General features: G+C 47.0%; 3 protein-coding genes, 2 long non-coding RNA genes and 1 other non-coding gene across 11 annotated transcripts; 1 reads left to right on the top strand and 5 right to left on the bottom strand.

The window, feature by feature from the left end:
• Positions 1 to 2,792: 2,792 nt before the first annotated feature.
• LOC114855179 (metabotropic glutamate receptor 7) lies at positions 2,793 to 129,957 on the bottom strand. Of its 6 annotated transcripts, XM_029150103.3 has the most exons (11): positions 128,680 to 129,933; positions 83,405 to 83,621; positions 42,887 to 43,022; positions 42,073 to 42,227; positions 32,539 to 32,676; positions 23,299 to 23,499; positions 21,720 to 21,859; positions 16,130 to 17,065; positions 5,499 to 5,745; positions 5,098 to 5,120; positions 2,793 to 4,087 (listed from the first exon to the last, which is right to left on the bottom strand). In XM_029150103.3, exons 1-10 carry the CDS (start codon positions 129,190 to 129,192, stop codon positions 5,116 to 5,118), a joined length of 2,688 nt encoding a protein of 895 aa, XP_029005936.1. In that variant the 5' UTR covers positions 129,193 to 129,933; the 3' UTR covers positions 2,793 to 4,087; positions 5,098 to 5,115. The 6 variants fall into 6 exon arrangements, 5 of the variants coding, with proteins under 5 accessions (XP_029005936.1, XP_029005935.1, XP_040926717.2 ...); XM_029150102.3 differs by lacking the exon at positions 5,098 to 5,120 and having other exon boundaries at positions 128,680 to 129,936; XM_041070783.2 differs by lacking the exons at positions 5,098 to 5,120; positions 128,680 to 129,933 and adding an exon at positions 87,823 to 87,964.
• On the bottom strand, positions 59,169 to 62,283 carry LOC129604135 (piggyBac transposable element-derived protein 4-like). The gene is made up of 2 exons (XM_055509110.1): positions 61,364 to 62,283; positions 59,169 to 61,267 (listed from the first exon to the last, which is right to left on the bottom strand). The coding sequence occupies exons 1-2, from the start codon at positions 62,228 to 62,230 to the stop codon at positions 60,719 to 60,721; spliced, it is 1,416 nt and encodes a 471-aa protein (XP_055365085.1). The 5' UTR covers positions 62,231 to 62,283; the 3' UTR covers positions 59,169 to 60,718.
• Positions 129,958 to 132,178: 2,221 nt separating the features above from the next.
• LOC114855180 (uncharacterized) lies at positions 132,179 to 134,404 on the bottom strand. Its single transcript, XR_003785893.3, has 3 exons — positions 133,216 to 134,404; positions 132,874 to 133,065; positions 132,179 to 132,586 (listed from the first exon to the last, which is right to left on the bottom strand). It is a non-coding gene; the product is annotated as an uncharacterized LOC114855180 (long non-coding RNA).
• Positions 134,405 to 164,773: 30,369 nt separating this feature from the next.
• Positions 164,774 to 173,528, bottom strand: LOC114856145 (uncharacterized). Its single transcript, XR_003786019.3, has 3 exons — positions 172,834 to 173,528; positions 171,212 to 171,346; positions 164,774 to 171,126 (listed from the first exon to the last, which is right to left on the bottom strand). It is a non-coding gene; the product is annotated as an uncharacterized LOC114856145 (long non-coding RNA).
• A 2,393-nt stretch (positions 173,529 to 175,921) lies between these two features.
• Positions 175,922 to 176,104, top strand: LOC114856429 (U2 spliceosomal RNA). Its single transcript, XR_003786067.1, has one exon. It is a non-coding gene; the product is annotated as a U2 spliceosomal RNA (small nuclear RNA).
• Positions 176,105 to 199,671: 23,567 nt separating this feature from the next.
• nicn1 (nicolin 1) lies at positions 199,672 to 202,341 on the bottom strand. Its single transcript, XM_029152078.3, has 7 exons — positions 202,149 to 202,341; positions 201,706 to 201,908; positions 200,879 to 201,058; positions 200,398 to 200,511; positions 200,249 to 200,317; positions 199,963 to 200,067; positions 199,672 to 199,884 (listed from the first exon to the last, which is right to left on the bottom strand). Exons 2-7 carry the CDS (start codon positions 201,847 to 201,849, stop codon positions 199,843 to 199,845), a joined length of 654 nt encoding a protein of 217 aa, XP_029007911.1. The 5' UTR covers positions 201,850 to 201,908; positions 202,149 to 202,341; the 3' UTR covers positions 199,672 to 199,842.
• Between the last annotated feature and the right edge of the window lie 41,695 nt (positions 202,342 to 244,036).

Below are 244,036 nucleotides of genomic sequence, written 5' to 3'. Positions count from 1 at the left end.
ACAGACTGATGGCACCGGTAGGAAGGTTCTCCGCTGGCGTTCTGTGGAGAACCTAATACGGATCAGCCTCTGGCTGAAGGTGCTCCTCTGTCCAGCCACACACTGTAGGGGTGGAGGTGTTGTCTATAGAGAGGAGTTGGACCAGCATCCTCCTCTCAGCTACAGCATGAAGGGGGTCCAGCTCCACCCCCAGAAAAGAACCAGCACTCCTGATCACTTTGTCCAGTCTGTTACTGTCTGCTCCATTCATGCTGCTGCCCCACAGACCACAGCATAGAACACTGGACCCACAGACTCATAGAACATCCTCAGCATGGAGCTGCAGACGTTAAAGGACCTGAGCCTCCTCAGGAAGTGCATCCTGCTCTGAGCCTTTTGTTCACAGCTGAGGATTTCTTTTTCCAGTCCAGTTTATTTTCCAAGTACACTCCCAGGTGCTTGTACTCAATCACCACTTCGACCTCTTTATTTTTGATAGTGAGAGCGGTGACAGCACTCCCAGATTTCCTAAAGTCAATCACCAGCTCCTTAGGTTTACTGATGTTCGGTTGGAGGTGGTTCTGTCCACACCAGTCCAAAGCTGTCCACCACTCCCTGGTACTCTGTGACATCACCACCCTGAATACGTCCTACAATAGCAGAGTCATCAGAGAAGTTCTGGAGATGACAAGATCTGCTGTTATGATTTGTGAAGAGGAGGTGGTCGGGTCATGTGGGGGATGTGAGGGGAGGGGGCTGTCGCAGCGAGAAGTTATTAAGTTCGTTGGCCCTGTCCTTCCCCTCGGTCACCTGGCTGCTGGACATGTAGCCAGTGATGGTCCTCATGCCCCTCCACACTTCCCTGGTGTTCTAAAGTCTGGGCTCCAGTCTCCTCCTGTGAGCCTCCTTCCCCTCCCTGATTTTGACTGACAGCTCTCTGGACACTCCTAGCTGCCTCCCTGTCCTGGGACCTGAACACTTTCTTGTTTTCATTCAGGGTGGCTTTGATGTCACGACTGACCCATTGTTTGTTGTGAGTAAAGCAGTGAAAAGGTTTATCAGGTACATGGGCGTCCACACAGATATCAATATAATCTGTGATGCAGTCTGTCAGTCCATCAATGTCCTCCCCATGAGGTTCACAGAGAGCCTCCCAGTCAGTGTCTTCAAAGCAGCTCTGCAGAGCAACACGGTCCTCATCTGTCCACCTTTAACAGTTTTAATGGTGGCGGCTGCCTTTGAACCTGAGGTGTGTGTTGTGGCGGCAGATGAATCAAATTGTGATCAGACTTTCCCCACGGGGGGTAGTGGAAGAGTAGACATCCTAAACATTAGCGCACATCAGGTCCAGTGTCTTCTCACCTCTGGTCGGACAGCTCACAAACTGGGTGAAAGTGGGAAGTGACTTGTCGAGGCTGGTGTGATTAAAGTCACCGGAGATCATAAAGAAAGCGTCAGGATGTCTGGACTGCAGGTTGGAGACGAATGTCTGTATGACGTCACACGCCGCGTTTGCGGAGGGGGATATAAACAGCGATAACGTGTGGAAACTCTCTGGGTAATATGGACAGAGGCCCAAGGCCAGCAGTTCGATGTCAGGGCTGCAGATCTACACAGCAGTTTAGCACAACAATTTTGCAGGGCTGTCAAGTTGAGGTAACCTGGCAGGAGATTCTGATGAAACGTGTTCAAACCAGCTGCGGCAAATGTGCCCTTCAATTCCGAGTCACACTGCAAGTCTCTTATTTCAAGTTGGATGCTGACGGGTAGATGGTAAATGGTGATCAAAAAACTTGGGACCAGTCCACTCCCACCATGTCCACGAGCCCACGAGCGCGATGGAAATATAAGCTTCTGATCCGTCATCGGCACTAACTCCACAAACTCTTCGGTGATGGTCAATGTGTCATCGACTCCGCGGATGAAAATGACCAGTTGTGCAACATCTGTAATGTTCGTGCTTTCATCAACTGCAACTGAAATCTAAATGACTTCACTTTTTGCTTTAACTCGCTGTCCAACTTCACTGAAAGATCGGGAATCCTGTCTATAAGTGGGTTTCTTGTCAGGCTGATGTTGGCACACACACGCATGTTTTTACAAATTCACCCTCACTAAATGGTTTTGAAGCCACTGCGTTTCATTAGCAATGAGGTAGCTAGCTTTCACTGCAGCGTCACGGACGTCTCAGCTGAGACTAAACACAGGCGCCATCAGTTCATTCACCTTCTGTCTTCTCCGCTGTCCTTGAAAGTATTTGTCGGCATGAAGGTTACGAAGGTTAAATTCTTTAGCACTGCAACATGCTGTGAACTTTCCCATTCACTTCCGTGAATAAATTGGACGAGGACCATTTTTCTTTGAACACTCCGTGCACTTTTCTTTCTGACATCTTGGGGCAAAGACGGTGCCAAGGCACATAATAAAAAGCAGAAGCCGTAATAAGTATAGCAGGAAAAGCAAAGTAGCTCATCCAGACTGGCTGCTGCTTGAACTACTTGCTCTGTCCTGGTATAAACAGTTTGCTTGCTTAACACAATTGCTACGCAAATGGAACAGCAGTTTATTTTACTGAAAATTTGCAGCTAATTTTTATACTTTACAAAATCGGACGGATTAAATCCGTTTCCGGCCGTATGCTTGACACCCCTGATCTAAAGGCTCTAAAATACTGAAACGTGTGTGAAACTTCAAAGAAGTCGTTCATGAACCGGCTTCACTTTGGAGGCGCTCATTCTCTCCACATCAAACATTTCCCACAGTGAAGAAGCTTCTAAGACACACAGACACCAAACAACTCTCTGCTCAGGAAATATATAAAAAAAATAACCAAAGACTTGTTTTATTTCATGTTGATACATTCTTAGACAACACCACAAAATAGTTGCATGAGTGGCCAAATGTAAATCTCTCCCACAACATTGGCACAGAAGCAGCAGGGCAACATGAAGGTACCAGGTACAAACAGTAGAAAACATACATGCTTCCTTTTTACAAGGGTTTTGTTTTCTTAAATATAGATTCATATTTTTCTCCATTTCCTACAGTTTCCATGAAAATAAGAAACCGCTTAAAGCCGCGTCAGAGGAAGTGGACAGTAAAGAACAGAACTAGGAGACGTCAGAGCAGACAAGTGGAACCGAGCGTTGTTTTCGTTTTTTCATTTTCAACATCGAACATATCAGGCATGCATGAACAACCTCAGCACGAGTCAAACCCGTTAGGTTCTCTTAAGTTGGCTACAACACAGTTAAGGGTCATCATCATCATCATCATCATCATCATCATCATTATCATTGTCACACCTACAAAACACTGGTCATGTATGTGCAAACATCTCTTGTTTGTTGAGGAGGAATCTGGTTTTTACCACCTGACTTAGGCTCAACAACCACTTTATGTACATTCCTTTTGTGAGTCAAATCCCAGATCTAGACTGTGGAAGGTGGAAGATGAAGGTTCATGCAGGCAGAAATTACCACAACATCACTTAACTGGTTCTGACTCATCTGGGCCCAAACAAGACCTCCCCGTTTGCTGCTTTTTAACATTTGTGAGACTAACGAGGCTGAATGGAGGAAACGCAGCCCTGAGTGTGAACCACATCACAGTGGACGCAGTGGTGGAGGATCTGTCTGTGACAAAAAGCAGATTCCAGGTGTCGGCGTGAGCAAAGTGAGAAATATGGCTTTAAGGAAAGACTCTATGCATCCAAGACGCAAAGCAAAACAGATTCATCAACATAATAAACAAGGAAATGAAAAGGACAACAAAGGATTGGGACACAGAAGCCATAAAGAAGCACAGACAGGTCGACAGGAAGCAGTTTGGAAGTAGACGAGACGAGGAGGCTCCTTGGACGAGCACAGATGCTTGGACATCAGCTCCTCAGCCCAGAGGCTGCGCTCATGCATCCTGTGTTTGTTTTTTTTGAAACGGTCCTTCACCTTCTTCTGTTTCTCTGACCACAAGGCTGCTTCAGTTTGTGGTGGGCAATGAGTCCACATCCCGTTTCGTGGAGACGTGGGCCTCTCCTTTGTCTCCAGTCTGTCGCATGGTTAGATCACAAGGTCGTTGTAGCTCACAAATTTCTTCTTCACTGCAGGACCTGAAAAGGAGGACGTGCACATAGCTGGGATCAGGGTCAGTGAAGGCAGCACAGACGGAGCAGCAGCAGCAGCAGCAGCAATGATGGAGATGGAATGACAGCAGGTCTGTTCCAACCACTCAGCAGTGATGGGGTGAGAGGTTGGAACGGAACGCAGAGCATCACAGGCACATGCATATACAGTATGAAATGGACTCAGAACCGCGACCAGGTTCTAGCTCTGGCTTCAGTTATGCCGGATTAACTGATGTGTCAGTGATGAATGAGAGTCAGAGTCTCCACGTGTCAGACGTTTCTACCTAACGTTGGATTCTATATTCACAGGCAAAAAGACCTTATGGAGAAGCGAGGTACGCTGGTGGAGGTGCTACTGAGACTAATCCTCTGAGAACCTGAAGTAGCAGAAGTAAGTCACTAATGCAGGCACAGTGTCAGGATCCTTTGTGTGAGCCTGTTTCAGAGATAGAGAGAGCCTTTGTTGGGTCTGAAAGCAGCCTTTGGAGGAGGCAGAGGCCTTAGAGAAGTCAAATCAGACAGATTCGGCCTTTTACAAACAGCTGGAGTCAGAAAAATGGAGAGACAGACGCCTTGTTGTCAGCAGAGAGGACAGAGCAGGAGGAGGAGGAAGAGGAGTGGGGGGGGGGGTGATACAGCACAGCCGTCCAGTCACTTGGTCCTTAAATGTTTTGGAAACAATTTGAACGCATCACATCGGACAAGCCGCTTATTACAGGGTCAGACAGGACCAGGTTCTGGGCTTTCCAGTAGACCTGCAGTGAACCCTGAGGTTCTGTGGAGAAGCTGTCAATCTGCCACTCAAACATATTACGCTCTCCTCTCCCACCTCGTAAAAGTTACGAGTCAATTGAAAGATGATGATAAAGAGTCGAGGACGTCCACTTAACATTCCTGCCACTCTCCCCTCTCATCTCTCTCTCCTCAAACCTCCAGACAAAAATGGATCAAGGTCAGGACAGCAAAGCAGAAGCAGAAGATTAATTTGCTCTTACCTCTGATAAATTATGAAATTAGCCTGTCAGGGGGAGAAAAACATTATTTGGTAAGTAGTCCCAGAGAACAGAGGGAGTTACGTGATGCCCTTTATGGAGGTTGAAGTGACATAAGTGAGGCACAGACCATGTGGTTAAACAAAGCCACAGTCATTAAAGCTGGTTCAGGCTTCTTTGATCCTAAAGCAAAGGCTTCAACACCAGTATTAGCTGTTTATGCAGTGGTGATGTGTTGATTAAGAAAAATCAAGAGGATGTGATTCATTTCGATTCAGACTGAACAAGTCTCTGAACCTCAGCCTCAGAGGCGAGGACGACAGGACAACTGGGCGCCAGCTGCACATTTTGCTCATTCAAAGGCCAAAATCAAGTTCTCACAGTTGGTCTCACACTCTACTCACTGTTGGGGTCGACGTTCTCGCACAGCTCCGTCTTGGCCTCGCCGTTGGGCCGGTCACTGGCCTTGTGAGAGAGCCGGGACGACATGGTGGCAGCCGTGACCACGGCTTTGAAGGAACGCTTCCTCTTCTGCACGTTGAGCTCCGGGTGGAAGATGATGACGTAGACTTTGGGCACGTAGAGCATCCCGAGGGCCACGGACGCGCTCAGGTTCATGGAGATGGTGAGCGTGGTGGTCTGGATGTAGAGCTGTGGGGAAACAAGCATGTTATGACACACATCTGAAACAGCGTCAGTCACACAGTCAATGACTTGAGGTTCTGGTGCCGCTCCGAGCCTGTAGCTTGTTTTTTAAGAGCGATGCTGGAAGGTTAACCCACATGTTTCTGTTCTGAACTCCAGCTGGTTCACATTCTCTTCACACCAGGAGCTTCCACTGACTCAGACATTACTGTATGTAGAATGTAGTAAGAGAAGAGAGAGAAGTAACTGAGAAGCTAAACAAGACCTGATCTGATTCAGTTCCTGGACATTAGAGACTAAGATGCTGTAGCAGGATGAGACTAAATCAGGGGTGCCCAACCAGTTGATCGACAGAGTCAATTGCCTTCTGATATGCCCTTTCTGTCTTTACCGTTTCCACATCTCATCTCATTACATATCAAGTTGTAGTATATTTATCATTTACATTTACTTTTAGTAGTAAAATTGATCATTGCTTATGAGAGAAATACATAGAGCCCAGCTGAAGCTGGGCCAGATGGATCTGGGAGCCGGACAGATAACACGGCCCAGCGCCAGGACTTTCCAAGTAGCCTTATTTGGACATGTGGAAAGACTTTAGGTGGTGGTTAAAAGCAGGCCTTCACAGGCTGGGGTTTTCAGAGCGCTTCGCAGAGGGTCCGCTGGTAGCACACAGCGGACCTTTTCCGACCTCTCGGTTCTCTCTGCAGAGGAACAAGCAGGTGAATTCGGTCTCTGCCTCTCTTGTTATTACTCTTTTGTAATCGTTATCTGATTGATTTAATTTGTCATGTATAATAAATTTGTATGCTATTGATTTAAACTTCAAAGTTGAGTTCTTGTGAAATCTCTGTCGTGGTTGAAGAAAAGAGAAAATACACGACAAAGTAAAAAAAAGTAAAAAAACGCTAATTAATTAATTAAATAATTAATAAAATTTATTTAACCTTACAAGATGACTTAATGACTTAAGCAGCGCTGTGCTGTAGCGTGTGCCGAAACTGCGAGGGACGATGAGGTTTTGCTTGATAGTCCAATGAAGTAATGAGATTTAGCTTTCATAGGTTTTAATTGGTTCTTAAATATTTGCGCTATTTACTGACAGATGCACCTAACTGTACTTATTACAGTATTAGCAGTGACTTGCTGCTAATACTGTAATTAGCAGGGACTCGCTGTTTAAGTGTGGAGAAAGCTGAGACTTCAGCAGAGTAAAACGCAACTATGGCAGAAGCCAAAACAACGAAAACAGATCATTTTCATTGGGAATGGGAAGAGGATTCTTTTTTTGTTTATTCAAGTTCGAGGTCCATCTCTCTTATTTGCAATGTCAGCGTGGCCTTAGCGAACAAGGGCAATTACCGAACAAGGGCAATTTGGAGCGGCATTTCAAGACTGTGCACAAAAGCCCTACGCACCCAGAAAGTCTGGGAATTGAAGGGGCAGTTAGCAGCACAGCAGTCCATTCTTACCAGGCCAAACACCAAGGGCAAGGCTGCAACTATAGCTTCTTATCGCGTCAGTTGCGTTCTACAAAACACAAGAAGTCTTTTAAGGATGGCGAAGTTGTGAAAGAAGCCTTTTTTATGGCTGCAGATGCACTCAGCGACTTTAAGCCATACTGTATCATGGCTGCCATTAAGGACGTGCAATTATTACACTGTCACTGTCAGGATATACTAGACGCTGGACCCACATGCACAGCTCAGACACACTTGGCGAAAGTAAATGAGGATTTATTCCAAGAGACAAAGTTCAGATCATGCAGGGTAGTACATAGGATCAAACAGAATCTGTGTCGTGGACAGGCAGGGTTCCTTAACCAAAAGAGCTCAGTATTACAGTACCGTTCCGTCACAGGCAGGGTCGTCGTCAAGCTAGTGTGCAGGGTCGTTACCAGACAGGATCAAGATAGGGACAGATTCTGTCTAGGGGCTAGACAGAATCGGTGCCGGTGGTCAGTAGCAAGGTCCAAGATAACAAGGCTAGATGGGAATACAGGACGCTGGAAGGTGGTGGAAATCACGCATCCATTGCATCCATTGAAGCCTGTTGCCAGTTGTTTCCATTTGGGTCCATGTATGGGTGTGGATAGTATTGTCTCAAAAATTGTTTTACTTTTCCATTTGGATAATTCTGCTGTTGAGAACGAGATTCTCACACTGCAAAATGACATTAAGATAAAATCCAGAGCAACACCTGGCATGACGTAAGACTTACTGCCTGAACAAAAATATCACAATCTTAGAACATGTGCTTTCAACTTGACAGTGCTTTTCGAATCAACCTATCTGTGTCAGTGTGCTTTCTCTCACATGAATATCCATCCATCCATTTTCTGTACTGCTTATTCCCTAATGCGGGGTCACGGGGGTGCTGGAGCCTAACCCAGCTGACTATGGGCGAGAGGCAGGGTACACCCTGGATGGGTCGCCAGTCCATCGCAGGGCAACACATAGACAGACAACCATTCACACACACACACACACACACACACACTCACACCTTCCGGCAATGGAGAGAGTCCAATCAACCTAATGCACATCCTTGGACTGTGGGAGGAGGAAGCCGGAGAACCCAGAGAGAACCCACGCAAGCACGGGGAGAACGTGCAAACTCCACACAGAAAGGCACCAGGGCCGCCTCCGGGAATCGAACCCAGAACCTTCTTGCTGTGAGGCGACAGTGCCACTGCACCACCATGCCGCCCCACATGAATATCATTAAGTCAAAGTACGTTCTGTACATCTGATGACCACTTGCTGCCTGCTTATGGCTTGCAACCAGCTCCTACTGCCCCAACTATGAGAAACTAGCTGCCTCCTCCCAGTGCCAGAGGTCCCACTAAAGTAGAGAAATAGCTCCATTCTAACTTTAATTAAACTATGTTTTTAATATATATGGAATATTAGAGACTACTTTTCAGTTTTATTTCATGCATAATAAATATGCAAGTATGAGTAGTAATTGGCTTTATGTTTGGTCTGGTGGATCCTGGGACACTGACAAATTTAAAAGTAGATCTTTGTTCAAAAAAGGTTGGGCATCCCTGGGCGAAATGGATGATTCATCTACCAACCACCTTGAACATCTACTGTACTATCAGAAACACAGGGTAGGATTTACTCTGGAGCTTTAATCTACCAGCAATTTTAAGATTAAAGATCTGGAGGTTCTCATAAGACACACGGAAAACTGCTCCTGAAGTAAATCAGCTGCTAACGGCCCTTCTTCCCAGTTGGGATGGACAGGAGTCCCACGGCTCCAACTGGACGCTGCTTCTCTTTGCATCATCGCCACACCCTGAGGCTAGCAAATGCATATACATACAGACCTGCTCCCCCACCATCCACAATAACACAATGTCTAATGCTGACCCCTAGGGTTCCTAGGGTCCACAATCTACCAGGACCTGAAGTGCCCCCCCCCACAGACAGACAGACAGACAGACAGACAGACAGACAGACAGACATCCCAGGCAGCCTATCCCAGGCGTTTTTGGGCTAGAGGCAGGGTACACCCTGGACAGGTCACCAGTCCATCGCAGGGCAACACACAGACAGACAACCATTCAAAAACACAGTCACACCTACAGGCAATTCAGAGTGACTAATCAACCTAATGCATGTCTTTGGATTGTGGGAGGTTCTCCGGCTTTCTCCCACGGTCCAAGGACATGCATTATAGAACCCACGAGAACATGGGGAGAACATACAAACTCCACACAGAAAGGCACCCGGTCCGCTCCGGGAATTTGAACCCAGGACCCAGCAGAGGTTGTACTTTGAGACAGCCCAGGAAGTTCAAGGAACCCAGGAGCTGCTGACCATCTTCTACATGGCCATCTTTCAGTCTGTCCTCTGCACCTCCATCACTGTGTGGTTTGGTTCAGCCTCCAAACAGGACAAACACAGACCGCAGAGGGTGGTCCGGTCAGCAGAGACGATCATCGGGACTGAGCTCCCTTCCATCGAACATCTGTACTGGTCCAGACTCAGGAAACAGGCTGTCAGCATCACTGCTGACCCCACACATCCTGCACATAAACCGAAACAGCTCCTCTGCTCTGGCAGGCGTCACAGAACCACGGCCACCAGAACCACCAGACACAGAGTCAGCTTCTTCCCCCAGGCTGTTTCTGAGCTTAACTCCATCACAGAGATAGGACTTAGTAAAAACATGTGTGGTGCAATTTTAATTTATTTTATTCTAACTTCCTATTCTTTCTATTCTTTACTTTATGCAAATAATGTATGTATATAACTTTAATTCATATGTAAATAATTACTGTTGGTATGAAAAGACGGAGTCAGACCGGATGCAATTCCTTGTTTGTCTTGGGCAAAAAAACCCAAAAACGCTTAAAGTAAATTTAGCATTGACTTTTGACCCAAATGTTTCGTTCAGGCATGTGTCTGTCACTGTCAAACACTGCGGATTACTTCCAGCTGTTTGTTTCCTAATGAATCCATGCTGCTCTAAATTCAGCAGCCTCTGTAATTTGAGTAAAGCCTTGAGACGACATTAGAATATTGAAGCAGCAGCCGAAGGTTCAGAGGATTTTATGGCTCAGTGGTTCCTGCAGCAGCTCCACCAGCTCTGCTTATGCTTTATGGATGTTGGAGTGAATTTCCATAAAGGAACCTGCGCTCATGGACCCGATTGAACAAAGTCCTGCTCCGACAGCAGATGACGGATGTAATATTCCAGCGTGTGGGTCATGTTGGGGTCAAGGATCGGATGTAATAATAGAAGTCACAGCAAATGGAGATAAGAAACAGGAACCAGATTAGATCTGAAAACAAGAACAGAACATTTATCATCCACCCAACCCAACATTTAACTGAGGATCTGGATTTTTAAAGCTTCAGTTTTGTGTCATATTAACATGTACAGGAAAACTTTAAATAATAATTAATTACAATCTATCACACTGATTCAGAGGCCAAAGCAATGGGTGCTTCATTTGAATCAGACAACCGTCATGAAGCTGCTGTTCATAAAAAGTTTATGATATTTCTTGGCTCCTTTCACCGATTAAAATTTACATTCTTCATCAGTTCTTTAACGATGTGACAATCGTTAGGACGTGTTTGGGTTTTGTTCTCCACATCCCTTTTGATTTGTTGTTTTCCCTGTGAGGTCACTTCCTGTTTGTGTGCTTCCCTTGAGCACTTCATACTGCTAGAAAAACATTATTCCTTTCCCTTGAGGAAAAAAAAACAACCCTAGGTTTCTTTTCAGCACTGTAGCCAGTCTGACTAAGGGTTATAACTGTGTTGAGCAAACTAGCCCCTAAATCTCAGCAGCAATGACTTTATGAACTACTTTACTAATAAAATTATCACCCCAGGTGAAAAAGTCGACTCGTCTCTGACTTGCCTCCTACCTGCGTATGTTTGATTGTACTGCTCCACAGTTTTCTTCTGCCATTTGTCTCTCTCCCACTTCATTTTTTACTTCCCTGGCTTTTTATTATCCGTGGATAAATTGTGGACAACTTTGGAGATCTGAAGGTCTGCCACTACGTTGTGGTGCTGTTGCCTAGCCCATGAACGTTTCGGCTAAACATCTCGCCTAAGATGTGGCACAAGGACGTGCCCGACATTACCATTCAGCTATCAACATGCTGATCGGATCATCGCCTAATTAGCTGCTGCAGGCAATTATAAAATAAATACGATATAAAGTTCTGCATGACTTTATCGTCTTCCTGTTTACATCTGACGTAATGGAATGTTGTCACCCAACTGATTCGCCACTGTGGAACAGTGAACGACTCGTTCAGGTCCATGCAGTACCTTCTCTCGCCACATGGCAGCAGCTGCTTAGCTCAGTCAGCAGGACAGAAAACAGGAATGAGTCGTTAACGACTCACTCAACTGAGCGCCCTTCCTCAAGGAACTTTTGTCATGTGCATAGTTTAAAAAACTTCAATGAAACTGCTTTTTTAGACGATATTACTCAATTTGCGTGGCACTGACTTGGTCTTATCACCAATATAGAAGCTGCATGGACATATTTTAAAGCTTCATTTACTGTGATTTTGGATAAACATGCTCCCATTAAAAGAATCAGAGTAAAAAATCGTAACAGTCATTGGATCAGCTCAGATCTCTCTAAACTCATTAGACAGAAACACCACCTCTGGCGTATAGCAAAGATCTCTAACAAAGTGTCTGACTGGCAATCCTCCAGAAAGAAATGTACTCAATCAATCAGGTATAAAAAAACAACTTTCTTTACACAACAACTACTTGCCAATGGTTCAAAGCCCCAAAAATTCTGTAGCACTATAAAAATCATGGAAAACAAATCGACTTCTTCCCATCTGCCTACAGTAATTAAATCTGGCATCGTTGTTGTTACGGACAAGCATAAGATGGTGGACATGTTTCACAGGGTCAAGTACATCTGATTGTGCCTACGAGGGCACCGCATCCCCTGTTACTGACTCTCCATTTACTTCTACATCAGCTACTGCTCTCTCTACTTATTTTCATTCCAGCCATTACAAAACCCTGAGGTTAACTGCTTTGCTTGGACACTGCAGGACTGGAGACACTCTTTCTTCCTGAAAACAACAGCTCATTGCAGCCCCCATTTCCTGCCGGTTCAACCTATCTGTAGAATGTCAGCAACATTGTAGCGATGTGCCTGGTTTAGAACCTGCTCACAACCAATGTACATCCTGTCTTCAGCATCAGCATTAGTCTGTGGTTTAATCTTGAGAATTCCTATTAGTAGCTGAACACAGTGTCTTCTCCTTTAAATGCCTGTTTTAGTGACACGTTGGTGGTAAACTTCGTTTCACGCCCGCCTTCATGTCAGACCACTTTTATTTTGTTATTTCCGCTCCTGTGCAGAACCTGCAGCATTAACACCCGCACACACGGTCCCGCTCGGCTACTGCGCAGACGCAGTCCATATTTGTAAAAAACAGGCGGAAGTGAAGGAGAAGCAAACCTCCTGACACTGTGTTCAGCTACTAATAGGAAATCTCCTATTCTATAAATGTCTACATTAACTAGTGTTGACGCTGACAGACAGGATGATATTTGGGGGCACATAGGTTTTATGCACAAAAGCAATCAATATTAAGGCCGTTAAATGTTTAATCCCAACTCCCAACAGAAACTCTACTGCAAACTCTGGCCAGGTCCCTGAACAATTGTATTTGTTATTTAATAATCAATAGGTTGGAGACACTGACGGTGTCGTGGTGATTTATGTTGAAGCCTGTTGGAGAGGTCAAAGGTCAACCTTTAGCTTTAAGTTCTTTATTATATCTGATCTTGCCCCTGTTCAATTTAAAACATTCTGCAGAAGAGAAAATATGAATCGCTTCTCTGCACATGGTTCAGTCAGATCCTCCAGCTCAGAGTCCAAAAACACGAGACATATCGTCCTTCATGATTTAGCGTTACCTGCATCTTCTTGAACAAGGTTAGTCATTCGTTTTACAGTTGTTAGTCGTTAGATGTTAGATGTAAGTTGTTAGTGGTTAGTTATTGTTAATCGTTAGTTGTTAATTATTGTTAGTTGTTATTCGTCAGTTATTGTTAATCGTTAGTGTTAGTTGTTAGTGGTTATTAATTAGTTTCTAGTCTTAGTTATTAGTTAGAAGCTTCTGGACGTCTGCTCTTATAGCGTGATAGTGTGCTGGAGCCTCTTGACCTCTGGCACCGGTTTAGATGCAGGTTGTTGACGTGCTTGTTGTTCTGTTTTTAACTAGATCTTAACGGAAGACATTTCTCCCTTCAGTTCCTGATGGTTCTGGAGTTTAAGAGCCACTGACAGCTCAGTTTTAAAAGTCCACTGGTGCCAGTCGCTCTGTTCACACAACTATCGCATTCACACAGACTGAACAGTCCAACTGTGGATGTGAACCTAGTGGACCTCCTTCCTGTGAGGTGCTGCCGCTGCCCAGTCGCCATGGCAACAAAAGCAGAAGGTCTTTATATTTTAGCTATTTATTAGATGCCTTAGATATTACATAGAAGCCAGAGTCTGATGGACACGAGTTGACTAAAGAAGCATCTCTGTAGTTTGTATTTGTGAGAAGGAAGATGCTCCTCTGAACAGACTCATCCTTTATTAATATCACATCAGTAATTAAGCTGAAAAGAAATGATATCAGCATTACAAATACAGGAGGAGGACAGGACTTCGATTAGCATGGGAGGAGGCACTTTGGGCTGGATGACAGCAGCAAGTCTTTGCTGTCTGACCTTGGCGGTTTGCCCTGAGGCCAGAAAGGCTCTGTGTGCCGAAAGAAACGCTTCATCTGCCGACTTATTTATCAAAATGTCCGCGAGACACAAACAAGCAACTGGTCGTTCACTGACCACTAAAACAGCAGATGACATTTGCACATCATCATCAGAACCGACACCAGTGACAGTCAGAACCATTCGTGCTATCAGCTTCTATTTGTGTAATGATCTGATTTGTCATTTTGCAGTGGCTTGACCCAAATGGATCAGTGGGCATCCGTGTGATCTGTCCCAGGTAATCCCAAGGACCCAACTAGCCTCCAACTTTAACAGAGACGTCGGTGGCTGGATAAAGGCTGCAGAAAGCTGATTTGCTTTCGCCTCCATCGTCACCTAGGACCCTGAACTCAAAGCTTATTGTTTCAGAGCTAAATCCTAAAGGATTCACCCGCTGCATTCATATCAGAGAATACACAGTTTAACTCTGCTACGTTTAGATACAGCAAATCCCTCTTCAGGCTGCAAGAAACTGCTTTTATCAATATGAGAATGGGACAGTGTTAAGCACACAGAGGCTAATCCCTCTGCTTTATTTGATGCTACAAAAGCTGCACTAGCAGGTGGTTGTTTGTGCAAACACTTCTGTTGGCAGTGGAGATAAAGTGGAAAGGTTGGAGGCTTAGAAACCAGATTAATAACCTTACTGTATAAGGTTAAAAATTCTGAACAGCAGTAACTTCAGACGTCATACGTTCCTACTGCATCTCTGGACTGCCCACAGACGTCTAATGTCCAGACCGGGTTTCATCCTTCCAACAACACATCATGTCCTGCATCTCGCTGCCTTATGGAATTCACATGACCTTATTAAACTCTGATGAGGAGGATGCAGCTGTGCAGCCGACTAGTCCAGTCTCACCTGGGACAGTGATAACAGCAGGGATGAGGTGAGTCGAAGCTCCTAATCTGTGCCTTCAGTTGAGTCTACAGCTCTGCAGCCACACCACAATCATAGCATTAGCAGGATACTTAGGTTCACTCTGCTGCTTCATCGCATAAGGAAAAGCTGCTAAGTTTGGAAGTTCCACACTTTTTCTGTCAGAAAAGCCTTCAGAGTCAGCACAGCAGCTGTTGGGTGGATACTAATGTGCACAGGCTTCTTTTGCTGCAAAGCAAAACGTTCAACACAACCACATGTCAGCACTTTTACACGTTCCGCTACATCCACTGACGTGAGAAAGACATAATTGTTGGTGGTTACACAGAACCAAGGTCTGCTTCAACCAGCACGAAAACCTGATCGATCCCAATGGATCCCAGAGCTCCACATCAGACAGAAACCAAATCCTCAGGACAACAATGACTCAGAACAGAGCAAAGCTACACAAACAGCCTTGACGATGCCTGACGTCACTGATACATCAACAGTCACAGCAGCAGCACAGTGAGAGTGGTTTAGCAGCGTTTTCTAAAGTTGCCGAACACTCAGTCTTCTGAGCAAACTCCCTGGTGGACTCACAGTTCAGCACCTCAGCATTACAGTCGTAACTGCTTCATCAGTACCAAAAGTCCGATAAGAAAAACCGCTGGCGGTTGATAGGATACACACGTTTCTGTCGAAGCGACATTCCAGCAGCCATGTGGGATCCTGCTCTTGTAAAATAAAACAAGGTCCCATTAATTGCCTGTTTTATCTTCCTCCTTTCATTTGCCACACGCACTTTGCTATAAACCTTTTTCATCTATGCACAAATCAGAAGGAGATTATTTTCCAGTGGCAGATGGGCCTCGTTTGGAAGCCTTCACGCTGACAAAGTGGGACACAACAGTGACGCAGTAATTCTCCACTTGACACGGTTTCTGCTATTTGGTGATTTGTAACTGCAGTGAGTGGCTGATGATAAAAGCTAAGGAAACGGCTCACCATCATCACATTACAGCTGAGTGTTGGCTGAACAAGTAGCAGCCTCCTGTCGGAAGCAGCAAGTCACAGCAGCTGGACCCTGGTGTCATTCATGACTTATGGTTGGAGAAAATGCATATTCAGCAACAAACCCCAGTTTGACTGAGAACCAGATGGAGAGGCGCATCATCATCACATATCCACTGCTCCAGCACCAGGATTCAGGCACATCTTTTCTCCCAATGGAGCTGAGGGCTGCACAGGTTCTTACCTTCTCTGCCGACTGCGCTGTGCCAAAGAAGATGGGTATAAAGGCCAACCACACGATGCAGGTGGTGTACATGGTGAACCCAATGGGCTTGGCCTCGTTGAAGTTCTCCGGGACCCCGCGGGTCTTTATGGCGTAAACAGTACATGTGACCATCAGCAGGATACTGTAACCCAGCGAGCAGATGATCTGAAGATCCGTTATGTCGCACTTCAACACTCCTCGTGCCAGATCCGGGTTCATGTTCTTCTGCTCATCGTAGTCTATGACAGTGTTAGGTGGATCCACGCCGAACCAGACCAGCACCCCCAGCAGCTGCACGGCAATGAGACTGGAGGTGATGGCCAGCTGCGAGGTGGGGCTGATCAGCCTGGGCGCCGTCACTGACTTCTTCCCCTGCTCGAAGATCCTGTAGATGCGGTTGGTTTTGGTGAGGAGGGCGGCGTAGCTGATGCACATTCCCAAACCCAGAAAAATCCTTCTGAACGAGCACACGCCAACATCTGGCTTTGCGATCATGAGGAACGTGATGATGTAGCACAGAAATATCCCCGTCAGAAGAACGTAACTGAGCTCCCGGCCGGACGCTCGGACGATGGGAGTGTCATTGTACCGGATAAACGTGGCCATGACAAAGATGGTGGCGATGATGCCGAGCATGGCCAGGAAAACGGGGATCAGAGCCCAGGGAGAGTGCCACTCTAGCTTGACGATGGGGATGGCCTGGCAGGACGAGCGGTTGGCCGTGGGTCTCATGTTGTAGGTGCAGACCTTGCAGGTGAACTCGTCGACCTGGTACTGGTAGTCCTCGCAGGGCTCGCAGTGCCAGCAGCAGGCCATGCCCTTCACCACCTTCTTCCTCTCCCCCGTCTTACAGGGCAGGCTGCAGACGGAGGTGGGGATGTCCTGCTCCCCCCGAGGCCACCGCATGTCCTCCACCTGGAAGGAAACACAGGATAGAGGTTACCAACATGTACAGATCGCGGTGGGTCGATGACGCTGATGATGTGATCGGAGCCTCTGCTGCATCACCGATGTCAAACAGGGAGTTTCTCTTCTCATTATGGAAGAAAAGGTCTCATTGATTTATTGCACAGCTTGACTCCTGCTAATGACTAATGAAGACTCCATTAGTGCAACGTCAATGACTGATCTCTGCAGAGATCACAGCTCTGCTCTCATCATGCAACGCGTTTATGCAGACGTTCAGTGTTTAGACTGAAGCCACTTCAGGGTTTTACAGGAGAGACGGCCATCGCATTTAAAGTCAAACTACTGAGACGATGCATCAGCCCTGCAACAACCAGGGCAACAGAAACTACGTGAGGAACCGTCGGCAGAGAAGACAAGGTTCAACTTGCTGGGGTTTTGATTTTAACCGACAGTTGGTTTATGTTTGAAGGATTCGACTGGACTGGGAGGAATTTAAGTGCCACTGTGACCCAGAGATAATCCATTACACAGTACTGGGGACCAAGTCAGATACACAATCTACAAAGACCAGGCTGAATGGGTGTTTGGTTCTGGAGCCAGGGGCTAAGCTTGAGAAAGAAGTAAAAAAAATGATCCTGGATGTTATCAGCTCCCACCATTAACCAGACTCTCCTCAGGCGCTCTGTGCTGCCAGAAAGCCAGCTTGATAACCTGGATGCTCGGGATAAAGAGCCTGAGTCGGCCCACTGCTTGTATTTGTCTTTTGATTCTCACCGTGGCCAAACAGCCTCTAATATGCCTGTCTCCACATTATCAGCATCCTCAACGTGTCCACTTCATGCTGAGCTTTCTGACCAGCGCTGTGATGAAGCAAGCTCCCAGCAGGTGAGTGCTCCCATACTTAGCATATGAATTGTACTAAAACCTGATGAATGGCTGCTGCTGGTGCCTTTCGCTTCACAAATCCTTAAGGATTTTAGGGTGAAGGTTCCAAAAGCCAGGAGCGATGTCGGCTCAATCATTTAAATGAAAACGCCATCTGTCTCCTTGCCTTTACACGCTCAGGAGCTCTGCCAGCTGCCACGCGTCGTCAATGATTCAGGTTTTAAAACTCAGGTTTTAAAGCAGTGTCACAGCTGGTCGGAAGCCGGACAGAGGTCCCTGGTTCAACATCCACGGTTCCTCCTCCAGCTGAAGCCCAACGGGGGGTCAGCCAAAGGAGGCGACTGTCAGGCTGAAAACCAAGTGTCCCATCGGCACCGAGCTGAAACAATGATGACGACCCAAACGGTAGGACAAGCGTTGCTCTCTCTGATCAGCAGATCAGCTCAAACTACACTCAGGTCTATTCATGTGCTGCCCATGAGGTGGAGCCCAGATAATCACTGGTGGGAGCCAAGAGCCTCATCGGCAGACATGGGCAATGAGACAGATGTGTGTCCTCAAACGTAAACAGCGGTTTTACTGACAAGGCAGATTTGGTCCCTCTCAGTCAGAAACAGAGCTGGTATGGAGAGCGCTGAGCCACAGTCTGCTGTGTAACACAAGTGGCATCACAGGAAACAAAGCTGCAGCTGAAGGGAATCACATTTGTTTGGCTCAGGCTCCGTAACAATTGTGTCACTGCATCCAGAGCAGCTGGAGCTGAAGCTGAGCCAGAAACCTTAAATCTGTTTAAGGCTGTTTTTCCAAGGATTCAGTTTATACGGAGATCCTTTGTCTACAGTTTTGTCTTCACAGCTTCTGCCACGTTGAACAGTCATTATCGCTGATGGGATTAAAGGAGGAGGGAGAATGTGTGGAGCTAAAAACAGGAAGTGGATATTCCTTGTTTTCTGAGTGGTGCAGAGGAGGAATCCTCCATGTGCTCGTCTTATCAGCTGCTCCACCTGCCTCTGCTCCGCTGTGATAAAGCGTCAGGTCAGCGCTGAAAACAACCTCCTTGGCTACACGACAAAGAGGGAGACGAGTCGTGCTCCTGCAGAGACTGAAGCGGGGACGTCCTCACACCTGCTTCCATGAGTTTGTGTCCTACGCACAAACAGTGATGGCTTCATGGGGCCACAGTGCGTCTTGGTCTTTAATAGCTGATGTCCAGCTCAGTGTTCTACAGATCAGCACATGGGTCCTGGAGGGTGATGAACATTAATGAAAGAATCATCAAATCAGAATGTGAAATGAAGCTAAGCAGAGGATGAACCTCTGGACCCTGGATCCACACAAACATCGGTTCATTTGGTGAACTACTGCTGATCGGTGCAGGTCAAATAGCGTAAACATACCGAGCTGTGAACTAAAACACTGATTTCTGTCAATGTTCCTGCTGGAGAACATTAACTGTGTGACTGCACCTGGTTCTGAAGGTGGATGCACAAAAGTTTTTGACTTGGAAGAACTTTTAGTTGGGTTTAACACGAGCAGCACCAGGAGAAAAGGATTAAAACTGATTTGAAGCTTCAGCATCTGAAGTTCAGAAAAAGCCTTTATCATAATCCCAGGCACAACATTTGAGCTGCACTTCACAGCAGCATTTTTCCATTTCAGTGTATTTTCAATCTTAAACGCCGCAGTGTTGGAAGAGCTGCTGCAGAATAATGAAAGCGGGAGCATTTGCTGGGAGGGAGCGGAGCAGTTCCCAGCACAGGTGAGAAATTGCCCTTCTTTGTTCTACTGTTTGTTTGTGAAGAATCTGAATAAAACCCACGTCTTCAAAGCAAAGTTTCAGTCCGGGAGCGAGTGAAGGTGTTTTAATGAGGAGCCGAGGATTAACCAGCCCACGAAGCCTGCCGCTCGCCGGACCTCACATCTGGCGTTTAACCAGCGAGTGTCTGTCACTGTAGCGCAGCTGCCTCCTCACATCTGTCACAAGAAATCTGCAAAACAGCGTTTCAGGTTTTATAATCAGTTTTAATCGCAGTCACATTTGTCAGAGGAACCCGACTACAGCTACAGCTTCTCATCAGCAGTGTGCCACTGGCCGCATGACAGATCAACCCGTACTGGTGATGTGCTGCTGATCACTGAGGGAATTGAACCAGCATCCTGCTGGCCTGGCGTGCCTGTTTCAAATCTCCACATCTGACTCAGAGCTGTCGCTGAGATCAAGGTTAGATCTGATTAGTGGTGATGAGCCTGAGCAGCATCAGAGTTTGAGTGGGTCATGTTCACCTTCCATCGTCAGGCACATTCCTCCAGAGGCTTCATGGGCAGGACAACGTTTTTTTACCTGCGATGCTAGCAATATCTTAAGAAGTGGGAGAAGTCCCACTGAGCCGCTGTTTGCATGAACCGTCATCACAAGTTCAGACTCACCTCAGTGCTACAGGGTTCACACCGCCTCTAGGTGGCGCTGCAGGTCTGCACAGCTGCCAGCGTTCATTCGTGACATTTCATTGTTTCTAATATGCGGTTCATTAGATGACAAGTTAATCGCATGTCTGATCAGTTTACTGGGACTCATGCATGAAGTAAAGTCCATATACTACTTTCACCGCTCTCTTGAACCCAAACAACAGATGGCCTGTGTGAGGATCACAGCCGGGAGCCTGGAGAGAAGCTGAGCTGACGGGCTCAAACACAAGACATCTTCAGCGATGAATGAAACAGGATAAGGTCAATGAAGACTGGATCCACACTAAGTCTGTCCACGGGTTCTGCAGGTTCTGCAGAGTCATCAATAGAAAGCATCATTTCCTAATGCGGCTGTAATCCTTTATATAAGGCGTTTAATGAAATGACACAGTGATGCAGCTCTTTACGCTTACTTTTCATTTCAAACACTTTGTTTCTCCTTGTCCTCCGAGTGGGAAAACGTTTATCTGGTCCAGTCTCTGTCCAAAGCGGGTGAAGATGTTTGGTATTAATGTGAGGATTTGTTTAGGCTCTGCAAAGATTCTAACTGGGGCAGAAAAAGCCAACTGCGGTTTGTCTTCGGCTTGTACTCATTGGTTCTGGTACAGCAAAGCCTGACAGAACCATCACAGCCATCAGACCACAGCTAAGCCTGGTCACAGCAGGTCACATATCGGACCCGCTCTTCATGTATCACCACGTACAGGACACACGTCCCCTCAGCAGCCGATTCAGACAAAGATCACCGAGCCCCAGGACTGCTGAACTCTGTAAGTGAGCTCACGGTGCGTGGACGTCTACAACTCAAACGAAGGAAAGATGAGGACAGAGCTGAGGCTCGGCCACATCTGGCTGACTGGAGGCTGGACGTGAATAATTTAGGGGTGAGAAGCAGCAGATGCGTGACGTGAATGCAGAGGCCCTGCAGAGAGAGAGAGTAGGGGTGGGGGGGTTGGCCTTTGTTTGTGGTGACGTGGACCTGTGTGTTACAGAACCAACCCGAACCAAGCATCTGCTGCCAGGTTTCAGTGTTGGTCCGTTTGGCTCAGAGCCTAATAAATTCCCAGCATCTGATAATCTTATCAGCCCCAGCAACTCCAATTAGACTGTGCAGACCAGCAAATCTGGTGTAAATTGGCTTGAAAACCCTCCAGTTGGGCCCAGCCAGAGTCCGATAACACGGAGCAGGAAAGAACTAATCGAACCCCAGTGACAGTTTTCAGTGGGATTTTTTCTGACCATAAACTCGAGAGCAGGTTTGGAGGGTGAACATGAGCCTTGCTGACCTCTCAGCACTCAGTTTACTCACGTTGAGCTGCAGCGTGTCCGTCCATTGGCCGATGGCGCGGTAGCCCGGCCCAGTCGCATTGTTCCACTGGTACTGAAACAGGTCGTAGCGTCCGGGGGCATCGCCGTTCCGGTTGAAGGTCACTGAAGTACCGGCGCTGCCTGTGGGGGAGGAACAGGCAACAGATCAGGTTTAACATAGGACCCTGTAATTAGATGTAATTAGACAACAGTAATTATTAATTGATGTGAGTGTGTGTAGATGTGTTAGCATTCGTATTTTTAATCTCCCGTCCTTCTTGTGTGTACCTCCATCTCTGACAGTGATCAAATAAATAAATCCCCTCTGGGATTAATAAAGTTTTTTGAATCTTGAATCTTCAATCAAATTGAGATTTGGATCTAAAATTTACCAAACAACAAATACAAGCTATTTGGGGGGGTCTTTAAATGTTCCATTTTTTAATCTTAACGACATCTGAGCTAAAACAACCAACGCCAAAATCCTTAAACATCTGATCGTTGCAGAGTCTGATCTGTCAGAAACTGCAGAGGACGCAGCCCAGACAATGACTACGATTTTTGTTTTCATGAACACGCGGTGGTCAGATAGGTGAAGGTCGATACACAGGTTTGGCAGGTGCAGTAGTACAGGCAGGAAACAGGCAAATAGGCAGTCAATCTCCAGACAAGGTCCACAAGCAGAACCGAAGGAGCAGGCAAGGCAAAGTCAAAGCGAGGTCCAGGACTGGTACACAGAAGGTCTCTGGAGCATAGACACAGAGTGACATGAGCTAAGAATCTGACAACTGGCTAGGGTGAGATGGGGGTTAGTACAGGTTTTATTAGATGCAGGTGGTGAATCTCAAGCGACACAGGAACTAAACCAGAATTTAACAAAATAATACAGGAAACCACACAGGAACACGACTCATGATTAACTCAACTACTGATCTCAGATCAGTAGTTGAGTTAATAGCTGGTTTCGGTTTCTGAACGATATCTGGTTCTTCTTCTAGAAGCTGCTGTGACTCATAAAGTGAAGTGGGCTCGTCTGCTTAATTAGGACCAATCACCGACGCTTTGCTCATGAGCTGATAACTGAAGTCAACGAAACCAAAAACACCCATGTTTAGATTCTATTACTTGACCTTTGGACACGATTCAGAAATCAGGACTCAGAACCATCAACTTAGCATCTTCTTGTCTCGGTTCGGTTCTGGCCTCAGCTCAACCAACCAATGTTTTAGACACTGCTCAAATTAGGACCCGTGAAGTTACGTACAGAGTACAGAGACATGTGGAACATCTGGATCCAACAGGTACACCGGCCTGCTCTTTCTCGGATCGGTGCCGTCCGGACGTGTTCTGCTACTGCAGGACTGTTTGCCCCTTCTGCTTGTCACGTCTAGAGGCTTTGAGTCGAAGGCAACGCTTTCAGATTCACGCATCAGACGGTAAATCCCATCACGTAAACATGACACCCATAAAGCGACAGATTGATCTGTACGACATCGCAAACATTCTGAGCTTTAGATTTGGATTTTCGTGTCTTGGAGCCTGAAGCTGCTCATTTTAGCCTGCAGCATCCCGCAACTTACCGTTGAAGCTGACGCTGCGGATGTACTTGAGCAGCTTCTTGCCCCCCGCCACCTCCATGTCGGGGCAGATGCCGGAGTTCTCCGGACACAGGTCCCGCTGCATGTTGTGGAGGGCGTGGGCCATGGCGTAGACAGCGTCGATCACAAACTGGACCTTACCCTCCTGCTCGTACTTGGAATCAATGCCGATACGCTCCTGACCTGAGAGAGAGGGAAACAGGAACCAGAACCAGGAGATGACATAGTTAAAGAGTCCCAAAAAGCTCAGGACACGCAAACTGGACTCAACCCGAAACCAACTGTTTTAATGTGATCAAAACGACCAGCGCTCAACATGGTGCTGCTTTACACCCAACACAGATCGGTTCCGGTTCCACCTGAACTCTGACCGCATGGTTTCTGGTACTTAATCAGCTACAACCTGCGTCTCAAGCTTCAATCTGCGCACAACAGGAAGTCAAAGAAGAAGTAGAGGAAGCTGAACAACTGATGAGCACAGCTGCCGTTGGCCGTGGTTGACGGCATGTTGGTCCTGGCTGTAGCTGGAGCAGAACCTGCATCAGACGAAGCCTGACCCAAACACTGTGGGTCCAGCAGCGTGGACCAGGAACAGCCTTGTGTAAAAGGGATTCCCTGCAGCTGATGGGAGGATGGAGCTCATGTGCTTCACTTTTATTTTTTTAACATGTATTTTTAAAATTTGACTAATAATCAAAACATCCTCTGTTTTCCAGAACCAACGGGAGCTGCGGGATTTTGTCAACATCCTGTCCCTGAACTATTGCAGGTGAACTTCACAAGGCGGTAAATGAATGTTTTTGTTTGTTCAGCGTCACTCTGGTAACCAGGAACCACATAGTGGGTTACTGAGCCCGGTCGGTACCTGGGCTGCCACAAGGCTGCAGGTTCAACCTGTCTCTGTTTCCTTCAGACACAGTTTAATGTTCCATCATGGCCCAAGTGACATCTCATCTGTGGCTAACAGACCTGAAAAGGACCACTGTCCGACCCCTACTCCACTACAGCTGGGTCACAGGCACAGTTCTGCAGAACCACTGATCCCGCCTGTCTTCTTCGCAGCAGGCTGGTTCTGACCCTGTTCCCTCAATGACCTTTGCTGTGGTCCAGTTGGTACCAGCATACTGGTCCGTCCTTCGGCTGCTGGGGTTTTACCTCTGTGAAGCGACTCCTCTGTGGTGCTGTTCGCTTGCTGACCTGCTTCTGAACGATTAGAAGCTAATTTCAGTCAATTATCATTTGTATTAGCGGCTAAATGAAACCAGCTGTTCACTGTTGTAACGGAATCGCTGCAAATGTTCAAAACCAAGGTAACAAATTAGAGAACGAGCTTAAGTTTAACTAAAAGCGCAGCAGCTTGTAAACGATGTCTGACAAAAGCCTGAAAACAATCAGCTGCTTGTGGCACCAAAGGTAAAAACTATTAACTGAGTCTGTTTGAAGAAAGTGTCTCGAAATCACTCGGCCCAACGCACAATGCCTCAATGATTCACAGAAGTAGATCAGGGTGTCTCATGCAGCACTTTAAGTGGGGTTGCATAGTTTATTGGACTCCTAATACCTGACATCTTTCAGCTTTCCTCAGCTCATCAATATCATTTGCAGCCAACTTCAGCATGTGATTCAAGCCTTCTTTTATTTATGCTCATTACTGAGAAAACCTGCTCACAAAGATATGCCGTTCCCAACATGCACAACAGTTTTGCATCGAGGGCTGTCGAGTTGAGGTAACCTGGCAGAACATTCTGATAAAACGTGTTCAAACCAGCTGCGGCAAATGTGCCCTTCAAATCTGTCAGGCTTGGGCAGGTGTCGGACCCACATGCACGGCGCAGAAACACAGATGTGATTAAGTGCAGGTTTATTCGGTGAATCAGAGTCAGGCAGTCCAGGTCAAACACAGTACGTTCCAGTAGGCAATATACAAAGGAGCAGGCAATCTCAGAATCAAGGTCCAGGCAGGGTTCGGTACACGAGCAGACTTGGCGACAGTACAGACAAGGATCAGGCAAAAACTCACGGTCAGATTATCAGGCACAGGTCTTTCACAGGTTGCGGGATCAACAGGGTTCAGGCAAGAATCAAAGGTCGAGGCGGTCACGGTCAAAACACGAATGGCTACAATAGAATGCTGGAAAGAGTACATGAACTAACAATCTGGCGACTGGTGTGGGTGAGAGGTGGAGGTTAAGTACAGGTGCTGATTACTAATTAGCAACAGGTGTGGATGATGAGAACCGGAGCGTGACAGGAAGTTAACAAAATAAAACAGGATGTGACACGTAACATGAATCATGACAGTACCCCCCCCCCATGGCGTCTTCCACGGCGCCAACGAGCCCCTCCCCCCTCCGCCCAGGGCGGGTGGAGGGAGGAAACAGGAGGAGGGCTCGAATCACCCCCCCTCGCCCGGGCGATGAAGCAGGGTGGGAGGAGGGAGGACATCAGGAGGAGGGTCCAGCGCCGGAATCCTCCTCGTCCGCAGAGCCGTGGCTGTGTTGCCCCATCCCGTCCGGGGACGGGGCCTCAGGATGTGTTGCATGAAAGTCTCTGATAAGGGACTTGTCCAGTATGTCCCGGGCCGGCACCCAAGAGCGTTCGTCCGGCCCGTAGCCCTCCCAGTCGACCAGATACTGGAAGCCCCGCCCCCGACGTCTGCAGTCGCGGAGGTCCCGAACCGTGTAGACAGGCCCTCCGTCCACGATCCGAGGAGGAGGAGGCGGTTGATGTGGAGGAACCATGGGGCACGATCGATAGGGCTTGAGGCGGCTGATGTGGAATGTGGGGTGGATCTTCATTGTCCTGGGCAATGAGAGCCTCACAGAAACAGGATTAATAATTTGCGATATCGTATATGGACCAATGAATTTCGGAGTCAACTTACGGGTCTGGGCCTGCAACCTGAGGTCTCTGGTGGACAACCAGACCTGATCGCCCACCTTGTATTCTGGGCCCGGTATCCGCTTACGGTCGGCCGCCCGCTTGTACTGGTCCCGTGCCCGCAACATGGTGCGCCGTGCCTGCAACCATGTGCGACGGCAACGCTGGACCAGGGCGTGCGCCGACGGGACGCGGACCTCTTCCTCCGAAGCCGGAAATAATGGCGGCTGGAACCCATAGGCGCACTGAAACGGGGTCAGTCCGGTGGAGGCGCAGGGCAGCGTGTTGTGGGCGAACTCCACCCACACGAGTTTGCTGGCCCATGACCCCGGGTTTCTGGAGGCGAGGAGCCGCAATCCTACCTCCAACTGCTGATTGGCCCGTTCGGCCTGTCCATTGGACTCGGGGTGGTACCCTGACGATAAGCTAACTTCAGCCCCTAGGAGAGAACAGAACTCTCGCCAAAATCGCGAGACGAACTGGGGCCCTCGGTCCGACACAATGTCCGAGGGGAAGCCGTGGAGTTTAAAAACATGCTCGAGCATGGCTTGGGCCGTAGCCTTGGCTGACGGCAACTTGGGTAGGGATATAAAGTGGGCTAACCTGGAGAAGCGGTCTACCACCGTCATGACGACTGTCTTCCCCTGGGAGGGTGGTAGGCCGGTGACGAAATCCAGGGCTAGGTGTGACCAGGGGCGGTGCGGCACCGGCAGAGGACGCAGCAGACCGGCCGGTCGCTGATGCGACGCCTTGCCCATGGCACACGTGGGGCATGCGGCGACGTATTCCTGGACGTCCTTCTTCACCGTCGGCCACCAGAACCTCTCCCCCAGCCTAAACAGAGTGCCAGCCACCCCGGGGTGTCCACTTACTAGTGAGGCGTGAGCCCACTGGATGACCTCTCCCCTGAGGTCGGGTGGCACGAACAGCCGGTTGGGCGGGGCGCCGCGTGGGGCTGGACGGTCGCGGTTGGCCTCCCGTACCAGACGCTCCACCGACCAGGTGACTGCCCCCACCAGACATCCCGGCGGTAGGATGGACTCAGGTTCTGCTGGTTCCTGCTGCGCGTCATGCAGACGAGACAGAACGTCAGGTTTCACATTCTTGGATCCAGGACGGTACGACAAGTGAAAATTGAAGCGACTGAAGAACAGTGCCCATCGGGCCTGGCGTGAGTTCAGCCGCTTCGCCGTTCTCAGGTACTCAAGGTTCTTATGATCTGTATATACTAGGAAAGGCTGGTCTGCCCCCTCCAGCCAGTGTCTCCACTCCTCTAGGGATACCTTTACCGCGAGCAGTTCTCGGTCCCCGATGTCGTAATTCCGCTCCGCGGGAGATAGCTTGCGGGACATGAAGGCACATGGGTGGATCCTACCGTCCGTGGGATCCCTCTGGGACAGCACGGCCCCGACTCCGGAGTTGGACGCGTCGACCTCCACCACGAACTGCCGCTGTGGGTCGGGCATCCGCAGCACGGGTGCCGTGACGAAACTGCGTTTCAAACGTTGAAACGCCTCCTCTGCCTCGCCTGTCCACTGAAAAGCAGTCTTACATGAGGTTAGTGCGTGCAATGGAGCGGCAATGCTGCTGAACCTCCTGATGAACTTTCTGTAGAAGTTGGCAAATCCTAGGAAGCGCTGCACCTCCTTCCTGCTCTGTGGGACCGGCCACTCCTGAACTGCCTGGGTCTTGGCTGGGTCCATTTCGATCTTGTCCCTGCTGACGATAAATCCTAAAAACGAGACCTGGTCTGCATGGAACTCACACTTTTCTGCCTTAACATATAATCGGTGTTCCAGTAATTTCCTGAGGACCTGGCGGACATGAGCAATGTGCTCCTCCTCGGAGCGGGAAAAGACCAGGATATCATCAAGGTATACAAAGACAAAGTCATTTATCATGGGGCCGAGTACCTCATTTACAAACGCCTGGAAGACCGCTGGCGCGTTGGTCAGACCAAAGGGCATGACGAGGTACTCATAGTGTCCATTCGGGGTATTGAAGGCCGTCTTCCATTCGTCCCCCTCTCGGATCCGAACCAGGTGGTAGGCGTTACGGAGGTCCAACTTGGTAAAGTGAGTAGCTCCTGCTAGCAACTCGAACGCGGAGGATAATAAGGGAAGAGGGTAGGAGTCTCTTACAGTGATGTCATTGAGGCCCCGGTAATCAATGCAGGGCCGCAGGGAACCGTCCTTCTTCCCCACAAAGAAGAAACCTGCGCCTGCAGGAGAGGATGAGGGACGAATGATACCCGAGGCCAGCGCGGAGTCCAGATATTCCTTCATGGCCCGGGTTTCCTTGGGAGAAAGCTGATACAACCTCCCCTTGGGAGGCGTGGTCCCTGGGCGCAGGTTGATCGCGCAGTCATGCTTTCGGTGGGGCGGAAGGGAGGTCGCACGGACCTTGCTAAACACAGCGCGAAGGTCGTGGTAGCAATCGGGGACTCCCATCAGATCGGCCTGCTCGATCTCCTCACCGATTGTCGCCGTCGCCCCTGCAGGTGCCTGTTGGGAGACTGCGGGCTGAAAGCAAGTGTTCATACAGTCTGAATCCCATCGGCTCACCTCCCCCTTGCGCCAATCCAGTGTGGGGTTGTGTAGCCTCAACCACGTGTGGCCCAGTACCACCGGGTGGTAGCACGACTCCACGACCAAAAACGTGATTTTCTCGGTGTGCGTGTCAGAAAAAGTCATTATTACCGGTTCAGTTCGATGCGTGACTCTCCAGAGCCGTCGTCCGTCCAGCGCGGCCGTTTCCACGGGAGACGCCAAGGGAATGGCCGCGATGCCCAGTCGCTCCACCAGTCCGGCGTCCATCAGACTGGCATCAGCTCCGGAGTCAATGAGGACCGCCTGCTGGACGGATCGGGTACTGGAGACTAGTGTTACCGTAGGCAATGAGCGAGCGGAGGCGCTACCTAAAATTGTTCGGCTCACCGCTACCCTCCGTGCTAGCGATGAGCCATGTCTTTTAGTGGACAGCGCAGGGCAAGATGCCCGGCCTGACCGCAATACAAACACAGTCCATGGGAGCGTCGACGCCGCTTCTCCTCCTCTGACAGCCGTGCGCGGCCGATCTGCATCGGTTCCTCTGGCTGCGGTCCCACTTCCGGGTTCCGAGGAACGGACTGACCGCCAGGCTCACGCTGCCCCCTCCTGGGGCTCGTGGTGCGAAGTCGACGGTTCTCCCGCAGGCTTTCCTCTCGGTGGTGCTCCCGTTCGTTGCTCCCCAGCCTGCGGTCAATTTGTATCGCCAGGGCGATCAGAGCGTCCAAACTGCTGGGCAAATCCCTCGCTGCCAAGCAGTCCTTGACTCGCCGAGAGAGTCCGCGGATAAATACATCACCCAGTGCGGTGGCGTCCCAGCCGGCTTCTGCGGCTAGCGTGCGGAACTCGATTGCGTACTTCGCCGTCGGTCTGCCGCCCTGTCGAATATTAACCAGCCGCTGAGCCGCTTCGCGTCCCGGGGTGACTTCCTGGAAGATCTGTTTCAATGCGGTGGCGAAGGCGGCGAAGGTGCACACGCAGGAAGAGCCGTTTTGCCACTCCGCTGTCGCCCATGCTTCCGCGTCCCCCGTCAGGTGCGAAATAGCGTATGCCACCCGAGCGCGCTCCGAGGGGAACGCGGGTGAATGCAGTTCAAAATGAATCTCACACTGTGTGAGAAATGCTCGACAGTCTCCTGACTCACCAGAGAACCGTAGCGGGGCGCCTAGCCTGGCGTCTGGAGCGACGGCCATGGGAACCGCTGCTGCCAGGGGCGCTGCCGCGGCAGTGGCGCTCGGGGTCGGTCTCGTCTCTCCCGTCGAGCTCTGGGTCAGGCGATTCATTGCCTCAGTTAATCCTGCCATCGCCGTCTCCTGTCGCAACACACACTCGGCCAATCTCTGGAGAGCGGCGTTGGTTTTCTCCTCCTGCTCTGCTGCGCGCTGCTCCTGAGCCATGAGCTGAGCACGGAGGTTCTCTGCACCGGCGGAGTCCATTTCTGGCCAGATTGTTCTGTCAGGCTTGGGCAGGTGTCGGACCCACATGCACGGCGCAGAAACACAGATGTGATTAAGTGCAGGTTTATTCGGTGAATCAGAGTCAGGCAGTCCAGGTCAAACACAGTACGTTCCAGTAGGCAATATACAAAGGAGCAGGCAATCTCAGAATCAAGGTCCAGGCAGGGTTCGGTACACGAGCAGACTTGGCGACAGTACAGACAAGGATCAGGCAAAAACTCACGGTCAGATTATCAGGCACAGGTCTTTCACAGGTTGCGGGATCAACAGGGTTCAGGCAAGAATCAAAGGTCGAGGCGGTCACGGTCAAAACACGAATGGCTACAATAGAATGCTGGAAAGAGTACATGAACTAACAATCTGGCGACTGGTGTGGGTGAGAGGTGGAGGTTAAGTACAGGTGCTGATTACTAATTAGCAACAGGTGTGGATGATGAGAACCGGAGCGTGACAGGAAGTTAACAAAATAAAACAGGATGTGACACGTAACATGAATCATGACAAAATCAGAGTCACGCTGCAAGTCTCTTATTTCAAGTTGGATGCTGACGGGTAGATTAGATGGATTCACGGTAAATGGTCTTTCTCCAGTTCACCAAAAACCTGAAAGCGTTGCTCAAACTCCTGTAACAGTCCCGCTATTTTACCTTTGAGCGGCTTCACGTCTGCCACATGTTGGGTCGCGTACACAGGGGAAGGGAGCTGCGTCACCACCGGCGAGTTGCTTCAACATGAAGGAACGTCTGCTGTCATAACAGCGTGACACCTTAGATGAGGGCGCAGCATCTGTGTCCATACTGCCAGCGTGGGACCAGTCCACTCCCACCATGTCCACGAGCCCACGAGTGCAGTGGAAATATAAGCTGCTGATCCGTCATTTGCACCAACTCCACAAACTCTTCGGTGACGATCAGTGTGTCATCGACTCCGCGGATGAAAATGACCAGTTGTGCAACATCTGTAATGTTCGTGGAATCCTGTCTATAAGTGGGTTTCTTGTCAGGCTGATGTTGGCACACAATGCCCGTCTTCACGCATGTTTTTACAAATTCACCCTCACTAAATGGTTTTGAAGCCACTGCGTTTCATTAGCAATGAGGTAGCTAGCTTTCACTGCAGCGTCACGGACGTGACTAAACACAGACGCCATCAGTTCATTCACCTTCTGTCTTCTCCACTCTCCTTGAAAGTATTTGTCGGCATGAAGACTCACATATCGGTGACGAAGGTTAAATTCTTTAGCACTGCAACATGCTGTGAACTTTCCCATTCACTTCCGTGAATAAATTGGACGAGGTCCATTTTTCTTGGGACACTCCATGCACTTTTCTTTCTGACATCTTGGGGCAAAGACGGTGCCAAGGCACATAATTACTGTAAAAGTAGAAGCCGTAATAAGTATAGTAGGAAAAGCAAGGTACTGTAGCTCATCCAGACTGGCTGCTGCTTGAACTACTTGCTTTTTCCCGGTATAAACAGTTTGCTTGCTTAACACAACTGCTACACAATTGAAAGTTTGGAGTTTATTTTATTGAAAATTTGCAACTCATTTTTATACTTTACAAAATCATGTCGCAGGACAGATTAAACCTGTTTTCTGTTCAACAATCACAACTTTCCTTTTGCTCTGTTGAAGTTGTTGCTGGTGCCGCTGCCTGACCCAGTAAGTGCCCATGGCCAGTGAACTACTGGTTTGGTCACAGCCACAACCATGAGGTTGTTTTCACAAGCTGCTGCAGCTTTGACACTGACACTGGAGGGTGTAGATGCCAGTGAGTGAGGGAGCAAAGGACAAATGGAGCAATGCTGATGTACATCGATTTGAAAGGTGTGTATAAATGTTCAACAGAAACACAACGACAAGATGTGAGACAAGATAAGTTCTTTGTGGCTTCAATCAATACTGGTAATAGAACAGGTTCATTAGTGCTCAGGTTCTGTTCACACACTCATACTGGGCTCTAATTGCGATGCATTATTGATCAAGCACCAGACAGATGAACGAGTCTGTTTACAATTGCAAATGAGGTCAAACTTTCTAAACAGCATCGGTGGGAAAAGAGCAAGAGTGTGCAAGACGTCAGTGTGTCACATCAGTTCTTTCATTAGTTCTGGATTTATTCAGTGTAATAAATACTGTGAGCAACATAGGAAACTTGTAGGAACTGGAACGAGCCCAACACTGCTCACATTAGAGAGCACCAGCTGCTGCAGAGCTCTGCTCCATGTGACGGCGTCGGACCGTCAGTCTGTCATCACTGACCACAGATGGTCCGATGCTCACATGCGTCCAAGCTGCTCTCGAACTGGAATGTGCTTCACACAACACACACACTAACCTGTGCACTTTCTACTGCTCTCCTCTTTCTTAGAGGAGCTCATCAGTTTGCAGTTGAAGTTCTCCTCCCAGTACTCTGCAAACCACACGTTCCTGCGATTGTTCTCTAGCGTCCGTGACGTGAAGTAGGCGTCAAACCCTGAAACATAACAGCCAAGGAAGGTTCATTAGGTTCCAGATCATGGAAGCTCTGAAGTCAACAGCAGCTCTTTACCTGCACGATATGAATTCTGTGAAAAGAAGATGGTTAAAATATTCAGTAACTACAACAGCTACAGTACAACTCCGACGCTAAACCCTTCCCTGTGTGCATCACTGCTCAGACCTGCCAAAGCAACAACCAACCTTCTACACCCAAATTAAATGCATGACAAAGACGCCGATTCCTGAGGGTTGAATAGAAACCGAGCTGTGATCACCAGAAATAGCTCAAAAGATGGAACCTATGCACAAATCTTAGAGACGAGAAGGACGTGTGTAGGTTTGAAATGCCAGTAAAAGATCATCATGATCTAAAAGAAACTGAAATGAAAACAAGAAACAGGTCAAAGGTGGGTAATTATCAGCCAGATGATCATTGAATTGGTGAATAGACCCGAAGGCTTCATTTGAATTTAAACATTTAATAAGACAGACTTTGTGAGACTTTGCATCAGCAGGTTGATGCACTAAAACCATCAGGACATAACTGAACGTCAAGATCACATGAAACAGCAAATGTAAAACAGCCTGAGGCTCAAGAGATATCAGTTGCCTAAAGAGGGGAGATGCACTGTGGGTAAGAGGACAAGTAAACTGTGAGGCTCAAAGGACGGCTCATTTCCAAACAGCATTGCTGCACCAGTCAGATTCGTCTGAGGAGCTGCATCATCACATGAGGTCGTTCTCTTCATGAAGCTCCTTGAGCCACTGGACAGGCGTTCGTTTGAGAGAGTAGAGAGTCCATCACAGTGGGACTCAGGAAGTTGTCAGGAATCAAGGTGAGGGACCCAAATGAACAGTACGCAGATACCATTTGTGTGTTTGTGTTTAATGCAGGCTCTTGGTCAGACAGGCAGAGGTCAGTACACAGAGTGGCATAAAAGTAGGCAACGATACAGACAGGGATTAGGCAAGGCGGCCAATCTCCAGGCAAGGTTCAATAACCAGGCAGAGTCCAAGATAACAACAGACAGGGAGCAAGCAAGGCAGGGTCAAAAAATGAGATGCAGAACTGATACACAGAAGGACTTACTGAAGTGACTAGTGGAGAGTTGACACAGGAAACGTGCAGGAGTATAAGTAACCAACTATTGACTCATGGAATGGAGGTGGTGAAATCACATGACTGGATGAACAGGCTGGAACTAAGCAGAACAGAACAGACCCAAAAGTGGTACACATGACTAAATGAGTAAACAAGAACTAGGGCAGACAGGAAACAAGACAGGAAATACCAAAATAAGACCGGAAACTAGGCACAACACATCATCAAAATGCTGGATCTATCACAGAAAGTGCCTTTGAGCCTCAGTGGTCACATCATTGTCCACCAGTAAGTTCTGGTTCTTTTTGTCTGAACCAGTGCACACAAACCAACCCACATATAGTTGGAAGCTGATCTGGGGTCAGTCTGGGGTCAGGTTATCACAGGCGCTGGCATGTGAAGCAGGTCATGGCGTTGACCTGGTTTGTTAGTGCCAGTCTGAGCCATGATGCACATTCAAATGTTGCTGTTACACTGACTAACAACCTGCAACGATGAAGCAACGATGATTAATGTCCATCGTCCATGAAAACAAAAATGAACAGCAAGCGGAGCTGAAATGATGCTGAACTGAATGAACCTTGTTTAATGTGTCATCATTTACTGACCTCAGTCACTGAAGGAAGAGAAAACACTCCCACAAAGGTCAGTGGTTTAAAATGATCACAGAGAATGAAACCACATCTGTTTGATGGTTCACGGGTAAAAACACAGTGACTCAGTCGTTAGTCTGAACCAGTGTTACCCGCTTTACTGATATAAACCCTTTATGTAGCTAGATGATGTCACTGCTCCGTCTGTTTCTGTAGGTTGACAGATGCTGAAAGTGGAACGACGGTGACGGGGCCGTCTCCAGATACTGACTGACAAACATCCGGCTGCGTTCTCTGGCTGCAGAGGGACAGCATCTATTTAAAGGCTGCTGTTTGTGAAGACCATGAATAATGAATGTGAACAGAATCTCAGCTGAGAGGTTCTGATATATGCACACAAGGAAGGCAGCCATGGTGTGATGTGGTTTAGAGTGTGTGCAGCAGCTTCTCTGCCTCAAGCTGAAGCAAAGGTGTGGGGCTGAAGGGCTGCTTCACCACATGTGGATGGAGCCTATGGTCCTGTTAACACCGCCAAGGAGCTTCTCAGCGTCATACTGTATCAGTGTCAGCCTTTGCCAAGACGTTCCACCACAGTCTGGTCCATCAACCACAACATGGTGAAAATCAACTGTGATCTTTGATCAGAAAGCTTTGGTCTTTTCTGCCGACACCTGCAAACAACACATGTTTAGCTATAATCACCTCATTTACGCCGCCGATCACTCCTTACATATCTGGTCACGTTACAAACACTGAGCAGGTCGAACTGGAATCTCAGATACCTGATGTCTAGCCCTGGGGGAGCAATGGGCTAGTGTGACGTGTCTGACTCATGGACACATCTGGTGCCAGAAGCAGGGCTTCCCAAGCCGTGCTCCACCTCACTGAGCTACACCTCACTGTACAGCACTGCTAGAGCTAACCTGAGAGGGGGCATCCAACACGCCAAGGAGACATATGGGAGGAAGGTAGAGGGCAACTTCATGGACAGCAACTCAACAGCAGATGTGGAGGGGCATACAGGCACCGACCAACTACACAGGTCATGGCCCAACAAACACACACACAGCAGCAGAACTCTGGCAGACGAGTTAAACAACGTCTTCACGTGCTTTGAGACCACCAGGAACACACTGCATCATGAGATGCACCTTTCTCTATACAGGTGCATGAAGTGAGAACACTGTGAGAGCAGTGAATCCCAGGAAAGCTGCAGGGCCTGAAGGCATCCCCGGTGCAGTGGTAAAAGCTGGCAGGGATACTCACTGAGCTGTTTAATCAGTCCCTGACACATGCGATCGTTCCTCAATGCCTGAAGGCTGCCACCGTCATCCCCAACCCCAAAAACCAAACATAACCAACCTGACTGACCCATAGAGCTAGCATGCATCGTCATCATGAAGGCTTTTAAGAGACTAGCCTCACAGCACATCACAGACTGCCTCCCGCCCTCTTTAGATCAGCTCCAGTTTGCCTACAGAGCAAACCGATCCACAGAGGAAGCCGTGGCCATCACACTCCACAGAGCACTGAGTCACCAGGAGAACAAACAGAACTATGTGAAGATGCTCTTCATGGACTACAGTTCTTCATTTAACACCATCATCCCAGACACAGTAGTCACCGAACTTTAATCTACAGGTCACCACCCCCTTACCTGCACCTGGATTAAATACCTTCTGACAAACACAGTCTGTCAGACTTGGCCCCAACCTCTCCTCCACTCCTACACTCAGCACTGGTTCTCCTCAGGGCTGTGTCCTGAGCCCCTGCTAATTGCTCTGTACAACTTTGACTGCACACCATCACACGCAACAAACGCCATCGTAAAGTCTGCGGATGATGTGTGGCCTCATCTCTAGAGGGGAGGAGACAGCGTACAGGGCTGAGGTAGAGAACCTGCCTGTCTGGTGCTCACAGAACAATCTGTCACTGAATGTCCATAAAACTAAAGAACCGATCATGGACTTCAGGAAACATGAACAAACATCAAGGCTATAGTAACGAAAGCTCAGCAGCGCCTGCACTTCCTGCAGATCCCCAGGAAAAACAACCTGGAAAAGAAGCTACCACTGAGTTTCTACCATGCTTCTGTGGACGTCCTGCCTGGGAGTGTGGTACAGTATACAGGTTCCACTGTAGGACAAAAAAGCTGTATAGAGTGCAATAAACACAGCCCCAAAAAATCATGGGTTGTCCTCCCTAGACAACTTAGCCAGGTTCTGGTGTCAAAGCAGAGTCAAGGCCATCACAAGAGACCCCTCACACTGTGTTCACGAGCTCCGTGACCTGCTGCCGTCAGGACGGCGTCTCAGGTAAATAAAATCCCACACCACTGGACTAACACAGCTTCTTCCCCTGGGCCACTCCAGCTGCAAACAAACATTAAGTCACTACCTCATTCAGATGTGCAATATATGTGCAATTTCAATAGCTCATTCAGCCGTGTGGAAATTTTACTGTTTGTTTCATTTCACTGTGCATTCACATCGCCGACCTCAGGCTGAGCCTAGACCTCACAAATTGTGTGTCTTCCAACTGCGTATGGAGATGTGGGTATTTTCTTTTTATTCATTCTAGATTTTATACAGGGCTTTCTTCATTGTGAACTGTTGCTGGGTGAACCTGTACGTATACAGTGAGAAATAAAGTTCTATTCTATTCTATTCTATTCTATTCTATTCTATTCTATTCTATTCTATTCTATTCTATTCTATTCTATTCTATGTTGCAGGTCTCCACCCAAGTCAAAGTATGCCCAGAGTGTGTCATTATTTCCCAGCATGTACTGGTCCCAGCCAAGGCTGATGGCCTGGGCTCAGGCCGGTGCGGTCCAGTGAGCGGCTTCGGACGTTATCACGCCATTCAATGGTCATTATCAGTGGTTATCAGCCCATACGTATGAGCCGGTAGGTGCCCATCTACCTGCTGGCAGCGGTGAATAGGTGCAGTAGGCTGCTGTCATTGATCCGTAAGGTTGATCACGGCTCGGATGATTTAACCAGCAGAGTCAGTAGGGGCGCTGTTGAGCGGTTGTTGTTCAGACGGGAGGATCGAAGTTTTTAAATTTTAATTTATTAGCGAGCATTACTTAGCAGGTAGCTAGCTGTATTGTGTTAGCTAACTGTAACCTGAACCCCCCACCCGTTATCCAGCCCTAACCCTAACCACAATAACCTCTAAAGCTGCTTAACATAGCAATTTAGCTAGCTGTTAGCTGTTCGCGAGTAGGGAGAGCAGGCCCCTACTGGACCATACGAATGCGCTGTTAAGTTCTGATCAGCCTATTCATTTTGGCTGATAACATCCGAAGCGGGTGGTCCAGTGGAGCTCAGCATCAGGAATGAATGTGCTACACAAACAAAGTCCCAGCTTGTGTAACAAGTTGCTAATTACAGCACACTGCAGCAATCGATCCATCATAATTCAACTTGTGCGTCTCTAAAGTCTGTCCTTCTGGGATCAAAATGCTGCAGATAATGGAAGCTAATTACTGGGAGGAGCCGTGTTTTTACAGCAGGGAGTAGCAGAACTGAATGGAAAGGAGTCGGTGAGGAGCAAACTGGGGGAAATAGGCCGAGGCAGGAAAGACAGAAGCAAAGATAAGCAACAGTCACAGAGTCAGAGCTCAGAGATTAATGCGGCTCAGAGCACAAACATGGATTCAGACGCCCACAGGGACGTACCTGAGACACAGAGCTGCTCAGTAACTCTTCATGTCTGAGACAGCTGCTGCTTGGAGTCAACGCGGTGCCGACCATGGAAAATGCTGGATCAGCTGCTTTAACCTGTGTACTCAGTATATACACACATGTATACAAGCCTGTTTAAATTCCACCTCAGCCACTTCTGTTTCCGTCTTCATCTACATTATTCCATCACTTTTGAAGCGTCCTCCAAACGAAGAAACAATCCATGAAAGCTGAAGCCTTACAAGGTTAAAGGTTGGGAGATGACTCCACAGGTGCTGCGCTCTGTGTTCACCAGCGTTTGGAGCTGCAGGGAATGTGATTCATCTCTCAGGGTACGAGCTGCGTGTGTGCACCTGTGAAGTGATGGGAAAGCACACAAAGGTATCACAGCAGGCGCCAGTGGGAGCCGTGTAGCTGCAGATGCTGCCACATTTCACAGATGCATGTTTTAAGGGGCTTTAGTGGCATCTGTAAAATGAAATGTTTCTTCACTCGAGGATGTTTTATCAGTTTATTTTTACCACTGTGGAGCAGGAGAACAGCAGGATCTGTAGCACCTGGAAGATGCCTCCTCTCAGCGGGAGGCTGATAAAGGATTCAGTGAAACATTCCCACCCACGGCCGACTGAGAAACCAAAGGAGCCGAAATGAGCGTGTCCTCATACGAGCCTGAGGGAGGCCTGGCTCCCCGGTCCGCCGGGTCACGCATCAGACGCTAGGTACATAATCCGAGTGTCTTCAAGTGTCTGCAGGTTCACTGAAATGATGAGGAAACCCTCCCCTCCATCCATCTTAGCTATGACCACGTCTGTTGATGAGGCTGCTTTGCTCTCTCACTGAACTTCTCTGATGATGACAGACATGCAGCACTCTTCTTCAGCTGGAGGCTCCGCGGATCTTCACTCGAAGACGATCATCTGAACCCAGAGCGAAACAAAAGCTCAGAACCACCGCTGGGCCAGAGCCAGGAAAAACAAGGGACAGAGCCCAGTTGTGTGTAAATGTCTTATTTAGCTTTGGCTTGAGTGAGGAAAACAATGGGGAAAAGTCATTTAATGTCCTCATTTAGGATAAGACTAATCCTAATTTAAAAGGAAAACAGAGGCTGGTGAAGGGACAGTGGTTTCACACACGGACGTGTTAAAGCACAAAAACAAATGATGAAAGTCTCCTGGGACAGAATTAATAGACTTTACCCGAGGCCTCTGACGATGCAGCGTCACACCGTGTTAGCAAGAAGTTCACAGAGTACGCTGCTAATTCCGAGGCTTGATGAGGTGAACTGTAACATTCAGTGTCAACAGCTTCAGCATGAAGCCTTCAAAACGAGGCTCATCCACTCTCGGAGTAGGTGAAAAAGAATCCAGCGAGTGGAGGCAGGAGCGACAGACTCAGTGGCTCGAAATGCTGAGTTATTGGGGAGAATATAAATACACATTATCCTTTATAGGTTTTATAGTATATCCACAAGGTGGGGGCTGCCACCAGGAGCCTCTTTGTATAAGCACAGAAGACAGTAAAAAGTGAAAAGGTCATGAAGCAGCCACAGGAGTCGATAGCAGGAGGGAAGAGACATGAGATCCGTTAACGCTACTCTGTATAAAAGGAAGGTTTGAGTTGAGATGTTTAGCGTGATCAGCGGCTGAGCAGCTCTTCCAGCTGATCCTCACGGTCTGTTCCACCGTCACATGAAGTCACTCCACCAGAAACTAAAGACATCAGACCCTTAACCAAAGTGTGTGACACACAGACCAGAGTCAGAAACAGAGAACACTGAGCTGATAAAATATACATTAAAGCATGAATGTTCTTTCTAGGTGAATGTAATTCAACACATTTATATGAAAAGAATATTTACTGAGGAGTTTAAAGCATCATGGCTGAGGCTTCTTAATACATAATGCCTTCCCTAGCCCCCTACCGTAACTATCACAACAAAAGACAGACGTCTAATCCTGAACCAATCTGAACCAAAACGGCAAATCACGGACAAAATGTCCTCACTTTGTCAAAATGTCCTCACCGTGGTAGGAAAATATGTTTTTTAGTTTTCAATTCAATACAAGCACACACACACGCACGCGCGCACACACACACACACACACACACACACACACACACACACACACACACACACACACACACACACACACACACACACACACACACACACACTGGACAACCATGAAAAGCAGGCACAACAACCATTCACACCACTTTACAGTACATTGACTTTTGGTCAGAGCCTTCTCACTATGAGGCGGCAGTGCTACCCACTGCGCCACCTTGCTGCTGACTGGAATGCTACGACGTAATGATGTCAGGTCTCAACGTACAATCAAAAAAAGCATGCACTTAAAAACTATAAGCAAATTTACTTTACGTAAAATGTCTGAGCATCAAAAAATTAAAAGTAAAAAAAGTTAAGGATAATTGTTCAAAAAAATGAGTTATTGTGGTGGAAATTTCCCATAAAGAGGCAGATGAGAGAGTTGTCTTTTGTGTGATTTATTATAAAAAATAAATGAAAATAAAAATAATGGGGAAAGCAAATCAAAAACATGGATGTTGATCGTGCACATCAACCATCAACAAACCAAAAACCAGCTGGGGAGATCAGTGCACACACCATGAAGGTGTGTTGCAAAGAGCCCACGATCCTCACGTTGCTTCTGCCTTTTAACCCCTTTCTCTGGCTCTGGTGGAACGTCTCTCTGCAGCAATGGAACTGTTTGTGCCACTTTATCTCGCTGTGAGTGAGAATGTTTGCTTTCTCACTCCTGCATCGTCATGTCTTGTTATCCAAAGGAAGGAACACCGAGCTTCCAAGACAAGATGCATTGGCTTTAACAGCCTTGGGTCTGGTGGGGAGTCAGATAGGATGGAGCCAGAGTCCGGGTGTAAAAGACAAACATATATCATAAATTATTAGTCAGTCAAATGGAACATCAGATGTTTAGACTTGATGTACGACAGCACAAGAGATTAGTTGTTTGTGTAAGAATGTTCAGTGTTGCACCTAATCAGCACATGACGACTGTGTTGGATAAGAAATAGCACAAAGGCAAAATTTTTCGCTTTACATTTATGAGTTCTGTTAACTTTTTGACAATGTTTAAGTATAGAGCCCTCATTCTTTATCAGTTAGCAGAAGTGTTTGGGTTTACAGTGTGAGAGCGTGGCCTCGTAAACAACAATACTTAATTAATAGAACAAATGTTTCACACAGCACCCAACCTTACGTTAAAGAGGCAGAACCGAGCCCAAGTCACTGAAGAAGGGGAGATAGAGCCCGGAACTACATGTCCACCTGACACTGACCATCTGTGTCGTCGGACTGTTGAAGGAACATCGCTGCTGCATGATCCATTCACTTCTCATTGAGGCAGTTTACAGGGTGAAAGTGGCGCCATCTCTGCAGGTGTCCTCCACTCCGTTGCAGCTCATTCTCCACGTTCTTGTCTCTTTGACTTTCTTTGACTTTTTCATTTCTCTTTTTGTTTTCTCATTTGTTTCTAACTTGTTCTCCTCCTGGGTTCAGGCTTTCCAATGAACAGATACAGAATGGGGCTTTGTTCAGACATTTGCCTTTATACAGTATGACAAGCACACACTTTGTATACTTTTCCTAAAACAAGCCTGGCAGGATGGAGGAAGACTAGACCCTGCAGTGGCAGCAGTGAATGGTAGCTTGGTGTAACAGCCACGCCTGAACTGGATGTGGTGTTAGGGAGAAGCTTTTAGGCCCAATAAACAAAATAACTAAGTAAGTGTCTGCTGCTCAACTACTGAACAGCAGGAAGAAAAGAATTAATGGCTCACCGCTCAACAGACACATCATAGAATAACTGAACAGTTCCTTCATCGTCAAGCAGAATCTGCTCAAAAAACAGCCAGACACAGGCGTGGTGATGCTGGAGCTGTGGCAAAGCGGCCGTATGGATGAAAATGAGATGAGAGGATGGAGGAAAGGAGTGGATTCAGAGCAGCAGGGAGGGACTCACCGCTGATGGTGGCTCTCTTAGGCAGGATGGTGACGGCTCCCACGGCCGCATCCTCCAGCTGGTGGATCGGGCTGTTCTTGGCTCCCCAGCTGTCGGAGCCAATCCACAGGAAGTGACCGAGTTGGTCGGCTCGCTTTGTGGCGTTAAGGATCCCCCTGCAGTCAAACCAACACATTTAAACCTGAAGCTTGCTTCAAACACTATGTTTTGGTCATTACAAACAACAGAGCAGTGACACTAATGCAAAGAAAGAGCAATGTTTTAATTCCTCTCCACTGAACCACAGAAAAGCAAAGGCACAGACAGATGCTGTCAACATCTGTCCATACAATATGCAGGTATTAAGCTAGGTATAAGCTAAACATTACTTCATAAAAGAAAGGATTCACTGACCAGTAAAACAGTCCAGCCATCAATTTTCTGGAGCCTATCCCACCTATCTATGGGTGAGAGGCGGGGTACACCCTGGACAGGTCGCCAGTCCATCGCAGGGCAACACACAGACAGACGGCCATTCACACACATACCTACAGGCAATCTAGAGTGACCAATGAACCTAATCCATGATTTTGGATAGTGGCAGGAAGCCAGAGAACCCAAAGAGAACCCGGAGAGAACCCACATGAACACAGGGAGAACATGCAACTCCACCGTGCCACCCAGTAAAACGGTCAGTTATGTTAATAAAGGTTGATTTACTCTCTATCAACAAAGAAACATTGGCCCAAAATTAGTCAAGATCCAAAAAATTGGGGGAAACAAGTTCAGGATTCTGTTGTGTACAGGATGTGAGTACAACCCACACACGCTTTACCTGATGTCTTCGTCAGACGCGAACAGGACCACTGCTCTGGCGTAGCGCGTGTCCAGCAGCAGACGGATGATTTTGTCAAAGTCCGACGGTTTGTGGTCGTGAGGGATCTTCAGCGACTGAGCTATACAGATTCCACCTGAGGACAAACAACAAGACAGAGCCATTAACATGCAGCCAAGCTGACTTTAACCTTTGAAGGGTTCCACCAGGATTTTGCCCAAAAGGTTGTGGAGCAGTTAAAGTTGAGGCAATTGTGAAATGTAAAAGCAGGAAAATGCAGCATTTTCATGGTGCGGCAAAAGAAAGAGCAGCTCCTCTGTCGGCTGCCTGACATTTCATGAAACCACCTTCATTTCTCCACACTGTCGTCAAAGTAGGAGTAAAAAGGCTGAGAGCCCCGAGCTGAGACAGCACTAGCTTCAATAAATGTCACTCAGTGGCACGCGCTTTAAACTCACCTTGACTCCACAAAATGTGCCATAAAAACTTCCCGATCAAAAACTTTGGGAAGTCCGTCTCTGCTGTGTCCAGTAAATGAGGAGGTGGGGAAGCTGTTAATACCTGTAATCCTCACTGCTTTTGAAAACGGAAGAAATCCTGTAAAACGCACTGAAAACACGGCCATCAAACATCAAATCAAAGCTGGGATCAAGTCCTAGCTTCACTACAGAGCTCAGCCTCAGAAACAGCCTAAACAAGACAGGCGAATATTCATGCTGAGGTCCGGTTACCCAGGCTGCACCTGTGACGGTGCCTTCAAACGTGCTAGGAGGCGAGATGCTGTGACAGGGGGAATGGTAAATGGTCCATACTTACATAGCCCTTTAACCACCCTTCCGGGATCCAAAGCGCTTTACACTACTTCTCATTCATCCATTCACACTCACATTCACTCACTGATGCCAGCATCAGTGGGAGGCGATATGCTGTGAGAGAGTGCAAGGCTCTGAGAGATCTGTGTGAGAAATTCCACAAGGCGGCGCACAACCGATAGTAAACAACAGCTCGATAAACTATCTGCCAGTAAATATATACCTTCACCCTATGAAAACAATCAATCATCTTACCATTCTGGATAACACCAAAGAAGATTTAGAGAACATAGACAAGTGCTTTGAATGTCTTGTACAAAAGCAGACGGCTGCAAACAAAAGATACCGTCCGTCTGACTCATAAAACATAATAAAAACATTGCGGACATCCTGGAATCGATAGAGAAGATTTTGGTAAGTTTTGATGCGTGTCTGGCATTACAGCAGCCACACTTCTACATCTACTGCACAGGCAAAACTTGTATATGTACTGTGCATGCACAACACACAACTCAGAACACACAGGTACTCAAGTTCAGTCATACACCTAAAGTCTGTCACCCAACATGCACACAAGGCTAATAATCCACACCAGTCAGGTAAGGTATGGCATCACTAAAGATTGTCACTTGGAATCTACATGGAATCCATAAGATGGAGAAAAGTTTTAAAATATTTAACCATTTAAAAACCCTACAAGCAGACATTGTCTTACTGTACTACAAAAACTAATATTTCCAAAGCTACAGATTACACTCAGGCATTATCACTGTCTGCTCACTCTGGTTCTAAACTTATAAAAGGAGAATTAAATTAAGAATGTAACCTAGAGTTGGGCAGGCTAAGGAAGGCTGTGAGAAACGAACTGGCAATCAGTACAGACCCTAAAAAAGTACATGGATGATTTTGGTCTCTGTGACCTCTGTGTCCTGACTTTCTTTTCACCCCACCTCCACAAAATACACCTTCTTCTCTCCAGTTCACCACTTTCAATTCAATTCAATTCAATTCAATTCAATTCAATTCAATTCAATTCAATTCAATTCAATTCAATTCAATTCAATTCAATTCAATTCAATTCAATTCAATTCAATTCAATTCAATTCAATTCAATTCAATACAATTCAATTCAATTCAATTCAATTTTATTTACATAGCCCCAAATCACAACAAAGTTATCTCAAGGCACTTTACAAAGTAAGGTTTAAAACCTTACACAACTAAACCCAACAAATCCCACATACAGCAAGCATTTAATTTGACAGCAACAGTGGAGAGGAAAAACTCCCTCTCTAACGAGGAAGAAACCTCCAGCAGAACCAGGCTGGATGTGGGCGGCCATTTGCCTCGACCGGTTGGGGTGAGAGGATAGAGAGAGAGAAAAGCACAGCAACAACAACAAGCAACAACAAGCAACAACAGAGCACAGGCAGGATGGTTGGAGCTAGGTAGCTAAAAGCTCTGCCTCCCGTTCTACATTTAAAGACTCTAGGAACCACAAGTAGCCCAGCACTCTGAGAACAAAGTGTTCTGCTGGGAGCATAAGGAACTATGAGGTCTTTAAGATAAGAATGAGTTTTATCATTGAGTACTTTGTAGGTGAGTAGGAGAACTTTAAATTCTATCCTACATTTTACAGGCAGCCAGTGCAGAGAAGCTAATTTAGGAGAAATGTGATCTCTCTTTCTAAGTCCTGTCAGGACTCTGGCTGTAGCATTTTGAATAAGCTGTAGGCTTTTAAGGAGCTGTTAGGACATCCTATGAGTAACGAGTTACAGTAGTCCAGCCTAGAGGTAAATGCATGGATCAGTTTCTCTGCATCACTCTGAGAGAGGATGCTTATCATTTTAGTTATATTTCTAAGATGGAAGGAGGCGGTTCTCGAGATTTGTTTAATGTATGATGTAAAAGAGAGATCCCTGTCAAAGATGACACCAATGTTCCTCACAGTAGAATCTGAAGCTAATGTTATGCCATCCAGGGTGGCTATCTGACTCAATAGTCTCTCTCAGATTTTTAGGCCCTACAATAAGAATTACAGTTTTATCTGAATTTAGTTGAAGGAAGTTTTGGGACGTCCAGGATTTGATGTCTTTTAAACAACCCTGAATTTTGACTAGTTGATCTGTTTCATTTGGTTGCAAGGACATATATAGCTGAGTATCATCTGCATAAAAATGAAAATTAATAAAATGCTTTCTAATAATCTCACCTAGAGGAGACATATATAGGCTAAACAGAATTGGACCCAGCACAGAACCCTGTGGTACTCCATAGCTAATCCTTGTGCATGTGGAGAATTCCTCATTAACATGAACAAACTGGAATCTGTTCAACAAATAGGATTGAAACCATCCCAATGCTGTTCCTTCAATCCCGATTCTATGTTCTAGTGTCTGTAATAGAATGTTATGATCAATTGTATCAAATGCAGCACTAAGATCTAACAAGACAAGGACAGAAACTAGACCATTGTCCGAAGCTAATAGAAGATCATTAGTGACTCTAACCAGAGCTATTTCTGTGCTATGATGTTTTCTAAATCCTGACTGAAAATCTTCGTACAGGTTATTCCCACTCAGGTGGTCAAATAATTTTAGATTTTTTCCAGAATCTTGGAAATAAAGGGTAAATTTGAAATGGGCCTATAGTTGGCTAGTTGTCCAGGGTCCAGGGTTGGTTTTTTCAATAGAGGTTTGACCACAGCCACCTTAAAAGCCTGTGGTACATAGCCTAGTTGTAAAGATTGGTTGATTTGATTTAATATGGACGAGCTGATTAAAGGTAGAACCTCTTTGAGTAATCTGGTTGGGATTGGATCTAAAAGACAAGTGGACGACTTGGAAAAGTTGATTATTGAGGTTAACTCCATATGAGTTATGGGGAAGAAGCTGTCTTGGTAAGACAGAGGATTTGGAATATTTAAAGTTGATGGATCTAGACAGTGCATTCTGTCGTTTGGAAGAAGTTGCTGTTGAATGTTTTTTCTAATGATGATAATTCCATAGTAAAGTAAAGTCATTGCTGCTGAGATTTAAGGGGATAGTAGACTCAACACAGCTATGACTTTTAGTCAGCCTGGCTACAGTGCTGAAAAGAAACCTGGGGTTGTTTTTGTTTTCCTCAATTAGGGAGGAATAATATGTTTTTCTAGCAGCACAAAGTGCTTTTTTTTATATTTTATTAGACTGTCCTTCCATGCAATGCAGTTTACATTTATTTTGTTGGAACCCCACTGTCTTTCTAGTGGTCTGGTCCTTTGCTTTAGGCTGCGGATCTCTGAGTTATACCACGGAGCTAACCTCCTCCTTTTCACTGTCTTCTTCTTCAGAGGAGCCACTGTGTCTAAAATTGTACGTGGAGAAGCTGCAGCATCATCTACAAGACAGTCAACCTGTTCATAAGGATTAAGGTGACCGTTCTCTGTGTATCTACAAGACATTGAGGCAAAAGATGATGGAATCATCTGCTTGAATCTGGCAACAGCGTTGTCAGATAAACATCTGTTATAGTAACATTTCCTTCCAGCTATTGTAAAGTCAATTGTGCTAAATTCAAAAGTTAAGAAAAAATGGTCAGATAACAGAGGGTTTTGGGGACGAACTATTAAATTATCAATTTCAACCCCATATGTCAGAAAAAGATCGAGGGTATGGTTAAAACGATGACTGGGTTCATTTACCTGGTGTGTAAAACCAATAGAGTCTATTAAGGAGTTAAAAGCAGTGCTGAGACAGTTGCTGTCAACATCTACATGAATGTTAAAGTCTCCCACTACAATGACTTTATCTGTGCTAAGAACTAGGTCAGATAAGAATTCAGAGAATTCAGTTAAGAACTCCGAATATGGAGCAGGAGGACGGTAAACAATACAAAACACAACTGGCTTCTGAGTTTTAGAGTCTGGGTGAGAAAGGCTCAGAGTGAGGCTCTCAAATGAGTTATAACTATGTTTAGGTTTAGGAGTAATTAATAAATCTGATTTATAAATTGCTGCTACTCCTCCACCTCTACCTGTACTTCTTGGAACATAATAGTTCATGTGTTTCATTGGAGTCGACTCATTTAAAGTAACATATTCATCCTGCTGCAGCCAGGTTTCAGTGAGACAGAACAGATCTATTTGATGGTCACTTATCAAGTCATTTATTAACAAGGATTTAGATGGGAGAGATCTGATATTTAATAAACCACACTTTATTAACTTACTGTTACGTTGTTCTGTAAGAGGAACTGTTTTTATGTTTATTAAATTCTGGTAATTCTGGTTCACTCCTCTTTGATTTGTTTGCGACTTGAATAGTTTAGGTGGTCGGGGAGCAGACACAGTCTCTATGCGATAACTAAGACTAAGAGTGGGTGGCGGCTGTAGAGAACATGCAAAGAGGCGTGAAAGACTGCGACTCTGCGTCCTGGGCTCCACTCTGAGTTGTCACGGAGTGGGGAGACTAAGCAACATGGCCATGTTACTAGAGAGCAGATAGGCTCCGTTCAACGTGGGATGGACGCCGTCTCTTCTAATCAGCCCAGGTTTTCCACAAAAAGTGCTCCAATTAGCCACAAAGCCCACATCGTTTGCACTCCCGTATAGATTATATTTTAGTAAATACTGTAACTCAGTCTTACCAAATGTCTCTGACTGTATCCATTCTAGTATCCATTCTATCACAATCAGTGATCATGCACCAGTTTCTGTTTCCTTGACTAAGACTAAGTTCATCATCACATCACAAAGCAGCAATTGGAAATTTAATACATCATTATGATCAAGAATTCATCAGTTTTGTGAAGAGAGAGTGGGCAACCTTTATGGAAAACAATGACACACCAGGAACCTCATCTTGTGTTCTATGGGAAACTGGAAAGGCAGTTATGCATGGTAAATAATTTCATATTCATCAAACACGCACGCACGCACGCACGCACGCACGCACGCACGCACGCACGCACGCACGCACGCACGCACGCACACACGCACACACGCACACACACACACACACACACACAAAAATGACATGTTAAATGAATTAGAATTAGAAAAAAAAATTCTCTCTAACCAATGATGTCCTTGAAAAAGAAATCTAAAGCTGGAACTAAATAATGTAATTGATCGTAAAACTCAATTTCAGATAGAACTGTTACGTTACGAAAACTTTGACCATGCCAATACTGTAAATCTGGTAAATTTTTAGCCTACCAACTAAAAAACAATGAGGAAAAACAAACCATCCATTCAATAATTAATAAGAAAAGGGACATCATTCATGACCCCTATGAAATAAATGATATTTTTATGATGGATAGGGAATCCATCATAAAGATATCATTTATTTAAAACTGAATTTTATAAAGAGTTCTGGTCCATGCTGGCACCCAGCAAAATGGTAGTCGAACTTAAACAACAGCATTTATTACCCACCAATATGAATTCAGCCTTCATAGGCCTGCTCCAAAAACCAGGAAAAGACCCTACGCTTCAGTTACAGACCAATTTTACTAATAAATGTAGATCTAAAAATAGTGTGCAAGTAGCACTTGCTAGAAGACTAGAAAAAATCGCTCAATATATAATTCACTCTGATCAAACAGGCTTCATTAAAGGTAGACAGACAACAAACAATATCAACAGATTAATCAACTTAATTGATTATGTCACCACCCATAAACTAGAGTCAGCCATTGTCTCCTTAGATGCAGAAAAGGCTTTCGATAGAGTTTCTTTTAGCCACTCTGCATCAATTTAGCATTGGGAAATCATTCATAGACTGGATCAAAATATTATACAGCTCAGCAAACGCCGCAGTCAGAACAAATAACCAGACCTCACTAAGGTTTAATCTGCATAGAGGGACCAGACAGGGCTGTCCACTTTCTCAATCACTATTTGCAATATAAATTGAACCTCTAGTCGCAGCAATAAGACAGCATAAAGGAATTACTGGAATATCGACCAAATCAGTAAATCACAAAATAAGCTTATATGATGACGATGTGTTACTGTTTCTCCTGGAGCCACAGACACCTCTTCCTCCAACTATCAACCTTATAGATAAATTGCACTTTCAGAATACTCTATTAACTGGACAGAATCTATAGTTTACCACTATAGATAGACGAGACTCAGGGACGGCAGTACCACTGCCGAGGGACCACAAGCAGTGCAGCCAGAACCACTCTCACCCCTCTGTCACACTTACCCATTCTCTCGCTCAAGCATGTTAATGTTCGTCCCGTGTTGTGCTCCACTCAAAACTACACACATACTCTGTGGCTGTGCATTGAGGGCCAACCTCTGTCCAGGGCCCAATGAAGACTGCAGTCCGAGTAGCCAGCTGCTAGGGCGTTCCCCTCAGACGACACGCGCCGTCTTTGCCTGAATGTCGTGGGAAATCAGCAAGGGCTTCCCGCCCATGGATGTAGTGGGCTAAAGGAGCAAGTCCATTTACTCCTTGGAACCATTACACAAAGAAATTGTGAACTAGCCACTGCCCTGAAGACCCGCTGCATCGACATTGCGTGCATTTAAGAGACCAAATGGAGTGGAAAAAGAGCCAGAGACATCGGCGAAGGCTACAAAACTATAATGGCCAAAAAAGACCCAAAATGGAGTTGGGATAGCGGTCAGCTCGAAGCTTAAGGACAGTGTCATGGCCGTCAACTGAGTATCCATCTGTCTCATGTTACTAGACATCAACTCAGTAACTGCAGATTTACGAGTGTTTTTTTGGTACGCCCCCCAAGTGGGATACTCGGATGAAGATAAAGACAAGTTTTGGATGAAGTTGGAAGACCACCTGACAGGAAGAGTACTTGGCCATCCGTGGCGACCTCAACGGCCACGTTGGTGCCAGAAGGGACGGCTACGAACAACATCATGGTGGCCAAGGATATGGTGCAAGGAACGACGAAGGCTGCAGGATCTTGGGTCTTGCGGAAGCCCATAACCTTGCGGTTGTCAACACCTTCTTTAAGAAGCGGTTGTCCCATCTGATCACCTATGCCAGCCGTGGACGATTATATCAAAATGACTACTGGCCAATGCATCGAAACCATCTAAAGCTAGTATCCAACGCCAAGGTCATTCCCTCTGACAACTAAATGGTGGAAATTACCAAGATACAAAGAACACCTCAAGGCAGCACTTGGCCAACTGGACATCGACCTTGCCCAGCCAGTTAACTCCATCTGGGACAGCATTACAGTGCAGTGTTGCGTTTCTCCCAGCAATGTGCTGGGAGAAACGCAACCGGGAAAACACTTCATCGAGAAGCAAATTTGGTGGTGGGACCAAAAAGCGCAGAAGATCAGAAAAATGGCAAAGCAGTCAAAGCAGTCGGTGACCACCAGCACTACCGGAATTGCAAGTCAGCGGCGAAGAGAGATGTTGCAGCAGCAAAAGCAGCTCACTAGGACCAGCTGTACACCAACCTGGGCATGCCAGAGGGGGCCAACAAAATCTACCACCTCGCATCCACTTGCTATTGCTCAACACAAGATATCGGCCAGATCAAGAACATCAAGGACGACAACCACCAAGTCCTGCTAGATCTGCCTGCCATCCTGAGGCGTTGGAGCGATTACTTCTCTGGGATCAGAATTCACACACCCGCCGGACGACATCCCAAGTCTGGAAGCTTCTTGGCTGTCAAGAACCAGACCATCATGGCATTCCTCGATCTTGAGAAAGCTTTTCACCAAGCCCCCCATGACCTCATATGGCATTCACTTCAATCACATGGAGTCCCTGAGGCCTATGTTGAATGGATCAAAGTCCTCTACAATAAAGTCACCAGCTCTGTCAGATGCTGGTGACAGACGCTGGGGTATCACAGAATATATGGAAAGCAGCCCCCAAATCAATGGCGCCATCAGCATTGCCAACAAAGAGCTAAAGAAGACAGTAGAGTTTGGATACCTGGGATCAGTCATCAGCAGCGACGACAGTATCACCCCTGACGTTAGAGTGCGGATCCAAGCAGCTTTGCTGAATTGGCCGCAGGTGACTGGTGTTCTTTGTGATCAAAGAATGCTAGACCGCCTCAAAGGGGAAGATCTGTACGACGGTGGTCCGCCCAGTGGCCCTCTACGGATCGGAATATTGGCCCGCTACGACAGTACATGAGCAGGCCTTGAACACCGTGTAAATGCGCATGCGCAGTGTTAACACTTAAGGTTAAGTGTTACCACTTAAGTGGGGAGGCTGGGGGGGGGGGGGGGGGGGGGGGGGGGGCTGAAGGACAATGCCTTCGTTTTGATGGCTCTGTTTGCTGGACCCCTCGGGAAACTGGCGGTCTTCCAAAGACCTCAGGAGGTGCTGTGGACCTTGGGGCCACATGGGTTGGCGTACCAGGGACCTACCCTCCCTATAAATGAGAACAAGCGAATGGTTTGGGATTGAGAATGTATTCGAGAGTGCATGGGTTCACGTATGATTGAGTAGAGGTTTGTGGGAGGGTTTGTGGTAGTGGTTGTTGATGTGAGTGTGCCGTATGCATGTGGTACGGTTGGTGTGCAAGGGGTTAGATCTGCTGCCTGGTCTCTTCTGCCAGCCCCCACCAATTGCCGGCCACGCCCCAATGTGGTGCCAGAGGATATGGTCGGGCCAATGGAGTGGGCCCTGTTCCGCTAGTGTTGACCCACAGTGGTCCACTCCGGACCCGTGTGCTGTCTCTGTGGCTGTTGCAGCTCTGCCTTGGAGGTTCTGTCTGGGCATCTTGGGTCGCAACACCTGCCCTGAGTGTGAGTGTGTGCACATACCTTAACACTGCTATTAGTATTAATATTAATGTAACAGTTAACCACAGTACAGCAGTTGTTTAGTTATTAATGTGTCAGTCGAAGGTACATCCTTATTTTTTTTTTTTTTATTTTGTGCCTATTGTTTTGCGTCACTGGTTTGTTTGGTTTAAGCAGCTGGTTGCACCCCCCCCCCATCCATTAGGAGACAACCTCTTCTGCTCTGAATCTGATTAAATGAGGACTTAAGATGTCTGGAAGCAGTGAAGCACATCATACGTCCACGTCCTTCGTCTGGCTTCAGAGATAGAAATGATGGATTTTCCTCCCATCTGCTCAGATCTTCATGCAGGTCTTATATTGGGCCACATCTCATCTCAAATTCATCTGCAGAACTGCAGCACGATGGAACAGATTTATGAAGCAGGATGTTTGTTGTGGCCCTGCTGTTATGGGAAAAATTGTCTCTTCCTTATTTTTATGTGTCTTCCTTATTTCTATGGATTTCTATGCAGTTATTATACGAGTTATGACTTATGTTCTGCAATTAATATCTTATGTTTTGTCTTACTGTATGCATTTGACATTTCACCTACATTGTTCAATGGTTGTCTCTGCCTGATAGACTCTCAACTCTAGCTCCCAAACCCAAGGTCAGGGAGTTGTGTCTCTGTCTGTTGAGACTCTGTGCTCCTTTCTCACAGATAGTTGGACGTCAGCAATGCAGGTGTGAGAATGTAAATATCTTCACACACACTGCGACAGGGAGGAGATGGTGCATGTAATTTGATTGGGTTAGAAAGACATTCCACCTTAGTCGGACAGAGAAGCTAAAAGGCAGAAGCAACTTGAGGATCGTGGGCTCTTTGCATCACACCTTCGTGGTGTGTGCACTGATCTCCCCAGCTGGTTTTTGGTTTGTTGATGTGCACGATCAACATCCATGCTTTTTATTTGCTTTCCCCATTATTTTTATTTTCTTTATTATTTCAATAAATCGCACAAAAGGACAACTCTCTCATCTGCTTCTTTATGGAAAATTTCCACCACACCTGCGTTTTATTAAACAAATGAATTAAACATTTGGCTTCGGCTCCGCAGGGGTCAACTCTGTGACCCCTCACATCTACTGGACTTGAATATTTACATCCCTGCATCAGGGTTCAATTATCTTCATGCAGACAGAATATGAACATGTTGGTGAAAGATTAAAATGTAGCAGAATATGAAGAATATCTGGTCAATAATCATTAATATTTAGTGTCCACACTAATAGTCGTTTCACTGAGCTCTGACCACAGTACCACTAAAATACCAGTCATGCCATTTAAATTGTGGAATAGTTTTCTCTTGCAACAGCATGAAGAGCTCCATTGTGAGAATATATATATATATATTTTTAATATTCATGGCATCCCTAAGCAGAGCTCATCCCTACACTTTCCTATAAATCATGCATCATCTCCCTCTGCACAATGTGTCATGATTTGTGTTCTTGTGTCTAGTGGTTTCCTGTTTTATTTTGGTAGTCTCCCGGTCTCTGTTTTGTGTTCTAGCTTCACTTCCGGTTTTTGTCTTGTCACAGCTGTCCCTGCTCCACCTGATCGTTATCCTCACCTGCACTGTATCAGTTAATTACTCACCTTTGTATTTAGTCACCTCCTGTTCCCGTAGTCATTTGCCAGATTGTTGAGTTGAGTTCCCTGAGTGTTCGTGTTTCTCGTGTCTTGTTCCTGTCTGTATCGTGTATCCTGCCCGACCCTGGATTATCTACTTACCGTGAGTTTTTGCCTGTTCCCTGTCTGTACTTTCGCCGAGCCTTTTCGTGTATGACCTGGACCGTCTGACCGTGCCTTTAAGAATAAACCCTTTTGTTGATTATAATATCGCCTCCGTGCTGTGCATGTGGGTTCGCCGTCTGCCTGCCCGAGCCCTGACAGAACAATCTGGCCACACTTGGACCCAGCCAGCACTTAGCCTCCGGTCAGGTCAGTGACTGTTTTTCCTTTGTTTTTTACGGCAAATATAACTCTCCCGCGAAAGTATGGTTTCGGTTTCCTCCTCTCCGCCTCGTCGGATCGTTGTGCCTGCACCAACCTGCCCAGCTCCATGGTTATTTCCCTGGGAGGATTTCCTGCTCTCACGCGGTCCTCAGTCTCCAGTTCAGCCGCGCGCTGCTCAGTCGCCAGTTCAGCCGCGCGCTGCTCAGTCTCCAAGTCAGCCGCGCGCTGCTCAGTCTCCAGTTCAGCCGCGCGCTGCTCAGTCTCCAAGTCAGCCGCGCGCTGCTCAGTCTCCAGTTCAGCCGCGTGCTGCTCAGTCTCCAAGTCAGCCGCGCGCTGCTCAGTCTCCAAGTCAGCCGCGCGCTGCTCAGTCTCCAGTTCAGCCGCGCGCTGCTCAGTCTCCAGTTCAGCCGCGCGCTGCTCAGTCCCCAGTTCAGCCGCGCGCGGTTCAATCTCCAGTTCAGTCGTGTTTTCCCCAGTCTCCAGCCCAAGCTCCAGACGCCGCGGTCCCGGTTCACCATGCGGGTCCCGGTACAGAGGTCCGGTCCACACCGCTCCCAGCGCCCCAAACGACGGACAGTCGCAGCTGCTCCGGACGGCGCCGGCGGCGGCGCGGTTCCAGGATTCCGGGTCCCGCGGTCTCGGTCATGGGGACCGAGCAGTCCCCTTCTCCGACAGAGGAGCCCCTTGATTCTCTAACTGACTGTGTCTCTCTGATAGCGGGCATCCCAGACAGCGTCGCCCGACGGGTCCACCTCCTCTGCTCTCCTCCGGTGGCGTTTCTCTTCGCCCACCTCATGAACACCGCCGATTCGGCAGCAGACCAGGGCGCGAGAGAACAACTGTTCCAGGAAGCAGCCGCTCTCGTCCTGAGGGAGCCTGTCCTGCGTGAGGCCCTGCAACTCCCGGGCCTGCAGCCAGCGGCCGCTTCATGTCCCACCTCTCAGTCAGGTCAGCCTCGCCATGCTCATGCCCTGGTGCAGCCCTGTCGTCTCCAGGCCCCAGTCCAGTCGAACCTAGTCCAGACCCCAGTTCAGCCGAACCTAGTCCAGACCCCAGTTCAGCCGTGTGTTACTCATGCCCCGGTGCAGCCCTGTCGTCTCCAGGCCCCAGCCCAGTCGAACCTAGTCCAGACCCCAGATCAGCCGTGTGTCGCACAGACCCCGGATCAGCCGTGTGTCGCCCAGACCCCAGATCAGCCGTGTGTCGCCCAGACCCCAGATCAGCCGTGTGTCGCCCAGACCCCAGATCAGCCGTGTGTCGCCCAGACCCCAGATCAGCCGTGTGTCGCCCAGACCCCAGATCAGCCGTGTGTCGCCCAGACCCCAGATCAGCCGTGTGTCGCCCAGACCCCAGATCAGCCGTGTGTCGCCCAGACCCCAGATCAGTCGTGTGTCGCCCAGACCCCAGATCAGTCGTGTGTTGCCCAGACCCCAGTTCCGTCCTTGTCCCCGTCAGAGGGCACCGCCCGTCTGACGATTGTTAACCCCACCCAATCAGGCCCGTCGTCTTCCCCGTCGAGCTCGGCAGCCGTAAGTTGTCATGCCAGCTCCGGAGTTGACGCCGTTCCAGTCCCTGTCGGCCATGTTGCGGCCGTTCCAGTCCCTGTCGGCCATGTTGCGGCCGTTCTAGTTCCTGTCGGCTCCTCAGAGGAGGACGCCGTTCTAGTTCCTGTCGGCTCCTCAGAGGAGGACGCCGTTCCTGTTCCCGTCGGCCATATTGAGGCCGTTCTAGTTCCAGTTCCTGTCGGCTCCTCAGAGGAGGACGCCGTTCTAGTTCCTGTCGGCCATGTTGAGGTCGTTCCAGTTCCTGTCGGCCATGTTGAGGTCGTTCCAGTTCTTGTCGACCAAGTTGAGGTCGTTCCAGTTCCTGTTCCTGTCGGCCATGTTGAGGTCGTTCCAGTCCCTGCCCCTGTCGACCATGTTGAGGTCGTTCCAGTTCCTGTTCCTGTCGGCCATGTTGAGGTCGTTCCAGTTCCTGTCGACCAAGTTGAGGTCGTTCCAGTTCCTGTTCCTGTCGACCAAGTTGAGGTCGTTCCAGTTCCTGTTCCTGTCGGCCATGTTGAGGTCGTTCCTGTCCCTGTCGACCAAGTTGAGGTCGTTCCAGTTCCTGTCCCTGTCGACCAAGTTGAGGTCGTTCCAGCTCCTGTCCCTGTCGACCAAGTTGAGGGCGTTCCCGTAGGCCAAGTAGAGGGCGTTCCCGTAGGCCAAGTAGAGGGCGTTCCCGTGGGCCAAGTAGAGGGCGTTCCCGTGGGCCAAGTAGAGGGCGTTCCCGTGGGCCAAGTAGAGGGCACCCCTGTCTCTGACCTCGTTCCTGTCGGCCCTGTAGCGGTCGTTCCATTCCCCGTTCCCGTCGGCCCTGTAGCGGTCGTTCCAGTCCCCGTCACCCTTGGAGCCGCAGCGCCCGCCGGCCTCCAGGAGGAGGCAGCACCTGCAGTTCCTGCGCGCCTCCAGGAGGAGGTCGCGCCAGCCGCAGTTCCTGCGCGCCTCCAGGAGGAGGTCGCGCCAGCCGCAGTTCCTGCGCGCCTCCAGGAGGAGGTCGCGCCAGCCGCAGTTCCTGCGCGCCTCCAGGAGGAGGTCGCGCCAGCCGCAGTTCCTGCGCGCCTCCAGGAGGAGGTCGCGCCAGCCGCAGTTCCTGCGCGCCTCCAGGAGGAGGTCGCGCCAGCCGCAGTTCCTGCGCGCCTCCAGGAGGAGGTCGCGCCAGCCGCAGTTCCTGCGCGCCTCCAGGAGGAGGTCGCGCCAGCCGCAGTTCCTGCGCGCCTCCAGGAGGAGGTCGCGCCAGCCGCAGTTCCTGCGCGCCTCCAGGAGGAGGGCGCGCCAGCCGCAGTTCCTGCGCGCCTCCAGGAGGAGGTCGCGCCAGCCGCAGTTCCTGCGCGCCTCCAGGAGGAGGTCGCGCCAGCCGCAGTTCCTGCGCGCCTCCAGGAGGAGGTCGCGCCAGCCGCAGTTCCTGCGCGCCTCCAGGAGGAGGTCGCGCCAGCCGCAGTTCCTGCGCGCCCCCAGGAGGAGGTCGCGCCAGCCGCAGTTCCTGCGCGCCCCCAGGAGGAGGTCGCGCCAGCCGCAGTCCCGGCGGACCCCAGGAGGGGGTCGCGCCCGCCGCAGTCCCGGCGGACCCCCAGGAGGGGGTCGCGCCCGCCGCAGTCCCGGCGGACCCCCAGGAGGGGGTCGCGCCCGCCGCAGTCCCGGCGGACCCCCAGGAGGGGGTCGCTCCCGCCGCAGTCCCGGCGGACCCCCAGGAGGGGGTCGCTCCCGCCGCAGTCCCGGCGGACCCCCAGGAGGGGGTCGCTCCCGCCGCAGTCCCGGCGGACCTCCAGGAGGGGGTCGCGCCCGTCCCGGCTCCGGCCGCACCAGCATCGGTTCCTGGCGGCCCGGCTCCGGCCGCACCTGCATCGGTTCCTGGCGGCCCGGCTCCGGCCGCACCTGCATCGGTTCCTGGCGGCCCGGCTCCGGCCGCACCTGCATCGGTTCCTGGCGGCCCGGCTCCGGCCGCACCGGCATCGGTTCCTGGCGGCCCGGCTCCGGCCGCACCTGCATCGGTTCCTGGCGGCTCGGCTCCGGCCGCACCTGCATCGGTTCCTGTCTCTCGTCGCGGTGGTCCAAGGAGGACGCCGCTGGTTCCTGTCTCTCGTCGCGGTGGTCCAAGGAGGACGCCGCTGGTTCCTGTCTCTCGTCGCGGTGGTCCAAGGAGGACGCCGCTGGTTCCTGTCTCTCGTCGCGGTGGTCCAAGGAGGACGCCGCTGGTTCCTGGCTCTCGTCGCGGTGGTCCAAGGAGGACGCCGCTGGTTCCTGCCTCGTCCTTGTCTCGGCCGCCGGACTGGTGGCCTCGCCCTCGGCGCCTCCTGCTGCCCGGATGGCGCTGCCTCCTGCGGCGACGTCCGCCTCGACTCCTCAGCCCATCGGATCAGCGTCCGCCTGGAGGACGTTGCCATTCGGGGTGGCTCCCGGGGACATCGGCCCAGCCCAAGGGCACTAAGAGTGCCACCCTGGCTCAGCGGCTGCTGGGCAGGGTCTCGCCACGCCATCACCCTCCGTGAGGGACTCCCTGGACTTCATGTTTTCCTGTTCGTGGACTTTGTGATATGGACTCTTGCCTTGACCCTCCTCCGGTCCTCCCTCCACCCACCCTGCTCGTGTGCCTTGTGGGGTAGGGGTTCGGTCCCTCCTCCTGGGGCCACCCTCCGCCCGCCCTGGTTTGGGGGGGGGGCTTCCGTGGGCGCCGTGGAAGGCGCCATAGGGGGGGGGGTACTGTCATGATTTGTGTTCTTGTGTCTAGTGGTTTCCTGTTTTATTTTGGTAGTCTCCCGGTCTCTGTTTTGTGTTCTAGCTTCACTTCCGGTTTTTGTCTTGTCACAGCTGTCCCTGCTCCACCTGATCGTTATCCTCACCTGCACTGTATCAGTTAATTACTCACCTTTGTATTTAGTCACCTCCTGTTCCCGTAGTCATTTGCCAGATTGTTGAGTTGAGTTCCCTGAGTGTTCGTGTTTCTCGTGTCTTGTTCCTGTCTGTATCGTGTATCCTGCCCGACCCTGGATTATCTACTTACCGTGAGTTTTTGCCTGTTCCCTGTCTGTACTTTCGCCGAGCCTTTTCGTGTATGACCTGGACCGTCTGACCGTGCCTTTAAGAATAAACCCTTTTGTTGATTATAATATCGCCTCCGTGCTGTGCATGTGGGTTCGCCGTCTGCCTGCCCGAGCCCTGACACAATGATGAGATCAGAGAAGAAGACTTTATTTGTCATTACAACAATGTGCAATGAAATTAAGGTGCCAAACAGCCTGTGCAACATATTGTCACAAATAATTTAGAAAAACTTATAAAAAAGGAAAGCACCAAATGTACAAAGACCAGTCATGTGAAACAGACACTTACTCTTGCATTCTGTCACAATTACATCCTGTGGTCTGTTCTGTATTTACTGTGGTCACTGCTACAGGACAGAAACTGACTAAGAAACTGACCTAAACTAATCTAACGTGATCTAAACTATTAAAACCTGATTTAACCTGATTTAACACTAGAACTACTGGGTTTTCTAAATATACCCATTCCTACTAGAAGGTGGTCAAATGATCTGCTCGGCTAGCTGAGACCCTGAATCATCTGTGAACAGCTGCCTTTGTTAGGTAAAGAGGGCCATCAGTGACGCACTCTAGGTGGTGGGTTGCGTGGGCTTGCTGACCCTGCTCCTGTCTGCAAGGCTGCACAGTTCCTATGAGTCTATGAGTGACATCCACTGTTACAATGTTCCACAGCTATGTGCTTGGATTTACAACATGAAAGGATGTGCAATAGGAGCAAAAAGCAATAAGAGACATCAACAATACAACAAGACAGTTTTAGATCCTTCTCAGATGTGGCGAAGTTCTGTTTATTTACTAAAAAAAAAAAACTAGTTCAAATATAGTTTGCACTGTAACGTCACCAAAAATTACAGAAAGGATAACAGTACATCCATCAAATTTTAACACATGTGCAATAAAAAATATAAACAGAAAACGCTTGAGAGCGTTTCCGTTTTATATTCCGTTTATTTCGTTATTACTTCTTTCACCTGTACCACATAAAGTCATTGCAGAGCTACAGCCGTGTTCCTACAAAGTTAACCAGCTGTTTATTTCGTTATTCCCTCTTTCATGTCCGTCTGGTGAATGAAAGTGGGCGTGGCCATCCACGTCCCAGAGCGGTGACACTGGGGGATGGGAAACACGCATCAACACGCAGCACAAAGATCTGCGTTTCTCTGCTGCTACAGCCTCGGCTGCGTTGGGTTGTTAGTCTCCCTTTCACCTCTACCATATGAAATGAAATGTGTTCCTACGAAGTTGATCAGCCGCTTTCAGAATCAGTATCGTGTTTTTCCCCAGCTTTGAACAGGGAAAACATTTTTTTATTTACAAAAGAATGTTTGTCAAAGTTATTGTCACCAAAAATTACAAAAAAAAAAAACAGAAGAACAAAAGTACAGCCATATAGTTTGAACAAATGTGCAAAAATAATATAAACAAAAAACTCGTGAAAGCATTTCCGTTTTATATTCCGTTTATTTACACATAAAAAGTTATCGCAGAATTATTCCCATGTTAAAAATATACAAAGATCACCTCCAATGATAGAAGACAGTTTTAGATTTTTCTCAAATGTGGCGAGGCTTCATAAAAAAAAGTTCACACAGTTCACACATGGTTTGCGCTGTCACCAAAAATTACAACCAATTACAACCAAGTGGGTAAGTGTAAAACAATGACACATTGTTCGTTTTTTGTCTGCTTTGCGTTGCAGTCACTAGTCACAGAAGTGGCATGTCCATGGTCTTTGCTTGATACACTGTCCACATGTGTATTTGTAGCAGCCAGCACATCGCTTGATCGTGCGGTTCTCTTTACAGCGATGTTTTATTTGGCACACAGATCTTTTTCCAGGGCTAGGCGTGGCAGGTTCTTTTCGTAGCAGTTCCTCTCTCAGAGCCTTTTTCCCAGCGACATAGGAGTGTGCCAACTCCATCGCAAGCTCTGCCAAGAAGTCCACCCGTCTCTCCTTCGTACCCGTGCAGGCTTGATAGAGCACATGTGCATTCAGCGCTGCCATGTCAATCATGTTGTAGAACACGGCGACTGGCCAGCGCCGTGTTCCCTTGCGCACAGTGTATTCACGCACCATGTGGTCCACGATGTCCACGCCACACTTTGCAGTGTTGTACTGGAGGACCGTGCTGGGCTTTTTCTTTCCGGTGCTTTCAGTGTCGACCATGATATGCATTGTGCTCAATAGGTTCACTGCCTTTTTCGCTTTTGCTTGGTATACCGTCAGCGTGGCACCGGTGGTCGAATACACCTAATAAAAATGACAAGTTGTTATTTTCACATGTTCATACACAAACTGGAAAGACATAAACACAGAAGCACAAAACATCAAACATCTACAACGTACCTGGGTGGCGAACAGCTGGCGCTCCGTCTCCCTGGCGGATGGCGGGAGCTCACGACGGATCTTGCTGATTGTGCCCAAGATTGTGGTTTTCCGGGTCTCAAGTCTTTGTGCAAGCTTTAGCGATGTGAAGAAATTGTCCGTTGCGATATTCCTGCCCTTGTCCAGGAAGGGTTCCACCAGCCGCATCACCACATTCTCTGCCAGTCGCTCTCCCGTGGGGCGACTGGGGTCCTTTCCGAGGTATGGCATGACATTGCAAATGTACTTGGTTTGCAAGTCGCAGGCCACCCAAAATTTGATGCCAAACTTGTCTGGCTTAGATGCGATATACTGCAGGAACGGGCAGCGGGTCTTCGTCGGGAAGAGCTGCTCGTCAACTGTGATGTGTCGCCCTGGAGTGTATGACGTGATGCAGTTGCAGGCAAAGGCTCCCCACAGTTCAGAAATAGCAGCAAACCTGTCGGTTTTTACACGCTCGCTGCGGGTGGACTTGTCGTCAAACCGCAAGTGACGCATGATGTCCACAAAGCGGTCCCGTGGCATGATGTCAGTAATCTGTTTGTGCCCCAAGGTCCCTGACCAATAGTCAGGGACAGCTGGAAGTTTGATGACCCCCCGAAGAATGATAACCGCTATGAAAGCCATCAGTTCAGATAGGGCAATGAACCATTCAGGCTTCTCCATTTGTCCGTGTGCCACTGTTGCCTCTCTAATGCTCTCAAGCATGTCGGAGGTCACAAGACACAGGAAGCTTTGCAGTCGGGTGGTGATGCGTCTCCTAACCCTAGATGTGGGCTCACCGGCTGCAGCGTAAGGTGCCATCGGGGTGAAACGGAGACGGGTCCCCAGCTTTTCTTCGCGCCACATAGTGCCGTCCTTCGCTTTTTCGGTCAAACCAACTCTTTTTCGGGCCGGTTGCCTGTAGTGTTCGTCATCTGCATTCAGGAAGATGTCAAATCGTTAGCCGTGAGACAAAAACATATCACAAAGACATGCATAAAACAATAGTAAGTAGTAAGGCTAGTTGCGTCAGGGAATGGTTGACAACGTGCGCCAGCAACACGGCAGACAATACAAAATATATCGAACGTTAACCAACCTGAAGACTGCTCTGACTCCGACGCTGAATCACGCTGGATTTCTATTTCGCCTCCATCCGATTCAGCGGGGTCGAGGCCGTCCATGAGCATGTCCAAAGCCTGCTAGGTGTTGTACTTTCTTTCCATAGTAGTCGCTTTCGTCGATGTCCGTGGTGATAAGCAACTGGATATTTGCAGACAGGTATTTATGGACGTCTGTTGAATGAAACTGGGCGGGGCTATTCATGTTGACATGTCAAGTGCGGCACTTGCTAGGGATGGTAACGAGCCATTGATGGAGTGAATGGTCCGGGCCCATCCCGCATTATCTATGCGTGTAAATGTGTGGAGATTGGTGGGGAACTTGCTATCAGCATAAGAGAGGTGTTTGTAATCACCCATAGCAAGTGCACCATTTGCATTTACATGTTGTAAATGAATTACGAAATTAACCAAATCTACGTTTCAAAAAACTGTGAAGAGTTCCGTGTCTACATGAAAGCGGGCAGAACAACGTCCGTCTATGACTCACTGCTGAAAACGGCTGGTGAAACATAGCTGTAGCTCTTATTATGTGGTACAGGTAAAAGGGGAAATAACGAAATAAAAGGAATATAGAACCGAAACGCTTTCACGCGTTTTTGGTTTATATTATATTTTTAATTGCACATTCGTTAAAACTAGATGGGTGTACTGTCGTCTTTTCTGTATTTTTTGATGCTGTTACAGTGCAATACTGTGTGAAATTTATATATTGTTTTTGTAAATGAACAAAGCTTCGCCACATTTGGGAAAGATTTGAAACTGTCTTATTGTATTGTTGTTAAAAAAAGTGTTTTTATGTGTACATTTCGTTAATTTCTTTATTTCCCCTTTCACCTGTACCACACGAAAGGCATCGCAGCGCTGCAGCCATGTTCCCAAGAGGTTCCTCATCCACCTTCGGCTGTGACACGTACACGGACATTGTTCTGGTAACTTTCATGTAGACACAGAACTCCTCAAAGTGTTTTCAAACGTAGATTTCGTTAATTACGTGATTCATTAACAACATGTAAATGCGAATGCTGCACTGAGCTGTCTTTTGCTGTTATTATAGCTGAAAGGATGAACGCGTGTAAAATATTTGATAAGGGCCCGTTTGACATGTCAAGTGCGGCACTTGCTAGGGATGATAACGAGCCATTGATGGAGTGAATGGCCCGGGCCCATCCCGCATTATCTATGCGTGTAAATGTGTGGAGATTGGTGGGGAACTTGCTATCAGCATAAGAGAGGTGTTTGTAGCGGTGGTACAGGTGAATGCAGGGTGGGCCCGTTATCACCCATAGCAAGTGCACCATTTGCATTTACATGTTGCATATGAACAACGAAATTAATGAAATCTACGTTTGAAAAAACTTTTAGGAGTTCTGTGTCTACATGAAAGCGGGCAGAACAACGTCCGTCTATGACTCACTGCTGAAAACGGCTGGTGAAACATAGCTGTAACTCTGCAATGACTTTATGTGGTACGGGTGAAAGGGGAAATAACGAAATAAACGGAATATAAAACCGAAACGCTTTCAAGCGTTTTTGGTTTATATTATATTTTTAATTACACATTTGTTCAAACTATATGGCTGTACTGTCTTTTTTTTAAATTTTTGGTGACAATAACTTTGACAAACATTCTTTTGTAAATAAAAAAATGTTTGCCCTGTTCAAAGCTGGGGAGGAACACATTTCATTTGGTACAGGTGAAAGGGAGACTAACAACCCAACGCAGCGAGGCACTTTTTATGTGTAAATAAACGGAATATAAAAACGGAAATGCTTTCACGAGTTTTTTGTTTATATTATTTTTGCACATTTGTTCAAACTATATGGCTGTACTTTTGTTCTTCTGGTTTTTTTTTGTAATTCTTGGTGACAATAACTTTGACAAACATTCTTTTGTAAATAAAAAAATGTTTTCCCTGTTCAAAGCTGGGGAAAAACACGATACTGATTCTGAAAGCGGCTGATCAACTTCGTAGGAACACATTTCATTTCATATGGTAGAGGTGAAAGGGAGACTAACAACCCAACGCAGCCGAGGCTGTAGCAGCAGAGAAACGCAGATCTTTGTGCTCCGTGTTGATGCGTGTTTCCCATCCCCCAGTGTCACCGCTCTGGGACGTGGATGGCCACGCCCACTTTCATTCACCAGACGGACATGAAAGAGGGAATAACGAAATAAACAGCTGGTTAACTTTGTAGGAACACGGCTGTAGCTCTGCAATGACTTTATGTGGTACAGGTGAAAGAAGTAATAACGAAATAAACGGAATATAAAACGGAAACGCTCTCAAGCGTTTTCTGTTTATATTTTTTATTGCACATGTGTTAAAATTTGATGGATGTACTGTTATCTTTTCTGTAATTTTAGCATTTGCATTTACATGTTGTAAATGAATAACGAAATTAACCAAATCTACGTTTGAAAAAACTGTGAAGAGTTCCGTGTCTACATGAAAGCGGGCAGAACAACGTCCGTCCATGACGCACTGCCGAAAGCGGCTTGTGAACCTCTGTACTGTACTGCCGTCTTTTTTGTTTTTCTGGAAACGCTACAGTGCAATAATTTATTTAGTTTTTTTGTAAATAAGCAAAGCAGCAAAACTGTCTTATTGTATTGTTGATGTTTTTCATTGCTTTCTTCGGTGAGACCGCAACAATGACACTCGTCCTTTCACGTTTTTAAATCCAAGCACATAGCGGTGGAACATTGTAACAGTGGATGTCACTCATAGACTCATAGGAACCTGAGTAGGAACCCTGCTCTGCCTTGCAGGCAGCAGCAGGGTCAGCAAGCCCATCCGTCCCACCCCACAGAGTGCGTCGGTGATGGCCCTCTTTACGTAACAAAAGCGGCTCTTGGCAGGGTGCCAGCTGGAGCGTGGCGGACAAGTGATCACCCAGCCGTAGTTAGGGGTATATGTAAAGGTGTACGTCCCTTAGTAGTTCTAGTGTTAAACTAATCAAACCTGGTATAACCTGATCTAAGCTAATTTAATCTAATTTAACCTGGTCGCGGAGCTGCTTTATAGAAACCCTGTGTCGGTTGGGGTGCAGACTGTGACTCTGAACTGCAGTGTCACCAAGGACCAAGGGTTAAATCAGTCATGGAGGGAAAGGTCCCAGGCTGTTGGTGAGCTCCTTTGGATTCCAGCTGTGACACCCTGGCAGCACCTCGGCTGCGACCTTGTGAGTCTACACACATTTTGACGCTGCCATAACTCCAAACCTTGGTGGCTGCAGTGGAATGAGGCCATGATTCAGTGCGCTGCACACACAGTGATGAGGACATGGCTGAAGTGAAGAATGATTTAGTCGTGGGTGATTCACACAGATTTAAAGGTTGGCTCAGAGAGGAAGGATCGTTAGTGGGGAGGCAGTAAGTCCTGGACATTACGGGCCGGTACAGTAGCGGCTGTCAGCATCGTGACAGATGTGTTCTCCTGACAAGTTCAGAGACAAACGGCTGCACATTCATTTGTTTACATGTACTTATGTCGGACTCGCACCACTGAAGGTTCTCACTTAGCCCTGCTTCCTAATAAATGGACATGACAGCTCCTCGTGTTATGGCTGGTCTGCTTCCAAAAGGGCCTCATTCATTGACCACAAAGAGAGAAACATTTAGCTCCTGTCGTCAGGCTTTAGGATCCTAGGATCCAGAGCAGAGCAAATGATGGTGTCACAAGGTGTTTGCATCTACGGAGCCTGTCAGTCTGGGCTCGGAACACACCTAAAACCTTCCTCTGATGTACTTTCTGTGTTACAGAGAATGTACCTGGTAAAGTTTTCTGCTGGAAAACATTAAACCTTTCGAAATATATGAGCTGAGTCAGTGTGACAGAAAATAAGCTTTTACTTTGAACGGAAAACCAGGAGGGACACGGGATGAGCTGAAGGGAAGTGAGGGAACTCATGTAAAATAACAATAGTGTGAGAGCTGTTCAGCTCTCCCACTAATAAAAGCCTGTTGTGCCGACATGCGCAGACAGATGAGGTTTGGCAAACAGACGGTCTGATGTGGTAAATATGCGACAGCAGCTCAGGGGAAGAGAAGTGAAACATCACGTCCCTGAGTTTAGATCAGAACAGGAGCTGAGTGGTTTTCAGTCTGAAAAGCAGCAGATCTACATCTTTAACACCAACGGTGAAGTCAGAGGAGCAGGCTGGCAGCAGACTCAGCCACACGTCACCCGACCACACCTCACTGTTCTATTGATTAAACCTCTGCGTTGGTGTCATGAGGCAACAAGCACAAACAGTGAACTGCAGCTGGATTACGTTACATAAAGAAAAACATAGAATAATACAAATCAAGCATCCATGTAACGGTGTTTGTCTGCTTCCAGTGTTCACACACACAATGTCTTAGCCCTGATTCAGCAAAATCTGCAAATCTGAACCAACACATTTAACTTAGCTGAGAAAATGATTCCACATCAGATTCTTCGTATGCCAACCAGGACAAACGTGCAGTTTGCCTGTGGGTCAATTTTAAATTAAGAACTTGAGAAAGTTGATTGAATTAAGTCGGAATCTGATCCAAATCGTTCAAACACTGAGCCTGAAACCACGTCATTTGCAAAGTCTTTGGTGTTGGCTCTTCAAAACTGGAGAAATATGTAGAAACATCATGAATATTTTACAGTGTTGGATCAAATAAGTTATAAATGGTTTGCTTTGAGAGTGGATGAATCAGTAAAAGATGGAGACACTTTCATCATCAGCCCTTTACACTCAGGCCATCAGCAGAATATCAAAGAGCTGCATTTGTATTCAGTGGGAGAAGAAGCGAGTGAGTGTAACAGGCTGACGGTGCTTGTTAGCGATACGCAGACGGTGGCGCTGGTCACCTCCGGGTCAAGCATTTACATTCTGCACTTCACAGCACTTAGTCACAATTTCCAGGCCATCAAACAGGTTTTCAGTGTAAACACAGGTAGTCGTGTTTCAGCTGCTAACGTTAAAACGGAACTTGGTCACAATGATGAACATAAGACTTTTCATCAGTCACGTTAGAGCCTGAGTGACTCCTCCATCTGTGAGAGCCAGATAGAGAAGCAGGCGGATGAACAGGAGGATTCCAGGATGCCAGAAGTAAAAGTGATTTACCTCGATGCCCTGAGCAGGTGAAGGCAGGGCAAAAACAAAACGCTGAGCAGAACGCGGACGTGGGTCGAACCATGGACCCTGGGCCTGTGCTTCCTGCCAGCTGAGCCCGGGACCAGCAGTGGTTCAGCTGCTGCGTTTCAGAGCTCACTTTTGGGCGGTCGGACGTAAACGTCTGCTCACTTGGTTCCTGTTGGAACCAGCACTGAGCTAAATGCTGGTCCTGACTCCTAAAGCTGAGATGCTGAGTGTGCTGTATCACAACTAGCATCCGTGAGATTGAACTGTGAAATATTAATGTTGAGGCGCCAAGAAAAGGAATAAGAACATTTCTCACAGTAGGAAATTTTCCTGAGCTGAAATGATTAAAACACGACTGCTGTGTCTTTCTGCTTCTGCTTTTGTTCCCACATGTGCTCTGCCACTCTGCTGGGTCTGCCCCCCCACCAGCTCTCACATAATACTGCATTGGACTCACGTCCCAACATTTAACCGGTACCATGGGTGTGATCGAAGATCCGTCCCTCACATCTGCACACAATAAGCCAAAACACTTAAGCTGAGTCCAACTATCCACACTGTGTGTAAGGAACTCAAGGCACCAACTGACAGGCAAACTGGGGCAGCGTGTCCTGTCTCCTCCCCCCTGCCCTCCCTCAATTAATGATCGCCAACAGAAGCCATCAATCAAGTCTCGTTGCCTTTTGATTCTGAATCCTGCAGCTTCGTGATCACTGACGAAGACTGACAGGTGGGTCAGTGAATGCAACTCATTTTACATCACGCAGGCTTTGGTTACTCTGTCTCCAGGTAGAGGTGAGCGAGGCCAACGGTGGGAGGGAGGATGCAGTATAGGCCTCTAGGTGCTGGCGTAGAATAAGTCCAGTGTTTTATTGTCTCTGGTGGGGCAGGTAACATACTGGGTGAATGTGGGCAGAGCAGCTGAAGGAGGTGCGTGGTTAAAGTCCCCAGAGATCAGGAAGAGGGTCTGTGGGTGCTGTTTTTGCAGCCTGCTGGTGACTGAGAGCAGGGTCTCAGAAGCGGTGTCAGCGTTAGCAGAGGGTGGGACGTACACAGCAATTATTATAACATGTGTACTGCGCCAAACTTAGAAAAAACTATACAAAAGCTGTGTACAGGTTGTGTACACTAATAATACTAACAAAACACTAGAGAAATAAACTTAAATAAGTGAAGAAAGTAATAAATAGAAGTAAGTGGACAGGAGCTGTTGTCACCAGCAGCCAGCTCGACCAGCGCCGGACAAAAAAAAAAAAAAATTAGCAGAATGCACTGCAAAGAATGAGTCAACTGTAGTGTAATATACCATGTAGGAATGCTAAATTATGCTCTAACACTACACTGTTAAGTTTAACATGATAAACACATTTTAGACAGAACTGTAACACAACAAACAGCTAAGCAACTTGATTACGACGCCGTAATTGCCGCTGATAACGCTATCGTTCATCATTCGGAAGCAGCAAAGTAATATCATTGACATAATCTTCACCATAACATTACCTCTGTGTTTGTCGAGTTATTCCTTTTCTTTTCCTTGTTTCCTCCCCTGGGCACCAGACACCTTAGGGCGTTTTGACATATGGTTGTTGACCTATTAAAAAATGATCAACGTGTAGCAGGTAAAGTCGAATTATTTGGAAGAAAGGGCAGGCATCTTAGGCAAGGAGGCTCTATTAATATTACTGCTACTAATCAGTAGGCTGTGTTGCTATGCAGTTAAATTAATGTGGTGGGCTTATTCTTTTCTGAAGTCTAGTTTTACGAACAGTGGACGTTGAACTTTTTTTTCTTCCTCCTGGCACCCCTGGATGTATGGCGCCCTTAGCATTAGCCTATACTGCCTATGCTATGAGCCGGCCCTGTTCTACGTTAAGTGTCTCAACTTTGTTCCCAGACCTCGAGACCTTCACCTTCCTCATTGTCGTTTACATCCCACCACAGGGCAACGTGCATGCTTCCCAGCGAGCGCTGGCTGAGGAGATTCTGAGGGTATAACGAACAAACCCAGATGCCTTAGGCTTATCGTGTCGCCCCCCGTGCTGCGCTGGGCCTATCCGACCACATCATGGTGCACCTGATTTCAGCCTACAGGCAGAAATTAAAACTCTGCAAGCCGGTTGTGAGGACCTGGAAGAAGTGGATTTGCAGGTGGATCACAGACTTCCTCACTCACAGGCAGCACTATGTGAGGCTGGGTAAGTTTGTTTTTGATTCCCGAACCATCAACACTGGATCCCCCCAAGGCTGTGTCTTTTCACCCCTTTTATTTTCCCTGTACACAAACAGCTGCACATCTGAACACCAGTCTGTCACACTCCTGAAGTTTGCTGATGACACCACCCTCATCGGCCTCATCTCTGACGGAGATGAGTCAGGAGTGAGATAGCTAGTCTGGTGTCATGGTGCAGCGCTAACAACCTGGAGCTCAGTGCTCTGAAGACAGTGGAGATGACAGTGGACTTCAGGAAGGACTCAACCCCCCGTCAGAAGGGGGATCGGCTGCCACCTTCAGGCTCTCCAGGAGCTGTGCATCTCCAGGACCAAGAGACAAGCAATCAAACAATCAGGGCTGTCGACCCCTCTCACCCTGGACATGAACACTTTCAGCCCCTCCCCTATAGCAGGAGGCTCTTGTCAGAGCAGCTTTTTCCCCACAAAGCTTTTTTTAATTCTGATTCTGATAAAGGTCAAATGGGGCCAGTGTGACTGCTCATTTTATTATTTAAACCTACCAGAGGTTTGTTTAAACTCAAACATTCAGCAGCTCAGTTTCCTTCATTTTATTTCTGCTGTAGTTCTGGTTAGTAAGCAGGTTTCTGAATGAAGGGCTTTGAAGGAGGACCCTGCCCTTTGCCCCACATCTGGTAGCCTGACTGCTGGTTACATCTGGTGTGTGGATGTCCTTTAACAGCTGAACCAAGATGATTGAGATTGAGTGTTGGATTGTTGACGCTGTCTCAGGAACCACATGTGGAACCCCTGTGTTCTGGACAGTTCATGTGACCAACTGCTTGTGACGTCATGCTTCATGTTAGATTCCAGTCCAACATGTTGGATAAATGTGGGCACCAGCGTGACTGGTCCTGTGTGTGGTGTGTCATTAGATGAAAGCAGGGGCTGAGGATACTCTGGGCCTTTCAGACACTATGGATCAGACTGGATGCTGTGAAGCTCTAGTGTATGAGTGAGAGGGAGGACAGAGGACATGAGCAGAGCTGTGGGGGGAGGGACTCTTCTGCTTCTCTGAGCTTCAGACTTCTCTCCATTCATCATCTCTAATGAGCCAAAGCCCTCAGGCACAAATATCTCCCTCAGCTACGATGGGCTTTGCCCTTATCCAGTCCTCCACCCTTCATGTATGATGCATCTCCCCTGCAGCACGGCCTCATGGGAAATCTGCACTGACAGTATTTGCGCTAAGGATGAATTGGATGAATACTCCACTAGTGTAGCTTTTTACTTTAATCCAAAATCTGGTCCTGGGCTTTGTTATGACGTCAGATTATTCAGGTGAAAACATATTAACATGGAAACTATGATAGAAAGGGAGTTAACGACAAGCTGAAATAAATTTGCAGTTTGTTTCTCAGATGAATTTATTTTCACATTCTGAAAAGCTGAGCTAACTCTGAGACTCTGAGCAGCTCTTTCAGCACCAGACTGTTACACCCCCAGAGCAGGAAGGAGCTACCTCAGGTCATCCCTCCCCACAGCCATCAGACTATACAGTACATCACTGCAGTGTTACACAGAGTAACTACATAGTTTACTCATCCATTGCTGTGTCATTACAATACCAATATTATCACAATACCAATGTGAAAAATCCCTAATATTCTTCAGTTTGTACTTAATGTGTTGTGGAAATCTTCTTATAAAGAAATCAACCGAGATCATCAGTGTGATGAATCATCTCAAAGTTTACTCTCATGTCGACATGGAGTGGATCACAATTACATCTAAGACGTAAGGCACATCTCACTATGTACAAAGTATCCACTGAAGGCCTGAGGACACAAGACCTGTATTTATACCCTGTTACAAACCCCCACATTAGCTGTTGACTGGTCTTTGATATACATGAGTGCAGTAAACCCCCCTTTACTTTCTTTAACAATGTTCCCATGGTCACTACAGTGAAACCCCCACCATTTAATAACCAAATGCTTGATGACCCCCCAGGAACGACCCTCAGTCAGAGGCACAGCATCTCATGACAAACACAAATTTTCCCACATATGTGCAATACCTCGTAATATTTTTTAGCATTCATAAATTGGATGTAGTGGCGACACAGTGGTGCATGAGTTCTCTCGTGGGAGGTTCCCCGGCTTCCTCCCACTGTCCGAAAACATGCGTTAGGTTGATTGGTCACTCTGCATTGCCCGTAGGTGTGAGTGTGTGCGCGAATGGTTGTCTGTCTGTGTGTTGCCCTGCGATGGACTGGCGACCTGTCCATTGTGTACCCCGCACCTCGCCCATAGAAAGCTGGGATAGGCTCCAGCACCACCCGCAACCCCACATATGGGAATAAGCGGCTTGGAAAATGGATGGATGGATGGATGGAAATTGGATGTATGGATATATCCTTGGGGATTTTAAGTTTAGTCAAGTACCTTGTTTTATTGTTGTTGTTTTTTTGCACAGTTAATACTGTTTTTGTTTTTGTTCAGTGATTCATTGCTGCTGCAAACAAGAATTTCCCCATCATGGGATTAATAATATTTTGTCTTATCTAATCTATCTATGTTGGCACACAGTGCAAGCTCTTTCTCTGTTAGTATCAGTTAGCCCTGTAGCCACCTCAAAGATTCACAAGGCAGCACCAATAATTGATGAGAACTGGAGAGAACGGAACAGAAGGACAGATGCATAAATGTTCCACTGAATTTAAATTTAATATAGGCATTTATTTGATAAAATGCAAACTGGAGGGAATGTTGAGTCAGCACATACCTTTGGTCTGTCCTTCTCTAACAGCATCTCTCACTGATGTTTTCACTCTGCTTCATTGGAGTGTTTGTACAGTAACACCAAACGTCCAGCCTTTAAACTGGATAAAGGTGAAAGTGCAGGCAGGAGACTCTGATCTGGGGAGGATCTGGACCGTCTGGCCTCGCTCACCTCTGCCTGGAGACAGACTAACCAAAGCCTGCGTGATGTAAAATGAGTTGCATTCACTGACTAAAATAAGATGAGCAGTCACACTGGCCCCATTTGACCTTTATCAGAATCAGAATTAAAAAAAGCTTTGTGGGGAAGAAGATGGTCTGACAAGAGCCTCCTGCTATAGGGGAAGGGCTGAAAGTGTTCATGTCCTGGGTGAGACAGTCCTGATTGCTTGTCTCTTGGTCCTGGAGATGCGCAGCTCCTGGAGAGCCTGAAGGTGGCAGCCGACCCTCCTTCTGACGGGGGGTTGAGTCCTTCCTGAAGTCCACTGTCATCTCCACTGTCTTCACTGAGCTGCCCTGTGGTGGGATGTAAACGACGATGAGGAAGATGAAGGTCTCGAGGTCTGGGAACAAAGTTGAGACACTTAACGTAGAACAGGGCTGGCTCGTGGCATAGGCAGTATAGGCTAATGCTAAGGGCGCCATACATCCAGGGGTGCCAGAAGGAAGAAAAAAAAAGTTCAACGTCCACTGTTCGTAAAACTAGACTTCAGAAAAGAATAAGCCCACCACATTAATTTAACTGCATAGCAACACAGCCTACTGATTAGTAGCAGTAATATTAATAGAGCCTACTTGCCTAAGATGTCTGCCCTTTCTTCCGAATAATCCGACTTTACCTGCTACACGTTGATCATTTTTTAATAGGTCAACAACCATATGTCAAAACGCTCTAAGGTGTCTGGTGCCCAGGGGAGGAAACAAGAAAAAGAAAAGGAATAACTCGACAAACACAGAGGTAATGTTATGGTGAAGATTATGTCAATGATATTACTTTGCTGCTTCCGAATGATGAACGATAGCGTTATTAGCGGCAATTACGGCGTCATAATCAAGTTGCTTAGCTGTTTGTTGTTTTACAGTTCTGTCTAAAATGTGTTTATCATGTTAAACTTAACAGTGTAGTGTTAGAGCATAATTTAGCATCCCTACATGGTATATTACACTACAGTTTACTCATTCTTCGCAGTGCATTCTGCTAAAATTTGTTTTTTGTCCGGCGCTGGTCGAGCTGGCTGCTGGTCACAACAGCTCCTGTCCACTTACTTCTATTTATTACTTTCTTCACTTATTTAAGTTTTTTTTCCTCCAGTGTTTTGTTAGTAGTATTAGTGTACACAACCTGTACACAGCTTTTGTATAGTTTTTTCTAAGTTTGGCGCAGTACAAACGCTGTTTAAAAGCTACTATGTGCGTCGGGGCCAGAGCTACTGGCGACTACTCAGGCTACAACCTTCATTGGGCCCTGGGTGGAGGTTGGCCCTCAATGCACAACCGCAGAGTATGTGTGTGGGTTTGAGTGTAGCACTACACGGGGCGAGCATGGGCATACTTGAGCGAGAGAATGGGTAAGTGTGAAAGAAGGGTGAGGATGGCTCTGGCTGTGCTGCGTGTGGCGCCTGGGCAGTAGTACTGCGGTCCCTGGGTCTCTGCTGTCTCTTCCTGGCTGGGGGTTGTGGGGGGCGGTGGGATGGGTAGCAGAGCCAGTCGGGAACCTGGCTCTGCGAACCCTGGAGCTCTGCTTCCCAACTACATTTCTCCACATTCATCCACTTAGGTCTGCAAGGGGCATCCTGCTGATGGAGGGACCGGTGCTACCGGGAAGTGGTTCCGTCCCTCCCAAGTGGGATGCTCTGCAGTTTTAATTGCATTAGCCATACACACTCGTCCAGGAATCTGGGGGCTCCTTCCGGGGGGGCCAGTAGACGGAGCCTTCCCATTGATGGCTCTGCCTGCTGGACCCCTCGGAGAATTGGCTATCTCCCAAAGTTCCTCATACTTAGCCACATACATTTAGAGCCGGGCGTGGGCTCTTTCACTGGGGCCTGGGGTTGAGGCCAGTTAAGAATAAGAATAAGAAAATCTTTAATAGTCCCGCAGTGGGGAAATTACCTCTCACAACAGCAGTACAGACGAGAGAGAATACAGGTACAGAACAGTTTGTGTTGGCACAGTACAAAGCAGTACAGTACAGTACAGTTAGAGTGAGTATGAGGTCATTGCAGGGTTATTGCACAGTAATGGGTATAAGATTTGTGCCGGTAACAATATACATGATTGTTCACAGATTTACACAAATATTGTGCCGAGCAGGTTGCTATATAAACCACTGATGCAGTGGGTGAGTGACTGTGGTGGGATGTGGTCAACAGTTCTGATTATACAGTCTGACAGCAGCAGGTAGGAAGGATCTACGATATCTCTCCTTTACACAGCGAGGGTGGATCAGTCTGCTACTGAAGCTGCTCTCCAGAGCAGACAGTGAGTCCTCCAGTGGGTGAGAGTCCTGGTCCATGATGGATGTGAGTTTAGCCAGGACTCTTCTCTCACCCACCTCCTGCACCGTGTCCAGAGTGCAGCCCAGAACAGAGCTGGACTTCTTGATGATCCTGTCCAGTCTTTTCCTGTCCCTTACTGTGATGCTGCTGCCCCAGCAGACCACACCGTACAGGACGGCTGATGCCACCAAAGAGTCATAGAAGGTCTTCAGGAGTGGCCCTCTCACTCCAAAAGACCACAGTCGCCTCAGCAGGGAGAGTCTGCTCTGACCCTTCCTGTACAGTGCATCCGTGTTATGAGCCCAGTCCAGTTTATTGTTCAGATTCACTCCCAGGTACTTGTAAGAGTCCACTCTCTCAATGTCCCTTCCCTGGATGTGCATCGGTGGGATGACAGCAGGCTGCTGTCTGCGGAAATCCACCACCATCTCCTTCGTTTTCCCTGCATTGATCAGGAGGTGGTTCCGCTGGCACCAGTCCACAAAGTTCTGAGTGAGTCCTCTGTACTCTGATGACTCTGCGATTGTCGGACTGATCACCGATGATGACGATGCAGAGAACTTCTGCAGAACACAGCTGTCCGTGTTGTGCCTGAAGTCTGACGTGTAGAGGGTGAAAAGGAAAGGGGCCAGTACAGTCCCCTGTGGGGCCCCCACACTGCAGGTCAGGGTGTCAGACACACAGTCCCTGGCTCTCACAAACTGAGGCCTGTTTGTGAGATAGTCCATAATCCACTCCGTCAGATGAAGGTCAACACCAGCCTCCTCCAGTTTGTGTTTCAGAAGCATCGGCTGGATGGGGTTGAAGGCACTGGAGAAGTCAAAGAACATGATCCTCACAGTGCTGCCGGGCTTCTCTAGGTGGGAAAGAGCTCGATGTAGGAGGAAGATGACCGCGTTGTCTACTCCTATGCCATGTCGGTAGGCGAACTGCAACGGGTCCAGGTAGGTTCCCAACGCAGAGCGGAGGTGACCCAGGACCAGTCTCTCCAGTGTCTTCATCAGGTGTGATGTCAGAGCCACTGGTCTGAAGCTGCTGGGGTCTTTGGCGTGCGGTGTCTTGGGCACTGGTACCACGCAGGAGGTCTTCCAGAGCTGTGGTACCACCCTCAGCTTGAGGCTCAGGTTGAAGACATGCTCCATAACTCCACACAGTTCGCCTGCACAGGACTTTAGGAGTCTGGAGCTGATGCCGTCTGGTCCAGCTGCTTTCCTGGCCTTGATCTTTCTGAGCTCACTTCTCACCTGGGTGCTGGAGAAGGATAGGGGTTGAGGGAGTGTCTCAGTGTGGTGTGAAGTGAGGGGTTGAGGAAGTGTCTCAGTGTGGTGTGAAATGAGGGGGTGTTGTTGGGATGAGTTACCAGTCGTCAGGGCTGAGGGTAGAGGGCTTTGCGTAAAGGTGTGAAGGGCTGTGGGGGCTGGTAATCCAGTGGTATGAGGTGACAAGAGGTTCGGAGGCAGCTGCTGGGAGGTGTGAGTGGGTGCTTGGTCAAACCTATTAAAGTATGAGTTCAGCTCGTTGACCCAGCTCAGGTCCCCCTCAGCCTGTGGGTGTGGAGCTTTGAAGCCTGAGATGGTTTTCAGGCCCCTCCACACCTCACTGACATTGTTCTGCTGCAGCTGCTTTTCCATCTTCCTCCTGTAGCTGGAATTCCCCTCACGGATTTTCCTCCTCAGCTCCTTCTGCACCCTCCTCAGCTCCTCCCTGTCCCCTGATTTAAATGCTCTCTTCTTCTCCTTTAGCAGAGCTTTAATATCAGGGGTGACCCATGGCTTGCTGTTGGTGAAACACCGAACCCGCCTGGAGGGAACAGTGTTTTCACACTGGACACAAACTAGGACTTAAATACTAAACTAAAACACAAGTGAACACTATTACACTAATTGCACACAAGAACTGAAACAGGAAGTTGCTTTTGGGACTATGTTTAAGACTGATCACATGTTGGTTTATGTTTTTATGTTTATTTTTTTATGTTTGGTTTTTTTTGCAGGAACTGAGAGAACTGTAAAAGTATGAACACGTTGTTTCTGAGCCTCCAACCTGGTGACAGAACCAAAGAAATAACCCTGGTTCCTGATGCAGCTTTAAATCCACTGCACAAGAAGCCAGCAAGTGACTAAGCAATGGATTAAATCACTATTTACTATCGCTGAACCGAAGCTGTCCAAGCCAGAGTCGTGCGCATTCTTAGGGGCAGTGGCGCAAAACAAAAAAAGTGCAGTTACACAATATTCAAATAAAGGAAAAAGAACATTTCTGTAATAAATCACAAGAACATTATTATAAGCTACAGTGGCAGGACTGAACCACAGACCATCTGCTCCAAAGTCCTACACTCCACCTACTGAGCTAACAGCACCTGCCTGAAATCTTGAAATTAGTATATTATATAATATATCCATCCATTTTCTGTACCGCTTAATCCTATATGCGGGGTCGCGGGGTGCTGGAGCCTATCCCACCTGGCTATGGGCGAGAGGCAGGGTACACCCTGGACAGGTCGCCAGCCCATCGCAGGGCTATATAATATATATATAAAACATAATATATCTATAATTAGATAAGTCTTTAGCTTAGCCTTTTATTCAAATAAGTAAATTTTCATCATCCAGCCACACTTGGGCTTTGGTCAAATAATTAAAATTAAAACACCTCACTCACTGACTCGCCCTCTGTCTCATATTAAATAATAATTTACTTTTATTGATCCCACATTGGGGAAATTACTCTCTGCATTTTTACCCCTCCCCTGAGGATAGCAGTGGGCAGCCACAGTGTGGCGCCTGGCACCCGCTTGGTGCTCTGGTGGGCTCTGAACCTGAGACCTGCCGCTCCTCAAGCCAACGCCCTACCGACTGAGCCACCAGAACAAAAGGTGGAAAATGTGGGTTGTGTGTGGTTATGTGCAATAACTGTATGTGCAATTTCATTATTATTGTTACTACTTTACTTGCTATACAACACACACATGAAGGCACACACATTCAAAAACACTTTGAGTAGACAAAGGAATTTTTAAAGACGCAAATATTTTATTACTTTCGTTACAAAACAAAAAAGGTCTGGCAATGACCAAAGCGAGTGACTGTCCCACTGACTGCTCGTGTTTGGGAGTGAGTGGGAAATACTGGAGCAGAGTACGTGGAGTAACTGACAGACAGCTGCTGTTCGCGCTCGAACGAGAAAAAAAAACAAAACAAACCCGGAGCGACAACAGTCCTTCACCTTCTCCAAGAGCACTTCGGACTGCGATGCAAACGGGCAGTGGCTCGCGCCCCTCGCCCCCCATGCACGTCCCAGACAGACACATCACACACCGAAGACCTCCACACAACTGCACGGTTCACCAATCTAGCAGCGTGCAGTAGTTCTGTGCTAACATACATCAACGGCATTGTCAATAAAATAAAACTTATCAGAACAGAGCAAAGAACGAGTCTCAAGGCTGTTGCTTTTGTGTTTCAACAGAAAACAATCAGCTGCATTACTGTATGTTTGAATGCTCCACCTGAACCTGTCTGTTAAGACGGGTCAGAACCTCCACCCACAGCTCAAAGAAACACTGTGCTGCTGATCTTTTTCTGGTGACTTAATTTTCAGGATCACGTTCCAGCTTTGAATGAAATCAGTAAATGTTCCTGAAAAAGTCATCAGTCTGGTCAGAAGAGCTGTGATCGCCTGCGCTGGATGAAAGCGGAGCAGAACGTCGTGTGCCGAGTGTCAGGGTGATGGATCGACTAATATGTGATGTTATGACTTCATTGTCAGGCTGGAATATGAACTGATAAATGAAGTTTTACCGAGCACACAGCTACATAGAGTTTTAAAGCACACAGATGGAAACAGATTTTTACACACTTTGGTGCTGTATGAAACAGGCCGGACCTACAGTATGGCCCAACATTAGAACGAACCGGTTTCCACAAAGCATCTATTATTATTCATTTCTATGAAGGAATGAAGTTCGTTCATGCCACCTCAATGAATCACTGCCTTTAAAGTCAGCCGCACGGGTTCTTCTGAAACAGAAGAGCAAAGATGCGACCAGCTGCAGAATCTGATCCATAAATGAATCAATCCTTTGATTTGAGGAGATCCATATCGGGTTCTTGTTGGTTCTGCTACAATCCAGAGTCACGACTCACAGCAGCTGTGCCTCTGACTCACAGTCGAACGTAACCAGGTACCTGCTGCAAAGTTCTGACGATGATGCATGTTTCCATGCCTGCAGCCTCCTGAACGATTCCTGGACATCAACACCAGCAAACGCTGCGTTTTAGAGCTTTGATCATTTCTCCCGTGACGCTGAGTGAATGTTTCTGCCTTCTAAACACATACCCCCTGAAATATTAAAGCTGCTTGATTCAGACCCGCAGGTCGCCATTAAACGCCTTAAAAGCCTTGTTCAGGAATCAGTCACTGTCGAGTCACGGAAGGAGAAGTCAATATGCGCGTGATGGAGAGGGATCTCAGTTTATCATTATGACACAGCTGTGAAGAAAGGATGGATTTGGGTTTTAAATGGAGCAGGACTTATGTTGATGAAAATAGTCCTGCTGCACTCTGAGCAAATGTTAGTCCAGTCTGCAGTGATGAACTATCAACCTGAACACACTTCCTTCAGCTGATTGATCTCTTCCTGAATCACTCCTGACCAACGTTGAGGGAGTAAGGTGAGACTCTGAGCTCCCACCACAGGGATGGGCACGTGTCACTGCCAAGGAGCCTAATAAATGACTGCTGAATCCACCCAGGACTCCCAGGTAATCACACAGGCAAATTAGATGCTGCATTAGCTGCTGTGCTGCGTCTAATTCTCTTCCAGCCTAATGAATTCAGAGATAAACAGGCCGAGGGGATGGTTGCTTGAGGAAGAGATGGAGGATGAGGAGCATCCGCCATGGAAACAGGCGTCACCACATAATGGCACGTCGCTAATCTCCAGGCTACACATCCAGGTTCAGGGCGCTGGTTTCCTAATGAGCTCATAACTGAGCACAGCTGGACCAGCAGAACCTCTGCTTCTGATTTAACCTCATTCCATGAACCAACTGTGCTGCAGGTCTGCTCCCAGCCAGTTACCTGCAGACTGAGGCTTGTCTTGTCCTATTGGTGTCAGATCAGCTCCTCGCTGCTTCAGAAGCTTCAGCATCAGACACATGAAAGTAATGGGGGACAGAAATAACAGAACAAACCTGACAGCACAACCCGAGCCATTAGAAACTTCAGCGCTCCACTGCGGATCATGTAGGAATCATTACTCGATACAGAAACACGCTGCAGCCACAGCTAAATGTGCTTTAAATGAGTCTGGCGTCTCCTGTCCTGCTGTCAGATGCAAGATTGTGGTTAAAATGCTGACACTTATCAGCATCATCCAAGATGCACAGCCATAAAAGCACTTTAAAATTAAAGTAAATACTTGCTGCAGGTAGTTGTTTCACGCCTCGTGTGATTTTCTCCAGCTCTCTTCACTCAATGCTCCACATCACAAACAGCTCTGAGACATTACTCTGTGTGCTGCCAATACCAAGTTCAGACAGCATTAGGCCCAAAAACCCAGTCAGCATTTCACCCTCTGAAGGAACACAAAGCAAATATCTCACAGCATTTTTCTCCTCCATCCTGCTGATTCAGAGATAATAAGGCCGCGTTCCTCAGGCTCTGTTCTGGAAGCAGCCGAATAAAGAAAGATCAGGTCAGAAAGCACCTGAGAGACCAGGAGTGGAGTGTGAGACGGCTTCAACTGGAGGAGAGCTAGAGAAGAGCAGCTCCACACAGAACACTGTCTGTAATACTTCAAACATATCAAAGCCATCAGAAAGCAGTGAAGATGTGTTTTCCCTCACTGCGAGAGGCCAACTGAAAGAATGCCATTACCAGAAACTGTTCCCACACACTGAGCTGGTTTTGTGTGTTCTACCTACACGGACACTGTGTTGTAATCTGGTGAATTGGTTCTTTAAGGTGATGATCAGCACTAAGTGGGATGGAGGAACGCCACTCGGTTCCCTGGCCTCAGCTGAAACCAGGCAGCTCTTTTAAACCCTTCCCTGTTGTTGGTCTACAGGCCTCTGCGCCGCTCAGCCCAATGTAGATTTACACATGGACCTGCATCTGTCAAGTGATAGAGGTAAACCCCTGCAATCAATACACTGTGGATTAGTCACCAAGCTGCAGATAACGTGCATGTTTCTCACGCACACACTTAAATGGAGCTTCTCTGTCAGATACTCATCAGCTGCAGAGGAGCAGCACCTATTCTTGGATAGCATCCTGAATGAGAGGATTTAGGAGCAAGTCAATGAAGCGTACAATGAGCAGCCTCCTAAGGATGGACTCCTTCGGGGTTTATCATCCATTTCAGTGACACCACTGTAACCCACACATGCAGCACAGCCTGGGGCACAGGGTCCAGCCACTGCTTTATTTAACATGCTGACACTGAATTCTACTTCTGGCACATGTGGACAATCTTTGCCTCTACCATTGTCCTGACTTTCTAAAGAGTCAGGAGCAGTAATTACAAAGCATCCTGAGGCTAGAATGCTGTCCAAGGCCCTCCTCAAGCCACAGGTCCTGACACTCGGTTGGATTTTCCAAAACAACAACAACAACAACAACAACAACAACAACCTGCTTCCTCCGTTTCTTGCTCTGAAATTGTGCTTGCATGTAATAAAATTAGTCATTCATTTTTTATACTTTTCCTGTGCCTGGCCCCTGGGGGAGCAGTGGACTGCTACACAGGGTGGCCGGAAAACGTGGCCCGAAACTGGGAGCTTCTGCTTCCCCAGCTGTGCTCCAGCCACTGAGCTATCAGGCGGACGGAGGCTTTGGAGCAGTGAACCACAGATTCCTTCCTTCCTGTCAGGGGGAAGGTGCTTTAGTCCAATCATGAAACCATCAGATCTGTGATTGAACTGGTGCCAAAAAATGACTCAGGCCTAAGCTTCCTCCAACGCCATCTTTGTTCTCATTCAACATTTTACAGTTTTTGCCTATTGCTCACACACTAAAAGCAAATGCTTAGACCAAAGCCTCAATGCTTCAACTTCTTGTAGCGCAGTGTAAAACAGTGTAACCAGAGCTTAAACATTTTCAACTTTGCAATTTGGTTTCATTTTGTAACACGCCTATTGCGAAACACTACACACGTTTTCTTACATTAGACACTTTGCGAGGACCCGTGTGAGACGTGCATCAGATGAAATGAGGGCTACTCTTGCTAGGTACCAAGCACCACATGCAACTGTAGCCCAAGGTTTGTGTCAGCTTCCAGCGTAGAGCTCTGGTCCAGGATTGCTTCAACATTCATACCCAGTTCACAGTTTTATACCTGCCCCCTTTCAGCCCCTTTCTAAATGCAGCTGAGGCAGTGGAAGGTATATGATCAGCAAGTAACACACACACATGACTCTCCTGCAAGCAGTGGAAGAAGCATGCGGAGACATTGAGGTGGATTCGAGAAATGTTACATTTGATTTTTACAGAAGAAGTCTGAGCAAGTCTGAGTGTTTTATATAAAGTTCAGTGTGTTGCTGGTGATATGAAGGGTGATTCAAATTGAGCTAGTGTGTAAGGTTTTGTTGCAACAATTAGTTTTTTAGAAAGGAGTATTAAGTTTTGATGCCAGTGTCTCATTTTGGTAAAGATGTGAGTTGTGGAAGAACGTGTGGATATTATAGGCAAAAACCGTAAAGCCTTTGTCCAATCTGCTGATTAGCATTAAAACTGGCAACACTGTGATTTCACACAGAACCCGTGCAAGGATAAAGAGGGCGAACACTGCTTGAGGTACTGCAACACTGAGCGACCGCTGCGCAATTCATTGTATCAAATCACTGTTCAAAAAGCAGCAGCGATCGATGATCAAGGCCCCGGCCATGAGCAGCGCTCGGCACGGGCTTAGCTAAGAGGTTTGTGGCAACTGCTGTGCTCTGGCAGAGCGTGTCCTTTAATAATCCCCCAGCACATAAATGTCAGGACACCTCCTGACGGGCACGTTGTGAAGAGTCATCAGATTGCTCTAAATGTCAATGAGATTATACAGAGACCAATCAACATCACTATATTCTCTAATTAATCCCTTCTGAGCTTCTGCGACTCAACTTTAATTCTGATGCTTTCAGGCGTCACTTTTCTCCCCCTGACATTCACAACTGCAACAAACATGCAGATGCTCATAATTTACATTATTCCAAAACTTTCACCACCTACTGATTCAGTACTGACACTGTGGGTGACAGCTGTGCCCTCAGACACCTACGCTGCAGACCAGCACCCACATAGCATGGTCCGGAACCCGACCCAACCAGCTGGGGCCAATCGTCTCACCTGCCTCTCTGGAGAGCTGCATGAAGGCGTCCACTCCTTTCTCTCCATAGCTGCCCTCTGAGGCAACGGTGGACACGTAGTTCCAGCCCATGGCCTTGACGATATCAACCATGGCCTGGGCCTGGAAACTGTCCGGAGGCACCACCCGCGAGAAGAAGTCGTAGCGCCGATCGTCACTCAGCTCCGGAGCCGTGGACGCATAGCTGATCTGAGGGATCTGCATGAGGAAACAAGGAAACAATAAGTTAGTTACAGTTTTTATTGGTGGCTTTGACGCAGGTGTCCAGCGAAACAACACATTCTCTTAACAGTTCACACACAGGTCTAAACAACAACTCCAATGTCAAAATGATACGCTTTGTTGGCTAAAGGCTCGATCCGTCAAAACACTGGAAATATGCAGCAGAAACTCATTCTGCCCTCAAACAATACAACCTGCAACCAAGTACATGAACACGTCCAATCAGTCATAACACAGTGGGCAGAAAAATACAAACCACTGATCTCAGTGTGAATCATCCATCCATCCATTTTCTACCGCTTGTTCCCATGTGGAGTCGCGGGGATGCTGGTGCCTATCCCAGCTATCTACAGCCGAGGGGCAGGGTACACTCTGGACAGGTCGCCAGTGGTCGCCAGGGCAACACACCTACAGACAACCATTCACACTCACCTGCGGGCAACCTGGATTGACCAATCAACCTAAGGCATGTTTTGGAGGAAGCCAGAGAACCTGGAGAGATGCGAACATGCAAACTCCACACCGAAAGACACCCGGTCCACCCCGGGAATTGAACCCAGGACCTTCTCACAGGAAACCACCGTGCCGCCGCAGTGTGAATCAGTGCTTCATTGATCGTCATTGGAGCATGTTGCTATTAGTTGTTTGTAGTTTATGTCAAATTTACCTTTTATTCAAAGAATTGGATCCAGATGAAGAAATGTTTTGATTTATTGAATCAACGACATTCATTTTTTCAAACTGTGGCAAAAAACTGAAATGTTGTAAATATTAAAGAAATTCATGTAAACTAAACTACAGTCAAACCTATTGGAGGATGAGACACAGCCACTGTTGATACTCAGTCTCTGCTTTAGACCTCCTCCATCTACGCTGGTAAAGAACAACACAGACCTGGATCCATTTTAAGATCTAAAGACTGATAGCAAATTGAAGATTTTTGTGGAGGAGTGTCAAACAGGTGCTATGGTGAGCTCATACTGGTCTTAATGGTTTCTAATAGTTGGAAACAGATGGTTTTCCTTTGGTCACAAAGCTAAAACAATGAAGTTTAGAATGTTTGAATAACGTCAGTGTTAAATGTTTTGCAAAAAGGTGTTACGAACTCGCCCCGTCGGTTCCGAACCGACGGGGCTTGACCGAACCCTGGGCAGGAGCGGGGATGTGGTGGAGACAGAACAACGACAGCACCCGCTCCGAGCGGGGAGAACTACGGCTCTCACGCAGCCGGGAGGAGAACGCGCTCACACTGAGCGGAGGCTTCAGGCACCACGGCCGACGTGCTTCCAGCACACAGCTCTCTGTGTAATCCCTCAACAGACACTTGGCCGCAACCGGCAGACCAGGTCGCAGGAAACACAGGAGAGGGGGGAGACCCCAAATGCATGACCCAACACAGAAGCTATAATCGTAAATGGTTTATTAAATACACTCACAACATACTGTAAACTCACTGCGTGGCAGGATTCAGTTCAACACAAAGGGAAGAACTAAAAATCACTGCGATGCAGGTAAATGTTATTAATAACCTAAAACTCACTATCCAAAACTAAACGCTCCGTACACTATGGGCAAAATCCTAAACATGAAACATAAGACCTAAACATGAAAGATAAGACACTCACAAACCTTACAGGACATCAAATCAAAACACAGGAACTCCACTCCTTACTCTCCTCTCTTTAGACGTAACTTGGTGTAGGATCCAGCTACAACCGCGTGTACACACCTCAAATGTGTGAAACAAAAGACATCCCTTAAATACAACCAAAACAGGTGGGTCAACTAATTACACAGGGAATGAAAACTCAAACACAGACCCACACCAAAAGTCCCAGGAGCGCCTCTAGCGGCGCGGAGGCAGAATGTCACAAAGGGAGGAGGAAATCAATGTCAATCCAATGAGAACAGGTTCACACATTTTCTACATGTGTCTGATGCTCTGCTGGAATAGGGATGATGAAAATAAATGGAGCCTAGTTATGCAAAAAAGGTCAAAGTGACAGATAAAAACAGTAAAACAAATAACTTTGTCAAAAGTCAGGGAAGATGCTTGATTCACTCAGCAGAACTTTTTCCAAACACCTTGTTGTGGTGAAGGTGGAGATTCAGTAACTGAAAACAAGCCAGTCGAAGGAAGCATTGAGTGCTTTGACAGGCTTCAGTCAAGTTCTGTGCAACTTGTTTATGCTAATTATGGACTTATGGACTCTGTGAGAGGTCAGGGATTATTTGAGCTCTGCTCAGCCAGGTCTCCAATTATGGATAATAGGAATTAAATTTCATTCCTCTTGGAAACCTCAGAAAAACCTTTAAGGTTGCAAATCCCTCCACTAGATATTTCTCCCAATTAGCCTTTGATCCGGTGTAGAGACGCACTCATGGACTAATACTGAGGCTGAGCAGCTCTGCAGAAGGTTAAAGACTTTTAATCAACACTACACAGGCCTATAGTTTAGGTATATGTTCCAAAGAAGGAAAATAAAGAAAAACCCAAACATTTGCAGCACAAACATTTTTTAACCTTCAGGACAAAATCAGCAGCTTTTGGCATGTGCTCCTTTATTTGATCAGAGTGCGGACATGCAGGCTTACAATGACCAGAGCTTCTATAGCAGGAACATTGCTTTAAAACATTTGGGCTTGATTCAGTCACAGGGACCCAAAACAAACTTTTACAGACTTCCACATTAAACACATACAAAGTCCAATATTCCCCAAGAATAATGCTCTGTAATTCTGACCTGAGACCACAACAGGTCCTTCATGAAAAATGTTCGACAGGTTAAAAGACTGTTCGCCTACCGACACGGCATAGGAGTAGACGACACCGTCATCTTCCTCCTACATCGAGCTCTTTCCCACCTAGAGAAGCCCGGCAGCACTGTGAGGATCATGTTCTTTGACTTCTCCAGTGCCTTCAACACCATCCAGCCGGTGCTTCTGAAACACAAACTGGAGGAGGCTGGTGTGGACCTTCATCTGACGGAGTGGATTATGGACTATCTCACAAACAGGCCTCAGTTTGTGAGGGCCAGGGACTGTGTGTCTGACACTCTGACCTGCAGTGTGGGGGCCCCACAGGGGACTGTACTGGCCCCCTTCCTTTTCACCCTCTACACGTCAGACTTCAGACACAACACGGACAGCTGTGTTCTGCAGAAGTTCTCTGATGACTCTGCGATCGTCGGACTGATCACCGATGATGACGATGCAGAGTACAGAGGACTCACTCAGAACTTTGTGGACTGGTGCCAGCGGAACCACCTCCTGATCAATGCAGGGAAAACGAAGGAGATGGTGGTGGATTTCCGCAGACAGCAGCCTGCTGTCATACCACCGATGCACATCCAGGGAAGGGACATTGAGAGAGTGGACTCTTACAAGTACCTGGGAGTGAATCTGAACAATAAACTGGACTGGGCTCATAACACGGATGCACTGTACAGGAGGGGTCAGAGCAGACTCTACCTGCTGAGTCTTTTGGAGTTAGGGGCCACTCCTGAAGACGTTCTATGACTCTGTGGTGGCATCAGCCATCCTGTACGGTGTGGTCTGCTGGGGCAGCAGCATCACAGTGAGGGACAGGAAGAGACTGGACAGGATCATCAAGAAGTCAGGCTCTGTCCTGGGCTGCACTCTGAACACGGTGCAGGAGGTGGGTGAGAGAAGGGTCCTGGCTAAACTGACATCCATCATGGACCAGGACTCTCACCCACTGGAGGACTCACTGTCTGCTCTGGAGAGCAGCTTCAGTAGCAGACTGATCCACCCTCGCTGTGTGAAGGAGAGATATCGTAGATCCTTCCTACCTGCTGCTGTCAGACTGTACAATCAGAACTGTTGACCACATCCCACCACAGTCACTCACCCACTGCATCAGTGGTTTATATAGCAACCTGCTCTGCACAATATTTGTGTAAATCTGTGAACAATCATGTATATTGTTACCGGTACAAATCTTATACCCATTACTGTGCAATAACCCTGCAATGACCTCATACTCACTCTAACTGTACTGTACTGCTTTGTACTGTGCCAACACACACACAAACTGTTCTGTACCTGTATTCTTGCTCGTCTGTACTGTTGTTGTGAGAGGTAATTTCCCCACTGCGGGACTATTAAAGGTTTTCGTATTCTTATTCTTATTCTTAGAGAAAGGAGGGACACTTACTGTTGGACTCACACCCTCATCAACTGTCCTCAAATGCATTGGTCCCCAAGCCCCAGTCCCGGTCCATGGGTCAATTGGTACAGGCTGCGAAACAATACTGTACATAACATTATTTATATTTTATTTATTGTGTGAGTCTGAACAATGTTTTATTTTGGAAAATTAGCAGAATCTCTTGGCTAACTCCGTCTACGACTCACTCTAGATGCATGTTGAGACGCTTGCCCCGGTCACGTGTCTTACCTACAACCGCTGCCTTCGTAAGGGCCACATGACGACTGGCACGTTACCGCTAATCTGAACCAAACAAATGTCCCTGCAAAGTTTCTTTGCGCAGCATAAAAGACCCTACAAACACAAAGAAAAAGAAAGCTGCATTTAACAGACAACACCAGGAGTCCTACTTCAAACATGGATTTATTACAACAGGTTGTTCCCATGCACCAAAACCACTCTGCATAATATGCAGCGACCGGCTCTAACAAAACAATGAAGCCTTCAAGCTGCTTCGCCACTTGGAGACGGAGCAATCTACATGTTACGCGACGTTATGAGGACGACGCTAATACAGTTTTTATTGGTGGCTTTGACGCAGGTGTCCAGTGAAACAACACATTCTCTTAACACTTCAATGGCTCCAATGTGTTAAGGGGAAAATTGTTTCTTCCTTATTTCTATGCAGTTATTATATGATTTATGACTTATGTTCTGCAATTAATAGCTTATGTTTTGTCTTACTGTATGCATTTGACATTTCACCTAGATTGTTCAATGGTTGTCTCTGCCTGATAGACTCTCAACTCTAGCTCCCAAACCCAAGGTCGGGGAGTTGTGTCTCTGTCTGTTGAGACTCGGTGCTCCTTTCTCACAGATAGTTGGACGTCAGTGATGCAGGTGTGAGAAAGTAAAATCTTCACACACACTGCGACAGGGAGGAGATGGTGCATGTAATTTGATTGGGTTAGAAAGACATTCCACCCTAGTCGGACAGAGAAGCTAAAAGGCAGAAGCAACTTGAGGATCGTGGGCTCTTTGCATCACACCTTCGTGGTGTGTGCACTGATCTCCCCAGCTGGTTTTTGGTTTGTTGATGTGCACGATCAACATCCATGCTTTTTATTTGCTTTCCCCATTATTTTTAATTTCCTTTATTATTTCAATAAATTGTACAAAAGGACAACTCTCTCATCTGCTTCTTTATGGAAAATTTCCACCACAAATGTCATAATGACATGCTTTGTTTGCTACAGGCTCGAACAGTCAAAACACTGGAAATATGCATCAGAAACTCATTCTTCCTTCAAACAATACAACCTGCAACCAAGTACATGAACACGCCCAATCAGTCATAGCACAGTGGACAGAAAAATACAAACCACTGATCTCAGTGTGAATCAGTGCTTCATTGATCGTCATTGGAGCCTGTTGATATTAGTAGTTTGTAGTTCATGTCAATAGTGATGATGAAAATAAATGGAACCTAGTTATGCAAAACAGGTCAAAGCGACCGATAAAAACTGTAAAGCTTTATACACTGTGAATTTAATTTATTTTATTATTTAGAATTTTTTTGCACATTGTATCAATTTATTCTGTTCTAAATTTCCGCTGCACCATAAACACCCGTCCATGACAAAGAAAAGGTTGGGGACCGCCAGTCTAAATAATGCTAACAGGCAAAGGGCCAAACGAGTTTTAGTGCTTGTGTCCTTGAAATGACGCTTTGGTGTGTTTAAAGTTTTATGGGTTCCGACTCAGGAAGTCAAAGGCCACCATAGCCTGCAGGGCCAGGTGATGCGTCAGGTGTAGGCAGACAGACAGAGCTGACTAAAGTCACTTAGGTTGGCTGAATGTGAAAACAAAGAAACACTAAGGACACAAACACACAGCAGCTCATTTAAAGACATGCAGCAGATCCACACGGAGCAAACACGTGATTCATCCACTTAACCTCATCATGATGCAGAGGGAATAAAAGCAGAGGGAGAAGAAGGTTCCTCCCATAACTCCTATTTATTGTCCAGCATCATTTGACGCTCTAATTTGAGGTTAATTTCCACTCCAACAAAGCGTGGGAGGGATGATGCAACACAGAACCATTAGTTCTAACATGACCCGGTCCAAAACCGGCTGTCGTTATTCCGAAGCAGCAGCTGATCATTGAAGAAATGAGAGGCCCAGACTGTCATCATTGTATAAGAATGAGGACAAATGTTCCGACACCAAGTGACACAATAATCAACAGCGTAATGAAGGCGGCTTATGCCTGCTGTCTGGTCACTGTCCACCAGCACAGAAACTAAAACAAGTAATCTGTGCGATTGGACCCTAGGTTCTGGCCTCACGCCTCCGTCGTCTTGATGGATTAGACTCATAAGTAGCTCGGTCATCGCTCGCTCTCCTATCATGGCTGCTGGCATCTCTCTTTCTTCCCCTGGGCTGTGAAAGGTCAGCACCTTGACAGCTTCAATAAAACACAACCTGCACTACAGTGTGACAATGCTGAAGCCAGCATTGATCCGGGGCGGAGAGAGAGAGGCAAACATGACCTGAGCTGGAAGTGACAGCAGCTAAATCTGTATTGATCCAACACAGAAGGCGTAAGAAGAAGAGGAGAGAAGGTGATCGACGAAGGAATGACATCAACAGATGGAGCGGAAGAGGAAACAGGCAAATGATAGTGTGAGAATAACAGATGCCACCACAGAGAGAGAGATCCGAAGCTCAGCCAAGCATCAGCCACGCAGGAATGGGAAAACAGTGCTTGACAGAGAAGCAGCGTGACCACGGCCTTACACCCAGCACTTATTGACATTTCAATCTGACATTTAGTAAGCGTCCGATGGCAGAGGACTTGAAGTTAATGACCTTCTGCTCAGCCCTGATGTCTATTAAAGTGCCGGCGCCGGACGCTGTGAGACAGCTGGGCTCACCGGTGTCCCCTCAGCCCGGGCAGGTGAAAGACGCTGGAACCATGAGCTCGCTGCAGATGAAACACTGGACCTGCTCTGACTGATCCACCATTAATTAGCCAGGAGGCCACATCTGGTGCAGCGTTAGAAGTGTGATCTCTGAACCAAATGGAGTTGACAGGGCCTACACAGAACATATGGCAGCAAGCGCAGAGCCGGTGTGGCTGCTCTGAACGTGTGTGTGTGAATTTCATTACAGCAGAGAGAACTGAGCAGGAAGCTCAGCGGCGGGTCTGAGCCTCGGTAACAGCCTTGTGCTTAGGAGCGGGTTCATCCCAGTGGTTCTGGCTGAGCCTCAGGTACTGTACCAACTGATCTGCATACCTTAACCTCCACAGGAAACACAAATATCAGTTTAGAACCAGACAATCGATCCGGTGGCACCAAGCCTTTGCTTTTATTACTGGACTAAAGCATTGGTGTTCGTTGAGAATTAGATTTCTGAGCACGTGCGGATGGAAATCAGGATTGTGTCCTGATCACGTCTAATTACTGCGACCCTGGGAGCCACGAGAGCAGCAATCACTGCTTTCATTACTCCTCATGTCTGATATTCTCCCTCACACACTGCTTTTTATTTTGCTTATTGGGTGAAGTGTGTATGTTTGCATGTTGTCTGGTAACTCACGCTGTGTGTACATGACTATTAGCACTAGACTTGTAAAACAGTGCATCAGCATTCAGGCAGCGAGTGATTCACAGGAGAACGTCTGACTGAGTCACTGCTTAATGTTTCATCCTGCTCGTGTCTCTCCCTCTGACCCCTGCCGGCATTCAACACCAGCATCTATGTAGAACTGTACAGTTCACCGCTGAAAGAATTTGAACATAATTTTACATTTTTAACAAGTAGTAAACTAAGAACCATTTTCTTTCCAAAAGAAGAAGCCGATAAAAAATCCGGACCTGATAAAGAACCTTTCAGAAAGGTTCACTTCAAGCTTTTCTCCATTGTTTTATCTCAAATCCATAGTGGCGGCACATGAGATGCAGATATCAATTAATCATTTATTACAGACATTTGTAAAAGAACTTACTTGTCTTTTAAACAACAGGTTCTCTAGAACCTATTTTTCCTGCCCCGACAGCCTCCATTGTGTTGAATGCTAGACTAACGGCTGAACTGCTGACATCCCAGCAACGTTGACGTGGCCTAGGCTTCCATTATTCATTAGGAACAGCCGACCCCTTTGTCACAGAGTGGACTAATGCTATTTAATCTGATGCTGTTAATTCATTTGTCCTACAACGCCCTCGATTCTCACCTCACTGTCGTCTGCAACAGAGAACAAATGGTGGGGGAGGGGATGAAGCTGAGACAGGTGAGGAAGAGAGGAGGAAAAGAGGAAGGTGAAGAGAGGCAGTGAGGATGAAAGGGGGAGAGGTCATAAGAGGAGTAGGTGAAGACGACGGCGGGGGTGAAGGGTCCAAACGCTCTGAAACTTCATGAGTAACGACCGAGCTGCCAATTACATTTGAATGACCTCACTTAACTGAACGGCTCACTTCTGCTTAGAATAAATAATTAATGTAGGCCATTTGGGAAAACGACAGGAAGGGCTCCAACATCATTTTGCTTTCACGTGGACTTGGAGCAGTGAAACCCAAGAACAAATTCACCCAACAGCCATGGGAATGTGGGAAGAAGGCCACAGGGTGTTACCAGAGGCCACAAGGCTACGTAATGCCTGCACCTGCTCTGATTTACAGGTGCATCTGTGGAAAATGAGGCAACACATAGGAACAACATGCGCTGAATGTTGGTTAAGCAATGAGCAAGGAATGTAAAGGTGACGGGTGGAAGGCTGAGAGCCTGGAGAACGTCAGTCATCTATCGATACAGTTAAGCCTCATTCCACTCAGGACCGCACATGCTGCGCTCAACCAGATATCACTTCAGGTGCATTCAGGGACAAAACCTAGTGACTTCATCCATAATAAAGCAAAAAAGGTACCACTAAAGAGATGTTCTGGACAAATATATGTTCTAATTTAGTCCAAATGACAAAAATACTAATCTACAATTCATACAATATTAAATTCTTTATAGAACAGGATGTTTCAAATCAGTCTCATAAACTCAAATATTGGCCATCCTCGTACAGATAGATTCCTGCATGTATTCTGGTCCTGTTCACCTGTCCAACAATTAGTATGTACAGTATGTATGTGAACACTGTCAGACTCAGGCAGGCGGCGGACCCACATGCACAGCACAGAGGCAGGATAATGATCAAACACAGGTTTATTTGGATAACGCAGGGTCAGACGGTCCAGGTCATACACGGAGGCTTGGCAAAACATACGGCAGGGAGCGGGCAATCTCTGGTCCGATATTCAGGCAGGGTTCGTTACACAGGAGATCTTGGCTAAGGTACAGGCAGGGATTAAGCGAAGTCACGGTCAGTGGGTTAGTCCAGGTGCAGACAGGAAACTACGGTCAGGGTAAACAGGAACAATACACGGACACGAAACACTGAAACGAGGAACCTCAGGAAACTCGGGAAACTCAAGGAACTCATGAAACTCAGGAAACTCAAGGGACTCAGGAAACTAACGAAACTCAAGGGACTCAGGAAACTAACGAAACTCAAGGAACTCATGAAACTCGGGAAACTCAAGGGACTCAGGAAACTAAACAATCTGGCGGCTTGATTCTGTACAAGGTGGATGCTAAATACTGGTAGGTGATTACTTGATTACTGACAGGTGTGGATACTGAGAACCGGTAAGTGAACAGCTGACTGGAACAGGAAGTTAACAAAATAAAACAGGATGTGGGGTGACAACAAGACATGGCGTGACACATGACAGTACCCCCCCCCCCCCCCCCCTCATGGCGCCTTCCACGGCGCCCACGGAAGCCCCCCAAACCAGGGCGGGCGGAGGGTGGTCCCAGGAGGAGGGACCGAATCCCTACCCCTCAAGGCAAACGAGCAGGGTGGGTGGAGGGAGGACCGGAGGAGGGCCAAAACAAGAGTCCACACGACAAACCACGGAGGGATTCCTTCACGGAGGGTGAAGGCGCGGCGAGATTCTGCTCAGCCGCCGCTGAGCCCGAGTGGCCCTCTTAGTGCCCTTGAGCTGGGCCGACGTCCCCGGGGACCACCCCGAATGGCGACGTCCTCCAGGATGCCGCTGATCCGAGGGGCTGAGGAGTCGAGGCGGACGTTGCCGCAGGAGGCAGCGCCATCCACACCGCCGGATGCGCCGCGGGCGAGGCCACCAGTCCACGAGACAACTAAGCAGCTCCGAACCGCCGCCAGAGTGCAGGGAAATCAGCGGCGTCCACCTTGGACCGCCGCGACGAGAAACCGGAACCAGCGGCGTCCACCTTGGACCACCGCGACGAGACACAGGAACCAGCGGCGTCCTCCTTGGACCACCGCGACGAGAAACAGGAACCAGCGGCGTCCTCCTTGGACCACCGCGACGAGAAACAGGAACCAGCGGCGTCCTCCTTGGACCACCGCGACGAGAAACAAGAACCAGCGGCGTCCTCCTTGGACCACCGCGACGAGAAACAGGAACCAGCGGCGTCCTCCTTGGACCACCGCGACGAGAAACAGGAACCAGCGGCGTCCTCCTTGGACCACCGCGACGAGAAACAGGAACAGACGTGGCCTCCTCCGGAGCACCATCGGGAACCGATGCAGGTGCGGCCGGGGCGCGGCGAGATTCTGCTCAGCCGCCGCTGAGCCCGGGTGGCCCTCTTAGCTGGGCCGACGTCCCCGGGGACCACCCCGAATGGCGATGTCCTCCAGGATGCCGCTGATCCGAGGGGCTGAGGAGTCGAGGCGGACGTTGCCGCAGGAGGCAGCGCCATCCACACCGCCGGATGCGACGCGGCGAGGCCACCAGTCCACGAGACAACTAAGCAGCTCCGGACCGCCGCCAGAGTGCAGGGAAATCAGCGGCGTCCACCTTGGACCGCCGCGACGAGAAACCGGAACCAGCGGCGTCCACCTTGGACCACCGCGACGAGACACAGGAACCAGCGGCGTCCTCCTTGGACCCCCGCAACGAGAAACAGGAACCAGCGGCGTCCTCCTTGGACCACCGCGACGAGAAACAGGAACCAGCGGCGTCCTCCTTGGACCACCGCGACGAGAAACAGGAACCAGCGGCGCCGACAGGAACAGGAACAGGGACTGGAACGGCCTCAACATGGCCGACAGGAACGGCCTCAACCTGGCCGACAGGAACAGGAACTGGGACGGCGTCCCCTCCGGAGCCGGCATGACTGCTTACAGCTGCCGAGCTCGACGGAGTAGACGTCGGGCCTGATTGGGTGGGGCTAACACTCGACAGACGGACGGTGCCCTCTGGCTGGGACAAGGCCTGAGCGTGATTGGACTGGACTGGGACAGGAACGTGACTCGACTGGACCTGAACGTGACCGGACTGGACTGGGACGTGACTCGACTGGACCGGGGCCTGGACGTGACTCGACGGGGCTGGAACCTGGACTAGACTCGACGGGGCTCGAACCTGGACTGGGTTAGTAGGGGCTGGAACCTGGACTGGGCTCGACGGGGCTGGAACCTGGACTGGGCTCGACGGGGCTGGAACCTGAACTGGGCTCGACTGGGCTGGAACCTGAACTGGGCTCGACTGGGCTGGAACCTGAACTGGGCTCGACTGGACTGGGCTCGACTGGACTGAGACCTGGACTGGGCTCGACTGGACTGAGACCTGGGCAAAACACGGCTGAACTGGAGACTGGGCAAAACACGGCTGAACTGGAGACTGGGCAAAACATGGCTGAACTGGAGACTGGGCAAAACACGGCTGAACTGGAGACTGGGCAAAACACGGCTGAACTGGAGACTGGGCAAAACACGGCTGAACTGGAGACTGGGCAAAACACGGCTGAACTGGAGACTGAACAGCTCGCGGCTGGACTGGAGACTGAACAGCTCGCGGCTGGGCTGGAGACTGAACAGCTCGCGGCTGGACTGGAGACTGAACAGCGCGCGGCTGGGCTGGGGACGGGGGACCGCATGAGTGCAGGAAGTCCTCCCAGCGAAACAAACATGGAGCTGGGCAGGTCGGTGCAGACACGACGGTCCGACGGGGCTGGGAGGAGGAAACCGAAACCATCGGCGGTGCGACCGGCGCTGGCGTGGTGCGGAGCGCGTCGCTTAACTCATCGAACCTTGCGCACAATCGCTCATAGAGGCGACGAACACTGGGGCGCTCTAACACGCTGTCCTCGTCCTCCAGAGTCAATATTGCCACCTCCACGGCGCTGCTGGAACTGGAACGACCTCTACTTGGCCAACAGGAACGGGAGCGGGAACGACCGCTACTTGGCCGACGGGAACAGGAGCTGGAACGGCCTCTACTTGGCCGACGGGAACAGGACCAGGGACAGGAACGGCCGCAACATGGCCGACAGGAACGGCCTCAACATGGCCGACAGGGACAGGAACGACCTCAACTTGGCCGGCAGGAACAGGAACGGGGACTGGAACGGCCGCAACATGGCCGACAGGGACAGGAACGACCTCAACATGGCCGACAGGAACCGGAACGGCCTCAACATGGCCGACAGGAACAGGAACGGCCTCAACATGGCCGACAGGAACAGGAACGACCTCAACATGGCCGAGAGGAACAGGAACGGCCTCAACATGGCCGACAGGAACAGGAACGGCCTCAACATGGCCGACAGGAACACGAACGGCCTCAACATGGCCGACAGGAACAGGAACAGGGACTGGAACGGCCTCAACATGGCCGACAGGAACGGCCTCAACCTGGCCGACAGGAACAGGAACTGGGACGGCGTCCCCTCCGGAGCCGGCATGACTGCTTACAGCTGCCGAGCTCGACGGAGTAGACGTCGGGCCTGATTGGGTGGGGCTAACACTTGACAGACGGACGGTGCCCTCTGGCTGGGACAAGGCCTGAGCGTGATTGGACTGGACTGGGACAGGAACGTGACTCGACTGGACCTGAACGTGACAGGACTGGACTGGGACGTGACTCGACTGGACTGGGACGTGACTCGACTGGACCGGGGCCTGGACGTGACTCGACTGGACTGGAACGTGACTCGACGGGGCTGGAACCTGGACTAGACTCGACGGGGCTGGAACCTGGACTGGGTTAGACGGGGCTGGAACCTGGACTGGGCTCGACGGGGCTGGAACCTGAACTGGGCTCGACTGGGCTGGAACCTGAACTGGGCTCGACTGGGCTGGAACCTGAACTGGGCTCGACTGGGCTGGAACCTGGACTGGGCTCGACTGGACTGAGACCTGGGCAAAACACGGCTGAACTGGAGACTGGGCAAAACACGGCTGAACTGGAGACTGGGCAAAACACGGCTGAACTGGAGACTGGGCAAAACACGGCTGAACTGGAGACTGGGCAAAACACGGCTGAACTGGAGACTGAACAGCTCGCGGCTGGGCTGGAGACTGAACAGCTCGCGGCTGGACTGGAGACTGAACACCGCGCGGCTGGGCTGGGGACGGGGGACCGCATGAGTGCAGGAAGTCCTCCCAGCGGAACAAACATGGAGCTGGGCAGGTCGGTGCAGACACGACGGTCCGACGGGGCTGGGAGGAGGAAACCGAAACCATCGGCGGTGCGACCGGCGCTGGCGTGGTGCGGAGCGCGTCGCTTAACTCATCGAACCTTGCGCACAATCGCTCATAGAGGCGACGAACACTGGGGCGCTCTAACACGCTGTCCTCGTCCTCCAGAGTCAATATCGCCACCTCCACGGCGCTGCGCTGGTTTTCCGGGTTAATCGCCCGTCGGTAATCCTCCGCGAGGATTTTAAAATAAGTTTGTAGATCGCTAGGTAGCTCGGCGCAGGTAAACTCCATGCTCCCTCGGGTGAAAAATACTCACCGTTAAAAAAAAAGAAGCGAGAAAAAACAGTCACTGACCTGACCGGAGGCTGAGTGCTGGCTGGGTCCAAGCTGGCCAGATTGTTCTGTCAGACTCGGGCAGGCGGCGGACCCACATGCACAGCACAGAGGCAGGATAATGATCAAACACAGGTTTATTTGGATAACGCAGGGTCAGACAGTCCAGGTCATACACGGAGGCTTGGCAAAACATACGGCAGGGAGCGGGCAATCTCTGGTCCGATATTCAGGCAGGGTTCGTTACACAGGAGATCTTGTCTAAGGTACAGGCAGGGATTAAGCGAAGTCACGGTCAGTGGGTTAGTCCAGGTGCAGACAGGAAACTACGGTCAGGGCAAACAGGAACAATACACGAGGAACACGGACACGAAACACTGGAACGAGGAACCTCAGGAAACTCGGGAAACTCAAGGAACTCATGAAACTCAGGAAACTCAAGGGACTCAGGAAACTAACGAAACTCAAGGAACTCATGAAACTCGGGAAACTCAAGGGACTCAGGAAACTAAACAATCTGGCGGCTTGATTCTGTACAAGGTGGATGCTAAATACTGGTAGGTGATTACTTGATTACTGACAGGTGTGGATACTGAGAACCGGTAAGTGAACAGCTGACTGGAACAGGAAGTTAACAAAATAAAACAGGATGTGGCGTGACAACAAGACATGGCGTGAAACATGACAAACACCTGTCAACCTAGTTCAATCCCAGTAAGATCTAAGTGGGCTTGTTCAAAGGAGCAACTAGAACCACAATCTGAGGCAGGGAAGAATGGGAGCTGGGGTGCTGCAGTATGTCTGGCACTAGGTTAGGGGTTCCCAGGGGGCAGTGGTGCCTGCTGACCCTTGGGGACAGGGGAAGTGGGGGTTTACTTCGAAGTGACTGCATGGGGTACCTTGGGGTGGTGTTGAGGTGACTGCTGGGATCGACGCTTACGGGCTGGAGTGGGGCCATCTGAGGGGTTGACGTATGTCTTGCCTCGGGGGGGCCAGGGCAGGCCTCCCTGCTGGTGTGTGGGGGTAGAACTGGAAGTGGAGATCTGGGCGCCCTGTGTCTGGGGTTGAATACCTCGGGGGGTGCCTGCCAGTGCCTAGAGGGGCGCATCATTCTTGGTTTGGTGTCAGGTGGAGACAATCACCACCCATTTCTGCTTCTGGTCCTACCATGCTCTGTGTTCACTTCCTGTTATGTGACTCCTCCAGCTGCAGTTAATTCATCATCAGACTCCAGTACTCACCTGAACCGTTGCCAGATTGTTGCGTGTTTCACCTCTTTCCAGCGTTCTTACCCTGTTACCTTGTCGTGCTTTTGATACTGTTTTGTACCCGACCACGTCTCCAGCCCAGCCCTTGTTTATCTCGTTTAGCCTGTGTGACTTTTGACCATTGCCTGCCTTTGACATCCGCCTGCCTATCCTTGTCTGTACCGCTGCCTGTGACCTACCTGCGTATCTTCCAACGCCTGTATATTTGACCTGTGTGCCATTTAATCCACCCTTTTACTTTTACCTACCTGCCAGTTCTGAGCTCTGAATGGGGGTCCGCCACGTTAACCACCCTGACAGGTTGGGCTCCGACCTCTGGGGCCTACTCTTCTATTGGGGAGAAAACATGCCCCTGGTTCCCCCGGGATCAGTGGCATTGTTCATGCATCAGTGACTTTCCTTTCTCAATGTTTTTTACAGTTTAGTGTAGTGGGCCACAACACCCGGACTGATATACAGACATCTTAATCTTGTATGTACATATTGCTCTCATTTACTGTTATAACTATTAGTAATGTCTGACTATGATGGTTGTGGTGTAACATTGTAAGTATCATTTAATTATGTGTGTATCTAAATACATAAGAATAAGTAAATGTATATGCAGTAGAATAAGCACTAAGATGATGATGATGATGAATATTATTATTATTAATAATGTAGTAGTAGTAGTAATAATAATAATAATAATAATAATAATAATAATAATAATAATAATAATAATAATAATAATAATAATAATAATAATAATATGATTATTTACAACACTCAAAGTAATAATATGCTAAATATTACTCTGATATTTGCCTTTAATGATTTAAATGATTTATGTTTATTTTTATACTACTTCATTGATTTATTTAATTTCAGCTGCTGGTTGTGCTATTTCGATTTTCCCCAATACCCCCATATATATCTCTTATCTCTAAACTCTAATCTAAACTCTTCTTGATAAGGCAAACTGTCCTTCACAGTATGACATTCAGCCCAGTACATAAAATACAAATATAAGAGGCAAAAAAGAGATGCTTTGCTGGCAGCGACAGAGACCTGTGATTTGGTCCATTCTGCATTTGTTCCTCTGTTCATGGTCAGGTCTGCAGAATAATTCAACTTTGCTGCGATGGAACAAACACACCATGAAAGCCTTTTCACGCAGGCTCCGTCCCTCTTCTGCTCACCTGTGCCAGTCGCTCTCGACCACCGACCGTCTCTTCTGCTTCTCTCTATGCTGCCTGGAGCCCATTAAGCAATCATCAACCAAATGGCGGCTCATTCATGCATTTGGTTTTTGAACACACAAACAGACACTTATTGATCCAGCGGTTGCATGGTGTGAATTCACTGCATTCAGCTGCAAAGTGGTGCTAAGAGCAGCATCATTCTGCTAAAAGCAGCAATGAAACACTTGTGTGCTGAGTGGATGTGCTCCAGGCTCAGTAAACAGCGTCCGGCCCTCTGTGGGCTTTTTAAATGCCGTTCGACTCAACGCCAGGCATGTTTCACAGAGATAGTTGCTTCACAAAGCAGCGTCACAATGAAGCTGCCCTCAGCGATTTGCTCTAGTGATGCCGCTCCATCCTCCACACAGCTAGCTCGCTAGCTCACACGGAGCAGATTAAGCCGGGCCCCCTGCCTGTCGTGCACACTGAGGAAGAGACAGATTACGGTCCCAGGCCACGACAGAGATATTCTGGGAAGCTGAGCCACTTTCTTCAGCGCTCTGAAGTGGACACTGTTGAATTGCTGATATTTTAAATGGCAGATAAAAGGTGTAAATAGGAAACAGTGGATGAAATCATCTTCTATTGTCTCACTCCAGTGAGGGCAAGTCAAGTGCTATGACAGAATAAGGTAGAAAACCACCAGTCACACTAAAACTCACCCGTTTTTACAGATAATCCTGAGCAAGTGATGCATATTTGAACCTTTCATAAACTATTTTAGTCCAGTGTGACAAAGTGACAGCCGGCAAATGAATTAGATTAGGACCATCATCTGACCATATGTGGCATGTTTGCTCAGCAGAGGGACATCAGCTCCATCTAGGACAGCACATAAACTCTGATTTACAGGCGTGTAGTAAAAGAACAACAGGAGGGCTTCATCACGTTTACGAGGGACTAATGAAAACATCATTACTGCAAGCTGACAGACATGGAGCATCCCCGGGTTTTAAAGGTCTAATGAAATCAGCAGCGATGTGCTGGTTCGTCTGTGGGACTTGAAAAAAAGAGAGAAGTGCTCGTTTCTGCTGCATTCTATTTTCTGCCCAGGAAAGTGGAGAACACGTTACACCTGCTGTCTAAGCGAGAACACTTTGAGCTCAATCAAACTCCTAAGTTATGGGCAGTTTCCAGTTTTAAGAATTGTAAAGTAATGCAAGCGGCTGCATGTGGGGCAAAGCAGGCCGGGCTCTTGCCAACTGAAGCTTTTACCCACTAGTGTAATTGCACGTTGGCCATTTTTCCTTGGGTCCCCTGCCGGCCTGCCTCCTGATTGAGCCACTCAATTCAGTTTCCCTCCACTCTGCGTTCAATATGTTTCACACCTGCTGCACGCTGCCGCGTCTCATGGCTCTCAGGGCCAAAACAGGTGGGTTCTAACGAGCAGACAGAAACAGCCAGAGAGAGAAAGCAACAAACACGATGGAGGACCGAGAGCCACAAACTGACAAACACCAGAACCGGGCCAGCAAAAATGGAAATAATAATCCCTGTTGATCATGTGACTGGTGCAGAGGTTACACACTGCGCAACTTTTCTACTATATATGTTGTATTTATTGTTAGTTATCAAATGTCCCAAATGCAAATATTCAACGTGGCTGACAAGCGAATGCTACAACAACAGTCAGCTAACCATGAGCTAAGAGTAGCATCATGCTGCTGAATCTTTCAAATCCTCACCCTTCAGTAAAGAGCAATCCTGTGTATCTTCAGTGACATGATGAGCAAAATTGCTAAGTATCTAAAAACTACAGGCTAAAATAAGAATCCGTTAAATTCATCAAAAGATGCAACAAACATTTGAACAAACACGTCAACAACAAACTGTCCTGCCTCTTCTGTTTGCTATCATCTGTTCCAGACTCCGCCCCCTCTTATTACTGGCTCTTTATTGTTTCAAGTTCCTAACAAATTAAATTGTGTAAGTTCAGGAGCCTTTCTTTGCTGATTTCTGTTCTGGTTCCTGCAAAGTAGGATTTTCAGCCTTAAAACAGGATGTCAACAACCTCATGCTTTCTGCTGCCTCCACCACTCCAGAAAAACAAACCATATACTGGAACAAGTTAGTTGCTAGCAAAAGTTAGCAAAAGTTATTTTCCAGCTGTAGGGTAAAAAAAAGGCAGCGGCCTCGTTGCTACATGTTCTCCCTCCAAGTGGAGGCCGTGGCACGGGCATTAAATATTAAATGACCGATCATACAGGGAGTATCACTGAGCAGGGGCAAGTATAACCCAGAGACAGATAAAGAAAGACACAGGAAGCCGTTCACACACCAGCCTTGGTCCCACAAACCCACTTTATTCCTTTTGCTCCTCAGCCAGACTGAAGCAGTGATGAGGAGGAGGAGACCGTAACACATGCACCTGTTCCTTATTACCCACAGAACACTTGGCTCGACTTCACTGCAGAGAGGAACAACCCCCTGCCAGATGCTAACACCATGGAAATATATAAACTGAGCAACGGTTGAGGATTGATCACACTGATCTACGCTGCAGAGCATGTTTGATCCGCCCTACAGTGATCACTTACAGTAGTGACCAGTGAAAATGATCTGTGGGACTACGACAGTCACACATGCAGCTTTTGCTGCAACATGAATCACAAATTCCTTTCCTACAGCAGCAAACGCAGTGTGATATCATGATAGTGCACTAGTACACTACAAAGAGCAGCTGATGAGCAAGGCAGCGAGCACTGCCCGAGGACGGGTCTTCAGCCTGAAGCTGAGTCAACAGCAGCAGCTAGCTGAGGGAAATCCAGGAGAGTTCCAGGGATGTGCTGGGAGGAGACTCTGAGCCTTCATCCTCTCTTCTCTGTTCATTCGTCTGCCTGTGTGCGTTTGCTTGGCTGTGGAACAAGGATGCAGCTTGGCAGCCTCTGTTTGTGGGCTTGGCTCTAAACCGCCGCTAATATGCTCATTCCTCTCTGTTAAATGAGGAATGTCCTGGTGGAAACTCAGGCTCCGGGGACTCTCCACAATCCAAGCTGTCTATTTATAAAAGCAAAGCAGAGAAGGTGGAGGCATCAGTTAGTGAGCCCAAATACTCAGGCTGAGATGGACTGGGCCTCGTTTATCTGCATCTCCACAGGTCCAACATGGCCCAGAACATACGCTACCAGCGTTCAGTGACCAGCTTAGTCGGGCTTCATGAGAAACAGGCTTCCAGTTATAAATAAAATACAACAAATCCAAAGCTTGACAGTGTGACAGGGTTTATTGTGAAACTCAACTGGCACCATGAAGCTCATCATGATGTCTCAGCAGAATTTCAGCTCCACGAAGGAAACAAGGATATTAGGGAGTGGCTCAGATCCAGGACTTAAAATTATCAGGAACACCTGGTCCTGAAGTTGCCACCGACTTCACCAGATCTAAGGATAATATGGCAGATCATAGACACATGAAAAACATCTGTTGGGGAATAAAACCTAATTCATTTACATGAACTGACAATTATTTACCTGATTTAACGCAATTATTTCGGTCAAACATTTAAGGACAAACCAGAACACTGCAGTTTTCACATATTTAAAGTGTTTACAGCAATAATTACATAGTTAATTGATAGGTGAGCATTTTTAGTGGCCGTGCGCAGACGGATATTTAGCAAACTGGCTCGTCAGAACCAACCAGATAAACATTGTTTGCTGTGTTTCATACACTTGTGTTTTTATGGTGGACTCCACGAACTGTGTGTTTACTCACTAGTGTCAGACTCACAACCTGCTGTTTCCTAACCTTCAGTTAAGACTGAATATGCAACTACTTTTCCTGGGTTAAAACAAATCTACTTGTGTTCTATATTTCATGCACATTTACCTTTTAGTGTTTCATGTAAACTGAGCCAGGACTGGAGGAGAACAGGGTGGGAGCAGGGTTTGACGTGAGGAGTTCCTTCTGGCCTCGTTCATAGTGTGCTGCAGGCCATACTAACACATGAAGAGCCGGGTCGGGGGCCACAACAGGCTTGTTTGTTACAGGCCCTGACTTGATAAGGCTACCTTTACGTTTTAATGCGTGTCCTAGGAATTAATTATCATAATTAGATCCTCAGAAAATAAAAAATGTAGGTTTATTTATAAAGCACCAAATAATTTCAAACACTTTTTTGTAACAGTTTTAAACTTTAAGACAGAGAAATCCAACACACCCCACCGAGCAGCACCAGGAGCAAATGACCTGGAAGAAACGAACGGACAACCACATACAGAGTCAGACGTTGGTTTTGGTGCCAGATGTGCATCGAGATATAAAATAGGGTTTTGTCTTGGCCCAGTGATCCGGTGCTTCCGTTTATCCTCTGAACCCGAGTAGCTGTGAGTGTAGCTCCAGCTGCTTGGCTGTTGGTGGGTCAACAGATAAATCTCCTGAACACAGAACTGGGTTATAACCTACTTCACATCTTCTGTTACTCGCCACGCCACCAAAACACATGATGTCATACAGTAATCGGTGTAAAAGTATGCTGCCACACTGTATCTAGGCCAATCAGAACAAAAACAAGATCCATCAATGCAACAGGCTGAGGAAAACGTGAATCAACTGTCTCATCCTGAACCTGATCGAACCCGTTCACGCTAGGTCCCAGCAGACAAGTTCATCACCTTATCACCTGTCACTGCCAACACAAGCGGTTCTGTTTCTATCTACCTGTCACCTGTGTGTGTGTGTGTGTGTGTGTGTGTGTGTGTGTGTGTGTGTGTGTGTGTGTGTGTGTGTGTGTGTGTGTGTGTGTGTGTGTGTGTGTGTGTGTGTGGTTGTGGTCTGTTTGGCTCTGGGGGCAGTGTGTGAATTACCCAGCATCAAGGGCCCAACACATGGCATCTGGCTGGAGATCCTGGTGATGATGAAGAACACAAAGCTCAGAGAGGACACCAACGAGACGCAGTCCTCTGACTCTCCCCTAGAAGCTCTGCTGCAAAACTGGGTCCGATGGGTTCAAATGCACTTCACTGGACTCTTTGAAGAACAATATCACTGCACCACACAGTACCAGACACTACCGATCAACACAATACCAGAGGGTTCTACACTGTACCAGACACTGCAGTTCCACACAGTACCAGAGTGTACATACATACCAATACATGAGACCAAGACAAATCTAAGCCACAGCAGATACCACAGCTTTGTCATGATAATTATTAGTTGTGGCCCAGTCGCGGTGTTACGTAGTATCGTGGTACAGTGGTATTGTGCTGTTTCACATTCCTCCTCTGCTGCTTCGCGTATGTAGAGAGTGTGATTGCCCTGACAGCACAGCTCTTCTGATGCTCGGCATAAATTCCCTAGAAGTGAAGATACAGATGCACCTGCACCAGCAGTCGGACACAACCCAGCCTGTGCTGTTATACATGTTTGATATTTATGACCCGACAGCTGCCTCATAGACCATGAAAGCACAACAGACGCTGAGCTGAGGAGCAGCAAAACTGGTATGTCTGTCCACTGCAGCCACCAGTGATCCATCAGGGTTCATATCACCACAACCATCATTATTACCTGCCATCGTCCCAATTAACAGGAAGCTGTAAAGCCGGTTGGATCACAGAATAAGTCTGATCCCTGTTCAGTGTCTTACCCACGTCTGAAACACATGCATGAATCTGCTCTTTATGGACAGTGTTTTCTCAGTTTAGGGCCCAGAATGCACTGCAACAACTACATCTTACCAAAGTAAGATATCAGATCTAAATGAAGCATGTGATAATCTGCCATGGCAGATCGTGTCCAAGGAAAACTATGGGACCCAAGTCAGAGCCGAAAACTAGATCTTAAATAAGAACAGTTCTTTAATACATGAAAGCCGAGCTATTTAGGAAACCAAAAACACTGCTGCAAAATGAACACAAAATAAACCAGGAGGACAACAAAGGTGGATGACTTGACTGAAGGTATAGCTTTTGCAGGTATAGCTAACAAAGCAGACATGAACAGGTGCAGCTAACAAAGCAGACATAAACAGGTATGGCAGCATGTATAGCAAAGCATACATGACATGAACAGGTGTGGCTAACGTAGCAAACATGAACAGGTACGGCTAACAAAGCATACATGAACAGATATGGCTAACGTACTGTAGCAGACATGAACAGATATACCTAACGTAGCAGACATGAATAGGTACGGCAAACAGCAGACACGAACAGATATAGCTACAGAGGCAGCCGGTAAAAGTGTCTACCCCCACCGTGTTTGGGTTTCAAATCTGCCGCGTCAGTGCCCGGTTTGCACTGCGGGGGGAGTGTGCTACGTCCTTCTGGCCTGTAGGTGGCGATTGACTCCCACTTTTGGTCCTAAAACATCGTAGTTGCTTACGTCATATAGCCTCTTGTAGAACAACCAACAATCAGGTATTGGGTGGCCTAGTGGTTAACGTGCATGGCTATAAAGTTTTTTTTTTGTCCAGGGTTCGAGTCTGAGTGGAAGCAGTTTTTTTATTTTAATTATTGGAAAAACAGCGTCTCATCATCATCATGTGATCACGAGATGACACCGTTGTGTTACTTAGTGCATGGATCGCCAAGACCATGAACCGCTGGTCGCGTTATCGTATGAAGTTATGAACGTAAGTAAATTATGGCAAATTATGGCAGTTTAAAACCGAAAATAAGAAGCTGAACGGTGCGCCCTCCCGCGTGCAGCGTTCGATTTATGGCAGACAAGCTACTGTAACCCTGACTTCTTGCTGTTGGTACGGGCAATTTTCTTTACGTGGAATGCATTAAAGATAATGCACCACACGGCAAGACAGTATGGCACATGTACACTTTTTTCTTTACGCCGCTCTTACCCAACGCGCGTCAGCTCTTTCCTGTCCCCCGTCAACAAGGACAGGTAGGAACTAATGTTGATGACAAATAAAATCACAGTAGCTGAAATGTCACGTTTGACAAAAAATAAAATAAAAAAAATAAAATGGAATACTAACTAAGGTTACACTACTACAATTTAAAAAAGTGAATAAGGATGATCTAGACCAGAGGTCGGCCACCGGCAACACCCACGTTTTAAATGAAAAAAACAAACACTGGGAGCCGCGGAGGGCGGCAATATTATGTTATTTGAGAACATTCAACATTTTTTTTAATCCAAAGAAGACATAAAAGTCAGGGCTCAGAGATCTAACCGATGATAAAACATTGTCAAGGCATCGACAAGGACAGCTAACTCGCTTTTCCCTGCTTCAAACAGCTGTTTTAACTGAGAGCAACCCGTGCGGCATCACCGGTCAATCTGTAAACGTATTAATTTTTTTTGTAAATAAAAATAATGTTTGCCCTGTTCAAACCTGCATGGGGAATAAAAAAGATTCTGATTCTGAAAGCGGCTGAGCAACTTCGTAGGAACACATTTCATATGGTACAGGTGAAAGGGAGACTAACAACCCAACGCAGCCGAGGCTGTAGCAGCAGAGAAACGCAGATCTTTGTCCTGCGTGTTGATGCGCGTTCCCCTTCCCCCAGTGTCCCTGCTCTGGGATGTGGATGGCCTCGCCCACTTTCATTCACCAGACGGACATGAAAGAGGGAATAACGAAATAAACAGCTGGTTAACTTCGTAGGAACATGGCTGTAGCTCTGCAATGACTTTATGTGGTACAGGTGAAAGGAGTAATAACGAAATAAACAGCTGGTTAACTTCGTAGGAACACCTTGTATTAGGAACTGGTATATTTAGAAAACCCAGTAGTCCTAGTGTTAAGGTGTGTGAACTGAGGAGGAGACGGCAGCAGCGACTGAAGAGCGACTGAATAGAGTTGATGTCTTCCCCGCTGACAGGCGCATTCATTTGATAATGCACGTACCTTGGCTGACAGTTCTGTTGAAAAACACACTGAATCTTTATTAAACCGTCCCTGAAAAACATCTATGAACTGCAGTTTCTTCCTTGATTATCCATGATTATTATGGAAGAAGCGCAAATCTTTGCCAGTCCAAATTGTGCAATTAATACTGTGTTTACAATAAAGGTAATAAATAATAATAATAGTAGTTTCATTTTAAAATGCACTGCATATTTTAGACGAATGTCGAAGTGCTACAAATAACTTAGATCAGAAAGCTACAATAAATACATACGTTTATTTTTGCAGAGTAAACGTATGTAGAACAAACTACTTGCTGCATTAATGAGTCTTAGACCTGCAGCTGATCACGTCGCCCGATGCTGCCCAGTCTCCTACGGAGCTTTGTCCTGAAGCTGAAGTATTTCTCACCTGCTGATCGAGTAGTAGCAAGACATTAGCATGTCTATGCGCCTCTAAGGGGGAGGGGAGGGATGAGAAGTTTGCCTTTGCGACTGTGAGCAAACATGAGACAAACAAAAGCTTGGTCGAACTCAGATTCAAGTAATCTGAGTACGAAACACATCACATATCATTCGATCTCGTGTTTCATTCGAGCGTCAGTCTGGAGCTCTCTGCTACGACTGCTGCCCCGCGACCCGTCCACGGATGAGCTTCGATTAAAAATAAAAGCAGAGCTTTTTATTTTTACGTTTTTCTCTAAACGAAAAAAACAGCTTAAAATTCAAGTCCGTGTGTTTTTGTTAAAAAATATTTTTGTTCGGTTTATTGGTTTGTAATGCGGTGCTTTTATTCGGGATAGATAGACGGATGGAAAATCAAAGTTTTGAAACATACACGGGTCGAATAAGTCACATCAGCCACTCATTCAGTTACAATGACACGCACAGTCAAAACAAATTCTCGCTACATCTAGTGCGCCACTCCTCCGTTCCTCTCGTAGCCTGCATTTGCACATCCATACATTTGTGTATTGGTCACTCTCTGTCTGGACACATGACTCCGAAACACGTCACGTGTTTGTGTAAGAGGTTGATGTCTCCACCAAATTATAAGCAGAGGTAACGAGAGAACGACTTTTTGTTTTCCGTTTGTCTCTAAACAATAAAAACATATTAACTCCAATTCTGTGTCTTTTTGTAAAAAACAAATATTTTGCCTGTTTTATTGGTTTGTAAGGCGGTGCTTTGATTAAAATCCGTTTGCAGCTCAACGAAAGAGAAACGAAAACGCCGGTGAAAGTGGCTGGATGGACGGATGGGAAATGAAAATGTTGAAACGTACACGGGTCGAATAAGTGCTCTCAGCCTCAGTTACAATGACACGCACAGTCAAAACAAGTCAAACTGCAGTTCTGCAGACACAGAGTAAACGCATAGGAACAAACATGTTGCTGTAATGCGTCGCTGTAGATCTGCTGATTTCTGGCGTCCTGTCAAAATTACGACCGACAACTGCTGTAAAACAAATTCCTATAAATATTACGGTTATTTACGTAAAATCTACGACTATTGGAAAACATTCATTAACAAGTTGTGGAAGTTTAAAACCTAAATAAGCGGCTTTAGTCGCAGATGGACTGCGCTCTACGTCTTTACTTGCGCATTCAAATTATATTAATTAAACGGTGCAGCGAGTGCGTCGCTGCACCGTGGCAGTAAAAACCCTAGTCACTTTGAACCGCTGCCACTGTAACGTAGCAGACATAAACAGGTATGGCTAGCGTAGAGACATGATCAGGTATAGCTAACAAAGAAGACATGAACAGATATAGCTAACGTAGCAGACATGAACGGGTATACACTAGCTAACTTAGCAGACATGAACAGGTACAGCTAACGTAGCAGACATGGACAGGTAAGGCTAACGTAGCAGACATGGACAGGTAAGGCTAACGTAGCAGACATGAACAGGTACAGCTAACGTAGCAGACATGAACAGGTAAGGCTAACGTAGCAGACATGGACAGGTAAGGCTAACGTAGCAGACATGAACAGGTACGGCTAACGTAGCAGACATGACTAGCCTGGCCTAGAGAGAGTACCAGTTTTCTGTCTGGTTCCGCTTCTGGAAGTACCACAACCCATGGAGCGGAATCCCCTTAACCGTTAACCTCACCTGGAGACTTCTGTGAGCACTGCGAGAGTCATGTTTTTTGACTTCTCCAATGTTTTCAACACTATCCAGGCCTCGCTGCTGAGGAGGAAGCTGGAGCTGGCAGGCGTGGACCATCAACTACCTCACAGACAGGCCACAGTTTGTGAGGCTGCGGGGCTGATGTGGTAGTCTGGAGACGGGGCACCTCAGGGGACGGTGCGCTTCCCATTTCTGTTTACATTGTACACGTCAGACTTCAAGTACAACTTTTACCGCTGTCACCTCCAGAAGTTCCCCGATGACTGCGGTCCTGGATGAGTTTGTATCCCACTTAGGAGGGATGGAAACACTTTCCGGTAGCCCCGGTCCCTCCATCAGTAGGACGCCCCTCACAGACCTAAGTGGATGAATGTGGAGAGATGTAGTTGGGAAGCAAGGCACGGAGATCCACAGAGCCAGGTAGCTCTGCTACCCATCCACTGCCCCCCACAACCCCCAGCCAGGAAGGGAAAGACGAGACCCAGGGACCGCAGTACCACTGCCCAGGCACCACACGCAGTGCAGCCAGAACCATCCTCACCCCTCTGTCACACTTACCCATTGTCTTGCCCAAGCATGTTCCCCGTGTAGTGCTCCACTCAAACCTACACACATACTCTGTGTCTGTGCATTCAGGAATGAAGACCGCAGCCCGAGTAGCCCGCCAGACCCCCCCGCGACAGGCCCGAGCAGTTACCAGAGGGCGTCAGACTGCTAGGGTAGGCAGCACCCCACCCAAGCAGGGGCAGCGCCCCAGGGGAGAGACATCGCCCCGGGCACAGGCAGGCACCCCCAGAGGAACCCCCTCGGACACAGGGTATCCAGGTCCACTGTGGACCCATTTAAATACCAGGGTGTTCACCTCAACTGGACTGGTCAAACAGCAAAGTCTGTATAAGAAGGGCCAGAGTGACCTCCAGCTGCTGAGGAAACTGAGGTCCTGTGGTGTGAGCAAACAGCTGCTAAGGACTTTCTATGACACTGTGGTGGCCTCAGTGGTCCTGTATGGAGCTGTGTGCTGGTTGGGGGAGCAGTGCAGGAAGAGACAGGAAGAGACGCAACAAGCTGGTTCAGAAAGCCGGCTCTGTCCTGGGCTGCACACTGTCCATGGAGGAGGTGGAGGACAGAAGGATGCTGGTGAACTAACATCCATCATGGAGAATGCCTCCACCCCTGCACCACACGGAGGCTCTGAGCAGCTCCTTCAGCACCACACTGTTACAGCCACAGGCAGGAAGGAGCTGCTGCAGGTCATTGCTCCCAGAGACATCAGACTGGACAACACATCACTGCAGTGACACACACTATAATCATATGGTGTACTTCTCTATTACATTTTTACTGTTATGTATTATGCATGCACGTATTAAAGTCAGAAACGCTCTGTTCAGCCCAGGTCCACTTGGCTTTGTCACAGATGGGCCTGGCCTAAGGCTCGCCCCCCCCCCCCCCCTCCAGAGTTGAGGCTATGACATCATAGTCTCTCTAAGTTTGTGGTGGTGTTGCTGTTCCCAGATTTCTCACCGCTTCAGGCTGCCTGCTTGGCTCTTTTAAGATTAAAACCCTCTCTATTTTTCTCGCCCTCAGTGAAGAATACACAGTTAAAGGCTCCTGAGGATCAACTGCAGGGGCCCATGGGATGCAGCAATAATGAGAACTTCAAACTGTGTTTATGGGCCTTGATCCAAACTCTTGTATCACAGCAAAACAGAGAGAAAGAAAAGAAAACCTGAAAAGGACTGAAACACCTGTACAGTAGGTGGAGCAGCTCTGTTTTACTGCTGCCTCTCAATGAAACCTACAACACAGAAATAAAGAAACTGTTATTATTATTATTATTATTATTATTATTATTATTATTATTATTATTATTATTATTATTATTATTATTATTATTATTATTATTATTATTATTATTATATATTTAAAGCAGATGACATTACCTTTAAAATGTCTTTGTGCTTTGTAATTTCCCCATCGCGGGACAATAAAGGTATTCTATTCTATTCTATTCTATTCTATTCTATTCTATTCTATTCTATTCTATTCTATTCTATTCTAAAAGACAGTTTTGCATTATGAGACCTATGGCTCTGACATATAGTAAACCAATGCTTTACTGAAGTAATTACTAACCAATAAATACTCAATGACTTTAAGAGTTCCTGGAGGTCTGAGCTAATCTGGTGGGTCTACCTCAGTCCAACAACCCCACACATTTGAGATCCCACTGGGGTTTTCTATGTGGGCTAGGCTTGGTCCTGACCGCACTGCCCACCACAGCTAAATTATTCATTTACCTCGTACTGGCTGCAAGTCTTTCTTTGCTACAGTCAACCTGAAGATTATTGGTGGTAAAAAGGTTGGTTACTGTGTGTAGTGGCAGCCATCCCACACAGCTACAGGGCAGCCAGACACCAAAAGAGATAAAGTGGAAAAGGAAACAGTGTGAACAAATGTCAACAGTGAAAGACAAATGAAGCAGTGAAGAGCAGAGAAGCCGCAGAATGAGAGGATGAATGCATGAAGGCAGAGGCGCCTGTTTGGAGATGAACCTCATAAAACATCAGTCGGTCGGGGCCGGTCGGTCAGAGTCAGTGGCAGTGAATCACAAGAGTCACTTTGATTTGTGTTGCTGTGCTAATTCAGACCACTGCTTTCGTCTAAAATGTAGACGTGTGCTGGCCCTAATGAAGGTAACACGAAGCAACACATCAGCTCTGTAAACACTAGATGTTGGGTGAGCTGCTTCAGAAGCTGTCAGACCCAGCAGGGCCACGAGGATGGGTCTCCCTGACAATGACTGACCCAGCCCCCAACCCGGCTCCGCCCGATGACCGAGAGGTGAGGTCTGTGGACCCAGCGATCCCTCAGGCGTTGACTGATAGATGCAGAAACACTTCCAGCCAACTACAGACACTTGCCACAAACACAATGTGGATTGGTCGCCTTTTTCTCACCATAACAGTGAGAGCAGGAGCCGGGAGAAGTGAAAGATGCTCTACAGTAAGTGAGCAGTGAAGCAACATCTTCATTAGCTCGTTGCTGTTGGTTTTTAAGAATCTACCTGATGTTTCAGTGCTTCTCATTTGGTGATGCACATGTTTAAATTTGTTTCAAAAAAAGGACGAGGAGCAAGATGACCAAGGCCGAGGTGCCTAACTTTTGCATCTTCAGAGACAAAGTACAATGTATAGTGTTTTTGGTGAAGGTGGACTGAGGTCTGATGTTACCTGGTGTTTTGCTCACAGTGTTTGGATCTTCTAGCAGCAGTGCCGCCTTTAGGCCTGCTGGAAAACAATGGGAGCACTGTCCTGAGCATCTTGGTGTTCAAACATTTCACCAGCAGTTTCAGTGTTTCCAGTGTAAACACAATGGCTGCTGCTGTTTGTGCAGGACTGTTTACTGCTGGCACTGCAGAGGGAAGCTGGGTCTACAGACGGAGCCATTTAAGATGGCTGCCAGTGGTTCCATTCTGCTCATGAGCAAAGCGTTGTTAGGTTCTTAAATTGGTCAAAGTAAATTGTCAGCTTGTTGCCCTACTAGTTTAAACATAGGTTAAAGCTTCACCACCGGTTACTATGGCAACCAACAAGTTAAAACTTCAAACTTTGAAAACTTCAAGTGTGCGTCACATACATCATCATCTTCGCAACAGGAAGACACACACAAAGTACCTTCAGAAATATTATCTTCTCACATGTGGGGTCATCAGAGGTACTGTCACGAGCTGATCTGCTATGAGGGAACACGGATCAGAACCACTTCAGGGATGTGTAATTGGAATAGAGCTCTGCCCAGTGTTTGCAGCGCTAATAGCGTTTCAGCGCTTGTTGCTTTATTTGTCTGTGATAATTCCTTTCCCATGTCATGTCAAACTGTGAAAATGGTGCGAGATAACGCAGCCGTGCCTTTCCAGCGGGGCCCTAACCTGGCCCAAAGCGTGACAGCCCATTTAAAAGGTGAGAAAATATGATGAGGAGGACGTTTGGCCCAGAGCGGCTGAAATAAGCTCGACCGTGGTTCTCTGCTCCTTTCCTTGTCCATCCTTGGTTAAACGCTGGGGCCTCCATTGGCCACGGCTGCTCTCACCCTGACACCGAACTGACCCAGGCTACTGCTTCAAACAGCTTGACTGACCTTTGATCACTTTCTGCTGTGAGGTTCTTAGAGATGAGCAATAACATTTCCCGGCTTCCCACTTCGGTTCCCAACACGAACCCTTCTTTCCTGCCCTTCTCAATTCCACTGTTCGTCTGATGAGCTAGCAGTAGTTGGCGCTGACGCCCTGTTAGCTAATTGTCTGACATGTCAACAAACACAAAGCTTGTATAAAATGGGAAATACTGTGAGCATTGTAGCTACATAGAAGGAGCAGCTTTAAACCCCGACAGAAGCAGCAGACTGAAGCGAAATCCCTAGAGATTCACAGCAGAATATGAAATCTCCTCCTGACAACAAGGTGCTTTTGTTTAAAGACTAACAAACAACAGCTGATGTGACGATGAATCCCCTGTGCAAATTACTCTCCTTTCAGGTTTGTAAGTACTTCTGAAGAGGTCCACACAGACGTGGGCGGGGATGTGGAACTGGGGCTGACAGAATGACAGAATCCTTTCAGTTTCAGTCGCAGCGACGCATAATTGAGCTGCTGAGCTCAGTGCCAACATGAATTTGGTGCCAAACAGCTCAGATTCCTGTTGTGCGTGAGAGCGAGAGGTTCAGGTGACGCCTGCGTATTGGTTTCATACCATGCTGAATGTTTGAAGACATTTGAAGCTGTGTCCAGGTTCTTTGGCTGAATTGAGGATCCACCTCGAGCTTCCAGCTGCTGATCGCGCTCCCAAGCTTCTCCAACACAACAAAGCAAAGTGTGAAGTCAGTTGACTGAGGGATGAAATTGCCTCTGAACATTAATTCCTGCCGTTGCAGACACAGAGGAGCCGTTCGCTTCCACAAATGAAGGCATTTATGCAAACCATGGGGCCAATTGTTCTTGCTGCATGTGTGAGTGCAATCACATTTACATTTTAGTCTTTCAGCGTGTGATCGCACACACTCTCATAGACCAGACTCATCAGGCACAGGTGAGCAAACACATCTTGTTACAGCCAATGTCATCCAGCTTCATTTAGCTTTATTCAACATCCTTCAGCTTCATCCAACTTCATTTAGCTTCATCCAACATCATCCAGCTTCATCCAACTTTATTTAGCTTTATTCAAAATCACCCAGCTTCATCCAACATCATCCAGCTTCATCCAACTTTATTTAGCTTTATTCAAAATCATCCAGCTTCATCCAACTTTATTTAGCTTTATTCAAAATCATCCAGCTTCATCCAACATCATCCAGCTTCTTCCAACTTCATTTAGGTTCATCCAGCTTTATCCAACTTCATTTAGCTTCATCCAGCTTCATCCAACATCATCCAGCTTCTTCCAACTTCATTTAGGTTCATCCAGCTTTATCCAACTTCATTTAGCTTCATCCAGCTTCATTTAGCTTTATTCAACATCATCCAGCTTCATCCAACTTCATTTAGCTTCATCCAGCTTCATCCAACATCATCCAACGTCATCCAGCTTCATTTAGCTTTATTCAACATCATCCAGCTTCATCCAACTTCATTTAGCTTCATCCAGCTTCATCCAACATCATCCAACGTCATCCAGCTTCATTTAGCTTTATTCAACATCATCCAGCTTCATCCAACTTCATTTAGCTTCATCCAGCTTCATTCAACATCATCCAACGTCATCCAGCTTCATTTAGCTTCATCCAACATCACCCGGCTTTATTCAACTTCTAATTCTAGTTGGCAGAAAAACTATAAACAGTCCACATAAAGAACAGGCAGGAGGAGGAGTGAGCTCCCAGGTCTCATATGCTCAGAGGGAGCAGAGTCACCGTTATTCAAAGCTCCGTTTTACAGTAAAACACCCTGGATCCCTCGGAAGCTGTGGCTTCAAAACAAATGCTCTGCCAGTTGTTTATCTTTGGCACGCACATATGTAGAGAGCAGCAGAGGACACAGAGGATCAATCACCTTGATACTGAGGAGCCAGCGCTGCGGGAGGAGCAAGACAGGAAGTGGGCGCTCAGACACGCTCATCTTTACCAGCTGCTGTTGACTCTGCACCATGAACGATTAAACCCTGATCTGTGCTAAATACTATGAATACTAAATACTGTAATCACTAACTACTGTAAATACTAAAAACCAAGTACTGTACATATAAAACCTGTTCTATACTACAGTAAATACTGCACTCTACTCAGGGGAAGCTGTTTAACATGGGCTTGAGCTCCACCCTCCTCCACCTGCTCTGGATGCAGAGGTCGCAGATTTATCAGAGCCTGGTAAAAACAAACGGTACTGACAGGTCAACGCTCACAGAGAAGCAGTGGCCGGGTATAGTTACCGTCATCGTTAGTCTCTGTCCTTCCCCTCCATCCTTTCCTGCACCACTTCCATCCTTCCCCCCTCCATCCCTCGCCTCCTGCATCCTTCAACTCCTCCATTCTTTTTTTCTCCTCCTCAATTCCTCCTTCATCCTTTCCTCCTCTGTTGTTTCCTTATTCATTCTTGTCTCCTCTATCCCTATGTCCTCCACCCTTTCCTCTTCCATCCCTCGCTCCTCCATCTTAGCATCATCACTAGTATATAGTAATATTATTAGCATGCTGGCTGTGCCCTGAGGCTCGCTGGCTAAAAACAACCAGCACACAGTGACAGTGTTAGCAGCTACTGCTCAGCTTAACTTCCTCCAGATCAGTCTCTGGCTCGCTGCCTTTCCTCCATGACCCAGTTTCATCCCTCGTCTCAGCAGCCTGAGCAAGAACTTGTAATCAGGAGACACAAACATCGCGGCTGAGTCAGTCGAGGTGTTTCTGCTCAGCAACGCTCATGTTCTGTTCATGAGGCTCAGACTGCTGCAGAATTATGCGCTTAATGCTTTGCAGAACAGAACAGAACAGAACAGAACAGAACAGAACAGAACAGAACAGAACAGAACAGAGGACCACAAACACTGTTTTCATGTTATCCATGTATAGATGATCAACAGAAAAACTGGAACAGCAGATATGAAGAAATGAGATGCAGATGAGTGAAGTCGAGCTGTCATTCATCTCGTTACTGTTCCAGCATCCACAGATTTAAAAAGTGTAAACTAGGGTCATTTCATAATATTTGCCTCATTGTCACTTTGTACCCTTGTTTAACATTCCTTAGCTGCTGGTTTAATTTGGGCTTCCCGTCTCGTCAGCAGCTCTGTGGCGTTTGGGGAGAGTATTATTCAACTAGAAAAAGTAATTTCTCGAGAAATTACGTGGGAGAGCTGATCTGCTGCCGCAACGATGACAAACGCTGATTAAGCTGCTGACGTCCAAAAGTTGACTACGGCAAAACGATGAAAACGATGAAAACAAGAAAACGTTGACAAAGATTAAAACGATGACAAAAGATGGCGATCAAAAAGATGATGATTAAAAAGATGACCATGGTCACACTAAGACAAGATTAAAAATATGACAATGATTCAAAAGTTGACCAAGGTAAAAAGATGTCAAATATTAAAAAGTTGACAATCATGAATTAGCTAACTAGCTTTTTAATTTGAAGAAAGTATTTGTAAATAATTAAATAATAAATAAAAATAAAATAATAGCAAATAAAAAATAATAGTTTAATAACTATTAAAAATTTACCAGTCAGAAACAAAAATCTTGCCATTTAGGGTAATAAATTACATTGTTGCTTTTATTTTGAAAGGATTTAGAGGTTGTGTGTGAGTGATTACTAAACTATAAAATAGTCATTAGATAGTCATAATTTATCATTCACTAGCAAGAATAGCCCTATTAAAGCAAAAAATTTAGATTAAGCCCTTTCAGAATAAAGCACCCTAATAAGTGTGAGTGGTTATTTGCTGAACTCTTAAATAGTCTCATTAAAAATTGGTAAGTATTCAGAACCAGAAATGTTCTAATCAATCTTGCCATTAAAAGGTAATAAATTGTAATTGGTGCTTTTATTTTGAAAGGATTTAGAGGAAATGTGTGGGGGTAATAGCGTACCTGTTAATTAGTCTTTAAATAATCATAATTAACCATTCAAAGGCAAAAAACAGTGCAGCTAAAGCTAATAAATTGCATTGGTGCTTTTATTTTGAAAGGCCGTATAGGAAGCATGTGTGGGTAATTACTAAACTGTTAATGTATCTTTAAATAGTCATAATTACCCATCTAAAAGCAGAAATATTGCTATTAAAGCTAATTATTTGGCTTGGTGCTTTTATTTTGAAAGGATTTAGAGGAAGTGTGTGCTTAATTACTACACAATCCAATAGTGTAGTTGAGTAATCAGTAATAAGCATGAAACTGCTGCCTACACTGAGCATCAGGAGTTTGACCTGTCAGTGAAATCTGCAGCTGCGCCGTCGCCATGGAGACGAAAGGCGGGAAAATCAGGCTCACTCTGCTCTGTAAAAGCAGAGTTTCACCCTGTATAAACAGGCTTGTTCCAGCTAAACCATGATAGTTATCACAAAAATTATTTCATTTTACGAGTCCCAAGGCTTCAATGAGCAAATGGTGTGAATTTTATGTTTGAGGACAAACGTTTGTAGCCACAGTCGCAATTTCAAAATATGTCTCCTCCTTTTTTTTCCTCCAGACGTCTGCCAAAAATTATCATTAGAGTCTATGGGAGAATTTCAGGATCTCTCTGTGCTTTGAGGTCGATAGCGACTAAAGTATAAGTCTGAGGGTAAAGCCAGACACATCATTAGAAAGAAGACAAGTATGACTACGATTTAGTGAAATAATTACGTTGATAGAGTAAAAATTGTGGCTGTAGTGACAAGTTAGAGACAGAAGTTCTGTCTTAAAAAAGCGCACATTCTCACTGTAGCTATGACATCACGCACTCTAACTGACCCAATACACACTAATGGAAAAGCTGAAAATTTAACAAAAACCACACCATATTTAAACGTTCACGAGTCAAAAAGTATAGAAGATACGACAACGCTGATTTACGAGGAGAAAGTTGAGCGATGATGGACGCTTTTGAAGTTGAAATGACGTTTCTACGCCAAAGTATGACGATGATAGACGCTGATGAAAAGAGGGAAGTTGACAAAAAGTTGAACGATGATTCCCATAGACGACCATTATAAAAAAACGATGAAAAAAGTTGAATAACATTAAAAGTTGAAAAGCTGAAAACATAAAAAGTAATAGCCCACATCTCCTAAAGATGACACACGTTTAGAAAGTTGAACGACGATTCTACGATGAAGCGTTAAAAAGTAGATAGCAATCAAAAAAAAGGGCGGAATAAGTAGAAGAAGAATAATAATAATAACTAGAAAAAGTAATTTCTCGAGAAATTACGTGGGAGAGCTGATCTGCTGCCGCAACGATGACAAACGCTGATTAAGCTGCTGACGTCCAAAAGTTGACTACGGCAAAACGATGAAAACGATGAAAACAAGAAAACGTTGACAAAGATTAAAACGATGACAAAAGATGGCGATCAAAAAGATGATGATTAAAAGATGACCATGGTCACACTAAGACAAGATTAAAAATATGACAATGATTCAAAAGTTGACCAAGGTAAAAAGATGTCAAATATTAAAAAGTTGACAATCATGAATTAGCTAACTAGCTTTTTAATTTGAAGAAAGTATTTGTAAATAATTAAATAATAAATAAAAATAAAATAATAGCAAATAAAAAATAACAGTTTAATAACTATTAAAAATTTACCAGTCAGAAACAAAAATCTTGCCATTTAGGGTAATAAATTACATTGTTGCTTTTATTTTGAAAGGATTTAGAGGTTGTGTGTGAGTGATTACTAAACTATAAAATAGTCATTAGATAGTCATAATTTATCATTCACTAGCAAGAATAGCCCTATTAAAGCAAAAAATTTAGATTAAGCCCTTTCAGAATAAAAGCACCCTAATAAGTGTGAGTGGTTATTTGCTGAACTCTTAAATAGTCTCATTAAAAATTGGTAAGTATTCAGAACCAGAAATGTTCTAATCAATCTTGCCATTAAAAGGTAATAAATTGTAATTGGTGCTTTTATTTTGAAAGGATTTAGAGGAAATGTGTGGGGGTAATAGCGTACCTGTTAATTAGTCTTTAAATAATCATAATTAACCATTCAAAGGCAAAAACAGTGCAGCTAAAGCTAATAAATTGCATTGGTGCTTTTATTTTGAAATGACGTATAGGAAGCATGTGTGGGTAATTACTAAACTGTTAATGTATCTTTAAATAGTCATAATTACCCATCTAAAAGCAGAAATATTGCTATTAAAGCTAATTATTTGGCTTGGTGCTTTTATTTTGAAAGGATTTAGAGGAAGTGTGTGCTTAATTACTACACAATCCAATAGTGTAGTTGAGTAATCAGTAATAAGCATGAAACTGCTGCCTACACTGAGCATCAGGAGTTTGACCTGTCAGTGAAATCTGCAGCTGCGCCGTCGCCATGGAGACGAAAGGCGGGAAAATCAGGCTCACTCTGCTCTGTAAAAGCAGAGTTTCACCCTGTATAAACAGGCTTGTTCCAGCTAAACCATGATAGTTATCACAAAAATTATTTCATTTTACGAGTCCCAAGGCTTCAATGAGCAAATGGTGTGAATTTTATGTTTGAGGACAAACGTTTGTAGCCACAGTCGCAATTTCAAAATATGTCTCCTCCTTTTTTTTCCTCCAGACGTCTGCCAAAAATTATCATTAGAGTCTATGGGAGAATTTCAGGATCTCTCTGTGCTTTGAGGTTGATAGCGACTAAAGTATAAGTCTGAGGGTAAAGCCAGACACATCATTAGAAAGAAGACAAGTATGACTACGATTTAGTGAAATAATTACGTTGATAGAGTAAAAATTGTGGCTGTAGTGACAAGTTAGAGACAGAAGTTCTGTCTTAAAAAAGCGCACATTCTCACTGTAGCTATGACATCACGCACTCTAACTGACCCAATACACACTAATGGAAAAGCTGAAAATTTAACAAAAACCACACCATATTTAAACGTTCACGAGTCAAAAAGTATAGAAGATACGACAACGCTGATTTACGAGGAGAAAGTTGAGCGATGATGGACGCTTTTGAAGTTGAAATGACGTTTCTACGCCAAAGTATGACGATGATAGACGCTGATGAAAAGAGGGAAGTTGACAAAAAGTTGAACGATGATTCCCATAGACGACCATTATAAAAAAACGATGAAAAAAGTTGAATAACATTAAAAGTTGAAAAGCTGAAAACATAAAAAGTAATAGCCCACATCTCCTAAAGATGACACACGTTTAGAAAGTTGAACGACGATTCTACGATGAAGCGTTAAAAAGTAGATAGCAATCAAAAAAAGGGCGGAATAAGTAGAAGAAGAATAATAATAATAACTAGAAAAAGTAATTTCTCGAGAAATTACGTGGAAGAGCTGATCTGCTGCCGCAACGATGACAAACGCTGATTAAGCTGCTGACGTCAAAAAAGTTGACTACGTCCAAAAGTTGACTACGGCAAAGCGATGAAAACGAGAAAACGTTGACAAAGAATAAAACGATGACAAAAGATGGCGATTAAAAAGATGACCAATGTCATACTAGGACAAGATTAAAATATGACAATGATTCAAAAGTTGACCAAGGTAAAAAATATATCACAGATTAAAAAGTTGACCAGAGTGCATTGTTGACAATCATAAATAAGCTGACTAGCTTTTTAATTTGAAGAAAGTATTTGTAAATAATTACCTGTGTAATAGTTTAATAACTAGTAAAAATTTACCAGTCAGAAACAAAAATCTTGCCATTTAAGGTAATAAATTACATTGGTGCTTTTATTTTGAAAGGATTTAGAGGTTGTGTGTGGGCGATTACTAAACTATAAAATAGTCATTAGATAATCATAATTTATCATTCAATAGCAAGAATAGCCCTATTAAAGCAAAAGATTTAGATTTAGCCCTTTCAGAATAAAAGCACCTTAATAAGTTTGAGTGGCTATTTACTGAACTCTAAAGTAGTCTCTATAACGATTGGCAAGTATTCAGAACCACAAATTTTCTAATCAATCTTGCCATTAAAGGTAATAAATTGTTATTGGTGCTTTTATTTTGAAATGATTTAGAGGAAATGTGTGGGGGTAATAGCGTAACTGTCAATTAGTCTTTAAATAATCATAATTACCCATTCAAAAGCAAAAACAGTGCAGTTAAAGCTAATAATTGGAATTGGTGCTTTTATTTTGAAAGGATTTAGAGGAAGCATGTGTGGGTAATTACTAAACTGTTAATCTATCTTTAAAAAGTCATAATTACCCATCTAAAAGCAGAAATACTGCTATTAAAGCTAATTATTTGGCTTGGTGCTTTTATTTTGAAAGGATTTAGAGGAAGTGCGTGCTTAATCACTACACAATCCAATAGTGTGGTTGACTAATCAGTAACAAGCATGGAACTGCTCTGTACACTGAGCATCAGCAGTTTGACCTGTCAGTCAAATCTGCAGCTGCGCCGTCGCCATGGAGACAAAAGGCGGGAAAATCAGGCTCATTCTGCTCTGTAAAAAGCAGAGTTTCACCCTGTATAAACAGGCTTGTTCCAGCTAAACCATAATAGTTATCACAAAGATTATTTCATTTTTCGAGTCCCAAGGCTTCAATGAGCAAATGGTGTGAATTTTATGTTTGAGGACAAACGTTTGTAGCCACAGTCGCAATTTCAAAATATGTCTCCTCCTTGTTTTTCTCCAGACGTCTGCCAAAAATTATCATTAGAGACTATGGGAGAATTTCAGGATCTCTCTGTGCTTTGAGGTCGATAGCGACTAAAGTATAAGTCTGAGGGTAAAGCCAGACACATCATTAGAAAGAAGACAAGTATGACTACGATTTAGTGAAATAATTACGTTCATAGAGTAGAAATTGTGGCTGTAGCGACGAGTTAAAGACCGAAGTTCTGTCTTTAAAAAGCGCACCCTCGCACTCTGGCTGTGACATCACGCACTCTAAATGACCCAATACACACTAATGGAAAAGCTGAAAATTTAACAAAAACCACACCATATTTAAACGCTCACTAGTCGAAAAGTATAGAAGATACGACAACGCTGATTTACGAGGAGAAAGTTGAGCGATGATGGACGCTTTTGAAGTTGAAATGACGTTTCTACGCCAAAGTATGACGATGATAGACGCTGATGAAAAGAGGGAAGTTGACAAAAAGTTTAACGATGATTCCCATAGACGACCATTATAAAAAAACGATGAAAAAAGTTGAATAACGTTAAAAGTTGAAAAGCTGAAAACATAAAAAGTAATAGCCCACATCTCCTAAAGATGACACACGTTTAGAAAGTTGAACGACGATTCTACGATGAAGCGTTAAAAAGTAGATAGCAATCAAAAAAAGGGCGGAATAAGTAGAAGAAGAATAATAATAATAAAGACCGAAGATAACAATAGTGTGAGAGCTGTTCAGCTCTCCCACTAATAAAGACCGAAGATAACAATAGTGTGAGAGCTGTTCAGCTCTCCCACTAATAAAGACCGAAGATAACAATAGTGTGAGAGCTGTTCAGCTCTCCCACTAATTAGCTTCCTCCTGATCCTCCAGATCCTCCTGAATCACAAGCCTCGGCTAAGACAACGCTCCTCCCTGCTGTGTACGCGCTCCCTGTCAGACGAATGTTGCACAGATGGAGGTGGTTCATTCACCCGACGGAGGCACGGGAGAAGGAAGAAGCCTGACCTCAGTGGTTCAAGCCGTGGTTCCCTCATGTCAATGGGTGCAAAGCAATGATCCTAAACCTCCTTAAATGAGTTGATGAAAAAATGTGGTGGAAGTTACACCAGAGAACAGAAGTGGTTACACCGGGGAGATAATAAAGGAATCCGGCCTGTTCATCCCATTATTGATTTATCCATTTGGTTATTGTAGCAGCATTCAGATGAAGACAGTAAACAGGATAAATCAGAGCCGGACAGGGGAGATACCGGGTTCCGCTGGATGTGAGGTTGTGCAGCTGGTCAGACCCTCAGTGTCCTGTGGCGTGAAATGACTCCATCAGCTGTTTTACTGCATTAGCTGGCTGACTAGCAGTGGACTGGTGTGTGTGTGGTGGTGGGCTCCCTGCGGCCCGCTGGGGTAATGCAGTGTCAGAGCTGTCAGCTGAGAGACCGAGGAAGCGGCACGAGTCCTCAGAGTCCAACCACTGCAGTTCACCTTGGTTCTGGTCCCTCCAGTGCACCATGACGTCGGTTATGTTGGTCAGCAGCTGAGGATGAGGAGCGATGGAACAAATGGAAGCCGGAGTGAACACACTGATACGTTAAGGTTGAGGCTGAGCTGGTGACGCGAAGCCTGTGTGTCAGAGGGTCAAAGACCTGGAGCTGGTCCCAGATCAGAAGACCCTGAATGGACCGACGTGGCACCGTCTACAGTCGCTTTTCCATTCCAGACTTTTCAACACATTACATGAGCAGCGCCACAGGTTCTACCTGAGGTCTAGATGCTAGTCAGAGGAGTGAGAGCATGTGTAGACCCGCCACGCAGCAGAAACAACTTGAACAATTGATTTAAAATGATGATTTAAAGTGGCAAAGACTGCACTGAATATTATGGCTTCTTAATTATTATGCATTCTTGTGGATTATTATAGATGGTTTTAATCCCTGTTTGTATGAAGCTGATTCTCCAGCTGCTGCTGGTGTTGAAACACAGGAAACGTCACCTGACGACCTGAACAGTCAGAGTGATGAAGGTTTATCCTGAGGGGAACACGAGAGTCTGAGGCACATTCCAGAGACCCACCGGCGTCCGTGCAGGTCCCTGTGGCGGCGCTGCCAGCGAGGCTGGAACCACTGGGCCTCAGCAGCAGCCCAGCAGTTCAGCTCTCAGGCTGTCAGTGCTGCTCAGACTGCTTGAGTGACTCGCTGAAGCTCTTTTGCCCAAGGTATATGACTGCTCTACTTTTGACTGCTTCATGGTTTGTTGACTCCTCCAGAGAAACTTCATGAACAGCACGTTCTCTCTTTGGGCCCTTTCCTGCTACTAATTAGTAACGGATATGTGGTACACGTGGACAGACCCGGTTCTGGTGGACGTGGGCTCCCTGCATCTGGCAGTTGAGGAGTGACTAATGTTTCTCCAGTGGGACAGCAGTGAGTGCAGCACACAGAACAAAGCACTCTCCGTTGTTTCAGGCCCGACTGAGGTGCAGAATATTCATTAATGGTGCAGCCGTGTTTCTTTGTAGTTTGTACAGAGCGCCGAACTATCGACACTGACTCTGGTGAGTCCCTTCCACCAGAACCATCATGGTGCCTGATGGGCCCACACCAGCAGCAGAACAATAAACCCAAATGCCCAAGCAGAGTCCCTCAGTCTGGGACTAAATGTGAGCACAGCTCTGCTCTTAAGGTAACAGACAACAGCTGCAGAATTCTACAACACAGGATCTACTTCTAAATCTACACTGAGCCTGCAGACTGTGTAGTTGAAGCAATGGGCAGAATGAGAGGAAGGAGGAAGCTTTGCTGTGAAAGTGTCCCTTTTCATGGCATGTGGACAGGAAGTGTCTGCAGATACGATGATGAGCTGGCCAAGGTATCAGCCCCACACACACATATTCATCACATCCATATTCAAAGTGCCACAGAGCAGATCCATCATCGGTCGACAGGGATGTATTGATTAAATCCATAAAGGCCACGTCTGCTGAGGGAGCGTGACCAGAGCAAAGTCAGCTTCAAAGACAAACAGCTGATTGAGTAAAGTTCAGCTCCAGGTTGGACGTGCAGCTGGACTCTGACCCGTTCTCGACCCTTGACCCGTGGACAGAGCTGGCAGAACTTCAGCGTCAGGCAGAGCTGCTGCACCAACGGGACAACATTCATTTACACTGACCAGGTCTGACGACCACTCACTTTATGTGGTGACTGCTTGGTTTGAAGCAGCTGCACCAAAGCAGTCATTCAGTCAACTCACCAATAATCAACACCACTTTAACTAGCAACCACGACAAGTAGACGGATACTGAATCTTAATCAACTGCCATTGATACGGCGGTTATAGTGCTGAGGGGTTTCCATAGCAACAACGCCTCATCTGGCCCCAGCTGGAGTAGAAAAGTCAGGAGTAGTATCTTTGAATGCGTTCTCTCGGCCACTCGGATCTGTAACAGTGTTATTGAAGACAATGAGACAGAACAAAAGCAAAACAAAACACGCATCCAGCCGAAGTCATAGTCCTGGTTCTTTCTGGACCCACCCGAATCGTGACAGATGGGTCTAGTGTCTGCACGCGTCCCCAAGGGCTGGATGAGTCCAGCACACTTAGCAAAGGCAGCGCTGAAGCAGCGCTGAGCGCTGGATTAATGCACTGCTAGGACACGAGGGAGGAGAGAGAGAGTCACAGCCAAGACTGGTGTCACAGTGTCTTAACAAACAGCACTAATTAAACACCAGCTGCTGTGTGTTACCACGGCGAAGAGCACAGGACGGCTCATCACTCGACGCCCAGCAACATTAACAACCTCCAGGCACCACAGAACCGGGGTCTCAGGCTACAAGCAGCCACCTCATGAACACAGCAGGAAGCAACAGGTCGAGCTGGGATGATGCAGGCGGAACCTGCAGCCAACAGCACCTGTGAGGCTGTGAGAGCTGCATCCTCACCAAGCGGCCACATGTCGCAGCGACAGGAGAGGAGTCAGGAAGCTTAATGCTGGAACCATCTCCCAGGTTCAGGCTGTCAAACAGCTTCGTGGCTGTTGGTCGCCGCCACCTGAGATTCAGCCCAGCGCGTCGTGTGTCCACTTCAGCTCCGCCTGCAGGACGACTAACAGGATTCGCTCCGGTGTGAATGGAGAAGCTCCTCTGGTGCGGTTCCATCCTGTCAAGATTAAACAGGATTCACATCACTCTTCACTGGCACCAGCACCGTCAGGGCTGAACACAGGGACTCAGGGCCCGACAGACGCTGGTCCTGGTTCTGCAGCATGCATCTTCAGGCGCATTCCGCCTTCTCGCATTGAGGGGGGCTCATCTGGACGGCTCCAATGCGTCACCACAGAACCAGAACCCGACTGTGAGAGGATGGACAGGACACAGCAGACGCAGCGAAAAAACCTAATGAGCTGCGCCGCCGCGTCCATTACCTCCCATCACCAGCAGCACTGAGCAAAACAGGCACATCCAGTGTGAGCGCGGCCGGACCCGCCCTCGCAATCAGAGCCTCATAACCGCGGACCCGTGAAGCCAGTTCTCATGTCCTCCCTGGGATTTAGGGCCGACACAGAGAGGGTTCCTAATGTGCAGCGACGGAGGCGCTTAATGAGCTGCGGTTCCGTCAACATGCTCTTCGACAGGCAAGGAGGAAAAGAAAGAAGACACATGGGCTCCAACGGAGGACGGCGTCATGGCGCCGAGCGGCCACGAGGTCCAAGCCCGGACACACAGTGCACAGTAACGCTGAGCCACGAGGCTCAGAGACTTCTCTGGACTCCGGTTACTATGGACTGTGTTCTGCTGTGTTTAGCTACATGTCTTCAGACACTTTGCAGCAGTCAGAATCAGAACCAGCCACATACAGTACTGGGTCTTTACAGCAGCTCCTCTGCTGTTAAAGCATAACTAAAATGTTAAAACGCTTTCTCAGATTTCGCTCTCGAATCCACTTTGTCAAGTGCCTTAAGACGAAGATGTAAAACATCAGGCTGCTAAAGTTTTAGATTTAGATTCAGTGTTTCTTTGCTTTTCACACCACCACAAAACCTTTGCTTAGCTACAGGTATACTGTTCTGACCCAGTCCAGCATATGAGTCCTGTGTGTTTGTGCTGTGACTCTGGTGCCAATTGGACCAATTTAGAACCTAATGAAACAGCTGTGGAGCAGATGCCACCAACCACAGGGATGCAGTGAGCAGACTGAGCCCGAGGGCCCCGTCTGCATCTGCCTCTGACCCGTAAACAGAAACATCATCTACTGTACCTGGAACGGCAGCGTCTGAAGAAACAGGTTCTAGTTCCGGGGACTCAGATTTGTGTCCTTGCTTCCAACCTGAACTTCTGAACAAACCCACAGAGGAGGAAAGGCTTAAACAAACTTGAAGATGAACGATGCTGCACCAGCAACAAGCACAGACCAGTGCACGTGTCAGCATAGGTTCCCACTAAAAGCAGCACCAGTCAGACCTGTCAGACCCATCACACCATCTGCCAAGGCCTCAGAACCGACACAAACATTCTCACTGTCTCCAAGGAGTCGGCTCCAGCGCCTCCATGGAGTCCTCACAGCAGAACCGAGCCGATGCCCGGCTCAGAGCTCTGCGGGAGCCTCTCCTTCACACACCACACAGGCGGGAGGGGCTGCTCTACAACAATCCATTGCAAATTGGATCTGGGTGAGTGAGACACAATCCTCAAGCAGCTTGTGGTGGAGCGCGTGAGAGGCAACAGGCCTGAAGCCTGTGAAATGCGTGGCTACATGTGGTGAGATGGGAGCGCCCAGCTCCTACCTGGAACAGGCGCAGGATGTTGGCCACCATGATGGACACTGAGCTGGCCGATGCTCCGATCACCCCCACAACTTTCTCGGGCTTGACAAACACCGGCGGTTCTCCGTTAGTGCACCTCACGTCCGACGTGTCCTTCTGGATGAGCGCCTGGACGAACGTCAGCGACTGCTCCAGCGCGTACGTGTCCCGCGAGCAGGTGTCCAGGATCCGCGCGCCCAGGGTGACGTTGGGCAGCAGCTCGTCGTCATTGTTAATTTGGTCCAGGGCGTACATCATCGCCTCCAGCCGGTGGATGCCGTTTTCCTTCTTGATGTCCCCGCACGGCATCCCCGGGACCCCCCTGGCGTGGACCGGGAACAGCCCCCCCAGCGTCACGTCGCCCTCCACGCGGATCGAGTGCGGCGCGTAAATCTCCTGGGAGCCTGCCAGCTCCAGCAGCGCCTGAAGCATCCACAGCACTCGGAAGGTGGAGGAGGCTTCGAGCTGGGGGGGAGTGTTGGAGAGCCTCCCCATGATCCGAACCGTTCGTGCCCAGCAGCACTTCAGTGAAACGGAGCCCGACTGGAGAATGCAGAACCACTGCAGCGCCGCACGTTCTAGGGTAGTTTTACGAATCCGAGTCCATTCCTGTCCTGTTCCAGCAGCGAACCAAGACTCGCACAGCTCGGAATCCGCAGTTTGTAACTGCGCTACCCCTGTGCGGACGCGCACAGCTGCTGCTGCGGCGGCTGCTGCTGCTCGCAGCCGCGGTCGCTTGTTGCGTGAGCTCCCATTGCTGGAATTTAGAAAGGAAACAAAGGAAAAGGCGGCGTCGGCGGTTCGGCCACGGCTCTCCGCTAAATCCCGCAGGCTACACCGGTACTCCGTCCGTGGACATGAGAGGAAGCCACCGATGTCATACTTTAAATGGTAAGATGAAGGTGTTCACACCTGCAGCTCAACATCAGGCTCAGTAGTTTGATGTGACGTGGGGTGAGACGCGCACCGAGGTGGCCACGAAATAACTGCGCTCCGCCGGGAGCCGAGCCGCGTGCACGCTCTTCATCCCTCCCGAGTCCGGGTCCGGGTCCGGGTTCACAGGCAGCTGTCAGGGATCCGACGCTGCGTGGCTGTCGATGGTGAGCGCGTCTGAAAACTGTCGGAGCGGCGGGATCTGCTGGAGGAGGAAGCCCCTCTCTCTGTCTCTCTCTCTCTTACACAAACGCAGAGCTCACGCAAGCGCACGCACACCGTCCACCCACGCGCGTGTCAGCGTGAGCTTCCCAGTGCAAAAACAGATCTGCACAAACACGCTGAAAATAACTGTGTCCGTTGTTCGTTCACGCTCAGATTGTGGGGGCCGGAAGCGGTGTTGCTTCAGGTAGAACGTCTCTAGATTCACCTTATTGGACTTCATTAGTGTCTGTGCAACGTGAGTAACACTGTAAATGTACACAACCAACAAAAAACGCCTTCTACAGCCTCACATTCACCTCCAGTCGCTGGGAGAGCAGCAGCAGAAGCTCCTTCGGGCATCACAATTATTCTTTGTACAGTCTGAATTAAAACAACAGCAGCAGGTTCTGGTTTCATGCAGGGAGCCTGTTCCCTCACCCAGCTCTGTCAGGACAAACCGGACCTGTTCCATCCCGTTCCACTGTCAGACAGAAAGACATGGATTTTCAGCGCCGTGAACCAGGGAACGTTACAGTTCCGACACAAAAACCTATAAAAGGTACCTGGAAAGTCCTCAAGAATCCTGCTCAGTCCTGGCGAGTCCCGTGTGGCAGACGGTCCCAGAGTCTCCTGCTAGAGTCCAAAAAACGTTCCAGATCAGTTAGCAAATGAGCAGACAACTGAGCTGCTGTATAGAATCAGAGGAACACCAGCAGCAGGAAGCTGCCACACGTCGCCTTCTGACGACAGCGTCGTCCTTTGTTCAGCGTGGGTTCCCTGGTGAAGCGTCAGCGTTCTCACGGGTCACGAACTAAGAGCTGATCGGTGGCTGACATTAGTGCGTGTAAAGTGAAAGCACCATAAAGGCTCCAGGACTGTCTGTCAGCTCCAGGTTCGTGTCCTGGTTCTGTTCATGAGCGGCTCCCAGCCGGTGGTTCTGCTCCAACATGGAGCCAACATGGACAAAGACAGTCGCGGCGTAGAATCCTGCCTTGCATGTGGGCACACACAGAAGCCTGGTCTGCGTCCTGGACCTGCAGATAACGGCTGCACCTGAACACATCACAAAGCCGGAGTTCTGTGGTGCTGCTCAGTACCAGTCCCTCTGAACAGAACCGGTGGAAAGGATCAAAACAAAGTCAGCATGACGGATGTAAACGTTCTGTTACAAGGAACAAAGTTTTCCAGCACTAAAAACAACTCTTCTTGTCTCAGTGTCTTAATAAGAAAAACTACAAGAGTGATGAAATCAATTTCCTGTCACGGCTGAAGGCTTCTGTAAGTGGTATTGATCCCACAGGGAGGTTCTGCTGCTCGCCATCCTGCTTGTACCGCTTCATTCAGACAGAGTGACGGAGAAGCTGCGGGTGATGTTTGGCGCCGGTGTGGGAAGCGTGTGAGGCAAAATGTTTTGACAGGAGGAGCGACGGCGCCTCTGTTCTGCTCAGGCTGCGTCACTGACGCCTTCATCACACATTTCACAGGTCGCACTGACGCCGCTCTGCTTTAAGTGAGAGAGAGACCGGGCGGAACCAGAGGTTCTACTCGGACCAGTCCAAAGCTCTATCCCAGATAGAGACATATAGAGTTCCAGTTAGCTAAGCTGTGCCAAGCACCAGGTAGTTATTATGTTACCATGACAACCGACTTACTGGTAAAGATCCAAAGTTGGTTTTAAAGAACTTGAGAACAACAGCTACCAGTCTCTGACCACTGACCAGCAGCGAACCTCCTCTGTCTAGATTCTCTTCTGAATTCAGCCCAGGCGACTGAATCTCCACGACGCTACTGAGCATCAGCTGGACCGGCACCATCCTCTCACAGCCACCTGAGGCTGGTACCAGCTCCACCCAGAACAGGGCGTCCAAGAGAAAGGAGTTCATCCATCACGGTCGTCCAGGTGTAAACAGCTCATTTCCATTAGTGCTTGTATGTGAGTGATTGGAGCTGATTACAGCACAATGCAGGGACGTCTGGCGGAAGCTACGGGTCTCTCTCTCACCGGGTCTCGCTCTCTCCAGAAGCAAAGGTGGCAGTTTACACTGTCTCAGGGCCAGGCTACAGGCCGCATCCCCACAGAAAGTCAACGTAAGAGCCCCACAGATTCTCTAGAAGCTTTTATATTTCAGTGGTGTCATAAAGACTTACTCTGCCACGTGTCTAATGTGGAACTGGAAGGAGCCTGGAGGTCCTGACTATACACGTGGACCATCTGAGTCTCAGCTGCTCTGAGTCAAGTTCACAGAGAAACCAGTCATCGCTTTGCCGTCAATAGACAACACATCATTTGATGGCTTTTAAACTTTTCGTTCTGCTGAAACATGTTTCTGCTGCAGATGAATGAAGCTACAATAAAACAGGTCTGCTCTTTAATGGATTCCCAGTCTGTCGTAGGAGCCAGTGGTTCTGCTGAGCTAAATCATTTCCACAGCGTCGTTATTGACTTTCTATATTTGTCAAACGAGTCATAATGAGTAAATTATTTGTCTTCCCACTCGCCGGCTGTGTTGACCTTTACTGACGGGCTGTCAAGGTGTGAGACGGCCTTGATTAGAAGAAACCAGAGGAACGGGATTAATCTGCCTCCCGTGGATGAGAGCGAGGCAGAGCATGAGGCAGGGCAGGAAGCAGCACCATGGGCAGAGTGTCTGATAGAACAGCCTCTTAGAACATCTGGCGAGAACATCCGCATACAGCTCATGTTCCTTACTTGTGGACAGGTGGACTCTTCCTCACCTGCTAGAACGAGTCACTGGAACAATAAGCATACAGTAAAGAAGTCATTAACAGTGTTATTCTCCTTTCAGATACTTTAAGTCTCTGAGGCTCTCATAAATCCTAGTAATTACTCAGTTAACTATATTTAATTAAAAGACATGAAATTAAAAAGGTTTCATTTCTGAGATAAAATCAAATAATATATGATTCTACTCGTCTACAACACGCTGCGTCTGTTACTTGATGTCTGGCTGTGTGGTTCTAATCTTTAGTCGTGACCAGCTTCACGGCCTCGTTCGAGTGCCTTGCTCAGGGGCACACCTGCTGTTTGTAGAGCAGCAAACAGTTGCTCAAAGGCGCCTGGCAGTCATGCTGGTAATGACAGACATCGAGCAGCCGTGAAGGTGACAGCGTCTACTGCTGCTCAGCTCCTCCATCATCCAGTGGCAGCGACACACAACTGGGTGGTGCTGGTCTCTAAAGCCACATCACACCAGTAACCGGAAATGGAGTCTGAAATAATAGCAGCAACATGTACTACATCACAGTACATGAGTACATTACAGTACTATGTTGTGTTACATTGTACAGAGTGAGTGAAGCAGCCTGCACCACTTTTACAGTCAATTCATCTCAGAAAGGTGTCAAGTAACTGAAACTCACAGCGATGTTGACCTTTGACCTCCCACATTCCTTCTTCTTTGTGAAGCGCTAACATTTCCAGGCCAGATGGAAGCAGAAATCCCGTCTGTGGTGCAGAGGCTTGAAAAGTGCTGCGCGGTGAGTCACCTGGTGCAGAGGCCGAGTCCCCGCTGTCACTCAGCACGTCACGGTTGGTCTCATGCGCTGGTCAGCGTGAAAAGAAGCGACAGCTGAGAGACGGCGTGAGGTTTGGGGGGGGCGACACATTAAACCCTGTGGTTCCCAGCGGCTGGTGATGGCTGGGGTTCTGAGGTGAGGCTCCTCAGCTCAGCGCTGTGGCAGCGTGCGAAGATCCAACAAAGCCCGCCAGTACAGAAAAAGCCCAGTGGTGACACATTTATTAAGATGATGAATCGCTCCTGGACGGGACATCTCACAACCTCACACAGAAAAAGTATGATTTATGATTATCTCAGAGTTCACTGTCAAAAAACAATACTGGGGAATTATCTGCATTTGTGAATCTCTGTAATACAAATGAATGATCACGTCACCCAGCGAGTCGGTCACACCGAGCACGGTAGCAGCCCTTTGCAAGCATTAATCACTCGGTGACAAGGCAGGAACTCATTCAGTGGAGGGCGATGCAGGAGGGCGATGCAGGAAGGAGACGCGCGGACGCTGTCCACCTGTTGCTGGGCTGCAGCCTGTCGGGGTTGGGACCAGGCCGACCCGACACTGACGGAGGACGAGGCAGGAACCACAGAGCTGACTGACATTACAGCAGCACTGGTGCAGCATCTCCCATCGCACCTTGTGGGCTCAAAGTCCGTTGCCAAGGCAACCCGGGCGCACAACATGTTGTTGTTTGCAGGCATTGACTTCACACAGTCCCACCACTGCCATTATGTTTCAGTTCTCACCAAGAAAGAGAAGCTGGGGAGGAGGAGGTGAGAAAGGAGGAAGGAGGCGAGTGAGCTGAGAAACGGACTCTATTTTCTCCTCAGGATGAAAAGAGGAAGCTGCTCGCCAGCCTGTGTGGGGCTGTTTTTTTTATGAATGTCACACATTAACTGCAGGGAATGCTCATCATTTGCCAAAGCATTACCTGTTGTTTCTGTGCAGCTAAACCTCAACACGCTGGGGTTTGGATCACGTCCTGCTGCTACACACAAATAAGCAGTGAGCAGAGACAGTCCATGTGACTGAACAGGCGACACTCAGCTCTTTGATTCTTTGACTGGGATCTGTATGTCTCCCAATGTTCAGTGCTGGTGTGGAGGTCAGTCATGAGCCTGGTCACACATACTGTAGCTGGATCATGGCTCTGTGGTACAAACCTGGAGACACGTGTGTTTGGTTCCTGCCGGCTGAAGAAGATTTGGAAACAAACAGGACTGTGATGGTCACATCAGACCGTGTGCCGATGTGTCTGCAGGCAGCTGCAGGCCGACATCAAGGACTGAGCCCTGGCCGAACTCAGCCTCCACCGAACTGAACCTGAGGGAGCTTCAACTGAGGCGTCTTCCTGGACCTTTGTTTGTCTGGCTCCTCTGGCTGATTCCTTTTGTCTGCGTCTCCTGGAGGAAGCCTCCAGGCTTTGCCCCTGACAGCGTCATTAGGGGGGTGTTTGTTTGCATGTTCACCTGGAGGCAGCCACTCTCAGTGTGTGAACGCTCACAGATCTGGGCTTTTCTGTCCTCTCCGTGGATTCACTGGATGTGGGAAAATAAAAGCCATGAAATCCAATCGAGCAGGGACAATAACCTGATATCCTGCTACAGATGCAGCGCTGCAGCTGAGTGCGGGACTCTGGGTAATAAATCAATGTTCCTGACAAGTGTCCATATTGTGTCTCTGTGAAACACTGAGATCAGCTGGTGCTTTGACCCAAAGCAGATCTATGTGATGCAGGGCAGACGCTGACACACTGTGCACAACACATGCACACGTGCACCAATACAGGGTGACTGTGATCAGGCTGCCAGGGGGCTGCGTCTTAGCTCCACCTCCCATCTCCAGCACATCCAGGGACACTCACAGGGAGCAAGTACAGGATGGAGACAAGTTGGGATTCACTGTGTGTCAGACCCCAACGACACAGAAACTAAAGTAATACATAAAGATCATGTCACCTCCTCTGCTCCTGATATTCAACACAAATCGCAACAGTGGAGGTTCTGGAGGAAATATCAGAAATAAAAATGAGGTCTGAGCTTCTGAACAGTTCATGATGTATATAAATCTAAAGCTCTGGCCCCTCGGCCGCTGCACCAGTGTTAAATACAGTGAAGTGACATAAAGCCTAATGATGGAGCATCACGTCCTTGGCCCTGCTGCAGCAGCAGCTTCTACAGTGACACTTCAGAAGCAGAGTAAATGTTTTCCCACAATCCCTTGGGGCTGAGCCAGGTCCACCCCTCGATGTTCTGTTCGGTACAGCCTCACAGCGAAGGGCAGATTCAACACACTCAAAAATGATCAGGCCTAAACTCGGCTTTACTTTACCATTTATCATTTACCATTTAGATATTTCCCATAACAATAAACTGATGAAATAGGTAAAGTTGCTGTGAAATCAGAATCAGTTTATTTGCCAGGTTTGCACAGGGCAATTTGGAATTTTGGAACTTGGAATTGCCAAGAGGCTGCTGCGACTGTGCTTGCTGCCGTTCCTGAAGCAGCTTAAGCAAGCTGCAATACAATCAGTACAATACAAAAACAATACAATGATACAGGAGTAGCCACAGTACAAGTGGAAACTTGCTGGAATGATTTCATGGACACATCAGGCTGGGGGGGAATGGGTGATAGATAGAGGCCGGAGGGGAGGGGGTGTATCTGCATCAGTATAGTGAATGTTTGTAGTTGTATGACCGAAACGTCAACCAAGATTTTTACAGATCAGTCCAACAGTTGTCCTTGAAGGGAGTCACAATAAGGGAATGGAAGAAGATAGAGGCACTGCTGGTAAACTAGATTGGACCCAGGAAAGGGAGGGGGGAGGGAAATGGACATAATTAATACAGCCAATGTAAAGCATTTGGATCTATGACTTCTCTGTCAGGACCCAGGGCTCCATCGCCTCCTTCGGGTCCATGGAGCACCTGCAACATGTTCTCAAGTCTGACAGACAACGCTGACACCGATCTCACCAAGTGTTCAGTATGTCTGTGGATGTTTCCCACCTGTCTTCTTTCATCACCCACATGGGCTGAGATATTACTGATCAGTCCGTTGATCCGGGCTGTTCGCTGATGTAACTCTGCCAGTCGGGTGTCCATGGACCCCAGAAGCACTTTTCCTCTGCGGTCGGTGGACGGGCCAATGAGGCGGCTGCAGATTTTCCAATCTTCCGATAAATCGAGGTACCACCAAAGCCAATTATTAGTAGCCTAGTTATAAAAGTCAAAATGAATAGATCCTCTGCATCCTCGATGGACAGTGGCTCCAGACACACAGGGCACCAGGACTCCCAAGCATCCTGCATGTAACCAGAGGCAAAAGGCCCCGAGGGCTTACTCATTACCTGTACATCAGGTATTTAAACAAAACACAAGCTTTATGTGTTAAACTGCATTAACTTAACGTAATCAAATTGCTGACCAACCTGTTTCATAGATTTCAAGTTTAATTCAATTCAGTTTTATTTATATAGCGCAAAATCACAACAAGGTTATCTCAAGACACTTACAAGGTAAGGTTTAAGACCTTACACAACTAAACCCAACAGATGCCACATACAGCAAGACTTTAATTACAATTTGACACCAACAATGGAGAGGAAAAACTCCCTCTCTAACGAGGAAGAAATCTCCAGCAGAACCAGGCTGGATGTGGGCGGCCATCTGCCTCGACCGGTTGGGGTGAGAGGATAGAGAGAGAGAAAAGCACAGCAACAGCAACAGGCAACAACAAGCAACAACAGAGCACAGGCAGGATGGTTGGACCAGGGACTGGATACAGGCAGGATGGTTGGATCCGCAGCTGCCCATCACAGACATATAGCTCCAAGTCTGATGATACCTGTAGGTGATGACAGAGTGAGGGAGAAAGAGAGAGATCGGGGGAGAAGCACAACTACTGGAGAGAAAGAGACAAGGTTAGTTGAACATAGAACAATGATGGAAGGTTATTGGACAGAAGAGGTAGAAGGGAACAGAGGAGCTCAGTGTATAAATGAAGTCCCCCAGCAGTCTATGTCTATTGCTGCTTAACTAAAAGATGGTTCCTGTGACTAACGATCATTTCCAGTGACCTGAACCATCTCTAACTATAAACTTTATCAAAAAGGAAGGTTTTAAGCCTGAGCTTAAAGGTGGAAGGTGTGTCAGCTTCTCGAACCTGAAGAGGGAGCTGGTTCCACAGGAGAGGAGCTCGGTAACTAAAAGCTCTGCCTCCCGTTCTACATTTAAAGACTCTAGGAACCACAAGTAGCCCAGCGCTCTGAGAACGAAGCATTCTGTTGGGACCATAAAGTACTATCTCTCTCTATGAGGAGCTTTATCATTAAATGCTTTGTAGGTGAGTAGTGTGGGAAATTTTGTGTTGTCATAAGATCCTGTGCCTCTGGCTGAGGTTGTTCCTGGGGGGTCATCAAGCATTTGGTTATCAAATAGTGGGGGTTTCACTGTAGGGATGATGGGAACATTGTAAAAGGAAGGAAAGGGTTTTTTTTACTGCACTCATGTATATCAAAGACCAGTCACCAGCTCATGTGGGGGAACTGCAGCAGGGACGACCTCCTCCTGGAGGCCGGCAGGAACTGCAGCAGGGAGGACCTCCTCCTGGAGGCCGGCAGGAACTGCAGCAGGGACGACCCCCGCCTGGAGGCCGACGGGAGCTGGAATGGCGTCCTCACTGGAGCCGACAGGAACTAGAACGGCGTCGTCACTGGAGCCGACAGGAACTAGAACAGCGTCCTCACTGGAGCCGACAGGAACTAGAACGGCGTCCTCACTGGAGCCAACAGGAACAGGAACGAACTCTTCAGGTCCGACAGGAACTGGGGCGGTCCCCTCACTGGGGCCAACAGGGATTGGGACGACTTCTTCTCTGGGGCCAAAAGGGATTGGGACGGTGTCCTCTCCGGAGCCGGCAGTGCTGCTTGCGACTGCCGAGCTCGACGGAGTAGATGTCGAGCCTGACCGAGCAAGAATTGAACCTATCTGACGTTTGGTGCCTCCTGGCTGGGACAAGGCTGGAGCCTGAGCGCGACATGACAGGGCTGGAGCCTGAGCGCGACATGACAGGGCTGGAGCCTGAGCGCGACATGACAGGGCTGGAGCCTGAGCGCGACATGACAGGGCTGGAGCCTGAGCGCGACATGACAGGGCTGGAGCCTGAGCGCGACATGACTGGACTGGAACCTTAGCGTGACCTGACTGGACTGGAACCTGAACCCTGCGATGGACTGGCGACCCGTCCAGGGTGTACCCTGCCTCCCGCCCATAGTCAGCTGGGTTAGGCTCCAGCACCCCCGTGACCCCGCACTAGGGAGTAAGCGGTTTAGAAAATGGATGGATGGATGGATGGAGTGGAGGCGGATCCGCTGTACGACGCTGTCCGGGATGCCTGCTATTGCAGTGAGACTTTCAGCCAGCGGGCCGGAGAGATCCTCTGCCGGGGAAGGTAGCCGTTCAGACCGCGGTCTCTGGACCTAGGACCCTGGAACCGTGCCCCCGCCGACGTCCGGAGTGCCTACGACTGGCTGTCAGCTGAGGCGCTGGGAGCGGGAGCGGCGCGGGCTGGGTTTCCTTGACTGGGTCCGAATGGCGGACAGAGATGCCTCTGGAGCCTCTGGAGCTTGGGCTGGAGCTGATGAAACAACGACAGGAACGGGGGCTTGAATCGCTGGAGCTGCGTCAGGAACGGGAGCTTGAACCGCTGGAGCGGCGACAGAAACGGGAGCTTGAACCGCTGGAGCGGCGACAGGAATGGGAACTTTAGCCGACGGCGCGGCAACAGAAGCGGCTGCGGAAACGCGGACGGACGATGCGCGCAGGGCGCGTGCCAAATCCCTCTGCATTAAGTCTCTCAAAGAGTTAATGCGGAGGTCAGAAGCAGGGTTCAGGTTAACAAGACTAGACAAGGATACAGGACGGTGGAAAGTGGTGGAAATCACGCAACAATCTGGCAGCTAGAGAGTGTGTGAGGTGGAGACTATATACTGGAGAAGATTACTGATTATGGGCAGGTGTGTGTGAGGAACAGCTGTGATGTGACATGAACAGGAAGTCCTACAAAGTAAAAGCAGAAACTGATGTGGCATGACTAGAAATGGAAGTGCTTACCAAATAAAATAGGAAAAGGGAAACCAAAACCTGACAACTAAGGTGAAACAGAAAAGTCCTTCAAAATAAAACAAGAAACAAAAACCCAGATTGTGACAACTTAACTCTCTGTTAATGGTGTTTACGACAGAACAGCAGTTTGAAGCAGAGCCTCAGCCCCCACACCTGCTGTTACAGCCCGTTCAAACTCCGCTAACGGGAGGGAGTCGGAGCTGGCGGCCATGATGGCTTCGACTTCAGGTTTCTCTCCAGTATTCTCGTCCACCGATCCAGGGTCCGATGTGGGCGGAGCTATGCGTACTGTTTAAGGGGTTTGAGTCCGCGTCACTGATCTAGGATTACAGGGGGTGGAGTCTACTTAAATATTCAGTTTCACACGAGGCGATCATTTAACATGTACATTTTCATTTACATTTACATTTTCATTTACAATTACATTTACATTTACATTTACATTTACATTTACATTTACATTTACATTTACATTTACATTTACATTTACATTTAACTTTAACATTTACATTTAGACTTTTGCACATTTAACTAAATGTGATAAAACATTTTGTATCATTTAGTTAAATTTGAGAAAACTAGTTATAGGTGCTTCTTTTACATTCGTCACTCCATACGTTCTATGTCCTGTGAGAACTCTGGCTGCAGCATTTTGGAGGCTTTTTAAGAAGCTGTTAGGACATTTTATGAGTTAGCAGTCACAGTAGTCCGGTTGAAAGTAGGCTTTCTGGAGAATGTTTAATGTATAATGTAAAAAAGAGCCACTGTGTCTAACATTGTACGTAGAGAAGCTGCAGCATCATCTATGAGACAATTAACCTGTTCACAAGGATTAAGGAGACTGTTCTCCTCTGTTCTCCTCACAAGACAATGAGGCAAAAGATGAAGTCAAATAATAATTCAACGAATTCTGTTAAGAACTCAAGAATATGGAGCAGGAGGACGGTAAACAATACAAAACACAACTGGCTTCTGGGTTTTAGAGTCTGGGTGAGAAAGGCTCAGAGTGAGGCTCTTAAATGAGTTAAAACTAGGTTTAGTTTTAGCAGTAATTAATAAATCTAATTTATAAATGGCTGCTACTCCTCCACCTCTACCTGTATTTCTAGGAACATGATAGTTGATGTGACTCATTGGAGTAGACTCATTCAAAGTAACATATTCATACTGCTGCAGCCAGGTTTCAGTGAGACAGAACAGATCTATGTGTAGTTTAGGTGATCGGGGAGCAGACACAGTCTCTATGCGATAACCAAGACTAAGAGTGGGTGGCGGCTGTAGAGAACATGCAGAGAGGCGTGTAAGACTGTGACTCTGCGTCCTGGGCTCCACTCTAGTTGTTACGGAGTGGGGACACTAAGCAACATGGCCATGTTACTAGAAAGCAGAGAGGCTCTGTTCAAGGTGGGATGGATGCCGTCTCTTCTAATCAGCCCAGGTTTTCCCCCAAAACACACCACCTAGACAACCAGCGGTGGAGCGATGACAGCCTACAGGCTACATGTCATCGCTGGTAACATTGGGGAGGGGTCCAGAGAAAACTACGGAGTCTGACATTGTTTTGGCAATGAACACACGACTCAATGTTAGTTTTGGTGACCGCCAGGCGTAACCGAGCATCATTAGCTCCTGCGTGTGTTACGATCTCAGCGTACTTACACTTATCCTTAGACAGGAGCTTAAGATAAGAACCAATGTCGCCCGCTCTGGCCCCAGGCAAACACTTAACTATAACCGCTGGATTCTCTAACTTCACATTTTGGACTATGGAGTCACCAATGATCAGAGTGGATTTCTCAGCGGGTGTGTCGCTGAGTGGGGAAAATCTGTTTGAAACGTGAAGGGGTTGGTGGTGAACCGTGGACGCCTGCCTAAAGCTACCTTTCTTACGAGCCATGACCCAGTCGTTACCCAGGTGCCTGGGACCTGCCGGGGGACTGGTAGCAGCTGAGCTAGGAGGCTCTGCACCGGCTTAAGGGGCCTGGACAAGAGCCGAGACTCTAAGTCTAACAACCTCGCCTCCAACCCTGCAACTAGCGTACACCTGCAGCTGTTCTGCAGCAGAGATAAGAACCTTGAATATCAGGTCAACATGATGGCTGGAACCATCTTCACAGAGCATAGTCCTCACACCCTCAGATATGCTGCAGAGGACTGAAGGGGTGAGGAGCAGACCCATGCATGCGCTTTGTGAGATAGAGAGTGAGGAGGAGAATGAGTAGATTGGAACCAAGGGCTGGTAGGAAGCAGCATGAAGCAATAAGAAGCAGGGACAGTAGGCAGAATGATGAATGAGTTTACCTAAGGTGTGAGCTGAAAAGATGAACCCGACTGGAGAGGGAGGCGAAATCTAATTTAGAAACAGATGAATGAAAGGAGGGTGAGTAAGAAAGGCCAGAGGCAAAGAAGAATGAACAGAAGGAAGAGAAGCTGCGATACTTGAGAAAAGAAAGAGGTGCAAGAACGAGGGATGGTGTAATCAGCTGAACGGGGAACAACCATTCTATGCTAAGCAGCAGAGCTCGAGCTGTAGGTGTGAACGAGGGCGAGGAAAACTGAGGAAGCAGGGGGGCGGGGGGTGTATGTGTGTGTGAGGGGGGGGGGGGGGGGGGGGGGGTGGGGGTTAGTGATAGTGACGCATGAGAGAATCCTCCAGGCAGACTTCCTCCAGTGGTGAGTGAATTCCACAACAACGCCACAGCAACGCCACTCAGGATATGCACCTGCCGCAGAGCCTCGGGTGGTCTGGGTCCAAACATTAGAGGCGCGTTGTGCGATGTGACGAGGCTTGTTCTGTTGCTGTCTGAGGAGCCGAGTGGGAACTGACCTTTAATAGCTTCAGAGCTCCTACCTCCAATCCTGCAGGCGTCATGTTCATGACCAGGTCAGCGGCATCTGCTCTGTGTGATGAAGCATCACGTTAATATTCCTTATTATATGCAACATAGAGCCCAACAGAACCAGAACCTCTGTCCCACCTGCTGAAAACGCTGCCCATGTGATGCATCAGTCGGTGGTCAACTGGTTTTTATCCTCTTTGTTTTTCGTCTCCTCCGAGTTGGAGACACTTGTCCTGGGTTGATTCGAAAGAATAAAAATATGAAGGTAGAAGGAAAAGAGCAGCTCCCTCAGACAGTTCAACTTTTTGATCTAAAGTTTGAATGATGAGGTCTGAGCTCAGGATGCAGACAAGTGCTCAGCAGCTTGGCTGGAAATGAGAGGAATCTGTGTTTATCTAATCAACTCATGACACAACAAACACAGGAAGCGATTACGACTAAGCTTGATTAGGAATCTTCTGTAAATTCATTTGAGTGTATATTTAGCATCATTTGTTGTTTGTTGCCGCTCTGGGATGTAATCACCACAAACAAAGCAAGATTCATCCAGACCAGATCGCGGCGCGTGACTGATTGGACAGAGCGTCGGCATCAGGTCTGTGTTCAGCTGCCCTCCCTCTGCCGAACATTGTCCTGATCTCTGGTTCTTGTGATCGTTTCCCCCTTAACACCCAGCAGTAATGAGCTCTGCTGCTCTAGCAAGACAATCGCTCCCTTATTCTCCGAGGTAAACAATTCTTTTAGGATTATGGACCCGACTACATGTCACATCCCAGTGGTTCCCTTGTAAAAGCTTATATGAATGATAAAAAATAATATCCCTGTCGCAGTTGGCAAACACACTGCGGTAATTAGACACTGCTAAGCAGTTTAGTGAAGATGCTGACACATAGACAGAAAATTGCAACTTTACTGTGTCAGGGAGGAGATGAGGGAGGAGAATGGTTGTTCCACGTCTCTCACAGCACCTGAAATATGCTCCAAGGAGCTGTGTGGGCCTCAACCACTACTCGTCTGATCCTGGTCTACAGGCCCAGTCCAACGGCCTGAATTAAGTAGTCCCGGTACTTCTACTGTCACTCTAGAGAGGCTGTCTCACATCTCACGAGGTCAAACACAGAGCCGAGCCGTGTGTTAAGAACCGTCCACAAAACAAAGCTGACAGGGTGAGGCCTCCAGGACTGTTCACTATGTTCCACTGGTTCTAGGTCTAGGCCTGGACCTTAATGCCCTTTGAGTTGCGACTGTTGTGGAATTTAGAAAGGCATAGGCCATGTTCTCGCTGTATATTTACCTGCTGCTTTCCAGGCATGGTGTCTAATATGGCCTGATTAGCAGCAGTGGTTAATGATTGTGTCTGAGCTCTGGGGGGCAGTGAAGGACTCAAAGAATGATCATTTAAAGTAGCTCATAAGAAAGATAGAATTATGGGATGCAGTCACACGAGTCTGAGGAGCAGCAGCGCAGGAGGATGAGTGGACGTATAATAATAGGGTGCTGGAGCCTCCCTCTGCCCTGCACCCATCACCACTCAGATTCAATGCAGACCATAGTTTATGTTGTTCCAGAATAGGGTGGGTTAAAAATCTGACAGTGGATCAATGCTAATATGAGACCTGAGCGTTCACACTAATACCCATAATCCCCTGAACCCACAGTCTAATCATGTCTTCCCGCAATGCTGAGCAGCATGTTGACAGCTCTTCGCGCAGATTAGGGAATAATTAGTCTTTAATGCCAGATTGGAAGTCATCAGGTTTTTCTTCTCAGTACTTTTACATGTCATTCATGACAAACCTTCCTGTACACCACCATGGGGTTGTCCTGGCCTGACCTGGATGTTGTCTTGTTATCGTGGGTGTTCTTGTGTTGTCCTGAGTTGTCCCTGGTTTTCCTGGGTGGTTCTGGGTGGGGCTTGGTTTTCCCGGGTAGTTCTGGGTGGGGCTTGGTTTTCCTGGGTGGGCCTTGGTGGTCCCTGGCTTTCCTGGGTGGACCTGGGTGGACCCTGGTTATTGTAGGTGGTCCCTGGTTTTCCTGGGCCTGGGTGGTCCCTGGTCATCAGCTGCTCTGATCTCTGCCTTATGAGTCCAGTAGGAAACTGCAGCAGGTCGGTTAATTTGAGCCTAACCCAAAACTGCAAGAGAGTTCAACGTTTCTCTTTCTACCGAACAAGCGCAAAATACTGGAGAATAAGCTTTAGATATTTACAAGAGTAAGTGTGGAAAAGTCCAAATAATTAAAAATCGACAACCTAATTGAGGCAGAACAGTTGGGAGCAGCAGCTCTGATTGGACCGTTCGGAGCTGCTCAGTAAACGCCTCCAGGCCAAGAGCGTTCTGAGCGACACATCTAATTAAAGAAATGTTTTCAGCTTTGGAGCCAGGAGCCTGTGTCCTATCACTGTGTCCAGATGTGTTCGAACCACGTCTGAAATCACACAATGACCCAAACATGCTAAGAACAGAACAGAACTCAAGACCTGCTGAGGCCACACAGACGTAATGCTGCTCAGTGGTTTAGGTTTTGCTGCTACTGGCAGCAGAATGTCATTCATCACCATTTTCTATTTATTTATCATAAAGCTCAGGCACAGGGTTTCAGCCTCAGTTTGGATTGAATCAGGTTAGCACCTTCAGAATCTCCAGCACCTCGGTTACAGAGGTGGGCGGAAGAACAGGGGACGGTGAGGGAAGGTGACGCAGCCCTAGAGCCTCATTGCGGCTCAGAGGAGACGACTTCCAACTGCTCTGCTTCTTCTTCTCATGTTGTGTTGTTGTTTTGAGGCTCAGTTCAGTGCAGTATAATCATCATCATCATTATGAATCGCGAACGCATGCATGCGCTTCGCTGAGTCCTGCCTCCAGTTCGGCTCAACTCGCTCTGCCTCAACATATGAAATTAATTTTAGGCCTCAGTAAACTGAGCAACGACTCCAACGTCTGCTTATTGTAGACTTCTGACTTCTGAAGCGGGCTAAAGGATATGCAACTAGGTCCTGCCTTAAGCCCTTTGGCAAGGCAGGAAGGTATAGGAGAGCAAGGAAACTGGTACCGGAACTGGGAAATAAAGAATCCAGCCCAACTATCTGTGAAGCACAAGATAGAGTGGTTCTGGAACTACAGGCCTCTGCATCCAGACGAACTGGTCCGGTTGGAACAGGGCGCAAGACTCTGTTCTAAAGAGAGGCCCAGACTTCCTACGACCTGACAGAGAAGTTGTACGAACAAAATATTTCCTTCTTTGATAATAATGGTTCTGGTTTTGCAGGAGCCAGATTTCAGATGCTCACTTTACGTTTCCTGTTCATTTCCTTGAGCTGAAAGTGTTTGTCAATGCTGACTGAAGGCGCCGGGAAGCAGCAGGATCTCTGCTCTAATTACACAGTGTACTTAAATTCCTGCTCGTCCTGTTTAATGATTAACAAAAACAAAATCATTCATTTCCTCTTTGATTCTTCTTATTCTGGTTTTTGTAAATGTTCATCTGTCTGCACTTTGAAAGGAAGGAGCCTCAGAACAATAGGAAGTCTGGAAGAAAATGTTGAAAACAAGGAGACAACAATGGCAGGAGAACAACAGCCACCTGCATCATTCATGAAGAACACAGGGAGGCCGGGTGGAGCAGGATGAACATGAAGAGATCAGCTGCCGTTTTCATCGAGTAGATGATGCAGTAAATCCTTCCTCTGCTGCAGAAAAATCATTACCACCGGGAGACGTCGCTGCCTCTAACAAGCTCACAATGACGGCGCCGCATGAAAGGAGACGCAGAGAAAGGCTTTTCCAAGCCGACAGTGTTTTCACCAGAGCGGAGTCCAGCTCCAGAGACGGACTTGGTAGGAAGCTGCTCGCTTCAAACACACGTCAGCTCTGTGGACGGAAAGGAGGCCAGAACCAGACGACCGGCTGAGCTTTCTCTTTGGGTTAGTAAAAGCCACATTAGTGGGGAGAACTGGACAGAACCAGAGGCAGGCTCAGCAGGTGGTATGGTGCCCCAGGTGCTAGTTAAAAGCATGACAGTTCTGAGGCTGTGAAGAATCTGGACCTGCTCCCATGAAAGCCGCCTGTCGCCTGCTGCTGACATTCGAACACCAGTCAGCGATTTTTAAAGTTAGGAAGCCCATTCAAACAAGCTCCCTCGGAGTCGGAGAGACGAAACGAGAAGTAAGGTTGGCTGGAGGATGCCATTTCTAACAATGGGTAAAACGACATCTGACTCTGTATCGTTGGATTTTAAAACATCCATACGTTATAGCCCGGCCCTGGACACCTGTGGAGCTGCCACTCACTCAGAATGGGACGAATGGAGCTTAAATCAGACAGATAATTAAGAGTTAACCATCCATCCATCCATCCATCCATCCATCCATCCATCCATCCATCCATCCATCCATCCATCCATCCATCCATCCATCCATCCATCCATCCATCCATCCATCCATCTATCCATCCATCCATCCATTTTCCAAGCCGCTGAATCCCATATGTGGGTTAGCGGGGGTGCTGGAGCCTAACCCAGCTGGCTATGAGCGAGAGGCAGGGTACACACTTGGACGAGTCACCAGTCCATTGCAGGGCAACACAAGAATTAACCTTATAGCATAAATCGTTAATCAATTCAAGTCCCGGGACAGACTCATTCTGCAGCTCAGTTTTAATCTGCAGACAACCTCCAACCTCTGAACAGACTCACCTCCAAAAGCTGAACAGACTCACCTCTGAACAGACTCGCCTCTTAACAGACTCACCTTCAGCAGCTGAACAGACTTACCTCTGAATAGACTCACCTCTGAACAGACTCGCCTCTAAACAGACTCACCTCCAGCAGCTGAACAGACTCACCTCTGAACAAACTTACCTCCAACTGCTGAACAGACTCACCTCTGAACAGACTCACCTCCAACTGCTGAACAGACTCACCTCCAACAGCTGAACAGACTCACCTCCAACAGCTGAACAGACTCATCTCTGAACAGACTCACCTCCAACCACTGAACAGACTGAACCCTTAACTGTGGCCTCCAGCTCTGAGCGAAGCAACATGTAGCTACGAAATCAGGCCATAACCAGTGTGTGATTGTATTTATATACTTATATACTGCACATATACTGTATGTCCACAATAAAACGACAGTAGCAGTGTGGGCCAATAAAATGTGTGCGCGTGCATGTGCAGGTGCACAGGCAGTGGGCCAATGAGCATGTGCCAGCTGCCAGTCTGCAGAGAAGCCCCCTTCATTCAACACTGCTCAGGCGCTGCGTCATGAATCATTCCAAAAACTGTTTTAAGGCTCTGTAATGAAAATCGTCCTCATGTTCTCCAACACCAACAGCAAACCGGGCCACAAAGTGCATACAGCATCCGCTTGAGAGACAGTGAATGAATGTTTCTTCACAGAACCCAAGGATTCAACATGAGCACATGACATAAATGACTTGGACCAGAGGTAAAATGAACCCAAGGGGAACTGGAGCAGAGTAAATGCTGCTCAGCTTCTGTCTGACCATAAGGCGATATCAAACCTCTAGCTTCATCCTGCACTGGAGACCACAATGAAACTGAACGGTACTGAATGTCTGAAGATGAATAAACACTGACTTCAACCAATGATGTTGCAATGAAAGTGTAGGAAAGTTACGTCTGATGGCATCTTTGCCGATAAATCTGAAGTCAGGATTATTACTCAACGTGTTCCTAAACATACCTGAAGTAGCTTAGCTTCCTCTGGCTCCTCTCGTCCAGCAGAGGTGACATCCATTATGTAGTCAAACTACAGCTGCCACCTGAGGAAATGACCTTATGTTTGATTGTTGAGCTCAGAAGCACACATGAAGTTTGACTTTATAGATAAAAGGCCCAAGTTGGATGGACTCATGCAAATCAAGCCTCGCTGCTGTTCCATTTAGGATAAGTGGACAAGCGGCAGCAGCCTTAACACTGTGACATTACAGATCAGAGTGAAGTAAATAAGAGCCAGGCATGGCAGCTGAAGCAGCCGACGGGGCTCTTTAAATACATTATTAAAGGCACACGGCCCATTGCAGCTAATTGAAGGCCTCGGGGCTACGGCTGCTTGGCGTGTGGATTGCTTTCTCCATTGTCACTTTAGACGGAAGCAATAGTTTCTGATTCATTACTTCCATTTATGCAACAGATATTTTCTAACTTAATCTGGCTCATCTGTTGCCCACAGCGACTGTGTGACGAGGCAGAGTTCGCCTCAGTGTCGCCTTTTGTGATGGTAAATCACAGATTGCTGCTTTTTCTAGTGTCAACATCCAGTCACAGCATTTCTGAGTCTAACAACAAACACACACACTAGTCTCAGGTTTTGTAATTCTACTCTAGTTTACTAACCTGGGTATGAATTCACCATCATCATCACCAAAACTGATCAGTCTACACTCAAAAATCCATTTATTTCATTATGATCAGAGAAAGTTGGGATTTGAGCACAGCAGCTCAGGGCAAGTTGTGTGAAATCTCTAAGTGGGTTTGTCTTCCTTCCAGGGGATATTACACCCACTAAGGGAGGTTTCCCTCGCCCTCATCTCATGAAATAATGAATTAACACAGCAATGGCTCGAACAGTGCGTCGTGATGTCTCCTGGAGCCCCCCACTGAGGCTGAGGCTTGTTGTCACCCACAAGTCAAAAAATCCTAATGCCTTCAGATGCTGTTCTGAATAGAAACAGAGGCATAACATTATTATTAATAATTTGGTGTCTGCATATATGTGGCCTCATGTTAATATGAGTTAATATGAGAGATCCGTTTTCTGAAAGTGTTGTCAGCCACAAACATGATAATATGCTAATAACTGGAAACAGGACTGAGCGCGGAGGAAAACAGTCATTATTCCAATCCATTATATCAGCTGGAATTCCACTTGATTTCACAGCCCCCATTTGTGACCATTTCTAAGGCAATATTTTTCTCCCTCCTAATTAACATTCTGCAGAGGTCTATCAGGGCTGCGAGGGTCCCTCTGAAGCAGGAAGCAGATGGCTGCTGAGCAGACACTCATTTTCCATTGTTGTTACTGCAGCTGATGTGTGGGAGCTGCAGACACAGGCGGGTTGTGAGGTGTCAGCTTTGTGACAAGTGTAACTAGAAAGTGCCTGAAATAAACCAATCAAACATCTTGGGAATTGCAGACTGATATTTCACTAATGGGATGCATGAAACCTGATGCAATAAGGCCACCTGCTTCATTGTAAACTTAAACCTCAACCTGAAAACCAGAAATGGTGACGTTTTGGAGAATCTGAAGGTGTTTTTTGTGCATGCAGCGTTAAAAGGCAGCAATGAGTCTGGGGACAAGTGAGGATGAAGATAAAGGAACAGACGTCCGCTCGTTAACACTGAACAAACTGCACCTTGATGAAACATTGTTGTACATGGACACCACAGAGGCTGACCGGGAACACAAACAGGCTGGCTAAGGAGCTACAGCTAGAACCCACAGAGAGCTCTGCAAACAGAGAGTTAGTGACAGATAGAGGCAGTGAATCTGCCAAACAAAAGGCAAAAATATCCATATAAATGAGAAGTTAGACATCAACCACTTAAACAAAACTCAGCTGCTTGATTGTAGGTAACAAGCAGCAGATGTCACAGGTGAGTATTTCCAGATGAAGGCAAAGCTGGGAGGACCTTTAGCGGTGAGGTCTGATTTGTTCCTGGACCAGGTGGAGGCATAAAGTGCCTGGATGCCATGGTGGCATCTGTTGCTTGTCGTTTCTCAGGCAACGCTGCTGGTTCTGGGCTCGTTCAGTGTGCAGTGCATCTGAAGCTGCGTCACATAAACATTCAGTAGTCCAATGACAGCGACTGTCACCAGACTGTGGAACTGAAACGTTACATTCCAGAGGCCTCCAGACACTTGAACTTAAGATTCAAGATTTAAAACACTTTATTAATCCCAGAGGAAAATTATATTGCACACACAAGGAAGTAGGGAGATTAAAAAAGGAATGCTACCACATCTACACACACTCACATCTAATTACTAGCTAAAGTTTTATTATACATAAGATCAACCATGACAGAGGGAGGAGGAGTTGTACAGGCTGATGGCCAGGATCTCTCTTTTACATCATACATTAAACAAATCTCCAGAACCGCCTATCTTCATCTTAGAAATATAACTAAAATCAGAAGCATCCTCTCAGAGCGATGCAGAGAAACTGATCCATGCATTTGTTATCTCTAGGCTGGACTACTGTAACTCCTTACTCATAGGATGTCCTAACAGCTCCTTAAAAAGCCTACAGCTAATTCAAAGTGCTGCAGCCAGAGATGTGATGGGACTTAGAAAGAGAGATCACATTTCTCCTACATTAGCTTCTCTGCACTGGCTGCGTGTAAAATGTAGGAAAGAATTTGAAATTCTCCTACTCACCTACAAAGTACTCAATGATAAAGCTCCTTCTTATCTTAAAGACCTCATAGTTCCTTATGCTCCCAGCAGAACGCTTCGTCGAGTGCTGGGCTATTTGTGGTTCCTTTAGTCTTTAAATGTAGAACGGGAGGCAGAGCTTGTAGCTACTGTACCAAGCTCCTCTCCTCTGGAACCAGGTCCCTGTTCAGGTTGGAGAAGCTGACACACTCTCCACCTTCAAGATCAGGCTTAAAACCTTCCTTTTGGATAAAGCTTATGGTTAGAGGTGGTTCAGGTCACTGGCAATGATTGTTAGTCACCGGAACCATCTCTTAGTTAAGCTGCAATAGACATAGACTGCTGGGGGACTTAATTTATACACTGAGCTCCTCTGTTTCCTTCTACCTCTTCTGTCCAATAACCTCCCATCATTGTTCTATGTTTAACTAACCTTGTCTCTTTCTCTCCAGTAGTTGTGCTTCTCTCCCGCTCTCTCGCTCACTCTGTCCTCACCTACAGGTATCATTGGACTCAAAGTTTGGTGTCTGTGATGGGCAGCTGCGGATCCAACCGTCCTGGTTGTGTCCAGTCCCTGGTCCACCCATTCCGCCTGTGTCCAGTCCCTGGTCCAACCATTCTGCCTGTGTCCAGTCTCTGGTTCAACCGTCCTGCCTGTGTCCAGTCTCTGGTCCACCCATTCTGCCTGTGTCCAGTCTCTGATCTAACCATCCTGCTTGTGTCCAGTCCAGTCCCTGGTCTAACCATCCTGTGTCCAGTCTCTGGTCCAATAAATAACATGGCCGAGGCCATGCAGTTTCATGTCAGTGCTGCAGATACGCTCTTTGATCGTCACATGTCCAGGATGGCACCACTTATTGTTAATAGCCCCCCCACCCCCCACCCCCACTTGGTCTCTGTCAAAGTGAAACACATCAAACTGCATTCAGAAATTCTTTCCTCCCTCACTAGAGCTGTCAGTTCGTCTATAATATTATCCAGTGACCTTACTTTGCCCATAATCTTGAATCTTCTCACCTTCTCTTTGCGCAGCGCCTTTCTTTGGTCTTTATTCCCATGACAAAATTTTTAGCCTCATCTGCATCCCCTCGTTTCCTCCTTATTTCTTCAAGGAAACTTGGCGGTTCTGGTGGAGTATTTTTAAGTATTTTGCTGCCGTTCTTAGTGAGATAGCTGATCACGGGTGTAAACATAGTTTGTGTGATGCCGGGTCTCCAGCGCACTGGCTTTACGGATGAGGAAAAGCATAAATCCAAGCGAAAAAACTGACAACCCCCCCCCCCGAATACTACGATCAGATAGGGTGCACCTTAAATACTAAGACTAATTTAAGAAAATCACATGCGTAGGTTAAAAAGTAAGGAAAAATACAGAACAGTCAAGATGGTGTCACAGAGTGATTGAAGCAGCTCCTTACTGGTCAAACATCTGATCCATGTTGGCTTTAGCAGAGGAGACACCTGTTTCTACAGAGGTGAGAACGTTTTAGAAATGTAACCTGAAGAGGAAACTACCACAAAGCTTCTACTAAACTAGTAGAGCAGAACATTCTGTGTCAGTTGTTGGATGCAGGTCATGTCACAGACCCAAACAAGTACAAAGACACAAAACGTGCAGGGAATTTGTGCTGTCGGAACCTTCAGACGTGAAATTTGTGTTGTGACCATCTGCCAGTGTCTGATCGCAGCTTCTACCTGTGGCTCATTAATCATAAGTAATCATGACGGCGCCTTGGTCTGTGAGGAGCAGAGAAGAAGACCCTCTGTCATCCCTCCAGGCTAAGGATGAAATCTCCCAAATCCAGCTTGAAATGGACAATCCGTCTCCTGCATCTTGGGAGCTTTGGATCTCTGTAACTATAGCAACATCACACGGCCTTTTGGTTTCTGCAGCCGACTGTAAATTCACAAAACACCAGATTTCCTCTCCAAACAAGGATGACCTTTGTTTTTGTCAGCTGGGATTTGTGCTGCTTGTATTTGCTGTAACCTCTGTGTTTGCGTGTCCTTGTTAGACTGAGCTGAGTGGGATTGTGTTTGGCTTTACTGTTCCCTCAAACATCTCTGCATTTTAACAGGACCACCCAGAGCTGAGTCTCCACAGAGCACGAAGGACAGGCAGTGTAGGTTTGTGCTAATGTATAAAACATAGTCCGGGACCAGCAGCAGACGAGGAGAGAGCAGCCACAGCACCGCGTCTCTGACCCAAACTAAGGAACCGTTACAAACACAGCGTGAGCACAGGAGACGCTCCGGTTCTGGCTGCAGGAACCTGCTCATTAGCAGAACCCGTTCTGCCGCAGACCGGCTCCATTACTTCCACAGAAAAAGCCTCATGCTCTGTTTGAGCGGTGACACAAACACACCTTGTTGTTGTCTCATTATGCTGCATTGGTAATTTGTTGAGAGCCCAGTATGGTTTCTGAATTCTGATTAAGCCGACCCTAATGAGCTGTGACTGTTAATGAGCCAGCTGCAAGGCTCCTTTACTCCAGCTGATTAGTGACTCTGCTTTGTTTCCTGGATCTCACACTGAGGTTTCTGGTCACAACCAGCAGCTTGATGACGTTGAAGCAGCCTTAACAGATGCAGGTTGTAGACAAGCGTCTCCCGACATCTTTAATTACAGCCTAAACACTTGGAGACTTGCAGCGCTGGGACAAATCCCACCAAACGAGCCCTGGAGCAACAAACCCAGCTACTGCTCTGCCTCAAACCCTGCAACTTCACTTCCTGTTGTTTGGCTGCCAGCATTAGAAGCAGTGGACTGACCGACAGCTTCCTGCATCAGTGTCTGGAAGCTCAGTCGTCCTGAAGCTTAGCCTCAGAAATGCGAGTGGAACCATAGGACGCTTCAGCGTTTCTGTTCTCCATCTGGGCTCCTCTGGTCCAGTGAGCCGTCTGACTATGAATAATAAAGGCAAAAGCTCCATTTGTGTGTTTCCACTTTAAAGAAATGCTTTTTATTCCCCTCATTTAAACAGAAATGTTTTCAGGGCCTTGTTTGCTAAATCGCTTATAATTTCAATCCTGTTTCTTTCACCTCATTTAACTCAGGAGAGTTTTCAGGAGCTTCTTCCACCTTAAGAGACATTAAAACTAAATGTAAGCCACTTATGTAACACCTCTTAAGCTGGGAGAGCAAAAACATGTTTACGTCCTCTGGCTCCGTCTTCCAGCCGCTTAACCGTCACTGCTGCATCCGTGTGAGTCCAGTCGAGGCTCGTGGGTTAGGGATCTGCTCACAGTCAGGTATTAGTCCTGTGTCCTTCCTGTCTCTGTTCTTACATTACAAGCAGTAGGCTGTGGACGTGTGCTTTCCCCCGTGTGGTGCGCGAGGCCAGTCCTCAGAACGCCCTGCTTTGTTTGCTCCATTCATATAATACTAATATATGATGCTTTAAACGCTAAGGCTGCGCTCGGCCTGACGCTTCGTGGGATTTGTTTTATGCGGACTCTCCCTCCCTAATTTCACCATCAGGCTCTGTGAAGACAGGATGGGGGTGTTAAAAAGTCCTATTTTAGGAGCCGGCTCTCAACGCCAGCCCATTAACACAATATGAACCGAGTGGGAGCGGGACGCAATGTCGTTCTGTGTCAGAGGCAAGAGACACAGCAGGGGTCCAGGCTGGAGTTCGGGTTCTGATCTGCTTTTTTAGTAAACTGCCTGGACACAGGTTCCAATGTCAGCTACTCATTATAGATTGGACCATTGGAGCCTCTTGTCCAGCAGGAATTCTTTTATTTGTTGCTGCTGTTTTTGTTGCAACTGTTGCTGTGAGCTCAGTCTCCGGTGGTTCAGGACCCGCTTTGATCCTTCGGTGGTTCAGGCTGTTAAGTTGGACCGTCTGACACCATGAAGAAACAGAATCATCAAAACCCAAATTTTAAACCTTCACTTACTTCCTGACGGCTAAAAATCTTTAATTTATTTTTAATATTGAGATGCTCTATGGATTCTGCACATTGTCCTTTCTTTTGCAGAAAGTCCTTTGTGAGGCTCTGGATACATGACAGACCTGGAAACGATTGGGTTCATTTGCTTCTCCTGAACGGCTTCAGCTGCAGTTTGGCTTCTTAGATCATCTCATGTTACACAAAAAATGAACTGCAGCTCCTCTTTTTGAACTGCTTTACAGTCTTTTATTGTGACAAGGCTGTAACAGACTCCCACACAGCTTCATCTGCATTAAACCAGATTCTCACAGATAAACATGAAAGTCACAAACAGCTTTAATGTGATTGTTTACATATGAAAGATTGTTTTCAGTCCAAATCTAAACCAATGACACATGAACTCACATGTTCATCGACTCAACTCAGCTCAGCTCAGCGATCATATCATTTCATTTAGTCTGTGCTGATGCTCATGTGAAGGATCGGAAGCAGCGGATGAGCCACCTAAAATGGTAAATACTTTAGAAAAATACTTTGCGGAACTTTGTCATATATGTCAGAGCCTGATCCAAACCAGCATCTCATGCTATTACAGGTCCACATGATGACAGGAGAAGGGCTCACTGCTGCCCATCACGTAACCTGAACAGTGTGTTTACGCACAACAGAGCCTCTGAGTGTCTAAGTGCTTGTGTCGCCTGTGGGGAGGCAGCACATTCGCATCCAGCTCCAGTCTTCAGCTGTCAGGGAAGAAACAGGGTCATCGAACGAAGCGGCTCTTAGCTCAGCGTGACTGAGTCTGAGTGAGCGACAGGTGACATGTCAAAGCCTATAAACTCACGTCATGTGTCATCGGTGCTGTGTCAGCCAAAACAAACGAGACACAGACCGAATATTTACACTAACACAGGACTGTAACCGGTCCGAACATCACAAGTGGACATTGAAGTGAACTGAGTGGGAGGCCAAAGGCCAGGAAAATGGCTGAGTGCTCTCAAATATGTCCACAGTGGATCTGATAAGCAAATCAACAGGAGTCCAGAAGGTCGGGTTCCTCTGTGTAAACATCTGATGAGAACAGGAAGTGGAAATGGCTCTAGAACAGGAGAGGCCCATCGTCCTTCCTTTAACCTTGAACTGCCTAGTGATGGGCCCCACATTCAGGAACCACATCCGTTAAATGTCCCTCATTACTGTCTGAGTTAATGCCAAGACCTGCACAGTGGGAGCAGAACATACAAGACCGGTGCTGCTTGTGTTCATAGGTCCAGCGTAACGCCAGCTCTCGTCCTGTCTCCTTTCCTTCTCCTCAAGCTTCTTCTCCACCTCGCTCCGCTGCAGCCCAGGCTGAATGAGAGATGAGGTTCTGAGATGTGACACGTTTGTCATGCAGTCATTTCTTCGTCTTTCTCTCCCCGTCACCATCAGCCTCGTTCATTTCAGATACTAAGCGTCACATGATGCTGTCGATCTTTACAGTATTTCTACTGTTCAACAGTTATGGTTAACAGTTTTAAAAAAACACGTGTATGTGTCCATCTTATTATTACTGGGAGATGTGTATGAAGCAGATTCATCATGCAGTGACTCACAGGCTTCATTATTCTGCTCAGACACAGAGCATGCTGAAAAACAGATTGGTTTCGCATTGGAGGGACAAACTTTTCCATTAAAATTCCCACGTTAACACTTGAGCCTGTCTGTCCCCTGGTGCCAACATAACAATCTGAGCTCTGTTACTGTGTGTAAACATCAATATGTCCCAAATTCCCTGATGGATGTGGTGCCAGCATGAAGCTCTGAGCTATTCAAATCATTACCCTCTGCAACAATGGGAGTCACCTTAACCCATGTTGCTATAGCGACAGCTGGCGTTTTGGACCTGTACACACACATACCCACAGAGTCTGTAATGTGCTGACCAACATCCAAGTCCTGAATTATAACACCAGAGATTCACTCTGTGACAGTGGAGAAGCTGGAGCTTGTGTTTGGTTCTTTTTTTCCACCGCAGCTGTTTGTCCAGAAGGCGATGTTTACAGACACAATTCAATTCAATACGCTGGAAAAACCTCTTTGTATTCATCTGTCTTCAGGGTTTGAGAATCAACCAATTGGGTTTCAGCTGGGTGCAGTTTGAAGATTCCGACTCCCCTCGCTGCTCTTTTACGTCTCCTCCGGGCGCCTTCAGCTTTTCATTGCCGTTCTCCTCTCTCACATTCTTCCACACCTTCTCCCAGGATCGCTCCAGTGACTAATGGCTCGGAGACAAACGGCCCTGGCACAGTGTTGATAAATCCTCCCTCTTTTAATCAGACTTAACTCATTAGCCAGTGTCTTCCTCCTCCTCTATCTGGCTGATTGCACTGAACTTCAGTCATGATGGTTTCAAAGCAGCTTCACACATCCAGAGGAGCTTGTGTTAGCTCCCATCGAAGGTCCCAGCGATAACCATCAACACAGATGACGTGTCAGAATGCTTCCCCCCAAACACCCACACCCACACACACACACACACACACACACACACACATGCATGCATGTATGCATGTATGCACGCTGCTTTATTAACTTCTATGTATTTCATAAACACAAACATAGAAACAGGTTCTGTCACGCATTTGAAAGCAAATCAGAGTTGTGTTGCCTGTCGTAATCAAACATTTACTGTAGGGCGAGTCTAGCTGACGGTTGCCTCACTTTGTGATACGCATTCACACCAAGCCACCACCTGTTTCCTGCTCTGCTGCGCTAACGACGTGCCGGCCTTCACCTGCTGCAGCACCAATTACCTGACTCGCTTCACAGCTCGTCACCTCATACCACGGTGTAGAGCACTGAATGCTCACTACGTTTAGGAAAAGCCAGGTGCAGAGTCAGACCCTGACTCTGGACCCCGGAGCACCTATATGTTTTCTCACATTTAGTAAAATGTGCAAAAGTCTAAATGTAAAATGTAAAATGTAAAATGTTAAATGTAAATGTTAAATGTTAATTTTTAAATGTAAACGTTAAATGTAAATTTTAAATGTAAATGTTAAATGTTAAATGTAAATAGTACAGTAAATGTTAAATGTTCGCAGAGTGCAAGCCTGAGTATTCATAAATGTGCAAGTAGACTCCACCCCTACCCTCAAACAGCGCTGGTCTCAGCACAGAGACGCAAACTCAAACACCTCAAACAGTGCGCGCAAACCCCGCCCACATCTGAACTGGAAACTTTTGTTTATAGCAGGGACATAACTTCGGCTAGCTAGTAAAGTTAGCTAACTAATTCTCCATCGGCGCCACAGAAATATTCTATTTAAACCTACTTAATTCCCCACTAATGGTGTTTACGACAGCAGCAGTTTGAAGCGGAGCCTCAGCCCGCACACCTGCCGTTACAGCCCGTTTAATCTCCCCCAACGGGAGGGAGTCGGAGCTGGCGGCCATGATGGCTTCGACTTTAGGTTTCTCCAGTATTGTCGTCCACCGATCCAGAGTCAGATGTGGGCGGAGCTATGCTATACTGTTTGAGGTGTTTGAGACTGCGTCACTGATCTAGGATCCCAGGGGGTGGAGTCTACTTAAATATTCATTTTTTCCACCTGGCGATCATTTTCATTTACATTTACATTTACATTTAATATTTAGATTTAACATTTAAATTTAACATTTAACATTTACATTTATATATATATTTATATTTATATTTATATTTTGTATTATTTTAAAAGCTGTAGAAATGACATTTTCTTTGACTTTCAGTCTAACATCGCATGACCAGAAAGGGTAGAGTCAGAGAAGGTTCAATACAAATCAATTCAATTATATTTATATAGCGCGAGGAAAAGCTCCCTCTCCAACGAGGAAGAACCTTCCAGCAGAACCAGGCTGGATTTGGGGGCCATCTGCCTCGACCAGTTGGGGTGAGGGGATAGAACAGAGAGCTAGTTCCAGAGGAGAGGAGCTTGGTAGCTAAAGGCTCTGCCTCCCGTTCTACATTTAAAGACTCTAGTAACTCAAGGTTCCTAGAGTCTTTAAAGGTAACTGTGATTTGAAGATTTTACAGCAAGGTAAAGAATACAGTGGCTGTGGTATTTACCAGAAACAGCCACAGACCTGCTTTAAAACACGCCCACCTGCTCGAGCACTGAGTCATCCTCCATTCGGCCCCTCACACTCCTCTTCAAGTGCAAAAAATCAATTAAAAAAATCAATTAAAATGCCAGAAGTGCATTGGAATCACCATGGCCATGGAATCACACACAGTCATTACTTCCACAGTCTGTCAGGCAAGGACACGACTGTGACTGTGTGTGTGTGTCTGTGTGTGGGGGGGGTCTGCCTCCCCTTCTGTCTTTGTATCCATCCATCCACAGACCATCACTCTGAGCTGTTAATGGCTAAAGTCCGAAACGGAGGATGACAGGGAACAAGACTTGACGAGAATGAAAGAGAGGGGAGAAATAAATTAAGAGGCCAAAGTCAAAGCAGTGATAATGGAGCCTCTGATTGTGATGATAATTCAGTTATAATTACAGAAGACCATGTGCTGTGATTTGTTGGTGTGCAACAGAGTGAAAGAGTTGGAAATATAAAGGATAGAAGAGAAGGAGGCAACGGGCGAGGATGTCAAAGACAGGCTGGGTAGAATCTAGGTAAGTTCCTATTACATGCTCTGATGGTAGCGTGACTAATTATCACAGGTACTGGGAACCTCGGAAGATTCAGGTGTTCACCTCCAACAAATGCAGAAAAAAAGCACAGAGGCACCGAATAGCTTCTATACCACCTGTGCAACAAATCTCACGTCTGAGCACAGCACTACCTGTAGGAGCTGCAGATGCCATCTGGAACCACACAGCTGGATCCATAGAGTTGGAGCCACACAGCTGGATCTACTGTATAGGGGTGGAGCCACACAGCTGGATCTACTGTACAGAGGTGGAGCCACACAGGTGGAGCCACACACCTGGAACCATAGAGGTGTAACCGCACAGCTGGATCCATAGAGGTGGAGCCACACAGCTGGATCCATAGAGGGGGAGCCACACAGCTGGAGCCACACAGCTGGATCCACAAAGGTGGAGCCATAGAGGTGGAGCCACACTGCTGGATCCATAGAGTTGGAGCCACACAGCTGGAACCTCACAGTTGGATCCATAGAGTTGGAGCCACACAGCTGGAACCTCACAGTTGGATCCATAGAGTTGGAGCCACACAGCTGTGCCACACAGTTGGATCCATAGAGTTGGAGCCACACAGCTGGATCCATATAGGTGGAGCCACACAGCTGGAGCCACACAGCTGGATCCATAGAGGTTGAGCCACACAGCTGGATCTACTGCATAGAGCTGGAGCCACACAGCTGGAGCCACACAGCTGGATCCATAGAGTTGGAGCCACACAGCTGGAGCCACACAGTTGGATCCATAGAGTTGGAGCCACACAGCTGGATCCATATAGCTGGAGCCACACAGCTGGAGCGACACAGCTGGATCCATAGAGGTTGAGCCACACAGCTGGATCTACTGCATAGAGCTGGAGCCACACAGCTGGAACCACACAGCTGGATCCATAGAGTTGGAGCCACACAGCTGGAGCCACAAAGCTGGATTCATAGAGGTTGAGCCACACAGCTGGATCCATAGAGGTTGAGCCACACAGCTGGATCTACTGCATAGAGCTGGAGCCACACAGCTGGAACCACACAGCTGGATTCATAGAGGTTGAGCCACACAGCTGTAAAACTACGTCTTGAAATAATCCAGTGCAACCTTATACTTATGAATAATGATGAATTTGAGGAAAACCAGCTCATAACACTTTCTTGAGCTCTTTCGTTCTGCTCAGACAGAAACATCTGACTTGAGGTTGAATGTCGCCGTCTGATTTATGGCAGCTCACCTTGCCCTTTAAGAGTCATAAATCTCTGCTAAAACCATCTCACTGGAAAACTGCTGTAAGTGCATCCACTGAACTTTACCACTTGCTCGTAGCTATGTGCGTTCGTCCTCGGCTGCAGGCAGCCTCATGTCTTCTCCATTAATCAGGGACTCAGTAGAGGTGGAACATAAGGGTGTGAACATGCTTTAATTTGAATAAATCACATCTAGATCAGTTATGGCTCTAGCTAGTAAAACAGTAAATGTGGTTCTTGTAGAGATCTGGACTCTTAATTCATTTCGTGGCCCACTGGAAAAGATCTTCTTTGATGGTGACCCTTTTGCCTCTGTCGTCCTCTGTCTTATGTCGTCCTGTGTCCATCAGGCTGAGTCTTCTGATGAGTCCTGGTGTACCAACCACCGGGTCAGTTACACTAGCAGACCCAAAGGACTGAGATGAGTCATGACGATGAGAAACAGACACAGTAAAACTGAAGACAACATGAAACATCCTAAAGAGGGAGAACACACGTCGCTGTTTTGTTGTTACTGCAACATGTGACTTGTTTAAACCTGACAACACAGACACGTCATATAGCTCAACCCTGCTTTTAGTGACATCAGTTGCCTCAGTCCTCAGCTGCTCTGTGTTACCATCATGTACTAAACATCAAACTAGCAAACTAGGACAACTGGAGTCTGGAAGGAATCGAATAAAATCAGTACAGAACCAGTGAGACGTTTGACAGCTTTTACACTGGAGGTTGGCTGGAGCAGCAGTGGAAGCATAAGAGAACAGAGAAGAACAAATCTCTTAAGAAGATTTGTGTGACTTGATTTCTTCTCAGGCACCTGGGGACATTTCTGTATCTGCATCTGTGGATGATGAGGTTTAACTCGTCCGATCATGACGGATCATCTGGTTTAACCTGGTTCACAGCTCTAATGCCTCTGACTTCAGGCTTCTGTTCTCGTTTCCTCTGACCCACATCACTGATCTGAGACCAGGGAGGAGAAGGATTTTTAAATTAAAAAATTTGCGGCAGAGCCAACAATAAGGAGAATGACTGCAGGGATGTGAGCATATGCCAAGAACCGTGCAAGATCGAAGTCAAACATTCTAGTATCAGATCTTACGGCTGCTCAGAACCTCATGACAGCGTGCTGCTGCTGAAGAAACAAGGGAATTATACGTTAATGTTATAGGACAGATATGTAGGAAATCTATTAAAAGTATTTTGGTGTGTTGTGAGTTAGAATAAATAGATGCAATATGACAAAGAATTTTATAAGATGTGTCACCGACTAAACTGAGCAAAAAAAGAGATGATGTCATCCACTGAAAAGATGATGTCATGATGATCAGCCAATCACAGCATTGCTTTATTTAGTGTCGACTGAACCTTTGTCTGAATGGTTTTCTAATCAGACATTTGAGGTGAAAGATCAAATACAAAACTAATTCAGACCGGAAAACAGCAGGGAGCAGGAGGTGCCATGTCCCAAAACCTGCTGCACATTCAGTCAAACATGCTCAGAATGAAACTCACATTGTTCCATGTTTGCTACACATCAAAGGCCCTGAAAGCTCAGCTTCATCCCGGCTCTAACAGATCTGTGTTGTCTTATCCTGCTGTCACTTCTCTGATCTTCCAGCCTGATTCATCTGCCTGCTCGAGCCATTGTTGGAGCCTCAGTAGAACCAGTTGATTAAGCTGTTGGATGCTGCATTTGGAAATGCAGATGCTGTTGAAGCAGCTTCTCGCCGTGTTTACCTCCACCTGCTGCTTCCAGGAACAGTTCTCTCCTCCAGCTGTTATGAGCCTCCAGGTAATCTGATGCCCTGAGTTTGGACTGTACCCAGATAGAAACTCCCTTCCTGCAGTGAGAGCTGATTCTGCTTCACATCGCGTTCAGGGCACATCTGCAGTGGTTCCAGCCCTGTCCATTCTAATGTTTCCACTCATCTGTGATCTGAGGTCTGTGCAGAAACTGGTGTGTCGGACATGTGGCCTGTTGGAGCCAGCATTGGAATCCAGGCTGTCTTCGCACACCGGTCCACTCAGCACCGATCCGGCCCCATCCATCAAACTCACTGGTATCAGTCTAGTCATTAGTGGTGCTACTGAAGCATGCGGCTGTTTCTGTTAAACCAAATGAGATGTCTGCAGTGCTGCCACTCTGTAGCGTTCCCAGCAGCGTTTTGATCTATGCCTTCATTTCCTGCCGGAGTTCAACTAGTTTTGCCTCAAACCGAGTAGTTGGTGAATTTACTGCCGGTCCGGTGGCAGACGAGGAGGCGCCAGCCGCCGGGAGGCTGAGGTAGCTCATGGAAGCTGTGATACATTTAAACAGGCATTATTTTATTTAAGTAGGACCTCAAGTTTTAGGAAGGACCGTCCTGGTGGCTGCTTCCTTCTCTGTGTGTTAGTGTCGCCCCCTGTTTTGCTTGTTATTTTATTTTAGGGAAGCGATGTCATGACCTGTGCATGAGAAACACCAGACTCGTACCAGGCAGAGGCCCAAAGACAACAGCCATCTGTTTGCTGCAGGTATTAAACTTAACATTAACACTTCATCAAAATTGACATGCTACAAGCTAAACAAATGCTTTTATAACTGATTTGACATTAGCCACTGATTCCTTTATTATTTAAAACATTAAATAGCCCAACATTCATTAGGTTTGTCTACTGGGCAAACAAATGTATGGTTTCACCATGTTCCTTCACAAATGTTAATGGAAACATAAACCACCATCCCAGACAGAACCAGAAACAGAACCAGACCACGACGAGAGACAGGCAGCTTTAATGAGGTTGTATGTGTCTGTGAATGAGCAGCTTGGCAGCTGAACCCTCTAACCTGTGAATGCTGGGACCTGCCTCCCCGAGTGTTGACACTGGAGGCTAGATCAGTAAGACTAATGTAAGTTTTATAGGGAACGTCAAGGCAATGTTTCTCCAGCACCATCACAATCACGAGAGGCAACAAGTGCAACAGAAAAAACAATTTTATAACGCTCATACGTCTTTATACAGTAAGCAACCTCCAACGAGAGCTGATATGGCTGTAAAAGGAAAAGTAGGAAGGTAAATGACATTTTATTAAATGAAAAGCGACTTCTCGCCGTGGTGCTGCTGATAACTGGGCTCAGCTGTGTGTATTTGCAGGCGATTATTTAATGGCTGCTGTGATTCATCCATTAAGCTTGAGGATCTGCGCCGTAAAGTGACTTTTGTGTCTGTTAGTGTAAATCCCATCAGGCTGCACAAAGACTCAACCCAAACAGATGAATTTACAAAAACATGTGAAATCACTTGTTGATGTGATAAATGCCAGCATCTCACAGGTAGAGGAAGCAGGTTGCGTGTGTGTAGATTAAATTCCACAATGGATGTGTTGTGGGATATAAAGAGACGGTTTTCATAGCAGCACACAATGTGGAGGGTCAGAGGGGAGGAGACAGAACACATGGGTTCATTCAGCTTTGGGACTAGAGAGCTATGAGAGACGAGGCCATGTGAGCCGCTGAACCTGGAATGGAATATAACAGGACATGCATACTGTAATACTGACAAGCGAAGGCCTGGGTTCAACGAGTAGGACGGATTGGACGAAGAGAACTTTATTGAGCCTTTGTTGTGGAAATAAAGCAGGACGATGTTGATCACAAAATTTGTAGTAAAACTGTGACGCCTGTAAACATTTAACACAACGGTGAACACGTGATCATTATGTGGACAGAAACAGAGGATGACTGAGGAAGGATCAGTCACTTATTTATCATTCACAGCAATACGAGGAAAAGCCTGAGACCCGCCTGGGCCAGGTCATCTGGAACCACTGATCTCCAGCTGTTTTTAATGCAGTAAAAACCCAGTTTAACAGCAGCAGTCAAGCAGCAAGTCCTCAGACATAAATAGAATTTCAGTGGTGTGAAATGTTTTCAGATTCTGCATTGTAAATGTCAGTGACTGTGTACGACTTGCCAACTATCCCCGCTAAAAACTTGACCGACGATCCCAAGACATGAGGACGGTGTCTTCAGCTGAGAAGTGATCTGGAAATAGCAGACATGGGCTGGTGGGAAGCCTGTATGAAGACAGGGGGATCAAAAGTAGCAAAGCTTGAAGCCCTGATGTACTGTAGCTGCAGATCAATATCAGCGCTGCAGCTACACCCTGTTATGATACACCATCCATGATGGCGGATTGAGTCCTTGGGGGTCCATTTGGACCGAGTCAGAGCCAGTGTGAGCCATGGGTAAATGAAAACGGTTTATTTAATCTCAATTGAACACCACAAAACACTTCTTCAAAACGACACAAAATACACCAGGAGGCAAAACTCTCAATGAACAGAACAATGAACAGACAAACTAAGAAAACTAGCAAAAAAATGTGAACAACGTGGCTAGAGCATGGCATAAACAACGAGCTCAACAGGGGGAGTTCCAGGTGTGTGAAGTTGTCCTGATTGCAGAGTTTACAGAGGCAAAGAGAGGGAATGGGCGTGGTCCCAAGGCAGAGGCATGGTGTGGTGAGGGAATAGGTGTGGTCCAGAGGAAGAAGAACAGAATGGCTGGCAGTGCCAGCCCAGGATCCTCACACACCTAGCAAATAAATCCCTGCTTCTCATTAGCACTAACTCTGGCTCATGAAGTCTGGGTTAGCCATTAACTAAATCTACCTGGACCAACACAGAGGAGATGGACCTGATCAGATCTGAGAGCAAAGGCAAAAAGGAAGTCACCAGAATCAATAGAATGAGCAGGCCAAGGACACATGAAAGCAGGAGGCAGGAAGGAGGAAGTACTTTATGAGGCAGAACGCAGGAAGAGGGATGCAGAAATAGGAGGCATGAAGCAAGAAACAGAAAGGAAGAGGCAGGAAGGAGGAAGCAGGAGGGAGGAAGCAGGAAGGAGGGTGCCAGAGTAGGCGGCAGGAACCATTGGCAGGAGGCAGGAGGCAGTAGACAGGAGGTAGGAAGCAGGAGGCAGGAAGCAGGAGGCAGGAAGTAAGAGGCATGAAGCATGAGACAGGAGGCAGGAAGCAGAAAGCAGAAAGCAGGAAGCATTGGCAGGGAAGAGGCAGGAGGCAGGAAGGAGGAGGCACAAGTCTAAAAGGAGGAAGCAGGAGGCAGGAGACAGGAGACAGGAGTTTGTAGGCAGGAGGCAGGAAGCAGGAGGCAGGAGGCAGGAGGCGTCCTGAAAGTCTACAGTACTAACTCGGCTTGTCTGTTTTCCTGGACGTTTGACTCTGTTTGTTCCGTGACGCCACCTAGGGAGAAATTTTCTCTTCACACTCAATCAGCACAAAGTTTCTGAGGGAATATAAAGAGCAAGGAATCATCGCTCTAATTGTCTTGGACATTTGTCTTGTGAATGGTTCTTTCATTCTCTGCTGTCCTGTTTCCAGCCTGTTGCATCACTGCTTCCCATGCGAGTCTGTTTTATCTCCGTCAGTCAGCAGACGAGTGCTGACGTCCTTCCAGGGATTCTTGGCTTCTTTCATGCCACTATGCACGTTACACTCCAGCAGACTGTCTAGATTTCTAAGGACCAGGGAATCAGTGGCACAGAATCAATGAGCAGCTGAGTAACCAGTGGGGACGGGCGTTTCCCAGACAAAATAGCGGTGTGTTGCAAACATCACTGACCCAAATGATGATTGTGGATCCAAGTGGGTCCAATGGTCCAAACGGCTGAGCTAAAAACACAAACATCTGGGTAGAATATGGTGCTGTCACAACCTTAGAGCGTCTCTAGAAAAGTGCTGCTGTGTTTTTTTGTGGCTCCTGAAATAGGCAGGATTCAACATATGCTCCGGTGCTGATTGAATTTTTGGCCCATGAGGAGGGTGGCAGTCGGACGTCTTTGTGGTCCTGTAGAGCCGAGCTAATGAAGCCAGAGGTGGGGCTTTTTCTGCCACAGGTCACAGATACATCCAGCAAACGGTGGCGTTTACATCTCTTTCTCATCCAACAAAGACATGTCATGATGACTCCATTATTTTGCTTTGCGTCTGAATGAGCCATGATCAGAACCAGCATGCGCCACATATAGGACACAACCCTGCATCATTGCCATGGCAACAATTTACTAGTAGTGTTACAGGTTCCCATAACGTGGCTTTCATCAGAACCTGGCTGACATTCGTCTGTGTAGCTGTACAGTAACTCTGCAGCCCACTGCTACGTTCATGTAGTCAGCAGCTCATGGGCGTCACTGCAGACACTAACTGAACAATTGGTTTAAGCTGGGATCAACCTCTCCATGCATGGGTGTCCTGCATTAGCACTGAACACGTGATATGAGACATATCGTAGATCTGCTGCCAGAACCAGTGAAGATGTCAAGCCTCTAAATGAGCACGCACCCAGGAATTCTACTATCAAAGCGTTGACACCACGCCTGGTGGGTTTATCTGACAATCCAGCTCCTCTGGTTAAACTGGTTCTTAGTCCAGAAGCTCAGCTCCTGCTTCCAGGAGGTGAGCAGCTGGAGGACACATTGAGATGTTGACTAAAGTTTTTTTTGGTTGGTTTGGTGTCTGGTTGGAGGGGACCGATTATTCTCCCATCACCACTGTTGGTGTCTGGCTAAGTAAATTTACAGAATATGTATGTATGTACCCAATGCTAGATGTAAACGAGGCTAAACATAAGCTTGGCTAAGCGTGAACAAACAAAAGTGAACGTGGCTAAACATGAACGAAGCTAAGCATAATTATAGCTAGCATGGGTAGACAAACAGTAAGCATGGCTAAGCCTAAACGAACAAAGATGAACATGGCTAGACATGAGTGAGGCTGAGCATGAGCATGGTTAACAAGGCTAAGAAAGAAGGCTAACATGACTATGCATTTGACTGGTACCAATGCACGTCTTACAAGCTGAACAATGCGTGACTACTGTACATGACATAACACTCGTAAATGTAACTCGACACATGCGCTTCCTTATAAACACAGTTGCGCCGACGCATCGGTGTTGCCGGACCCATCGCTAATTTTCAAGGTCCAGCAGGTGTCAGTATTCAGTGACACAGTATCGACACAGTATCAATACAGTTTTGCAATGTGTTGAAATGCTTCATGGTGCCTCTTCTATCCATCACTACTCGCCAACAATCTTTCTCTCGCCAAACAACTCCCTCTCTAACCAACCTACCCCCCCAATGGAATTTGGCCACTCTTCTTAAAGGCCTGGCCCCACCCCCTTCAATTGGGAGGAACCATTCTCCAGAGTTCTGGACACTACTGGACATAAATCACCTTAAACAGGTATACACTTAAATCCCACAATAACACATATCCCCACAATAATCCCTAGGTACATTAATACGTAAGTATTATAAATAAGTCTAAAACACAAAAAACAAATAGGGCCAAATAATAATGACAAACAATAGTGGTTTCGCCGGCAAAAAAAAAGCGAGCGTCGCCCGGCGTGATATGGAAGTCCGACTACTCCCGATACATAAGTAATAAAACAACAAAACCAATTTAATCAAACTAACGACGTGTAATGTGTATGTGAAGAGTCCAGAGTGTAGCAAAGCAAAATGGTGGAATGGTGGTGAAATGTCCAGGTGCCGGCCCGAAAGCGTGTGCACCCGCTCTCGACGGCTGATCAGCTGTTCTGATGCGAACTGACAACTACGTAGTTGCAGGTGTGTTTGCTCAGACTGGGCGGTGCTGCTCCGTCAGCGGGGAACAAACCACTAGTTTGTCACAGACTGCCACAAAAAAGAATCCCATGTACAGTAAGGTGTTATATTGCAGAGATCTCTTCAAAATCGCAAATCCATGGACAGTAATACTCTTCTATAATCTCCGATTAGGGTATTGCTTAGTGATTCTATTAAATGTTTTGTTTGTAAATTTAGCATCTACAATAATCCAATATTTCTAGGAAAATTACTAATAGAATCAAATTTTGTAAACCTTCCGGAGGAAAAAATCTGGCCACATAACACAAATTAACCCTGTGAAGTTTCAGCAAATCCCAATGACGTGAGTAAGAAATAACATGAATACGCTATATTCACATTTACTTAGTAATCATTAACAAAGCTGTCGGACTGTCTGGGTGAAAACAGCTCCATATGGTTCTAAAGTTAATTAACCCTTTGGTGTGAGGACAGACAAGGTGGGGGTGAGGTGTCAAACAATGGCCCCTTGACTCAGAGACTCAAGTAAAATCTATTTAGATTTATCTATTCCAGTAAACATCCACATCAACCAGTATCTGGTCATAATTACTATCCTGTTTCATCATTTATCATGATTACACTCAGGGATGAAAATGCACTATAGAAAAACTATCTAAGCATCTAGTTTTTTATTAATCTGACATGTATGCTTTCCCTATAAAATCTTTATAAATGTAATTCAATCCTACTGATTTCTTTTCAAAAACTTGTGGAGCACAAATAAATAGTCTGGATATAAAATCTACTAATTCTAAATTTACTGTTGAAATGTAGTGTTGATTTGAGAAACATCCTAATAATTTATGCCTTCTCTATATGTTTCTATGTTCATGTCTGTGTCTTCTCTATGCTCTGACCTGTCGTCGTCTGCTGTATCTGTGGTTTAGCTGATTTTGATGAAATCCTTGGGTCTGGATTGAACTGGATCTGGTTCTTCTTGATTAGAACAGTCACATTAGGATTCTGATCGCTGTCAGTGCTGTTGTTTTCTCCATTCCTTTTAATGGACCTTTCTCACACCAGCTGGTGTAAACTTTCATCACGTTCAGTCCTTTGAAGAGTCAGCAGCTGTTCTTCCATCTCCCATTCACCAACACCTTCCTGTCTTCACTTTTGAGCATTTGTTGCATCTTCTCTTTTGTTCTGATTCGGGTGCCTGCGATCAACAAACACCTACTGGAAGAAAATCATCTTTTTTCCTGGAAGGAGCAGTTAGTGAGAGTCTTGGTCTGTGTCCTGCACAGAAGTCAGAGAGAGGTCAGAGAGTGTCCTTTCTCCCCCACTGTGGGTCTGCAGCTGGTCAACATCAGCATTTGCTGGTCCCAGATTCTTGTAGAGATGACGTCTCCTTGGTGGATCAAAGCTCCTCACACAGAGACAGGAGGGTACAGATCCCTGATTCCTCCCCTATTTGCTAGGGTCTCCCCATTGTTCACTTTTTTTCTCAAAACAAATCTTACTACAGGTTTACATATGTTCTAATTTCCCCTTTCTTCTTCTTCCTTCTTGCCAATTTCCTCTTCTCCTGTATTAACCTTTTAACCTAAATGAGTGACACGGACTACATAACAAAATGTTATTTATTCTATAGTTTACCTGGTGCCGAAGTTGAAAATTCCAGTTTTCCATTTGTTTGCAGCCTGTTAATCAGAGCCTGCAAGAACTAAATAGTCATTTCTTTAGTTTTGTTCCTAGACTCACTTGGGCGGATGCTTAGACTTTAACTGGATTTTTTCCAACACACAAGTCTCCACTTATTCTGATCTTCCCATACCACAGCATGGTTAGACATTAGCATTCACACAATTAGTTAAAAAAATCTAGTGTTTGGAAATGAAATTCACACCTTGAGTGAATTATTTTTCTTCGTGTTCTCATGAGCAACTCCTGAATAATAAAACTACCTGAAGCGCTTCAGTTTGAATCAATCTAATTTAATACGTAGCGTCCACTGGTGGGGTACAAGGAGTCGGGTCAGTTTATTAGGGACACTATCGATGTTGAGAACCTGACGTCTGTAAACATTGTAGTGGAACAAGTAGTTGATGTTAAATGTGGGTCGGTTCTGCATCAACACTTCTATAAATAAAACATAAGGCAAACAAGTGCCCGCGCTGAGAACTAACTGAGATCAGTGGAGGAGGAATCTGACAGTGCTGTGAATTATTTACGGCATGGATGCTAACGAGTCGCTGAGCTAATTATGTCTACACGCAGCGAAAGGTCCAAGTGAACTACAAGAGCAAGAGGCAGAGCTGCTCTGATCCATCACTCGAGTCACACCAACGCATCAGCAGCAGCTTCACCGCAGATACAGTGAGACACGAAGCAGCACCAGCGAGAAGATTCAGAGATTTAGTGCGTAAATTTCTCCTCTGTGCTCAGGAAAGTTTACTGACTTTACAGTTTACAGTCTGTAAACTGGAGTCAGCCAACAAGTGTTCTGCACTGAGTCATCTCATGGTCTGCCAACAGGCATGACTAATAGAGCCAGTGTCGGTGGAGGTCAGAGGGAGGAGGACACACCCCGGAGGAGAAAGACGTCCAGTGGTTCTGTTGGTAATTGGCTGAGTCCCAGCAAGTCTTCTGTTCTAAGTGAGCGAGTGGTAAGAGAGGAACACCGTCATCGACACCTTATCCTCATCCTCACGTGCACCCTGAAAGCAGAATCGACACCGTGGCTCCGTCAGGCTGGACTGACGAGCGAGTCGCCGCTGGCTGACAGTGGTGGAAGCATCCAGATGTGGCAGATTGACCACAGCGTGACCTGGGATCCCAGCTTAATTTACCCAAACACACCGCGGCTACTGTTGACCTCTCTGTGGAAGCTCCCAGACGTCTGCTGAGCCTCCAGCCTGACGGACGCTTGACCAGTCCTGCTGAGTTCACAGGCAGCATGGATTCTACAAAAAACAGGGAGGAGTTGTGTTGTGTGAAATCCGGCACTTCATTGATTTGTTTGTGGCCTGTGAGTATTTGTCTTCGTACTGTTTTTTTTCTGTGCTGTTGTCTCAGCCTGAGCTCAGCTTGTCCCATGCGCGTTTGGATCCTCGTCCGAAGGAAGTGGAGGATGGAGGAGGCAGGCGGCTGACAGGTGTCCGACCCCTCAGCACCTGGAAACAGCTTTGTGGAGAATGTTAGTAAGTCAGAACAAGGAACCAACTTCTTTGTTCAGTGGAGTTAACTATTCTGCTACCAATATAGCAGAAATACAAAACGTAGATTTTGTATTATAAATTAAACGAGGACGTAAAAATAGTAATAGAATTGATACATTTAAACATAAATATAAAGTCATGTGTCAATCAAGATACTGTATAGGCAAGAACAGGCTCATGATTAATTAGACAGAACATTGTGGGAGTGGTGTATAATATTAACATTATATTAAATATTTTTAATAATTGTAGAATATTTAGAATAGAATAGAATATTTATGTACCATATTATATATTATATGTATACTGTGTCTGCTGCACTTCTGAGGAATCAGCAATTTGTTCTGGTCATTTTGACAAGTTGTTGTCTCGGATAGACTCCAGGAAACAGACATTTACTCTTGAGTAAACACTTAATGTTGACCACTGGTAGCAGGCTGGAAGTTAGAACAAAACCAGATGCCTAGCATACTTTGTGATGTGTGTAAATAATACTCTAAGGATAGATAATGGCTACAGAAAAAGAAAAAAGGGAGAGGGAGAACAGTCCTCTATTTGGTTTGAAGCATTAAATTTGAACTATATACATTACACATTGTCATTAAACAGAAACTAAACATTGAATTGGCCTTGGTGGAAAGATGGCGGTTGCTAAGGGTTGGCTCGTGAAACCGAGTTTCGTCTGTACTGGTTGTACGGACAAAGGTTCCAGATACCCGAGCACAGTCCACACTGGGAGTGGGGGGGCAGTGAAAAAAGACGGCTCCTGTCAGGAGTTCACAGAGTGAAGCTCTTAAAGATACAGGGACCCGGGCCCTAGAGGGTCCTGTGTGAAGAAAATACTTCAGAGCAGACTCTGCCGCCAGGTCTGGTTCCCGTGAAAAGTAGTTGGTTAATTGTGTGATGCTGTGTGATACAAATGGAGCGTGTGTGTAAGGTTTGGTCTCAAAAATGTCTGTCTGTTTTAGAAAGGAGTGCTAAGTTTTGATTACAGTGTTTTATTTTGGTAGAGATGTGAGTTGTTAATCTCCAAGTGCTGATGTCTGATTAGCTTGTGTGTAGAGGTTTGACATAATAGGCCAGATTTTGCAAAACGTGTGTAAGCAATAGACAAAAACTGTAAGGGATCAGTGTGTCCAGTCTGTTACTGTCTGCTACATTCATGCTGCTGCCCCACAGACCACAGTGTCAGAGAAATGTTACCCTGTGCACAATAAAGTGCGCAGCTGGACCCCCAGGGAGTGTTCCACAGAACCGAGTCAGAGACCTAGTATGCACACAAAGGGTTTTATTTACAGAAAAAGGAAACACGGGTGCGTGGGCGTAAACTCGTCCTAGGTAGTAGCGTCCCTGAGTACCGAGAGAGGGAGAGAGCAGGTAAGTGATAAGGCAAGTTATATACTGGACTGCGTTCAGCATACACCTGGAATTCTCTTCACTGTACGGTTCTACCTGGTAAAACAGGGCAAACGCGAGGTGAAGCTCCGAGCAGGAGGCAGGTTGAGGAACAGCGATGGCGTGGCTGTGGAGCCCGGGTCCTCGTTCCAGCGTTACTCCAGAAGTTCCTGCCCACGGTGTCTGTGGAGGAGCACAATGGGCGCGCACGGCGCTTCACGTAACAACACCGGGTCCGACGGCTAATAGCGCGCGATCCGAACGACGGAGGACCGTCCTCACGTCAGAGTCCTTTTTAGTCCGAAATAGCACGGGCAAAATGCTCACCGTGCGAACGGAGAAAAACAGTAAACTAAAGCGCGTACAAAGTACGGAAAACTGGCGTGGCCAAAACAAACAAAATCTAAGTCAACGTGAAACAAAATACAGCAGCGATAACTATGGTCACAAGGCGAATAACTTGGTCAAACCTGGACGGCTTCAAACAGCTGTGGGCGAACAATAAACCGACAAGGATGCGGCGGAAACGGAAGCGCTAAATAGACCGACTAATGAAGCACCGGTGAAAACAATCAACAAGCCAAGGAACAGGAACGAAACAACCGGATGCAAAACAAAATCCACGACAATAAAAGCCCAAAACCAGAAAGCCCAGCTGCCGACATCACAGCCTAAAACACTGGACCCACAGACTCATAGAACATCCTCAGCATGGGGCTGCAGACGTTAAAGGACCTCAACCTCCTCAGGAAGTTCTCTGAGAACAAAACAGAATTGGACCAAGCACAGAACCCTGTGGTACTCCAGAGCTAATCCTTGTGCATGTGGAGAATTTCTCATTACACAAACAAACTGGAATCTGTTCAACAAATAGGATTTAAACCATCCCAATGCTGTTCCTTTAATCCAGATTCTATGTTTTAGTGTCTGTAATAGAATGTTATGATCAATTGTATCAAATGCAGCACTAAGATCTAACAGGACAAGGACGAGAAACTAGACCATTGTCCGAAGCTAATAGAAGATCATTAGTGACTCTAACCAGAGCTGTTTTTGTGCTATGATGTTTTCTAAATCCTGACTGAAAATCTTCGTACAGGTTATTCCCACTCAGGTGGTCAGATAATTGTTTAGCCACGATTTTTTCAAGAATCTTGGAAATAAAGGGTAAATTTGAAATGGGCCTATAGTTGGCTAGTTGTCCAGGGTCCAGGGTTGGTTTTTTCAATAGAGGTTTGACCACAGCCACCTTAAAAGCCTGTGGTACATAGTCTATATGTAAAGATTGGTTGATTTGACTTAATATGAATGAGCTGATTGAAGATAGAACTTCTTTGAGTAGTCTGGTTGGGATTGGATCTAAAAGACAAGTGGACGACTTGGAAGATTTGATTATTCTCTTCTTGGAGAAGAAGCTGCCTGTCATGTTCCTGTATTCACATCCTGTTTTATTGCGTCGCAGTTCCAGTTTCCAGTCGCATCTCATTAGCTCCAGTCTTACTTCCGGTTTTCATTACTCACACCTGCCTAGAATCAGTAATCACTCACCTGCATACTTAACCACCACCAGTTCCCATAGCCCGTTGCCAGATCGTTGTATGCCAGTCATCACTTTCCAGCGTTTCGCCATCCTGCCTACTTGCCTCGTGATCCTGTTTCGTGTTCCTGACCTGTGATTCCTGTCTGTTCCTGAATGGTACTGTCGCCTGGAAAGAACTTGTAATACCGACCTGATCGTCTGACCTCGAGATAGCCTGCTCCTTACCGGTACTGTAGCCTTGTCGATCCTGTTGCCGAACCCTTGCCTGTCCTTGGACCTGATTCGGCCTGCTCCCTTTGTACTGCAACCTGAGATACATTGCGTATGACCTGGACCGTCTGTTATAAAGAAAACTGCATTAAATCCTTAAATTTTACCACCTGTCTGACGTCTCGGTGCTGTGCATGTGGGTCCGATCTCTGCCAAAACCTGACACTGTCTAGGTAAGACAGAGGATTTGGTAAATTTAAAGTTGATGGATCTAGACAGTGATTTCTGTCATTTGGAAGAAGTTGCTACTAAATGTTTTTTTTCTAATGATGATAATTTTATTAGTAAAGTAGTTCATAAAGTCATTGCTGCTGAAATTTAAGGGGATAGTAGACTCAATACAGCTATGACTCTTAGTCAGCCTGGCTACAGTGCTGAAAAGAAACCTGGGGTTGTTTTTATTTTCCTCAATTAGGGAGGAATAATATGTTTTTCTAGCAGCACAAAGTGCTTTTTATATATTATTAGACTGTCCTTCCATCCTATGCAGTTTACATTTATTTTGTTGGAACGCCACTGCCTTTCTAGTTGTCTGGTCCTGTGCTTTAGGCTGCGGATGTCTGAGTTATACCACGGAGCTAACCTCTGATTCACTCTCTTCTTCTTCAGAGGAGCCACTGTGTCTAACATTGTACGTAGAGAAGCTGCAGCATCATCTACAAGACAGTCAACCTGTTCATAAGGATTAAGGTGACTGTTCGCTGTGTATCTACAAGACATTGAGGCAAAAGATGATGGAATTATCTGCTTGAATCTGGCAACAGCGTTGTCAGATAAACATCTGCTATGGTAATATTTCTTTCCAGCTATTGTAAGGTCAATTGTGCTGAATTCAAAAGTTATTAAAAATGGTCAGATAACAGAGGGTTTTGGTGAAAAACTATTAAATTATCAATTTCCACCCCATATGTCAGGACAAGATCGAGGGTGTTGTTAAAACGATGAGTGGGTTCATTTACATGCTGTGTAAAACCAATAGTGTCTATTAAGGAGTTAAAAGCAGTGCTGAGACAGTTGCTGTCAACATCTACATGAATGTTAAAGTCTCCCACTACAATGACTTTATCTGTGCTAAGAACTTAGTCAGATAAAAATTTAGAGAATTCAGTTAAAAACTCAGAACATGATAGTTGTGTGTGACTCACTGGAGTCGACTCATTTAAAGTAACATATTCATCCTGCTGCAGCCAGGTTTTAGTGAGACAGAACAGATCTATGTGATGGTCACTTATCAAGTCATGTATTAACAAGGATTTAGATGAGAGAGATCTGATATTTAATAAACCACTCGCTTCTGAGAGCTAAACCTGCTGCTGTGATTTTTCCTTTAGCCATCTCGCTTCCGGCCTTTTGGCCAAGATCAAGTGTAGTATCTGTTCTTATCAGTTTAATATCTGATATGTCTCCTATCTGGGGACCATATATTAAATTGCTTTTTGAAACACGGAGATGGAGTAGGGGCTTGCTCCGTCGTCCTGACATGAGGACGACGTGAACAACACAAGTCTCATATACAGACTGAGGACTGGACTAATGCTCGTTAAGGTCTGACCTGTCGGACTGCTCCAGTTAAGAGACAGCTGGTCCTGAGGATCTGGGTCAGAACGCGAGAAATTTCACAGACAAATTGCCACTGCTATACGTGGAATCAGCAGAACCAGACACCACTTTCAGGCCCATGGCTCATTGTGTCTGTTTTCAAGTAAACTCTTGAACACATCTGAAAATATAAGCAATCTATCTGTGACACCTTTTATATCAAATCAGCTGTTTTCTGCCAGGACAGAACTGATAGTGCCCATTCTCACCACCAGGAATCCTACACACAGGCTTAAAACACAGAGGCGCTTCAGACTTTGGCTTCCTGTTCAGTCTGAGCGTCCAGTGCTTTAAAGGTTCCAGGACAGGAGGATCCTGTGTAGTGATGCACGCTGAAGGTTTGAATTGATGAGACACATGTGACACACACAAGTGCTTGATTAATGATCCAGTATCTGCAGACGGCCTGTCGGGATGCCCCTGAGCAAGGCACTTAATCAGTGGCTGCAGAAGCTGCTAATTTGACGTCTCCTCACAAACAATATAAATTGTGTTTTTCAGCAGGATATAAAAACCTTGCGTGCTGTAGCAACGGTCCACGCTTGGGCCAAGGTTGAGACGAGGCTGAAGAAGCTGTTCGCTGCCTTTCTGGCTTTGAATCCGTTGACGCTCGCTTGTAATAATCCCAGTAACAGCAGACAGGTTTGTGGGATGTTTCATCAAACCAAGGATTGAGCGGTGACCCGGGGGCCTGAGGCCTGAGCTGGACCCAGTCCCCACACATGAAATGTTTGACTCGGTCCTTGTTGTTAATGGATGGTTTTACATTTTGCAATCCTACGACTTTCTTCATGTTTTTTAAAATCAAGGCAGTTAAAATAGAATAATCAGCCCGATTTAACACATTATTCATTTTCACTTGACTTGTTCCTTTAACAAACCAATATGACTGACGACTAACATTCCATTATCCCCCTTTGTGCATTAGCTCCTGGAGCCTGAGTCTTCCTGCTCATCACCCTCTTCATGCCCCATTTACCACATCCAATTTATTTTACCCAACTTTCTGCTTCACTTCGCTGATGTTTTACCTCCCTGATTCTTCTTTGAGGATTACATTGTTTCCACTGAGTTTTAATTTTGCCACTTAACATTTTAGTTTTGTCAGTAAGACTTTAATGGAGTTTTGTCACGCCTGTTAAGTTTTATTTGTTCTGAGGTGGAAGCTGGTCTCTCGCATGGCTCTGCCCACCTAGCGTTAGCATGTGTACTGCCCATCATTGTTTTGTCTGTTTTCCTGCTGTTAACACATCTTTGTATGTCCTGTGGTTTCATGTGAAGGTTAGAATCTGCTTCTGCAGACGTTGGCCAGCCTGCTGCCCACAGCTGCTGGTGTTTGACTGACTGAAGCCTCTATATCAGCTCCATGTGTATTTCAGTCTACTGGCTTTGATGTCACTCACACAATTATCTAACACAATAATTACCACGTGAGCAGATCTGCCCGTGGACCTTCTCTTCTCGCTGGAGCTGATGTGCTACATAACAAAATGACACAAAGCAGCTAATAAGACTCTTTGAAGTGCGCTGAGGTCTAAATTGTCCCTGTCAAACGGTCAGATGAGGCTGTCGGCCGTCACGGTGAGCCCTCTGCCCTCTCTGACACCACGGTCGGTGCTGATCACATGGAGAGGCGCTAATCAAGTGTGACTGAGATGTTTCCCTCCAGATCCTTTCCTCTCATCCTTGCATCCTCATGTTACCTCGTGTATTTGTGCTTCTCTTCCAGCTCCTCAGGCCTAACTCTGCTGCTGGCAGAGGGTGAGAAGCAGCGCTGATGAACACACAGGGTTTTCTCGCCTCACTGCGACTCACAGTGAGACTTGAGTCCAAGTGTGAGTGGTGGAATAGCAGGAGGTCAACACTGTGGCATGGGGACATCTGCCTGGTTCTGTGTAGCTCAGAGAATAGAATGAGACATTTTGTTGGTGAGACGTCCTTTGAAGGGACTGATGTCCTATGGTAGGGACACATCATCAATCCAATCCAATCCTGGATCCTGGTTAGTGTCTGTAATGCTTCTTTCCCTAAAGCCACCACTGAAGCAGCTCTTCCTGTTCCTCCTTGAAAAGAAAATGATTCGACTCAACCTCAGAACCTTTGTTGTGGAAATCTTCTTATAAAGAAATCAACAGGAGATCATCAGTGTGATGAACCATCTCAAAGTTTACTCTCATGTCGACACTGAGTGGATCACAATTACATAACATCTAAGACTTAACGCACATCTTACTATGTACAAAGTTTCCACTGAAGGACTGAGGACACAAAACCTGTATTTATACCCTGTTACAAACCCCCACATGAGGTGTTGACTGGTCCTTGATATACATGAGTGCAGTAAACCCCCCTTTACTTTCTTTAACAATGTTCCCCGTGGTCACTACAGTGAAACCCCCACTATTTGATAACCAAATGCTTGATGACCCCCCAGGAACAACCCCTTAGCCAGAGCCACAGCATCTCATGACAACACAAAATTTCCCACACCTTCCTCTTGGTTCTCTGCATCGTCACATCAACCACATTCTGCTTTGTTCTATTATCTAGTGTTAAATCAAAGACCCTCATGCTTGTTCCACCAGCTTCTCACAAGGTCTTTCTATGTTCTCTATGTTTGTCTTGGCTGAGCTGAGGCAGCAGTGTTTCTCTTCAGAGCGCTAAGGAAGCTTTATCTCTGTTCTAAAGCTGCCTTCATTGACTTTTTAAAAGTGGGGAAAATCTTCGCCCCCTGTGTTTAAATGAGTCTTCAGAGTTTTGCTGCGGTGGAGTGTGTGGATCAGTTGCTGCTGCAGCTAAGCAGGTGAATATGCTAATGTTCAGCCTTGAAACGCATACAGAGCATAAACGCGTCCCTCTGAGTAACAAGTCGGCTCTGTTTGCTGTAACTCCACCAACATCTCCTCAGTCTGTTTGCAGTAACAGGCAAATAAAAGTGGAGCCTTTTCAGCTTCTTGGGTCAGTTAGCGAAACAGGATCAATGCACCACGCTGTCTGTCTGCTTAGCGGCGGCCACGAGGGGCTTCAGCTCAACCGTCTGGAAGGGAAGCTGCAAAGTGACGAGAAGGATGAGGACGTGAGCACACGTTTCTTGACCCCCTCATCCCAGCGGCGCTAAAAGGTTTTTGGCATCAATAATATGGTCAACATCATGAATGTCTGTTGATCCAGGCCACTCGAAGAGGAAGGTGTGTTTGACATGTAACAGGACATAAAATCATGAATGAGTACTTGAAGCACTCACCTCTGTACTGATGAGGCCCCATAGAGATGAGCAGCTGTTGGCTGTCGCTGCCTAAAGAGCAGAATTTCACCCTTTAACGCCCAGCGCAGATAAACGGAGCAGAGGACGCTGCCGCTGAACTGTATCGCTCGGTATCAGTCTAATGCATCTTATCAGCGAGTCCCTGCAGCGACAGTAATGAAGATAACACCAGGGGTAAACACGGTATTGAGATGTAACGCGGTTCCTATCACAGCAGCTGTTCCAGCGCTGCTATCTTGATTCATGCTCACAGCTTCGCCTCAGGGCTGTAAAAGCAGGAACGCTGGACATGTTTCACATTTTAATACTAGTGAAAGAAGGTGAGAGGCAATAAAGAGGAGCACAGAAAGACGGGAGCTGCGTTTAAACATTGATACGGCATCAATGAAACGACGCCGCGTGAGTCGGAGTGAAATAGACGCAGCGACACAGGTTCATTCTGAGCAGCAGGAGCGATTGGCGAGACTCCGGGCGGTGGAAAAATGAGAGCGAGAGAAATGTCTGAAGAAAACGTAATTAAACCCAGAAGATTTGTGAGCCAGGAGCGAAGTTCTGCTGTTTCCAGTCTGTTCCTGTTTGCGGAGCTGCTTTGATCTCACTGTCTGCGACGCTCACGTCGTTGCTTCCACTGCCTGACTTCTCCTGGTTCACAGCTTATAGAACCAGTTCAACCAGGACAAAGAAGAATCTTTATTAAAGCCTTTTCACCCTATCTGAGGATCGTGGTTCTTCTCGATGCATCACAGGAGCAAACCCGGGTGAACTGCTGTTTGGGTCTGAAGACAGTGAAGAGGCTTCGTCTGGTGCGAACATCACTAAATCCTCCACACGTCCTGAATACGTCAGGTCCTTAAACGCGTCTGTTCTCACTCTGTTTGGTCTTTTCGGCCTGATGCCTGGGTTCCTCCGAGTCCTATAGGTTTCATCCTGTGGACACTGTGGCAGCTTTGACCTCTACTGAGCCACTCTGAACTGGAGGCAAGCAAAAGCCCAAATTAACAACCTACTCAAACCGCCATTGATTTGTTTGTTCAAGTAAATCAGCGTTTTTGAATGATCGTTGACATACGGCGTCAGGAGGAGCTGTTCAAAGCACAGCCTTCGCTGCTGTTGCCTTTGTGGCGCTGCATGTCTTATTAATGACAACAACAACGAGCCCTGGAAAGGTCAGACCTGAGAATAACCCAAGCCTCTCCTTGGATCTGCGTCCTAATCCATATCATCCATAATGACATTCATTGGCAGTGATGCCAAGCTACTCTTCAGCTGCAGCCCGAGTCCACAACAGAACCCGACCCTGCTCCTCGGTTTTGTTGTGCAGCTGACTTTGCGTTGACCGGACGGAGGATGATCCGATCCTGTCAGCTTCCGCACGGCGACTGTTCGCTGCGTTGACAGCTGTTTGCACAAACATTTGCTCTTGGTTTGTTTGGTTGAGCTTCTTTCCCCAGTTGCTGCCTGCACCAGATGTGAGAGGCTGGATACTGTCGCGGCTCATTGTGCTCACTCCCATGAGGCCGTGCAGCCTGAATTCACCTCGCCTCGTGCTGCTGCACTTCTCAGACCTTGTTTGATTCGCCTAAAGCAAATCTCTCTCCCGATCTGTCTTCTCCCTGTTTAACTTCGTCCTGACTTTAAGCAGACATCTCTGACTGGGCTTCTCACCTTCTCTTTGCTCCTGTCACAGTTTACAGCTATCAAACTAAGGACATTTTCACAGGCCTCCTGCAATTTAGTAGTAATGCTTTGAGTAATGCCGACTGTCAGGCTGTTGTATGTCAGATAAAAGCTTCATGTGTCACGATCTGGGGTTTTGTTTCTTGTTGTATCCCGTTTTAGCACAGTAGTTCCTGTTTTATTTTGGTAATCTCCCGGTCTCTGTTTTTGGTTCTAGCTTCACCTTCCGGTTTACGTTACATCACAGCTGTTCCTGTTTCACCCGGTCATTGTACACACCTACAGTTCATCAGTCATCACTCACCTTGTATTTAAGCTCCACCTCTCACCCTCGTACTTTGCCAGATCGTTGTTTTGTGTGTTCCTGTCGTAGTCCCGTTCGTTGATCTAGTCCTGCTGTAAATCGTGTATCCTGTGTTGTTCGTTGACTCTGAGCCTGCCTTATCCCTGCCTGTCACGTCTGCCTGGATCATCTACCGTTGCCTGTTACTGACTTTGCCTGCCTGACCACGCTTCTCCGCCTGACGACTCTGTATTGTTACTCCTGTCTTTCGTGAATGACTCTGCCAGAACTGACCTCGCCTAATCTGGAATAAACCACCCTTGATCACCGTCAACCTGTGTACGATGTGCATTTGGGTCCTCATCCGAGCGTTCCCTGACATCATGACTCCTCAAACAGCGGTGCAGTCCTGTCCTGAGGCAGACTCCAGCCTCTGAGGCGTGTAAACGTCTGCCGCTCATACAGAGACCTTGAATGCATCGTTAAAGCGAATGCTTCACAAATGTAGTCCATAGATTTGTGGTTTGTGGTAAGCAAGGGGTGTTTAGTGTTGTAAACCAATCGGCAATGTGATGTGTCATTCTCGAACGAGCCGGCTCTAAAAGCTGATGCTTTGAAGCGAACGAGAAGAGCCGACTCTCGCCGGGATGAGCCGAATCTTCAGCCGCCATTGGTCAGCTCTGCGGAAATCCATACGCACAAACGCTTTTATTGACGCAGCATTCAGCCAATCACGTACGAGGATTGACGTAAGGGGCCGGACGCTCCTAGAACAGTGGGTTTAGTGGTGCAGGTACACAGACGGGAGCCAGATTTAAGAGCAAGCACGTCGGAAAAAAGTAAAGAAATGACCGACAACCGAAAAAGGAGCAGCATCTGGATGCATTCCAATGATACTGGAGACGGCAAACCTGAGTGCAGACTTTGCAAAATGAAAATATGTGTCAACCTTTGCTTAACATTATTATCTAATGTGTTATAATGTTAATACCTAAAGGTTTGATTAAAATGTTAAACAGTAGTGACTGTGCATTTGTTTAAAATAGAACACAAATTAGGCTTTTATGAAAACACGGAATACACACATGCATGGAAACACACAAACCATTTATATTTGCTAAATTCGGCTAAAATATAAGGCGCAGAGTGATAATAAATAATAAATTAGGAGCCGATTGGGAGCCAAAAGAGCCGAATCAGTGAAAAGAGCCGAACCTCCCATCACCAATTGACACAGGAACTGGTGTGTGTTAAACTAGGTGTAGACAAGGCCTAATGATGTGCCTTTCTGCCAGAGGAGGCTGCAGCTCATCGCCAACTGAGAGCAGTCTGAGCCTGCTTCATCCATGGATGTTTTGTACGTATGTATATTCCTGTTTGATAGCATGTGGACCTGCAGTGATTGACAGTGGCGTTGAATTGCTTCTGGGCTGGACCTTGACCTTATCTGCCCCTCACGGCGGGAGGCTTAGGGCCTCATGCATTAGTGGAACCGCAGACTCGTCGATTTGCTGCCTCTTCGCTAGCGTCCTGTAATGCTTTGGCCTGGCTGCCTCTGGCGTGCTGAGCGCCGGCCTCCAGTGCTTCCTGCGGCCGCCTGCGCAGGAATGGCTGCCTTCAGCGACGCTGTGGCTCCCTGCGGCACAGAACCTGTGGCCACAGGACTTTCTGTGCTGTCTGTCATTGCGTGTTTTAAGGCCGGGTCTTCCAACACTTCTCCGATAAGTAGAGGCAAACGTTGTGAGATTTACAAGAGGCTAAAGTGGAGGAATGATTGTGTGTCAGTCATGAGGCCAGTTCGGCCAACGCTGCTTGTATTGGTCCTGTATTGGACGCTTCTGTGATTCTGTGGGTCTTAACAGGAAGCCGCTGCTATTTCACCTCTACGGCACTGAAGCATCTCTGCCGCGGTCACAGGGCTGTAAATAGTTTCATGGCTCACCAGGCCTGTTTGACTTGGACCTTTTTCACTCTCATGATTCCTCACAGCTGTCGAATGGGATTTTATTTCTGTACTTTAATTTTATAAAAACTATCAGTTTGCAAAGCTCAGATGTAGAGTGAAACCTGCTGCCCAACCATTTAAGAATTTATCTTCCAACTGGGTTCATAAAACAGCTTAAAGGCAACCCAGACTGACACGAGGAGCGATTTGAACAGAGTTTTGTTCAATTAAAGTATTAAAGCAGCAAAAAGCCTGAACTGTGAAAGCAACGTATGTGACAGGTATCGCTGCTGCTGCTGTTGGACAGGGGCTGATGTAGATGAACCAGCTGCCAGGTGCTCGTTCACAGCGAGGCTCCTCTTATCCTTCCTTATGAGCCCACAGTCTGCTGGTTTACGCTTCTCAGTGACTGTGTATGACGTCACGTGCCTTCGAGGTGCGTCCCGCTCTTTAGCCCGTCGACCCAGCTGTGCTACGAGCGCTGCTATTACAGGATCCATCCCACGTCTCTTCTTTTCTCTCATTCACCCATGGACACATTGTCCATTAGCATCGTGTGTTTCTGTGAGTAACTTTGACAACGTTGTTGGACCCCAGCATTAAACCATGAAAAGCAAACCTGATCCATAGAAATGTTTAGCTGTTGGCATGTTTCTGTTTGTTGCGTTGGCGACATGTTGGTGCTGAGCACGTCTCCTGCAAACATACGATATGCTGTAATACATATGATGCAAGTCATGTCTCTCCCTGCGATGATCTAGAAAGCATGGACTGCTGAGCGAGTCTCCAGGTGCTGCTGATTCTCTGATGTGACACATTGAGGTCAGCCGTCTCCTCTTCCAGAGCCGTCCAGTGCTTTGTGCTCTGTTCACCTGCTCCACACGTTTCTGTTTGCTAGCTGTGCGTCACTTCGTAATCTTCCTACTTCAATGAATGAATGCAAATCCAAGCCAAATGAAATGTAACCCTTTACTGTTGCCACTAAATTGGGGTGAATTTCAAGTGGAACATCTGAAATCCTGCATTACTGCGAATAAGGAGCATGTCAACAGGAGGATAATGGCAGGCAGGAATTTGCTAATGGAGATTAAGGTTCAGCTCTGACGTGTGACTAATAAGAAACATGTCTGCGGAAAGAATGAGGCTGAGAGAAAGTGACACATTCACAGTGAAACCGAAGCTGCTGATTTCGTTTAATGGATCATTGTTTGGCTCTACAAAGACTCGATAATCACGGCACCGGTTCCCCGTTGTTCCCTGACTGCTCGCACCGGGCTCAGTCAGTGGGGGGCGGTCCACGGTGCAGCTGGAACAGCCCGATTTAACAACTGCTGCTTATTCATTAGGACTAATTCACCTTTTCCCAGCACAATACACAGAATTGTAATAGTGGAGTCACTGCTCAGAACAGCCAGAGTCTGTTCCGACTCAGGTCCTTTGGGCTGTCCAGGCATTTAATGCACACACCTGCTGAGTCTGAATGGTTGGATGTAGCTTCTCATCTGAGCCTGGGAAGGACGGGTCCGGTCCGGTCCGGTCCGGTTTTGCTTTCATCCCTGATTCCACTCCAGGAGTCAAAAACATCCATCGTTTGGTAGATATGACAGTAAATGTTCAGTCAGACTCTGCCTGACATCTCTCCCACGTGTTTGTTGGCTTGTGTTGCTGTTAGCTGGAGGGAAAGTGTGACTGGTTCAGCTCAGCTCCTGTCGGTGAATATGCGAGGTGTGAGGACATTAACACGTTGACCCACGTGCTGAAGCAGCATTAATGAAGTGTAACTTTGTGATGCAGTCGTATCTGTAATGCGCTCAGTCCCTCGAACTCAGGGAACTGAACGTGTGATATATGGACTATATTTACTGCGGTGCAATAAGTGGGACTTCATTGTATTTCATCAGCCTTTAGTTTAGTCGAGCTCGTCTGAAGTCTATGATTATAAAAAGTGAGCTGTTGAGCACATGAAGGTTTTTTGTGCTTCGACTACACCAGGAATAAAAACTCCAACAGAACTCACAGAACACTGGTCTGTGCTCTGTTCCCCTCCCCCAACACACCAAACGCAGGAGAGGACGTGGATCATTGCGGATGCTGTTTGAAGCCAGACGTCAGTGGGAGGATGACGCCAGGACGCCTCGGCTCCACAGCGGGAAGCGCTCAGGACAAAAGAGTAAAATGATTTAACTAACGCATGTAAAGATCTGAAATAAAAGGACGTTTAATATCTGACAATCTGTGAATCAGCTCTAAAAAAGCAGGTTGAACAAAACTTGCTTCTGGTTTGTTGGTGAAGCCTTTTATTCACCACGTATGTGTTTAAATGAGGAGCAGAGCTGCTGAGTAGAAAAACCTGAATGTCACAGAATCAGCAGACTGGATCGTCGGAACCTGTTGAACACTATGATAGGTTTGTCCTGTTCAATATTCATGAGGAGAAATGATTCTTCATGGATTGTCCAGAGAGACCACGCCAGTTCGACTGCAGCTGGATCCATTTCACTGAGCCTGAAGCAACCACCTCTAAGAGTGGAGCTCAGGGCTGAAACCCTGAGCAGGAAAAAGGACACAAACACAAAGCGGAGGCGAAGACTCAGCGACTGCGAAAAATCTTTCTTCTGGGACGTCTGGTGCCCGAGTGAGCGAACGGCGGCACCAGCACAGAGTGACGGATCCACAGGAGAGGTGGCTCATTGGCTCCAAATGCACTCGTGTTTTATTCAGCAGCCACACACTGCGCATGTATATGAATCCAAGTCCACAGTCTGCATGCATAAAATACACAAGGCGCTCGCCAGCTTTCCAGAAATCCACTTAACGCGCCCTGGAACTCACTGATACTCGTACAGCGGAGCGAGACTCACTGCCTCCTGTGTTTTTTAGGCGCATAGAGGGTTCGTGTGGGTTTGAGTTTCTGGTTGCTCATTCTGGAGGTTTGTAAGAGATGCTCTAATCTTCGTCTGTACGAGCCCCTTCCTGCCACTTCCTGTGAGACCTCTGCTTCTTGTTCTGCCTCAGTTCACTCTAACATCCTCTCCTCCATTTGATCCCTCGCTTCTATAATCCATCTCCTCCACAGCAGCGCAGGTCAGGTATTTATTATCTGTGGACCCAAACAAATCTGCCTATGAGGTCTGAGAAAGGAGAGAGTTGGATGATGGGGTGGAGTGGAGTGGGGCAGGGGGTAAATTAGATTCTGGCAGGTATTATCCATTTCTCAGACGTATGGATGTCCAAGGACGTCGCCGGCAGGGTAAACAATGGCACAGTGCAGCTGGATAAATGAAAGGAACACAGGAAACCCAGAGATCTGAAACGAGGAAGAGGAACGGACGCGAGGAGGCGGCGCCGGCTGATGGACAGCAGACCTCAGGTCTGGTACAGTATGTCATCTTCTGTCTGCTGGGTCCAGGCCTGCGTGACTGAACTGTGCTCAGAGGAGGCGGAGCCCATCTGAACCCACGCATTCAGTCCAACTAGATGGAAAGGAATGCAGCTTGTTCAGCCACAGCAGCAGCACGTTTCAAAAGTCAAAGCTCACCTGCTAATGGTCTGTTTTTAGTACAAGCAGACGTTTGTCTCCCAACCAAGAACACACAAATCACAAGGTACCGAGTTAGATGATGGAGGAGTCCTTGTTTCCTCCTCTCTGATGCTGGATCCTGCTCCAGCATCACCTCCAGCACTGTACACCAAACCACCAAACCGGGTCGGAACCAGGCAGCTCAGCTGAGCAGCGTTTTCTCACGTGGTCCATCTCCACGTTGCTGAGCCCGGATCCCTGATGGTTCAGATCCACGATGTTTGTTCAGAAGCTGTTGAGCCCTTGGAGAAACATTCCTGCAGAAGAAGCTTCACCTGCGCTCTGCTCAGTGCCATCGATCGCTGCGCCGACGGATCGATGAGGCGGATTCAGAGGCTGGTTCTGACGCGTGTATGTAGGTGGTGTTCCACTTCCTGGTTCACTCACGCTTGCTCCTCTTTATGTTTCTACATATCACATCTCCTCTCTTTCTGGCCACAGTCACAGTCAGAACTTGGGACGCACTCCAGAACCCAGTTCAGAGAACGTTCATCACACACCAACCGTGCTGGGTTCAGTCCACAAGGATCTGCTTCAGCTTCTGCTGAAGACATGCACTCAGCTCGAACCATTGCCACAGCTGTGCCTGCTAATAAACACCTGCTGGACATCTGTATTCCTCTAATAAGTGAACTGAACCCTTATGGGCTCAACCTCAAGTGTCAGCGGGAGGCTGTGCTGGTTCCTCCACACTGAGGCAGCGAAGGGTTAACGTCTCCGGGGAAAGGTCACATTAAATTACATCCACTATTTGTCCTGTAACAATTAGCAGTTAAGGGAGGACAGTGGTGCTCTATAGGAGGCTGCCGTGTGGGGATGTGTGTTTGTGTGCACGCTTGCTCTGCTGCCTCCTCCAGCAGCAGCTTCCTTTTATTCTTCCTGCTAATCAGCTGCAATTTTCCCAATTAAGCCCAATCACTTTCACAGCCCAGCACCCTCGGCGTAATGGCCGTCATGAGAAGCCACTCGCTCTCAATCAGAAGCCCACGCTGGGACATCTCTGGGTAATTACATCCATATTCTGAGCAGGACGTCGCCACGTCTGCATGAGAATAACACTCAGATGTTTTTGTGGGTCCGGCGCCTGAGGCAAGGTTGAAGGGAGTTTACAGGCTTCACTCTGGAAGCTTTAGTTTGTCAGAAACGATTCTGGCTCTGCAGCATTTTCTCTTCTCTCTCATATTTCATCTGCCTCCATTATTAAACTCCTACTTTACTCAATGCCCTTGATGTGTGATCCTCCAGAATAATGTGCTGCTTGTATCGATGGCAGCGTTGGTGCCTGTGTTGATCCTCTGGGATCTTGGGTTGAGATTCATCTGAATCTGGACAAACTGAGAAGCGTGAACTTCAGCGTGAACAACTCTGTTGGAGTTTGTGGTGTTTCATTTACTTTATTTATCTTCTTACCTTTTTTCCCTGACAAATCTGCAGTTCGTGAAACTGTGACTGAGCTGATTGGTTGAATATCTGACTTGGGTAATCATTGTTGTGCTTTGTTAATTTTGAGAGGATGCAGAGGAATCCCATCAGATCCAGACACTGGGTCTTTATTGATCTGTGACTGTGAAGGAATCGCGACGTTTAGATGCTGTCCCCCAGGCGAACACCACTACAGACGGGTGCTGAGGTCATTATGATGTCATCTCCGGGGTCTGAAGCCTCCATCTCATCATGCCGTGAGCTGCTTGACTTGGCTGCAGCGCTTCCAGCTACGTCTGTACTGAAACACATCTGGACAGTAATAGCACAGGTGTCCTGGAGGCCCAGGTCCTGCTGGTTGTCCAACTCTCTCTGCCAATCACCTTGATCAGGTGGCAGTTGGCTCTTCAGCTTTTAGTTGACTGAACACTTGTCAAGATAATCAGTAGGAGTTCTGACTTTGAGGGCATCGGTTTGATGCCTCTGCACAGTGTTTGCTGCTGATCGGTTACGTTTCTAACCTTGACGCGCCTGGTTCTGTTTTGGTGCTTGGTTTCAGTCTCAGTATATGAAGCCAGTGGCGCCACTAGCAGTTGTTGGCCCTATGAAAACATTTTATGGTCGGGCTCTGTTGGTAGTAGTACTGACCTCTACCTCTTACCTTGCCCATGAAAAAAACCCTTTCTTTTAAAACTTTTTGAAAGTTATTGTGGGCCCTTCTTCTCTCTTTCTGCTTTATTAAACCTTTCTTTTCGTTTCTGATGGTCGGATTTATGCTTTGTTGACTGTGAGGACAGTAATGCTTTAACCAATCTGATTAATCTCAACAGTAGCGAGTTTATACTGTAGGATCCAAGTGGACGAAAAAAACTATGCAGTAAGTGGGAGGAGGGGTGAAATTTGACCGGAGAGGCAGAAATAAGCCTCTCCAGTGGTCTTATTTGCAATTCTTTCATAGATAAATTCATGATTTCTCATAGATATTACTGCTAATAATGTTATTCTTAATAAAGCCGGTCTCTGTGGACCCCTAAAGATCATGAGCCCTTAGAATCGTCCTAACTTTCCCCCCCTAGGGGCGCCCCGTATGAAGCGCTTCTGTTTATGTTCCTCTGTCCTCTACATAAATGTACAGTAAGTTCTTCTAACGTCCAGAAATAAAACTAGATGTGAGCAGTTGGGTCATTTCCAGGCAGCAGCTCCTGTTACCCAGCAGGCCTTTGGACCTGGCCCACATCTGTGTTCACCAGCTCCACTGACAGGAATCAACCACTCGGGTGGAGCTGTGAGTGTCTATCCACCTACTGAGCTGCTCAACGGCATTCATCCCTCTGACCCTCTGATCCTTGGACCCTCAGCCAGTCAGAGGAAGCAGTGAGGCTTCACAAACCAAACCCAGCCACAGAACGTGACTTCATGAACAAGGAGCAGACTGATCCTGAAGAAATGTCTGCAGCGCCTACTTACTGTACCTCAGCACAAGTCTTATTGAGCTGAAGGGCAGTTATCTGACGTTTCCTCTGGGACTTTTGTCCATGTGCATCCAGAACCACTTTTTGTTTCCAGGTACTGATCAGAAAGCAGATAAGGCCCAAATGTCTAGCCTGTGTCTCTTCTCTCCTAACCTTCAGGTGCCCTCACTTCAGAGGAACAAATCGATAAGGGGCGCTCAAAGAGCTCTTGGATCTGGGGGTTATGTGAAAGATGCAGGAGGCAGCAGGACTCGGCCCTTTCAGCAAACAGAAGCTGGATTCACCACAGACACGGGAAATGTCTGCTTCAGTTGTTGGAGGACGATCACAACAGTTTTTACAGCATTTAGGATACAGGAAACAAAGGCAGATGATTCCAAAGCCACTCGGTGTCAACATCAGAGAGAATTTTACTCCCAGCATCAAAGAAACGTTTCACACACACAGACAAACTGGCTTCACGACAGGAATGAGACGGCGGCTGAGGAACAGAGAGGAGCGTCTGTGTGTGAAAACGACCAGCACTGTGTTTTCAGGGCATCGAGTTTGTCACATAACCATGTAATGTTTGATATCCAACACTAACCAAGGTCCCCAGTGACCCCTGACCCCAAACAACGGGACGGAGGCCAGGGACGACACAGGTCATTTAGTTTAATACATGTTTACCAAAAAACTAAATCAACATGCGTGAACTAGGTTTGTGGCTTCATGTGAGCAGCGAGGTTTTCCACACTGAAGGTCAGAGCCGTCACTGTCGTCTCCCAGAGAGAGTCTCTGTGACAGAGGCGGCGACTCCCTCGCTCCTCCTATTGTTTTTACACATTTCACATTAGTTCATCTGCTGAACTAAAATCAATGGCAAGTCAAGGAGAAAGCGCAAATGCAAAAAGAGCAGTGACACAAAGTGAAGGCACAAGAAGAGCAGCTGGAAACGGCTCAGCTTTCAACAGCGCTAAATCTCTCCAGGTCTTTTACGTTTCTGTCTCGCTCTCTCTCTCTCTCTCTCTCTCTCTCTCTCTCTCTCTCTGTCTCTCTCTCTCTCTCTCTCTATCAGAGTGCATGCTGAATGTGTTGAACGACAGAGCAGCCAATTGTTTTTTTCACGTGTTTTTGTAGTTCGGTGTGGTTCAAAGTTTTGCTTTTGTATTTTGTCTGTATGTCTGTACTGAAACACATAAACACACATTGAGGAGGTTTCTATTATAAGAAAAATTATTCAGAGACTATGGAGCAGGTCATCCACCGGGACCAGACTTACTGTGTACCCAGCAGGTCCATGTTAGACAACGTCTACTTGATTCAAGATGTTTTGGACATCTCCAGTTCATTACGTAGGTTTAACCACTGGTCTGATTTCACTGGATCAGGAAGGGCTTTCGATGGCGTTGAACACAACTTCCTCTGGAAGACCATGGAGACGTTTGGGTTCATCACCGGTTTTATTGCCAAGATCAAGGTACTGTACAGTAATGTTGAGAGTGTGCTGAAGTTGAATGGCAATCTGTGTGCACCTTTTAGAGTGCATAGAGGCATCCGGCAGGGCTGTACGCTGTCTGGTATGCTTTATGCACTCTCCCTGGAACCGTTGCTGAGAAAAATCCACTCAGGCATTAATGGCTTAGTTTTACTTGGTTTTAACAGTAACATTGTTTTATCTGCTTATGTGGATTATGTCATTGTTTTTACAAAGAATCAACAAGACATTGATGTTTTAGCTGATATTGCTCATAGTTTCTGTGTTGTATCTGCAGCAAAGGTGAGATGGAATAAGAGTGAAGCTCTTGCTGTAGGTGACTGGCATGGAAACCTCCCAGTTCTCCCACAGACTTTAACGTGGAGAACAGATGGACTCAAATACCTTAGGGCAATGACACGATGGTCCAGAAGAACTGGGAGGGTGTAGTGGACAAGGTAGAGGGGAGGTTGGCAAAGTGGAAATGGCTCCTCCCATAAATGTCTTACAGAGGCAGGGTGTTGGTTGTCAATAATCTCGTGACCTCAATGCTGTGGCATCGCCTGGCATGTCTCGACCCCCCCGGAGCTGCTAGCCACAGTGCAAGCTAAGCTTGTGAGCTTTCTCTAGAGTCACATGCACTGGGTGCCACAAAGTGTTTTGTTTTTCTCTAAAGATGAAGGAGGTCAGGGCCTTATCCACGTCCACCAGCAGTTTATCCAGCGGTATCTGACAGGGCCGCTGGATTTAATGCGAAGAAATGTAGCCAGCTGCATTCTTAGACGTGCAAATAGCTTACTTCATTTGATGTGGCTTTTGGTGCTACTGATTCTATTTTTTCTATCTGATATAGCAGACCCTCAGAAGAGGAATGTCGGCTGGTTAATATTTTTTGTTGGGAGAGGCAAACATGGCGACTTATTTAAGTCGTAGGGACAGGCTGCAGGCTGGATACTACTCTACTCTCTACTCTAATTTTTCTTAAGTCGAAGAAGTGTGGTGTCCTGACTGTCATTTGTTTTTTAAAAGCATTGTAAATAAACTATTTTTCTGAAAAAAAGATCTCTCTCTCTCTCTCTCTCTCTCTCTCGCTCTCTCTATGCTATGTCGGTATGCTGTTTACCGAGTTAACGCAGAATCACGGCCTGAGGATCGCCGCTGCCTCCCGGTTTTCGGTGGATGAGTGTGCGGTCGCTGTGGCTGCGGTGGTCGCTCCGCTCAGCCTTAAATCGGCGGCGAGGATGAATGGAGCAGTGGTGATTTTTTGGGACAGTGTGGACAAAGTCCACAAAGTGGTCGAACACGGCATCACCATCAACGGCGAATTCATTTGCGTCTCTCCTCTCACACAACCCGCTAAAGAATAACCCTGTCCAACGTCCCACCGTTCATCAGTGACGACCTGTTACGAAAAGAACTGTCAAGACACGGAAAAATAGTTTCCGTCATAAAAAAGCCGGAGCTGCGTCATGTGATCTCCCACAGACGCCAAACATATATGATCCTTAATAACAAAGAGGAAGACTTGAATCTGGCTTTTAGACTGAGAGTGGATGAGTACGACTATGTTCTGTTTATCACTTCTGAAACAATGAAGTGTTTTGGTTGTGGTAAAGAGGGACATCTCATCAGAGCCTTCCAGACAAAGCTGAGGGCAACTCCCACTCTGCTGCAGGAGGCAGTGGAGGAACCCACGGCAGAGAAGATCAGCATGGAGGACAGGCTGATGGACAGGAAGGTGGAGGAGGTGCTGGAGGACAGGAGGAAGGTGGAGATGGTGCTGGTGGACAGGAGGAAGGTGGAGAAGGCGGACAAGGTGCTGGTGGACAGGAGGAAGGTGGAGGAGGTGCTGGAGGACAGGAGGAAGATGGAGGAGGTGCTGGAGGTCAGGAGGAAGGTGGAGAAGGTGCTGGTGGACAGGAGGAAGGTGGATGAGGTGCTGACAGACAGGAGGATGGTGGAGGAGGTGCTGGAGGTCAGGAGGAAGGTGGAGAAGGTGCTGGTGGACAGGAGGAAGATGGAGGAGGTGCTGGAGATCAAGAGGAAGGTGGAGAAGGTGCTGGTGGACAGGAGGAAGGTGGATGAGGTGCTGACAGACAGGAGGATGGTGGAGGAGGTGCTGGAGGTCAGGAGGAAGGTGGAGAAGGTGCTGGAGGAGGAGGAGGCTGGTGTTAAAGACGCTCCAGCAGCAGGTGGACATGACTCTGTGGTCGGAGCAGACAACATACAGGCTGAAGAGGCCGGTGTGGAGTAGTTAAACAACATGGAAGGAAGGAAAGTATAAAAAGGAAAAGCAAAGCCACTGCAGACAGCTCCCAAGACCAGTTGGGGGCTGTGAAAAAGGGGAGGAGAACGGGCAGTGAACAGTTCCCTCCAGAATCTGACGTTAGTGAGAATGAAGCCTGACACTGAAATGTCTGACTGCAGATCTCAGTCACAGAGGCCCAAAGCTTACAGTGTTGACAGAGTCAAGTTGTTTCTGTCACAGACTAAGAACATGAAGGGGGTGAAAGTTGAAAATCATTTTCCAGACAAACAAAGTTTTGTAAAATCAGTTCGTGGGCAGTTAAAAAGAAGGGGAAAAGGAGGTTCTACTGACCAAGAGGTTCATAGATTAAAGACACTGGTGCACAAAGTGAGTCAGGAACTTTAAAATAATGATGATGTAGTCTTTTATAAGTGTTTTTTGTATGATGTTAGTTTTTTACCAGTATTTGATGATTTTTTATTATTTATTCTATCCTGCATTATGGTTATAATTTTGTGAACTGTTGAGAATTATGTGAATGTTTTTTTTAAACTGGACAATTAAAGTCTTGAAAATTTGAAAAATCAAATCAAATCTCTCTCTCTCTCTCTCTTTCTCTCTCTTTCACTTTTGTCCCACGCATTCATTCAAAGCTGGTTCTATGCATCTATGTAATAACTCCCTGAACCCCAGCAGGGGGTCTGATAGGCTCTCATCAGTCTGCTGCGCTGCCTGACATACTTGCATGCTTGGCCTGACAGGGAGGTGATTGATCATGCATTGCTTCCTCTCTTCCTCCTGGAACGCTGCAGGTTGCCGCTCAGACAGTTTGGTCCATGTCAGACACTGTGATATGTATTTAAATTGACAATTCTACAAGTGGCCTACATGGAGGAAAGCAGCGAGGGGTGGCTGTTCAGAAAGATGCCAGTGTCCATTTAAGTCCCTTAGATGAAGTCCTTTATTGGCCATTTGTCATCGTTGAGACAGAATAATTCTGCCTGAAACTGCACCTCAGCAAGAAAAGGTCGTGTACCAACTGATGGAGGAAACAGGGATGAGCGATGACATCAGCACCAAAGACCGACACCAGTCAGATGTTTTTCAACCACCAACACTAAATCATGGATTAATGGTGGACACGTGATGCACTAACCCCAACCCTAGCCTGACTCTGGGACGGGCTGCACCAGCCCTTGACCCAGACGTCAACGGCACCAGCTCTGTCCAACCTAAAACAGGTTGACTGAGCTGCCCTAAGTGTCAGTGATGGGCAGTCTCTGGTCCAACCATCCTGTGTCCAGTCCCGTCTCTGGTCCAACCATCTTGTCTGTGTCCAGTCCCTGGTCCAACCATCCTGCCTGTGCTCTGTTGTTGCTTGTTGTTGTTGTTGCTGTGCTTTTCTCTCTATCTCTCCCCTCACCCCAACCGGTCGAGGCAGATGGTTCTGCTGGAGGTTTCTCCTGAAGTTTTTCCTGAAGTTTTTCCTCTCTACTGCTGCTGTCAAATTGTAATTAAAGGTTTGCTGTATGTGGGATCTTTTGGGTTTAGTTGTGTAAGTTCTTAAATCTTGTAAAGTGCCTTGAGATAACCTTGTTGTGACTTGGTGCTATATAAATAAAACAAAATTGAATTAAAGTAAATTAAGCTGTGACCTGCTGTAGGACAGCATCATTCTTCATCTGTCTCTGGTGGTGTTACGTTAGATGTCTGCCTTGAAGCCTTGAAGCCGGTGTGGTCTTCTCCAGCGTATCCCACCGTTACCCCAACTGTGGGCACTTTTGTGTGGCTTGGTCCCTCAGTTGGTAGAGCATTGGCTTGGGAAGTGGAAGGTCCCAGGTTCAAAGCCCACTGCTCCCCTCACGGTGAAAATGCAGTAATTTCCCCCATGTGGGTTCAATAAAGTTCAATTATTATGATTATTCTTGTCCTTTGGTGCCGGCGCTCCACCTTTTTCCTGGGTCCTGGTTGGATGCGTCGTCGTCTCTCATTGTTGTGGTGACATGTTGTTAAATGGCTGTTTAACTCCTCTAGAACCTTTCTACTCTTCTTTAATGTCCTGCAGTTGATTCATCGCCCCGCTCTCGGTCTCTACTGTTGCTTTGCTGCATCTACCATTTTGACAGCGCTCAAGATGAATCACCTCTGTGTCCTCTTGTGTGTCCTGTGGTGCCTCAGTAAGGTCTCCAGCCCTAAATCAGTGGTCTGTGCCTGAAGCGTGTCAGAGAGCAGCTTTGATTCTCACAGATCTTCCTCAGATACAGCTAGAGTTCAATAAAACTGAGCCGCTCTGAGTAAATACCCCCACAGATCCACAGACCTTCCTCCACTGCTGCTTGACTCTCCAACAGGGAGCTGCCTCTCACTTAGCCGCGTCTCCGGAGGCCTCCAGGTCAGCTTTGATATGCCGTTTTGAAAAAAGAGGCGATTCTGGTGCAATAACAAATGCGACATGCGCATCAAAGTGTTGCAGCATCAGCCCAATCCTGGAAAGAGAGACGAGCAGTGTCCGTGGTACTCGGCCCTTAAAACCACAGCTTTGCTGGTTCCTTGCTCAAGATGACCTTGTTGTTGTCATGGTAACCAAGATGATCATCCCTGGTGTCACAGGAGATGTTTGGACAAAACAACTGTTGCACAGGACAGAGCTCGGTGTTGCTCCGCGTGGTTCTAAAGGCCCTTCCCTCCTGTGGCACAAACGCACAGAATCCACAGTCTCACACTTCAGGAACTCACAAACTGCTGTGGTGCTCAGCTTTTCGAGTGTCGCACTAACAGCTGCCGTCACACGCAAAGCTCGCATCCATCCAGTACCATTTAGACACTACAGCCACTTAGACTGTAACTCAGCTCATTTTCCAAGAAGGAGTGAGTCAATTATGAGCTCTATTTGCTGTGAAGCCCAAAGGAAGGAAAGGAAAACAAAAGTCAATCAGCTGACTGATCCCCTCCCTGAAGCTGCAGGGGCCTGAGGCCAGCGGAGGAGACACGTATCTTCATAACGCAGCCAGTCATTAGAGCGAAGGTCCTGCCGAGGTGAGGCCTGCGCTGAGCAGAGACGCAGCCGCTCATATTATCTGTGGCAGCTGCTCTTCATGGCTGTCCTTCGTCATTAATTGTCAGTAAATATCTGAGTCTCTGTTCTTTCTTCCTTTAGATGAAGAAGCTGTGCTCTTTATGTTTGCAAGCAGAGCTGGACTAAACAAAGCCACGTTCACCTGCTGGACCTACAGAGGCTGACCATGCATGTCTGGGACCTAGATCCTGGAGGTGAGTCTAGCTGGACAGGAAGCTGGTGAGTGACTCACTGCTGGAGGCTGAACCTCGGCAGAGGATTCTGAGCGGAACTAATCTCTCCTTTCTTCACGCTTTCTCTGCACATTTGTTGCCGGATGTTGTGAAGTGTTCACTTTGGTTGGCGCCGCGCGTTGTGAAGGATTCCATCCCCTATTCATTCCGTGTCTTTGGCTGTGAAGCAATTAGTGGCCTGCCAGCTGTGTAGAACCCAGAACCACAGTGACGCAGAAAGTCATCATTCAGGTGAAGCACAATCGGCTTCATCTGGTTCAGAGGATAAAACATTAGACTTTAAATAGTCGCCCTGGACTAAGACGAGAGCCTGAAGAGCAGCAGCTCTCTCTAGTGGTGATCAGGTGACTCTCCAGCTTCTTATTCATTCTGTGCTGCTTCACTTTGTACTGCTGGTCCAGTCACGACGCAGAAATCCCCATGTCAGCAGCTGCTGGGTTACAGCGAAGTCATGGCTGTGCAGGATAGAAACGCTGTGGAACCGTCTAGTCTGTGGTCCTGGACATGAAGAACTCCTGGAGCCTCAGATATAAGCCAGAACCACATCGATGGTTCAGCATGGACTGCCTGACACCAAACCTGACGCTCCAGAGGGCCAGATCATATCAGCAGCAGTAGAACAGTAAAAGACCGACTCGTCTGGACCAGCAGATCCTGGAGATAAAGCTGTAATCAAAGCTGCTGCAGCTGTTGTCTCTCGCCTCCTTGAAGTCTCATATTCCTCAGGTCAAAAAGGCAAACCAAAGCCCGTCTGATGCTCCCGCTCCTGGTCCAGTCCCTGTAGAACCGCTCTGGTCACTCATGTACATACTGTATGTTCAAATGACTGTTGGTCTCAGTCCGACTCGCCTCTGAACCGAACTAAAATGGAAATCGGTGGTGTCCATCCTGTTTCTCTATGGAGTTTTGCAGGTGACCTGGCCTGACTCCTGCCTAAATCCCTGGCTCATTGGTCTCATGTGGAGGCCGGCGTTTAAAAGCCCTGCTAAACTCCTCTCTCTCTCTCTCTCTTTGTCTCCCCATCCGAGCACTTGTCAGCAGCCATGCCCATTCATGCCTGATTGTTGGTCTTTTAATAAATCATCACTGTAGAATCCAGATGTTTTGGATGATGCTGCCTCCTGCAGGCCAGGGTCGTAACATCCCTATATTCAGAACCATGTAACGGACTTGTTCCTCTCCCACCTGCCTGCTCTGCAGAACTGATATTTGTCTGCAGTTTTCTGTTTGCATGCGTTTGGACCCTGTTGCTTCAAGTTTGTTCGCTGAGCAGCAGTAAACTAACTGTTGTGGTTCTGACGGGTTCTGCAATTACGTAATGTTCTCAGCCGGTTTGGAGCCCATCACTCATTCTGTTCCAGAAGGACAAGCATCAACTCAAACGATCTTTCTCTGGTTTTGCATATGAATCTGGGGGCAGTTTGTCTTCGTTGTTATAATACACAGAAACAAATTAAGCCCGTCTGCATGGATCCAGTCGCTGTGGCACAAATTGAAAAACAAAAATTGCATCTGTTTCAATTAGAAGAAAGCATTAGCTGTGTGTGGCCCTGGGGGAGGACGCTCACACGGACATCGCTTCACTTATAGCTGCTCTGGTCTCTGCATCATCTGTGTTCAGACAGAAATATTCAGCAAGTAGAATGAAAGCAGCCGACGCCATGCAGAGGAGAAGGTCCACTGGGCCGAAGCCTGTGAAGTGACGGGAGATTTGCACGTTAATTTGTTCCTTTTTAATACGTCGCCAACTTGGTTTTTAGAGTCATTAACATTCATCATTAATATTATATTTTCAGTTCAGAGGCAAATATCGTAATAGCAAAGTATGTTCTGTCCTGGTGCCACAATCAGCAGGAAATAATCATTTATATTAATAATTCATTCAATGATGGGATTTCAATGAGAAGCAGCATCTCAGAGTTCCAGTATAAAAATAAGAGCAATCACAGTCCAGCAGATTTACAGTGAGACATTCTGCTCTGTGTGAATCCCATGACAATAGTCAGGAAGGTCCGAAGCCCGTTTCAGCGTCGCCGCGGGCAGCGGCATCACGCTTCCCCTCCACAGCAGGAAGCCTCTGGCTCCTTGTCGTGTACTAGACGAAGGCTGCAACCCTGGTGCACACAACGGGCTGAATAAATGACGCGTCCCTCATCGCTCTGCAGATGCACATCAGGAGTTCAACATTCTGAACCAGCTGCTGACGATGCGCTGCTGTGGTGCATTGTGGGTTGTAAGTGTGACTGATACCTGTCAATCGTTATTTGAACACCAGCGGGTGTAGCTTCCGAGTTAAACTACGTGAACACGTGGCTGAAGCTCATGGCTGCGCCTGTGAGCCCAGAATGAGGTTGGTGCGTGGGGAGACGAGAGCAAGGCGATTCATGGCTGTGCTGCTGCAGCTCCAGCTCCTGCGGCGTCCTACGCACTGATCTGTGTGTGTTTACTGTCGCCTCCTTTCCCTCATTTACTCTTGGCAGCACTTCGTCCCATTTGATAAAAAACGAAAAGTCATGAAAGCTGAAAATTAACTGTTTTCAAACAGAAAAGATGTAAATTTAAAGAAATGTGTTTTACTGTATAGTGCAGATAAAAGAAAAGAGGCCCTGATGAACCCACAGTGAAGGTCTCACAGCCACCACTGTGGGCACCCCTGGCCTCTACTGGGCTCTTTGGGACCTGGATCATGCGTGATGTCAGATTCATCGTGTTACGTGTTGACGAGCAAGCACTCATCTGTTGTGTAAAGCAGGTGGATGTGCACAAACCATCTTTAATTCCAGACACTCAAACGGAGCCTCGTCACCAACAGGTTCTGTCTGACAGACCTTGATCGTTCAGTAATTTATTCATACATGGATTTTCACGCAACGTCGGCCACTTCAGGCATCAATAATAGAACAGTGTAAGAATTAACATTTCATTAGCTCATTTCCCCTCAGACAAGGAAAATAACAGTATATAAATGAAATCACAGTTTGCAGCGCTCCTACAGCGACATCACGGCAGAGACAGCAGGTTGACCTCGTAGCATCCGTCCACCTGAGGCAACAGGCCACAGAGAAACGCTTAGAAAAACAACCTGAGGACAAAGACTGAGCTCAGTAACGGGATGCTCACATCGAATCGTCCGATGGAGGCTGTGGTCTGGCTGCTCTGCATCACCTCGGTCAGAGCCCACATCTGCTGGATACTGGAGGAGACGGTCTGGGGGTGTGGGAGGCCCTGGGAGGAACATATGTGCCCAACGTCAATGCTTTTAAAAGATGTGTGTTTCTAAAAAAAAAAAGATCAGCTCAAAAGCAGGCGACTGCGCTTTGCACAGCTTCATGCATTAGTCAACATCAAATGACAGGAAACAAGAGAATGCTGCTGTTGGTAATCATTTATAACCAAACATAAGCACCTCTAGATTAGAGTGTTGATCAACCAGGGTCAGGTCAGAAAGCCAGTCAGAGACCTCCTTCTCCGGATCCTGCAAAGCAGAACAGCATAGGTGACATCTGAAGCAGGAGTGGTGGGTGGTGCCGTGGGGCTGGGTCGGCGCTCACGCACTGGCTGGCTGCGAGGATAGATCTGGATCTCTTCTAGGCTGAAGGTCATCCAGGCACAGGACGGCTGTCTGAGGATCAGCCGCACGGACGCCACGTGATCAGGCTCCACCTGCATCTGTAAAATCCAAACCCAGGCACATTCCAGAAAGGAGAAAACCCGCTCACGAGCTCCAAACACCCACTCACACATTGCCAATGTCCTGAAATATGACGCACAATAAACCATAACGATAAATGCACCAACGTCAACTCTGCTGGTTAGGTTTCGTTAACCAGGTAACGAAGCATGTTCCCCGCTCAGAAGCCAGAGCCTCATAGAACAGCAAAGGACCAGGTCTTCTGCCTGTGGCTGCAGGTCCAGCATATTACATAGAAACATTTAGCCGCTGTGAGACTTTCTGCGTGTTTTAGACGCTGGTATCACGTAACCTGTATTAAATCAGACCCCAGGTCAGATGATGCCTCAGTTCCCGGCCACGTACGTGCGTCCTGTGGATGGAGCAGTAGTCCTGGGAGCCTCGCTCAGTGTGGGGGTTGTCCATCAGAGGCAGGTCTCTGACTGCTGTGCACCACTTGGCCGGGGCCTCCTGCTCAGGGCTCCTTCTCAACAAACGCACGGTCACGTAGGCTGTGTAGTAGTTCTTAAAGGTGATTTTTTCTATCTGAAAAACACAGACATCACACAGAGTAGCAAGAATAACTGATTTCTGTGCAGACTTCACATGTGGCGTGTTTCAGATTGGATTAAATTGGAAACACATCTTTAGAGGTGAACCTGTGTTTCAGGAGCACGGCTGTGCTCTGTAATGGGTCTTAACCTGTTGTTGTAGAAACACTGACTCTGCCAAATCACGGCATTAACATTAAAACCTGAAGAGAGAAGCATCAAACAGAGAAACGTCTGAAGCTCTGAGCCAACGAGGAGCCACTGTGCATGAAAATACTGCTTAATTAGGACTAAATGCCGAGAAGTAGGTCAGAGCCCAAAAACACAGGAACGCTCTTTATATTTAACCAGTGGTTAGTGTGTGTGTGTTTTCTGTCTAATTAGGCTGCGCCGCTGGGAGACGCCAGGAAACACAGATGCTGAATAACATCAGCACTGAGGGGAAAACAGTACTTTGAGAAATCTTTTTTTTCTGCACACTGACTGAAAACACAGAGCTGAGCGCCCCTTCACGGGCGCAACGAGCACAGGAGCAGCCACATTCACCAAGCTTTGCTTTGGTCCTTTTACTAGAAATGTCTCAGTTTATGGGTCAATCTAGTCCCACCCTGAACCCCCCATGTTGCCGTGACAGCTTCTTACGTTAACAGACTTTCCAAAGGGAAGGTTGACGTCCACAACACACACTCCGGACGGAGCCGTGTCCGTCGTAGCATCTCCGACCTGCAGGTGGACGGCGGCTTTGACGGTGCAGGTCACGGGCTGCGCATCAGCGCCTCCGCTCATCTTCTGGGAGAGATGAACTCAGCTTCCGGCCTGAATGGAACCCACGTACACAAGAAAGTCTGGATGGAGTGAGTGAAAAGACAGCAGTGAGCTGGACGACTCTGAGTGGATGAGCTACCACGGACAGCGACACGTGAACGCAGCACCGGTCTGTCGTTCATGCGCTGATGTCGCAAAATGCTAGCGCTGATGCTAACGTGCGTTAGAGACAGCACGACAGACCGGAGAGGGCGGGAGTGAGTGAAGGGAGGAAGCGCGTCACGCGACGCTGCTTCGGTCCAATTTGTTTCGGTACCTACCACACGGTGCCGGACAGGAGTCGTCGTCTGTACACGTCCAGTACAACAGGAGAAAAACTGATGCTAAGAGGCTAAAGAGCGCAAACATGCGCGTTAGCCCCCATTGTCACCAGGGCGACAGAGTCTTAAAGGGCCAGCGGCAAAGCAGCGCGCTGAGGCGCCGCCATGTTGCTACGGGGAGACGTGCAGGCTAAAAGAGACGTCACTCGTGACGTTACGAGAGGCGTTAGACTCTGAATTGAACTGTATGATTTATTGATCTAATATCTGTTTAATCAACTGTTAAAAAGCTTTCATTTTAAAACTGTCTCAGTAGTTTGTATAGCAAGGAATTTGATTTGGCCCTACTTTGTCTGTTCTACTGAGAATTATTAACATGTGTATTTTTAATTTTTTACACTTTATCAGTATTCTTTTTTATCAAGTTGTTGATAAAAGTCACATTTGTGGTCATTGCACTTCTTGCTTCTGGGGTTCTTGCTTTATGTGAGTGTTCAGCTCAGACCCAGCTGTGGGGAAGAAGCTGGCTCTGTGTCTGGTGGTTCTGGTGGCTATGGTTCTGTGAGACCTGCCTGAGCGGAGGACCTGCCTCGATTTATGTGCACGGTGTGTGGGGTCAGCAGTGATGCTGACAGCCCGTTTCCTGAGTCTGGGCCAGTACAGATGCTCAATAGAAGAAAGCTCAGTCCCGATGATCGTCTCTGCAGTCTGTGTTTGTCCTGTTTGGAGGCTGAACCAAACCACACAGTGATGGAGGTGCAGAGGACAGACTGAAAGATGGCCGTGTAGAAGGTGGTCAGCAGCTCCTGGGCAGGTTAAACTTCCTGAGCTGTACATATTTTGACCTAATGGTCTCTGAGGTGTTGTCACAGGCACTGGCAGCAGAGGGCAGACTTGCTCCACGAGTTGACAATGAGCCCGGTGATGTGATAAAATTTAGGCCTCCCCTCCAGCAGCTCATCGCCCCACTCACACCTCACATCCCATCTCAGACCAGTGATTTATGCTCGTCCCGACCAGGCACTATCTCCTGTCAGAGTGAGATTCAGGTGTGCAGCTCCAGGACCATGGACAGACAGCACAACTTTATCAGTCAGCTGCAGGAATCAGCTGCTGTTTCTCCATGTATTGATCTACCTCCAAAACTGGGTTTTCAGATTGTTTCATATCAGTTCTCAGCAGGACGCAATGATGCATGTGAGCACTTAAGTCCTTAATAAGCCTGAACATAATGATTTCACAGTGATTGAAGCTAAACTCAGACACTCAGACATGAACCGATGCTGTTATATCATACAAAGGATGACATTTGGTATATTTTACATACGATCAGAGCTGATCTTTCCTGCTCCTTCGTTTTGAGGCAAAGGGTTTTGTTCAGGTGTGACTGTGGGTTCTCTTTCGGTCTCTCCTCCTTAAGACTGATGCTGCACTGACCCCATGTAACGTGGCTTACAGCCTGAGGCCCTGCAGATGTGCAGCAGTACTAATAGCGGGAGGACACTCATGCTGATGCTGAAGTGTTTCAGAGGGTTCTATAGAAGAGGAGGCTTTCTCCGTCATCCAGAATCTGGCCTGCCGTGGTTAAGTACCTCTAGGTGAACCTACACATGGCAGCAGAGCAGCTCCTGCCTAATGTGAAGATGCTGAAACCAATCAGCAACTGAAATACACTGACTGATGCGGCCACTGAAAACGTGTGACTGTCATGTTAGATGGAAGCTAATTGAGTGATCGTCAGCCTCCACTACATTCAGCTTCCGCTCAGCGTCTCCTCCAGGTGTTGCTATCACTCCAGCCCTGAGGCATCACAGCATCTCCCTCCTCAGCACAATGACACACATTCATGCTTTCTGTCGATGGTGTTTAAAGCAGGGCCCTCGGATCAGTGTGCGTAGGAAGCTGGCACCGCCTGTTCCCCTGAAGGAACAATCCCCTTCTTCCAGCTGAGGAGCTGCAGGGCCTCAGCCACGTCCAGTGGTTTTATCTCTGAGACCCACACCCCTGCCCTGGCTGCCTCCTACTCTGCGCTGGGTTCAGCCCTCTTTCATCTTTCTTTCCTTTCTTCATGTCTTCTCGTGTCAGTCTGTGTGTCTGTTGGCCAGTTGTAAACACCATCTCTCTGGTTTCCCAGTGATAACAACCTGCTTATTTTAAGCCAGACAGACAAACCTGGATGGTGCTAATGGAAAATCTGAAATGTTATGTTCATCCCTCCACTCAGAGTCTGGATCCGTCCCTCCTGCTGGGTAAAGCACCTTTGAGACTGCAAGTTCAGGGAATTCCTTGGCCCAGTCCATGATGTCTCTTCCATGAAAGGCACTATTGCAATGGTGCCTCAGAGGAAGCTCACATTCTGATGAAAACAAGGTCCTGGTTGGATTTAACATAGTTTAGGTGATAAAAGATCTAAGGTGAAAAAAATCTGTATCTAAGAGATACGCTGATGAAATCCAATGCAAACATACATGACGGAGCATTGACAACACTCTAATTTGTAGCATGGCAGGAAAATAATACTTATAAGGAGAGAAAAAATCTTCCATTGAGGGAAGGAAGAGGAGTAGGCAGCATGAGCCTTCTTTAAAGGGACAGGACACGAATTAGGCAGGTCACAATGGATCAATGAAACTGAACGTGTGGATCGGTCCTGGATCACACATTGGCTTCTCCATGCATACAGCTGATTCAGATTGTCGCATGTTAACATGCCTTTTCTGCCTGCAAATGGTGTCATGATGTAGGGGACACACGTGACATGTGATATGGGGTGTAAAGTCAGTGTGACTGTTACTGATGATGATGAGTTTAGGAGTTTGGGAGTGGACGATATTGTAAACTTTGGTGTCGATCCCAAACCAAGTAAATACTAGACCAGTATTTTAGATGTTAGTGTGTGTCTGCTTTGTTCCGGCGCACAGGCACGCCACATTAGAGATGCAGATAGACAAAATAGTTAGGTCACGTCTTTAAAAACATGGCAGCAGTGCATACGGGAGTAAAAATTCATTAGGATCAATTAGGATGAATCTACCCACCCCTATTAGGAGTTTTCTAGTGTGCATATTGTATTGTGTTTTTCTATCTATCTATTTAAATATTCACCAAAAACAACAATACACCGTTTTCAAATCTGTCACTGTACAGGCAACTAGGGGGGCAGGTGTCTGTGCGGCCATATCTCCGCCTAGCAACAACTGACCGTGGCCAGTGAGGTGTCTTTTTACTTGTTATAACCTATGGAATTGGCCTACAAACACCAACACAAGACTGACAGGACTGGTAGCCAGTAAAAATCCAGTAAGTTTGCGTTTTATGGCCCTGGTGTAATAAAAAATGTCACCAAATGGCACCCCCTATAAATCACTTCAGACAAGCTCTGGGAGGGCTAGAGAGTAAAAGAGTGAGTAACCTCCCAGAAGGTTAGGAAGAAATAACAGAGAATGGGTTCTGTTTGCGAGTAATATGGACTTTGTGTGATCATAATTGAATTTGTACATTGTTTATTTAGCTAGCGATTAGCTTAGGGTATGTTATTCTTTGGCTCATAACTCACCACATGTGATAGCTAGCATGCCTCGATGCATATCATTAGATTCCTTTAGACTAGGGCTTTCATTTGAGTTTATGCGTGTTGCATAAAGTATCACAACGGTAGACCCATAAATGGGTTGCAAACTAGCCCAGGGCTGGCTATAATGCTAACTACATGCTAACGGTTTATTGTATAATATCTTCATCTTCATCATATCGTCTTGTCTGTGTTTGATGCACATGAACAACACCTATGTAGTGTTGTAGTCTTGGCTCTGCTGTTTAATTTGATATTAAACATGTCTACAGTCATATAGTCAGCCATTTGATCCCCAGAGGCACCAAATCTTGTGACCAACCACAGACCCTAAATAGGGCCTGTGGAGCTCTGTGATCCCTGAACACTTCTGCTCTGCAGCAATGCAGCGCTATGATGAAAAGAAGCTTTATTGATTGTCATGAAATGAAAAGCACTCATACAGCCATTGATTCGATCTTATCTGCTCCTGACTATTATGAAAAAATATGTTTTTATTGAGTGAACCATGAACAAGATGAATGGTCCCAAAAGTCAGATTAGATGAGTTTGTCATCGTTGCCTTGCCATTGTCCCTAAACAGCTTGATGTCGGTACCCTGGTACCTCAACCTGGCTCAGTTGGTAGAGCGTTGGCCTCCGAAAGCAAAAGGTTCGATCCCCTTTGACCCATCAAAATGCAGCTGCCGCTCAAAATGCAGAGAACTTGTGGGACTAAAAAGTGACTTTCCTTCCTTCCTTTATGTTAAGGTGTTAAGGTTGTGCTGAGAAATGTTGTGAGAACCAGAGGAATCTGCTGGAAGAGTCTAAACAGGAACAGGTCACCAAAGTCACCATTCAATACAGTGAATATGAGGTAGAGATTACGCCAAGCTTCAGCTGTGTGTTCTTCATCAAGTGACTGAAAAACACTGAACAATGGATCATCTGTGTGTTGTCACTTATGTCAAGCTCTATTTTTGACTTTTAATCAAACAATAAAGAGCATGATGCTTTGGCTGGAGAATAGAACAGCCAGAGAAGAGAAGCACTGACGGATGGAGTTGGAACAGAGAGATGGCATCAGAAGAGATGGAGGGAGAGAGAGATTGGTGGCGTTGTCACAGAAGAAGAGGAATGGTCCCAGAGACGCTCACGGAGCCACGAGTGCAAACACGTGCAGATTTTTATTTTCCATGCATTTGTTATCAGCCTTGTGTTTTATGCGCAACTCTTATAATGGTGCGGTAAATCACAGTTGACAAGTCCGGAGCAGCAGCGGCCCACCACTCCTTAAAGGGAGAGACAAACGATGCTTGAAGAAGGAGCTGAGTTATTAAAAGCTTACATGTCACCCTTGAATCAGGAAGCGAGAAACCGCTTGAATATTTCTGTAAATGAATGCAGTCATGTGCTGCTCTGCACTTTCATTTCCCATGATTAGGGTAGAAGAGGCTGATGGCTAATGTTAGCTTAGCATCAACGCAGAGGTCAGCCAATCGTAAAATATGGAGAAAATGAAGCATTGTTGGTCTTTTCGGATGATGGGCGACTCAAGAAAGGTGTCCGAATATTTACACATGAAGTCTTAGTGTTGGATGGATGGATGGATGGACATGGATTCATTTGGGAGATGCTTGGTTCAGTGGGAACCTCCAAATCAAACCATTCAGTTCTTGACTGGATGACACACGTTCGCTGCTTCTTTGTTTTGACTTTAATTACAGTCAAACATAAAAGGAGAAACTTATGCCTCTGTTGTGTTTCCCTCTCAAAGCCAAATAGATTCACAGCCGCCTTGTGTGTAAATGTAAATGTGGACACATGCAAAGGTCACACACTCCCACGCCGTCTGCCAGAACCCGACCTTTGTCTGGGCTTTGTGTGCTTGTGTATCCACATTTGTTCTGTGTGATGCTACGTTTCCATGTTTGGCTCCTTTGAGTGTGTTTGTAATGGATCCAGGTCTTGTAAGAGATCAGCATTAATGTTTGACTGCCTGGCAAAATTCAAATTATTTCCAGAGGACTCAATTGGCCTGTTTCTTCTTTCTCCGCCGTCCATCATCCATCAGCACCTGTAATCACACATCCTTGACCTCGTCAGAAACCTCCCCCTCTTAACGTCCTGACTCCACTGTATCAACCCTGACCTGCGTGTCAGCGGGGTCACGCTCCGGTACCAGTCAGTAGCACAGGTCCAAACACCTGCTTCCCTTATGCTGACTGAGCAGGGTTAAGCTCTCCTTTAGCCGAGCGCTGCTCAGTTTGGAGGTGAAGTTGTAAATTATTGAGTGAGACGTTGCGGCTAAAGTGTGAGTGCAGTGTCAGCGGTTTAGCTGTACAGTCTGTGATCAGCTGAATGGCTAAAGAAGGAGCGCTAGTAGTTCTCCTGCATTATTGATACCAGAGGTCTGTTTGTTAGACACACCTGCTCCTCAGTAAAACACACACTGCTGAACCACATCACAGGTTGCGCTTGATAAGCCGATGGTGAAGCCCATTGATGTGGGTCTCGAGCCCACACCGTCCTCTACCTGCTCCCTTCCTCTTCCTCCTCATCTTTATTCATGTGTTTGTTCCCTTGTTGTGATAGAGTTCACTACAAACCCTATGTCCTCAGTCCTGTGGGGGAGTTGACTTTAAAACAGCGTTTTACAGCTTCTCTAACCTAGTTCAGGTCTTTGCTGCACGTCTGTTGCTCTGAAATCAGCGTAGTGATGTCTGGTGATCCTGGCTGGAGGCACAGGACTCACACAGGGTCAGGGTAAAGCTCTCCTGGCCTCAGTTTGGGTTCAGTGTGTCCGTTGTCACTCAGAGCTTTGACAGAAGACGTTTACGTTCCGTCTTTGCCTAAATCAAAACCAGAACCGAAGCAGCTTTGGTCCAGTCGGTTGTACTGGTCCTAGGTCCTCCATCAAATCCACAGCAGTTAAGTGGACAAAACGTCAAACGTCTTTAACTTTCAGAGGCTGGTGCGACAAAGTTGCTCGCTGAGCCCTCGCCACCACGCTGGTACTGACTGGAGAGATGAGGCCGGTCCGCGCAGCTGTTTGGGCTCTCATTTGTATTTTCTGAACTCTGTCTTCCCTGAGCTGTAGATGAATTAGGAAAGTTTAAAGAAGAAACACGGGCCCAGGGACCCGACGAAACCACAACTTGAGGTCAGACTACGAGAAAGCTTTTGGTCCTTTGTGAAGTTTGATGATAAGTTGTGCAGCTTCTAGTGTGACAAACGCATGGTGTATGTTCACAGGAACTCCTGACTTTAATATTCAGTGTTAGAGCAGAATAATGTCAGAACGTAGGCTCGGGGTCCTTTACAGCTGCTAACTGCTGTTGCCCCTCAGGTCTGTGCAGCGGAGGCTGTGGAGGCTCCTACCCTCACAGACGCTGCATGTGCCCTGACACTCACCCAGTAACCGACCGACACACTTCACCACTGTCACCAGCTGCCACGTGTGATGTCATCACGCACCGCCTCGTGTACATGACATGATGAGGTCAATGTTTTCTATCAGATGCGGAGCTTTGATAAGACGCCCTTTAGTTCCAGGTGCACGTAAAAGACATTGGCTTCTGTAAAAGCAAACAGCCGCTAACATCCAGCATCTTACTTCTGAGCCAAAGCTTTGGGCCCAGCGTCGCCTCCTCACAGCTGCTTCCTTCACATCTGGGTCGATGGGAGGAGGCCGGACCTGAAGTCAATCTGTGATGAATGGGGCAGAGGATGCGATCTCCCTTTAAATCGTACGTATGAAACTGAACTTGTGCCCAGTTCAGCCCTGACAGCATCATGAACGTGCCCACAATCACACGTCCACAGCGTCCGCTTCTCTCCAGCCTCATATCTGCCCATCTTTGCCCATTTACGATGAGCTAAGGCTGCAGCTCTGAGGTTCAGTACCTTGTTGTGTGGGTCGACCCGCTAAACGCTGGTGCTCGGGACACGCTGACGATATTCTCTCCCTCTCAGAGGTTCTGCTTCCTCTCAGGTGCCAAGGTGGAGCTGGACACTGCACCGTTCCTGCGCCTTTCAGCTTCACGTGCCTGGTTCAGCCAAAAGGTGCTGGCGCTGGTGCGGGTGCTGGTGCTGGTGCTGGGGGCGGTGCTGGTGCTGGCGCTGGTGCTGGTGCTGGTGCTGGTGCTGGCGCTGGGGCTGGTGCTGGTGCTTGGTGCTGGGGCTGGGGCTGGGGCTGGTGCTGGTGCGGGTGCTGGTGCTGGGGCTGGTGCTTGGTGCTGGTGCGGGTGCTGGTGCTGGTGCTGGTGCTGGCGCTGGGGCTGGTGCTGGTGCTGGCGCTGGCGCTGGTGCTGGGGCTGGGGCTGGGGCTGGTGCTGGTGCTGGGGCTGGTGCTGGTGCTTGGTGCTGGGGCTGGGGCTGGTGCTGGTGCTGGCGCTGGCGCTGGTGCTGGTGCTGGGGCTGGTGCTTGGTGCTGGGGCTGGGGCTGGTGCTGGTGCTGGCGCTGGTGCTGGTGCTGGGGCTGGGGCTGGGGCTGGTGCTGGTGCTGGTGCTGGGGCTGGTGCTGGTGCGGGTGCTGGTGCTGGTGCTGCGCTGGTGCTGGTGCTGGTGCTAGTGCTGGTGCTGGCGCTGGTGCTGGGGCGACCCAGACGCACTGCTGGTTCTGGCTCTTTGCATGGTCCATCCTGCCGGTTCTGTTTCCTCACTGAGAGCCGCGTCTCCTTCTGTGTTCGAGGATCCAGGCGCATGCGACAGAAAACCCACTGGGCGGTTTTGTTTGCTGGAGCCGGAGCAGCCGAGCTTCAGACGCTGCCGGTGACTCGTGTGCTCAAATCCTGCTGCGCGGCACTTTTGTTACCATGACAAACGTCTGTACGCTGAAGCACAGCAGGAGCTCCTGTCTGTTTGGACGCGACTCTGTTCATGTTCATTTCATGATGTGTTTCCATCCTTTGATTTGGTAGCTGTTTGTTTGCTCTCTTTTTTATGGCTTGTTGTCTTCCTCCTATATCTTCCTCCTCACCCTCGACTTTCTTATTTTTACTGTGTTGCTCCTCACCCCCTTTTCTTTTATCTCCTCTACTTTCTTTCCTTCCTTCCCTCCTCTCCTTCTGTCCTTCCTTCCCTTCTCTCTTCTCACGTCCCTCCCTTCCTTCTTTCCCTCCTCTCATCCTTGTCCTTCGTTTCCTCCTCCCTTTATTTCCTTCCTTCCTTCCTCCCCTCCCTTCCCTTCCATTGATTCCTTCTCACGTCTCTTCCTTTGCTTCCTTCCAACGCCCTTCCTTCCCTCCTCCATCCTTCTCCTTTTCCTATCAGATCTTCCCTACTGTCTTCTCCCCATGCTCCTCTTGCCTCCCTCTCGTCTTGTCATGCTTCTTATCTCTTTCTTTCACTGCCTTGTCCTCCCACCCATCTGTCTCTACTTTCCTTCCCATCCTTGCATTCCTCCCTGTCCTCTCCTCCACCTGCTTCTCACTTTCATTTCTTTTATTTCCATTCTTCTCATCTTCCATCCTACCCCTCATGTCGCTCTGCTGTCCTAACGTTTCTCCCTCCTTTCATTTCGCTATCACCACTCATCTATCTCCTTAACTCTGAACCTTTTCCTCTTCTTCCTCCTCTCCTGCCTTCTCTTCTCATCTCCTCGCTTCTTCTCCTCTGTGATTTTGGTTCTGTTGACTTTCCTTTTGAGTCGTTTGCATTTCGTGTTTGCCACTTAGAGATGTCAAGACACAACTGAAAGAATCCCAGACTGTCCTGCAGTGACTCATCCATCTGCCTTAGTGAGTCTTTAGGATCCCAGCTTCCATCTACTACTGCTCCTGTTAGTAAACCTCTGAACGTCATATGATCACACCAGCTCCTCTTTAACGGAGCTGATCTTGAACAAGAGTCAGCAGGTCTCTGAGTACGAACCCACTGTGACTAGTTCTGTTTGGGCCTCGTCTGTCTGGCTACAGTGATTGTTCATATTTATGACTCTGGTGAAGATCAAATCAGTTTCATAAGCACTCTCTATTTTCAATTCCAACTATATTTATTTACAAAAATGAACAAATAAAGAATATAAACTGCAGCTCACTGTGTCACATTCAACAATGGTTATTGCACGTTTATGTTTGTGTCTGTGAAGAGTCATTGTATTGTGTGACCGGTAGAGTTCAGCTCGGACGTAGCCTGGGGTAAGATGCTCACTCTGTGTATGCTGGTTCTGGTGGTTCTGGTGGTTCTGGTGGTTATGAGTCTGTGACGCCTGCCAGAGGGGAGGAGTTGAAACAGTTTGTGTCAGGGTGTGTGGGGTCAGCAGTGATGTTGACAGCCCGTTTCCTGAGTTTGGACCGGTACAGGTGCTCAATAGAAGGAAGCTCAGTCCCAATGATCTTCTCCGCTGACTGGACCACCCACTGCAGTCTGTGTCTATCGTGCTTGGTGGCTGAACCAAACCACACGGTGATGGAGGAGCCATCAGGAGCCATCCAGACTGGTTGTTAGCCATGTAGAAGATGGTCAGCAGCTCCTGGGCAGGTTAAACTTCCTGAGCTGTCTCAAAGTACAACCTCTGCTGGGCCTTTTTGTGGACAGTGTCTATGTGGGGGGCCCACTTCAGGTCCTGGGAGATTGTGGACCCTAGGAACCTGAATGAGACCACGGTAGACACTGTTGTTGTGGATGGCGAGGGGGGGGGCAGGCGGTTCTTCCTAAAGTCCACCGTCACCTCCAGTTTCTCCATTAGTCAAGTTTTGAGTGTTTTGAGCTTCAGCTGGTTCTGACTGCACCACTGGACCAGCTGCTCCACCTGCTCAGTAAATTAGTTACAACAAACCAACAGTATGTGAGATAATTAACATGAATATGAGCCTGAACCAGTTCCTGGTTTAGTTAGTTATGTAGCATGATATTATTGTAACAGCATCATGTTAATTAACACTGGGTCTGACTGACGAAGCAGCTGCAGCATAAACAAGCTTCCTGGGAACCTGATTAACCAGGAAGCCTCCTTCTGTGTTTGCTGCTGCTGAGTTAAAGTCCCTCCATTTATGAGCTGCTTCTTGTGTATTAAGGTTCCGGGTTTGATGTGGATCTGTTTGTGATGGTTCGGGTCAGGAAATGTAAATTTTTCATAGCTTAGCTACAGACGCCTCAGTCTCCGTCACACTGAACCAGATGTGGACGTGTGGCTTGTTGGTAACTTCTGGAACATGAAGATGGTTTAAGGAGTGAGGAGCAGGATTTGAAGACAGGGAAAAGGTAAAAAATAAATAGGATTATAATTTTTAGTTTCTTTTAAAAGTTATTACGTGTCAACAGTTTGTCTGAAAAGTGAAGGTGTCTCATCAACATGTCTCAAACACCTTCTGCTCCTGTAGACTGTGTCTAGTTCACAATAAACTACAACAAACTTTACCTGATGAACACTAAATGTACCTGTGATGAACCAGACCCAAGTTCTAATATTCAGGAAACAGCAAAGTCCGGATCCCTTTCAGTGAAAAGAGCGAGTCTGTTCACAGCTGCTGCTGATCAACAGGATGAAGCTGAGCTAGTAGCACATGACATATTAAAGTGGTATTTGTCGTTGTCTTCTCAGAGACAGTTTAATGCTGGGAGAGTGAGAGCGTTTTGTGTCCCCATATGCCTGACCTCTGTGAAACAGGACGAGTACAGCATATGGATGAGCTGAACTCAGGTCACGACTCTTCATTACACTGTGATTAATGTGAAGTTGATATAATTCATGTGCAGCACAAATCGATCACTTCAGGGAGATGCCTATAAATAAAACATGATGGAACATTTCTGCGTTTACAGTCTGAGCTCTTTGCTGCAGAAGCATGGACCCACCTGTTCCTAGGAGCTGGAGCTTCCCACCGGCTGAGCTCTGGCCCTAAGCAGCCGAATATAATCCCCACAAAGGCTGATCAGGCGCCTGCTCGGTCCGATGCCTGGCCGATGCTGGACTCTGTGGTGACCTGCTGACCCGAGGCTGCAGCAGTGATCACGTCTAGATGAGTCTGTTCATACTCTGGGTTTAGTGTCAGCGAAGCTGCTTTCCTACTTGTCTGCTGCTCAGAGACTGGACGAACATGCAGTTAAACCCGTGGAGGTTCGGCCGCTACATACAGTTTGTTGGAGGTGGGGTGGAGGATGGTGCAGCGTGACTCAAGGCACCAGTAGCATTAGTGGAGCATGTGTCACCTGGGTCACAAGCTTCTGCTCACAGAGCTCAACAAATTTCTTCTTCCTGCAACTTCACACACACTTTCTTTTACCTTAGTCTTGTCTCACTGACATTGGCTTCATTTATCTGTCACATAAAGTGAGTTATTGGGACCTTTACGCTGAATGAAGGGCTGTTGCCAGTGATTTCCAAGGTAAATACCATTATACATTGGATTTTTTCAGCTTCCTGCATAAACTTCATGATAATGAATTGGCAGGTTTTCTCAGGCTGAGCTGATCCACTCTGGTCTTTAAACCAGGCCTATTGATCCTGCTGAACCTGCCTCTCACCTGATTGACAGCTGATCCTTACATGAGGCTTCCCAACCTGTCTGTAATAACTGTCCTGTCTTCTCAGGTTCAGCTTTCACAGACGTTGGCCTAGATTAGATCACAGCAGCCACCATCCTCCAGAGCTTTTAGATGCATGTTTGAGGCAGTGACCCGGTTTAACGAGCTGTGTGTTTCTCTCCAGAAGCCCCTATAAGTTCTGTTCAGTCAGTCAAGGCCCACCCACGACATTGCGGCGCCTCCAGAACCACAATGACAACCTGTGTGTTCCTGGGTTCTGACTATTACTCCCGTGTCCCCTTTGTGCCTGGTGCAGGGTTTTTAATTGATAGGAGAGTTTCCTGCTGCTGGCGGCGATGGCTGAGGACAAACTGATGTAGAAGCCTCCAGCAGAACATCCTGCACTGAATGAGCTGTGGTTGGTTGTGGAGTCTGGTGAATTCCACACTGACAGCATCCACACAGAGGGCCTCTGACGAAAGGAAAATGGGTTAGTAATAGAAACATGTAGCCTCAGCAAAGGCAGCGCTGGCGCTGAGAGGATCTGTTGTGACTTCTATTCTTAATTCATCTCTTAAATATCTATATATGGATGAGCCATATGCCTGAAACAAAGGAACCACTGCAATGTAAGCCTTCATCATGGTTTTAGTGAGTTGAAACAAAGGCATTTCAAACTTGAGCGCCAAAAACTGGATCCCCCAGTGAGACTTCCTGACTCCCTGCTGACACTTTTCTCTGTCGGTGAGTTTCCTCTGTACCCGCAGCACCTCAAAGCTCCCACCGCCAGCTAGCCACTAAATTTATATAGCGCCAAATCACAACAAGGCACTTTACAAAGTGAGGTTTACACAAATAAACCCAACAGATCCCACATACAGCAAGCCTTTAATTACAATTTGACAGTAAAAGTGGAGAGGAAAAACTCCCTCTCTAAGGAGGACGAAACCTCCAACAGAACCAGGCTGGATGTGGAGCTTCACCCTTTAATCTAATGTAAATACAATTGAGAGACTGTATTTGCTATTCCAAATTGATTATTGGTCCCTGGTAACAAGGTGGTGCCTAACTGAACTAACTAATTAATTCATTCAATTGATAATTATTAATTAATCATAATTAAGTGTTTCACTTTCCAAACTATAGACAATCATCATAGACAGGTCAATAACTGGAATTGGTGAACCTAAATTATAAACCTGATTGAGATCTCCCCTCAGGAGCTATTATCCCAATTATCATCATTTGTGCTCCTTGCATATCCCCAACACCTCATCCCATGCACCGGATCCATGCAGAGGTAAATGTTACCTCTTGGTCTGGTCTCATCGTCCATTCTCTCCCTGCTCTCCTCCTAAGTAATGCACACAAACAGTCTCTCTTTTCTTTCTGAGTTTGGCTGTGGTTCTGTGCTCCCTCCCTGTTAAACTCGTCATCCGTGCCGCCCTGCGAGAAAGGAAGCGATAAGGAGCCCGGTTTTTACTGAATGCAAATCAATTCCTGGAAATTTTATGCCTTGACTGCTTTTACGGTTGACCCGGGGGTTGGAGCGAACTGCAGGGGAAAGGCCATTTGGAGAATTCAATCTGCTTCTTGGCCACCGTGGTCATTCAGTGTGTCAGCAGAAACACCCCAGGGAGCTCAGGCTCACGCGCTACTCTCATTCTTCCCAGCATTTTTCCTTTTGTTCCCTTGCTTTTACTTTGCTCTTTATTTACAACAGTGCAGCCGAGCGTGAAGCTTTTTCTGACTCTCCTGCTGCTGTACCACCACAATGGGCTGTAACGTTAGCGCCGCTGTGTCTGAGGCAACCACATAAGAAAAGTAAACCTCCACCTTGTGCTGTACCAAGGTTTAGGAGATCTCCCCGCTGTTTTTGAACATTGTTTAGCAGAATGGATCCAATTCACGTCCTGGTGTAGAAGACATCAGACGTCGGAGACAGAAATTAAAGCCGATCAATTGACAATAGATCAGACAAGCATTTCAGATCCTCCTAGAAAACTCTCTGAAAACTTCTTCACCCTTTTATCTCTCGTCTTCATCAGGTCTGGAGAAGATTAGTGCCCATGTCGATGCATAATGTTGATTAGCCCCAGCTCACATCCGCTGGACCAGAGCCTGCTGGATTACCCTAAACTACTGGAGCCATTTCCAAACTCCATCTTTACAAGCACATCACAAGTCAGTTCAAATGTAAGTACGTAAGTAAGTGAGTGAACTTTATTTATATAGCACTTTTCACAGATAAAATCACAAAGTGCTTCACAAGGTACAATGATATAGGATAAAATAGTGACCACAGACACAAAAGATAAAAAACAATAAAACAAAACCTAAAAACATATTCAAAACTACAGTAATAATACAGCAACAAAGTTAAAAATCATAAAATAGTTCAAACCTAGAAGCTCTGTCAACTATAAGCCGGTTTAAATAAATGTGTCTTCAGATGCTTTTAAAAACCATCGAAAGATTCCATCATGCGCAGTGACAGGGGCAACACATTCCACTGTCTAGGAGCTACAGCCTGAAAAGACAGGTCCCCCTGAGTCTTTAGACGGGTTTTGGGGACCATCAGAAGGGACTGATTTGAGGAACAGAGAGCACAGTTTGAGGAATATGGGGTTAATAGAGCTTTAATTTATTGAGGAGCGTGTTCATGTAGTGCTCTAAATGTTATCACTAAATTTTAAAATCAATTCTGGACTTGACTAGTAGCTAATTAGGCAGCAATAACACTGGAGTGATATGGGCTGTTCTAAAGGTTCCTGTTAAAAGCCTTGCTGCAGCATTCTGGACAGTCTGGAGTTGATTTAAAGTTGACTTATTACAATAAGTAAAAACAATTTAAAAAATCAATACGTGATTAAGAAATAAAACTCTGAATGATCAAACGATGAATAAATGTGAACATCATCTGCATAAAAGTGATAAGACACATTTTTAAACAATGAATGGCCAAGAGGATATGTGTATAACAAGAATAAAAATGGGCCCAAGACTGAACCCTGTGGGACTCCACATGACAGAACAGCCACTACAGACATGATGTTATTAATAGAAACATTGAAGGGTTGGTCACTAAGAAACGAGACAAGAACTATGGGAGGACACACCCAGAAAAGCCTAATTCACACTGGAGTCGATTTATCAAGATTCCATGATCCACAGTGTCAAAGCAGATGTTACATCTAATAAAACTAAGATTGTATAACGGCCGTCCGCAGCCATCATTATGTCACCGGAGACCTTAGGTAGAGCAGTCTCAATGGAATGCATCTTGCGAAAACCTGACTGAAATTCATTAAAATGGTTTTTCTTGTTTATTTGTTTATTTTTTTGTTCATAAAAGTAGTCAGCTGTCCTGCTACCATTTTTTCCAAACGTTTTGACGTATTTTCATATTTTTGACAAATGAGTTCCAGTCCAGTCTGGTTCTGTCCTGACACTCTACCTGCAGGGATGTGGCATGTTGCATTGCTCAGAGGACCTTTAGCAGCACAGTCTACAGGGACACACACAGGAAGAGACTGGAGGCAGGTTGTGGCCGATCACATTATTTAAGTCCAGTGTTATGGTCCCAGCGTGTGCTACAGTCGGGCTGCAAAGAGTTCTACATGTATAGAGAACCCAACTACTCCCATTTAGCATCAGCTGTCAATCATGCAAGAGGTACGTTCACCCTGGACAGGTGACCAGACATCACTCAGACCTACAGCCAATCACAGAACCAAACCAGGAGCCGGTTGCTGCGAGTGCAGCGCCGAATGTTTGTCAGTCTGTGTTTTTTGTGTCTTTGGTTCTAACATCATTACTGTTATGGGCTGTGGCTAGAGCTGCGATCTACAGCCAGACCTGTGTGATTAGTGTTTTAATGTATCAGCAGGCCCTTTGTTTACAACCAGCAGCTGATTGTAATAATTGCTATTAGTCTCTATAAAACAGTTGAAGGTTTCCGTGTTCTGTTTGTTTTCTTACTGACATTAATAGCTCACACTTGATTTATTGCCCGCGGAGCTCGTTCGCTGTATTCTGCTGATCGCAGAGCAATGTTTGGCCACTTGCCTAAATCCACTCTGCTCCCAGCACTGTTTTATTTTTACCTTCTTAAAACAAGACACAACACAGCAGCTTGATGCATGCAACCCGCTCTCACAGAGTCAGAGTCCAGGTAGAGTGAGATCAGCAGGTGGTCGAACCTGTTATGATCTAAGCTGCCTTTGATCATGAGTTAAGAATCATGAGCTCCAGCTGAAAATAATTAATGAAACACACAGAAATGCAAGTGGAACATCAGGCAAATGTTTTTGTCCTTGAAGCAGACGCTGGATCGGCGTGTGCTCAAATGAAATTACTGACGCTGAGCTGTACATCAAAGCGCTACTCAAAACAAAGAATCCGTTTGGACTCAGGCATCTCAGGAAAATCTTTTGAAAAAATCTTGATTTAAAGCACTTACGTCAGGATGGCCAATGTGGCCTTAGAAAACCCTCAGAGACCCTTAGAGAAGCATTGTGGCCTCCTTCACATGTTGTTTTGATCCAATGAATCAAATGTCACTAGCTGTCACACCAATATGTGTGAGGTGCTCAGCCTTCGGACCTCAGAACTGTACCGTTCTATGGCTAAGTGACTTGTATATGTGTCTCAACCTCTGACCTCTGCTTTTATCCTCCAGGAGGAGCCCACGCAGCCACCTGCCTTCCTATAAGTGTATTGCTGAAGGGTCCACAGTGTTGTCCTGACTCCTGACTCTGTCTGGTCTTCTCCATTACTCGCTTCCTCCCTTCCCTTTATCAATAAGATAACACCAGAAGCCATTTGATTTCTGTCCTCAGAACACAGCATCATCTGTACAGAGAGAATCCCTTGGTTCTCAGATTAGTCACACGCAGGCACGCACACACGCACGCACGCGCACACACACACACAAGGTTGTGCTTACATGTATGCTAATGCAATTAGACGCAAGGAAGGAGCCGTGTGGGGCTGCAGAGAACATCACAGTCCCATTAGATGGCAAGAGGAGCCTGGATGAACAACTGTATGCATCATCAATGAGTGGGGCATTCTGGGTAATGGTGTCAAATGACTCCTTTTTGTTTTACCCAGTAGTAAGAGATATGCATTCTGCTGCTGCTGGAGATCGATGCCGACTTTGACAACAACCAGGTTCTAAGGTAGTAGAAATAAAAAATTGTGTCTGGTCCAGTTTAGGATGAGCAGCAGCCTCAGGTGGTGGTGTGAAGCTGCTCCTGTGTAATGAACGGGCTGTTAAAGGCTCTTTGATGAGGCCCCTGTAACTGAACGTGAAGCTGCCTTTGAATGGGATTAAAGTGGGGTTTAGTGGGACCAGTGGGAGCCTTAACGTCTTTCACTGGTCTCTGAACAGCTCACGTCCTGTAATTGTTCAGTCTTCAGCAGCATCTATCAAGGTAAACTGTGGTGAAAGGAGAATTAGGTTTAAAGTTGATCAGCTGTAATGACCCTGTTGGTCTGAGTGTAATAAGGCCCATCAGGCTCCGTCTGCAGACTGGCTGTCATTCACATTTATATGAGAAATTGGCAAAAAATCTCCTCCTCCACACTACTATTTCTCCCCTGTGTTCCCATATTTCCTCTTGTTCTGTCTCTTGTCTTTCCTACAGCCTGTAACATTTGCCAAAATATTAGTTTTTGCAGACAGAGAGATGTGATAGACAATTAATTCACTGTCCAAATTGTCATTTTCAGCTGGATCCTGTCATCTGCATACACATTATTCTGTGCAGCCTACACACATGTCAAATGATTGCCACTCAGACAGACTCATCTCAGTTTTGCCTTCCTTAAAAGCAGCGTATTTATCATTTTAAATCTTTGTATCTGTGTAAATCTGTGTATGTGGCCTTGTGTGATTCCATTGATCAAGGTGACTCTCACCCTGACTATGATATGAGGCTGAAACAATCAATTTGAGCCTCAGTCAAAAATAAATCAGATTGAAAACTGTTGAAAAGTAAAGTTAAAAGCTAAAGTTTTCATTTTTCCTTTCAGAATCTCAGAAACGTCCAGCGCCCATCCATCATTAGGACTCACCAGAACCGTTTGTCAGGAAGGAAGTGAAGGATCACTACACACTAGAATTAAACTGGTAAATATTCAGTTTCATTGCTTTAGGCTCCATTCAGTCACCAGAAACAAAGAAAGCATGAGCTCCAACAGAGAAAAGACTCTTCCTGGCCTTTCTTTTCTTTAAAGGTGGTTTGTTAAAGAGCAACAGCTCAGCTTGTTAACTTGTTAACTTGCTTCAGTTGCATCAAAGCAGGGTAAATTAAGCCAAGGAAAGTTACCATGGAGATTTATGCTTTGCAGCTAGGCTGCTCCAGGGCAGGCTAAAAACTAGGCTAGAATTAATCCTAGTGCTTGATCAGTCAGCTCCGCTGTATTCCTACTAGAGATCAGTGTGTGTCACAATTCCATGCACTTCTGTAAATATGATACATCATTTATTAGCATGCCCCAAACCTATATATAAAACATATAAAATATAAATATATATAATATATATATTTTAATCATCCTAGTATGCATAATGTTTGTTTACTGTTATCATGAAGACAGTGGTTCATATTATTGTAAGAGACAACAGGCCTATAACCATGCCCACCCTAGAACAAGGGCTCGAATCGAAATGACCTTTGGGCTCCTTAAATCAGGCTTTCAGTGCCTGCACCACCTGAGAGTCTCCTCAGACAGGGCTGTGATGTGACTGTGGCCTGTACTGTGCTGCATAATACTGCCAGCCTGAGAAGAGAGAGCCCCAAGAGTTGTTAATGATACTGACTTTTTACAGATGACAGAAATGGTAGACTGTGCAGAGAACAGTACATACTTCATTTCAGTTAATTGTTTTGATGTAGCCTGTCCCTGAGTAGGATAATGTGTCACTCATTCATGTGTACTCTAAACAACTACTAACACAGACTGTCTGATTACCTCCTCAAACTTTAGTTTGACTGTATTGAATCAAGAAGCATATACACTAGTGTACAAGACATCCATAATAAAGACAGAGCACAACAGTTTCAGGTTTCATTCATTTATTGCGTTGTGGTCACTTTTTCAGCATGAAGCTTTGGAGAGAAAACAGTAACTATGAGTAAACTATGAGACTTACGTCTCATTCTAATATCTGGATTTCCAAATCCAGTTTCCTCAGTGTCTTACGCATTAGCGCACGGTTGGCTCCTGCCATGCCGCTAGCGCTCGGTTGGTTCATGCCATGCCGCTAGCGCTCGGTTGGCTCCCGCCATGCCGCCAGTGCTCGGTTTGCTTTGTTTATTCATTATTTGGTTCATTGTGTGTTTCTGCCTCCTGATTTTTGTGTTTACGGTAAATTAGACAGTTTTTATCTTTATTCATGGCTCACCTTGGCTATGACTTGGTCCAAATGGGCTATTGTGTGTGTGTGTGTGGTGGATCCTGACATTTAGGATGTTTTTGTGTTTCATCTTGATTCCAGAAGGATTACAAGAATATTACTATTATCCAATATTATTCTAATCTCATGAAATTGATAGTACAAACGATGTGGAAGTTATGTTTAATTTCCCATTACAATAAGTGGAGAGGGTAACATAAATGTATTTAAAAAAACTCATTTCAAACGCATTTATTAACTCTGTTACAGACAGGAGGTCTAACTCTATCAGGTGTTTTGGAACCTAATATACTCCGGCTAAGCAGGTTCTGGGTTAATCAACTGAGAGTTCAGGGTTTAGCAGAAGGTTAATCAACCCTGCTTTCTGGAACACACCCCAGAACTTGTTTGCTTATTTTTGCTGTCGTGATGCTGGATGAACGGTGCCACTGTGCAAACAAACCCAAGCAGCTAATTGAACCAATCAGCAGCTGCTGGTGTGATTGACAAAGATCAGGTGCCAACCACGTTTGAGAGAGTTTGTAGTTATGTGTGCCTTAATCAAACCGACACAAACATTTTACTGTAAACTGCAGTGTCAAAACTATTGTGTATTGGCTTGTACAGACTCCCAAACTATCGTATAAGCATGACAATTATCCATATCTGGCAATACTGGTAAAGGTTTTCCTTTTTCTGGTGACTATACTGTCTATGCCACGGGCCAGCCCTGCCTGTGGTTCTGTCGTTTGCATCCAGCCAATAACGGTGCATTAACGCAAAGTCACGTGATTCTGTGAACCGAACTCTGTATCTTCTTCAGCGCCATGTCACCCTGTTGCACCATGCAAATCTGAGAACAATATCAGAGAGTGATGCCAATAACCTGGAAGCTGTTGCTTTTTTAGCCTGATAATTATGGATAAGTTGGAAACAGATGTGTAGCCTTGCTGCTTCAGCCGATGGTTCTGTGTCACTTACAGAACCTGCGCTGACTGTGCAGCAGTTAACACACCTTTAATAAAAACACAGTTGAAAGAGTGAGTAGCAGACGAGGAGCTGTATCACACAGCTCCCAGGTGTGAAAGCAGCTGCTGAGTGGAAGCCACGCTGCGTCCGTCAAAGTGAGGAGCACCACAGAGTCTGAACCAGAAGAGAAATCCTACAGGCAGCTCTTCATCACCAGGTTTAAACACATGCCTGGGTCCTGGATAAGCTTCTGCTGCCACCACCAGCAGGAGACAGAAGCGCAGCATGAATAAAGGTGGCTATAAAGCCCGGACGTGACAGAAATAGAGCTGAGCCAAACCCAATTGAGAACAACGTTTGGAAGCCTTACTCTGTCGTGGCTGCAGGTTCCTTGGGAAAAAAAACCAAACCCATCCATGGGCACAATGACCATTGCTATGATAACCCCAGGCTTCATTTGCTTTGTGCACTCAATTAGAACAGGGGTGAAATTGCTGATGGAGTGTGTGTTTAGCTGAGCTAGATGCTAATGTCAGCTGGGCCTGAAGTTCTTAATGTCTCCCAGGTTTCCAGGAAACGTGTCTCCAGAAATCAACGAACCTGCACCTTCCTAAATTCCTGAATTAGACAGTTTCTGTCCAGAGGAAAATGTAAACGTGTAATTCTTCTAATGAATCACTACATGAAGTCTTGTTTTCATCAGTGTTACCTAAGATATTAACAAACAGCCAGCATTGCAGTGCATTTAAGGTAATGATGCCTGGACTGTGACTTCTATGTCTACTGTTCATTCACAAAGGAACTGAAGCAACTAGAAATCAGGTATTACGTGTGTCTAAAAAGACAGAAATTGAGTAACTTCAACGTGTTTCTGAAAGGATCCATGCAGCAGAATTTCTAAAGTCCACAAAAAGCCACAACGCCTTGAGACTCAACCAGACACAGAACCAATCAACGATGGAGCAGCTTCGATCAAAGGTCAGGCAGTGGTTCAGACTATGAAATTGTTCTTTAAGTGAGTTGTATGGTAAATGGTCCGAACTTATATAACGCATTTAAACACCGTTTCGGGATCCAAAGCGCTTTACTGTACACTACTTCTCATTCACTCATTCACACTCACACACACTGATGCCAGCAGCTCCCACTTGCCGCTTAAACACCAGGGGCAACTTGGGGTTCAATGCCCAAGGACACTAAGCTTCTACGCGATTCAATTAACTCTGAGCCACTTTCGTCTTATGCACCGGCTTCCATGTTAACACAGCACATTCGCACATTTAGTTGATCTAGTTGATTTAGTTAGTTTGATCATAATTATCATTGTCCTAGTGTTACTGAACTAGAAAAGCAGTTTCTAGCCTCTGGTCCATCATTCTTCACCTGCTGTGGAGATTAATTCCTTTTGGAGCTGGATTCAAAGACCTGCAGAACAAAGCACATATGGGTTAAAAAGGCTCAGGGTCATTGGATCACTCATGAACAAAGAGAAACGAAAACAAGAAGCCGCTGATGTGGTATAAGAATCCCTGAAACGTAAACATGACAGAACCAGATCCATGAAAAGTCACCTAGAACCATCCAAAGTTATGCAGAACTATTAAAGCCACACAGGACCACCCAAGGACATATAGAACTATCTAGAACTATCCAAAGCCACCCAGAACCACCCAGAACCATTTAAAACCATTCAAAGACATTCTCAAAACAGTGGTATAAGTTTAGGGTTTTAAATTTGATAAATTCACTTTGAATTCCTTGAACCCGTCCCCAAACAGAGTCGTGAGCGCTGACAAACGCTAGCAGTGCTTTGTGTTTAGCGGTGAATCAATGGAGCTGGTGATGCGTAGAGCCTCGCAGACTTCCTCCGGTGACCTAATCACGTTATTCACATCCAAAAGCTTTTTACTGAAAAGCCCCAGCACCAAAAAATGGGTGTGATTAGCTTCAGTGTAAATGCTTTGGTGTAGATTGAGACGAAGGGCATGCGCCACAGCTGCGCTGCCTCACGTGCACAAACAGGAGGCATCACACATTCACAGTCTGTTGACACAAAGTACAACAGCAAATCATTACTTGATGCTCTGGAGAAGGCTGAGCTTCTGTAGCCAGTGTTTGGGTGGTGTCCTAGTCGGCCTCCACCAATGGGCTGAGGGGCCTCTGAGCGCTTCTCCACAGGGCAAATGGATAAAACAGGTATTAAACTGGTCAGTCCCTCGACGGAGCAAGTGGAAAACCAACAAATGTGACAGTTTGGGCTTGATGATAAGCTGGCCTCGAATCAAAACCACCCTGATCCGTCCTCGCGTCCAGCGCAGCAGGTTTAGTTCATCGTGCTTCACTGTTAATGGGAACGAGCCGCCTCTGGAGCAGAGGAAGATTGGAGGGAGGAACAGCCAGCGACCGAATCGTAATGTTTCTGTGTGTTCAACGTTTTATTTCATTCACCATTAACCTTATGGAATCTTCTGCACTTTTACTGCAGCTTCAAAAAGACGTGAGACCTGAGAGTGAAACGCCAGCGTCCCCGCCTCCCTGTGACCTCTGACCTCTGACCTCCAGTTCATGGCTCCTCCGTATCCACTCCGTTCTTTCATCTGGCCCCGTCGTTCTCCCTCATCTTTATTCACGCTCTCTCTCTCCTTCTCTTGGCTCACACTTGTGTTTCTCTGTATTTTGCACATTGAGCTTAGAGTCGGGCCCAATCGATAAATCACTGCACGTTAAGAGCCAGTGATAGCAGCTAATTCTTCCTCTGCGCTCACTCTTCTTGAATTGTACAGTTTGTCAAGCGACGTATTAAAGGTGACCATCAGTCAACGCGTCTTATGCTCAGCCTGTTTGTGCCTTCACTGCACTCAGCGTTTCCAAGGCAACAGAGAACTCACTAGATAAAATGTTTGGCATTTTGGAAAAAATACTGTTCTCGTCATCATCAGCATCATCTTCATCATTGACATCAGCATCAGCCCTCAGGTAGGAGCACATCCCGTCAGTTTGTCTGTCCGTCCGTCTTTCGGATGTCTTTAATGTGTCTTCCATCTACATAATCTCCACATGTTTGTTATTTCAGCCTGCTCCTGGCGCTGGGAGCTGAATTTATGGGTTATTTAAGCAGCGATGTTCCTGTAAACCACCTAGATGTTGTTTAAGCAGCGCTTTGAGCAGTTCACTGCAGTCTCGGCACACGTAAACGTGTTCTTCTCTGTAAACACTGCTTGTTTTATGGTTTCGGGTCGTGTGTCTTTGTGTCTGTGTGTGTGTCTGATTAGCTGCTAGCTGACGTTGGACTGTGTTTCTCTTTTCGTGTTTAGTTGCTTCTTGTCGTCGCATTCGTTGTGTAGTGATGAGCGCGTGGTTGCTCAGCTCACCACCTGTGTTTCATGCATGTCAATGATCCCAGTGAGTGATTGGCCAACTATCAAGCTTCACGTTTGCTTTTTCAGCTGTTTATTACGTTTCTGCCCCAACTTCAACCTCAGTGCCCCAGTGAGAGACGCTTGATTTAACAGGTATTCATTCTACCAATGCACAGAGTGTGAGGAGTGTGCGAGTGTGAGATGATGGAGGACTAGTTGAACTGAGCTGAGCTCCATCTGGTCTCATTCACCTGCTCCAGGTTCAATTTAAACTGCAGCAGTGACAGAGCTTCTGTCAGGTGATCGGTCGGGGACAGAACAGACCGCTGGCTCTGGGTTTGTTTGTTAGTAGCAGAGTCCAGCGGCTGAGATGAAAACCAGTGTCAGGACTCCCACTAAAACCGCTGATAATAAACCCATTATTAGGCCGTGAGCTGATTCAGGGTCCAGGATGGAGTGAGACCACTGACAAACTGACAAAAAAAAGCTGTGACCTGTGAAATTCTGTGTCAAACATGTACTGAGACTTCCTGCTTTGTTACTGTTACAACTCACAGAAACGCAAAGGATGGAGACGGGAGTGAAGGACACAGAGGACGGGGTCTGTGTGGGCTGCTTTCCCTCGGCCTCTGGAACAAATCTCATTTCCTCCAGCTGCTTTGTCTGAGCAGGGAGCTGCTCTTTTATGTCAGTGAGACAGACAGAGACAGACAGACGTCCAGGAGAGGACCAGCCACAGGGCACCGTGGAGCACAGCCAGCCCGTCTCCATGGCAACCGCAGCTGAGAGCCACGGGATGCTGACGTCAACAGACTCATCACTCTGTTCCAACTGCTACAGTTACACAGCTACATGTATAGGGACATTCAGAGAAACACTGGAAGAGGCTTCAACTGCTGAAGCCCGAACCCTGAGTGGAGGTGTGAGGATCCACGGCTCGCTGGGTTTGACCTCCAGTGACCCCTCTCCACATTCTTCACCCACCTTCGGCCGATGACCATGAACAGCTGATTACCCTGTGTGAGGGGAGTCTCAGACACAGGCCAGAGAATCCCCACATGGTCTGACGCAGTGAGAAGCAACGTCGTGAATGGAGCGCGGGTGTTTTATTCAGGCTTCAGACAGACGCAGAGACACAAGGTGTCGGATACTCTGCTCCGTCACTCGGAGGCTTTTTCAGAGTGTGTTCTCCTGACCATCGGCTTGACTCCTCCTGACCTCCTGCAGATGTTCATCCGCCCACCTGCCTGTGAATCACGGGATGGTGCTGGTTTAGGCTGTGGGAGGAAGGTTGAAGCTCCTCCCCCTTCACTACTTCATATTTCATCTTTAACGATCGTCTAACCTTCATTAATGTCAGCAGACGCTGCCAGAAACTGAGACGTCTCTGGAAGCGCCGCAATAACAGCTGAGCATCAGTCTCTGAATCCGCCTCACTGCCAAGGCTCATCTGGCGTTCATTCCCAAGAAGAAACCAGGCAGCGGTGATTGATGACTGAGGAGCCCTGAAAGGTTCTGATCTGGTTCTGATCTGGTGCCTGGCGCCGGGCACTGGGATGTGTGCGGCTGCTTCATCAGCATCAGGGCTGGTGTTTGAGGACTTGTTGCTGTTTCCTCCTTCATGAGGCCGAGCTCCTTCTTCCTCCTCCTCCTCTTCCTCCTCCTTTATCTTCCTCCTTATCCTCCTGCTCTTCCTCCTCCTCTTCCTCCTCCTCCTTTATCCTCCTGCTCTTCCTCCTCCTTTATCCTCTTTTCTTTATCTTCCTCTTCCTCCTTCCTCTACTCCTCCTCCTCTTCCTTCTCCTTTATCCTCCTCCTTATCCTCCTGCTCTTCCTCCTCCTCTTCCTCCTCCTTCTTTATCCTCCTGCTCTTCCTCCTCCTTTATCCTCCTTCTTTATTTTCTTCCTCCTCCTCCTTCTACTCCTCTTCCTCCTCCTTCTTTATCCTCTTTCTTTGTCCTCCTCCTCTTTCACTTTGAATATGAACATTGTTTTTGTACATTCTGTTATGCTACATTCCAGCACTCTGACGTTTTTGTCCTTGAAAACCTTGCGTAGTGTTTTTGTGTTTCTGTTGATAAAACCCCCTTTTGTGGCGACACGGTGGACGAGCAGATGTCGAGCCTGATGTCAGTTACCTCTGCTTGGTTTTATTGCTGCCTTCCTCTCCTCGGTTTCTCCTCCACCTCGCCTCCCTCGCTGCCTTTTCATTTCCTCAGTCTCTGTCCTCTGAGCTGATTGGACGACACTATCACCAGAATATGACACATTATTAGGGCTAAGCGATATCTGATCCCATGAATACGGAGCACACGCCTCAGATGTGGCCGTGTGTGGGCTTCCAGCTGATATTTCTGCCCCTGCCTCGCCTCCTTTCTTTCCTCTTCTCTGCCACATCTCATTTCCTCTGCTTTTCTTTGCTTGGTCACTTTTTTTCTTCGTCTGAGCCTCTGTTTGACCCAGCGTCTGCTCCATCCACCAAGTCATGGTGTGTGTATCTTTTACACTAATGCGTTCAAAGGCTTAAGAAGATTTTTAGAATTAAATTATTATTAATTATTAAGAAAACACATATTATACATATATACAGATCAGCTGATCATCATCCATCCTACTTTCCCTGCTTCTTCTTCTTCTGTAACAGCATCCAAGGCTGGAAGTTGTAATTGTGTGTGTGTATGCGTGTGTCAGCCTCCAATCTACTTCTGCTTGTATTAGTTGGAGCCACCTGTTTAAATTCTCTAATCATCATGAGTTTGTTCAGTTCACACACAGCAACAAATGGATCATCACTAAAGTCCAGGAAGCAGCTGCTGACTCATTTCAGTGGCGTCGCCGTGGTAACGCTGAGGGATGCGAAGTCAGCTTTAGGTTGTATCCCACTCTGGTCGAGGCTCTAAATGAACATGTGGTGCTTTGACTTTATCGCAGCACAACATGCCTCGATAACATCTGGTGCAGCAGGACGATGAATGGCAGATGATCACGTTAGTCCTGCATCTGAGCTGATCCCCTGGTTTCGCCCAGGAGGAGCCCAGCAGCTCCGGGCTCATCTGGTCCTTCTCTGTTCAGTGGGTTGGCGTGTGGATCGATCATCCTGCTGCGCAGAGGGTTGACAGGAGTTTTACTGATCAGCACCACTTCCCTCCTTATGCTTTACTTTCCCTCATTTGCTTTCTTGGCTCACTGCATTGATTGCTTCTCTCCCATCTTCTGATGGTGCTGTAATTGATGGGCTGGATTAAGGGTGGCGCCTCATAAGAGACGTGTGAAGCTAATAGCTGTTTATGTGTGAGGCCCAGAGCCTTAAGAGAAAAGGCCCGGTCTATTAATCTGGCTGCGAGGCAGTGATGGGAGCCATAGCAGGATCACAGTGTTTGTGTCACACCTCAGCATCAAAGGGGCTTTTAACACAGCTTCAGTGTCCGTGTAATAAATGAGACACAGCCAACAAACCTGCTGCAGTTACTGTGACTGAAGCCTGCCGGTGCTTTGCCTCTCCGCTCCGCTGCCGCCACTGACCCCCGACTCGTTCCCATGCATTCCTAGTCGCCCCAGAAACCCAATCCTGCCGTTTGCTGTGTCCGCAGATGCAGTGTGGCCTTTCCGTCGTGAGCTTCAGCCAAATGGAATGTTAAGCCCCACTTGTGGCCGGCTTTGTCCTCTGTCATGCAAAGCAAACAAAAGGAAAAGTGGCTTTTTGTTGTATTAGGTTTTCAAACCCCCAAATCCTCCTGCTCCTCATTCTTCTGTTCCACTCACACAGAAACATGTGTGGTGGAGTGTGTGAGCTGGGAAACCTGTGCACGAAGCAGCAGCAATGCAGGTGTTTCATGAACACACAAATGAGCCAGACCTCCCCATGGATCTGTTTTAATTTAGCACCAAAATGTGTATGTATATAAATGTACAAAACCTAATGGAGCTGACTAACTCACTGAATCACTGACTCACTGATTCACTGGCTAACTGACTCACCAACTCACTGACTGACTGACTCACTGATTCACTGACTCACTGATTCACTGACTAACCGTCTCACCAACTAACTGACTCACTGATTCACTCACTCACTGATTCACTGATTCAGTGACTCACTGATTCACTGACTAACTGATTCACTGACTCACTGATTCACTGACTAACTGATACACTGACTCACTGAATCACTGAATGACTGACTCACTGATTCACTGACTCACTGATTTACTGACTCACTGATTCACTGACTAACTGACTCACCGACTAACTGACTCACCGACTCACCGACTGACTAGCTCACTGACTCACTGGACCTGGATCGCTCAAGGCTGTGGAGATGACGGTTGACTTTAGGAAGACCCCGTTGCCCCCCCTCGCCCTCGCCATCCACAATAACTCAGTGTCTACCGTGGACTCATTCAGATTCAATTTCCTAGGACCTGAAGTGGGCCCCCCACATAGACACTGTCCACAAAAAGTCCCAGCAGAGGTTGCACTTCGAGACAGCTCAGGAAGTTCAACCTGCCCAGGAGCTGCTGACCATCTTCTACACAGCCATCTTTCAGTCTGTCCTCTGCACCTCCATCACTGTGTGGTTTGGTTCAGCCTCCAAACAGGACAGACACAGACCGCAGAGGGTGGTCCGGTCAGCAGAGAAGATCATCGGGACTGAGCTCCCTTCCATCGAACATCTGTACTGGTTGGTCCAGGCTCAGGAAACGGGCATCACTGCTGACCCCACACATCCTGCACACAAACTGTTTAAACTCCTCCCCTGTGAGCAGAACCACCAGAACCAGCAGAACCAGCAGACACATTCAGCTTCTTCCCTAGGCTGTGTCTGAGCTGAACTCTCCACTCACATAAAGTAACGATAACAAGGAGCTGGAGCAGATCACTCATTTTCAAACGAGACCCAGAAACCCACTGCAGTAAGGATGATTGTTGTGATTCACATGAATGATGATTTGCTCTTTATTTCAGCTGCTGCCATGTTGTGCTCCAAGAGCCACAGGTTAAACCTGATCAGTTAAGAAGCTGAAAATACTCAAAGTGGCTTGTTGTTACTATATTTATGGACTAAGGTCCACAAAAACTGCCATAAATAACCAAATCTCCAGCAGAATCGGGCGAAGCCATTTGCCTCGAGCGGCCGGAGAGAGGGGAGAAGGACACAAGCAGACCTTCATTTTTAGTCCTGGTACATGAATTAAGCCTGATGCGAGAAAGACACAAATCAGCGATGGATAAAATCAGAAGTTATTCCGACCGTGAGAGCTGCAGGTAGTGGGGGAACAAAAGAGGAAGAGAAGCCATACATCACAGAGGAGGTAATGAAGCTTGTCCAATCCTGAGAGCCACATAAGAAAACAGACGCAAGCTGATGGAGGCCAGTGAATTATGATGAAGGAGGAGGTGAGGAGCAGCTGGAGTCACGCTCCTCCTCTGTTTTCTTTACTCTATTATTCCCACCCGCTGTGTGCTGTGAAGTGAAACCTGGCCCTAAATGGGAACAGGGCTAGCAGTGATCATGCTGGTCTCCAGCACGGCCCCTTCCTCAGCTCATTAAGCCACAGCAGAGCTCTGCTCACCTGCCTGGGATGCAGAGGGATTTGGAGGAGAGGGGAGATGTGACAGAGGCCAGAGGAAGAGATAAAACAGAGAGCGGGTGGATGAGAGTGAGATTACACTGAGTAAAGGAGGAGCTCTGAGCTCTGAGCTGAAGGCTCAGGCTTTAAACTTACACATATCAGTCAGAGAATCAGGACTCGCATTGTTCCAACACCCAAGATGAGCCGAGAGCAGCACGACTGGAGGCCAGAGAATCTGCCTCTGCTGATGGAGTGATGGAGCTCCTTCCTGTTTGCAGCCTCTTTGAGCTTGAAGCTTCTGCATTCGTCTGGGTTTCATGCTCTCGGATGTTCTGGAGTGGGTTTGCCTTGGGTTGGACGGATCGTCTGAGTCTGTCTGACGCTGATGAGGGCAATGATGTGGTGCAGCAGGTGTGGTACAGTTCGTGTCAGGTGTCGTAGGCAGTTTTTTGTGAACAGGTGAACGGGGACGAGGAGAGACGAGGAGTTGAGCCACACAGGTTTTCAGCCACAGGTGAACACACGTTACTGCACAGTCACTCAGGGTCACGAGCGTCGTGTCATTCAGGCTTTTCTCTTACGCCTGTGAGCTGCATCACACGAACCCAAACGTGTCTGTGGTTCTGAGAACAGGTCGCTGCTGAGCTCTAAACAGATGATTGGCTCTCAGAGGAGGAATCCATGAGCAGGGAGGTGATTGGTTAGAGGAGGAGAGAGGAGGCAGTGATTGATTAAATGCCACAAAGGAGAGTTGGAAAGACAGAGAAAGAGATTAGGTCCAATTCTCTTTGGAAACAATGAAAGGAATAAAAAGATTTAGAGAAAGCGAAGGAAGAGCCAGCATTGGTGGTAATGAAGGCCTCAGGTCCAGCTCATGTTCCCATGGAGGGAACAAAGAATGAAGAGCGATAAAAGCCAAGCCTACGGAAAAGAAAGGCCCCAGAGCAGCAGTAACAGGCCGTGTAAACAGCCCAGGAAAGTTTTCCCACTCCTGAATCCCAAACAGGTCCGGGTCAAAGGTCAGACCACAACAGGAGCAGCGTCTTCACAGCTTCGGCGCTCTGCAACGCTTCCCTCTCGGAGGCGCTGTAATCACAGCTTTACACTAAACGCAGGCTCTGACCGGGGCTCGACCTCCAGCTCATGGACCAGCGTCCAGCTCTGACTCCTCTTCCTCACTGGGAATGTTTATGTGCAACGCTTGCTGACCCTGGATAGAATCAAAGCTTGTGTATGTAAAAGTTAATTGTGAGTGGATTCAGCAGCGCCGCTGCCCCGCTGGCATCCAGGACTGAGGCTCCATTGTGTAATAAAATGGAATTATGCCCTTAATCATTGCCCTCGCACCCATTCAGACTCCCTTTATCTGCGTCCTACCACACCAGCTCTCTGTTCTCCCCCTTTATTCCTGAAGCCATTATAGGATCCTGGGACAATTTTATGACATTTATTCTACTTGGCAGTTCGCTCTCTCCCCATTCTCTCATCATCCCTCTCTCTTTCTGTTAATTACCCTTGCAGTCTTATCTGTCGACACCCTTCAAACTTGCCGTTCCCTGTCATGAATCAAGTTCCCCTCCTCTTCCTCATCCTCTTCCTCCTCATCGTTCTTTTCCCCCTCTAACTCGTGTCAGCCAAATAATTAACCAAGCGACCGCCTCTAATTAAGCATCACAGACAGACACATGCCACACTCCACCTTTCTCCTTTATGTGAACGCGATAGAGCATCTGCTGCTCCTCCTCTGCCTCCTCCTGTCTGCTTACAGTGTTTGTTAGCGTCACATCAGCAAAGCTGCAGAAATCTTAGCAATCTGATCGTAACAGGTCCCTTGGTTTACTTTCTCTAACTTTAGCTTGCAAAGGTTAATTACTGGTACAATGATTAGAGGAAATATGGATAAACCTGCAGACATGTTTGATATTAAATGTTCCACACACACCATCAGAGCTGCACATTTCATAAGTGATGACTTTAATACAAGGGATCCGATTAAGTAGAACTACAGTAAATGCAGAATTAGCTGTTATAGTTTTGAAAATTATCACACTCCAAAGTGAGACATGACCCACGTGGATCTGGGTCCAAACTAGAAGTGCAGCTTCTGCCGCTCCAGGCTCCTGAGGCTTGGCCTGACTATGGGGCAGGGAATCTGCTGTTTGACCCTTTAACACCAAAAAAGGCAATTGAAGGCCCACACAATGGTTTGATGGTGATTCGAGCATCATCACGCTCACACACTAGTCGACGCAGCATCTCTTCTGTCCTCAGTCACAAACAGGTTGTCTGCATTTTAAATGCACACTGACATCGACGCAACAAGGCCAACGCAGAGGAAGCAATTGGGTGTGGAGGAGATAGTTTTAGTAATTATTTCCCCACATTGTGGTCGACATGGAAAATATTTCCCGCACAAACAGAAGCAATCAGCTTCCTCCTCAAGGTGTTGGATACACGTATTAGGTTGCACCGGGGACGGTTTGAAATGCGTAATCGCTCACAAACACACTTGCTCGTCTGCGCTTATTTAATATCGTTTCCAATAACAGCATGAATATCAATAAAAGTGCCACAGCGACGGTTTGTGGCCGAGTGCAGAAATCTCCTGACGTTCCTGTCGTGTGGTTTTGCAGGGAAGGCCTGACAGCGCCTGAATAAGACGGGAAATGCAAGGACGGAAGCAGCGGGAGCCTGCGTGGAGCAGGCGGCTGCACGTGTGCATGTGGTTGATGTGGTGCCACTTAACTCCCAACAGGCGCTCATTGTGGCGACACACAGCAGCTGCTAAACGAGGGAAGCAGGTAAAGTGCTCACTGACTGAGTGTGCGTTACTCACCCTCAACGTGGAAAAGCTCCTCTTCGCTGCTACTAAAAATATGCTGCTTATCAACTGGGAGTGCATTGGCGCCGGGGAGGTTGTCTGAGCTGGTGGATCTGCACACAGGGAAGTTACGCAGTCACAGATACGACACACTACCTCCTGGACTCTACAAACTAATATAGAATAAATATGACGCATATTCATAAACCTCGAGGAGGCAGTTTCCCAATTAGGTGTTTATCCCCTTAGGAGTTAGTCCAGCTTTTACCCACATGGGGACTAGTGATAAGAGGAAGAGCCATCCTTTAAACGTGCCCTTTGCTCCTTTTGCCCTGCTCACTCTGTGCATGTGATCTCATTTTGTCTGCTAGAATCAGCAAACTCTGTGGTCTAATCATTCTTCGGTGGCACATTATCTGCAGCAGTCCTCTAGGAACCACACTAACAAATGGCTGAGTTTCAGCCTGAACGGGGGACGTGTGTGAACAGTGACGCTAACCTGCTGCCTGAAGGAGCCGTCAGACGCAACCTTTCACTTCCTCACTCCTACAGTGAGCACATTAATCTGCTGAGGCTTCTGCTGGGTAAGAAGATTGACATTCAGCCTGGATATTTATCTGTTGCCCAAAGTCAATCTCTATTAATGCTGGCACATTTACAGTCACTGATAAAAGGTCCCTGTCCTCGCATTCAAATATTCCACATGATGGATTCTGCTAAACTCAGACTGGGCCCTGTCCGTCTTTCTGACGCTGTGGCTCTGGGGACGTTGGAACAACTCTTCAGTCCTGGCACTTGAACTGAGTAGAATCCTTATGGTTTGTAGCTGTCAACTATACTAGCAAATAAAGATGTGTGAACGGGATTTGTTTGGACATCTTACAGTAAATGCATGTGTCGCTATTTTAATCTCACTAATTAAACGTGTATGGGTTCACCTTTGATGTGACCTTTGACTGTTAAGCTTGTGTGCACTGTGTTCTGGGGGTTTCAGGTTAAATTATATAAAAAAATTAAAAAAATAAATGAAATGTTAAGTTATACATGGAACCATATACTGTATGGAAAATGGTTTACAGGCTGGTATTAACCTGTAGCTTAAGGAAGCTAAACCACTAAAATGACTCGAGGAGGAAAAACTGACTCCAGGATTAACTGCCAGAGGGTTAAACCCACGATACAGCACGTCCACATGTTGCTGGTGCTGTTTGCATCATGAGGTAAGAGACAACGTGTAGAAGCTAAAGTTTGGAGTTTGAGAGCGTGTCACGTCTCGGTTCTGGGTGTGTTGCAGTTGCACCTGACAAGTGTGAGCAGTGTTTTAATGAGGGATTTGAACATGGACGTCCCATCCTTGTTTTCTGCTCCTGGCCTCCTGTCAGGAGGCAGCGTGGTCATGAGGGACGGACAAAACAAAACAGAAAAGTAATGATTTATTACAAAATGTTATGTTTCAGCGGCTTGATGCCTAGAGTGAAATAGTTGAATCTACTCATCTACTTTCCCCATGAGCTTCTGTAAAAGTCTTACCATGAGGGAAAATCTGCTCTGAATAAATTAGCAGAATTCACAGTTTTAATTTGCAGCAGACTCTAGCGCTAATTTTCGCTCTTTCTCACTTAGAAAATGATTAAAATGTGCACTTTATGCATTAACAGCTTTAATCTTACAATCTACATATCAAGGTCAGCATCGGAGCCGCCTGCCAGTTTTAAGGTGCCTATTAATTTGGGAGTAATTTGCAATCATGACTTTCCCAAACGCCCGTCATAACTGCCTGAGCGTGTGTGTACCACAGCCTGAGTCTGCGTTTACCATCGCCTGAGTGTGTGTTTCCCACCACCTGAGTGTGTGTTTCCCACCACCTGAGTGTGTGTGTACCACAGCCTGAGTGTGTGTGTGTACCACAGCCTGAGTGTGTGTGTGTGTGTGTGTGTGTGTGTGTGTGTGTGTGTGTGTGTGTGTGTGTGTGTGTGTACCACAGCCTGAGTGTGTGTGTGTGTGTGTGTGTGTGTGTGTGTGTGTGTGTGTGTGTGTGTACCACAGCCTGAGTGTGTGTGTGTGTGTGTGTGTGTGTGTGTGTGTGTGTGTGTGTGTGTGTGTGTGTGTGTGTGTGTGTGTGTGTGTGTGTCTGTACCACCGCCTGAGTGGGTGTGTCCCAGCTGCCCATAGCTGGACGATTGGACTGGTTGCATTCTGCTGCTTGTTTTGTCCAAGCAGCAGATTATTCATTTGATTGTAGAGGTCTCCTGTTTGTTGACATATACATGGCATAATGCGAAAAACTAATGCTGTGGAAAGCAAATGTTCTAAGTGTATTATTTTACACATAAACTTGGCAGTGACATTGTTAATGTTGGATTCTTCTGTAAGGGGAATATCCTATGTTTAGAAGGGTTGTTGAAGACCTCATCATTGTTTTTCACTGCGCGAGACAGGTGTCAGGGAGAAGAAGGTGAGTTGGGCAGAAGAATGAAGAGCAGAGACGAACTTGGAAGGAAAAAGAGAAGTATTAACTATCGTAGTGTGGTAGTGTTACGGGTTCAGTCGCTGTGGGCTGTGCTGTTTGTGTTGCTCCAGTGGGAGTAGGAGTTAATTACCAACTCTTACGCAGGAGCTAGCTTAGTCGCGTCGTGCTAGTGGAGGCGAAGGCACGGACTACACGCCAGAAGCACTTTGGATGCGACCACACACGCTTGGTGGAATTCTCAGAACCTGAGCAGCTACAGGAGTCCAGTCTCACCACAGGACACACAGCAGGAGAGCACGTGAGCCAACAGTATGGGCTTAAAGATAAGACCACACCTTAGTGAAGCTGCCGAGTCGCTAACTAGGCCTCGGCACCGTAGTCAGAGTCAGACCTTATTAATATTTAGTAGACCCTCTACTCATTCAGCTCCCGTGCACATGGTTTGTAAGGTCTACAGGTCAACAGAGACCCCTGACTCTGCAAATAGATGAGTGGGGGGTTCCACATGTTCCACAGTCACAGATGAGTTTTTCCTCTCTCCTGTTTGTTATATGCTGTTGTTTAACAGCAGCCTGTCTGTGGTTTAGTGCCTCTGTTTAAGCCATGTTTAGTCGCTCTACTACGCTGACGCGCTTCATAAAAGCTATTTGGTAAAATAATAAGTCATGTGAAGTATGTGTTAACGGAGAGGTACTGTATCCAACGTGCAGCCTTAAGGTGCTTTATGTTCTGCAGAGTTGTTGCTCCACTTGTTTGTTTTATTGCTGCCAAGCTCATTTTGCTTGTGCTTGTAAATGAATGAAGGAAAGCGAGTAAGGCCGTAACTAATGATTGTTTTGATAATGGATTAATCTGTCGATTACTTTTTTCGATTAATTGGATTTGGATGAAAAAATAAAATGATGTTTTATTATAAATACCTTCAGGGTTTTTTAAAATTATATTTTAATTTTTAATTTTCTTAAACCTCAAGTAAAGCACAAAATCCAGTGTTTGAATAATAACAATTCAATATCCAACATATAAACAAACAAAGCAAAGTTTTTTTTCCCCTTGTGAAGATCTGTAGCAGCTTCGTTACCCTGACTGTGGTAAAGAAGCTGCATAGACACTCCTGGACCTCCTGGCTCTGAGGCAACGATGACAACCACTAAAAACGTGGTCATGTGTTAATGTTGCTTTTACATTTAGTGTCTGCATTGAAGTGAGCTGAGCTGTTCTATGGTGGCGCCGGTCATTACTATGTAGGGAGCGTGATGATGAGACAGTAGCGGCAGAACAGATTAAGTAACAAACTTAATGAAGCTCCTTCATGTAATGGGTGCACAGCGTGTGTTACCGCTGCTGTAATATTCCCAAAACGCAAGCTGAGCTTTGCATAACTCAGTTTAATATTGAATACTTAGATGAAGAAAATGGGATGCAACCTTTCTCCTGCTGCGTTTCTTTAGCGCCACGCTGCACCGTGAAACGAGCAGCCTGACCAATCGATGACGGGAAATCATTATTGATCATTTTCGTCATTGATTATGATGGATAATAGCGATTCGTTGTTGCATCCCTAAAAGCGAGTGGGTCGTAGAATCTGGGGTGGGGCATTGGAGGCAGCAGGGTTAACCAGCTCAGGGTTAGTGTCTGACCCTGTGGATCATGAGTTACGGTATGAAGCACATGCATGGCGTTTCACTCACTTTTGATCTTTTGACCTTTTTTGCTTTGGGCTGGTTCTGTGACATTCAGCCTCCACGCCGCTAGAGGCGCTCCGGGGGTTTTGGTGTGGGTCTGTTTTGAGTTTCATCTCCTGTGTAATTAGTTGACCCACCTCTCCACGCTTAGTGCGAGCGCGTTCTCCTTCGGGTGCGGGTGCTGTCGTTGTTCTGTCTCCACCACATCTCCTCTCCTGCTCCAGGGTTCCGTCTAGCCCCGCCGGTTCGGTACCGACGGGGCGAGTTTGTAACAAGTTCAGCTTTATCGTCTTATAAATAAAGTGTTTATGGATATCTGTGACTGATGAAATGACAGTGTTTCATGACTAATTGAGGGACAAGAGACTAATGGCTGACAATAAGGCCTACGGGAGCCGCACAGAGCACGAACAGCTCCACTGAAGCAGTTGGCAGTTACGTGACTGGTACACAGCTTCCAATTCCAGAGTCATCGGGAGGCTAAGTGTGTTCTTGGGTTGTTTTGTGCAGCTGTTGCACTGTTCAAGGCTTCTAGCAAAGTCTGCAGAGTGAGACCTGGTGCGTGGTGTCACACGCACAGTACTGAGCTATTGTCCTGCGCAGGCGGGGGGCGATTAAACACTGACCTCTGTGCAGCCTCAGATATTGTACTTAAAACGTCACTGAAGGTAGAGTTTCACCGGGAGCTGATGTTAGCTTGCAGAAGTTCAGAGTGTCTCAGAAGGCAAGTGTATTTGTGTTACACAGCTTGGTCCTATTCTCATCATGTCAGTTTGACCTGGACTCAATTTACATTACAGAAAACAGCAAAGCTCACTAACATCAGGTTGTTTCCACAAACATTGATTTGTGATAAACATGTAAAACTTGTCGGCATAAAATGTTCATGCACATTTTGAACCAGGATCTGAATCAAACTCTGCACAACTGAAACCCTTTAAAGGCTAATTAACACTATTAATATGCTCAGCATGTCCAAACGCTTCGCTGATGAATGCAAACACAACTGTCATGGCTGATAATTACCCTGTAGAACCAATAAATTTAAGACTTATGATAAAATGACAGCAAACAACGAAGCTATTTAGCAGCACGACAACGATCTGCAAGCAATCTCCTGCTGATTGTCCTAAATATTTTGGCCACACAGCAGAGGTATGCGTCCCCACCACCGTCGCCTGGCTGACGGTGTCGACCACAGGAGTTAAGGGGTTCAAGTCACAAGCCACGAACAGAGCTACTTAAGTGCTGTCGAGGCACAAAATTGGAAGGAGCAGTAGGTTTAATAATTACTGAATAACAAGGGAAAGGGGGTCTTTGTTTGGTCATGGGAGAAAAATAATTGATTTAGGAGGGGGAGGGGCTGCAGTGAATTACTTGACTACTTTTAACGCGTCAGAGGACATGCAAGGTCTCCCGCAGTGGCACTTGGCGTCCGAGGGAACTTCCAGCCTACTAGAACGAGGAGCAGTGAGCGTTTTGAAAAAAAAATGTAATTAATTGGATCAGATTAAAATTAATGAAGTAATTAAGGAGCTGCCTGCCCTAGTTGTTCCAGTCTGGGAGTGTAGAAAGTACCACTGGCAGCAGGAGTAGTAGCAGTGGCTCTGTGGAGAGAAAGAGGGAGGGAAAGAGAGAGTGACTTCAATTTACAGGCACTGTGGGTGCAGGCGATGGTAATGAGGAGAGAGAGACCCGCAGAAAATAAACAGCACTAGGAAGTGAAAGTGCTAAACTGTGGGATACCACTTTTCAATTTATTTTCTACATCCTTGATGGCAAGTACTTGCTTCTGCACTTTTTTAATGGCACTCTGTCTGTTCAGCCAAATTAGCCTCCACTATGCTGACTGTCGTCCTCCTTGATAATTCTTCACAAGCTGCCGGTTGTGTAGGGTGCAGTAAACATGCCAGGCTGTTCTGCTTAGCAACGGCGTACCTGAGAGCAGGTACGACTCTGGGCACAGGATGAAGACCTGACGTCGCTCTGATAACGAGACCTAAATTTAAATCAGTGTGATTAAGTCTGGAGTCTGTGGTGTCTGTAGATTTGGTCAGTCCACCCTTAAGGCTTTTTCTACATGAGGAGTAATAGTACTAGTAGTAGTAGTAGTAGTAGTAGTGAGTCTGTAGGACCATGAATGTTTGTGTAAAAGGTCTCCATGATCCGGTTCCTAGTGAGGGTGTGTGTTTCAGAGTGGTGGACTAGATGCAAGCGCTAGGTTCTTCTTCTCGACTTGGCAGAGAAGAAGAGCAGAGGTTTGAAAGGTGGTGGACTTGGGGCAGGTCCCTCTCTGGGCATGGGAGGCTTCTCCTGATGGGCTACCTAATAAAAAAAAATGTTTAAAAGGTGTGATTTGAGATGTTTTTGGTTTATATGTTGCTTTTAATTTATTGATGGTAATTATGATGGCATAGCCTGAAACACTGCAGGGTCTAAGGACACAGTTATTAGTGCTGGACAGATCCTAATATCGATACGAATGCTAGTATTGATATGAATGCCCCGAAAAAAATATACCATGGCATCACCACCAATTTCTTATATATATTCATATTTACTGTTAAAATTTGTCTGGGTTTTATTAAATTAATAATAGAATTTAAAACAAAACACCTGAAAGTCATGAAAATGCATTTGTATTTAATAATGCATTAATTGTCAAAAAGTATCTGTATTGGTAATAATATTGGCGATACTGGTCCAGTATTTACTTGGTATCGGATCAACACCAAAGCTTGCAGAATCGCCCACTGTTTATCAAATAAATCCGCAGAGGCTGATCAACTGAGTCAGGTAAAAGTCCACTTACTGACCTAGACGATTATGATAATGTTGGTATTATCATGAATGTTGGGCACCACGGTGCACAGCATTGACTACTGTATTTAACACAGTGTCGACAACTGACAATTACATCACAAACTGCTGCAATTATTATACAAGACACAATTATTTGGCGGTAAACAGTGTTCGCGTCTAAGTGGCCGAGGACCAGCAGGGGGAGGCGTTTGTGTTGTGTACACAGGGAGCGATGTTCTTACCGTCACGGCATTGATTCCCAGATGAAACCCTGCTACATAATATTCAATAGAAGTATAATCATCAGATGAAGTTCTCATGCTCTGAGCAGTCGGGCCTGGACAGAGGAGACCAGCGAGACGAGCGCCTCTGCAGGATCTGAATTCACCAGACGCCGAGGGCCTGTGTGTTGTGGAGCTTTGTTCATACTGTAGGTAGTGTTGTGATCTTCAGACCTTACAACCTAAAACAAAGTAACTTAGACTGAGGGACGAAATGAACCATTTCAGGAGCAAGAGCAGACCTTAAACGTGACAGACCCAGGCTGTGGAGTCTAAGTGTTGTCCAAGATGATGTTGGCGCTTGGCTCTGGGTGGTGGAACAGATGGGCACTTTGATAGGGGGCTGATGATGAAGCTTGAAGTATTGGATTCCTGGTAAATTCTGTTCCGTTCTGCATAACACTGAATATCTGGATCAGTGTAAAGGAATTCTATTGATGCGCAATTCAAAGGGATTAACTCTTCATATGAAGCTGTTTGAAAAGAATAGAACTGCTGTTCCGCCCCGTCTTCCTGTAATAACATTAAAGAGTAATATTGGCGACCAAAGCAGCACAATTAGACTTTAATCAGTTGAAATCTCTCCTGGTTCCGTCTTTATTTCCCTCTGACTTCTTTCTTGGAATTAAACTCTGTTCCCTTCTCCACTGATGTTTTACCATAATGCTAATCCCTCTATGATCCCATTCATTTTGTCTTAAATCAAAGCCCCTTTCATTCGTCTGTGTACAGAACCTGCCCTGTTGTAATTCCACACCACCTCCTCACCGTCCACATTCACCCAGTATTGACGGGACATGTCCGGAGTGACTTTACAAAAATAAAAAGATTGTGTGTATGATTCTCTTAATTAATGGGAAGAAGCGATGGCATGGGCAGGAAGAACTAAATTGGGAATTAGTGGAGGAGTGGAAGCAAATCAGATTTTATGACCCCATGCGTATTAGAGCGGAGAAGATTAGTCGAGAGGGCAGACGATGAGAGACGGCGTGTGTGAGATGAATGCTCAACAAGCTGCCATTTGTTTTATTTCTCTAATTTCCTTTTCCTTATGAGGCATCAGGGGAAGCATTTAAGAAACTTGATTTTCGGGGGATGGCCTTTGCTGAACATTATAGCTTTTTTCACCCAAACATTCCATTTCATATTCCTGTACTTACATATACTCCATAGACTTTATGTCTACATAGAAAAACTCCAAGGAGCTGCTTAATGCAGCAGCAGTGGTGGTTATTGGTGGATGATACTTACCGACAAGCAAACACTGGCTTTTGGTTGGAGTCAGTTGAAGGTGATTGTTTAATGAACTTCAGATCTGCTCTTACCGCCTCATAATAACAGGTCTTCTAGAGGCAGATGCTGTGGTGGGACATTTATGGATTGTATTTTAGGAAAAGCTAAAAATGTCTGTGCTTGACTTGTGTTGTTTAAACTCAACCTCATTTCCATAAGCGTTTTTAAATGTATAAGACAGCTTAAATTAAAAGTACAAATAAAACTACTGTACTTGTTTGTAAAGTACACATAAAACTTAAATACTGTGTACTGTATATACACACACACACACGATTTCTCTTGGCCCTTTTGCGCCACTTGAGCCGCTCTTTTGTTTCCTCCATGTACCTTTGTTCACTTCCTGTTTTCATCACAGCGGTAATTGGTTGGTAAATGTTCTGCACCTGGGATGTGTAGTATTTATATCCTGCCTTTTGTTGACCCTTTGCTTGTGTGTGCTTGGTCGCAAGCGCGTGAGCTGTGCCATCTGTTGCGAAGTGTTTTCAGAGGAGTTTTGATGACGTGGAGTTTTGGTTTTCATTTGATGTCCTGTGACTTGTCCTTGTAAGGTTTGTACTGTGAATGGTCTTCTGTGTCTAGAGATTTATTTAACCCGTAGTTCACAATGTTGTATTTTAGTTTAGCTCCTTATGCCTGTTAACACAGTGTGATTTTGTTTTTCTTACATTAGTTAACCAGAGTCCTGTAGGTAAAGGTTATGGTGTTAGTGTTGCTCTGACTCCTCTAGGTTAAGGTACAGTATACTGTTAGTGTTGCTCTGACTCCTGTCAGTTCAGGTACAGTAATTAACCCTTAATTAACCCTTAAGTATGCTGTTAGTGTTGCTCTGACTCCTGTCTAACAGCATACAGTACCTGAACCTACAGGGGTCAGAGCAACACTATAGGTTCAGGTATACTGTTAGTGTTGCTCTGACTCCTGTCTAACAGCGTACGGTACCTGAACCTACAGGAGTCAGAGCAACACTATAGGTTCAGGTATACTGTTAGTGTTGCTCTGACTCCTGTCTAACAGCGTACGGTACCTGAACCTACAGGAGTCAGAGCAACACTATAGGTTCAGGTATACTGTTAGTGTTGCTCTGACTCCTTTCAGTTCAGGTACAGTATGCTGTTACTGTTGCTTTTACTCCTGTAGGAGCAAGTGTTAAATGAAGCAGTTTTATTTTTTATGTAAAGCCTCAGGCCTGCTCTATAACCTGAGTGAAAA

The sequence above is a fragment of the Betta splendens genome, chromosome 5 (assembly GCF_900634795.4).
Source record: "Betta splendens chromosome 5, fBetSpl5.4, whole genome shotgun sequence".
Classification (NCBI taxonomy): Eukaryota; Metazoa; Chordata; class Actinopteri; order Anabantiformes; family Osphronemidae; genus Betta; species Betta splendens.
This window is presented reverse-complemented; position numbering and strand designations above follow the sequence as displayed.

Coding starts and splice junctions, on each gene's coding strand:
- LOC129604135 (XM_055509110.1), bottom strand. CDS start 62,230: ATGTGGCGCGAAGAAAAGCTGGGGACCCGTCTCCGTTTCACCCCGATG. Junction 61,268..61,363: donor GCCAGCTGTTCGCCACCCAG/GTACGTTGTAGA, acceptor CATTTTTATTAG/GTGTATTCGACCACCGGTGC.
- LOC114855179 (XM_029150102.3), bottom strand. CDS start 129,192: ATGGGGAGGCTCTCCAACACTCCCCCCCAGCTCGAAGCCTCCTCCACC. Junction 83,622..128,679: donor ACATCCTGCGCCTGTTCCAG/GTAGGAGCTGGG, acceptor TTCCTCATGCAG/ATCCCTCAGATCAGCTATGC. Junction 43,023..83,404: donor GCAGCTCTCCAGAGAGGCAG/GTGAGACGATTG, acceptor GTTTGTCCTCAG/GTGGAATCTGTATAGCTCAG.
- nicn1 (XM_029152078.3), bottom strand. CDS start 201,849: ATGAGCGGAGGCGCTGATGCGCAGCCCGTGACCTGCACCGTCAAAGCC. Junction 200,512..200,878: donor GCTCCATCCACAGGACGCAC/GTACGTGGCCGG, acceptor TGGATTTTACAG/ATGCAGGTGGAGCCTGATCA. Junction 199,885..199,962: donor CCTCCATCGGACGATTCGAT/GTGAGCATCCCG, acceptor CTGTTGCCTCAG/GTGGACGGATGCTACGAGGT.